We start from the raw sequence: 288,358 nt of genomic DNA on the forward strand, positions 1-288,358 counted from the left end.
TGAGGGCGGGTGTGATGCTAGGCCTCCACACGCGGCCTGTGAGCAGTGGGTGCACAGAACTGTTTTCCTGGCCAGGGCCAAACACTGGAGTCACAGGCCCATCGCTTCTTACAAAACCTTGAGGTTTTTGGTGCCAACAGAGGGTGGTTCTCTCCGGATGCCCAGGCCTGAGCTGAGCCCCAGGGTGGTGCTGGCGGCGGCTCCTAGCAGCTTGACATAGAGGCTGAAGGCCCCATACCCTCTTTTCTTCCTCCCCAGGAGAGCAGGAAGGACAGGGTCCAGGAGCCCTCAAGGTCCATCACCGAGGAGAAGGCAGGGTGGGCAGGGAGGGGGACAGGCTGGCAGAGTGCAGGGGGCTCCCCTGCCGGCAGCTGACTCAGGGGAGGGCTCTGGCTTAGCGCCTCGTGCTGGAGTAGCTTTCCGCTGAGCTGTAGCTGCGGCTCCGGCTCCGGCTCCGGGAGCCCAGGCTGGGGCTGCGGGAGCTGGAGCTGCTGCTTGTGCGGGTCCGGCTCCGGCTGCGGCTGCGGGTGCGGCTGTGGCTGCGGCTCCGGCTCCGGGAGTAGCTGCGGCTGGCCGAGCGGCTGCTGCTGCTGTACCAGGAGGAGGTGCTGCTGAGGCTGCTGGACGAAGAGGGGCTGGGCCGGTAGTAGGGGATGGGGCGTTTCCGGGCACTGCAGAGAGCAGACAGGGGGCGCTGGAGGACCAGACTCCGCCCAGCCCCAGGCCTGAGAGCGCCCGCCAGCTCCCTGGGGAACGTGGGATCCTTCCACTTCCCAGGCCCTTGGGGGAACCCTCCTTTTATGCTCCTCGTCCTGCCCCGAGACTGTCCCCTGGACGGTCTCAGCCTCGTGCTGGTGTCTGGGGAAGTCACCGATCTCACTTCTTAAAGCAAGCCTGGGGCTTGGGGCCTCCAGCTGGCAACGGGATCTACATCTAGACTTTAATTGCAGTTTTGTTTTGCTATTTTTACTTTTATTAGAACCTTCTATTTATGGTAAGCCGGCTGATTTTCCATGTAGTATAGTATACTGTGGTGTATTCCTTTTAAATTAAATGTATGGACCGCTAAGAAAGAGTGTCTCTATGTAAAGAAAATTAAACTACCGTACACCTACTAAACAGAAGTCAAAAGTGCTCAGATGGGGTGATGGAAGTTTGGGAAACACTGAGCGGGTTCATCAAGATGGACTATTCGAGGTTGACTAAGGAAACGAGAGCCTTTTAGAAATGCCACTTTATCTCAGCCTTCCTCGGAGCCAACCCCAAAGACACCTCTGGTCGATGCAGTGGGTTAGGACTTCCTGTGTGCCAGCGTGTTCTGTGGAATAGCTGAGAAGGTGCTGTTATTACGTCCATCTCATTGTCTGGGGCACAAGTGCTTTTTCCTCCTCCAGGTTATCTCTAGGGAGGAGGCAGTAGGCAGCCAGGAGGACACCCCAGCCCCAGTCCTGTGAGTCTCTGGATGGAGTGGCTGACCCTTGGTGGCCAGAAGGAAGAGCCCAACTGATTGTCAGGAGCCAATTTTAGAGCAGGACTCAGCCATTCTTCCTGCTTTCAAGGCCTGAGAAATATGTGTCCACTCAGACCTCAGGCTTCTTTTCTAGGACTTTTCCATCTAAAACCTTACCTGTTACAGGAAACCTTATCCACCTAGTCTGACCATCCAGTCGGTAACAAGGGCACCCTGAGGGTTCTAGCGTTCTACATTTCAGTTCACAAAGTGGGTTCCCATTTGTTTGCCCCGTGCATCTCATCGTCATGACACTCCTGGGAGTTATTTCCTTCCATATTACATGGGTGAGAACTGAGGATCTGGGAGGTGAAGAGCCTTTCCCAGCTTACCTGGAAAGTGGCACAGCCGGGATTCCACTCCAGAAACAGTGCTCTCTCCCTCACCAACCAGGGCTCCCTCTAAGTCCCTCTGGCACCTAAACGATCCTTCTTGCCCCCCCCCCCCCCGCCCCCGCACTTGGTGCAAGGTGTGATCAGTGGCTATTAATGCGGACTTGTGGGTCTGAGCAATCTGTCTCCACTGGCCGGCTCCACCCCCAGGCAAAGGCCCCGCCGCACTGCTTTGGCCCCACCCCCTCGCCTGGACGCGACTTCCTAGTCCCCTCCACAGACCCGGGCCACAGCCCCTGAGCCTACTGGAGTCATCAGGCCAGCCCCGCCCCGGAGCCCCCACCCCCACCCCCAGCAGGGCCCACACAGTCTGTCTGAGCTCCCACAATCCTGAAATCCAGCTCCAAGGGGCCAGCGGGAGAACCCGGGGCCTCAGTGGATGGGAGGGGTGTGGGTGAGGGTGAAGGTGGGCACCCCCGGCCCTCTTGGCCTCACCTGGTTATCCTCCGCGCCTCCAGGTGGCTCGGGGAGTCTCTCCGGCGCTTCCGCATGGGCGAGTAGGACCGCCGTCTCCGACGCGCTCGCTCGCGCTCCCGCTGCTGCGACTCCTTCTCGTTGTACTTGGGGTCCCGCTCCCTGAAGGGATGGGCGCGGGGGTTATGGGGAGCTGGGGCTGGCTTTCCCGCGTGAGCCAGGGGCACTCACCTTCTCTCACCTGTGCCCCGCACCCCACTGGGAAAGGGCAAGTTTGCTCCCGGGGCCCCAGGGAATGCGGGAGGGAAGAGGACGGGGCTGTGGTTCAGTACTGTGGGGAGGCCGGGAGTGCCCGGGTGTGCGTCTTCGAGGGTGGGCACTGCAGGGGCGTGGGTGCTGCGGGGTGAGGATGCGAACGTCAAGAGGGCCCTGGTGTTACCCTTTGGGGCGAAAGAAAAAAAAAAGAGGGCCCTTATATATGCGTGAGAACTGGGCGCTCTGCCTATGGGGATGGAGGGTAGTACTAGGTGTGTGAAGAGGTTGAGGGCGGGGGATGTGAATTCTGGGGTGGGCTGGTTGCACATTACGGGGGCAGGTATATTAGGATTCAAGCGAGACAAAGAAAACTACAAGGATGCTGGGTGGTCTCCCCACCCCTACTCCTGCAACGCAGGAGGAACGCGCAGCAGGGGGCCGGGGGAGGCGGGGCCTGTTTGGGGGCGGGGCCATACCTGCTGGGGCTGTACCGCGAGTAGCTGGGGCTCCGGCGCGAGCGGGAGCTTCTGCTGGGTGGGCTCCTCTTGCCCGACTTGGAGGAGTAGCTGGAAGAGCGCGAGTAGGACCTTCGGGAGAGTAAACAGTCCCTGCGGGGCCTGCTGGGCTTCGCCGGGGCCGTCCCGGATGGCTAGGGCTATATTCAGCTGGTCCCCTGAGGGAGACCTTTCTCTTTGTGGATGCCAGGCCGAGGAATCTGGCCCTTTCCCGAGAATGAAATTCCCAATCCTTGTGGGGATTAATAATAATTTGGACAACTTCTTTTTATTGAGTTCCTACCATCTAAGGCCACTTATTAGCTGTTACCTTGAACAGGTGATTTCACTTCCTTGGGCCTTGTTTTCTCATTTGTAAAATGGGAGTAAATAATTGTACTTACCCTATAGAGTTGTAAATGAGTAAATTAGGGTCACACACCTCCGACAGGCAGCACACAGGAAACGTTAGGTAAGTACTTTATTACGTGTCAGACACTGAACTAGCTTTGTGTGCATAACCTCATTGAATCCTCAACACATCCTAGCCTTAGGTACTACTATTATCAATCCCATTCCACAGACGGGGAAACTGAGGCACAAAGAGGGGAATGTTTTCACTGTGCAGATAAGGAAACTGAGGCTCAGAGAAGTTATCTGAGGCCCAGGGCCACCAGCTAGGAATGGGTGTAGTGGGCATTCCAACTCAAGTCTGTCTGACTCCTTTCCCCCAAGGGCCAAAGGACATCTCCAGTTCCTGTTAACTAGCTCCCTAAGGAGGAAAGCGCTGCAGAATGAGGTCAAAACGGCACTCACCTTTTTCTGGATGAGGTGGATCGGCTTCGGGTGTACCTGGGGGAGGCCCTGGGGTTTGGGGATCGGGAGGAGTGGCTGGAAGAGCGGGTGCTGGCATAGGAGGGGCTGCGGGAGCACCCTCTCATGGGGGAGCTCCGGGCTGTGGATGGAACCAGGCTGGACTTCTTCACCTCTGCACACTCCAGACACGGCGACTGAAATCCTCTGCAGATGTGGGGAGAACGCCAGTTAGCGATGGCCTGCCCGCTGGTCTGGAGGCATCTGGAGCTGAAACTCTCCTCCCTACCTTCGCCGAGGCTGTGGTACGCTCAGAAACCCCTTTCCACCTGCTCCCATCTTACTGCCTCTGGGAACATTCCCAGGTCACAGGTGTCAGAGGAATAGGGAGAGAGGGGGATGCCTCCCACGGGGGGCACTTCAGAGCATTTTAGGTCAGTGGGTGTACGCATAATGGTAAATTACACCAAATCACATAGAGACTTACTCCCTTTGAGTCTTTTCTGGTCCTTCTGATTACATTAATGAGAAACCCCTGGTTGGGAACTAGTGCGTTTCCACCATCTCTGTAACATTGGCAATCTCCCAGACCTGGCACCAGGTCTGGGCAGGCAGCTGTTGCTAACCAGAATTAAATACACTGTCTTTATGTATTTTCACATGTAAATCATGTATTTTGCAGGTGCTCTCTATTTAGGACGAGTTCTATAAATTTGCTATATAAGATGGTGGTATAAGGTTCCTTATATAAAAAAAAAATGAGTTTACTAAAGGAAGAGTATCAGTAGTACAGGGATAGGGCTAAAATCAAGAAAGGGCCATACAGGTGGTTTAAATTTGGGAAACTTTTGATGTGGCCCATTTTGCAGATGGGGGAATTGAGACTCAGAAGAGTGAAGGCTTGCTCAAAATCACCCAAAGACAGGTTCTAGTCTTCTGTGTTCCCACCCTGCCTGGGGCCATGCGAAGCTTCTATTGGGTTCTCAGTAAGGGCAGGTTCATTTGGTTTGGGCCAGATCACGTTTATATGGTTTGCAAGCTCATGACGATCTGGCCCCTGCACACCCCTCTAATCTTAGCTCTTGACACTTTCCTCTCTTGACGCCAGTCATAATGGACTACTTGTTCCTCCCGGAATATCCCTGTTCCTTCCCTGTCTCCAGGCTTTAGGACGTTCCCACTGGCTGGAACCCTCTTCCCTCCCCTCCTCACCTGACAATAACTACTCATGGTTCAGGCTTTAGTTTGACCTCACCTTTTCTGGGAGGCCTTCCTTGACATGTCCCTGAATCTAGCTGCGTGACCCTCATTGTGTTACCACAGCCCCCAGCCTCTATGCATTCCCTGTCCCTAGAAGGACTCACTTGGTCTTACAGTTGCCTCTTCCTCCCCCAGTCACTGAACTAGTTGGGGAGAGGACTCATGTCCCTGGATTCTCTATCCCAGCACCTCGGACAGAGCCTGACACATCTGTCCTAGGTCACGAAAACGTAGCTCTGAAATAAACCTTTGAGCCTCTTAGTGTCCTGGGGGCTTCACAAGCATCGTCTTGTATGGTCCCCCCACCAACCCTCAGGAGACTGGCACTATTCTCCCCAATTTACAGGGAAGACACAGAACCGTTGGTTACTTTCTCAAGGCCACCCAGAGTCTCAAACCCTGATCTGTCCCGCTTCAAAGCCCATTCCCCTGTTACCCTACCCTTACGCACCTTCACTGTTGAAGTTTCCCTGAATTTAGAGCTAATGATGTCTCTTCCATTCAGCCCTCTGCTCACTGCTGACATGACATAAATAGTCATGAATTTAGAGATCATTTATATTTCAAAATGAAAGGCTGGGTCTAAATGATTTAATCTGGCTGTCCATAGGGATCAGATGAAGCAGGGAACCGCCAGATGCCACTTAGGCTTTAGCTTCAGTGCTGGGACAGATCTGTGTTTGAATCCTGGCGCTGGCCCTTCTGATCCTGAGGGTTTTTGTTTTTTGTTTTTAAGATTTTATTTATTCAACAGAGAGAGACACAGTGAGAGAGGGAACACAAGCAGGGGGAATGGGAGAGGGAGAAGCAAGCCTCCCGCTGAGCAGAGAGCCTGATGTAGGGCTTGATCCCAGGACCCTGGGATCAAGACCCGAGCCAAAGGCAGACACTCAACAACTGAGCCACCCAGGCGCCCCTGATCCTGAGTTTCTTAACTACTCTGAGTCTCAGTTTCCCCACCAGCTACACAAAGGTCTCTGAAATACTTACCCATAAAGGTTCTATGAGGATTAAGGAAGATGATCCTTGGCAAGCACCTGGCATGGCACCTAGCCTATAGTCAGGGCTCGGCACATACTAGCAGTCATTATTATCATCAGTTGTTATTACTATTGCTTTCCCGGTTCTTTTTGTTGTTTTTGTCATTTTCTGCCCTGGAGTATGTAAGTAGACACCTGTCCTCCCTGTCTCATCTGGGAATATCACTGCCTGTTCTGGGAGATACTGACATTTGCTCTGACCCAGCCCTGGGCTCCCAGGCAGGTTTGGGTGTGAACCAAGGCCGGACATGTGCCAGGGCGGGCAAACCAGAGGCTCCGTGTGGATGCCATGCTGTTCGTCTGGAACTCAAGTGGGCTACGTGTTGGGGACAAAGGGCGCTCTGTCCTTGAAGAAGTCATTAACTAACTGTTTCTCTGCTAAGGCTTTGCTTATCATTCTGACATCGTGGCCACTTTGGAAAAAGCAGACTCCCACTCCCCAAGAAGAAAGAAGACCCCACTGTTAGCATGGTGGAAGGCACCAGCAAATCTCTTCCACCCTCCACCCCCGCTCCCCGCATCTGCTTTCTTATATGCTCCTGAGGAAAAGGACGGTGCCATTTTCATTTCTCCAGCACCAGGCTGAGTGGTTGGCTTCTAGGAGGTGCCTGATAACCAGGAGGAGGGATAAGTAGCTGAATGAATGATCAAGAGTCAATGATCAGCGATTTCTACTTGCTGTAATTGTGACATTATCCTCAGCGCTTAGCATTTTGCTGTGATTCCTTGAATGAGAGGGTAAGGGGGTAATGAAGTAGAGTTTACAACTGGCTCGTCAGCCACTGCATGGAAGGTTCTCTGCAGGAAAACTGCATCTGACCAGTGGGTGAAGATACACACGCACACACAGGCACGCACACGCTGCAGGTGTATGGGAACCCTCTGTCCTCCTCTGTCCTACTCTCCACATCTCACATGAGAGGGAAACATCTGTTACCATCAGTGACCCTCCACCGGCACATCATCCCGGGGGAGTCCGTGGTTTCCATTAGCCACTCACTCCTGTGAGCCCAGTGGGTTTTGACAAATGGGAACTACGTATCCACCCTCGCAGCGTCCTCCTTAACCCCCTCTACCCACTGCCCTCTCTGCGTCTCTCTACCCCTGGACCGGCTTGCTGTCTCCTTAGTTCTGCCTTTTCCACAGTGTTACAGAGCTGGACTAGTACCGTATGTAGCCTTCAGGCTGGTTTCTTTCACTCATTTAAATTTCCTCCATGTCTTTTCATGGCTCGACGGCTCATTTCTTTTTAGTGCTGAATAGTATTCCCCTCATCTGTGTGTACTGCAGTTTATTCACCTACTGCAGGATCCAGGAGCAGGCTTTTGTGTTGATACAAGGTTTCAATGCATTTAAATGTTTTTACATGACAGCGACTTTAAAGGAATTCAATGTTAGATTTTCTCCTGAGATTACTGGTGAAACTGGCATTTGTTTTTGCCTGTCCATCTCCATCCTTCCTGGTATCAGTTCCCTGACTTTTCCTTCAGAGAACCAGACTTCCCCCAAGTTTTGTGTACATGGGAAGGCTACTCATAAACCCTGAGGGCAGCATGTGACAAATTGTTGCCAAGGACACAACATCTCCTGGGCCACAGTGATTGGCCCAAGGGTGGGCAAATGACTCCAGACAGACCAAGAGCAAACCATGAGACTCCACCCTGGTATTCTGCTGCAATTTTTGGGAAAGGGACATCCTCCTTCCACTGGCTGGCTGACCGGATAGAAAGGTTAGCATGTGTGAATGCTGTTGGCCCATGTGCCCATGTTTTGGGAGGGTCTGCTTGAGAATGAAGCCAACAGAGAGGGAAGCAGAGATGAGAGATGGAATGGGGAAGGCAGATTCTCAATGATGTATTTTTGAGCCTGAATCCAGCTGTACCTAAAGCTGACACCCTTGGATTTTTTTGTTTTTTTTAATCCCCCAAATTATGCCACTTTGGGTTTTCTCTCTCTTGCAAATCAAAGGCTCCTGGGTTCCGGGTGGGAAGTGGGTAGGTACAGGGCTGAGGTGAGAGACCGAGATGGTAGAGCTAAGACAGACCGCCACCGCCCCCCCCCCCCCCGCCCCTCCCCTCCTCCAGCCCAGGTACACTGACCTTGACTCTCTGCCCCGGCTGGTGGGGGAGAGATTCTCCAAAGTGGCCCCCTTGTTCTGGGGCGAGGAGGTGGTGAAGGAGTTCCCTGAATCCGAGGTGTTGCCACAGTGGAGCTCCTGGCTCTTGGTGAGGCCCCCACTGGGGCTCCCCTTCTCTTGACCTCGTGACCTGGCTGAGCTGATTTGCGTGGAGGGTGGTGAAGAGGTGTCATTGCCTGAGTCATACTCCTGGGAGCGTCCTCGGGAGGTGGTGAGTGGGCTGGCTGTTTTGGTAAAGAGCTCAGCGGCAGACCCCGACCCAGTGATCTGAAAGCAAAAACACCCGTTGGACACTGCTGACTGTGGGGCCCGTGCTCTGTGTCTAAATAACCAAGAAATGTTTACCGTCATGACGCACTGTAACGAAAGGAAACAGAGAGAGAGAGAAGAGGAAAGAGAGACGCCAAAAAAAAAAAAAAAACAAAAACAAAAACAAAAGCACAAATTCCTGAGAGAATTCCACAGAAAGGAGATATTTTTTTACCCCCTGCTAGATTAACTGGAAGATTTAGGTATCATGCAGAGAAAAAGCATGCGATCCAGAGTAAACCAAAGAAAAAGGAAATTATACAAAATTTAATTTCTAATGAGTTAACTCAAACAAAAGTGACAACTCAATCGAAAGGGGGGTGTGTCACACCCTTAACCTAAAACAGTAATAAAAATAAAGGAAGGGGGAGGGGAAAAGAAATGGGACAATGGGCGTGAAAAACAAGGATCTTTTAACTTAAAAAAAAAAAGAGAGATAAAGCCAAAATTTTAAACTTCAACCAAATCCTCAACGAATTTGACTTTTTTTTTTTTTTAAAGAAAAAGTTCCCTGAATAGAACCCTAAACAAATATCGCATGGGGAAAAGAAATGAAATAAAGAGTTTTTTTTTTTTTCTTTTTAAATATAAAGTCAAGGTCACAAAATGACATTTTAGTAGTTTTCAACTAAAGGGGAAAAGAAAGGGGGACAAAAAAAAAAATGGAAGCCAAATAGTCTGACTGAAAACAAACGAAAAAAAAGCTCTCTACGGATATTTGTGTGTGTCCTTTTCCCCCTGGAGAAGGTAGCTAAGGCTCTCGAGTGGCTTCTAATAAATTCTCTCATGTCTTTGCGGATTATATCCACTTACCAAGCAAGAGCTCCTCCTTTAGTAGGTAGGTAAGGTGTAAGAGAAAGGGAAGAGCGGGCAACGTGAGTCCATCGTTAGAGTCGAAAATGACAAGAAAAAACACACACCTTTCTGCACACCCTCACACTTGGCCCTGAGCTTTGAGTTTTGGTTTTTCAGTGTTCCTACCAGGCGAGGCATCAGTTCTGTTTGGTTTTCTCAGCAAGGGGACCTCAAGCCATCAACACTAACCTCGTGAGTCCCTTGGTGCCCGAGCTGGATCGAGGAACCCTGGCTGAATGCGGTGGGGGCTAGAGCTCGCCTCCCTGGAGGTGTCAAGATCGCGAGGATGTGCTTGGCACAGAGGGCGTGGGGAGGGGCTGGGACATCTGGGGTGAGTGGGAATGGGGAGGTCTGATCTGGGACAGATGAAGGAGGAACGAAGGTGAGCAAGCCCTTGGGAAGGCGGTGGTGTATTCAGAAGCACAGTGGATGGTTCTCTGTAAACGTTCAGAGCAGTGTCACGGCTGTGATGTCACCGTGGTCCCTGCCAACAGTACCGTGCTTATTTAGCCACGGGCAAGAGGGACTCCTGCCCTGGGCCGCCTCCGGCGATAACCATCCTCATGCGGCAAGAAATCTGTGGGGCCCGGAGGACGCTGCCTGGAAACCACTTTCCCTGAGACCACCTTATGGGTCTCTGAGATCCCAGAGTTCTCTGTTTAAATGGCCTCTGAGCCCCCTCCCAGGGTCTCTGCAGGCTCATCCGTGGGGCTACTCTCCTGGGGACACACCAGGCTTCAGGTGTGCATGCTCTCAGGTCCAAGGGTGGCCACGTGGACACAGCTTCGATGTTCAGGCTGAGGCGTCCACGTGCACGTGTGGGAGGCCCATGGTGTTGGTTGGTGCAAGTGGTAGGAGGAGAAAGAGAGGGGATGTGGCCTTGAGGCAGGGTCCCCCCCAAACCAACCACCACCACACTGCCATGATGTGGCTGGCCGCTCCGAGGGGTGTGAGATTCTAAAATCAAACCTGACTTTCCAGATCATTTTCAAGGCATCTTTGCCAAGACAGGAGAACATACCATGTTTATGTTTGCTGGCTTGATTTATAAACATTGAGATGTATAGTGTGTGGGGACCTTCTCTACTCTTGCCCTGGGCCCCATGCATGTTAGTGAGGTCTCACCATCAAAAGCCTGCTTCCCTCCCACCCCTTATCCCTTGTACCTTGGGCCTAAAGGAGTGGGACTCTGGGGCCTTCCTAGGGAACCATTTCTGCCTTCGTAGCAATTGGTCATGAGGGTGAGACACAGAGACACCAGAGCTGCGAGGAAAACAGCAAACTCTGGCAGCTCAGGATGTCAGCTTCCAGACCGGGGAGGCGGAATGTCCTTTGTGGATTCTCCCAGGAGGCTTTGCACACGGACAAGGTGATGGTCCAGCTTTACCAAGTTCTACTCAGCACGGCTGCCGCTTCCTCTGCCTGGTGACCCGGCAAGCTTTGCCTTGCGACAAGGGACCTCAAAAGAAGATTCCTCAGGTGGAGTCTTTTTGAGTGAGGCTTCTTTAAAGGCCCTGTTTCCATTCAGCTCCTCCTTTTTGTCTTCCCATCTGCAGTGTGGATGCAGTATCTTCCCCCACTCTGGGAGTCCAGTGGCAACATGTGTATTTCTACCACCTCCATCAGGAACAAGAAAGCATCATGGGGTCTGATGGGCTCTCGGACTGGGCCTTGGCCCGGGGATGAGCACAGATCATCTTTGCTCCGGGGATGGTAAAGGTTTGGTGGCCGGTATACCACAAATGAATCAGGCAAGCCCTTTTTGGAGGGAGCTGGGCTGGAAGATTAGTGTAATGAGGGGCCTGTGGGTGTAACGGCTTCCGTTATCCATCCGTAACCGACTCGCTACCTGGGGGCATCCAGGCTGGCCTTCCAGCCCTGACTTGTTCCCAGCCCTGACTACCGATTTCAAAGCATTTGCCCCGGTGCGTCATGGGTCCCCATGGGCAAGGATTTCATGAGTGTGAGGCCCTTCCAGGCTAGTAGATACAGAGGGAACTTTGCCCTGTTTGCCCTCTCATCCCTACAGCCTGAGCTCACAGACACACTTTCAGCACGACTCGCCTTGACCGTGACCATTATCCGCATGTAACTTGTATAATTAGAACCGAGAGCTGTACCAAGCTTTTCCATCCTTTCCAGAAAACAGAGATAAAAGTCCTCTGAAATGTTCTCATTGGGTTGAACCTCATGCCTAAAAATACCAACATCTCCTGCTTATTTAGAAGTCCCATTTCTTTGGATGAATATAAATTCCTCGACGTGATTGACAATATCCTTTACAGTCCAACCCGGAGTATCTGACAGGTCTCCTCTCTTCCACATACCCTCACTGTGGCCCCACAACCTAAGCCGATAGGTTAGAATTTTCTTGGTTCTGCTGCCACATCTCATTCTCCCAACCCCAGGCCATTTGCACATGCCATTTCCTCTGCCTAGAACATTCTTCCCCATTACTCTATTTCATATGGCTAAATTTATACATCCTCTGGGTTACATATCACCTCCTCTAGAAAGCCTTCTCTAATCCCCCAGGTCAGGATGGCACAACACTCCACCCCTCACTCATTCATTTATTCATTCAATCTTTCATTCATTTACTCTTTCAAAAATGAGTGGCTTCTGGGGTGCCTGTGTGGCTCAGTGGGTTAAGCCTCTGCCTTCGGCTCAGGTCATGATCTCAGGATCCTGGGATTAAGCCCTGCATCGGGCTCTCTGCTCAGCAGGAAGCCTGCCTCTCCCTCTCCCACTCCCCCTGCTTGTGTTCCCTCTCTCATTGTGTCTCTCTCTGTCAAATAAATAAAATCTTAAAAAAAATTAAAGTTAAAAAAAAAAAAAAGAGTGGCTTCTATGTGCCACAGCACTGTTACTCAGTGGGCTAATTGCTTGTTTTATTGCCTATCTCTCCAGCTGAGTGGGAATTTGTAGAAGGCAGAGGCCACGCATGACCAGTTCAGTACTGTACCCAAGTAACCAGCAGTGCCTGGCACAGAGTAAGTACTCACTAAATCTGGCTACACGAACACAGCCTGAGCTGGGAAGCCTGGGCCCATCCTAGCTTGATTCAGTGGTGAAGATGGCTGAGTGGTCACGTTCTGGTGAGGCCCAGCCGGGTAACTGCCAACTTTGGGAATTTGATAGGTTTTAAAGGAGGGACTGGCCCCCATCATATTCAAAATAGTTCTAAAAAACGAGGTGGATTCTTGGCTGAAGGCTGCTGTCTCGAGACCAGCTCAGGGCTGTCTGTGTGATCAAGAGATAACCTTTAGAACTCAGTTCCAGGCCTGTGGCAGAGGGAAGGAATACAGTCTGTTCTCCCTCTCCTTCCTGGCCCACCTCAGACCCAGCATCCTCAGAGAAAGCACCCAGAGGCTGTGTCTATACATTCTCGACAGCTTAAGTTCCAGGCTGAGCTGAGAAGCTCCAGATCTGAGAAGATTTCCAGATGAGACAGGCTATGCTTGGTCCTTACTTCCCTTCCACCCTCTACTACCCTGGGAGGTCAGCTTAAAAAATAGGCTGGGGCTGGCCATTTATTTGCACATAACAGGGCTGTTAGCCTATACTTCGTTCAGATTATAAAAAGGTGCTCCTTCTAGGTCAGGAGCGAGAAAAAGATGCTCCCTCTGGCCAGACAAATCTGGATACTTAATGGCCTTTTTGTTTCAGATTCCATCTTCTCCAGAGCAAAGAGGAGGAAAGGTATTGAGGGGAGCCAAAGATCGAATGTGTGTGTGTGACAGCCATGATAATGCAAAGGAGACCTTCATGGTAGGCAGACAACAGAGGCCTCTGTGTTTCTGTCCTTTCTAGACAAGTACTCACTCACTAAGATGCCAGCAGTTGTCCACTCAGTGACATGACAATGCGGCTCCTACTTGCTCCTCATTTAGATTAACAGCCCTCTCAAAACTCATCTTTCAAGAGTTCTTCATCTGCTGGGAACTTCTCTTCTAACCATTAACTGACCTTCGCCCCTGTCCTCCTACCTAGGCTGAAAACAGTGCCCAAGATACTTGATAGGAGGAGTCATCCTAGACCTACTGTTGTCCAGTATCAATGTCCAGTAATCATGGTACCTGGTGCCCCTGTTTAAGACCTGGAACCCTCATACCAGGAAACTCTTCTTTGGTATACTGTGGCCCCTTCCTCCATATCAGCCTTATCCTTCTTTCCCTGTCTTCACAAAGGCCTGTGGGGCTTGGCATAAAAACTCAGCCCCTGTAGTATCTGCTTAATTACCAAGTGGAAAAAAACAACAACAAAAAAAATCTGTCTTAATATGGATTATCCCCAAAATCAAGACAGGAATTTGAATGCTAGTAGTTGATTTGAGAGGACAAGGAACTTCTGTAGGGGAGAGGGGAAATGAGGTGAGGGGGAAGAAAAGCCAATGGAAGACGCGTTATCAAACCAGGCAGTCGGAGGACACTCTGGGAGCCAGTGAGGAACTGACTCTACCAAGGAGGGAGCCGGGGTATTTATACACCAATGCCCCACCACTCATAGGTTGGAGACTGCACCCAGTGGGTGTCAGTTCTCCAGGGTGCTCATACTGCCACATGGCCAACCAAAGCAGTCTTTGCCGGCCAGAGAGCATCTTCCGGAAGCTGGAAGTTGGCCATGGGTCCTGAAGCCGAGAGGATGAAGGGATATAAATGAAAAGCGTCTGCTTCAGCCTCCCAGATCACCATTGGAAAACTGATAGGTCAAGTTATGTTTTGTCTCAGCTACCTTTTCTTTAGCCCACTTAGTATATATGTACCCAGGTACATAGCCCACTTGACAGTAAATCTGAATTAACTGCCAATGTTGCAGAATGGGGCGGGTTTCACATAACAGCTCCATTTCTAGGCTGTGCTGAAGAATGAGATCTGACAAGGCTGGGTCCACATCCTTCCTGCTCATCATCGGCTCAAGAGAACTGCAGCTGCCCGTTTTAGGCTTTTCTGGTGCCCAGCCCCACGCGATCCCAGTTGCTTCTATCTATTAACTGCCAGGCCCCCAAGACCTCTGAGTTTGTGACCCTCTGTTCTAAATGTTTGCCACGACCTGACCATTCCAAAGGAACCACAAACACAGTGCCTCCTGGATGCCCCATCTCTCCCTTCCAGAATTATGAAAATGGACGCTCCATCTTCCCCAGCTTGATCCTTTTCATGCCTCTTGGACTTTGGCCAATGGAAAGAACCAGGAGACCAGAGCCATTAAACCACATCCAGACCCAGAGGCTATGACAAGGTCTTCCCTTCTGGATCAGGATTGCCAATCTCAGATTCCCCCCCACCTCCCCAAGGACAAACTATTTCACAAACTCATGGCCATTGGAAGAAAGCAAAGAGGCATTTCCCCCTTTAGTCCCATGGCCCCCTCCAATGTGAAGCTCCGATTTTTTTTTTTCCTCTTGGAATTATAAGCTGGACTCATCTCCTTATTTCTTAATATACTCAATGTTAACACTTGGGTTTTTCTAATAAGTAATTAAATCCCCCCACCACAAACTCCGGCTCCTGGCATTTCACTGGGAGTTTCTCTCAGCCCTCCAGGGAAGCTGGCACTGTTATTTATTGTTTTTGTTTCAAATCATTATTTAATCAAGAACGGGGAAAAAAGGCAACCTCTCACTTACACTTCAAAATTTAATTTCAGCTGAATTCTGAGATCAAGAGGCAGCACGGCCTAATAGGTTACAAAAATACAATCAAGAAGAGAATTCCAATTAAACCGAACAAGTCCATTTACTGAGCTTCAAATGGCCCCATGGAGAGAAATGGCTATAAATTTCTCTTCCCCTCCCTGCCATATGGGGGATTGGAAATTCTCATGTGAATATAGAGTTGCGTGGCAGAGCTTTTAGCTAGAGGGTTCTGGTTATTCCTTAAAAAAGAAAAAAAAAATCCTTTTGTTCCACAAAGACATTAAGTTTATTTTCCTTGATGTCGTTCATCTTCCTTTGTTCACTAATTAGGAAGACAGAAAAAAGAATGGGTTTGTTGATCTCTGGGAGTCTGGGTGAGAGGAGGCGGAATGTGGGGACACAGCAAGATGACATAGTCCTTCAGGGTTGGGGCGGTCCCATGGGGCGGGGCACTGTAATTGACCTTGGGCCCGAGGAAGTGGCCCGGCCTCCTCTTTCTCTTCTTCTCCTAATCATAGGCAGGAAACTGAGGCAAAATGGCGACTTCGGGGGCCCTCAGCCCACCGGTTCCTAAAAATCTCCATATGGATCCAGTCAGACAAATTTTACACCAGCCCAAATTGAAATGGAGAAAAATTAAGTTCAGTGTAATGAGTTTTTCATCCAGACAAATGCATTTGATTTAAGGGCTCATCCTTTTTTTGGAGGCCATGTCAGTACTACTTCTTCCGGTGATAAGAAGTCACTTTCGTGATAGAACACGGCGGTTTCCTTTTGTTCTGAACAGATGCGGTAAAAGTAAAAGTTGACAATGCTATGCCAATTTCCATGAAAAAAACCCAACAACCACAACTGGTCCCACTAAGGCCCCGTCTCATACTGCCTTTCGTCCTCATTCTGGTCTCTCTCTTTTCAAAACTGCAGTGAATGGTGTGGCGTGTTTGAGTCTCTTGGGTGAGCGAGGGCTGAAAGGCTTTTGCAGAATGTGTGAGAGCCTGGGTCAGGGGTCTGAAGGCCAGGGCCACCATATGCTTTCCCCTGTCTGCAAAATGGGATGCGTACCTCCATCCTGCCTTTCTCCTACGCTTGCTCTGAAATTCACCTCAGACTGTGGACACGATTACGCTTTTGAACCCAGAGATATTTCGAAAACATCACATCTGGGTTTATGAGGAACAAGCTTAATAAAACCACTGGGATGACCAATAATGCCAGCAACGACTGCATATTGAGTGTTAGTTATGTCCTGAGCACTGGGCTAAGTTTCTCACTCAGAACTGAAGCTGCCCGAGGGTAGGATCCTTGTCCGTCTTGTTCACTGTGAACACATGTTCACCCTGGTGCCTGGAAAAGTGCCTGGCAAAAGGCAGGTGCTGAACGCATATTCCTTAAATGAATGGATCCCCCAGCTCAGTCCATCCTCACAAGCACCCTATGAAGCAGGTGTGATTATTAGCCCAAAGTATGGATGAGGACACTGAGGCCCAGGGAAGTGAAATGACCCAAGAGGAGTCATGTCATTAAGCACATGCACTCTGGGGGCAGACTTTCTGGGTTTGGATCCTAACTTCTCCATTTCACTTAGGTGCTCATCATGGAATTGTTCCAGGCCATAGGACATGGCCGCCATGTTCTAGGCATCCACTAAAATGAGCATATTAGTGGACGCTCCCTTGAAGGGCTATTGTAAGAAACAGATGAGGGGGCGCATAGGAAGAATTCAGCCTAGCATCTGGCACATAGTAGGTGCTCAGTTGGCACTGATGGTTGCTGTTAACCAGGGTTGACCAGGGAGAAAACATCAAGAACCTCAGAGTCTACAGATAGGTCCCAAAGGCCATGACATCATCACTGCACTCTACTGCTCCTCTTGTTGACAGATTTCACGAGGAAATCTTTTTGGACCTCAGGTTTTATGCTCTCCTTCTTGTTCTTGTTCCTCTCCTTCTTCTTCCTCTTTTCTCTCTCCTTCCTCTTCCTCTTGTTTCTCTTCTTCCTCCTCTCTTCCTCCTCCTCCTTCCTCTTCTTTCTCTTCTTCTTCCTGTTCCTGTCATGGCATCTGAAGGTTTTTTTTGGCAAAGAATACATGCAACTTTTTGGCTCAAGCTGGACATAGGAGGAGGAGAAAAGATGCTTGTGCTTCTCAACTTGGTCTAGCTTCCGTCGTCATTGGCCCTCTTCCAGATTTCCTCTCCAGGAAGGGCAGACTTGACAGAGTGCCCCATGCCAACAGGGAAAGGGTTTGGCCAAACCTTGGTGCCACCAACATCTCTGTCATCTAATTGGCCCTCTGGTTATCAGAGTAAGGTTCTAAGACACAAGCCACGATTCTTATCAGTTCCCCTTCCTCCCAACTGAGCCACTTCAGCTCTGTGAGCCCGTTTTCCTGTCTGATACATGGTGGTAATAATTGCATCTATCTCGGAGAATGGCTTTGTGCATAAAATGGCACCAGCAACAACAGCTGTGTAAAGCATGGGATGGTTTCTAAAGTTGCATCACCTTTGTTCTAACAAAAGTGCCTGGTACACAGAGGTATCTCCCCTCCCTGTATACATGAGTCATCTCAATTCAGTGAACCCATCCTTCAAAGCCTAGCTCGAGTGTTCCCGTATTTGTAGAGCCCTCTCAGACACCAAGACAGCACTGTCTTGTCCTTCCTCTGTGGTCCTGCTCCGCATTGTATTTACTTCCATCGCCACCAGGGTTCGTCGTCCGGACATCCGGCAGCTGGTGGGGTGGGGACGCTGCCTCATCCGAAGGTAGCTGCCCTTGGTACTGATGGCGGTCCTGTACCACTCTAGTTGCCAAACTGTGAGGAGGTCCCAAGGTACCAGGGGAGGGAGGGGGTGGCTTTGGGCACTTGGGGATAGGGTGGTGACCAACTAGTACACAAGGTTTTCAATATTTGACAACCGAGGAGGAGCTGGTGCTCGCGGACTCCATCTCAGCCCTAATTACAACACTTATCTCACTGTAGTGCAGCCGTCTGTTGACTACCAGACTGAGCTCCGGAATTCGGGAGGAGCGTTTTATTCATCTCTGTCCCCCTGATGCCTTGAACAGAGATGGCTGAGTGGAGATAAAGAACATGAATGAGGCTGTGAAGGGTCCCTAAACCATCTCCTTGGGACCCTCCATTTGGATTTGGGCTCTGACTGAGCAAGAGGGCTTCAGGTTATCTTTAGCTCACCAACTAGGATTTCAATAAGACACAACCCTGAATTTGCATATTCATTTATGCAAATACGCTCCCTTGATGTCATGTGTCTGTCCTTGATTTTTTAAAGAGCGGTACCCTGGAAATACCTGCAGCGGAGTGTGGCGGGAGCCAGGGTGTAGAAGATCCCCCGCACTCGGGCTCCTGCTTAATCCCCAGAACCCCGACTCTTGCCCTGGAATTCTGCTTCCAGCCCCAACTCGAGTCTTTGTTTCCTTCTTCCTTTGGCTGATTCTTGCTCAGCACTAGTTTCTGAGTTGTTGCCTTCTCTGCCCTAACCTAACACTAACCCTAGGATCCCTTCCCTGCCTGCCACTTCCCACCCTATCTCAGCGTCTCTGCTCAATTGTTGTGCCTTTTCTTTTATAGGCACAGCTTGTCCTCTGTGCACCAGATCCTGAGATCTGACCCTCGGATAGATGTTTTGGGAGATAACTGGTAGATCTGAATGAGTGATGGGATGGATTCTTCGGGACAGTGACTCTGCTGTTGAGCCGGGTGGCTGGCATAACGGAAGATCCTGGGCCAGGACTCTCAGAAAACTTGGGGTCTGACCTGATATCTTTGTCCATCTCTGCCTTTTGCAGGAGAGAGGAGGAATAAGGGTCTAGTGTGGAGGGCACATGGAGGGCTAGACTCGGGGGTATCTGATGCCCCCGGAAGTCAGAAAACCATGAGTGGGATGAGGTGAGCCAGCTGCTCTTTAGGAGGGAGGAAGCTGAAAGCACAGGACGTGAGGGGCCCTTGCTCTGGCCCCAAGTCCTGCACAGACCAGGCTGGGCCTGGAGCCATACGAGTATTACTAGGACTGCCGACACAAGTACTAGTGTGCTAACCACTGTCGCTGCCCCAGTGCTCTTTCCACGGCCACTGTTCCTGCTGCCACTGCTATTCGTAGCAGTGACCAGGAAGTAGCATTTCTCCACTTGTCTGTTGCAATCTGAAACCTGTACTTACACGAAGTCACTGAATGCCCACACCACACCGCCTACAAGGCAGGTCTCCCTGCTCCCCTGGTTTTGCAGGTTTAGAGAAAACTGAGGCACAGAAAGTTTATGGAACTTGCTCACGGTCCCATGGTTGGTAAATGTAGAGCCAGTGCCCAGGATGCTGTAGTCGTAAGACCCACAAATGTTTGCTGAATTCTTCCCCTGTGCCAAGCACTGGGCTCAACCGTTTACAATGGGACTTTGCTTTTGTCCACACAGCAGGGTTTTTGAAGAAAGAGACTTATTCTCTGCATTTTTTTTTTTAACAGATGAGGACACAGGGACTCAAAAAGGTTTAAGTAACTCCCCGCAGCTCAGAGCCAGGATCTGACGGCATCATCATAGCCCCATGTTTTGAACGACTTGGACTTGCTGTAGCCCATGGAAGTCATTCCTCTTCTCTGAGTCTCAGGTTTTCAGTCTCTCTTCTTGGAACCAAGGCACTGAGGTAGGTGAGCTCTTAATGTCTGCCCTTCTAGGTGTGGGTGAGCTTTCAGCTCTTCTGATAGGGACTGGGTCCGTGGGAGACACTGAGGCTTCAAGAACCACCAGCTGGTGTGGGAGGACCCCACTTTTTTTTTTTTTTTAGGAACATCCAGCCTTTTGCAACATCTTGATAGACCCAGGCTATTAGGAAACCATCCCAGGCAGGTGATCAAACAAACCAGCAGCTCCCTATGGCACTTTTTAGTGAGGGTCAGTGGGGGCCACCAAATGGGCTACCATAAACACCAGGACCAGAAAGACTGGGTCATTTTGATTCACCTCTTCTACCTCTGACAGCTATTTTTGCATCAATTTCTAACTCTGCAACAATTTCCCTGGGAGATAAATGAGATCATCAAACCCATTTTCCAGGTGAGGAAATTGAGGCCGGGAGAAGGAATTGTCCAGCCAAGCCAAGACTCCCCGGGCCTCCAGACTCTCTGCCATGCTGGAAAGACCTTTTATAGGACATCAGTGGAGAGGGGAAGGCAGGTGGGCATTTTCCATCTTCAAAATACTTAACCACAAGACACCTCTACAAAGGGGGGCCTGAAGACGTTGTGGATGGTTCCAGCTAGGCAGAGGATTGGGGCAAAATGAGACCTTGGTGGCACAGGGTGCCTCGAATGGTAAAGAAGAGTTACCCAGAATGCACTGCAGGTGATAACTTGTGTCAACCAGGCCCAACTAGAGTATATCATCGCTTTCCCTTCTTCGACCTTCCTGCAAGCACCCCGAGCTTCTCCTCACTTCCACCTCACCTGAAATTCTCAGAATCACTCACAGCTAGAGAAGCCGGGTCCCTGCCAGCTGCAACTGTAGGCTACGTCAGCACTGTGTCTCCTCCCGTTTGTGTATCTGTCCCTTTAGCACCCACAAAAGGCCTTCGCCTACTTCGTCTTATTGGCTGTCCCCAACCACCCCACATGAAAGTGGTATTATTGCAAATTTACCAAGGAGAACACTGAATTTCGGAGGAGGGAAGGGACTTCCCTGAAGCCATACAACCAGGGAATAGCAAAGCCAGGACCTGAGTTCAGCTCCAACCCTGAATCCCTCGCTCAGGAAAGTTCCCAGCATCAGACTGTCCGAAATTACATTCCGGCTCCTCCTTGGGGACCTGAGGGAGCATCACGGGATACCATTCAATGCGGGGCTGCTAAACCGGATTCGTGACCTCTCTGAGCCCTGGTTTCTCTGTCCCATCTGTTGGAAGGGACCAGGGAGAGCAGCCATGCCCTCGATGCCCTGAGACCTCGTGTGGACACAGGAGAGGACACAGCTCAAGCGCTATGAGCTCCCTGAAGGCAAATGCTCATACACATTCCAGGCCGTGTTCATATGGGTGAAATCAAGTCCCAGCAGCGGCTGGGGGGCATCTGGGCTGCAGACTTCGCGGGAAAGCTGGAATGCCTCCGCCACATCAAAGCCCCCTCTCTTCCTTCCTCCTGCGGGGTCTCACACATGCACTCCTGCGGGGTCACTCTGGAGACCAGCCTGTGTTTTCAGCGCTCCCCGCTAGAAAGCCTGGGCACTTCAGCTCTGCTTCCTCCCCCCAACCGAGTGCTGCCAAAGGCTGGGGAATGACCACCTGGTTGGTCAATAAGGAGGCCCGACAGCCAGTGGGGTGTTTGCCCAAAACTGAGTTAAAATGTGCCGTACACTGCCCTGACCTTGTGCCTCCACCTCCCCACGAAGCGTCACGGCCAAGACTGGCCGAGAAGGCCGTGTGGAATACTTACTACACCCCTGGCCGACAGGATGCTGAGCATCTGGAGGGGCTGGCTGGGCGGGTGGCTGGAGTGGGCCTCGGGGCTGGCCTTGCCGAGGGTCCTGGAGCAGCGGCGGGAGTGCCTTCGGCGGGACTTCCGCCCTTCCTCGGGGGACCTGCCTCGGTGCCTGGGGGAACGGGGAGAGAGAGATGAGCCGGTCTTCAGAAGGGGAGTGTGGCAGAGGGGTGGCTGCGGGGCCCGCAGGATCAGAGGGCCGTAGAAGGTGTCTGGGTGTGCTTATACAAATGACACACACTTTCATCCATCCCTCATCTGCCTCCACCCGCCCACCTGCTCATTCATTCATTCATTCATTCGCTCCTTCTCTCATTTGTTCATTCGACAAATGTACCTGACTGTTTGGGGAGCTGGGAACGCAGCTGGGAAGACAGAAAACATCGCGGCCTGATTTGCTTTAACGTCCTGGGTGTGGGACTGTCTGTCAGTGTGTTTGTACATGACGGCATGTATGTCTGGGTGTGTCCATCTGTTTGTCTGTAAATACGATGGTGCCTATCTGTGTGTCTTTGCGTGTGTGACTTGGCCATCTGTAAAATAGATGCATCCTGGTGACTGTCACCCAAAACTTGTGAAAAAAGAGTAGCTGGCAAAAATAATGAGGGGGTCTTCTGTAAGCTTGTCAGAGCCTGGGCTGCCTGTCTGTGGCAGAGAGCGAAGGAGTCTCGGACTCTTTAGAACAGGTAGAGTTTAGACTCTGCTGGCCTGTTAGCTCTGGGCCACAGGAGCAGTAAAGATAATACCCTACTGACTTGCAGTCTCTCTTAGGGCAGTTCTCAGTCCTCTCTCCAACTTGAAGACACAACGCAAACAAGGCAGGTATTTCCCATTTTACAGATGAGGACTCGGGCTCAGAGCTATCTGGGGACCCACCGGAAGTCACACAGCTTCTGAGTGGCAGAACCAGGACCAGGGCAGCGTTTTCTGCCCAGGAGGGGACTGATGCTTCTTGGTCATGCTATGGAATGTTCCTCTGGGCTCTGGGGCCTCCAGATCATTTTTACTGATGTGGCCCTGGGGTGTCATCAGCTCTCAGATTGCTTCGATGGCCCCTGGAGTGTCCCTCAGCCCAAGGTGCACTGGGGAGCTCAAGCAGCAACACCCCCAGAAGAGCTGACGTAAGAAGGGGACCGAGGCTGGGCTCTGCAGTCTCCCTAAGTGGTAGGGCGGAGGGCAAGACAGAGGGCAGCAAGCTCTCCGCACCATCCTCTGACCCAGGCCGGCAGGACTGAGTTGCTGAACGGACTCAGCCTGGGTCAGAGGTCCGAGCTCTGCTCGTCACTGAGACCTTGCTCAGATGCCTTTGCCCACCACGATGCAGGTTTCTCAGCTGTACCACATCCGTGATGCGACAGAGCTCAGTGAGCCAATGCCCTCCAGACAAAGGCCAGCAGGAGCACGGCTGCTGAATCAGCATATGCTCACGGCTCCTTGCAGGGAGGGAGCGCGCGCCCACAGGAAGTGGAGAACGTCTCCCTACAAGAGTGTTGGAGAGGGCCTCGTCTGGGCGGGTGGCGGGTGACTTGAAGGAACGTTTAAGGAACTGGGGCACATTCTGGGTCGGATGCTGGCATTAAGTGGAGGTGAGACTTTCAGGGGCATCTTCATAAATCTTCGGGGCCTAGTCCGAGGTCAGAGCTCTAGCTGGCCGTGGCAACAGCAGTCCCTCGTGGGAGCCAGGATAGAGAGATGCTGGGTCACTTTTGTGTTTTGGACAAAGTTCCTGTGTCATCAGGGCTCTGACCTCATGACCGGGGGTCTTGGTTTGTCTTGATCACTCAAGGGCACAGAGCAACTTTGCCTGATGCCAAGGCTCTTTATGGCTGTTGGTCTCCAGTGGGGACACCGGGGCCTGCGAGTGATAGCAGCACGAGTCAGGGACGTTTTCCTCTTCCTCAAATGCTTCTCATGCTCGGCTCCACACTGGCATCACATGGGGAGAGACTTAAAGATCTCACCGCCCTGGCCCTGCCTCATCTGAATAAAATCGGGATGCCTAGAGGGTGGGATCCAGGTGTTTTAAGAATTTTCCAAGCTGACTGCAAAGTGTGGTCCTGGTCTAGCTCCTGGTGTTCTTGGGATGATCAAGAGAGAAAATGTATTTGAAACTGGCACCAAGTAGGACTTCAACACATATGCCCCTCTCCTCCTCCTCCTCCTTCCTCCAGACACTGGTTTAACTGGGATCAGTGGGACTGGGACAGGGGCATTTTGAAATCTCCTCGGCGACACGAACGTGTAGCCAGGTGTGTGGGATGCATGTGAGGAAGGATAAAGCAGCCTCTGACATCCGGAACTGACCTTGCTGTGTCTGCTGGACAGCGCCGGTTTCAAACACTTTGTTCTTCTCGCCCTCCTCCCCATTCTCCGACCGGCACAGCCGATGTGTCAGCCCAGTGTGGGTCCAGGTTAGGAGAAACCAGACTTGGACGGGCCTCAGAACTCAGTAATTTGTGCTGTGTGGCCTTTCATAGGTTGCTCAGCCTCTCTGTGCTTAGAGCAACCCTTACGAGAGGGCCAAGTCCAGAGCTGGACTCCCCATACTCCCCAGTTCAATCCTTCGTAGCTATGCAACTAACAAGGTCCCTAACCTGTCTGTGCCTCGGTGTTCTCATCTTTACAATGGGGGAGAACAACAGTAGCTACTTCCGAGTGTAGTAGAGGGGATCGTGTGGTTGATTCAGGGGGAGGGCTCAGCTCCCCACATGGCACACGTGGGTGCACATACCACCATGGCTGTTCCTACACACGGAGGTGGCTGGTTCCCTTTCCTCTACAGGGAGGCGCGGACAGGGCAGTGGCTGGGTGGGGAGACTCCCCCGCGGAGAAGGGCTTACCTGCTCTCACAGCTTGAGGAGCGGGACTTGGAGCTCTGCGACCGCGAGGGATAATGGTGATGACGGTGACGGTGAGATTTTCGGGGTCGGCTTCGTGATCTTGGAGGGGGTGACAAGGAGCGAGTCAGAGGAGGAGAAGGGGAGGGGGAGAAAGAAGGAGAGACAGATTTTGATCTCGTGACACAGATCATCCTCTTGCATCCAAGTCACTGTCCCTCCAGAGTTGGGCATCTCTGCCTATGTGCCCCCAACGCCACATCAGCCCCGCTCTTCCCCTGGGCGTTCAAGGGCTCCAACCAGCAGTACCAAGCAAGAGTGAGTGGCAAGGCTTCCTCTGGAGGAGCCGGCCCGGTGACTCAGCCTCCCACGCGGCCGAGGCGGCCCTGATGGCGAGCACACGTGGACGGGGTGTCCCCTCTACTAGTCGCCTCTCCCCCCGCCGGAAGCAGGAGTCTGTCTCAGTCAGCGACCATAATGTGCGACTCAGGCGAGAGCTCAAGAAAGAAGCGTCTGTGCTTCCAGAACATTGGCCTGGTGTTGGATCTTCTAATTTTTCAAGTGAATGTAGAAATACAGGTGTTTTTTTTTAATGTAAAATATTTCTATTTTAAATGGACACTCATTTTTGTTTTTTTAAAGACACTTTGGGGGAAAAGAAAACACATTTGCAGAGTAAATGAGGCCTTTGGGCTGCCAATTTATAACCTTAGACCTGGAAAATTAAGTCCAGCTTCTTCACACGGAGTCAAAAGCCTACTTGCAGGGTTACAACATCACCGGCAAACAAAAATGCTAACCGCAATGAACAACGACCACTGCTACCAACGGTTTTATCACAGGTTACTTCCGCTCCCCCCGAATGATAATAAGGACTTAGAAGTAGTAGCAGCAGAGGCAGCGGTCACTGAGGATGTGCAAGGAATGTCAGTGATTTGGGCCAAGCAGGAAGCCAGTGGGAGTTAGAGAGGGCTCTATCGGGAGGCAGCCTGGCTATCCCAACACAGGACTCAGGGGTTCTTGTTAATGAGATTAGCAAACCATATTCCTTCTCTGCTTAGAACCTTCCCTTTGCTCTCATTTCAAGTCTGCACTCTCATCTTGAACCCCAAGCACCCGGAGGAGTCAGCCCCCGTGAAATTCTCTAGCTTCCTCGCATGACTTCTCCTGCGCTGGCTGGGCAGACTCAAGCCAGTCCGAACTGCTTGTACTCCGGCTCGTCCCACCTCACGACGTCCTTGTGATGGCGACGATGACGGGAGCCCACATCTAACACATACTGCCTGCTGGTGCCACAGTCCAGTATTTTTCTTAAACGGACCCATCTGTTCCTCCCGACAACCCATGAAGCAGGTTCTCTTATCTCCCAGATGAAGACACTGAGGCACCGAGTATAAACTACTTGCCTCACCTGCAGCTGAGAACGGTTACCTCTGTCCTTCCCTCCGTCTAGACCCTTCCTCCCGTAGGGCGCCCCTGCTGACCACCAAGCATCCTCTTCAACACCACAGCGGCCATGGCGCCCTGGGCTCCCCGCGGCCCTGGCTGGGCTGTGACTATCCCATGTCTGTCTCCTGTGTGCCGCTGGGAACTGTGAGCTCGAGTCCGGAAGAATATTTGGCTAATCACTGTCCTTGGGCCCAGCCCAGGGCCTGCCATGTCTTAGGGCCTTCTCAGGGATGTTGAATTCAAGGAGGCTAAATCTCTCCAGCGACTGCTCGTTAAGAAGTACGCGCGACCACGGGACTCGGCGAGAAGAACCATCCTTCATCCTAGCGGCGCCTTGTTTTGCTCGCTCTTCCCTCTCCTGACGCCTGTCTTTGGCTTACGTAACCTAGCAATTTCTGGGACTCATCCAGCTCTTGGCACCGGGGAGGGTGGCCACCTTGCTGCCTTCAAGCAGGCAGTCCCTGCCTCAGCGGTGATGCCCCGCCCCCTCCGCCCGTGCTCTTCCAGTCCGAGTCTGTCCCTTGGCTCTGTGTATAGCACAGCCCCGCTGGACAAGTAATGCAGAGATCTCTGAGAATACGCATTCGGTCTGTGCTTAGCGTGAAGGCACACCCAATACATATGACCAATAATTGCCTTTTGGACTCGAGCTGAACAAGTTTGATGATCGGGAAGTTGTTCCCTGAGCTAATTCAAAGCTCTACTACTTCTTTCTGGAGCATACCCCAGACCCCTTGTGGCTCAAATGTCCTCCTTTGCACTGACCTTGGATGAAGTGACCCTTCAGGCAGCAAAGCGGGGCACCCTCCCTCTGCATCCCTGTCTCTTCCCTTCCCTCCCCAGCAGCCAACCACCTTTCATCGTATTGCCTTTGATCCTTACTTTAGAAGCTTCTTGGTGGGAGATAAAATATTAGTTGATTGGAAAACACATGCACTAACATTTGCAGGGTATAAAGTAGGTGGGTTGTAACCACATTTACTTTTAATTTCTCTGGGAACTGAACTCTGCAGGCAGCGCTAGCTGATGTGAATTTCTGCTACCAGCCGTAAACCGTGAACCAGCTGGGGCCCCGAGACCAGGGGTAGGAGCTGCACTGCCCCCTCCGTGCTGTACTCCCCAGCAGCCCAGGCTCAGACTCACATGTACACTCACGCCTGTGCCTGCACATGATCATAGCCCACCACTCACGCAGCCGCGGCACACCTGTGTGCACCGGGAAAAGCCACACCCACCCTCCCTATGCATTAACGCACACGGGTCGGCAGCAGTACACACGCAGCGTGCAGAGAATCAGCACCTCGGCACGCGGTCTGCCTCCGTGCTCCCATAAGCAGGAGCCTACAGAACGCATTCGTGTGAACACAAGTGCATACCACGGCACACATTCGTATCCACGGTCACACAGATGTCTGCAGGGTGGAAAAATGTACGGAGATCTACAGACAAGATACGCACTGCACACATTCTCCAGAAAGATATCTACGCGGTGCCCGCCAGGCACACAGATGCATGGCACTCGCTTCCACGCACGCACAAACACATGCACACACACCGTATACGGGGCCTTGTGCACTCACACATACCCAGACCCCCCAGCTGCAGTGTGTCTCACGGTTCTGCCTCTCCCTGCCTCTGTTCCTCTCACCCCCCACCCCTTCTCGCTCTCCCTGTTTCTTCGGCAACTCCAACACGCCAGCTGTTAAGAGGCCAGGCTCCCCCGCTCCCCAAACTGGAGGGACTGTTCCAGGGGGTCTCTACTTACTGTTTTTTGTGCCTCTTCTCATCCCTCCTTTTGCTTTTTGGGCTGGAGGAGCTAAAGGAGAAAAGGCCAATTAATGAAAGATTTAAAATACCAGTTACAGGTAAAAAGAAACAAGTAGTGAAAATGCTTAACACACAGTGGCCACCGGATCTGGGCAATCTGGGGACAGACTTGCCAATCATTTCCAAGACCAGAACAGTCACTGACGCTGACTTCTCCACCCAGCAGGGGCAGCTATGGACACGGACCCACGCACGGACTGAGACTGGGGTGTGCTGGGGGCCACGGCCAGCTTCGGCAGCTTAATAAGAACAGTGGTAAATAAAGGAATACCTGCCATTTTTCGAGGACTTCTTACAAGTGAACACTCTGCTAACTACTTTTTGTCAGCAATCTTGTTTTATTCTCCCTGCAAGCTATGGGGAGAGGCACGTTTAATACGTACTTGCTTTACAGATGGGAGAACTGAGCCTCAGCTAGGCTAAGAAACTTGGCCAGGATCATGCAGGGGAGCTGGGATGTGGCCCCAGACCGTGGGTCCCTAGAGCCCATGCTGCTGACTGATATTCAATCAATTTGTAAGAGAGAAGAAGGGGATACGCAGCGAGACGCTCAGAAGCTTCTTGAAGCTTGGCAGATGCAGAAATGTTCCGCGCACAGATATTTAACTACCCGCTTTGGTTTTTTAAGTCAGAGGGCTGGGGTATGGGTCCGGTGGACAGTGATGAGTCGGGGTCCCAGCATTATTTGCTACAGGCCCCAGGGGGTGGACGCTGTTTGGTTCTACCGGCTTCAGAGAGTCCGCCAAGAACGCACGACAGGCCTCCAAGAAGGGGAAAACCTCATCCAACTCATCCGACTGAAACGGCACCTTGACGTTAGCTGTGCGATTTCTCTCCACGTCTGAGACTCAGCTTGGGCAGGGGACGAGCCCAGAACCTCACTGAAAGATCCAGGTGCCCGCCCCAGCTCTGCCGCTCAGTCACTGTGGGACACAGGCAAGCGACCTGTCCTCGGAAGACCCGGTTTCCTGGACCGTGAAGTGGCGCCATTGCTCAGGCTGCTGGGCCGAGAGGAAGTGACTGGTGGTCGCCTTCTCCCTGTCAACTGGATCAACAGAAGGGTTCTGCGCTCGGCCAGCTGCTCCAGATGTGGCTCTCACTTAAGACGCCACTGCAGGGAGTCCCGATCCTCTGTCTAAAGGATCTGGACTTGAGTTTTGGCTCTGCTACCTGCCTGTGTTTGTGGACACACCTGTCACACCTCCTGCCTGAATCTGTTTCTTCATCTGTAAAATGGGCATAATAAACACAGCCACTATACTGGGTTACCAGGGAGATCAGTGGAGATTCAACACGCACGCACACAGCGTGGGGCCCAGTGCAGGATCCGATTTATAGCGAGGACCCCGTCGGCGACAGCTCGATTTGTGTTCACTTAGTGTTTCCAGTACAGTCAGACTTGGCTTCTGTCTCTTGGCCAGGATCTGGGGAGGCTTTGGCAGGATGGGGGGTTGGGCTGAGGTTTCCTGACATGCCCCAATCCAGGATTTCAGTGAGTGCTAAAACGAACAGACTCTGACCAGGGTAGTGAGACTTTCCAGGAAGGGGCATTGGCGGGGGCTGGTCAAGGAGCAGCCATCTGGCCTGATGGAAGTCAAAACCTGGCTGGGAACTCTCAGGGAAACCAGCCCATCTTGGAGGAAACTGAGGCCCAGGAAGATGGAGGGGGCGTGCCCAGGAGCACACCCCAGAAGCTGCCTAAAACCTTCTCAGGAAAGCAGGAAAGAGAAGCAAGCAGCCAGAGGCGAAAAGATGCTTACCTGTGCCTTCTCTTCTTGGAGAATGACCTGATTAAAGAATTAAAAGGGAGAGAGAGAGGGAGGGTGGGGGGGGAGGAGGAAAGAAAAAAGGGGTGGAGGGAGACAGGGAGGGAGAGAAGACAATAAACATAGGTGAGCTGAGGTTTTATTTTTTTTCCCTGGGACAACTGTATCGGTGCGTCTGTGACCGTGCGACATGGGGGTCGGTCGGGACACCTGGCAAATCCTCCTCTCGCAGATTTCAGACTGTGTAGACCGTATGGGAGACACGGGTTTGCATTCTGAATTTCCAGCCAAAACGACCAGCGCTTCTATCCTACCTCAAACTGTCTGTGACCCTGTCTCGGATGGGGGTGGATGGGGGGGACAAACGGGAGTCCTCTGCGTCCTCCCCGACCCCCAATCTCACCTTCACCTCTCTCTCCCTACCACTGGATTCTCCATCACCATCCTCCTCATCGTCAGGGACAACCAGCCCCCCATGTGGAATGTTCACCGTGTGCCGGGCTTTGTGCTAAGCGCCTCTCACACACAACCCCACTCAGTCTTCACCCCTTGTATTCTACTAACAACTGTTTCACAGACACCGAAGCTCAGAGAAGTTAGTTAAGTTGCCCAAGGTCACACAGCTTCGCCCAGGTAACTCCTGTGGATTCTTTAGAGTTCCATTCACCTCCTTGTAGCATTTTCTGATCCCCTCAGCCTGGCCGGGCGCCCACTCTCTGCTCCTGCAAGCGTGGGTGAACGTCTGAGCTTAGCCTTCTAACACACACCTCTGCATATAATTATGCATCTCCCCGACTAGAAAGTGAGCCACTCAAGAGCAACAGCTGGATTTTGGGCACTGCTCTGTTCCCGGGGCCCAGATTCCATTCAGGACACATACTGGTTATTCAATATATAGATGTGAAAAATGGGATTTTTTGGGGGGGGCCCTCAAGTCATGCTAATTGAGGGGAAAAAAAGACAAATCTCTACGCACTCCCCACCCTTAGCTCCGATCTTCAAACAAGTCAACTATCATTAACCCAGCATCTCAAGACCTTGGAGAAGCCAGGTGGAAGGAAGGTGGTGCCCAGCAGGTGCTTTGGAAAGGATCAGCAACAGTTTCTCCTATGTATGGATCTCCTTCCCTCTCCACCTCCACCTCCCAGGCTGGCTGTGGCTGGCGGAAAAAGCCTGTTTGTAACCCTCTGGCACAGTCTCTTTTTCATGACGAGAAACCCTGGACCGAGAAGCCACTTGAGTTCCGCAACAGGATACGGAAAAGCCCCCCCAAACTGGGACTGATCGGTTGGCATAGGAAGGTGACAAGATGGCAGTCTAAGTCAAGGGCAGGCCACTGCCTCCACAGGGGAATCCCATGTTGGGAAAGTTTCCAACACCAAATTAACAACCTTTTGCTCCTTGACTTGCCCCCCTCTTGGCATCAGTTGAAAGGTCTGGGCGGGCAGCAGACCCGGCAGGTGAAACCAAACTGAATTGAGACCATTCTGGCAGCACGGGCTGAGACGTGACCACACCCCGGCTTGGAAAAAGCCACTTTGGGGCAACTTTGAACCAGGGGTGAGAAGCAGGGGGAAAACCCCAGCGAACCTTTACCTTTTTTTCCACTGTGACTGTCTAAGGGCACAAGCAACCCACCACTGACGGAGGGAGACTGGAAGACAGGGATGAGCCAAGAGGGGACACGCACCACTCTTTCCCTGGCATCTGCGGCCGAGCACAGCGAACAGCTTACGGGGGAAATTTCACACTCCCTGCCCCCAGGGGCCCAGCAGGCTTCATCACTGACGGGGGCCTAGTGGGGCCCTAGCAAAGCAGAGCAGCTACGCTGTCTACATGCACGGCAACTGCTCAGCCTCGCGGATGGCTTCCTGTGGGAAAATCGGTCCAGTGGAGACAGCGCTGGTTTTACAGGAGAACCAAAACCTGTGTTTCGCTGCACCAACTCCCAGTTACAAAGTGTTGAGTCGGCACACGGACCGCAGATATGAGTCCTCTGGCGTACATCCTTCTAGTCCTTTCTTCCCCACACACGTGTGTGTGTGTGTGCGGTAGGCACCTTTTGGAATGTGTGTCCAGTTCACGGTGCCCCTTAACAGCTACCCACGAGGGTGTATAATCCCAGAAGCCATGTTTACATGATCCCATCCTCGAGGACAAGTTGGACCTTGGGAATTTGGCATGAGGGACAAACAAGACAGAGAGCTTGACTGTCTTGTGGCTGGGCCGGCCACACGGAGGGAGGGGCACCGGGGGCAGCCGGGCCTCCCCACGGGGGACAGGGACTGTGTATTTTCCCTGGGCGCTACCAGCTCCCCACTCCTTGGTTCTAGATCCTCACTGGGGCCTGGCTGGTCCCTGAGACATTCCTGTCTCCTCATCATCAAACAAACCCCCTCCGGCCAGAGTTAGCTTTAGGGGGCCGCAGGTCCTTGCAACCAGAGTTCCAGGTTACAGAAGGAAAAGGAAATACCAACGCACAGATGAGTATCTTACCTAAGTGAAACGATGAGCTTATCACCAGTGAACTTCCGGTGCCGCGCAATCTCCCCTAACCCCCGCCCCGCCCCGGGGCGTCCTGTTTGCCAAGGCAGAAGGACGATACCTGTGTCGTTTATGTTTTTTGGAGCCTTTTTTCTTCTTTTTCTTGACAGGCGATGGACTATATGACGGGGACCTGAGGCGGGAGAAGACACCGTCAGTGGGAGCCCCTGAAGGACCAGGGTTGGCTTCAGCGACCCTTCCCCAGACCCCACCCAGGGTCTCACACACAAGGATCACCTCGATCCTGATATTATCAGTACTTGCGTTTATTGATTTACTATAATCAGATTTGCATTTTCCCCCAACACTCTGTGCTTTACATGCATTATCTCACTTTATCTTTCCACATGCGTCTTAGTCAGGCCTGATGGTTACCTTCTTTTTACAGACAAGGGAGGTTCAGAGAGGTAAAGTGACTTGCCCAAAGACACACAGCCAGGAAGTGGCTGAGCCGAGATTCAAATGGATGACAGGGGCCTTGCTCTCAATCCCTTTATCATCCGCCTGGTCAGGCCAAATATTTTGTGTCTGTTCTTCTCCCCCCAGCCGTGCGCCTCCTCTCAGATGCTTTAGGTCTTTCTTCTGCCTTACCCTAGCTCCCTGGTAAGACTGAGCCCTTGTGTGGTAGGCACGGTGCTCTCAGAGGTTCCCCAAGAAACAGAGCCACTCCAGGACCATGATTCTGATTCAAGACAGGTTCAAGTGACTTGAGTTCCAATCTTGACTGTACCCCCAACTCATTTAGTCACCTTGGGCATGTCCCTGCCCATCTCTGGGTCTCTTATTTCCCCAGTGACAAAACACTGAAGTTGAAACAAGTAAGGAAGGATGCCAACAGGGGCCTCTCAGAGAGCAGGGTGGGTCGACACAATAGGGAGCAGTGGGGACTGTGGCAAACCAGAGAGCATATGCTTCTCCGATCAGCCGTAGGTCTTGTGTGGGAACGCAGCCCTGGGCTTCTGGAACACTTGCCTTTTCAACAGAGGTCACCAGAAAAACACAACTCATGTGAAATCCCCTGGTTTTTAAATGTTGGCCACCAATTGAAAAGACAAAAGAACACCTTGTAGGTCAAACACAACAAATCTACAGGGGGAAACACAGGGTTCAGAACAACCTGACTCTTAGGAAACCACAACATCTGTCCCCAAACACGTGCTCAGTGGACATTTACTGAATGAACAATTGAATTAGTAAAGCCTGACTTCCTTCTTTCAAATGTTCTGCCCAGCCCTAAAATCAGGAACCTCAAGCCACTTGGCCCAATTCCTCCCGTCACCCTACAACTTAGGGTCCTCATTCACATTCCCTTCTTGGTCTTCTTTGGGCCTGTCCTCTTCCAACCAGGCTAAAGGAGTGTGGAGATGGCAGAAACCAGGAAAAGCAAGCTGGGGTGCGAGTCATCCAGACACTGCTCTCTGCTGCCCCCTGCAGGTTTCTTCAAACATTGCCTCCCCAAAACCCACCCCTCTGGGTCTGGAACACGGGACATGATTTTAGTCTAGGCAGTGGCAGCTTGGAAGAAAATCCGGAAATACTTTTAAATTTAAAAAAAATTAAAAGGAATTTTACATAGAAAAAAACCAATGGGGTACACAACAGTCCACTGGTGGCAAAAAAATACAGTGTCCGCTTGTTACTGTTGGCATTCACCTGCTAGGTGGGAGTAGCAGAATCAACTGACTGGCCCGGGATCCCTGTAAATCATGTCACCCTCCACCCCATGCCTTTCTTTTCTCCCCCTCAATGGGGACAATACTGTTTGTCTGGTAACTCACAGTCAAAGGTGAAAGACATCATGGAGATCACCATGCTTAAGTTCTCAAAAAAAAAAAAAAATCAATATTCATGGTCTTGATTATGCTGATTCACTTGTCATTTACGACGTGCCAGACACTGTGACAGATCCTTCCACATCCATTTTTCTCCATCTGATTCTCACAAACGCCAGGAGATAGGTACTATCAGTATTTTATATAAGTGGAAACAGGCACAGAGAAGTGAAGGGTCTTGCTTAAGGTCACACAGCTCGTTAAGAGGCAGAGCGGGAATTCGAACCCGGGGGAGTCACTGTTTGACTCGGAAACCCACTGGACCCCTATTTTGTCCTCTCCCCTATCCTCAAGGTTTCATCCTCCTTTACCATGCTCACCTCCTTCTCTTCTTCCGGGTGGATTTCTTCTTTTTCTTCTTCCCCCTGGAGGAAGGTGGTGGTGTCAAGTCTTTGTGGCGGGAAGCACTGTGGAGAGCACAGAGGCGGGTGTTAGAGGACCCAGGATGTTCCCAGCCCCCAGTCTGGCCTGTCGCAGTCAGGAAAGAAGGACCCAGTTCCTTGGAGGATGAAGGACCCATGGCGAATACCGAATTACCCTCTCATGGCTGATTCGGCCATCCTTTAGATTAAGTGCCTCAAATAAGGAGTTAATGCCGACCTAATGAGACAGACCCTTCACCGTTACCCAAACACCAATTGATTATTTAAAATAGAGTTACAGAGGTTAACTGCTCCTTAATAGATTTATTATTGAACTTGCAAATGGCTCACCTTGGTAAATAAATCACTTTTTAAATAATTAATCGGCAGTTCAGCCCCCCCCCTTCCCCAACACTTCGTGTCCATAGTTCCTGCTGGAAATTTAATAGGAGGAGGAAGTTATGTTAAGTAGCAGCTGATTATTAAAAGTGTATTTGCCGAGGTCTAATGTAATGAGATACATATCTTATATCGCTTCACAGAACCTCAAAAACCTCTGCTCTTCAGGAATAATTATTTCCCATTCAATTAAATTCAAATGCCCAGGCTGCCGTTAAATGAAGTCAACTTATCTCTTTTTATAATTGGGGTAGGCTCCAGGGATTTTTTTAAAAAACACCATCCCATGGCAAAAGGAGATGGGTTTGGGATGAAAAACTGCTCGGGAAGGGAGACGTGCCCACCCAGTTGAACTTAACCGGGAAAACGTAACATTCATAAGAAAATCGTTGTCATTATTGGCGGTAACGCCACACCGTTTAATTTGTTTATTATGTGCCAAGCATTTGATGCTACCTTTATACTCACAAAAACGCTTGGAGGGGGGTACGATTCTCAGGGTCTCATTTCACAGGTGAAGACCGTAAGGCACCAAACCTTGAATCGGCTTGCCCAGAGCTGCTGTGAGGGAGCATCTGAGCCAGGATTTCAGGGAAGACCTGAGTGAGTCCCATCCTGAGGGCTTTCCCACACAGCCAAGGGCCTTCTCAAATCTGGTTATGCAGACATTCATTTGGAAATTGCCCAGCACTTTCAAGACCGTCATGCAATGTGGCCATATTGAATTCCACTCTAAGGTTCTGGATCATTACGGTTAGTTTAAAAAAAAGTGCCCAAGTGAACAGACTATACATGAAGGTTTCTGCATTGCCAGTAAATGAAAATCATCTAGTGGCTCCTGGGTGGCTCAGTGGGTTAAAGCCTCTGCCTTGGGCTCAGGTGATGATCTCAGGGTCCTGGGATCCAGCCCTGCATCGGGCTCTCTGCTCAGCAGGGAGCCTGCTTCCCCCTGCCCCCACCGCCCTTCTCTCTGCCTGCCTCCCTGCCTACTTGTGATCTCTCTCTCTCTCTGTCAAATAAATAAATAAATAAATAAAAATCTAAAAAAAAAAAAAGGAAAAGAAAAGAAAATCATCTAGCTATATGGAGAACACTTTTAAGAGAGTCCCTTTAAATAGGTTAAAATAAAATAAAATAGTACCTAGCTCCGTGACTACACTCACGTGTTATAAAGCACAAAGAAGAGTACACGCAGCCAGGAAGGGTACAGGCTGGTGGCGTAAATACAGTAGACCCCATCCAGATTTTTCTGGCAACAAGTGCTTGACACTAAATGCCTGTTGGGTGACCAAAGAAGGGATGAATGGATGAAATAATTTAGTCTCTTGTTAAATTTTCTTGTTCCACATAAACACTTCCCAGGGTAACTGTTGCCAGGAATTTGCGAGGAAAAAAAAATTTTAAGGGAGAAATACTTCAGAAAAAAAAAAAATCCCTTAAACCTGTGTCTTCTAGGGGCTCCTGGGTGGCTCAGTGGGTTAAAATCTCTTCCTTCAGCTCAGGTCATGATCCCAGAGTCCTGGGATCCAGCCCCGCATCACACTCTCTGCTCAGTGGGGAGCCTGCTTCCTCCCCTCTCTCTCTATCTGCCTCTCTGCCTACTTGTGATCGCTGTCTGCCAAATAAATAAATAAAATCTTTAAAACTGAACAAAACAAAACTGCATCTTCTAAAATAGAGAGAGGTCACATTGTTTCAGACAATCATTCTCACTGCTTTCTGGAATGCCAGGGTTCCCAGGGAAGCAGGTTTGGGAACTACTGTCTGACACTCCTACATGAGTGATCAAGTAAAATGGAGAAAGACCTTCAACTGGGATCGACTTGAGGTTTGAGAAAGGGAAAATCAACCCCTTCCACAGATCCCAAATGCCTTTATCTAGGTAGGCTGCGCTTCCTCTGTACCTGTGTGCCTAGGTGTGCCGTCCCAGCAGTACCGGAGGAGCCAGGTTAGTGGCTAAGTAAGTAGACTGTGGTTACATAAGGAGCAGGGAAATAGGCAGCCATGAAGTACGCAGTGATGCCCTAGAGCAGTTCAGTACGCGGTGGTCCAAAACACAGCGTATGCAGCAGCAGAGAATGCTGGTTCTAGAAGCTGCCACATCTGGATTTGCGTTCCCGCTCCGTTACCTCCTAGCTCAGCGACCTGAGTATCATTTTCACGATTTGGGAGATGGGAACAAAACACGATACCTGTGTCTAAGAAATGAGGACCTCACTCACGGGATGTACCCCGGGTGTGGCACGGAGCATGCACGTAAATGTCCTTTCTAATATTATAATTATGCATAATAACACAACTACCATTTATTCATTTATTATATGCCAAGTGACTTTTATGTTCACTTTTAACATTATCACCATGAGGCTGTTTTGTTTTGTTTTTTTTTTTAATCACGTTAGAGAGTGGGTCTTCTTCAGAATTCAGGTTCTTAACTAGACAGTCCTGTTCATGGGCCTTGGGGGGCTAGGAATTCTCAAATGGTAGATGGAATTTGGGGAATATTCCTGAAGCATATACACTCGCCCTGGGGGCAGCATTTCTAGCTTCCACGTATTTCTCAAATGGGTTGAGAACCTCTGCCCTAGGAAACCGAGAACTCTAGGACGCGTAAGAGAATCTGGACCAGATCGGGGTTCTCAGACTAATCTTGACCCTACCACGTACTGTCCTCAGTTTCCACATCTGAAAAATGGCTTTGACACCCTCTGATTCAACAGGAACAGGCAGGGATTGTATCTGGGGCACATTGCTGGCAAGGACACTAAATTCATTTCCTGCCTGTCACTGAGGGGGTAGATACAAGCCCCAGGCAGCGAGAGGGTGCTGAGTTAGTTTGAGGAGTAGGAATAAAGCTTTCAAACAGCTGGTGAAACCTGATTATAAAGATGGTGTTGTTGACAAAATCGATTCTCCAGAGGCCAAAGACAGACTAGGCTTTACATGTGCACGGTATAAAATTTAAAAATAGAAGTCAGGGGATAGACTGGTTTTTTTCATTAGCATCAAAGTAAAATGTGGCAGGTGTGGGTCTAGGATTTAAGATCAGAGAGACCATAGTTCAAAACTTCACTCTGCCCCTTACTGGCTGCCTTATTTTGGGCAAGTCTTGTTACTTCTCTGAGCCTCAGTAAAATGTTGTGTCTTCAGGTATCAGCACAGTGCCCGTCACTAGTGGGGCTCAAGCAATCCTGGAGGTAAGGAATGAACGCAAAGACAGTTGTGGGCTGAAGTCATGACCCGGAATTCAGTGGCTCATGGAGTCATTAAAATGGACAGGAACGAACTCTATCATTTAAGGCTGGGGCAACAAATTGTGGGCCCCCGGGGCCAAATCTAGCCTGTCTCCTATTTTTATACATAAAGTTTTATTGAAACACCTCTATGCCCATTTGTTTACATATAGTCTGTGGCTGTTTTGGTGCTATGATGGCGGGATTTTGAGTAATCGTGGGAGAAACCATCTGGCCTTCACACCTGAAATATTTGCCATCTGGTACTCTACAGACAAAAAAAAATGTGTTGACTTTTGATTGGATTTAAGAGTCTGGAAGAGGAACTTGCAAAAGAAAAGTGGGTGGCAAGAGTGGCCAGACTTCATTTCCGCATCCTCAACTTGAACTTCCTCACTGGACCAAAGAGAGGGCAGGGGCAGCGTCTCACCTGCGTGCTCTGGCAAGAATGAGCTCCCGGCAGGCCTTGTCTCTCTCCCAGCAGTTGGTGCCCAAGGCCTCGGTGGCCAGATGTTGGCTCAGCTTTTCTGAGGGTCCATCCTGAGCTGGAACCAGAGGGCTGCTCTGGGGTTCTGTCCTACAGGGGAATAAATAAAGGGGCAGAAACTGTTAGGATATGATAGATCCTCTTTTTTTTTTTTTTTTAAGGGACAGAGAGAGTGAGCACATGAGTGGAGATGGGAGGGGCAGAAGGAGAGGGAGAAAGAATCTTGACTCAGGGCTCCATCTCACAACCCTGGGATCATGACCTGAACTGAAACCAAGAGTTGGATGCTTCACAGACTGAGCCTCCTGTTGCCCCCAGATTCTTAAGGCTCATCATGCATTCACACATGTCCTAATATTTCCCAGTTTTCCTTGCAGTTAGGTTGGAACCATGAGAGATTATCTCGGGCCACCGGTCTCTGAGTGGGAGTGACATGTGTCACTTCTGGCTTGAGGCAGTAAGGACTGTGTGACTTCTCCAGCTCTCTCTCCCTCTGTTGCAATGACCTTGGAGGCCACATACCCTTCAAGGTGAGCTACCTGGGGGAGGAGAGATGCCTGAGCCGCATCAGACTTTGCATGTTAGAAATAAGCCTTAGTCGGGTTAACCCACTGAAACTTAGGGGTTTATCTGTTACTGTGGCATTGCCTGGCCTATCCTGACTAAACCACAGGGAGAGGTTGGAAACCAGTGCTTCACTTCCTTGCTCAAAACATAAGTGGAGGCCGAAGCATGACAGGATTAGTTCCAACTCCTCTTTGCCTGTTCCATTCCATTTCCCTGTCTTATCTCTGTATGGAATGGAGACGCCTGGATTCAAACACTATGTTCACCGTTTAGTAGATAGAGAACTCAGTTTCTCTATCTTGCAGTTATTCGGTGATTAAGACAGGGAATAACATTAGTCCTTATATTGTTAAATTGTTATGAAAATAAAAGGCTGTTCCATTTCCCTTTACTTCCCTGTGAACCAAACCTCCACTCTGGTGTCCTCAGCAGGTATAAGAACACCTAGTTTAGATGCGATCCCCATGAAGGCCTGAAATTCCCTCCTCTGTCTCTGAGAAGAGCCCCAGGCAATGCTAGGAAATTACCTGAGTCCCACCTCCTCCTTTGAGTCTGGAAAGGGGTAGGAAGTCACCTAGGTACTCAGTCTTTGAAAACACTGTCACTAGACCTCCTGGCCCCCAAGCAAAAGGAGTCAGGAGCTAGAGAGGCACAGGTGGGTTTGGCACTGCCCAGAAAACTTCCTTTCCTCCTCACTCTGCCTACAGAGTCCAGATCAAGCCCTGATCAAAGGCGTTAGCATTTCTCCTGCACCAAGCACCTGCAGTCAGTGCATCAAGACTGGTTTTATGACTCAGGATGAATGTATCTGATAAGCCCCCCGCTCCTTAGGGCTGCCTGGAAAGCAGGCCAAACCCAGTCAATATTGAAGGAAGGGCAGCAAAACACATCCATCTCTGTCAGCTGCTTATCAGTGCATCTTCAGAAGCAGAGCTGAGAGAGGCTGCAAGCCCAGGAGGGATGGAGATTCTTGTCAGGGCTGTCCAGACATCCTCACTGCCACCTCTGGGCTTCCAGAACTTGAGGCTTCTCTATATGCCTCCTGCCCTGCTTCTCCTACTAAGACGGTTCCATTCCCATGCCTCCAGTCTATTCATGTGGATCGCTGTCCTGGCTCTTCTCAAACTATTCTGAGCTTGCAATGTCTGCCCAGTCCCCAGCAAGGCTTGCCTCTTCCCATGCTTGACCTGGCCTGGGCTAACCAGTGTCCAGGCCAGTTCTAAGAGTAGGGCTGCAACGAATAAGAGGGAGATGCACTCTGTGATAATGGAGTCTACATTCTAGATGGGGGAGCAGGTATAAGCACATATGGAAGTAATAATATGACTTACTGAATGGTGATAAATAAGAGAATAAGCCAGTGGAATGGGAGGGGGTGCCCGTTCTTTTGTACAGAGTGTCAGGAAGGCCACTCTGAGGAAGTCACGGGATGGAAGCTTAAAGGATTAGGGTCTATCCTTGCAGTCTGCCGTGGTTTTAAAAATGTGTTCACAGATTCTTTGACAGTCCTATCATCAAAAGATGAAACTTAATTTAATTAGTGAGTTACTTTTAATGTCCAGAAGGGAGCAGAGGCAATAATGCATGACTTCCAAGATTAGGTCACAAAGGCGGCTTCTGCCTTGCTCCCTGTGGATTGATCACTCAAGGGAAGCTGTTGGCATGGTGTGAGGACACTCAGGCAGCCCTGTGGAGAAGCCCCTGTGAGGAGCAGCTGAGGCCTCCTGCCAACAGCCAAGCACGCAGCAGCCAAGCAGGCACGCTGCCTTGGAAGTGGACCCTCCGGCCCCAGTCAAGCCTCAGATGACACTGCGGCCCTGACCAACATCAGAACTGCAGTCTCACGTCTGATGGTTGACCGGAGTTGCCCAGCCAAATTCCCACCTCGCAGAAATGGTGAGATGCTGTCTGTTGCTGTTCTAAGCCACAAAGATTTGGGGGGTAATTGGTGGTCTGGTAATATACGAGTCCTACACAGGTTATCTACGGGACGTGGGAAACGTGCTCCAGGAAGAAGGCAGGATCTTTATATACATATAAAGAAGGGCAAGCAGGGCTAGAGGGATAAGAGGGGAAACCAGAGATCGGGTCTTGTAGGTCATCAGACTCTGTGGCTGGGAAGGGATGCCTTTTGAACAGGGGAGTGACCCGATCTGGCGTAAATGTAAATATTACAAGGATCGTTCCAGTAGCTGAAGACCCTGGACAGAGGGAGGAGCAGCAGAGACAGGGACACTAAGGCAACTGTCCAGGCTCTGATCAGCGGGTCCGTGATGCAAATGATGACATGTGGTCAGGTGCTGAGATCTGAAAGCAGAAATAGCATCACTTGCTGCTGGTTAAACGTGGGATGGGAGAGAATAAGGGAAAGGGAGGGGGATCAAGGATGAGTCAAGGATTTTGAGCATGAGCCACTGGCAGGATGGAGTCCCCACTGATGAGATGGAGTTGGCGATGTCAGGAGCAGACTTCGGGGGTGATGTAAGCCCTGTTCTAAGATGTGAGAGCCCCTTTGCTACCAGGGCTGCAGCTCCAAATATGCACTATTGATGCCTGATTGCCTTCCCAACCACTGGACTACGAGCTCCCTGGGAGAAGGACCGTGTCTCACTGTCCCAGAGCCCACTGCTGATAAGCATTCAACATTTGCTCACTGAATCAGTGAAAAAGAACATGCATTTGTACCAAAAAGTTAGAAAGGGCTTCTGAGATGGCCTAAGCAAACCTCTTCATGGTAGAGTTGGTGGAGATAAGCCGGCCAATGCCTCGGTCAACTCAGCTCAGTCAACACATTTTTCTATTCTACCCTGTTTCTCTTAGAAAAGCGGTCAGTGAACTTATCAATGTATATGTGTATTATCCAGGAGGGCCTTGAGCTGGACGCACACAAGGACGGAATTTTGGACTCTGGGGCCTTATAGGAAACCATCCCACAAAGCTGTATCAGAGGCAAGCCCTCGAGAGGAAAACAAAAACAAAACCAAACAACAAAGTGACGTGAGTCATTTGGCAGTGAGTGAATCCACGATGAGTAAGTGCTGGCGTTGTGTGGGAGGGCTCAGTGGCCGCCGCTGATGGGGCAGTGCAGGCACGGGTTGTTCGCAGGGCAGGGACAGATGGGGAATGCTCCTGCGAGGCCCTGGGGGACAGGGCTTGAGGTGAGGACGACACCTTGTCCATCACTGCCGACATCACGGATGGGCAAGTCCTGATGATGGTTTGAGGAGGAAAGGTACGATCGAGTTGCTGCATGTCTAACCTGACGCTCCCTGATGTGGTGGATGGTTCTCATTTTCTGTAGCGCTGGCTGCACCCTCCTTGTGGTAGGTATCCCATCTGGGATCTTGCAGTAAAACAAAGAAAAGCCAAACAAAACCAGGATTAATTCTTCTACCTGGCAGACAGGGAGTTGAGAGGGAAGGAAGAAGGGAAATCTCCATAATGTCACAGAACTTTGAAGATCCCTTTTCAAGATGTTCTGACACATTGCTTCTCTGCTTCCTTAAAACTGAGAGAGACTCAGAGACCATGTAGTCCCAGGTTTCCAAAACCTCGCACACCTTCAGAGGCTCCCAAGAAGCTGCTAAAAATACAGACATCTCAGTTCCATCCCAGCAATAATAAATATGAGTCTCAAAGGGGGTAAAGCCAGGAAATAGGCATCTTAAGGAAACATCCCTGGTAATCTCGCCTCTTCTGCATGAAGAAGTCCAAATTGATCACCAGAACTAGACGGCTCTGCACGACCTGGCCTCTGCCCCCACTCAAGACCCCATCTGTCACCCTTCTCTCCGTCCTTTACTCTGCTCGAGCCCCATGGCTTCCTCACTGTCCCTCACATGGAACAAGGCCCTTGCTCAGAGTCTTTGCCCTTCTGTTCCCTTCACCTGGCATGCAGGTCCTGCAGTTCTTTGCAAGGCCGCTTCCTTCCTTTCATCCAAATGTCACCTCCTCGGAGAGGCCTGCTCTGACCTGCTATGTGACTGTGCCCCTCTGTTCACTGTCTCCAGCATGGTAGTCTGCTGTGCCTTCCTCCAGGACATTTGTTACTATTAGAAATGACCACTTTTTATGTTTATTTGCTAACCATTTGTCTTCTGAACTTGGATGTGAGTTTCATGAGAGTGGGAAATCGCCTCTTTTCTCCAGAGGACTCTCCCTGAATCCCCAGGGATATAGTGCCTGGCACAGTGTGCCTTTTTGCTCATAAACATTTGCTCAATGGATGGATGGATGGATGGATGGATGGATACATGATGACTGACCCCACATGGGAACCACAGATCAGAGTCAACCTCTCCTGCATATAAACACGCAGTGGTCCAAGGAGAGGAGCCCATCTGAGGTCACCCAGCATTCCAGCAGACTCAGATCTCAGCCATGGCGCCCCCTCTCCCCCACAGCTCCCCTACCCCTCTTCTTTCCCGGCTTCCCACTCTGCATCCTTGCAGAGCTTTAAGAAAAATTCCATGTTCTCTTTTTGCTAAGGAGTCCCAGCAGCTGCCTCGTTTTTACCACACGGTCCTTCGATGTTGCATTAAAAAAAAAGCACTTAAAAGGAGGTGAGATCTTCAGGGGACAGCTAAAACAGTGAAGTCAAGGGCTGGCACACTCCACTTCACAGAGGGAGGGAGGGGCCCTGTGTGCTGAATTCCTCAAGGCCTTCCCGCTCTGTTCCTGCTAATCAGCGACCTGGAGCTTAGATGCTGTTCTCCGTAGTCATGGCAACCAGCAGATTCCCAGCCTCTGATAAAAGTCAGGCCTGAACTTTCTACAAAACTCTCCAAGATGCCCAGCTCCCTAGCTGCTTCCTTGCTTCTCTCATCAAAGCGCCCTGCTCCCAGCAAAGCGCTCATCTGGCCCTGAGCTGGGTACAGATCCTCCTCGCGCCTCAAGCCCCAGACTGAGTTAAACATCAATTCGGGAATCAGAAACAAACAGCATTGGAGGGGAGCTGGAAGGGCCCCCCAGCCCTGGCTCTCCTCTGTACAGAGTCGGGAAACTGAAGTCAAGAGGCAAGGGGACTTGGCCAAGGCCACACTGGTGACTCACATCTGAGCTGCGGCTGGAAGCGTGGCCTTTTGTTCCACGTTACCTAATCAAGCACCAGCCCACATTCAGCAAGCATCTGCTCTGTGCCCGACACCGAGACCAGGCACCATCTCCTCTGAGCTTCCGCAGAAAGCTAGGGACAGGTGTGGGCATCCCTACTGAGACCCGGGGATAGTGGAGCGGCAAGAACACTAGCGGCCCCGCCCGTTTATAAGACTCGATTGAGGAAAAAGGAGAGAAATCTGGGAAACACTCGGAACACGTAAGGTAGTAGTAAGTGGAAGTAGAGGGTGAATCTTGGTAATTTCATGGCAAGATGGAGACTTGCTTTATGCGTTTGGAGAAGGGGCTGAATCTCAAGTTTGGCTTGAATGTTATCTTTCACGAATAGGAATGGCATTTGCTCTTTGGACTGGGGACACTTTCTGCCTCCATCCCAGCCCACTAATAGCTTCTCCTGGGTGTAGAGCACTAATCCAGTGTCTCAGCTGATGCTGACGACCTTGTGTAAGGTACCCAGTTTAGCGAACTTCTCCCCATTTCACAGATGAAAGCACTGAGACCTGGAGAGGCAAAGGGTTTTGCTTTCCATCCAAGGCTCATGCCCCGGGTTCTTGCTCTGCACTTGCATTCAGGCCTGTGAATGACCCACCCTTGTCCCTGCACTTGGCCAGATGCCTACAATCTGCCTGCTTCAGTAGAGAATGAGGGCCCAGACCCTCGGCTCAGGACTTTCCACCGGAAAGCTCAAGGCTCATCATGGGGCAGTCCCCGCCCACAAAGATGGATCTGGCTAATCTGTGCCTTGGTTGCTGGAGCTTCGGTCCTGCCTTAAGGTCTTGGTATCAAGTCCTTTTCAAGGTTAATTAAGCTTGGTGAGGGGTCACCTATAGGAGCTGTGACTCTCTGAGCTTTGCAATCATGGCTAGGAAGAGGACCAGAGCTTGGGGAAGACTGAGGATCCCTGAGAACCACCGAGGGAGACAACATGGGAGTCAGTAATACTCATCCTAGTAGAAACTGAATGAGAAATGAGAAGTTTTAAGAAGCTGGCATCTCAGGGCGCCTGGGTGGCTCAGTGGGTTAAAGCCTTTTCCCTCGGCTCAGGTCATGATCACAGGGTCCTGGGATCGAGCTTCGCATCGGGCTCTCTGCTCAGCGGGGAGCCTGCTTCCTCCCTGTCTCTGCCTGCTTGTGATCTCTGTCTGTCAAATGAATAAATACAATCTTAATTTTTAAAAAAAGCTGGCTTCTCCTTCACTATTTCATTCCTTTATGCAAAAAGGCTGTTTGCTGAACACCTACTTAGTGTCAGATTTCAAGGACCGTAAGGTATCTAGGACTTACTTCTGTCCTCAGCCTGGCAGGGGAGTTACAACTGGGAATTACAGTACAGTGTAGTACTCTCAGAGGGCCATGGAACTGCAGGGAGAGCATTCAGTCCAGCCTTGAGCAGTGGGCAGGTGGCCATGGGAGGCTTCTTAGAAGATATATGGGCACGGGTCAGGAGACTGGAGTGCAAGGGACTGAACTTCGTGTAACTACGAAGGAGGCGGGTGTGAGCCGGATGAGACAGAGGGGTGGGAGGATAGAGAGCAAGAGTGGAGACCGGTTTATTTCACTGAGCAAAGTGCCCTTAAGGTCCATCCGTGTTGCCACAAATGGAAGGATCTCCTCCTTTTTCACGGCAGAATAGTATTTCATCATGTAGACGTAACGTGTTCTTTATCCTGATGGACATCCTAACCCTGATGGACACTGATGGTGCTTCCATGCCTTGGCTACTGTCAATAACGTCACAGTGCACATGGGGTGCAGGGAGAAAGAAGCTGAGACTGAGGAGGAGGACAGGGGCTGGGTCCTTCAGGGTCATGTGGGGGACAGACAGGTGCTTCTCAAGCCTTTCTGTGCACGTGAGTCCCCTGGGGATCGTGTTAGGATGGAGGGGCTGACTCAGCAGGTCTGAGTTAGGGCCTGACCTTCTACCCTTCTAACCAGTGCCCAGGGGCTGTGGTGGCTCCTGGAACCACACTTTGAAAAACCAGACTGTACATTTTACAAAGGACTTGACCAGACCCTGAGGGCAGGCCGACGCAAACAAGCCCAGGCTTTTAGCACACTCCCTCTTCCGGCAGGATGAGAATGGTTTAGTTCAGCTCTCAGGGCTAAGTGTGTGTGAGTGTGTGTATGTGTGTACGGTAAACACGCTTGTACATCAAAAACTGTCCAATTCCCAAGTTCAGGTCAAAGGACAAAGGAACCATATGGAGAAAAATCAGCTCAGCATTTCTTACCCAGCTCGGCTGAGCAGGTCAGGCCCCCAGCATGCCTGGGTTGTGGACTCTCATCGCTGAACACATCCATCCTCTGCCCTCCCATCAACCCCAAATTCAGGAAATCATTTCTCCTTCCTCAGGCTGGCCTGTCGATTGCCTATTTGCCTAGGGAGAGAGGGCAAATGTCTGAGAGGGGCACTGCATTTGATTCTTGAGACTGCCTGGCAGGCAGGCTGCCCCCAACTTGGGAAATGGCCAAGTTCCAAAATGCTGTGGTTTTCTACTTGAACGGGTTGCAAAAAGTAATTTGGTGAGGCTGAGAAAGTGCACAGGTCCTGGGGTCCTACTGACTGGGGTTCAAGCCCTGATCCCGCCCAGCTGCGTCAGCACAGGCAAGAATAACATCTCTGGCTCCAGCCCAAGGTACCCTCAGGACCTTTCCACCAGCTGGAATTGCAGACGGGGTTTAGATCTCTCCACGGAGTGTGAGGGGCTGACTGGATTCTCTTGCCAGGGAGGGCCCGTGCCTGTTGAGTCCCTTTGGGCATCGTTACAGCCACTGCCGGAGGCACCAGGCTAGCAAGATCTACTGGGAACAGGATTGAAATCTCCAGCCCAGGGGAGAAGGGGCCTTGGTTCAAGAGCCAAGAAAGGATTGGTCCCAAGAAGTGCCGCCAGGCACTTTTTCACTTATTCTTCATTGAGTCACTGACTCAACAAGTATTTACTGAGCACCTACTATGTGTAGGCCACGTTCCAGGCAACAGAGACACAATAGGGAATAAGGCAGAAACAATCCCTGTTTGGCGGAGCTCGTGTTCTACTGGGATGGACAGTTAATTATACATAATTAAGTGGTAAACACAGAGGCTATTGGACAGAACAGAGAAGAGAGATGGAGGATAAAGAAAACTGGGAATGCTACCGGGAGAGGGCTGGACTTTAAACAGCATGATTAGAGGAGGGCTCCTTGAGAAGGTTAATATCTGAGCAAGACTTGAAAGTGCTCAGGGAAGGAGCCTTGTGCCTGCCAGGGAGAAGAGCACAACAGGCAGAGAACATGGACAATGCAAAGGCCCTGAGGCAGGAACACACTAGATGCACTGGGGCTAGAGCTGAGTGAGTCAGTGGGACAACATGCGGGGGGTGGGGTAGCAGAGAAGTAATGAGGGACCAGATCATGGATAGGCTGGTGGACTGCCGCAAGCATTTGACTTTTTCTCTGAGTGACAGGAGAAGCCAGTGGATGATTCCAAGAAGAGGAATGCTGAAATGTGACTTGGGCTTTAAAGGGTCTATCTGGAAGCTTGCTGAGTCTACTGGGCCAGGGAGCTGGGACAGATGTAGGAAGACCAGCCAGGAATATTGCGACGAGCCACGCAAGAGAAGACGGAGGCTGGGGTCGGTGTTATCCCTGCCGTAGTGGGGAGAAGTGGTCAGACTGGACACAGACTGAAGCCAGCTCCAACAGTCTGCTCATGGACTGGCTATGGCAGAGTGAACGAAAGGGGTCAAGGGTGACTCCCAGGTTTTGCTCTGAGCAACTGAGAGGGTGGAGCTGCTGGCTTCGAAACTGGGGATGGCTGCGGGGGGAGGAAGGGTGTTTGGGATGCCAGTTAGACACCCATGTGGAAATGGCAGGGAGCAGCTCGGTACCCGAGACTGGAGTCCAAAGAAGACGTGAGCGCTGGGGAAGTGCATTTGAGAGATGTTGGCATTTAGATGGCCTTTAAGGCCATGACAGCGGATCTTCTTGGGGGGTTAGATGGAGCCACTTGCGAGAGGGAGGTGGGAAGCTGAGGAAGGGAGGAAGCTCCATGCCAGTGAGGTTTTGGAGTGACAAGAGGGCTCAACGGGAGTGTCCCAGCGTGGCGGACAGGCTCGTAAAATACACAGTGGACCGCCGCGCAACACAGCGGGTCGCGGCGACCCCCCGCGCAGTTGGAAATTCAAGTATTTCTTTCGACTCCCCTAAAACCTAACTACGAGCAGCCTGCTGTTGACCAGTTGGCCTTATCAATAACGAAAACAGTCGGTTAACACAAATTTTGTAAATTATATATATTCTAGACTCTATTCTTACAACAAAGTAGGCTAGAGAAAAGAAAATAAGAACATCATAAGGGGGCACCTGGGGGGGCTCAATCAGTTAAGCCTCTGCCTTTGGCTCAGGTCATGATCTCAGGGTCCTGGGACCGAGCCCCATGTCAGGCTCCCTACTCAGCGGGGAGCCTGCTTCTAACCCTTCCTCTGCCCCTGCCCTGCCCCTGCTCGTGCTCTCTCCTGCTCCTTCTCAAATAAATAAATGAAGTCTTTAAAAAAAAGATCATAAGAAAACTAGGTCTACAGGACTATTCTGTATTTATGGAAAACAATCCAGGTAGAGAAGTGGGTCCTATATGGCTATTCCCAGGTTAGCTATGCTCATAAAATGTTTGACTCCTCCCATTCATTCATTCTTAGGCCAGTCCTTTATTCTGTGAAGCATCATTTTACTTCCGGGGGAGAGTCATTTCAAGATGCTCCAGACATGCTCCTTCCCCGCTCAGAGGCCTTCCTCACAATCCAGAGGAAGACGTCGGTCAGGTTCATGAGAAACTCTCAGGAGCGAAAGTGACCCAAGAAAGGAGAGGTCCTGAAGAGAGAGAGGGCAAGGCCCAAGGAACACATGCACAGAGCAGGCAGGGTGACTGGTCTGGAGAGGGTGGGTAGAGCACGGTGATCAGATTCATTGAACAGACTCAGCCTGGTCATTCACCAGCTGGGTGACCTTGGGCAAATCTCCCCACCTCTCCGGGGAAGCACAAATTACATGCACCTCAGGGGGCTGCCACGAGACTAGAATGGCATGATGTACACCCATTGCTTTCATGGCGGCCCTTTAAGTCCCAGTCCCACTTTCCAGGGCAGGTCACATTGTCCTCCAGCCTCACTGCTGACTCTGATCCCCTTTCCCCAAATGGCCCAAGGCAAAGGACTCTGGGAAGGGGAAGGGCAGGGAGGCTGGCATGCCCTGGAGTATCTCAGGAACTCCTCCCTTCCCTGGGACCTTGGCTCTCCACTACCAAGGTAAGTGGCTACTTCAGTACCTAGAAATGGCCCATTCCACGCTAGTTCCTAGCGTCTTTCTGTCTCCATAGCCCAGGGGCGAATCTCTCTCTCCCTGTTGTCCCAGAACCATCCACTAGACCCTGTCATCAGCTAGAACTACAGTTGGGGGTCATGGGGCATCTGAGAATATGGTGCCATTAGGACTCTGTTCCTGCAGAGAGAGAGAGAGGAGACACACACACACACACACACACACACACACACACACACACACACACGTGCACACAAGCCTCCTTCCCCGGACTGAGGTTTGGAAGAAAATTCCTAACAAGCAGAGAATAAGCTGCCACTGAAATCTGCAGAGAGGACAGAACAGACAAGCCACAAATCTCAATGGCAGGCAGCAAGCAGGCGGTGAGCTCCTGAGGTCTGGGCTCGTTAGTTTTAAAATAACAGAGCAGAGCAGTGAGATAAAGGGCTTCAGTGGGGGAAACTGTCAGACACCCTGCCTCACGCTGTTGGAACCACCGGAGGGGCCTCATCTCTCCTCCTGGGTTACAGAAACACAGACTGCCAGTCAGAGCAGTGGCTGTGCGGCCAGATCACAGAGTAGGAGCTTGTCAGGGCAAGGCCAGGTTTTGGGGGACTTTGAACCCAAGCCTGGAGAAGTCAAGATCTGCCAAGGGGTGCAGGGTAGGGGGCAGGGGAAGGGCAAGCGCTACACTCAAAGACACTCGAGAAATTAGGAGCTGAGCAGGGACCGCCACTCGGTTCCTTTGCTGTTATACTGGATGCTCTTGGCCAGATCCTAAATGGATGGGAATACTAGCTACAAATGCCTTACAGGTGCCCCTTTCCAGAAGGTTATGTCCACCCTTGGGTGGGGCAGGCAGTCTCCAGCTGATGAGCACAAAAGACCTGCCCCCAGCCTCAAAGAAGGACCACCTCCAGGGTGCACTGCACACCCCAGAGCTCCGCTGGGATCAGGCTGAGGCTACACTCCAGCTGAAAGTACATTTTCCCTTTGCTTTCTGCCCCTGCCCTAACCTGCTTCCTCACTTCCTTTCTCCAGAGCATGTACCCTCCATAACTTGTGTGCACCCCAATCTCTGTCTTGGGTTTTATTTCTTGTGAATTCCATCGAAGACCTAAACGGAGACCAAGCTTTTGCTCTATCAAACGACTACATGCAAAAACAATGGTTAGTTAAGTACTGTATTTTCCAGAGTCAGACACGCATGAATTTGAATCTCTGCTTTGCTACTTTCTGGGGTGTGTGACCCACAGGAAGTTAAATTTATGGTCAAGCCTTAGTTTTCCCATCTGAGGATGGGAAATGTTAATGGGGTTGTTATTATTACCTGCCTCATTAGGGGGTTGTAAAACGCTCAACACATTTCCCAGATACGTAAGAAATGCTCAGTGTATGCCTTATGATGATGACCACGGTGATGATGGGAAGGATGGAGCGAAGAATGAAGAGGTTGGTCCGTCAGAGCCCCACCAATCAGCAGAAAGCTCTCAGAAGACTCCGCCCCCCACAGCTTCAGCACCAATCACCAGCGAGTTCTCAAACCACACCCCTTCCATCCACACTCCCCACCCCCCAGCTTTGTCCTAGAGGCCCTATCCTTTGCCATTAGGGTTCTTCTCTGACAAAGGATTCCCTGTGGGAGGGAGGGCTCTCTGGAGGGAGCGGACGTCTGGCTTTACACAGAAGTGGCCATTTCTCAATGCCAGCCCAGGCACCCAGCTGTCCCACCTGTAGGAAATGGCTCCTCCACAGTAATTCTGATTAAGGAGTGGATGGGAAAGGTCTGTCCCTCCACTGGGACTTTTATCTGCTTTTTAAAAGTCAAACCCATTACCGCAGGATTGCAGGTTTATTAGAGAGCTTTATCTTTATTAGGCAGTCAGTTTTGTGATTATTGCCCACCAACTCTGATAGGTTCCCCTCAGCTCCAGGAGGACGTGGAAGCAGGGGTGGGTGGTGACAGGGACACGGGACATCTCAGGAGGGGTCAGGGGAATCTTGGGACAGTCCCTCCCTAGCACATGAGCAGAGGTCTTTTTAAGCTCCAGGATTTCTCTCTGAGCTCGTGGACCACGGGCAACCGATGAACAACCAGGAGCCGCCCAGAGCTTTGGAATCAGGCAGCCCTGAGCTCAGAAGCGGAGTCTGCCATTTTCAAGCTATGATCTTGGACAAGTCACTTCATTTCTCTTCTGTAGAACGGGGTTCATGATATTGTCCAGCTTGTAGAGACGATGCATGTAAAGTGCTTAACACCGTTCCTGGTACAGAGTAAGCACTTGGTCAATGTTAGCTGTCACTGTAATTGTGATTATTCATTTTAAATAGACTTTGGGACACAGGTGCCCATCTTCTCTGTCTTTGCTCCAACTGATCCCTCTGCCCACAGTGCCCCTTCTTCCTTTCTCTGTGAAAAGAAACCCACCCATCCTTCCAGGTTCAGCTCAATGATCGTATCCTCCTTTTCTGACCCTCCACTGCCCATCCCCCAGTGGGAGCACATTCTTTACTCCACCACGCTCCAGAAACTCTTTGTAAAACCCTCCAGGATACTACAATACGACCTTGAGCAAGACCTCCTCTATTTTAGCCTTGGTATTCTCATTTTGAAAACAGGGATAATACCTTATACATTGAGGTGCTTGTGGATCATATATATTCATTAAACTAAGCACGATGTCGGATTACTGACCCCGTAACTGTAACTCTACTGAAGGAGGCTTCGTAACTCCAATACAGCTTAACCTTTCCCCCTCTGAGGAGTGCATGGCTTCCGGTCTGCCTGGAAGAGCTTGGGACCCTGGAGACCAGCCCCAAACACCTCTGAAGAACCTGTCCAATTCCAAGATTTTCGTAAGTCAGAGCCTTCCTTGGGTCTACATCATTCCCAGCTTCTGACCTTCTGAACACATTGGGAATGGCACATTAGGGCTTAGAACCTACCAATATGGCCTCTTCTGGTGCGTAAGCTGAAGCTTGCGTGTCCTGACTTCTCTAACTCACCGTGTTAATGACACGGGACCTCACATTTATTGAGCACCTACAATGATGATTTATTGAGCACCTACAATGATGATTCAGGCACTTCACCAGACATTTAAAACTCATTATTTCATTTAAATCCTACAATAAACACTTGGGAAGGGTATTGTAAGGGTTGGTTTTAGATGAGAAAACAAGTTTAGAGAGGTCTAGTAACCTGCCTAAGGACACACAGCAAAGGGAGGAAACCCAGAGTTCTCAAGGAACTGTGGCTGGGTGTCCCTGGTCTCCAGACTGAGTACGGCTACATGATCTAGACCCCAGATTCTGGGGTAACTATGTCCCTTTCTACCGCTGACCATGACTTTGCCTCTCCCACACGGACTGGTGCTCTGTCTCCCTATTTCTTTGCCTGCACCCAGTTCCCCGGCTGGTGTCTGCAGTCTATTCACAGAACACTCAATCAATCAGCCAGCTTGCTCCGACAGCTAAAAAAACACCCCGTCGACCAATTTTCCCTCCAGCGCCTTTCCGCGGACCATGAAACCTCACTAATTTGGAATTGGCAATGATTTCTGACACAGAACCTGCATTTCTCATTCCGGTGAAAAACAGTCTGAATGAAATGTCATCACATGAACCCCTGGCGGTTTCTGAGCAAGGTCCCGGCAGCCAAAAGGCTCCTTTGCCACTTCCTCCTCTTTGTTCCTGTTCCCGATTTCTTCCGCCAGTATCCGTTTTTACGTTGGATCCTAAGTGACAGCACCGTCATAAATGCTACTGTTACTAATAATAACAGTGGCTACTCACAGAGCACCCACCAGCTCTGTGCCAGGCCCTGTGGCTGGTTGGTCCTTTGCATTTGCGGACTCTGGCAAATCCTCACCACAATTATGGGAGGCTGGTAAGTTACCAAACCCAGTTTACCAATGAAGAAACTGAGGCAAGAGGAGAACCTGCTAATAGCTGGGAGAGTGGAATTTGAACCCAGTCTGCCTCCAAGAATCCATGGTCTTAACTCTTACAGCATAGTGCTTCTGGGGCTGCGCACCATGGGGGCCACTTGTGGACCCCGTGAACCACTAAGTGTCTCCTGCTTTGGGCCTCTGAAAGCACCATGCAATGACACAAAAGAGCTTTATGTCCTACAGCTGTGAGATCGATGTTTATACCCAGGGCTTAGCAGTCATGGAAAAGCTGCCTCCTGACCCAGCACCATGGGCAATCCTGAAAGACACAGAGCCTTCAAAAGAAACTGGCAGCAAGGAGTTTGAGATGGATCTTTCCTAGGTTCGAAATCCTGTTTGAGGGTGTTGGTTGGTTGCCCTTAGGGATCCACCACCAACCCAAAGCTCTGGTTTCTTCCTACAGATATTTTGCTATATGCTGGTGGTAGAGATGAGAAAGACACAACCAGAAAGCTAGACACTGTCCCACTCAAAACATTCTTGTGCAAAGGCCCTGTGGCAGCCTTTTGCATAAACTCAGAGTGGACTTGCCTTTGTAGGTTTGCAGTAGGGCATCCTCCTTTTCATGGAGGGAGACACTGGCTACTCAGATTTATGGTTTGACTGGGAAAGGAAGGTACACTATTAAAAATAAAATCATTGAAATGGCTTGATCCTACCAATTACCCGTGGGGCTGCTGGAGTAGAAACACAGCCATACTATACTGTGGGTTCCCTGAACAAATCTGTTAGTCCCTCGTGGTGGGAGCTGAGGTCTGAGACAGGTGTGGGGGCCTGGCACAGAATAGTCCAATGCACCTCAGCCACAATGATGCCGCCTCCCTAGGAACTGCATCTTCATGGTCGCCCTTTTCCTTGTACCCAGCTAAGACTATTCCCAGGCACATATAACATGTGTCCGGATGTGTGTGTATGTGTATAAGGAAGGGTGGAGCCTGGACCCAGATGTTCTCAGTATCAAGCTACATCACATAGCAGGGTCAGTTCTGTCTACGGTGACCATGTAATTCTGAGTCCAAACCGGGACGCTGGGGATTAAAAAGGGTGCTGATGGTAAGCGCCCTGGGGGTATATGGTCACCCTAGTTATCTCCTGTTTCCTTCTTTTTTTTTTTTTAAAGATTTTATTTATTTATTTGACAGAGATAACAAGTAGGCAAAGAGGCAGGCAGAGAGAGAGGGGGAAGCAGGCTCCCCGCTGAGCAGAGAGCCTGATGTGGGGCTTGATCCCAGAACCCTGGGATCATGACCTGAGCTGAAGGCCGAGGCTTTAACCCACTGAGCCACCCAGGTGCCCCTTATCTCCTGTTGCTGACCTTGAGACTTGGATGTCCCCTCCTCTCCTCCTGAAGGGCCTCTGGTACGTCAAATCCAATCTCTGTAAGCCTCACTGCCCCTCCCCCCCCTTTCCTCCCGCTCCCCCTTCAACCTCCTCACCCAAGCGGTGACCTCGCCATCACCCTAGACCCTCTCTCTCACATCTGACCCTTCTCGCTTCAGATCACCTCGGCGCCCATCTTCTCTCCACCCCTTCTGCCACCCCCCAGTCTAAGGCCTCCTTAACTCTCGCCCAGACAGCAGTGGACACCCTGGCCCTGTCCAGCCACTCTCCATGCAGCAGGCAGGGGCATTTTCCAAACACAGGTATGGCCACATCACTCCCTTCAGCACAGCCCCGAGAAGCAAGTCCCAACTTCTCAGTGTGGCTCTGCTGGCCTTCAAGGTCCATGGCGGTGCTTTCCAGGTCTGCTATTCTCTGAGGCTTCTCAGCTGTTGTGCTCAAACCACCTGGAATCCTTCTAGGTCCCTTGTTCTGTCAGAGGCAACCTAAGGACATAGCCTGGAGCCAGACTGTGGGATTCAAACCCTGGTCTTGCCCCTCTGTGAGCGTGGACAACTGACTTCACCTCTCCGGGCCTTGCTGCTTCATCTAGAAGATGTGGATAGTAATAGTACCCACCTCATAGGGTTATTTCATGGGTTAATAGTGGGTCTATGTAAAGCTCTTGGAACAGTACCTGGCACACACAGTAAGTGCTCTGTGTTTACTAATTAAGAAATGACATCTCTTATGTTGCCTTCTTTGACTTGAGGAACTCCTGCCCATTTTTCAGATTTCAACTTAGAATGTTACCTCCTCCAGGAAGCCCTCCCAGACTACCAAGTGTTCCTTCTCTATATCTTTCCATTGCAGTTGTCCGTTTAATTCTCTGTCCCTGCTCCCCCACCAGACTGTGAGTCCTCTGAGGCAGAGTCTGGGCCTTTTGCTGCATTATACCCTCAGCATCTAGGAAAGTGCCAGGCCCATTATGTATCTTCAGTGAATATTGGTTGGAGGGGAGAACTGAATGAATAAAGAGCCTAATTAATGAATAAAGAGCCAGTGGCTACGGACAGTCTTCTCGGGACTGTTTCTAACGCCCAGGACACAGATTTGTAACAGATGTCACTCCAGGAAAGGCAGGTGCAGAAGGGCAGTCAGGCTTCCCCTGAGGATGCCGCGCACAGAAATGGCATGTGGCTTTCCCCCTGGTTTCCTGCTGCGGATGTCCGTCGTTTCACCTTCCAGAAAACTAGCTCCTCTGCTCCAGGGTGCAGAGGACAAACTGAACCCCAGACACTGGTGTCCAGGAGCCCCCACCCCTAATGACCTCCTTCTCCTCTCCTCCGGATATTCCCCTCTGAACCCAGAGGCCGGGGTTCGAATCCTAGCTTTGCCACATACTAGTTATAGCTCCTTGGGCAAACAAATTCATCTCCGTGCCTTGGTTTCCCCATCTGTAACACGGAATGTGTAATGGTGCCTAGGTCCTTGGTCTGTGGTGAGGTCACACATTTTGTGATGTGTCTGTACCTGGCCAGAGTGCAATACTACTTTTCAACTTCTTTTAAAAACAAGTTCTCCCCACTTCCAAAGCCCTCTCCCCATGTCCCTGCATGGCCAAGTCCTACTGGGTGGACTCCCTCTCTCCATCTGGATGCCCCAGCTGCTTTCATGGCCTCTAGCGAAGATCCAAGGCCACGGGAGACAGCCGGCAACATCGGGGTGGCTGCGCTGTCGACTCGGCTCTGTCTGAACACAGCGGGTTTGAGCCCTTTCTCAAAACACCAGCTGACCAGTAAGTGTCCCCGGCCATCTAGGGCATGCGACCATTCCCCTGCATTCAGCCTGAGAGACAAGGAGTAAGGGGCACGTGGTCTATTTGTGACGGGATGCCAGGAAGCTCTGGTAGAGATCAGCGAGGACAGAGCCACCAACGGGGGTGTCGTCAAGCCAGCTACCGCTGCGGGCACTCGGAACATAGCCCCGCTGGGGAGCCCCGGGCCCGGGGGACCACACAACTCTGTTATTCTACCTGAGGGGCCTCGAGTCTCATTCTTCCACTCTCCTCAGTCATGACTGAAGGCTGCTCCCAAGGGGCAATAATTCCTGCTTTGTGTCTGGCAGATTGGGCCTGGTGGCCAGAGAGAGCCATCACGTGAAGAAACACGGGTCCTGGTAGGGGAGGTCAGGCCGGCGTGCTCAGGAACTCCGGCACCGCGAGCACACGGCAGGGCAACGCCCGCACCCCGGCTTCAGCCGTGCCTAGCACAGAGTGGGGCAATGCCCTGAGAAAGGCCAACCACCCAGCAAACAGCTAGCCTCTCTGAAACTTTCACAAGTGGTTCCTGATGCCAGAAAAAGGGAGACTTCACTCCCCTTGTCAGACCCTCCCTTCCTGCTCCCCTTTCCTTTCCACTTCCATTCTAGGAATTCTCCAACTTCTGCACCCCCAAGCATTTTTAGGAGGCAAAGACTGGACAGGATGCTCAAGTCTCTCTGCCCCAACCCTTCTTTCAAAAAAAGCTCAGAGAGGGGATCTGAGGCGCTCCAGCGAGTGGCAGGACCCAGGTCCCCTGACATCCTGGACTTCAGGCTACTCTGATGATGCTCTTCCTCGAAACCACATCTCTGGCCCAAGTGGGCAGGGCTGGCGCAAGGCTGAGGAGGTCAGGCGTGGCTGCTGGGTGTGGGGCTGGCTGCCTGCGGAGCCTTCCTCCCACCTGGGCCAGGCCTGCATGGCTCAGCATTTCAAATGCATCCTTCCGGACTGGAACCGTCTCAGGAAGAAAATAGGATTTTGCCTTTTGTTGCGATTTAAAGGAAGGGGGGAGATCACGAACACATCCTTCCCTCTTGCCAGACAACGCTCATTTGAGAAGATCAAGCAAATGTTTTCAGCCAAAGCCTGTACGGGTCCACATTTCCCCAAATTATATCAGCTCAGCTGAAAGGAAGATGGGAGAGACAGAGGAAGGGGCCACGAGGCGGGGGTGAGGGGCTGGGCCGTGGATTATCCGCCGTGGAGCGGGGGAGGGGGCTCCACGTCTGTGTTCACACCTCAGGGAGGACAGGAGGAGAGAGACAGAATAGGGTGAAGGGCTCCTTCTCTTTGTGGAGAGTCTCGGCTCATGTTCCAAAGAGCTGCAGGGCCCCCCAGAGACCCCCAGCAGGAGCTCAGTCCACTCTCAATCACTCCTGTGGAATGTGAAGCTGCTCCCGAGTCCCACAAGCCAGAGCCAGGGAAGCTACCAACTCACGGGAGAAATGGCTCCCTGCGGAACGACTCAGCGCTTGTCAAGCCCAGCAAGACATGTGGCTCCGTCACGATCAACTGTTCACTCCGTCCTGGGTTTGTTACTAATGACTATTAAGGTAAAAATTTGGGAACAGTTTCCAATTAAGAGAGTTGCATAAATATATGAATCCTCATCATCTCCGTTAATGACAACTCCTTTCAGGAGGTAACCTTGGAATTGTCCTTGACTTTTTTCTCCCAAGCCCCAGGTCTGACCTATCAGCAAATCTAGACACTACCTTCAAAATATACCCAGAATCCGAACACTTCTTTCCTCCCAGCTGGCCAGCACCTTGCCCAAGCCCTCATCACCTTTCACTTGTGTTTTTGCAAGGGTCTCATAATGGGCCTCCCTGCTTCCATCCTTGTCCTCCTGCAATCTATTCCCCAGAAGGCAGCTGGAGGGATCCTACTTAAACTCAAGCCAGACCAGGGTACACCTCCCTTCAAAACCCTCCGATGGCTTCACTAAAGCTAATCTAATTACAGGGCCCACGGAGTCTGGCTCCTGTTGTCACTCTGACCTCATTACTCTTTTCTCCTGCCCCACTGGCCTCCTGACTGTTTCTCTGATATTTATAATCGACAATTATAATCCTGCCTCAGGACCTTTGCACATGCTATTACTGCAGACATCCAACTGCCTAAAACATCCTTCACTCATGTCTTCCTCCCTCACCTCCAAGTCTTTGCTCAGACGTTACCTTTCAGTAACCTTTCTTCCCTGACAGCCCTATATAAGCCCTATTTAAAATCAAACCCCTCCCCATTGTACGCTTATCTCTTCCTGTTTTATTTCCCCCATGGTACTGTACACTTTGTACTATGACATAACCATTTACATGTTTATTTTGTTTAATGTATGTGTCCCCCAACCATCGCCAGTAGGATCTAAGTTCCAAGACGGCAGGGATTTTTAGTGTCTTCATGTTCATACCTGTTTCCCCAGACCCTTGGATAGTGCCTGCTACACATCCAGGGTCTTGTTAATATTTATTAAGTGAATTAAGTGAGTGGATTCAAGATTCCTCCTATAATAGAGCCCTGAGTTGTAATCTGTTATGCTTCCTTGAGCAGGAAACAAAGGTGTGGAATGGGGTTTGTGTGCTGGGCTTGTTCTCATCATGTGGCCTTGGGTTTATGCAGGGGTAGGTGATGTAGGTGAACGTCACCTGTTATATGTCTGGACTGCTGCGGAGGGGGAAAAGGTTGAGAACAAGAGAATTTATGAGCAGATTTAGGGTATGATACAGCTCCTCAACTGCTGTGTGACTTTGAAGAAGTTGCTTGCCTGTTCTGAGAAACAGCTGAGGAAAAAGGGGACTGTTGTTGCGTGCAGAGCACTTTGGCTTGGGTCCCAATTTTGGCACCACTAGCTGAGTGACCTTGACCAAAGAGGCTCTATAAATAGAGGCTCATGTTCCGCAGGGGAAGAAAGAAGCCTCCGGGTAGGCGGGGCGGCGTACGTGAGCGTCAGCTTTGGAATTGAGATGGGGATTTGAATCTTGGCTCAGCCACTCACGAGCTGCGAGCTTCCGTTTCCATACCTTGAATGGGAATAACCTGATCCCACAGCAATATAGAGGAGTAAATGAGTAACTGGACAATGATACAGAAATAATAACAGCTAAGTAATATTTTTAGCGCTTCTATTCTGGTCATTTTTCTAACTCTTTTATATGCAACTAATTTAATCCTCACCACAAGGTTATGAGGACGGTGTTATTATTCCTCCTGTTTTGAAGATAAGGAAACCGAGGCACAGAGTGGTTAAATGATTCACCCAATGTGACACAGCCGAGCCAGGTTTTGAGGTCTATAAGCAGCCCTGCCTCTCTCCTCCCTCGCTAGCCCTGAATAGAACCACTTGGCTCCTGGGCATCCTGACACCTCTCACATGAGCTAACCAAGGCTGGGGCTCCTAAATCAATACCCACCCCACCTCCATTTCCTAGGCATGGCCCTACATCTCGGAGTACCAGAGTTCTCCTGAGCATCTGAGTGGAGAGGGGTACCAGGTAGCTGAATTCGGGTTGATTAAATCAAGGAGAAAATCAATTAAATTTAAATAAAGAGAAAAGATTGTAAATCAGGCACAATGCCTTCTTAATTACAGCACCTAATCACTGGCTGGGAAAAAAAAAAATAACTCCAGAACGTTTCATTTCATATATGGCCTTGTGTATCTGAAATGAGAGGCTCCTAATGAAATGCATATTACCCCACTTGACTAGTAATTGACTAGACAATCCTGACAGTTTCACGGGGAGGGTGGGGGGATGATCAGGTATTGCAGCCAGGGCTTTTTGAGGAAGTAACAACACAGGATGCTCTGGGGTTTACTGAGGGGTAGCTGACCCCAAGGTCCCCTTTCCTGGCAGTATAACTCACAACGCTTCCGACAAACAATGCATCCACTGGGCAGGGCTGAGTGTGCAATGCAGCAGGCGAGCGTGATTACATGGCTTTTCTCTGCACTGCTCAGAGTTGTTGCAAACACACAGGGCCAGCAATCAGCGACCGAATGCCTCAAAGAAATTACTCTGACAACTATCTCTGTAGTTGAGATCCTGGATTACAGCCTTCTAATTGGTCTCCCTGTCTCCCTTCTCTGCCCTTCCAATCTCTCTCCTCTGCAGCTAGGGGCATCTTCATAAAGCACATCTCATTAAGTCACTTCCTTGATTAAAATCCATCATCGGATTCTTGTTGATGTTGGAGCAGCCCGTATTCCCTACCACGGCTCAGGAGGCCAGACACGATCTGGGCTCTGACCATCATATCTCCCGTCCTTGTTCCTCTTTCCTGCATCCTTTGTTCAAGCATACCAACCCAGTGGAGTGTCCCCAAACCTTGCATGTGCTCATGATTTCATGCCTTTGTATAAGCAGTTCCCTTTCCTGGAAACACCCTCCCCTCCCTTCCCCAGCAGACTAAGTTCTTTTTTTTTTTTTTTTAAAGATTTTTATTTATTTATTTGACAGAGATCACCGGCAGGCAGAGAGAGAGGAGAAAGCAGGCTTCCCGCGGAGCAGAGAGCCCGATGTGGGGCTCAATCCCAGGACCCTGGGATCATGACCTGAGCTGAAGGCAGAGGCCTTAACCCACTGAGCCACCCAGGCGCCCCCCCAGCAGACTAAGTTCTGACACCACGTCCTCCTGAAACACTCCCTCAGGGGCTGGCTGGGTTTGCAGCCCCTCTTTGATTCTGTCAGAGTAACCATGATGCCATCTCCCATGATGGCAAGCATTACCTGAAATAGTAACTGTCTGTGAGCTCAGTGAGGGTAAGGGCTTGGGTCTGTTCATTCGTTTCATCCCCAGAACCTCACAGAAAGTCCAGCCCTGCTTAAAGATGTTGAATGAATGGGCAGAAACCTCGCAATGATGGTTGCGATAATGGATGCGCTCTGCAGGCTCCTTGCAAAGGAAAGCATCAAAACCACCATCTCTCACCCAGGATGCTTTCTTGCCTTTTTGACGATGAGTGAGTATGATAAGACTGACTGACTGCTTGCTCTTTTGGCCCTGTTAGGATGTGAGCAGCAGTGACCAGAGCTCTTGGTGACGTCACCGATTGAGTTATTCAGTCATTCAGTCAACTAGACCCCCATTCAGTCAACTAGGCTCTACATGTGCAGCTGCCCAGCATTGAGCTGGCCACCTGAGTGCCAGAAAGCTGACTAAGGTGAGATTGGTGCCCTCCGACGGCTCACCGCTCATGCATGACAGGTGTGCAGATGCTCACCACACCAGGACATAAGGGATGGAGAGATCCTTGTAGCGGCTCCCTTTCCAGAGATGTGCTGTGGCTTTCTCAGGATGCCAAATATGATGCCCAGCAGATGTGTTAATAACGTTCATCCCACCAGCCTCCCCTTAAGATCCCCGCGTCTTCTTGAGACAAAGGAGAATCTAAAGAACCACCGAATAAGCCAGATCCAGTAGAGTCATTCCTCAGATGGAGAAGCTTGCATCTGGGAGTGGGTGGGATTTAGAGTGACATTAGGACAAGGGTTGTGATAGACACAATGACGCCAAGAAGTGAGGGTCTAGAAGCCAAGAGCCCTATTCACTGAGGGTCTGCTACAGTGCACCTATGGCGTGGGAGAGGGGAATGGCTCTTAAAATCACTCTTGCGGGGCGCCTGGGTGGCTCAGTGGATTAGGCCGCTGCCTTCGGCTCGGGTCATGATCTCAGGGTCCTGGGATCGAGCCCCGCATCGGGCTCTCTGCTCTGCAGGGAGCCTGCTTCCTCCTCTCTCTCTGCCTGCCTCTCTGCCTACTTGTGATCTCTCTCTGTCAAATAAATAAATAAATAAATAATCTTTAAAAAAAAAATCACTCTTGCTGTCTGTGGTTTGTGGAAGGCAAGTGTTGAACCACTCACTGAATTCATTCATCCATCCATTCATTCATTCACCGAACAGTATGTGGTATCGACCAAGAGCCAGGCAGTGTGCTAAGCTATTATATTGAATTCAGTCCTTACAACAGAGTTACAGGGCAGGGACCATTAATATCCTGTTTTATAGATGAGGTGATCATATTAAAAAGAGGTGAAGGAACCTGCCCAGCGAGAGCAGCTACGACTCCGTGACGGAGTCAGGATCTATTTGGTCCCTGGACCACCTACACTGGAATCACTGGAGACGCCTGTGTGAAACGCAGAGTCCCGGGACCACAGACCTCCAGGATCTGAGGGCAAGACCCAGGAATCAGCATTTTGTACATAGTTCCCAGGAGATATCGTACACTCCCTAAAGCTTGAGAATTCCGTTGCCATTCTTGAGGTAGGGACCCAGCAGCTTTCAACAGAAAAGAAAATATTCCATTTGACTTTCTCACTCAGTTGATTTGGAGAAACATAATGAAAGGGGGAAAAAAAATCACTGAAACTCTCCCTGGGTCCCAGGAGGGCTGCAAGAGATATAAAACGAAGACGGCAAAGACATTTTGATGCCAATACTCCAGCAGATGTGTTTACGCAAGTCGGTTTGATTGCAGGTGCTAAAAATACCCCCTCTTAAATTTAGGAGCCCAGAACATTTCTCACTGCTTTACCAAAAAACAGTTTAAAAAAAATTTTTTTTTAAATTCATTCCTAACCCCCACCTCCTTCAACCAGTTGTTAGTACTGATGCTGGAGTCCCAGAGTTTGTTATCGAGAATTATAACGGCAAATCACGGAGACATTTCCTCTGATTACACAGATTCTCAGTGTATTTGGCTCCCGCCTCCCCGGCAGCCGTCCCTCTGAATCAGCAAAGTGCCAGCTGTACTCGACTTCCTTGGGGTGGCTGAATACCAGACCTCGACAACTTCCCCAAATAAACCTTCCATCCAGCGGGGCCGGCCCCCACTTCCTTCCCCTAATTGCTCTTCTTCTGTTTTTGTATTTCACATCTTTGAATCATGAAAATTCTAAGACTGGAGGGGTTCAAAGACTTAAATCACACGTGGGGGACACTGAGGCACGGGATCAGGAGAGGAGGAGCTCATCTGAATTGATAAAGCATGCCAAGTGGCAGGGCTGGTCCCAAACCCCAGCATCCTGTCCCCAAGTCCAGGGATCTTCTGATCAGACCAGGCTGCTTCTCCTGGAGTTCTCATCTCTACCCAGACTAGCTTACAACCTACCCTTGGTTCCTAAGCCACTCTGAGTTTTCTCATTAGGATGGGGATGGTAAAACTACTACCCCAAAGGGCTACTGAAAAGATTGAATGAGTTAATCCATGCACAGTGCTAAGAACAGAGGCTGGTACACAGTGACTTCAGTGACTGGCAGCCCATCACCGTCACCATCATCCTCATCGTCACCAGGTGGTCCAGAACACGTGCAAATACAATGAGTGGTTATTGATACCAACATTTTGGGAGGATTTTTTTTATCCTGCTTGGTTTTTTTTTCTTCTTCTTTCTTTCTTTTCTTATTATTTTTTTTTTTTTTTTTTTACATAAGACGAAGCAATGCCTGGTAAGCAACATAAGAATATAACATAAGAACGGTCCCTAGAAATCGGTGGGATGTTTCAAGAACAAATGAGAAAGGTCCAAAATTGCTAACCTCAAGGTTTTGACCAGTTTAACATGTATTTCAGATGAGGGGTGATGACCACGGGTTAACGTCACACAACTCATCGGCCCCTGCAGAAGGGACACTGGCTTCTCTCTCCATCACTGCTCCTCCTTCAAGAAAGCCTACCCGAATCCTCCCTCCTGCTGGAATTTTCCTCCGTCCCATCTTCCTCTGGGCTTCACCCACGTTGCTTCTGGTCCTAGAGAAAACTTTCTCTTCCATCCCATATGGGAGTCACTTCCCATTCTCCCTGTGTCTGAGTTATCCTGGGGATGAGCACAGCAACTGTCCTTGTATGGGTGTATCACACACACACACACACACACACACACACGGATGGGGGAATTCACTGGCTTATTTGTAGTTGCTATACCTTATCTAATACCTCTCCCCTCCAGGCTGTGGTGACACAAGTCACCAGGGACGCTTTTTAAAAATGCCATCGTCGGGGTGCCTGGGTGGCTCAGTGGGTTAAAGCCTCTGCCTTCGGCTCAGGTCATGATCTCAGGGTCCTGGGATCGAGCCCCGCATTGGGCTCTCTGCTCCACAGGGAGCCTGCTTCCTCCTCTCTCTCTGCCTGCCTCTCTGCCTAGTTGTGATTTCTCTCTGGCAAATAAGTAAAATATTTTTTTAAAAAATACCATCGTCTAGGCCTATCTCCCATCAATTTAACAGACTCTCTAGGGCAGGACCTGGGGATTCTTTTTTTTTTTTTTTTTTAAAGCATCCCTTCCTCACAGAAGTTTATCCTCATAGGGAGCCAGAGGTGATCACTACTGCTTTAGACCATTTAAATAATTTGCATATATGATTTTCTAGCCCGTGCCTGGCTAGGTGCTCGACAGGAGTGGGTCTTATTTCTCCTTGCCCCTGCAGCCTTACCAGAGGGATCAATAAGCACGGTAAACATTCATGTTTACTGAATTAAGTGGTGATCATCTTTTCTACGGAACACCATGACCCTTGCTGCTTCATGAAGGTGGTGTTTCTGATCTGTGCGACCTCTGAGTCTCAGTTTCCCCGTCTCAAAATTGGGGGTGAAGATAACGTCTATTCCTCGGTGCTATTTATGGTGAGCGGCCAATGAGAGGATGTTGGTGAAGTGGCCTAGAGGGAGTCAGGAGCATCAGAAACGCCCACAGAATGTGATTTGTTCTTTTCTTTGCCCTGTAGCCCGTGCCGTGGAAAGCAGTGAGAGGAAAGATGGGGAGAAGCAGTGTTGAACCTGAGGGGGAAATGAACCCGCTACAGCTCACCACCGTCACCGTCAGCCACAGCACCGCTAAGGAGACCAAACTCTGGGCAGGCTCTTCAGAAAGAATGAAACAAAACCAAAAACGCACTTTACATATATATGGTTCTTTTAAGCCAATGACGACCCTGTAAGATACGTAGCACGATGCTGGTTTCCAGATGAGAAAAAGGCTCCAAAAGGTGGCACGGGAAAGTAGTAATAATGCCAAAGTCTAACCCTCTCCCGTACTCCTCCCTGCCCTTCCCATTTTTTCAGGGACAGACAATTCGTTCTGCAAACTCGCCCCCCTAGTCGGTTCTTTCCTTAGAGTGTCATATCCTTTCCTTCTTTGTGTCCAGCTGAGGTGACCCAGGCCTCTTGCCTCAGCCGTTCACTCGCGTCTCCAGACAATGGCCAAGGGGGCCGCAGGGTGTCGGCCCTACCTCATCCATGTGTTTACTTTTTAGTGGTGGTGGGCACTTCTGAACGCATCCGAGCGAGATTCGGATCAGAACCTTGACTCGCTCTGACTTTCCGGCAAGTGTCTTAAAGCAGCTGAGCCTCCGTTATTCCTTCTGTACGATGGGGCCAAGGAGAGTGGCCAGTTTACTAGGTGGACTGTGAGGACAATGGATGCAAAGTGCCTTGAATCTACGCGGAGGCTCAAAACAAAGCTAGTCAGTGCTAGGAATGGTGGTGATTGTTCCTCTTTGGGGAAGATGGTCTCCCTGCCCAGGGTCCGGCCACCTGCCTGTAACCAGAGCAGACTGGCCGGTTGGGACCCGGAGATGTCCGACGTCTCTGTTCAATTACCTCCATCTGTGGGTAAAACAGCCCCTGCGTAATGGACTGATTAATCTCCTTATCGCACAGAGCACACAGTGTAATTACATCAGAGAATTCAGATCCCCAAGCGCGACATCAATCAACTCAGAGAGGGCAGCTTCGCTCTCCCTTCCCCAACAGCCTGGGGGAGAAAGCACGTCTTCCCTCTGCCTCCCTTGCTCATGCTTCCCTCAGATGTGAGATGGGGGACTGAGAACGCCTGGGAAGGGCTGCCTGGGGAGCAGGTAGGGAAGCAAGGGGAGAGGAGGGATCTTTCTTCAAGTCAGTTGCCTTTCTTGTTCACTCTCTCTCCCTACCCCCTTGTAAGTTCATTTGCTACTTGAATTTGACGTGAGTAAGTGGGGGAGAGGTACTCCACTTTTTTTGTAAAGGATGAGCAGACAGAACAGTAATAACACTGTCTCCCAGTTGCCTTTGGTTGGATTCTTCCCATTGTGCCTGCAAAGACGTTACCTCCTTGTCTCACAACAGCCTGATGAAGAAGGTGCTATTGGTCACCCCCATTATGCAGACAGAGAAACTGAGGTTTGGACAGTGCCCATTCAGACCCCAGGGGCATGGTGGAAGGGCGGTCTTTGGACCAGAAGAAAAAGGACAGCGTGAATAGGAATTAAAGCAAATTCTCAGTCCATCCCGTCTCTCGTGAAGCCAGGAAATGAGGCTTTTCTTGTTGGGTTGGTGATCGACTTCTCCTATGGGACTCCTGGTCATTCCATCCATATACTTGACGGCCAGCTAAAATCGTCCCCCCATAAAACAGATAAAAATAGAGCGCTCCTGTTTGAAGCAGGGGTGGTAATTTGGATATCCAACCACCAAACGTTCTCCTCAGCCTTCAAGACAGGCCCAGGGATCATGCCATGTAACAGTGTGGAAGCTACAGACATAGGTGGGCTCTAAGACTCCCTGCTCTAAAATATGACAAGTCTGCCGCTCAGAGGGCTCTGGTCTGTCTCATTCATAACCGAATCCTCTGTGCCTAGAACAGTGCCTGCCCTCTACCCACAGCCCCATAAACAGATGTGGAGAAGACTGTGATTTGAGAGTCTGTTCATTTAGTGGCCAAGTAAAAAGTGGTCAGGTGCTTTCTTTCTTTCTTTTTTTTTTTCTTCTCTCCCCTGGGTGAGGAAGCTCCTGGAACAAAGGAGCCCATGGAATGCATTGCACAGTACTTTTTAAACATTTGAATTTCTTGCTAACATTTCCAAATCAGGCATGTCGTGTACACATTTTCGTTCTAGATTATGACTGGGGTCAAGGGACCTACATTCCTCTCCTGAGGGAGCCATTGGCCAGATGGGGGTGGCAGTGGTCCCCCTAACTGATCTTAGTCCCTGGTCTCCTATCCTCAAAGGGGCGGGGAATGCACAGAGCTGGCCACCCCTGGGCCCAGCCTTGTCAGGCAGTCACTACTTAGGTGATAGCTGGTAACCTGGGAGAGGGTGATTCCACGCACCTTCTAAGAAATGAACTGGCCTCTGTAAGAGCTGGCCAAGAAAATGGAGGCTCATCCTTTTCTCTTCCCGCCAGGAAGCAAGATGGTGGGTGTGCATCACACCGGCCAAGAGAGCGCCGGGAGCTGCCCACCCAGCTTGGAGCCTGTGCTGATTTCCCTTGTCAGAGACAGGCCACCAGCCACCCACTGGCTCCCTTCTCTCACAGGATGCTGATCCCAGGTTCTGAAATGCAGGCTCAGCCGGATCAGGTCTGGAGAGTGCCGTGAAGCTGACGCTATGGTCTCTCGCTGCTGGGATTATATTTCAATTATCAAACTCTGTGGTTGCCAAATGTGTGTCCACAGCCCGCGCTGATTGGGCTACTTCAGGATCACAGAAGGCGCGCTCTGTAAATGCACATTCCTGGGCCCCGCCCCTAGGGATTCTACCTAATGGGTCATGATGGGGGGAGGGAGGACTCTAGTATCTATATTTATAGAAAGCTCTCTATAATGATTCTAGTGCCCAGCCCAGGGGTGTGAGCCATAGATAAAGGCCAAACCATTCACTTTGTTCTACCTGCTCTGCTTTCTATCTCTCTAAATGTTGACTGCACTATGTGGAGCTCTCCTGTTTCTATTTCTGCCTCACCCTGAACTTCCCTCAAGGATATCTCCCTAAGCCTGATGACTCTTGCCCTCCTTTTCTCCCTCGGCCAGTTGAATTACATCCTTTGGGCTTAGCTCAGACCCCCAAATACCCAGTTCCAGTGCTACACAAGCAAGGGGAAAAAGACACCCCAGAACAGTATCTTTAAGGAGAGGCACTGCCTTACCCCCCACCCGAAGCCAGGCATGGGGATTTCTCCCAGACTCCAGCCCTTGTGTCTTCTCATCCCTGTCTTCTCCATCTCTAAGCCTTGCCTTCTTTTTAGGATCAATTAATGGGAACAAGTGCCATTTTATCTCTAGGCTTTGGAAATCCATCAGCTGTTGCCAACACCTCCTTGGCGGGTACCGGGAAGGAGTCAGTTCTAAGCGAGAACGACAGAAGCTTGGCGGCGTACTAAGGGCAGATTACCGTGCCCAGGGGCCCACGGGGGCTGGGAGATAAATATCTAAAACTCCCCATGCCACGGAAACAGCGGCTCTTCAGGGTGAATTTGCACACACACAAAAGGAAAAGAAAGTGGAGTACAGATGAGCCCCCCTCCACCCCTGCAGCCACTGACCCTGCCGACTTGACCTGGCCTTTCTCTTTGCTGGTTGGAGGGGCCAGTGTAGGAAGGGGAGGGGAGGAGAACAAGGCAGAAGAGAAGGATTTGGCTGTGGGGTAAGCAGTCTGCACAAAGCCTGCTTTTCCTCCCCTTTTTGTCCTCCCGCTCCCAGGCTGGGTCACGATAGCGACAATGGCAGCAGTTATGATGATGATGACAGTCAGCGGGTAATTCCGTGCTTGCCCACGTGCTGGCTTAAACGGGCACCGTTCTATGTGCCCCTTTTGCCTTGGATCCTTGCAGCAGCTATGACCTGGGTCCTGTGTTGTTGGTACCTCTGCTGGATTACAGCTGACAAACCGAGGCCTGGGACGTTCTGAAACTTGCCCAGGCTCCCGCAGCTGGGAGGTGGAGAAGCCAGGCACGTTCCGGTCGGTCTGAATCTGGAGCCTGATACTGAAGCGCTGGGTGATGTGGCTGTGGTCCCAGGCCTGGTCCCCACTTGGACATCCCCAATTGCCTTGCGTCTTGTGAACATCTGCAAGGTAGGGTTATGCCACCATCGTCTGAGGAACTTACAACGTAGCGGGGAAGGCCTGATTTCATAAAAACAGATCGCTAGCCCTCATCTGCCAGGCACTGGCCTCAGAGTTTTATGTGTACCACCTCATTTGATCTAACTACTCTATTATCCCCATTTTACAGGTAGGGAAACTGAGGTTCAAAGAGATTAAATCACATGCCCCAATGTGGGTGGGAGAGTGTGGGCGGAGGAGCTAGGATTCAAATCTAGGCCTTCTGGCTTCTAGAGCCCAACCTCCAATGCAACAGATTCCCCAAAATGTCACAAACTCAACTAGGGTAGTTACAATATGGGAGGCTGTGATGGAAAGTACAGGCTCCCAGGTCTTGTTCGTACAAAGTACCGAGTACCTACTCTGTGTCAGGCATGGGCTCTGGGGATAGGATGCTGAGAAAAACAGATACGATTCCCGCCCTCATGGAGATTACAGTCCCATGGAAGATGCCAAAGGTACATAATTAAATCGAAGAACTATGAAGGGAGTTCGACAGTACCAGGTGGACATGCAGGAGGGGAGGGTGGAGGAGGACGAAGGAACAAGAGATGAGATGAGATGAGACTGGGAAGGCGGGCAGGAGCTGACTCTGCAGAGCCCGGCTGGCCATGGTACGGTTTGGATTTTATCCTGAGAGCAGTGGGGAGCTGTGGATGGTTATTGGGCAGGAGAGTGACATGGCCAGGTCCATTCTTGGCTTCAGTATATGTATGACATTACGAATGTGTGTGTATGCACGTATGATTGGAGGAGCATGGCCAGAGCCAGTGGTGGGAGGGCAGAAGGGAGGCCCCTGAAGGGATTCTGATGAGATGATGGAGATGATGGTAGGTTGAGGAAAGAGGGGGTGGTTTCTGTAACTTGTTCCCCAGCACAGATTCCTCCCCCAAATCCAGTTGGTGCTGCTGGTCACAGGCAACACCGGGTGAAGGGGTGTGGATAATTTAGTATAAATGCAGCCCTGAAATCTAAGGAAGCAACATTTCTGGGCTACAGCAGTGTTTCTCGAGCTGGAGTGTTGATTAGAAACACATGAAGGGTTTGTTATAGCGCAGACTGCTGGGGCCCCCCTCCCAGAGTTTCTGGTTTGGGAGGTCTGGGCTGGGTCCCAAGAATTTGTGTTTCTAACAAGCTCCCAGGTGATGTTGCTTCTAGTTACGGGGGCCACATTTTGAGAACCAGGGCTATCGAGTAAAAAGCACCCACTTTGCAGCTACAGTCACTTAGAAATGAATCCCATTTCTGCCCCTATTTAATCCAAGTGGACCTGGACTGCCTTTCCAACAATCGTTTTTTTCATCTGTAGGACAGGGCCAATAATATCAACGTTGTGAGTTTGTTATGTATTTACAGTAAATCAGGTAAAAGGCTTATTACAGTACTTGGCACATAAAGAAGGCTCAATAAATAATAGCTATTGTTATTACCCAGGGAAAAAGCTTAAACCAGCGCTTGGCCAACAACACACCAGGACTGAGATTACAATATGGTATCTCCAGTGAGTACTCAAAACCTGGGGCCACGAAAGTGTCAGGTAGCTAATACTGGTAAATAGGAACAAAAATTTGGTAACACATATTCAGAGATTACTGCTTGTCAAGCAAGACTTCAAAGGCAAACGGGAAACAAGTTACTTCTTCATGGCTGCTAAATCAGCTTGTCTATTTATCTCTCTCTCTCTCTTTTTAAAAGATTTTATTTATTTATTTGACAGACAGATCACAAGTAGGCAAAGAGGCAGGCAGAGAGAGAGGGAGAGAAGCAGGCTCCCCGCTGGGCAGAGAGCCTGATGCAGGGCTCCATCCCAGGACCCTGAGATCATGACCTGAGCCGAAGGCAGAGGCTTTAACCCACTGAGCCACCCGGCGCTCCTATTTATCCCTCTCTTAATTGTGAAGTCCATTCATTCATTCATTCATTCACTCATCCACCATTTTTCTATCCATCCATCCATCATCCATCCATCCAACTACCTACCCATAGATTTTTCTAAACTCCTACTTTGGACAAAACAACAACAACAAAACGCTGTCCTAGTTATGAGGAAGTTCAATGGGAAAAAACTCTCAGTCAGTGGGTCTACCATTTGTGCCCTTCTGGCATTCCATCCAATTGGCTTATGTTTCCATGTTTCATCTAGGAGATCTGACTCACCCAGAGCAGAGTACAACATGGCGGAGGCAGGCAGGGGGCAACATAGAGTAGCGTGTCCTCAACCAACATGAAAACTGAGAGAGGTTAACTTGAGGTCCCACAATTATCCTATGATCTCACTGATAGGAGGAATTTGAGAAACAAGACAGAGGAGCATGGGAGAAGGGAGGGAAAAATGAAACAAGACAAAACCAGAGAGGGAGACAAACCATAAGAGACTCTCAATCTCAGGAAACAAAATGAGGGTTGCTTGGGGTGGGGTGGGAGAGGGATGGGGTGGCTGAGTGATGGACATTGGGGACGGTATGTGCTATGGTGAGCGTTATGAATTGTGTAAGATTGATGAATCACAGACCTGTACCCCTGAGACAAATAGGACATTGTATGTTTAAAAAAAAAAAAAGAATTGAGGTCCCAGAGACAGATCCAAGGTAGATCCCTGATTCCTTACCACTTACCGGTCTGGTAGCCTTGGACATCTGAGAGCCCTAATTTTCTCCTCTAGAAAATGGGAATGCTCATAGGACCCATCTCATGGGGGTGGCTGTGAGATAATACGTAATATATATAAAAAAAGGTTGGCATGATTTTCTGGTGCATATTAATTAATGCTAAACAAATCATAACTATTATTTTTAGCCGTGGAGCAGGGGACATAGGGTAGAAGGGGTAATTTCCTCAGATCAATGCCTTCATTACCAGCAGAAGCCAAAATTTGCTTGGGGTTTTCCCTGAGACTATGCTTAAACTCCCAAAGGGACAAGCAAACAAGCTCCACTGCCCCTTTTCCACAAATTTCTGCCAGATAAATCAGTGTCTCATTTAAGGAACAAGGAAGAGAGGCAATTATTGATATAATTCTGATATTTATAAAGCACTTTCTGCATTTCCAAAGCATGTTTGTATGTTGTTCTCTCATCTTATCTTGGCAAAACCCCAAGCTTTGAATAAACAAAGTTTTCTTAGTCTTATTTTGAAAAGAAGGAAACAAGCCTAGGGAGGTTAAGTGACCTGCCTATGGTCACACAGCAAGTTAATAGCAGGGCTATGTCTAGTCTTCTTAAACATTCTTTCTGCTACACCACAGAACAACCTAAGTTCAATTTCTTGGTTTTCCCACTTTTAATAAATAGGAAACCAGAGGACTTTGGCTGACTCCTCTGCTTTTTTACACTCTAATGCCATCACTGAAAAAAAAAATATGTATATGCATGCATTTTTGGCTACTGTGAATTATTAATGACAATCTCTTTAGTGTGTCAATTCCATTTCTTTGTTCAAAACATTCCTTTTGGCATTGGCAACGGCACTGAAATAAATAGTTCATTTGCCAATAACATAGCTTGTTAAATTTTAATCAAATAGAGATTGTAAGCACGTAGTTACTGGGATATACCCCTTGGGAGTGAGAGAGATCACTTTAGAAATGAATTAATAATGGTGTCTTTGGAAGCCAAAATGAAATGGCCAATGGAGCCTTGATGTGGATTATGCCTATTTGAGCTGTAAATCAATGGAGTTGGTCTCACCCTACCCCCGTTAAAATTTCCTTGTTAATTATTTTCAGAAGATAATAAGAACAACCAGATGTGGGGGTATTGTTTTGCCTCCTGTTTTCTTTTGAAATGCATGAGCTCTTTTATGATGTTTTAAGCATGTAGTCTCATATCATTGCATGTTAAATCCTAGGGATCTGATGGGAGGCCAGATCCATGCCTCCCATTAATTTCTCTGTCTCTGTCTCTCCATCTTTCTCCCTCTTTTTCTCCTGTCTGCTCTCTTCTCTTCATGCTTAAGAGAATACAATGTCCTATTTTGTGTGTGGTGATGCTTCTTACTCCTCACCAGAAGAATGGAACAGTTAAGTTGTTTCTGGGGAGCATTTTAGATTCTTTCACTCTTGCTCACAATAACCCCCCCCCCCCCAGAAGCCAATGACTAGCATTTGTGAAATGGTTGTAGTAGTTACTAGGGCTGTTAACCAGTATCTCAGTTCTTCTTTCAGGCGCACATTAGGATTGCACTTAACTTCCTCCTTGACTTTAGGTATGATGCCATTGCTTGCTTCTATTAATGAAGTGTGAAAGGAATTGATGTGTCTAAGTTCTGGACAGAAGCCTTTAAAGGCAAGTGTGCAGTTCACCATTTTCCCTTTTCCTTCTGCCCTAGTAACTGCAGATACTCCAGATGGTAGAGGTTCATCAGTTTGGGCTCTGCACAGAGGACAACATGGAGCAGAGCTTCCTGTAAACCCATAACGGACATGTAGTGTCCGTTGTCCAACAAAGAAACCTCTGTTGTTTTAAGCCTGACATTTGGGGGTTGGTTGCTACTGCAGGACAACTAAGCCTATCCTTACTGACACATGCAGGATAAAGTCTCATGCTTACTTAGCATAGAAGTCACGTGTATTTATGACCATGAGATCAATTCCAGACCTTCTGGTTCTTTGGGGAAAGAAACTATAGCTTGTTCATCTTTGAATATCCATTGCATAGAAGAGTGCCAACTATTGAATGGTTACCACCAGTAATGCTTTCTGAATGAATGATTTAGAAATAGGACAGCATAATCTCTGGAATTAAATGGAAAAGATGATGATGATGATGATGGCAACCACTTTATTGATGATACCAGCATCTACTGAAGGCTCACTGTGTGCCTTAGCACACACTTTTTATGCTAAATAAGTTGACAAGTGATACCTCATTCAGTCTTCACAGTAACCCCATAAGGTAAATAGAAATGTCTCATTTTCCATATGAGAAAGCAGAATCATGGAGCACAAAAGTCAATCACTCAAGGCCATTAATAAGTGGCAGAACCAGGATTTAGATTTAATCCATCTGTTCCATAGATTCTCAATAAATGTAGGAGATTTTGCCCACATGGAGCAGTTCACAATGTCTGGAGATCCTTCTGGCTGTCACAACTGGGGAAGTACAATAGGCATGTAGGCTTCAGATGTTGCAAACATCCTACAATGCAAGGACAGGTCCCCAGACAAAGAATGATCTGGGCCAAAACGCCAATAGTGACAACAAACCTTGATATATTCCTATAATGCTCTTAACCACTAAGTATACTGCCTCTGGACACATCTATCTTTCCAGAAATCAGGAACACCCAAAGCTTCAAAACTATATCATCCTCCTGGAAGATTTATTGGAAATACATAAACTTGTTTCTGAACTGATCACATTATAAAATATAGATTTACATGGAATTTTTCAGGAGCACATATTTCTCATAAAGTAAGAGACACCTGAAAGGTGATGTAACCAGTAGGTTCAATAAATAAGAATGGTTGGGGTTGTGGCTAGTGTTTCATGGCTGGATGCATGCAGCCTTAAATTGTTCAATCAACGACCGCTGTCCTCGGTGCTGAACCACTGTCAGGCTCTCAGGGACATGAATCAGCAAAGCTCCTGGGTTTGAGCGGAAGTTCCGCCCACATGCCAAGTGCACACACAGGGCTACACCTTTTTGCTTTTCTAGCTTCCAGTCTCAAGGACATTGTCCACCTTTGGAACAAGTTAATTAACATGCGGGAAACATTGCTAGTTTTGAGTCCATCTTGAAGAATTTTCGGTCTGGGGCTTGACAAGGTGGTGATGGTTTCCCTTCCATTATTCATTCTTTCAACCTTTAAGGACTCTTCTGCCACGGAGTACACAGCCCTGCCACACATGCTGATGCATGTGCACACACGTACACACACACACACACACAATCCACATTAAGGGGTGCAGGGAGGGAGCAAGCAACTCAGATGAGACCAGCAAGGTGGGTGTCCTGGAGGAGGAGGTGGGGGAGTGAAGTGATGGAGTATAGGGCTTAATTATTAAAGCAAACTAGCCCGTGACCAGGATTTGGTTGGCAGATGAAGATTATGTTCCTTCCTCCCATATCAGACTATGAGCTAAGGTTTATAATTGTTTGATAAGTACAGAAGTGAGCCGATCTCATCCCAGATGCCTGTCTTTGGAGGTCATTATGTCCTTCAGGAAGTTGGAAGACATGGAGTTTGAGATATGGAGGATCCAGCATAGGGGACTAGTTCTCCAAGGCTTAGGTGGAATGGAAAGTTGAGTGTTATGGAGCTAAAGACTCTGTCCTTTTTCTTACACTCCTCTGGACCATACTTGGGAGGGATTCTTATCAAAAACATGACAAACAGTGCATTGGGTGGTCAACAGGTTCCCAATCAGCTAACTCAGACCTCATATCCTTAATCTCCACTGAAACGTGCTTGAACACCATAGGGCCTGGGATATCCTGCCTTATGTAGACTCTAAAAAATAAAAAAGTGATTCTGCTCTGTGTGTGTGTATGTACCAAACCCAGATATGACTGGAGAACATGGGCCCTAGATCTGACCCCTGTAAAGAACATTTGAGGTACCCAGGGAGTTTGCATAAATGGATGAGGGTGTATATGACTGTGCATGTATGTACAGGTGCACACATGTGTTCATCCATGTCATGTGCATGGGAATGCCTGCATGAACACATGTGGAAATGTCCTACAGTGCTTAACAGCATGGGAGTGTGGGACAGGGGGATCACATCAATAGCCTTTTCTCCTTTGGACCCCTGGTTCTCCTAAAATTTGCTTTTGTTTTGCTGTTTTGTCCATCTGCCCCCCAAAGTGGTGAAAAGGGGGATTTCGTATCATGGACTGACATATGAGGTATTTTCAGGTCCCAGTTGTCACAGATGTAATTTTATTCTCCACTGATATCCATTATACTCATGGAATGCCAAAGCTGAAAGGTCCTCCAATCACTCCATTTTATAAATGGAAAAACTGCGGTCCAGAAAAGTAAGTTAAGTCTACACAAAGTCACATGGCAGTCAAGGTCAGTGCCTGGACTTAGTCCACCCTAAGGCTACTTCTTCTGTACTAGTCATTTCCTAACAGACTGCATTCACATCAAACGGAGAACTGATTTAGAAGCCAATCAGCTCAAACCCCCATCTGATGCCCCAGCTGAAGGGACTGGCCACCCTCTCTCCTTTTCCCAGAAGTGCTGAACACTTTAGTCTTGAAATCTGGACTGCTCTGGGCTATGAGGATCTGACCTGGACCTGGATAAAGATCTTTTGGGAGAAAGATACAAAAGAGAGATCAAGAACCAGATTAGCACTGACACGAGACACAAAGAAGATGAAGTTGCCTAAAACTTCCTATGGCTCCCCACTGCCTTTAAGGTAAAATCCTGCCCTGTGATGCTCAGGAGGGTCCAACCCCTTCTTAAACCCCCAGCTCCTTCTCTTTCAACTCCCAATTCCCACCCTCTATTCTAGCCAAGGTGGCATCTCCCTAGGTGGGCCAGGCCCTTTCTCACCCCAGTCTACACATACTGGGATCACCTTTCACTACTTCTTTCCTCATTCCTGGCCTAATCTTGTTTACATCCCATTTTGTCCTGTTTTATCCTAGTCATCCATTGTCCTATATTTGTCCTAGTCATTACCTCCTCCAGAAGCTATCCCTGGCTATCCAAGCCCTTGATAAATGTCCCTCTTCTATTGCTCCATTACCCAGGGAGAGTGAAACAGCTACGTTCTTATCTGGTGTCTGTGGTTGGCTCAGTGCTGTATCTCCAGAGTCTGGCTCAGTGCCTTTCACAATGGATGGATGGATGAATGAATGAACAAACTAACAAACATCACTCTGAGTCTCTTCCACAGAGTAGGCAAGGGACTAAGGGTGAAGCAGAAGCCCTGGGGACTGGGGGCGGGAGGGGTCACTTCATTGGTAGAATCAATGTTTCTTCAGCCAAGACCCACACAGAAGTGATTTCAGGGCTGAGAAGTGCTGTTGCAGCCCTCGAATGCTGTTTGGCCATCCCCAGGACTTCTGCTTGCTGGGCACGCAGGAGGGCCGGGCGGAGGTGTCTCCAGCTAAATAGCTGCAATCCAGGGAGAGGTAATTGCAGGATCTAAAGGCAACTTTTCCCATGTCTGGCTCTGCTCAGGGGAATACGTGATCACAGACCTCTCCACTGGAGAGTCCGCCAAGTATCAGAGGCAGTGGCAGGTGGGGTGGATGGTACTGAATTTGGCTGCCACGGGCAGGGACAACCAGAGAGAGAAGGTGAAGGGTGTTAAGGGGACAAGTCTCTGGAAGAAAGGGGTAGAAGGGATTGGGGCAGGGGCAGAGGAATGGGGCTGGAGGGCATGCTCCAAGGACAGCACAGTGGCTGGCTAGTCTCCAACAGCAGGATGTATCAGAAGAGGTGGAGAGGGATTTCTCAAGCAGCTCATACTTCTCAAGAATGCTCACACCATTATCTCTGGAAATCTTCTGTATCATGATGGATCCTCTTCTGAAGAAGAGTTATAGGAGGGGCGAGATGACCACTGGGGTATGAGCTTGGGTGTTTGATTTATGCTGCCTGGATTCCAATTCCAGCTTTTCTACCTACCTGGTGACCTGAGAAAATTATTTAATGTCTGTAAAATGGGCACGATGCCTGTACCGGTCTCAGGAGTATATCTCATTGTTATGAAGGTAAAAAATGAGATAGTCCACGTAAGGCACTTCACAGAGTGTCTGCAATACAATACAGACTCAATAAAGACGAACTAGTATTATTAGTATCTTTTGTTATTATTTACCTATGTATTTCTAATGCTGCCTCCCAAATGTCTGACATAGAGTAGACCTCAAGGAAACATGGCACAAAGAAATGAACGGATTGATGAGTAAATGAAGGAAACATTTGTTAATATGCTCAATGCTCGCTATGGGACACTCGCCTTGCACTTCCTGTTCCCTCTGCTTAGACCACCCTCCCCCTTTCTCTTTTTTCAGTGATCTATAAGTCAAGATTTAGCTCAGAGTCTATTTTCTAGGAGAGGACCTTCCTGGCATCAGTTGGGGGAAAATCACAGTTGCATCACTGTTCTAAAAGCAGGGGTGTGTGAGGGGTAGCAAGAACCCTGGATCGACAGTCTCAGGATTTGAGTTTTCATCTCTGTTCCATTCCTAGCCTTGAAAATGACCTTGGAAAATTCCTTGATACTTTGTGCCTCTATCTTGTCATCTGTTGAGTGGGGGATGATGATGCTTATTGCATAACACTGTTGTCCATGTATTTCTCCTTCAGTAATATTTAGGGAGTTTATAGGTCAGGCATGGCACTATGCTCTGGAGACAACTCAGTCAACAAAACAGATATGGTCTCTACTATAATGGAACTCACAATGGAAGACAGACATTAAAGAAATAAATGTTCTGAAAAAATATAATTTGTAATGGGAGAGACTAGGAAAGACTTGCTTGAAATTTGAATGGCCATTCAAAAGAGGACTGGGTAAGAGCAGCCCAGGTAGAGAGAGCAGCATAAGCAAAGGCCCTGAGGCAGGAGAGAGTGCTTATGGGGTCTGAAGAACTGAGAAGAGGTGAGAAAAACATGAGCAAAATGAAAAAGGGGGAAAGGGGAGTAAGATCAGGTCAGGAAGGTAGGTCACTGGAATCAGGTCTGGCCAAACCTTACAGGCCACAGCATGGAAATTATAAGTGAGACAGGCCGTCTCATAAATGGAAAAATCACATGGAAATGTCACATAAGACCATGACCATGGACCTACAACTAGCCTTTTAGTTTCTTCATCAAGGCAGTGAGATAATATCATCTGTCCAGCCACTGCCCCCATCCAGGTATAATGACGGGCGTGACATCTCCTTGCAAGTGAAACCAAGTGACACCTCTACCTGATGGTATGGCATAGCTAAGCGTGACTGTGGTTGCATCAGGCACTGTGGCTCTGGTTATGCCAGCATTCAGACAGGGCTGAGCTATTATCAAAGGGGAGGAGGCATCCTGCAGGCTGCTTTGGAACCATGATGTATGTGGCTATTCTGGGCCTGGTGGGAGGGAGACTGGGAGGGGGGCTGGCCGGAAGAGCAGAGTTATTTCAGGACATTGCAGCAGGCAATTGGTAGCCTGAGTATACAGAGCAAATCTAAATAGACTGGAGGGGCCAGAGACCCTGAACTGCTGGAAGCTGAAGGACATCCCTAAATGACCTCAGAAGAGACGTGCTTCTGTTGCAAGCAGTTTGGCGTGAGTCCTGGAGGCAGAAAGGGCTAGAATCAGTGCTCCCTGAGGGACCTTGGGTAGGTGTCCACCAGCCATGTTGCCAAGCACCTTATGTTCTACAGTTTATTATGTCTTCCCAGTAACCTTATGATATAGCTTCTGTGTTGGTCCCATTTTACAGACAAGGAAATCGAGGCTCGGGCTTGCTGAGGCCCTCCTGCAATTTGAGAGGCAGATTTGACCTCATCTCTCCAGCATGATTTGTATTATTTGAGTTTAGCGTTACTTGAACTCAGCTCTCCTGAGTTATTCCCTGCCTCTCATTACCCATGACAAAGCCGTTGTCAGGACAAGGAAAGGAGCGTACTTGCAACACGCTCAGCTCACCTTCTGCTGTGTCGCATCTTGGTGTGTAGACACCTTGGTAAGACATCACTCGATTTCACTTGTGCTCTTTGGAGCTGCTTACTTCAAAGGGCATACCAAATGCTGTGGCCCTTTATTCCTGACAAAGGCAAATCTTAAAAACCCAGCAGGGCCCGGCTCAATGGGGATCATGAGAGGGTTATTAGCCATTTGGGGGAGAAAAAAAAACCCAACTCCCCAAAACCTGGACTAAAGTGTGTGTTTTTTATAGAAACCATGGAGGAAGAAAAGCTGCAATGTTAATTACATTTGTAAATAACACTATTGCATGTGCTCTTTAAAATAATCTTGCAAGGCATGATAACAAAAAGTCACTGAACAACCAAAGACACAGACCTGCTAGGGCTTATGGAGTTGTCCAAGGTCACAGAGCAAACCAGTGGAAGAAAGGTGATGGAACCCCAGTCTGCTCCTTCTGATGCACCCCCCTGCCCCCATCCATGAATATTCTCAATGAAGACTGTTAGTAAGACTTAGTTTTCCCAGCTGAGCATCCATTTGCTGAGGTTATGGTATAAGCAGCAGATTCTTCTGTGAGGGACCACCCCTTCTTCTCCACTTTCAGCCCATCTGACTCAGGCATAGGTATCTTTATGCCAGCTCCAGGCCACAGTGACTGGCTCATATGTCAGCAACTATCTAAACCAGGCCAATTAAAGCCAGTAAGATTCCATTCTAGGACTTTTACTAAAACCATTGGGAAGGTAGCCTCTTTTGCTAGGAGTTTATAAAAAGGTTAAGATGAAAGCTTAGAGTTATTGGCAGCCTTCTTGTCACTGCAAGATGTGAGATTGCCTAAGAAATGAATAGGGGGACAACAAGCTCCTGGATCCAGCTAGACCTGAAGTTGGCCCCTTTCAGTTATGAGAATCAACACATCTTCTTCATTACTTGAGTTACCTTGGTGCGGTTTGTGTCCCTTGTAACCAAAGGACTCCTAACTAATACAATCATTTTCATTATCAACAAAAAATTTGCCGTACGTCTACAAAATATTAGGAGCTTCTGGTATCTATGACAGTAGTTAGGAGCATGCATGCTAGAATCAGTCTGCCTGGTTTTGAGGCCTACCTCTGCTGCCTCCTAGCTGTGTGCCTTCTGGTGAATTACGTTACCTACCTGTGCCTTATCTGTAAAGTGGGATACTAATATCCCCTAACCTTGCTGAATCACTGGCAACATTAAACACATGCCTAAGGCTTAAGACAGGGCTTGGCACAGAGTTAGTACTCAGTAAATATCACTATTACTAGGATGTTGATCAGGAAGAAGGTTGTTTTACCCCAAACCTGGGACCTTTAAAGGCACTATGTATATAAATGATGTTAGTCACAAAATATGGATAGTGGGAGTTGCCCCCTTCTGAACTCCTACTATGTACCATGTATGATTATTTCACATCAATCATACAAGATAGGTAATTTTCTATCCCTACTTAATTGACTATAAAGCTGAGACTCAAGACCTTTTTCAAGACAACACATTTAGAATGTAGTACAATTGGCCCATAACCCAGACATGCTTTCTCCAAGGCCACGTATCCCTCAAAACATTTCCTAAACCTCAGTTGCTCATCCAAGACCAGTCATGATTTTTTGTCCATTGATGCATGTGTTTCTTATACTCATATTTGTTTAATATTAGTCTTGAAATTGACTTGCTTTTTGCCTTAATACATCATATTACATCTGGAAATGTTCAACCAGTGTCCCGTTCAGAACCAGAAGATAGTCCTAAAAATAGATGTGATGAAAAAACAAAGGAATGTTATTAAATCTTAGCTATCTACTACTACCTGCCCCAGGCTCAGAGCCTGACACCTGCTCCCTCTTTTGTTAAGAAAGGAAGATTAGCAAGTGTTGAGAGGTGTTAAAAACACAGTAGTTCCAAACTGAGACAACTCTTTGACAAAAGGAAGGATAGAAAGAGTACTGAAAGGGCATCACTTTCTCACCTTGTTATTACGTTATTTCAAGCCACGTCCATGGGGCCACCTAAAATATCTCAGACAAAAATGTCATAGGGGTCCAAAACTCTGGAAAACATATCACCCCAAACTCCAATTTATGCATCTTCTAAGGACTATCCCTTTCTATACTCCACCATGTCTTCTCTCTCTGTCTTTCATCAGTTGGGCACCCTAGAATATCTCTATGTTGGAACTCGGTTGGAATTAAGCTAAACTAAAAACAAAAGTCTTCAGTTCCCAGGGGTCTTTCCCCAGGTGAGTCTTGCAAACGTTTTATTGCCTGCTGACATATACACCCACCCAACTGTCACCTGGCAGACACACATGGTCCTTATCAGCTGAAACTCACTGCCCCAGCCCTCTCTTTTGGAGGAGTCAGCACCCACCCACATCGACTGCTACATGGGAGCCATCCACATCCACCCAAGAACAGCCACTGTTGCCACGGAGATGTATTTTAAACAAGGCAGGTGATGTAATTCTCCTTGGGAATGTGGCATCAGAGAGATGATTGGGACACACTGCCTCTGATTCAGGCTCTTGAGCAGAAAGACTTCACACTGAATCGAATATACTCCCAAGAGTCAGGAAGAGGAAAATGATAAATAAATGCCCGCCAGCTTCTGAAATGTATACTCTAGGGGGGTGGCCTTGGGTATGTCATTTAGCCCAGATCCAGACACACTAGATGACTCCCAAACACCAAGAGTTGCCTGTGGACACACGGACAGTAAGAGAACTATACATGGACCCAAGGACAGAGGGACTGTTTGATAATTCATTCCATGCCTCATCAAAATGTGCTGCATGGAACACTGGCTCTGCGTTAATGGTTGTCTGCTTCCCTACATCATGTGAGGATGGGACTGTCCACTTAAATGGGTTTGAGAAACACTAGGTTAAACAAAAGAATCAGGTTTTGTTACTGCAGGATTTATCAGAGCCTGTTGTGTGTTGTCTGCAATGCGAAAGCCCAGAAGGGAACATGTTATTATTCAGTCTTCCTCAGGGGTGCCTGGGTGGCTCAATGGGTTAAAGCCTCTGCCTTTGGCTCCAGTCATAATCCCAGGGTCCTGGGATCGAGCCCCACATCGGGCTTTCTGCTCAGCAGGGAGCCTGCTTCCTCCTCTCTCTCTCTCTGCCTGCCTCTCGCCTACTTGTGATCTCTATCAAATAAATAAATAAAATCCTTAAAAAAAATCTGTGGCCACAGAGCCTTTGTTTTGAAATCTAGTGGGCTATTATCCCATGGAATATTTGGGCAACACAGCACCATGGAGAAATCTCAGTCAGATGAGGGGGAAACTCCTACTTGAAGAAAACTCTGATGGCTAGGAAATTCTTCCTTAACTAAGAAAACTCAACCACCTTTTACCTTGCACTCTGGAGTTCCATTTCTGCTCCCTTCTGAGACATAACATCGCTGAGTCTTGCTCTATTTTCCCACAAAGTGGGAGTGATCCTAGCCCTAATTATCCCCCAGAGTTGGGAGAATTACGTCGGACAGCTAAGCTTTGTAAACTGTTGAGTGCTGTAGATACGGGAGCTGTCATCCATACAGGAGCATCTCAATCTTGTGTAGACACAAACTGCTTCAGGTAGACACCTGAGGACTAGCCCTCATGGAGATGGCTAATTCTGAACAGGGTTTCATAATCTCAGTCCTGCTGGGGTAGGGGGCTGTCTTGTGGATATGGGATGCTGAGCAACAGTGCAGGCCTCTATCTGCCAGATACCAGTGGCAACCCTTCAGATGTGGCAACCAGAAACACCTCCAAACATGGCCAACTGCCCCTTGGGAGACACAATTGCTCCCGGTTGAGAACAACTGTTCTAGCCAGCAATCTTTTAGTAATGATGAAGACACTCGGATTTTGTACCTGTGCCGTCTGTTACGGTAACCACTAACACACGTGGCTATTCAACACTTGAAACACAGCTATGGTGGCTGAGAAATTGGATTTTTAATTTTAATAAGAAATCTTATATTAAACACATAATACATTTAATAATGAAACTAATTTTACTTATTTTCTAAGTTAAACATACAGAGTCACAGGTGGTGAGTGGTGAGTATATCAGTGCACTTTTGAGGTCCACTACTCATTCTACAAGTATTGGTTGAGCACCTACTGTATGCCAACCATGATGCCACATACTGGATATGTAGGGGAAAATGACAGACATAACACCTGTTCTCACCAACTAGTAGACACCAGCAAGTTAAGCTGGTATACAATGTGTGCTTGGGGTTCCACTGAATTGCAAGGTCTCCAGACAAGGAAAATTTATTTGCACCCACGACTGTTATTGGGATTATGTGATATTGGATATTGGTCTATGTGATTAGCTACACTGAACAAATCCTTAAGAGCTTCCCGAAAGCAGAGCCCTATCTTGCTCATCATTACCACCACCAGAGCCTGGCACAGAGACTGACATATGTACGCGGTCAGCAGGTACTTCTGGAAAGGAGATGCAGGAACAGATCCAGAACAGTCTGTTAAATATGGTGAGGGTTCTCAAAACCACATCGTGTCATGAACAACTGAACGACCTGTCTATGCTTGCTTTAGTACAGCACCTCAGGACCTGGCACAGAGTATGTGCTTAATAAGTATCTGTTGACTAAGGGGTGTGGGGAAGGGAGCGGGGAAAGGCTCAAAGTCTGGGTTAGCCCCTGGGAGGTATTATTCCGGTATGAAGAGTGTGTGATTGGCCTTGACAAGAGAGGTCTTAGATGGGACATGAGGATAGTAATAATAATTTATTCTTACTTTTATTATTACTTCTTGTTATTAACTGATTTCATTCTGTCTCCCCTGAAATTCATATGCTGAAGTCCTAACCCCCAGGACCTCAGATTGCAACTGTATTTCCAGATAAGGCCTTTAAAGAGGTAATCTGGGTAAAATGAGGTCATACGGGTGGGCCTTAATCCAATGTGACTGGTGTCCTTTTAAGAAGCAGAGACTGGAACATGGACAACTCAGGGTCCCCTCAGGGAGGACCATGTGAGGACACACTGAAAAGGCAGCCGTCTCTAAGCCAAGAAAGGGGCCTCAGAAGAAAACAAACCTGCCAACACACTTTGATCTTAGCCTTCCAGGCTCCAGAACTGTGAGGAAAGAAACTAGAGTTGAAGCCACCTGGTCCGTTGGCAGCTTGAGCCAACGTACGTGCAACTGATCATTGAAAACATATGGGGCTCTGTGTTAAGTGCTCGACATGCAGTTTCTCATCGAATCCTTGGCCTGGTCCCCTTAGGTCTATTTTCTTTCTAACAGAAGTCAGACTGTGTCCCTCCTCTTCTCAAACCCAAGCTGCCCATCTCACTCCAATACAGGTAGTACAGATTGAAGTCCTCATAATCATTGGTGTTGGGTTTGTCACACGACTTGCTTCAGCCAATAGAGTGTGGGTGGAAGCGACAGCGTCAGCTTCAAATCCGGGCCCTGAGAGGCCTTGTGTATTTCTGCTTGTCTCTCTCACATTTCTATCACGAGAACGTGTCCTGGGTAGTCACCTGACCCAAGGAAATGAATGCAGGTAAGCAGATCTAAACCCAACCCCAGCTAGACTCAACCTCAGCAAGCGATTCCCAGTCAGCCGGCAGATGCATGAATAAGAATAAATGATTCATGTTTTAATACATCCTGGGGTGATTTGTTACACAGCACTATTGTCATAAGAGCTAACTGATAAACATATTTGCTAAATGTTACTTGATGGACATAATCTCATGAAATATGTGACAGACTCAATAATTACCTCCATTTTAAAGATAAGGAAATGAGAACAGACAGTTTCAGAGGTTTGCCTAAGCCATCCAGTAAGGAATAGTCAAACCATAAAACACTGAATTTTGTAGGTGCAGAATCCCCACATTTTATATTCCAGGCTATGCTCCCTTATACCTGTGACACAGAAGCCAAATTGTATTCAGATAATTCAGGCTGAAAAGATGCCATATCAGTGTTCTGGATATTTCAAGAGAGATTGGATAATGTACAGCTCAGGTACTATAGTGAAATTAAACACAAACAAATGAAAGATAATAACAACAGGTTCAAAAGAAACCTGGGTTTTGATCCCAGTTTTGCCACAAACAGACTGTATGTTCTTGGTCAATTTCCCTCACTTCTCTGAACCTTAACTGTACAATGATGAGTCTGAATCCTGCATCCTTTAGGAAAATAATTATAAAATGTCCGTGAAGCTCCACGATGTTTCAGAGGTTTTCTCAATTAATCCGTACAATGATCCTTCTGGGTCCTGGTGACAATCTGAGACTCAGAGAAGTTAAGTAACTTGCTAAAGGCCACACAGCAGGAATTTAAACCCAGACCTCTATACTTAAGTCCAGGTTCAGGGTCCCTTCTAGCTCTAAGACTTTCTGGGTAAGCTTCAATGTGGATGGGAGCCAAGAGATTACCTTGCCCTGGCTAAGGGACCACAATTGTGCTTTCTTCCTCTTCCTCCCCCAGGGGATGTAGCTCTCTGATGAGCAGGATCTCTGCTTGCCTCTCAGGCTGTCCAGGCCAGGCTAAGAAGAGATAAAGGGGTCCTGAAAACCAGCTCTGGGATAATTAATGTGGTGCCCAAAGCAGACCTCTTTTCTCCATCAATGAGTCATTGAAATTATTAACTATTTTCTTTATAAAAATAATTAATCCCAACCAAGACAGGCAATCTTCTGAATTACAGCTCATTTGCTGCACATCCATTTTCTGTTCCAAGCATTTCTGTTCCATAAAAAGTCCACCCTACTTCACGGGTGAAAATGAAGATTACTGGTCCCTGGAATCAGCACTGGAGGCAAGTCCAGCCATGTTCCCAGATGAGTACTACAACCTCATTGACTTAGCTTCTGTAATTATACTCAGGGTTGGAGGTATATCCCTGGGTGTGTCCAGGGTGTGTGACCCTATGTGTGTGTGTGGGCGGGGGGGGGGGGGTGACAAAGGCCTGGGAGTTGCAAAGTCTGGGTCACAACACTCTCTGTCCTCTCCGTCTCTAAGGGAGGCATCTGCATCAAAGATGTGGCTAAGGTTTAATTCAGAAGGAACAAGCTACACGGTGCTGGCAAGGGGGAAGTGTCAGAATGGAGGGTCATCACCTTTGGGAAGTGTGGCAACCTGGGAAGATTCTTGAACAGGAATTCTGGAGTCTTGGGAGTTCTAAGCCAACAACCAGGTCTGGGTTCAAATCCCAGCTCTGCACTAACTACATGTGACTCTGGGTGCACCCACCTTTTGGTCCTTGGTCTTCACAGTCATACAGCTGACCCCCAGCGATATGGATAACGAGAGCTAATGTGTACTGGATACCAGCTAGGGATCAGACTCTGTTCTAGGCATTTCCTCTATATTACTCATTTTGTCCTGCTGAGCAATCCAACGAGGTAGGAACTCGTGTCATCCCTGTTTCACAGATAAAGAAACTGAGGCACAGAAAGGTTACTAACTTGTCCAAGGTCATTCAAGAGTAGAACTGGCATCCAAACATGGCCATTCTGGTTTATAGGATTCATATTCATAACCACAATGGCATACAGCCCTTCTCAAGTCCTCACTAGGGAGAATCGGCCTGACTCTGCTGGGTGTCTCAGTGTCCTCTTTTATAAAAATAATAAAAATCATAACATATCAAGTACTTTGTATAGTCCAGGCTTTTCCAGATACATTTGATATATTTTTATCTCCCTTGGTGCCTCACAGCAACCTTGAGACACAGGGAGTACCTTGATCTACATTTGGCAGAAAGTGCAGCTCCGAGAGGTAAACGGGCCGGGTCAAGGGTGCACAGCTAGATCTGTCTGGGTCCAAAGCCTGTGCCCAAACCACTGCATAACACGATCCCAACAACCTGCTGCCAGGGTTCCAGCTCTGATCTGGGAGACAGGATGACACTTCTGACTCTATTCTCCACTTTGGGCCCCCATCTCCCTATCTGTGAAAGAGACTGTGTCTTTGCAGCTCTGAGATGCTACCAGTCTGTACCTCCCCAGCTGGATCTCCTTGTCTCCTGAGGCACCCACAGGGAGCTGCTCATCTGTGCCCTCAGCCACCACCCAGACAGAACACCAATGACAGAGAAGGGCTTCCTTTTCAGGAGACTGGAAGGTCGCCTGGAGCATGGCAGGTCCCTGGTATCACCCTCGTATCAGAAGTCCAGGGGATGTCTGGCCAGTGGGTGCTCAGGAGATGGTTGGGACATAGCTGGATGTGTGTGTGCTTGCCACTCATCATTCCCTTCGCACAGGAATACCTCATTTGATGGCGCTTTGCTTTATTGACCTTGGCACAGACTGTATTTTCTACAAGTTGAAGGTCTGTGGCAACCCTGGATTGAGCAAGTCTATGGGCACCGTTTTCCCAACGGGATTTTGCTCACTTTGTGTCTCTGTGTCACATTTTGGTAATTCTCATAATATTTAAAACTTTTAAATTATTATTAAATTTGTTACAGTGATCTGTGATCAGTGACTATCACTCAGAGCTCAGATGATGGTTAAAATTTCTTACCAATATTTTAAATTATTTTTTTAAGAGTCTATTTATTTATTTTCGACAGAGAGAGCACAAGCAGGGGCAGCAGCAGGCAGTGGGAGAAGTAGGCTCCCCACCTAGCAGCGAGCCCAACGTGGGACTCAATCCCAGGACCCTGGGATCATGACCTGAGCTAAAGGCAGAGGCTTAACCCACTGAGCCACCCAGGCACCCCTTAACAATAAAATATTTTCAATTAAGGTATGGACGTTGTTTTGGGGGTTGTTGTTTGTTTTTTTTTTTTTTGAGACATAATGTTATTGCACACTTAATAGACTACAGTATTGTGTAAATAAAACTTTTACATGCTCTCGGAAACTGAAAAATTCATTTGACTGGCTCTCACTACTGTAGTGATCTGGAACCAAACCCAAAATATCTCCAAGGTGTGCCTGAACTTTTTTCTTCCTTCCAGCATCCTCTCTCTCATTTGCCCTTTCTCTGCTTTTGCCTCTGTCTCTGAGCATCTATACTCTGTAGACTTCTGACTCGCTTGGTCTCCCAGGCCATCCCGAATTCCTCTCTGCTTTTTTTTCTTCATCTCTCTCTTCCCTCCTACCCCGCTGCTCTCTTCTCCCTTCCTCTCCTTCTCTCTCTCTATCCTCTTCCCTCACCTCCATCCATTCTCTCTCTCCTGTCTCCTACTTTCCCTCTCTCTCTCATCTCCCATCACCCCCCCAACCTCCTCCTCTCAGGTCTGTCATTTGTTGCTGTTTGTGAAGCCTGGCAGAGTCCTTGGTGGGTGGTGGATCACGCACATCAGAGGTTTGAATCAAATCAAACTGCAACTGAATTACACTAATAAACCAATTAAATGCCATTCAAAAAGTAATTTCTATAGCATCCCTCATATTTATTGCAAATCTTGTTTCTCTAACATGATGCTGTCTCCTGTCCCCTCCCCATCTCCCTTCTTCCCTCCCCTTTCCCTCTTGGCACTTTCTTTCTCCACACTCAGCCTCTTTCTCATTTCCTCTCCCACAAAGCCTTCCTGGAGCTCCCCTTCACCCACTCATCCCACTGCACAACCTCCTTCCCCAGCCTTGGATTCAAACAGCATTACAGGCTGTTGGTCATGTGGAAAGAGCACTGACCTGGGAGTCAAGAGGCTTGATTTTTTGACTTTTGGCCCTGCCACTCACTGGCTTTATATTTTTTTGAGAAAGTCCTGGAGGCATTGGGCCATGTGAATTCCAAGGTCATTCAGAGATCCTATGGTCTACAGTTTCGTGACCAGATTGGCTCATTAGGCCCAGACAGAACTGGATTTGAATCCCAGCTGTGCACCTACTAGCTGAATGTCTTAGGCAAATGGCTTCACCTGCCTGTGCCTCAGTTTCCTCACTTGAACGATGGGGGGTAAGAGGAGTACCTCTCATATGGTAAGGATCATTATGAAGATCAAATAAGCTAATACAGGTAAGAAGCTTAATATGATGCCTGGAGCATAATGAACAATCAGTAAAGGGGAGCCCCTATTGCTATGACTGTTCCCACTGCCACCAATGTTGGGACAGGTACCTTTTTCCTCCTTGCCTCAGATTTATGCCTCGTCCCTTAGAGGAGGTGACTTCCACTCTCTCTCTTTCCACTCTCGGAAGGTTGTAAGAATTTCTGGTCTCCTCTCTTCCCCATATTCACTCCCCTCCATGTGAACGCTATCAGTCCAATTGGTCAGAGTATAGAAATAACTAGGTCAAGTTTGATTTGCATGTGGGGTCACTGCATACAAAAGCAATGCACACACTCCACACACTGTCTCCACCCCCTGCTTCTAGGTGGGTGAGGAAAGCTTTCTCGCTCTCCAGCTGCTTCTGAAAATGTGGATGTCAAGCTCTGGAATTTTGTTCAGGTATCAAAGGCAAATGTCCTAATTCTGCCTCAGACCCAGGTCACATTTTTGGTTGCAGCTTTCCCAAGTTCGGCACTGGATATCCATGTCTCAGTATTCTGTTTTTCATTGAATTATCCACCTGCCACACTGTTTATATATCATGTTTGTAAGATGTCCAGTCATCTTGGATTGTCCAGGACTGAGGGGTGCTCCTAGGACACAGGACTTTCAGAGCTAAAACTAGGAAGTCATGAGCAAATCAGGACCAAGGGCTCACTCCGCACAGTGGCCCAAATTTTGAAGTGATGAGTAGTATGCTAAGTTTCCTAAACAAATAATAATAATATTCATGATACTAGTGCTAAAACATGACAATTATAGGACATGTAAAACATGCAACAAAAGAAGGAGACAGAGGAGGAGGAGGTGATTGTACTCCAGCCAGGCCCACCAGGAGACAAACCTGTGTGCTCAAAGACATGCCCTTTACATGGACACAGGGACTACAGCATCAACGGTGCCTTCTTGGCACTGTGTATTACGTCAATGCCAGCCACAGCAGTGCTGGTGTTGTGTACCAAGGGAGCACCAGGAAGTCCAACAACAGAACACAGTGTGTCAGTGCTGGTTGGCGATGAGAACTCATTGGATTCAACTATTAGAGTGTTCTGAAAAATAAAGGCTAGGATGATGCCTATTGTGTTTGAGCCAAGTCCCATCCCCGACTTCCTTAATTTCTGTGTTTCTGTGTTCAGTGCTTTTATATTTAGACGGTATTCAGATGAAGGATTAAGGTGGATAAATCTGCTCTTAATAAGTAGGGCCAGATAGCAATAAAACAGCTGGACATCAAGAGGCGAACCAGCTCTTTTCCACCCCCTTGGATCCTGTCTTCATCCTGCAGACCACAGGAGCTAGAAGGTGAGTGGCAGTGAGGGAGAACCCTAAGCTTTTCAGGAAGAGCTCATAATAACCTGGGTCTAACTGGGTAGTGGGAGTACTCAATAGCAAGTTTGTGGGGACGCCACACCCTTGTAGCATTCCATGAAGATGTGGAGAAGAGGAGGACAAAAAAAAAAAAAAAAAGAGAGATGGGGGAGCGTGAACGCAGGACACTCAATATTGTCTAATAAGGAGATAAAAGATTGAGCAGAAATATGAGGAAAAGTTTGCTGAGCTGAAGAACAACTTCTGTTGGCAAATCAAATACACTTAGCAAGTTCTGGGAACAAATAATGAGAAAAGACAAACACCTAGAAATCTTGGTAAATGTCTTGACTTTCAAAGATAAAGAAGCAAGTCTATAAGCAAGACAGGAGTGGTCAGTGTGTACAGCCACTGGGCTGTAAGCATAGTGAAGATGGTGATGTGCCCACCTTGATCACAGTTGTGTCCCTAGCACCTACCAAAGGGCATAGCCCATAGTATTTGCTCAATACATGTTTGCTGAATTAATAACTAGATGGATGTAACAGAATTATAACTTCCTGCCCATTCCTACAGTATTTATGGTTAGTCACTCCTATAGCATTTCAGTCACAATCAAACCTCACTGATGTGCTGGACCAGCAGGGAATATTACTACCCCCATTTTACAGTTGAGGAAACTGAGATTCAGCCAGGTGATGCTATTGCCCATTTATGTATCCAACAATTGATGGAGTCTCATTGAGAATGCAGGTGTCTCAGTTGCCAGCCCTAGACTTAGGCCTTAATTGCTCAGAGGTAGCCCAAATACATTTTCATGCCTCTCTCTCCTTATCTTTAGCAAACGTGTTACAAGGATTTTACCATGTGCTCAAGCAACACAGATATAAGCCAGCTGTCCCTGTGGTGATCACAGTTTGGGAGGCCTAATAGACACCCACAGGGTACACATATAAATAAATCAGCCATGTTGATCCATAAAGCAATTCCATGTGATAACGTGGCCCTTGGCAACAAAACCTTGATTCACACAGATCTATTTTCCTTGGTAGGCCTGGGATAATTTTTCACCCAGACTGTAATATGATGGGGAAGCACAAAGACATCTATAAAAATTTCAAGAGAAGTCCAATCCTTATTCTGAAGGGTTAATTTTGCCCTTCCTCTCTTCTGGTCTCCCAGTCTCCCCTCCAGCCCCAACCACAAGACCTGGCTCTCCATCCTGCATTCTGAAAAAGAAAGTCTGTTTTCTAGTAACAGTCCTTAACTCCTAGGGCATTTTCCTCCTTGTATGGCATGGCACTTGGCAGTCTGGGTGGCATTCATTTTGAATTCTCTCTCTGCTTCCCTCTCTCCCTTTCCCCTTCTGCCTCTGTTCTTCCATCCCCATCTGAGAGAGGCCAAACCAGTGATCTACCCCAGAGCTGGGAAAAAAGAGGTGGAGTTACCTCTTGCTTTTATCAGCAGAGGGTGTGGACATCTGCCGGACCATCAGAATTCTTGTCGCTCCCAACACAATCTATTTCTAAGACCTCTTGGAAATAAGACACAAAAAATTCCTCTAGGAGCTCCCTTTCCCTAGAGCAGTAAGTGGCAGAAATGAAGAGGGTTGGCAAGGAGTTCACCCAGTACAGAGCCCTTAGCATCATCACTACCCTCAAATACCACCAGCGGATCTGAGGCCATCCTAGGAATGGCTTGGACACAGTCGAACAGAGCAGTGGGAGGTATCATAAGGTAAAAGTGGGCATCACAGACCACCTCGAAGGCTCATTCTCTTTTCTGTTCTGTATCTTCTTTCTTTGCCCCTCTCTTCCTTGCCTTTCTGCACTCAACTTCTTCTTTTCCCCCTTTCTTTCTCCTTTAAACTTGGACAGTTATTCCCTTAGACACTACTCACAATTGCTGGTCAATCAAGAACTCAGGGGTATTATCCACCTCACTTCCTTTGTGGTCCCCAAAATGCCATTTGAAATGACCAAAAGATTATAAACCTAGAGAGAAAATAGTGTTGTTCCTGTATTCAACCATGAGACACTCTGTTTACACTACAAGCTGAGGAAAGGCAACTCTCACAAGCCAGAAGAACATTCAAGAATATCAGCAAGGTATAGAGTCGACAGGGTGAACACAGAAGAAAGCCCAAGCTCAGCTTGAAGCCACTGTATGGTCAGGACAAAGGGCCTGGAAACAAATGGAAGAGATGCTGGCTGAACCTTATAAACACCTGGCGAGAAGCCAGGGTGGGCAATGAAGTCATCACGCGACAATTTTGGAACCCACCAGTATCTCTGGAAAGTGAAATGGAGCCAATAGCCATACCAAATGGAATTCACTGTGGCACTGATTCATACTTGGAGCATGAAGAAAGTCAGGGCACTGCTGGGATCTTGCTGACCAAAACTGGGGCCACTTCTGGCTTCCCCACAAAGAAGAAAAAGAAAATCTTTTGCATAGGCAAAGCTCCTTGCCAAAGATATCTTTGGCTCTGGCTACCTATCTTATCTCTCCAAGCAGCGGAATCTATGAAAACGAAAAGGAAAATTACAATGAATCTAAATGTTTCCCTTTTCTCTCCATCTGGCCTGAAATATCCAACCAAAGATCTACTAAATCCCTTTTAGAACCCATACAGGCTTCCAATTTATGATAAGCTTGGACCTCACTCTGTAAGCATGGGCAAACAGAGAACAATGTTTGGCCATATGAAAAGACTCAAAGTTCAGAAAAAGGGAATAAAGAAGACTCAGTGATACAGAAGCAATACAAGAAGAAAAGTTTGGAACTTTCTTGATGAAAGACAGCACTGCATTTATATAGCTAGAATAGATAATCAGAGAGGGGTACCTATGAAATCTGGAAAATGCAGGGAAATGAAAATCATGTTGGCTAAGTTAAAAATAAAATTTCAATAGGAGCATTAAACAGTAAGTTGTATATTATGGAGCATTAAAAGAAAACTGTATAGATAAGCTCAAGAAAATCTCCCTTAATTCAGAAACATGTAAAGGAAAAAAGGAAAATAAAAGACACAGAGAATAGGTCCACAACATCTAACTGTAGAATAAGGAGAGGCAAGAACACCAAGAAATAATAAAGAAAACTTTGCTGAGTTAAATGATTACTTTTATCTACAGATCAAACAGACTTAGTAAGTCCCTGGGGAAAATATGAAGAAAAACAAACACCTAGAAATCTTGGTGAAATTTTTTCAATTTCAAAGATATTGAAGCAATTTTACCAGCAAAGCAGGGATAGAGGTTAATATTAAGAAACAAAATCCAAGCAGTCCTCAAACTTCTCTTCTATACCATAAAATATAATGAACAGTACAGTTTTGAGGGGAAATACCCATGGTCCAAGAACTATAGAATCAATGAAGGTAATGTTCCAAATGAAGAGTAAAAAGTCTACATTTTAAAAATGTAAGAATTAAATGCTATAATTTATATACTCTGAAAAAAAAAGAAAAAATATAGTGTAGCCAAGTAAGAAATTAATCAAAATAATTAATTATATAGTTCATACAGTAGAAAGTAGAAAATGAAGAAAATATTAAAATAAGACATAAAATAAGATGCTATATTGGTTATGACTATAATTATAAAGGGGTTAAATTCCACTATCAAAACACCAATATTCTCAGTTGTGCATCAAAAATTAAACTCCAAAAATTAAAATATACTATATGCTTTTTACAAGGGACACATCTTTTTACAAAGGACAGAAAATGCTTAAAAATAAAGGTATGGCCCAAAATATATCAGACAAACCAAAAGAAACCAAGGGTGAAAATATCAATGAACAAAGAATTCAAACCAAAAGAAAATAATATTCAAAGAGGGGGTTTTACATGGGCAGGAAATTCATGCCATGAAGACACAATATTGTGGATATTAATATACTGAATGGTACAACTTTAAAGGTATAAAGTGAAAATTGTAAAAAAAAAAAAAAAAAGGAGGGTTTAAAAAATACAAGGAGAAACAGCCAAATCATAATTACTTTAGAATACTTTAACACTCCTCAACAAACCAAATAGATAACAATTAGTAAGTCTGTTTTACTAATACTAATATGTATATAATATGTATAATATGAATATGTATATAACTAATACTAGTAGGTATATAACATATATATATAACTAATATGTATATGTGTATATATACATATATGTTAGAACTTTAGCCCTCTTAAGAATAAACATGATTTATTTATTTATTTATTTATTTGACAGAGAGAGAGATTACAAGTAGATAGAGAGGCAGGCAGAGACAGAGAGAGAGGGAAGCAGGCTCCCTGCCGAGCAGAGAGCCCGATGCGGGACTCGATCCCAGGACCCCGAGATCATGACCTGAGCCGAAGGCAGCGGCTTAACCCACTGAGCCACCCAGGTGCCCAAGAATAAACACGATTCTTAAATATCAGATCACTTATTAAAAAATTTATAAAAAACAAATCTCAAAATTTATAAAAAATAAATCTCAAAACTTAGAAATTCTGCAACTGTAATGGAGGCTGGACTGTCCTGCCCAGATCCACTTTCATTAATGAAGAGTATATTCTTCGAGGCCCTGGGAGTCCTGTCAGCAGATAGCAGTCAGCTGAGAGACACTTCAGGAACTGCCCCCTGCAAGAGTCCAAATTCTGCCCCTTCCAGAGGCAGCCTACATTCCGTGATTGTTGTGGGCAATAAAGGTGTGCTGTCACCCCCAACTCCAGACAACTCTGAAGGGTTCCCCCAACTTCAGAGCTCTCTGTGGAGTTAACTGAGGGTTCCACCAAGACTCCTTTGTAGCTCAACTTGTCCATCTCCCCAGTCCTACTTCCTCCCTTTCCCTTCCACAGGTGTCACTTGACCCCAAGATCACTTGTCTTAAATCCCTTGCATGGTAATCTTCATCTCAGAACCTGCTTCCCACAGAAAGAAATCTGTAAAAACTGACCGCACTGCAATATAACTAGAACTGCTTCTAAAATATTTAAACATGAAAGCCAGAGGGACATATATGAATATATGTACTTATTCTATATAGTTATTAGACAGAAAATCAAGACTTAAACTCGTAGCTAACTTTGAAAATTTTGGTATTGAGAATATCAAATTTGTTAATATGTGCTGCTAATTCTGTACTCAAAAGCAAATTCATAGTCTTAAACATTTTTCTTATAAGAAAGAATAAAATATCAATTAAGAAAAGGCAATCCAATAAGATGTAAAAAGGGCCATAAAACATATCTGAAAAAAATTAAGAAAAAAAATTTTTAAGAGATACGTTCTGAAGCATGCAGTGACAAAACAACATGATTTCTAGAGTTTTTAAGAAATATTTCAGCAAACAAGACAAAGAAAAAAGGAAAAAGGGAAAGATGAAGCCAAGCTAGCAAAATCTTGATATTGTACATGGTGATAGGTACATAAGGATACCTTATACTATTAATTTTCAGTGTGTTTAAACATTGTCATAATAAAATAGCAAAAAAGAAGGAATAAAAATAAAGATATTAATGAACTAGAAAAAAATAAAAGCTAATAGAATTGATATACAAATATAAAAATTCATTCTTGGAAAAATCAACAATAAAATAGACGATTCATCATGTCTAATCAAGGATAAAAGAGAGAACAAATGAATATATATAATTAGAATATAATTACAGATCAAAATTTAGATTTAAATATGACAGGACTATAATTATAACTTTTAGCTGATACATTTAAATACCTTCAATAAAATGGCCAATTTGTAAGGGAAATACAAATTATCACATTAGCACGAGAGGCAGAAAAATTGACTAGACCAGTGATGGCAGAGAATATGAACATATGTAACATCAGTACTCTGTTAAGAGCCTTGGACACAGATAACTCTAGAGAAAGATCCTTCAAACTTCCAGAAACTAGCAATCTCATACCTTATAAGGTAACAAAACATAGAAAAAGGAGACATTTTCCCAAGTATTAATTAGACTAATATAACCCTACTACCAGAATAGTAATAATAATAATAACCACCAATTATTATTGGTTATATAACCTCACTATAAATGTAAATGCCAAAATCTACATCAAATATTAGCAAATGGACATAAGTTTATTGAGACAAATGTGCTATAACCCATGAGATTTATACCAAGTCAAATAAGAAAAAATACTGGGGTTATTTACATTAATGCCCCCTTGAAAAACAACACTCATTACAGATAAGTTTGAAATGTTCCTGAACTAGGAATAAATTTGATCAAGAATATCAATTGCAAGTGAACAAAAAGAACATGCTTCTGGATGAAACACTAGGAACATTCTTGACAAAGACACCTGCTACTATCTCTTTTATTTCACAATTTCCCTCAAAGGTTCTAATCAATGCAAGAAAGCAAAAACCCTGAAATAACAGGATCAGTGTCTCCACCCACCATGCCACTGAGAAAGACTCTAACACCCTGCCTAGGGCCCCCTGCTCGGGTCATGATCTCGGGGTCCCGCGTCGGGCTCTCTGCTCGGCGGGGAGCCTGCTTCCCTTCTCTCTCTGCCTGCCTCTCTTGTGATTTCTCTCTGTCAAATAAATAAATCTTAAAAAAAATAAAAATAAAAGAAATAACAAAGCACATGACTGTCAGATTTGACCATGTAAAATATTAAATGTTTTTGTAAATTTCTTAACCAAGATCTTAAAACAAATGACAAAACCTGAAAAATATCTGAAACATCCATGACAGACAAATGGTTATTGAAACCCTTACTATACTAGAACAGCAAATAGCCTTAAAAAAAAAAATGGACAAGGACATTAATTGGCATTTACAAAAGAAGAAATACAATGACCAGTTAGTAAATGAAAAACAAAAAATTATGAAAAAATACAAATAAAAACAGGGTATCATCTTTTCCTTATCCTTATTTGATAAGATTTTTTTTTTTTTTAATGAAAATAGGCAGCATGGGAGAGACTGCAGATAGCTAGGTCCTTCCATTTACTGCTAGTGGGAAGACAAATTCATGCAACTATGGCAGGGGGCAATTCATCCATAAATCTCAAAACTCTAAAAATTATTCATATCATTTTACCTACCAATTATTTCTGGAATGTGATGGACAGACTCTAAGATGACCCCTCCTAGAGATCTCCACCTCCTGATGTTCACACCCTTATGTAATCCGTTCCCCTTGTGACTTTTTTTTTTTTTTAAGATTTTATTTATGGGGCACCTGGGTGGCTCAGTTGTTAGGCAGAAGGCCCTCATCCCAGGGTCCTGGGATCAAGCTCCATGTCAGGCTCTGTGTCCGGTGGGAAGTCTGCTTCTCCCTCTTGCACTCCCCCTGCTTGTGTTTTCTCTCTCTGTGTGTCAAATAAATAAATAAAATCTTTAAAAAAAATAATTTTTAAAAAGATTTTATTTATTTATTTATTTGAGAGACAGAGAGAGAGAGAGAGATCATGAGCAGGGGGGAGGGATAGGAGAGGCAGACTCCCTGCTGAGTAGGGAGCCCAATGTGGGGCTCAGTCCCAGGACTCAGGGATCATGACCCGAGCTGAAGGCAGACACTTAAACCAACTGAGCCACCCAGGTGAACTGTGACTTGCTTCCAACCAAAAGAATATGGCAAAAGTGATGGGCTGTCTCATTTGTGGTTAGGTTACATTAAGACTGTAAGTTCTATTTTTTTAGCCAACTCTTTCCCTTACTGGCTTTAATGAAAACAGCTGCCATGCTGTAAGCTCTTTGGAGAAGCCACATTGCAAGGAACTGAAGGAGGTCTCAGGTCAGCAGCTAATAAGGGACTGAATCCTGCCCTCAACCACCTGAATGAACTTGGAAGCAGATCCTACCCCAGCTGAGCCTTCAGATGAAACCTCAGCTCTGGCCTTGCCCCTAGATTTTAGCATTGTAAGATAGCATGAAGCAGAAGACCCAGCTAAACCTGATCCATGGCAACTGAGATAAAACTGTGTGTTTTTTAGCTGCTAGTTTGTGTAGAGTTAATTTGTTATACAGCAATACATAGCTAATGCATAAGGATTTACCAGAAGGAAATAATCATGGATGTGTGCAAGATCTGGACACATGAATTCACTGCAAAACTTTTATAACTGAGAACATTTGGCAACAGTCTAAATGTCAAAGAGTATCAGGCTGGAGAAATCAATTGTAGTGAACCATATGAAATTGTCATTTTTGTAGGTTAAAACAGGTTGAATATCACTAATTAGATACATTCCAACCTGATACATTCATACGATATAGGCATTAAAGTAGTATTCCCCCAAAATAGTTTTCAGTATGGGGGGGACCTCATGAAAATTTCATGATTTGTTGTTAAGTGAGAAAAAAGTTTACAAAACTATGAAAATATAATTTTGATAGTGCAAGAATGAAGAGATGTATGCATATGTATAGACAAAAGATTGCAGGGATAGCAATAAAAAGTTAACAGTATTTATCTTGAAATGATGGGACTTGGGGCGATTTTTCTTTTTTTTTTTTTTTTTGGCTGTACTTTTCCCCAGTGAACATGTCTTATTTTTTATAGTCAGGAAGCAAGCTTCATTAATACAAGTCAACAATGGAATAAATTCCTAAGCCAGAACTAAACTTTCTGCTTAAAACATGGTCCCTGGTTTCTTGCAAATCATTCTGCCTGATTTCCTGGGCTTACAGAATCACTAAGAGTGCATTTATAAGTGCCCTATGATATCATCAACAGCTCTGCAGGATTAGCTTGCTGTTTTCTGGAAATCTGTCATCCCTCCCTTGTGGTTAGGGGTTTTTTTCTCATTCCGTGGCATACCCCAGGTTCTCTGAGTTGCTCTTTACAAATCCCTTGGTTTCTGACATTTCATGATGCTGGGCAGTAGAGGGAATTCTGAGGACAACATGTGTTCTGAGAAAATGTGGAAGCTCACCGTGTATTTTTTCTCTCATGTTTCAGTTAACTCCGCCCTTCTGTCGCTGTTCAGATTCATCTGTTACCCAGCTAATGACCCTATTAGAGAGCTGAAGCGCTCCCCAGCTTTGTCATGAATGGCTGATGGATTTTCTCTCAGACCCCAGAAATGCCCTGGGACTGCTGTGTGGGTCCCTGAGGGATGGGCCATTATCTAGGAGGTCGTGCTCATGGAGAAACACATTCCCACACATCGGAATGCACTCCTATCACGTTTACGTGGTGCAGCCTCCTTAATGTATCCCTGACCATGTCATGTCTGCATTTAATCCAAAGCCCCCACTCCCTGGAGAAGAAAGGGCTATGAGTGATGCGATTTTTGGCATATTCAGAGACTTTCATTACAATCAAAGCATGTGTTATCACTGCAGGAAGAAGCGGGGGTGTAGGACATGGGTTCATTGCGACTACACATTTTCTCTCACTGACAAAGGACTTAAAATTTTCAACTTCATATCCACCCCTAAGTTATAACAAGACTGGACTTAGACCAACCATGAAGACAAGTAAACAGCTAGATGACTGGATTAATAAATGACATCAGGAATTATTACCATGTTCTTAGTTTGGAATTTCCACCTATTGGTCCAATTTCTAATGCTGATAACCATATAGAATAAACCTTTTCCATTCTGCGTAGAGTTTTTGAAATGTTTGCTCACTCTTGTATCTCTCTGTTTTCATTGATTGTTTCCTTGAGGCTTAACAATTGCAGTGCCTTCAGTCACAGAATATTATCAGTTTTCACTCAGTGACAAAGGAGAAATCACTGTCCTTGTCCTTGGCTTTGATTGAGGAAATTAGAATGGGAATAAGGGAGCAGGTTCTGGTGGGCGCATATCCAAGCCATGTTCTTCATTCTCACTTGAGGGAACGAATGGGGGTGGTATAATGTCTACCCATCCCCTCTCATGAAGAAAGATACTGCAAGTTGTTCCTCACCACTGGGTATGGGGCATAGTACTTTCCCCCCCGTGTCTACCTTTTAAGTGCTGTCCTTAATCAGTCCCTGCTTGCCTCTGCTATTATCCTATTCCAGGGTATGTCATCTGCCTAGACCTCCCTTTTATGGAGCAATTCTGACTGTGTGTCTTCACCATAATGCCTCCCACCATATAGAAACCCCAGGCAAAGGTGTTTGCACAACTATAATGTGGCAAGACTGGTGTTTCTCTGGTCATGTCTATAGCCTGGAATGGCTAATTTAAGTTCACTTTCCTTCAAGGTCTCCTCCTCCTCCAGGAAGCCTTCCCTGAGCAGCCCACAGTCTTCTCTCCTGAATTTGTGACGCATTTCTCTCTCAAGGTACCATGGTGTGATAGACAGAACATGGATTTTGGAGCCAGGCTGAACCAAGTTCAAATCCTGGGTCTGGCATTTACTCTGTGCAAGGTAGGGGCAGATAATTTGTTTACTATAAGCCAGTTTCCCCACTTGCAAAATGGGGGTAGTAATTCCTCCCTTGCAGAGTTATTCTAAGGCAGTGGCTTTCACAGGGCATTCAGTATCACCGGGAAATTTGTTAGAAATGTTAATCCTAAGACTCCTCTTCCTATCTCATATATGCTGAATCAGAAACTGAGGATGGAATTAGCAATTTATGCTTTAATAAGCTTTTCTAATGCATGCTTAAGTTTGAAAACCACTAAGGATTAGCAACAACATGTGCAAAGTACCTGCACATATGTGTTTAAGAATCTTAGCTATTATATGTATGAACACCATTTGGCTTAATGCTATCTTCCATTAATCAATCTGTTAGGACAGGCAGTATAGCACAGTGGTTAAGAGTATAGGCTTTGGAATCAGGTTGTCCTAAATTCCATTTATACGAGTTTTGTGATCTTGGGTGACTTAGTTGCTTCTCTGTGCCTCTATATCTGTGATACAGAGACAATAATAGTAATAATAAATACTCTGCTGTCTGTTATGAGGAATAAACTGTGATAAGATGTGTTGAATACTTATCCCATTGTCTAGCACTTAATAAGGGCCCTTTAAAAGTGATCTATTATTCTACTCTCCAATTATGTTTATTTCTACTCAACTATATCATAAACTCTTCAAAAGCAGGGCTAGTAACAAAGTCATTAATGTCCTCCACAATGAGTTCCATCATGGAGTATACAGCAAGGGCACAATTAGTACTTGTAGCTCTGATTCTCTTTGCCCTGTATTTTAATATCATATAGGGCAAGAACTCTAGCTTTATCGTTATTTGTTGATATGAGTTGATATCAAAGAGGAAAGCTGCCATTGACAAAGTTACGTGATCCTATAGGAAGATCTGGGATTGTCTCCCTATTCTGGCATCTATCAGCCATGTGACTCTAAGATTCCATTTTTTAATCCACACAACAGGGATTATACTTTGTATGAGTTTAGAAACAGAACACTCTGGATCAAATTGCTGCAAACCAAAAGGAAGTATCTGATCTTAATTCCAAGAAGTCCAGTGGTCAGGTGGGCTACAGGACTGGTTTACTGAGTGACTCAGTGATGTCACTGAGAGCCCAGGTTCCTTGCATCTTTTTGCTCTCCCATCTCTGATGTGAGGGCTGTGCTCTCAGGCTGCTCTGTCATTATTTCAAGTTGGCTGATAGTCCCAGACATCATACACAAGTACCAGAATGTCCAGAGAAAGACAAAGACCATCTCAAAATGTGACTTCTTTTTTTTTTTAAAGATTTATTTATTTGACAGACAGAGATCACAGTAGGCAGAGGGGCAGGCAGAGAGAGAGAGGGGGAAGCAGACTCCCCGCTGAGCAGAGAGCCCGATGCGGGGCTCCATCCCAGGACCCTGAGACCATGACCTGAGCCGAAGGCAGAGGCTTTAACCCACTGAGCCACCCAGGTGCCCCTCGAAATGTGACTTCTTAAGAAGGAGAGCTCTTTCCAAAGAGACCCCCAGCAGATTACCTCTCTTTATGTCTTACTGGCATAAACTGGGTCACACATTCATTCCTAAAACAACTGCAGGTAAGAGACTGGGATGCCCACAGTTAGCTCAGGCTGATCACCTGGACTGGAGTGGATAGACTGGGGTGCACCAGTGCTACTACCCAGAACCAAATTTACTGGATTGTTGTGGCAGTTAAATGAGATGACTGTACCACATGCTATATTTAGCATACCAGTTATACGTGATGGATATTCCCCTCATTCTCTGCCTCTTCCTCTGAGTCCTTGATCTCACCTCTCACATACAACCACAAGTTCAAATTATTTGCCTTCCTAACAGAACTTACAATTTGTCCATCTCTGCATATGACAGACCCATCACACCCCCAAGTCCAAGTCAACATCATCTCTTCCCTGAACTTCTGCAACAACTCTACCCCCACAATTGTTGGTTTTTAATTCATTCTATGATTGATCTTTCCCTACCCATCCTCTCTACAGCTGCTAGAGTGATTTTTTTTTTAAATAACCTCAACAGCTTAAAACCTTCTGTGGGTTCCCATTCTCCCTAGAATAAAACCAAACACAGATGTGGCAGTCGTGAGCATGTACCAAACACAGATGTGGCAGTCGTGAGCATGTATCTCCCAGATCTCCAACCACAGGAAACAAAACTGACCCAAGACCCACGGTGCTGAGCTCTGGCTTCTGTGGAAGGGAAAATCATACTTCCCACTGGCTGCTTCTAGTCAGTGGCTGCGTGGCCAGGATACTAAGGCAGGGACACATGTGACTCCTCTATGGCCAGCTTTGGCTTGAGGGCTCCACAAGAATAAAGGCGAAACTTCCAGAGAGTGCACAGCTGGCTAGGATGTTTCCACTCAAGCTTTCTTCCTCCCCTTTTTCCTTTGTCCAGGGTCTGATTCTCTTCCAGCCTTCCCTATCTCCCTCCTCCCATCCCCACGTGTCTCTCAGGCAGTTCCCCTAGTAAAATCCTTAGCTGTGTAATCCTGTCTTGGCAACTGCTTCTGGGAAGACTTAGAATCACAGAATCAACACCTCCATGATCTGGACTCTACCTGTCCAGCCTCATCTCTCACCACTTATTCCTCATACAAGATCACCACCCTGAAATACAGACAGCTTCCTCTTACTTCCTGGTCTTTGCTCATGCTGCTCTGTCCCAACACACCCCACTCCTACACTCCCTGTTTGGCTAACGTCTCAGTACAAGTGTCATTGCTTCTGGAGATCTTTATCCTCGGTCTATGCACACACACACACACACACTCCAGCGCTGCATGTCTTTGCTCTGGATACCCAGAACACTCTTCCCAGACCCCTGTCAAGGCACTCCTTAGTCTATGTTGTATTTTCTAAAAATTTATTTATTTATAATTTGAGAGAGAAAGAGAAAGAGTGAGAACAAGCACTGGTGGGGGGGGGGCAGAAGGAGAAGGAGAGAGAAACTCAAGCAAACTCTGCGCTGAGTGCTCCACCCCATCACCCTGAGATCACACCTGAGCTGAAACCAAGAGTCAGATGCTCAGCACCACCCAAGTGCTCCTATTTTGTATTTTTTTCTTTTTTTGACTCAGGCTCCTCCCCACATACAATGCAAGCCCTGTGTGGGGCAGAATCATGTTCTCTCGTTATCCTTGTTTCCTCACTACCCAGAACAGTTCCTGACACCAACAGGTGCTTATCGATTGATGGTCCCCTTTTCCTCTAACAGCCCCAATACAAAGCTGGGGAGACACACCGAGTCCCTGATAGAGCCCTGAAAGACATGCATGTTATGTCCCCAACATCGGTCAGGTTCAGACATAGACCAAAAAAATACCTTAAGGCCCCAAGATCCAGCTTAGAGATGTGGCCAGCCTGTTTGTGCCTGTGCTTCTACAGGAGCAGGCCTCAGCCCCAGGGAGGCTCAGTTTAAAAGCACGTCAATCATGCTCTGTCGAATCCTGGATTAAAAGATCAAAGCTGACAAGCTGCCTGTTGGGAGGAGGGGGCCAGGCAGGACATACAAGGAAATGTTTGCAGTAGAATACACACAAAGCAGGGGCTTGTGAAGAGCTGGGATTCTGTGTGTGCAATTGATGAGTTGCACAAAGGCGTCCAGTCTACGGCGGCTTGCAGGGGCTGAACCCAGCCCACATCCCCTCCACCACTGTGTGTGCCCTGCTGGCGGGCTGCATCAGCCAGAATTCAAATGCCCAGAGAGGGCAGCCTTGGTAACCATCCAGAGATGAACCGTCATCCTCCCTGACTGAGGAGGGGCCAGACTCTGGGAAAGAACTCAGGGCTGGAAGCCAGGAGAATTGGGTTCTAGCCCTCATAAGCCCCTAATATGCCAGAGGATGCCAAACTACCCCCTTCCCAGGGCTTCGGCTACTATTTTTAAGTCCCACGATGTCCCAGGCACTGGGAATATGGCAGAGACAGAAGGATGAACAGTCCTCTTGAAATGCACAAATAGATGGAGAAAATAGACATTAAACAAATAACCACATAAATACATCGAAACAATTGTAATAAGCACGGTGAAGAAAAGTCTAGGGTTCTGTCTGTGAGAGAGAATTATAGCAAGGGTTTCATTTGCAAGAAGAGAAGGAATCATTAAGGAAGAAGCATAAATGGGAGTTAACTAGAATGAGGAGGAAGGGCAGTAAGATTTTTTGCTGGAGAACAGTCATTACCCATGCAACAAATATTTATTAAGCACCCATTATGTGTTGGGTCTGGAGCAACAAAGAAAGGAAAAAAAGTTCAGCGAAGGAAGGAGACACAAAATGGAATGAGTTTATGTGGAAGGTAGAGGCAAAACCTAGATCATGCCGCACCTTGGAGAGTAAGGATAGGGTTCAGAGTTTTCTTCTGGGAATAATAAAAGAAGATGTTGGGAGATCTTAAGCAGCTTCGTGACATGATCCAATCTGCACGTGAGACCCTGCTGCATGCTTTCAGGAGACCAGAGCCTGGTGCGCACTAAGAGCTCATTGCCTGTGGGCTGCCATGCGGATGATGCTGAGGACTTGTCTAGCTCTGCTCCCCCAGGACATGACAAAAGGCCCATAGCTCCATGACCTGAGACCCATGGCCTCTTTCTTTGTCATCTGGCTCTCAAGCAGGACCAGAGAAGTTGCTATGCCTTTTAGGATCTCAGTTGTCATATCCCTCCCACCTTAGGGGAACCCCTGGTCTAGAAGGAGTGAAGGAAGACTAAAGACAGCCCACCACTCAAGCGGTAAGCTGGTCATCGTGCTCATCCCTTTGCAAAGTTGTTCTCTGTTTTGTGATCCAGGGATGAGTGCTTGTTAACCAGAATCCTGATTCTGTTCAGGCATTTGGGCTGGTGGAAGACAGCACGCCTGGCATGCCTCATTAGGGGAAGGGCTGGCCCTCCTACAGCATCAGAGAATGAATCCTGACTGATTGAAGCCCATTATGGATGCCCATTCTCCTCAGCAGTAACTGGTTTGGGTACAAGCATATGATATAATTCTGGAAGGCCAAGGTCAAGGTTTTCTTTGTTCCTAAAAGAGGACACGAGAAAGGATGCCCTGTCTTATTGTATCTGCACAAATTGCACAAAGGTGCTGCACCCCTCTTGTAGTGGGGAGGGGAGACACCTTTAACACCCCAAGAATGGCAGAACCAAACCTGAGGTCCAGCTGAGTTGCTGAACTGACCAACCTTGCCTCAGGGCACCCCGAGGTGTATGTAATAATGATTTACAAATGTCAAAATCCCTCTTTCACTACTGGGTAGGCTATGGCTAGCAACTCCGCTCTATGATACATGCAGTCTGTGTCCAGTAAAGCTTCCCGACTTCGCATGAAGGAGACATTCAACTGAGTTGCAGTGAGGAAGTTCTGCCTAGCAAAACTTAAATTTTTAAAAAATTTTTAAGTTTTTCCTTATTTAAATTTTTACTGATGCTTTAAGGGTTCTTTCCCTATGAAAGAAACCCTGTGGAGATCATCTCTTTGCCTTAAACAACCACCACGATCTTGGCCCCATGGGGAGATCACCTTGGTTGTGGCTGGATCCCTAGTATCTAGACAAGTGCCCAGCACAGAGTAGGTGTTAGAAAAGGGTTTCTGAAATGAACACATAAACATGAAGTCTTCATCAGAGGGCAGAGTGGAGTTTTCTCTATTAGGGAAAGAAAACACTTATTCTCCCATTCTGAATGAGACACGAACACATCTACTGACTTCAGTTCAGTTCAGTTCAATCCCCTGGTGGGATTGGACAAAAGCCAGAATTCTCAACCCTACAGGAGAGCTTTCTGGCCTCAGTGGTCACTGGGGGGTCACCATGTGCCATCACAGGTCTCTGGCCCTTGGGAAGTTCTGGTCCACCCAGGCTCCCGCCTGCCCAGGTGACCCACAATATCCCAAGAGTGCCTTATTCTCTGATGAAAGCATATGCTTCACTACCTTCAAGTCAGCTGATCTCTCTCGTCATTTCCCTCTTTCCCATAACACTTCCATTGTCTGCCTTGAATTCCAAGTGGTTCTTTGCCTACAGGTTCCATCTCCTCTGAGAGATCTCTCAGAACACACAGTCAGTTCTTTTTCTTTGTTTAGGCAAACTTTTAAGAAAACTGTAACAGACTTACGGAAGAGTCTCAACTCGTCAAGGTAGAGCTCAACAAATTTCACCAGATTAAGAAACAGAATATTCCCAATGTCCAGAAGCACTCCCTCCCATGCTCACGTCTGTCACTCCCTCATCTCTCTTCCCTGACTTTTCTAACTTCTAGATGTTTTGCCTGTTTTTGCACTAAATGGAAATGAATCACACAGGTCCTCTTGGCACCTGGTTTCCTTGGTTCAACACTAAGTTGGTATCAGTTGCTGTCTGTAAGAGTCATTCCCATTGTACAGATGAGGAAATGAAGGCCAAGGAGCAAGTACAAGCAAGGTCAGCCAGACAACCAACGGCTCTTCTCCACTGCCTTGGAGTCTCTCCCCTATGCTACAACAGTGCCCCTCTGTGGGGCGACAAGCATCTCCTTTTCCTGGCTACCCTACAGGACCACTTTCCCTTTGAGAAGAACACCTGCACCCCCTGCCCTTTTCTTTCTTTTTTTTTTTTTTTTAAGATTTTATTTATTTGACAGAGAGAGATCACAAGTAGATAGAGAGGCAGGCAGAGAGAGAGAGAGAGAGGGAAGCAGGCTCCCTGCTGAGCAGAGAGCCCGATGTGGGACTCGATCCCAGGACCCAGAGACCATGACCCGAGCCAAAGGCAGTGGCTTAACCCACTGAGCCAACCAGGCGCCCCCCCCCCCCACCCGCCCTTTTCTTAAAAAGAAAAAAAGGAAAGAAAAGAAAAAACCCTTCCTCATTCTCGGCTCCAGAATAAGATCCTCTTTATTTCTCCAGCTCCTTCCTTCCTGCGCTCTCAATAAAAAACCCTCCGCCAGCTCCGCAATTACCACTGAGAGAAATCTCATCTATTTTGGGCGATTCATTTGCGCCTTCACACTGGGGCTGTCTTTAACACACCTGAACAATCCACTTCAGGATAGCCTCCCCTCTCGGAGTGGCCCCTTTTCAATACCACCAGCCCCGACTCACTCCCCCTCCATCCCGACTCTTATCCTTTTCATGATTTCATTCCTTGCACTGTTGGAAATGGATCATTCAACCCAGCCTGTACTGATAAGACGAATAGCTCTTCTCTGCCTGGGGCCACTGGGTTTACCAACACTTCAATGTAAGCATCTTCTACAAGGATTTAATTTAGATATTTAGACAACAGATTTTTATCTGCCACACTAGTGGCTTTGCCTCAGAGCAGAGTGAGGATAATCGATTGGCTCTTGAATCAGGAGGGAGGTGGGAGGGTCTGTGTGTGGGGGCTGTGGGGGAGAAAACGAGGACTCGGAGTCAAGACTCAGCCTAGGTAACTGACTCAATGAGTGACCTTGAGAAGGTCACTTCCCCACCACATGCCTCAAGGTTCCGTCAGTAAAAGGTGCACTACATCGGAGAGGGAACGCTTAGCTGGGAGTCCACACGGGGCCACCTCAATTATGCAAATGGCTACTACCCTGTGCAGGGGGTGAGTGGAGGTTGAAGCCACCCACAGAAAAGGGGATCCCTCCCCTAATTCACAAAAGTGTCTGTGGCTAAGCAGATGCTGGTGCTGTGATAGGTGTCACTTTTCGGGGGGGAAAATGCTTTCCCAGCTTCTTGAAGCACCCTAGTCTGAAGGATTCAAAACTGCCATTTTACATAGTTCCTCAGACGCCTTGTTTCCCTGTCATTCTGTGAGTTTGCTCATAGTTCCTTCCCCTTTCAAACCCTCCCTCCCCTCCCCACACTGAAATGCTCAGCTCTGGAATATCATATCAGAGCCCGATTTCTCGAATAAAATAGCTGAAGAGGGGATGTTGGCCCGAGGCCACATCTGCATTTCTCAGGGAGGCAATTTGACTCCAGGGAGACTGAGGCAGGATGTCCGTGCAGAGAGCAAGGAGCGTTTATGAAGCATGGAGTGAGAAATGGATAACATGTCATTCGGGGAGGTAACAGGGTGAAGAGGCAGCTGCTGTCAATGTCGGCAAGAAGCTGCTGTTGTTTGGGGTTTCGGGCTGAGAATGAAAAAAATGAAAACAAATGTAGCCGAGGTGAGTGGGTGGTGCGAAGATGCTTGGGGGAACTCAAATCCCAGGAATCTTCAGGGACTGATAGACATCCTGTTTGACCCATGCCGTGCAGGAAAGGAGACAGCAGGCTTGGATCCGCAGGCGGCCCCCACCTGCAGAAAGTCTGTGATTTCAACCCAGGAATGGTTGATGTGTCTGGGGTTAGGGCTTGGTGGTTCAAATTGCACAAAGGTTTTTGTGTTCAACGTCCTTTTGTTAAGCCTCTATTCAATATTTAAAGAGCTGGCCCCTAGAGCATTTAAATTAGCATTTGATTTACGTCAAATTGATTTGTACATCACCTTTGCCGGTCAGGTCCTCTCTTCAGGGAATGTGGAGCTGGGGACAAGGAGATTGAGCCTGCCAGTTGTGGGGAGCAGACCTGGAAGGTTATAGAGAGCCGAGGGCTGAATCTGGCAATCTGGAGCCATTGAGTTCTGGGGCACTCTCTCTGTGCTAAACCCCCTTCTACCTGAGTGTCATGAGTGAGTCCGGGATTCTTGCAACCAACATCCTAAAAGAGATGCAAACTTCAGTCGCCACTGGGGGTGATGGCAAGATGGATGCTCTAGAATATTCCGTGGGGTCCTCATGACTCCTAGGGGGCTTCAGAGTGGGTATGCCCCACTTCAATAAATCCTGGATATAAAATTCCAATTTATAACAAAGCAAATTGGATAGAGTAATTTTTTTAAAAAAAGATGTATTTATTTATTTTGGGGCGGGGGGAGGGCAGAGGGGAAGAAAGAATCTTAAGCAGGCTCTACGCCCAGCATGGAGCCCAATGTAGGGCACATCTCACCACCCTGAGATCATGACCTGAGTGGAAGCCACCCAGGTGACTTTATCCAGAATTTTTAATTAAACCCATTCATTCCAGTTCTCCTTCAGGTGCCTGAACAAATGCACCTCCCTCCCCGTCTCCCTCTCTCTCTCTTTGCTTCTCTTTTCCTTTGATTTTAACAGCTATCATGTTGTGAGCTCATACTATGTCTTAATGCTGCGCTAAGCCTTTTGTTGACGATATTTCATCTAACATTCACAACAACCCTGCTAGGTTGTTCTCTCCCGTGCTAGTGATGAGGAAGTTGAAGTTCACCTGGGTTAAGTAACTTACCCAACGTCATAGACTGCTAAGTAGCAGATGCAGGACTTGAATGCAGGGCAGCCTGAGTCCAGAGGATGGGACAGAGAGGAGCTGGCAGGTGGGAGCAGAGTGCTGAGAGGAGTTCAACAGAGCTGAGCTTGTCCAGGGCGGGAAAGAGGGCACTGAAGGGGAGTCTTTGCTAGAACGAAGATGAGATGGACCCCTCCCCAGAGGATGCCAGAAACCCTCACTCTGGACCTCTTTCACCCCATTCAATGGATGCCAATCTTCCTTGGCTGCTTTTAAGAATCTCCAAGTCCCCAAGATTCTAGTCTCCTAGTGTCCTCTGCATGGTCACACTCAGCCACACATGTCTCCACCCCTGCTTCCCAAGACTGCCACTTCTGCCATCTTCACCTCCTCCTGCTTCCCTCCTGGCTTCCCCAGCAGCTGCCGGTCCACTGAGCATGTGCTGATCTGTAACCCAGGCACCAAGGTCCACAGTCTGGAGGGGAAAACTCAGAGGAAAGTATCAGAGACAGGGCAATGTCTCACCCAAGGAAAAGGGGTGTTAGTGTGCCATTTCAGGCACAGGATCAGGGAAATTTGGGAACTGGAAGAAACCTAAAAGATAGATCAGTTTCAGGATGAGGAGAGTGAAGTCCAGAAGGGCAGAATGACTTATCTGCCATCACGCACCTAATAAGTGGAAGAATTCTTTATTTATTTCCTTCCTTCCTTCCTCCCTTCCCTTTACTTTTCCTTCTCCATCCATCCATCCATCCATCCATCCATCCATCCATCCATCCATCCAAGAAGTCTCAAGCAGCTATCATGTACCAGTCATAGGAGCTGGAAATACAAAATGGAATAAAACAACCTCAAGGAGCTTATAGTCCAGGCAGCATATGGCACAGCTCCCATCTTGGAGATGTTACAATTTCATCAAGATATTAAAGTTGGCCGTTTAACAAACATAATAGTATTTACCACGTTCTAGACCTCTCAGTATTTATAAATATTTGTTTCACTCAATGCTCATCACAACCCCATAAGGAAGGTATGGTACTATTTTATCCCCATTTTGCAGATGAGAAAACTGAGCTACAGAGATGAAGGCCGCCTAGCCATTAAGGAATGGAGCTGGGATTCAGGCCCGGGCTGCCTGGCTGCATTATGCCTCCTTGCTTTTCTCAAGCACTATCAATATGCTCACAGTAAAATAGGTAAACATACACATAAAGAAAACAAAATCAGAATTAAGAAAAATAAGTGACACTTGGAAGTCAAGGGTAATGAAAGGGAAAAAAGAACGAGCATTTGTACGGTATCACCTTTTCCCAGGTTTGTGGGTGTTCAACCACAACTGGGGTATGACTCTTCCGGCAAAGAAAAAAATTACCAAGTCTGAGTTACAGTATCTCATGACTCTTGATTAGAAAACTGCTCTTTTGGAGAAGTGAAACAGTCTTTTTCTTAAAAAAAAAAAAAAAATCATGTATTACTTGACCCCTCAACTCTTGAGAGCAAAGACCACATCCTATGAATCTCATGAGGGGTCCTCTGAAAGAGTGATGGAAGGTGTTTGGGGGGCAGGGGTGATTGGAGGAGGGGTGTATTAGTTTCCAGGGCTGCCCTGACAATGTGTCATGAATCTGGTAGCTTAAAAGAACAGACATGTATTCTGTTACAGAAGTCCAAAATCCAGGTGTTGTCAGAACCATGCTCCCTCCAAAAACTCTGGGGGAAAGTCTTTCCTTGCCTCTATCAGCTTCTTGTGGCCTAGGTATTCCTTGACTTAGGGCCACATCACTCCAACCTCTGCCTCTGTCTTCACATCATTCTTCCCTATGTGTCTCTGACTCTTTTATTGGATGAAGGGTCCACCCTCCTCTAGAAGGAGCTCATCTTAAATCACTGCAATGACCCTATTTCCAAAAAAATGTGACATTCAGAGGTTCCAGGTAGACATGAATTTGGGGGAAGACATTTTCAGCCCACTACAGATGGCCAGAGAGGGATTCCTGAGCAGGTGATATTTTTGTTAAGATCTAAAGCATGAGGAGGACCCGGCCATGCAAAATCTGGGGCAGGAACAGTCCAAGGTGAAGTGTGACGGCTCTAAGTCTGCGATGAACATGGTGTGTAGGAGTGCCAGCAAGGAGATCCCAGTGGCTGCAACAGCATGGGGAAGAAGGAAGTGGGGAGGGCAAATGGGGGGAAGGAGGATAGGGTAGAAAGAGGCTGAGAACATTGACAGGAGCTTGGGACTTCATCATAGTACAGGACTGTAGGTTTTGAGCAGAGGAGTGACATGAATAGGTTTGGTTTCTACATGATCACTGTGATGGCTTCACGCAGCACAGCTTAGAGAGGGAAAGCAATGCAAATAGCCACAGAGATTTTGAAGAAGGTCCCTGTGAGTCCAAGTGAGAGATGGTGGCAACTCTGACTAGTTCAGTAGCTATGGGGATGGAGAAGAAGGGATTCAGGCTGTATGTATAACTGATAGACTTGCTGATGAATCAATTCTATGTTGGGGAAGCAAAGGATGATCCTGTGGTCCTAGTTACTATACCACACATCTGTCCACCTGCAGCTGGCCACCATAGCATTTTTCATTCAACAAACACCTTGGTCCTCTTTCCAAGCCCAAAATTGGATTGCAGCTACAGTCCTTTTAGCAGCATCACTGGATTCCATAGTTTGGGTAGATCGCAATTTATAATTTATAAAATCCCCCACTGTTGGACACGTAGGTTGTTGCTAATTTCCCACAGGTGCATCAATACTATAATAAGGAACATTGATCCAATCACTCATGTCTTCAACCTATTTCTTTTTTTTTAAAAGATTTTATTGATTTATTTGACAGACAGAGATCACAAGTAGGCAGAGAGGCAGGCAGAGACTGAGAGGGAAGCAGACTCCCTGCTGAGCAGACAGCTTGATGCGGGGCTCCATCCCAGGACCCTGAGACCATGACCTGAGCCAAAGGCAGGGGCTTAACCCACTGAGCCACCGAGGCACCCCATTCAACCAATTTCCTGAATGGAATCTGGACACCTGTCTGAGGGTTTCTTTAGGCTAGAAGGGGTATAGCTGGGTTGTAGAATATTCTCATTCTAATGGGATTTAGGTTTTTGCTGAACTGTATTCCCATAGCTTCAGTGGCCATTGAATTTGCTGGGCAGAGAAAGCCCATCCCTTCCTCACCTTCTGAAGCTGAATAGTCCTGGGGAACCCCCTAGTTCCTGTGCCTTCTTAAATTGAAAACTACAGAGTTCCTGTAGGCCATATGCTACCTTATATCAGATCTTTAAAAACACGGTGTAGAATTTTGGGAATGAGGACCAGGCTGTCCACTGGATCTGGGAAACAGTAGGGTGTTCCTTGCAGACTCTTTTCCTTTCTCCTAGTATCTGCCCTCATTTGAACCCAGGTCCAGCAGAAGGAGAGGAGATTAAATCCTCATACCTGTTCTGACTCATGGCTCTCCATTTATTAGAGCAAATCATTCTTGGTAGAAAGGGAGCAAGACTGGGGAGGGAGAGAGAATCCAGCTTCACTTTCTATCTTTTCTCTGAAAGCTGCCTATGAATTTTTTTGGGGTTTGTTCTGTCTCTAGCCTCATCAGAAACAAAATATAATTTGAGGCAACACACATGGCAGATAAAAGAATAATTTCCTTAATATGCAAAGAGCTCTTACAAATTAAAAAAGAAAACCCAACTCAATTCTATTGAATGAATGAAGGGCACAAAGAGATAAAGAAGTATTAGAAAATTACAAAATGGCCAACAATATGCAAAGATGTGTGTCCTTATTCACTATTAAAGTATGAGAACTTAGATAACTACACTTAACTCTCAGAAGGGCATGGAGGAAGGAGCTCGATAATCCCCTGTCTTGCAAAGGTCAAGGAAAAAAGACTCTCATACCCTTGGGAGGGGAGGGTGCAAACTTTGGGGAGAGCAATTGGGCAATATCTTCTAGGAATTTTTAATAATCCAATTCCAATGAATTTATAGCATATATACACTCCCCAAAGTGAAGAAAAATGCACTAAAATGCTTATTGTAGTATTTTTTTGTTGCAGCAAAAATTCTGAAAACAGCCCTGATTATGAGTCACAGGACACTGATTAAATAAAAAATGGCACATCTATCCAATAGAATACAATGCAGCTTCTACTAGCAAAGAACAGAGAAGCTCCAAGACACAGGGGTGCCTGGATGGCTCAGTTGGTTAAGTGTCTGACTCTTGATTTCGGCTCAGGTCAAGATCTCAGGGTTGTGAGATCAAGCCCCAAGTTGGGCTCCGTGCTGAGTGTGGAGGCCTTCCTGAGATTCTCTCTCTCCTCCTCCCTTTACCTTTCCCCACTCAGCTCTTTCTAACAAACAAAAATCCCAACATAGAAAGTTAAGGGAGTAGAGACAAGTTTCCTAGTGCAATATATAGTATTCTCACAGGAAACATTTCTGGAAAGACATGTAAGAAAGCACAGGGGTATTTGCCTCTAGCAGACAGGAGTAGTGAAAGGTCTTTCACTACTGTATACTTCTGCCGTGTTTTCGATAAACTATTACCATGTGTTACTTTAATGATTAAAACTTGTTTTAAAAATATTTAGCAGAGGGGCGCCTGGGTGGCTCAGCGGGTTAAGCCTCTGCCTTCGGCTCAGGTCGTGATCCCAGGGTCTTGGGATCGAGCCCCGCATCCGGCTCTCTGCTCAGCAGGAGCTTGCTTCCTCCTCTCTTCTCTGCCTGCCTCTCTGCCTACTTGTGATCTCTGTCAAATAAGTAAATAAAGTCTTGAAAAAAATATTTAGCAGAAAGCTGATGAATCAGTATTGTGCTTAAAATCTGGAAATCAGTGGGTTTGAGCACTAACCCCAGTTTATGTTCTTTTTACACCTGTGTTCCATCGAGTTAATTGCTCAGCCTCTCTGGGCCTGATTTTCTGTTCACTGAACTGGAGATGCTAGGAGTTTGTTGGTGGTGTTGTCATGGTTGACGTTCCTCTTTATGCTGTTGGAAGCATAAATTGGTACAGAAAAGTAAGCAGCTTAATTGCCTGGTTCCAAAATTTGTGCTGTTTATTACTCATGGGCAAACATCGATCTGATGTTCTGTTCTTGGAGCTCATGTCACTTAGTTAAAGAAATAATAATGATGCTTCCCCACCGTGAAGGCATATCTGGAGATATTAGAGGGTGATCCAATTTTCACCTATCCTTCTGTTAATTCCACCTGTAGCCCCAGTGCATGCTGGGAGTAAATAGCATTACCTCCCGGGTTGATGTGAAACACCTGGCGAGATTTTCCTCTCCTGCCTTCCCTACCGTTGAGAAGGCAACAGGGTCAGACTCTGTCTTGGGTAGGAGTAAACAGAGACATAAGAAATGTCAACAGAGAAAAATCACTAAGCAGGGGAGACGTTATCAAGAGGGACAGGAAAACTCGAGATGCTTAGGGAAGGGTGGGGGGTGGGTAATGGACCATAAAGGAAATGTGCAGAGTCTTTGCAGAAAAATAGCAAGGAATCATGGTAAAGAGAAAAGATAGAGGCCACATGGGGCTGAAGGAAGAAGTTGGTAGAGTCAGTAAGAGTGCAGTTGAAAAAAGAGGGAGGGCCACCATAGTAGACAAAGGCCATCTTGGGGGAGCTCACTGGTAGATTTAAAAAAGGTGGTGGGGGGGGGAGGGGAGACAGACAAGTTGAAAACCAGGAAAAATAAGAGAAAGTTGTATTCTTAAGATTGTTATCAATTTGCCCTGCAATTTTGAAGTGGGAAAAGGAAGATAGATGGAAAAGACAGGGAAGATGGGTAGCTAAGAACGGTTCACAGAAAGCTTTGTCTCCATGCCGTGTTGTTAAGTCAGGGGATGTCCTCCTGGGAAACTTGATTAGACGTCATGGAAACCTTGATCAGAAAGACACCTAGGTGAGTCCCAGCTCAGATGCCAGGTTATAATGGAGTGTTGGAGTTCCCCACGGCCAGGACTGTGTGTGGGATTCATCTCTGTCCACAGGAACTGAGTTCATGGTAAACTCTTGCTGCACAAATGAATGAGTGATGCCCATTCACTTTGGGACAGGCATCCGTTTTTCTGTGAAGGAGCAAAAGAAACACCCTGACACCCTTCTCCACGGAAATACTACTGGCTTCTATCAGGACAACGGCTAATGTTCAACTTAAAACATTGCCACCCACACCATTTACTAAGCACTCAACCATATTGGGGCACAGGTAAGTGTTTGCAGTCATCGTCTCACGCAATCCTCAAATCCAACCTCCCAGGTATCATTATCATCCCCCTTTCACAGATAAGGGAAGACTGAGGACTGTGAAGGAGCCTGCCCAAGGTTATCCAGTTGGGATCTGAAAGCATGTATGTTGATTTCTGCCCAACCCATTTGCATCAAGATGCCCAAGACCTACAGTGGTCCATGTGGAGGAGACGCCAGTCTCCCTGTTTTATAAATGTGAACACAGCCACCCAGGGAGGTGAAATTCAGACAGTCAAACTCCATTCGGGCTCTTTCCGCTAAGCAACTGTTTCTCCCTAATCCCACGGGGAAGCAGAAGACCACTCAGTGTAGATTTTTTTTCTTTTGTTTTGTTGTTGTTGTTGAATTTTTTTAATTTCCAAAACTTTCAGGTATCTCTTGATTTGTAGAAATTGTCTTGAAGTCCTGATTGTCCAGCCATTTGGGATTTTAGGACTGGATCAGTGAGTGTCCACCAGGGGCAACTGGTGTCCTCGGGGGACATCTGGCAATCTCTGGAGACATTTCTGGTTGTCATGCTAGGGGGCAGGAAACTCTACTGACATCTAGTGGGTAGAGACCAGGGATCCTGCTAAATACACATGGGACAGTCCCCACAACAGAGAATGATCTGGCCTCAGATGTCAATAGCACACCAACATTGAAAAACCTGATTACGGAAATCCGAAGCTCCTTTATGAGGACTTTTTTGTTCATCTGTCTTTTGCTATTGAGGTGTTCTCCACCTATACTTTTTTAAGATTGATGTTTGTGTGCATAACTAAAACAGAAAAGTCTTGTCATTTCTGAAAACATTCCCATTACATACAGAAGCCACAGAGATTAAGCTGAAACCCACCAGGGCCCAGTCTCCCTTCTGCAGCAGCAACATCATCATCGGCAGTCTGGTGGACATCCTTGGAGACATTTTTCTATACATATACACTTACACACAGTAGACGATGTTCTTTTGTGTGTTATGCTTTTGTGTGTGCATACTACATAAAATGTTACCATCGTCCTGCAAATTGCTTTTTTCCCCCTCACACTCTCTTAGCCATCTATGTTGATACACTTGGAGCTACCACAGTCTTTTCAATTGTTGGTCTGTGTTGGGCAGTTATGCTCTGGTTATGTTATCATTTCCCCTGTTGTGGAGTATTTAGGCTACGGGTAGTCTTTCTTCCCCCACGAACCCAGCTGCAATGAACACCTTGAACTCACTTCGTTTTTCCTCTAGAAATGGTATCAAAAGCTGGGCACAGAGTCGGCAACCTTTTCTTTCAGTTTTTCCTTTGGCAAATGCTGAACTATCATACAAGTTTATACTCCCACCAGCAAAGCACAGGTGTACCTGTGCCTACATCTTCATCAAAATACGCTATTATCACACATTTTATTTTACGCCAATCTGGAGGGTGAAAAATGTCTAGTATTCAATTCTACCAGAACAAAGAGAATTTTTGAAGTGGATAATCCCCTCTCGGCCTCCTATATAAGGGCTGGTCCTTTCTACCCCCCAACCATTTAATATACGTAGGGTGTCTGTAAGCATTTTCTGTGCACCTGCTATGCGCCAGGCACTGAGCTTGAAGCTGTTTGGTAGAGAGAAAATATATTCACATTGGCAAACAGTCATGAAACACTACAGCATCCACTTACAACACATACCAACTCAGGAACCAAGAAAGGGGAAAAAATTATTCTGACTGACATGAGTGGAAGGGGAAGCATCTGGAAAAGTTGCTTAAAGCAATTGGCTTTGCGACCTTACGTTTCATTTTTTTTTTTAACTAGTTGGTTTCCTTGTTCATTGTTTGCACCTCCCCACCCCAATCTGTCTTACGTTCTCTCCTATCTCTGACTCCTAACATAGGGCCGGCTACACAGCAGGCACTCAATGAACATTTACTCTTTGAATGAATGATCTTATCTAATTCGACAGCCCTGCAAGTATGTATTCCTGTTTTTTCCATTTTATACAGAAGAACCCCAAGGTTCAGAGAGGTGAAGTAGTTGGCTGAAGGTCACACAGCCAGCAAAGAGCAGCAGTGAATTAGGAGCCAGATGTCCAAAGTCCTGCCCTTGACACCAAGCTTTGGAAGGCAGTCACATTGCCTGAGCAAGAGGAAGTCATGTAGGGCAGATGGACCCAGGAAAAGAGAGAAAATTTGCAACTTATCCAAATCTTGTGTTCAACCCCTGGATTTGAGAAGGTCTGGCACTTTTGAGACTGGGAGTCACGTGAAATCTTCCCTGTCACTCCTCTCCCTTAGCTAGTGCATCCCATGCCTTTCTTACCCCAGGATGGATTCTCGTATTTAATTGTCTTTCTCTCCCCTGCCCTCCCTCTTCCCGATTTCGTCCAGTCCCCAGGGGCTGCCAAAGATGCCATTCGGTAGGATAATTAAAGTTCCCCTCCTGTTAGCATCTCACTCCTCCTGAGCCCTCCTAGCAGCTGTTCAGCTGGAGTGGGCCAGGGAGAGGAGCACAAAAGCTTTGCTAATAATTGTGTCTACAAGCTGTGTGTGTGTGTGTGTGCTCTCGCTTGTGTACATGGCCAGCATGCGCCTGGTCTCACCCCACCCCCTTGGGCGGGGGCCACAGATTCATTACAGATTTTTCTTGGTGGCTCTGAGGAGAGGGAGGGGAAGGGGACCAGATGGCAGACAGGCGGGTGGCGGTCGGCCCTGCCTCCCACTCCTCTCACCGAGCAGATGCCCCAGGAACAAGGGCCCCCAAGGCAGAGGCAGGATTAGAGGGAATACTCCATATCAATTAGTGTCAAAGGCTGGGAGAGCTGGGGGGGGGGGAGGGGCGGCCGGTTGGCTCTGGCAGGTGGAAGAGGGGAGAAAAAGCACTGACAGATGAGGGAAGCCAAGATCAGACCTGCAGGGGTTAACACGCAGTCTCACAGGGAGCTGGGAGTGAGAATGCGATCACCCTCAGAAATCATCAAGGGCAGCAAGCCTGCTTCCAGATGGGTAAACTGAGGCCAGGGGAGGCAAAGAGACTTGCTGGAAGTCTTACAGCCCCCGGACTAGGGCTAATACTACTATCAGAGCTCTAATATTACTAGATATCATAAAACATGAGATAATACTAGATACTAGAAAATGCTAATAGATATTAGATAATGTTAATATTATTCACATTCTTCTTTTAAGTTAGAATACCAAAAATTCTAGCAACAATGAACAGTATGAGCCTCCCTGTCAGCACCCACTATGTGCCACATACTTGGCAGACAATTTCTTATCTACTCTAATGGCCCCCATGGCCTGATAGGCTAGATCTTATTTTTATTTTATTTATTTATTTGAGAGAGAGAGAGAGAATGAAAGAGAGCATGAAAGAGGAGAAGGTCAGAGGGAGAAACAGACTCCTTGCAGAGTTGGGAGCCTGATGTGGGACTCGATTCCAAGATTCCAGGATCATAACCTGAGCCAAAGGCAGTGGCTTAACCAACTGAGCCACCCAGGCACCCCCTGATAAGCTAGATCTTAACAGCCTTGTTTCATGGATGAAGAAACTGAGGCTCAGAGAGGGGAATGAGGCTGGGTGCATGTTGGTGCAGAGGAATAGCACACTTAAATCCTCATTTCTTTTACCCTAAAAAAGAAGACTGAATTTCAAGTCCTAAAATGCAAATTCAAATTCAAACTCTTATTTACAAGCTGTGTGTCCTTGGGCAAGTTACTGGGCCTCTCTGAATTTGTTTCCTCCTCTACTTTATGATGTTATCCAATAATGGGAGATAGGGAAAATTAGTTTTGCTAAATGTCTGCAATGGAATACTACACAGGCATTAAAAATGGTGAGGGGATGGATATTTACTAGCATAGGAAGATACTCAGACTATCTTGTTAAATTAGAAAAAAAATCTGAAGTAAAACTAACCATATCCAATATTATTGCATATTGATTAAGACATAGCGAAAGAAGTAGTAAGATAAGAAAATGAGAGCGAGAGAAAGAATGAGAGCCCAGAAGGCTAAACTCCAAAATATTCACAGTGGTCATCCTGCGCCATGGTATTTTCTTTTCTATACCTTAATAGTTACAAAAATTAGTAGCCAGAGAAGGGACAAATATTAAAAGTCTGTTTAATCATCAGTCTTGGCCAGTTTTGAGTATTGTGAAGACTTACAGAGTCTGGCTCTACGGAGCCAGTTCTGGAATTGTCCCTCGGGGTGGGCGGGGAGTGATAAGATGTGGGCCAGGATCTCGTTTACAGCACAGTTAGAGACCTGGCAACTTGTGTGGGTCAGGTCAAAGTCAAAACGAACCAGTGTCTGAGGGCCACTGGAGAGGGAAGGGTTAATGTGCAAATCCATAAAGCTGACCCTGGGGTGGCCCACTTAGGAGACCATCTGCCAGCGGGCCTGCAGCTGCCAATCCCAGGCAGGCTCTGCCTTCTCCCAGGCTCCTCCCAGCCCACACAGCTCAGAGCGGCCCAGATGCCTCTGCCTGGGCCCGGCTCTCCAGCCAGGGAATCTGGCCCGGCTGAATCATCACATCTCCCTCATCCCCAGCAGGAGGACTGGCGTTGGAGGCAACAGAGGTTACAAACTTTCTCACTTGTGATCTCATTTGACCTCAATAACCACAGATAATGACGTGTTGGTTTTCCCATTGCCTAGCTGAGGAATCTGAGTCTCAGAGGAGCTATGGGACTCGGCCAAGGCCACGAATGAATTCCCTTTGGGAGACAGCCCCCTGCTTTTGGGGGAAGCAGCAAACCCCTCTGCTCTGATCCCACTGACACTAACTCTGCCAAGAGAAGTCGGGGGACTAGATGAGGCCCATGTTCCAAAGCCCATCACCGAGAGCTCAGGGCCGGCCGCGGGGTGTATCGGATGGTGGGGCAGAGGAGCACCAGGTTGGGGTCCAGGACACTGGACTCAACTCCCTGCTCTACCTCTCCATTCTGCCTCATCTGCTCCTCCATCTAGAAGGTCTCAGGTAGTTTCCAACTCTTCTGCTGGGTGAAATCCAAGATCGCTGGCTACTTCCTAACCCCAGGGAGAGAATAAGACGAGCACCACTCCTCACACACCATCACCATACACTCTAGAGTCAGATATCGGGCCTCATAGACCAGAAGAGGGGAGAGAAAAGAGTTAACTCGAGGGGCAGATGGAGGAGGGACAGACTCCTCCCTGGAACCTGCCCAAATGTCAGACTGAGCAGTTCAGGACTGGCGGCCAAAGGAGGCAGAGAGAGACCCAAAAGCTCCCAGAACAGATGGGCCAGCCAGGGCGCAAGGGGGATGAAATGGCCGTCATAATCATAATATCTCAAATTCCTCTGGTGCATTCTTGTTTCCAGAGCTCATTCAAATCCATTATCTTATTGGAATCTCACAACTCCTCTGGACAGTAGATGGCCAGGGGCTGTGAGATCCATCTGGCAAGAGGAGGCAACTAAACTCAGAGAGGTTAAGAGATCTGCCCAAGGTCACACAGCTCATTTGCTGTCGGAACAAGAGAATCAGGTCTCTTGAATTCCGATTCATCTATCAGGGGACTAGCAATCCGATCCCCCATTTTCCTACATGGGGGCTTAGGAATGATGAGCTATATAAGTAATACAATCTCGACAATAATGACAATAATAAAACCAAACAGGGGTTGGTCACTGGTAAGGTGACAGGCACTGCGTTAAGCACTAAATGTATATTATCTCATTTAATTCCCACTTGGGCCCTATTTGGGGTAGATATTACTATGAGCTGTAATCTAAGGGTGAGGGACACTTAGGTGCACATGAGTGATATCACTTGCTCAAGGACACAGGTATAAACAAGTGGAGCTAAGACTCAAACACACATCTTTCGGTTCCTTCACAACTGCATTTGCAGGTCCCAATCACCACTGCACATTAGGATCCCCTAAAGAGCCTTTAAAAAATCCTGACGCACAGATATCACCTCGAATCAATTGAATCAGTGTCTGCACGAGGGGCCCAGCCGTCGTCTTTTTAAAAGAGCCTGGGGATTCCACTGGACAGCCAAGTTTGGCAACCTCCGTACTCCAGTTTCCCTGGGGACTGGTCCACTTCTCATCTCAGAAGGGCTCCTAAGTGTCTCTCTTTCTCCATCTGTACAACGGAGCCCCTTCAGCTGGGAGATACCAGGATCTGGCCTCTCTAGGCTCAGGCCAGGAAAGCGTTAACCCCCTCCCCACCCACAGCTTTGTCCTGAGAGCTCCAGAAGGCAGACTGGTCCCAGCTGTCCCTTCCCCTCTCCCCCAGAGGCAGCTAGGGTTTGGGGAGTGTGCATCCAGGACCAAGCCTGTTGTACAACTTTTATTCTGTTTCTCTCAAATTAGGCTTTTGTGCAACTGTAGACATTGGACTCTGCCACCTCAGGGACGGTGACGCTGCTCAGTGACATTCTCCATCTTCTCTAGGTAAACCCATTGGGTGCCCCTGAGATATAGTGAAATCACAACGGAGGGGGAAGCCTGGGGTGCTGCCCAAGGAACAAAGGAAAAGAGCATTTCAAGAAGAGCCTGTGGCTTGGTGGGAACTGGGACATTCTTATTTTCCAGGCTCTAGAAATTGTCTCTACTCTGTCCCTAGCAGGAAGCAAAGAGTCTTCTCTGCACTTGTTCTCCCTTCAGCGGGGGTGGGGAGCAAAGGGAGTCTGCTCCCCGGGTTCAAATTCTGTTGTTGGCTGCCTAGCTGAGTGGGCTGCCACACTCTGGCCCACTTCCTGGCCTGTAACTAAAGCGGCTGCAGCCCCTCCTGACCCTGACCTACCTAGTTCTCTCATTGGCTCTGTTAGTCGCAGGATGGAGAATCCAGAAAGCCTAATGAATGCAGAAATCCAAAGAAAAGCAGGCCTCCTGCGAGAGCTCTCTGCCTCTTCACTCCTCCTCCGTCGGGAGCAGCTGCCCTTGAAACATCAGTGCTTTGCCCAAGCCCCTGGAACTCACTGACCGACCTGGTCCATAAATATTGGACACACTGGGGCACACAGTGGGGAGCTTCCAGGACTGTGAAGTCTAGGATTCTGAGGTCCTAAAGGGTACCGTGTCGTAGGAGGCAGGAATCACCCCATCAACTCGGCTGATGACAAATGGTGGATCCCTGGAGCGTAAAAACCACAGAATCCCATGATTTGGGAATCTCAGAATCAGGAGCATAACCAGGCGTGTGGGACCTGAAGCTTACACAGTTTGGGAGCCCCTTTTTAGGAAAAAGAATATGAAATCTCAAAAATAAAGTTGGGTCCTTAAGTGAATACTTACTTGGAAGAAGACGACAACACAGGATAAAAATTTACGAGCCAGGAAAACCCACCAACACCCCCAGTTCAGACCATAACACAATTTTTTATTAATGAACATTCTGAAATACCTCTATTGTACTTTATTCTTTGGACTTTTGGACTACAGATTCTGATTGCCTCTTTCTATGGTAATTTTCTAATATTGTCATCTATAGAGAGAACAGAAAAATAATTCAGCATTTTTTCTAGGATGGTTTGTTTAGGAGGACTTTGGGGTATGTGGTTGACAGGCCCAAAGGTCCCACTGAGATATGGGAGGATATGTGTCCCTCCAAGCTTCCTAGTGCCCATTAAAAGGACTTCCTTTCAGAGCTGGGCTGGGAGTGGTGTCTCAGCCACATCTAGATATCCACGCACTGAAACTATCTTACTTTTAGTTGGTGACCTCCGTTGTAACCTCTAACAGCTCGCCTGCTTAACAATCTCAGACCCTTGGGAGAAAGCAAGTAGGGGAAATAGGAACCAAAAATGTATATAAAATTGCCCTCATTTTTGATAGCTGGTGATCTACACAACTGCTGACTTCAATCTTTTGCAGCATGTCTCTGAGAGCATCAGGAATCAAGGATGCCACAGGACCCTGGGGACTGGGACTCAGGACAGTTGGAGACAAGGAGGGTATAGAGCCGTGCAGTTTGGGGGTTTGACTGGATGACACGGTTCCTGGGAATAAGGGGAGGCAGGAAAGTGCGGCCCCATGAATGGGTTCAGTCCCTTACCCCTGCTCCCTGCCAGGCTGTACCCCAAGCCTAAGAAAGCTCTCCCACATGCCTTTCCTCCCTGGGCCCCAGGTAGAACTATACAGAGATAATGCAGCAATATGGTGTAGTGGTTATGGGCACAGGGCCTGGGGTTCAAATCTCCACTCCATTTCTCATGAGCTGTGTGACCTTGAATGAGTGCTCTCACTTCTCTGAGCTCCAGGTTTCTCACCTTAAAAGGAGGAGGATGAAAATGTACTCACTTCATAGGGTATTTGTAACGATTAAGCAACATAGCTCATATACAATGCCTAGCACAGTGCCTTGCCTGGCACTTGGATAAACGTTCAGTAAATGCCAGGTGTTACTATCACTACTCCTGTCCAGCTTGGCCCTTCTCACCACCAGAGCCCAGTGAAAGCCCCTTCCCTTAGCACTTGATCTCAGAGGGCTGAAATTGGCTTTCCTAGTATCATATGCTAGTCCTGCACTATTGAGAAATATAATTGTATCTATTGTGGCCCTGACTGGCATGGAAGTAAGGTTCTGTCACTATCAAGGAAAGGAAAAATGTTCCGGAAAGACCTAAATAAAAAATGGGAAAGGGGCGCCTGGGTGGCGCAGTCAGTCGAGCGTCCGACTCTTGGTTTTGGCTCAGGTCGTGATCTCAGGGTCCTGGGACTGAACCCCATGCCAGGCTCTTTGCTCAGTGTGGAGTCTGCTTAAGACTCTCTCACCCTTTCCTTCTGCCCCTCCCCTCTGTATTCGTTCTCTCTCTCTGCCTCTAAATAAATGTTTTATTAAAAAAAATAGGACAGTCCCTTTTACCTGTCTTCTTACTGATTTGCCCCAATTGGTTTGGGTTTCTATTCCATCTCACTGGCCAATCAGACCCCAAATTTCTGAGTCCTTTCCCAGAATCTCAAAGAATCTGGGGAGAATGAATCCATCCCAACCCCCAGCTTTGCTCCTTGAGAACAGAGACTATGTCTAGTTCATCTCAGTTCCCAAGAATCCGGCACCAGGTCTGTACATAAAACACCCTCAATGAACAGGTTTCAGAATGCTGAGTGAATAAATGGGATACCAATTTGCAAAAGAAAAAACAATGAGGGGAGATGACTTCCCAAAGATCAAAGAGGAATCTTCTGGCAGCTAGGTTCTTTTCTTGTATTCTTCTTTGTAATCAACATTAAATAAGTGTTAATGGTGGGCCAGGCCCCATTGATCGCTTTGTCAATCATCACGTTTAATCTTCCCTGAAACACTTTGAGCACTGCACTTCACCTAGGCAGTGTGGTCTGTTGGTTAAGACCTATATTCAAAGCCTAGCTCCAGAAATTTCTAGTTGTATGATCATAAACAATCACTTCCTTTCTTTGGGGCTCTCCTTGTCTATAAAATGGGAACGACAGTATATACTTTGCTTAGTTAATACATTAGACATGCTAACACATGCGAAGAGTTTGGCATAGTGCCTGGACCAAAGTCAATGTTCAATGAACAGTAGCTTATTTTTCCTTTCCTCTTCCTCCCATATGGAGAAAAAACTTATCATGATGACAGTCCTCAGATGCTCACACTAGTATGTGATTCCGGGAATGGGAGGCAATTCCAATACAGGGGAGAGCATGGTGCCAAACTCTATTCCCTTTCTACCCAGACGTTACTAGTTTATATTTCCCAGTTCTCTTGGCACCTAGATGGGATCTTGTGACTAGCCTCCAGCAATGGAATGTAAATGGAAGCGTTGGGTCACTTCCAGGTCGAAACAAGTTGTTGTTTCTTAAGTTGTTAAGAGCAACTGGGACTTCTCTACCTTGGTTCATTCTCTTCATCTTTCAGCCAGATCATGCCATATAACCTTGAAGTCATGTCATGGAGGTGGGTCCCTGTATAGCTACATGAAGCAAAGTCCTTCTTCAACCCACAGAGGACTAAGAGAGGAGCAGGACATGACTGGCCATATTATGCCACTGAGATCCTGGGACTTATTTGTTACAGCTGTCACTTTTGCCTATTCTAACTACACTTTCCTCATTTAAGTACCTTGAAACATCCAAGGTGACATCTATTCTGCTTATTCATTGAGTCCAAATGGTATCAGCAGCCAGTAGCCATTCTCTCCTGGTCAGAGAATATGTTCCCTGGAGAAAGAAGTGCTAGGAATTGACTTCAGTGCTCTGGAGGATTCATAGGAAAGAAGGGGGTGGGTGGAAGGAAGTCCTCATCTCTCCAGTGGCACTGCCTCCTCGGTTCCACTGGTCAAACAATCCCATGACTACAGAGAGTGCTAAGCTTTCACGTAGGTTAGGCTCTGGCAAAATGCCTCCCTCTCTAGCTGTTTCTGGAGAAAACTCAGAACAAGCAAAATTACAGCCCAAGGATAGGGCTGTGCATGGCTAGATGGCTTGTAATCACAAAAATCTATGTTCCAATGGTAAATACACTTTCTGTGTTCTTTTTGCCTCTACTTTTTCAGAAATGCCTCTTGCACCTAGAAACAGTTTAACCCAATGCTGGCTAAAGCTCTGGTCTGGCTTTGCCCCAGTGGAAACCAACACCACCATGGTCTTGAGGACAGGACCCATCAACGGAAATGCCGGGTCGACCAGGATTACATAGAGCGGAGATTTCATGGCTCCTGGGTCTGGGTCCCTTTCTTTCCGGTGACCAGTTATACAGGGGGAGAGAAGAGGATGCTAAGAATAAACGTGGCACGACTTCTCAGTTACAGATGACCAGGCTAACTCTAGCCAGTGAGCTGGCAACTGTTCATCCCCGTCCTTAAAGAGAATGAGCAAGGGGAGTATCTTCTCACTTCTATAAAATGGTAGACTCCATGGACGAACTGGGTTCTTCTTGGGTGTGTCAGGCTCTTCCAGTGGATCACGCCAGTGCTCATGGTAACTTTGGAAGAAAGTCATTTCCCCCATTTTAGAGATGATAAAATTGAGGCTTGGGGGAGAGAAATACAGTACGGTGAGGGCTTACTTTGCTGTCCTATTCCAAGTATCGTATATGCCATAGGTCCTGTACGAAGCACGGTACAGAGCAGAAGCACCTTTTCAACCCCAGGCACCATTTCTGATGCGTCAAAGGATGGGAAGCAAAAAGAACACCTCCCCCACCTACCTTACAGTGTGAGAGCACAGCTCAAAAGCACAAATATCCATGAAGTATTTGGAAAATACTATATGAATACAAACTATTAATTAATAAGTGAGTGAGTTGGTCCAGAGGTGGGCAGTCTAGCATGGAGGCTGAGAGCACAGGTTCTGGAATCAGATGGGACTGGGTCTGAGGAACTTTTGACCCCTCTGAACCTCAAGTTTCCTCATCTGCAAAACAAAGACATGAATATTCCCTGTCTCAGAAGGCCTCATGAAGCTCCAGTGAGTTAGTGCATATGGAATGCTTAGCAGAACGTCTGACTTATACTGTTGTGGTTGTGACTGTTCGTGTTATAAATAACTCAACTAGTCTTAGTTTTCTCATCTGTGAAACAGAAAAAGAAACCATTTTACCCATCTCACAATGCTTTCATAATTTCAAACGTGCCGACTCTGCAGATGAGATAAATCACCCCCAAACTTAAGAGGGGCTGGACACAGCTGGGAAAAGATGTGGCGGGAGAGGACTGGCTCCGGGAGGACACCCCTCCCCACTGCCTTTCCCGCCTGCATGGCATTCAGGTGTCCCAGGCAAGACGCTGGCATTGTCCTGACTCTGAGTAAGCCACAGCAGCAGATCTGGCTCCTGCAGCCTCCCAGCCTCCTGCTGGTAGAACACAAAGGCAGAAATAGCTCCCTTGGTGCAGGACACCCATTTCCTCCTCCCTGTCCTGCTTCAGCTCCCCAACTTGCCTGAGGAGAGCATGGAATGTGTCTGCTTAGCTTGGCATCTTGAGAATCAGCAGTGGGAAGGCTGGCCCTCATTACATGCACAGCCAAATCTCTTTCCTCTCTGAACTCTTAGGGCATCTAGCGCAAACACTGTTCCTAGTTCCAAGTAAATAAGGCAATGGGAGTCGGCTGTGTCCTGGGCCCTGTGCTAGCTGCTGACTGTATGGAGATAAATAAGACAAGGCCCTCTGGTCAACTATATACATTTCCACACTAATTAACATGTTCTGGGATTGCCCATCTATTGATATTCTATTCATCAGCCTGATGGTTTATGTTTTTACCAGTAGTTATCAGGGCTGGTTAGCCACTGACTAGCTTCTTTAGCTGGGAAAATGACTTCACCTTTCTAAGGTTCTATTTCTCATTTGTAAAATGGGAGAGAGAGGGTGCCCTGCGATCAACAGTAACTGAGACAAAGAATGCAAAAAGCATGGCACCAACAGCATGGTAAGTGTTCGATGGTTGGTACTCAATCTGCTCCTTCCAAGAGCTGTAGCATTCCCAACCTGGGAAGGACAAATATACAGCATGCATACTGTTACCTCCCATTCCTGCACCAATGACAGACATCACTAATCCAGCAAAACGCTCTTTGCTACTGATCTCAGATCCATCCCAAGAAGCCATCTCAACATGGAGCTTCAGGCAACTACTACCAATCAGTTGGAAGTCTTGGACACCTTTGACACCTTTGAAATCTTCTATGGAACCCTTACATCCTGTCCTTCCTTATTCAGATAGTTTGGCTGATACTCCTCTTCTCTGGAACTTTATTCTGGGGTTCAGTCATAACCTCCTTAGAGACTGATGAGCATGAGGACAGGTCAGATGCATGCAGGGGATGCCCATTAAATGTAGGTACACATTGATGTGCCTGTTTTCAGCCAGATGGGCTCCCATTCTGCTGAATGATCTTGAGAAAGTCACTCTTCGTCTCTGGACTATCTATCTATCTATCTATCTATCTATCTATCTATCTCCACCCCACTACCCCAGAGGTAGTGCATTAGTGAGACATGGTGGTTAAAATCTTGACTACTGGGGCCTTTGGGATGCTGGATCTACTTTCTGGCTGTGTTACCTTGGAGAAGTCACATAATCCTCCTGAACTTCAGCTTCCTCACTTGTTAATTAGAGATACGAACAGTACCATCTCAAAAGCTTACAGGGTTTGAGAGGTGAAGTGGGACAATAGTTTGAGATACTGACCTATGTGGGTTTTTTCCTCCCTGTATTTTCCCCTCTGGTTTTGTTGTTGTTGTTGTTGTTATTTTACCGTTTAAGCAGATCGTGGGTTCTACCCTCTGCGTCAGGGGAGGCATGCGTCTGGGCAGGGGAGGCGTGCCTCTGGGCAGGGGAAGCGTGCGTCTGGGCTGGAAACAGGAAGATAGGAGTGTTTGCAGCTTTTGCTTTTTGGAAAAGTCAAAGCCTGCAGGGGAAGGGGATTTATGGACTTAGGAGAGAGTCTTAAAGAAACACAAAGGAAGAAAGATTTCTCCAGAGTAGAAAGTGATTGTCTCCAGACTAGGGAGAGGGGAGACAGAGTGGAAGAGGGCACCCACAAGACCAGAAGGGTGCTGTGGGGGCAAGAATGATGAATGTCTCCATGTAATATGTGTGAACTGATGGCCAATGGTCCGAGCTCTGCCAAGCTGAGCAAACTTGGACAAGTGAAATAACCTCTCTGGACCTGTGTCATCACTTACAATCTAAGGCTGCTTTTTAATCACTCCCCAAGTTAGTGCAAAGCAATACAAAATCCTGGTGTCACCAAATATCTATTATCCCACCCTCTTCGTCAACACCAGTGATTTAGCTTGTGGTCCTCTGCACCACCATTTCTGAGTTTAACTCTGGTCAAGAAAACACATGGTTAACTACCAATATCTCTTGTCTACTTGTCTTGAAGGGTTATCCCTCTTCATGGATGGTTCGATAATCCTCTTGCTGGGAAGAGCACTTCTAGCATGAAAGGCACTTCCTGCTGGCTGATTCTCTTTCTGAGTGATTGCGCAGTGTGGGAGGAGACCATCAATACCCCAGGGCAAGCCCTCACCAAGCCCCGAGCCCTGTGAGGTCAGCTTTGATGCTGGGCAATCACTTTTCCCTCTGCCTGAGCCCAGTCTTGGGGCGAGCCTCCACTAGAGTGACCATCTAGAAATTTAAAAGTAGGAGAAGAGCTAGGCCTCATCAGTGACATTCTGTGCTCTGAATATTGCCTCTGGGGAACAAAGTGTTGGGTAAGAGAAAAGTCTAGAGCAGCACATCTGGGCTGTAAATCCTACCTCTGACCCTTACAAGGTGATAACCTTGGCTGAGTGGCTTAAATCCTCTGAGCCTCACTTTTTCCCACCTACAAAATAGAGACAATGGTATCTCCTGCATAGGGTTGGGGTGAAGCCATAATGAATAATATCTACAAACTGCCTAGCATAGAGCTTGGTTTCTGACTAGGAGAGATCTAAAACTTCCCGGCATCACAACTAACTTATATGACCTTGGGCACGTCACTTTGTTGGTTCAGACTTTTTCTTTTTTCTTTTTCTTTTCTTTTAAGATTTTATTTATTTGACAGAGCTAGAGAGAATGCACAAATAGGCAGAGTGACACACAAAGGGAGAGGGAGGAGCAGGGAGCCTGACATGGGCTGCATCCCAGGACCCTGGGGTCTTGACCTGAGCCGAAGGCAGTTGTTTAACCTACTGAGCCACCCAGATGCCCCTATCTGTTCAGACTTTGATTCACTTTTTGATGATATTAACTCCCACCCTGCCTGCTAATTGCTGGTTATTTATAGACATGTCTCTCCTACTAAAATGTAAACAACCTGACAGTAAGAGAAAATTGTATTCATTATTATGCTTTGCCTACAGTAGAACTTCTGTGTTGAAGGTATGAATGAACAATCAGAAGGGAGATGTAAAAAAAGGGATCCTGGCAATCATGATTCTTTGTTTCTGATAGGAATGAATCTGGATCTGTGCTGGGTGCACAAGCTTTTGGGGTCAAAGACACGGTCCCACAGTGGGAGGGGGTCAAGAGACCCAGGGTGTCGAGCCTCAGTTTCTTCATCTGCTAGATGAACACACGAGGGGCACTTACTGTTGTAGGGACCAAATGAGAACAAACAAAGATAAGGATATAGCATGATTTCATGACGTGACTTTAGGCAAGTCATTTCACATCTCTGAGCCTCATCCTATTTGTAAAATGGGAATAAATTCTTTTTTTTCCCCCCCTTTTCCCCAAGGAACTCGGAGTGGTATGGTCTCTCAGGACTAAGGGTCAAGTGGGCTCACATTTTGGTTCTCTCTCTGGCGTTAACTTTCTGATGCTTCATGGAGGGCCCTTTGCTCCTTCTGTGCCTCAGTCTCCCCATCTATAAAACAAAAAGGCTGAATGCAAATTCTTCAAAGGTCTCCTCTGACCCTCCCATCCTGACCGTAAGCTAAAAGCCCTTGCAAAGTGATGGTGGTTTGTAAGAAGCCGACCAATGGAAGGTGCCATTACAACAATGTTTCCTGCTGGAAACAATAAGCCACATGATAAACAGTGGCCCTGAGTCCACCCTGCACCACTGCCCAGACATCTGTCCGTATGGGAGTGGGCTGAGCCCCAGAATCACCTGCCACCTGGCCGTGGAACAGAGGCTGGCCAAACAAAAGCCTCCTTATCAGCTGGCAGCTCTGAAACAGGATCCCAGAAACAGCCAGAGCTGCTCACCTGCTCTGCTAGGCACAAGCTGGGTCCAGATGGACATCTCATCAGCATCCCCAGACCAGGCTTTGGGCAGCATATGCCACAGGAGGCCTTTATGGGGCAGGATGTCGTATCTCCCCACAGAGGGTAGGGTGGCAAGAAAGTTCAAATGTGACATTGGGTCAACACCACTTCACTGAACCCAGTGCTCTCAGGCTGACTCAGGCTATGTACATTGGGCAACTCCTCCCCCTTTGTGGGTCTCAGTCTCCCCATCTGCAAAATGGGGATCTGAACTAGAGCAGTGAGTCCTAAAGATCTTTTGATCTTGTATCTCTCTCAGTAAGAAATTTTGAGGACAAAACCCCCATATATGTGTATTTATGAATTCTACATGAACACTGTGGTTCTAATACATCATTACACATACTATAAAACATATTCCTCAGACCTCCCCATGTACAAGGAGACTGGATGATCTTGAAAATCCCTTTAGCTCTAAAATTCAGTAAGTCTCCGAGTCTCCTGATCAGTATCACATGCACACTCATGCAGGCCCTCATCATTGATTCATTCAACAAACATGTCAAGATCTCCAACCATGGACCACTGTCCTAGGTCCTGAGATACAGCAAGGAGTGAGGCAAACAGGGTCCCCAATTCCCAAACCCCACACCCTTTAGCAGTTCAAATGTTTCTCTTTCAAATAAAAGGAATTAACTTTGCTGTTTTTAATACTGGTGTTTCCATATGCTTCAGACTATTAGGTGTGCCAGTGACTTGGTGAGGGGAAAGTGTTACAGTTCATACATTCAACCAACACCTGTCTGGCCCCCTGCTGTGTATCAGGTGAAAGAGATACATCAAGGAGCACACAGACAGTCTCCATCCCCATGACGCTTTCAGTCTCTTAGGAGAGGTACACTTTAACATGTGTCCCACAAATCAATACAAAATCACAAGTGTGTTGAGAGCCAAGAGAGGTACCTGCCATGATAAGAAAGTCTGTAATTCAAGGTGTGACTTAATCTAGAGCATCGCAGAAGGAATCCCTGAGGAAATGGCATTTGAGCTGAGATCTGAAAGTGCAGTAGGTATAAATTAGGTACCGGGGAGAGGGAGAGCTTTCCTGGCATCATGTGCAAAGGCCCAGTGGCAGAAAGAGCATGGAAAATTTGAGTGACTGAAAGGAGAGGGGTGTGGCTGAATGGAGGGAGTGAGGGTCAGCATTTTAGAAACAATCTTGGGGAGGTGGGCAGATAGATGCTGGACTGGAGAGTCTTTAGGTCTTCTCAGGGAGTCATCTCTGTATTCTACAAACCAAAGGACAGGGATGGAGGGCTTTAGATGGGTGGAGGGGGTGTGTATGGGCTGACTCGCCTTTTGAAAAGGTTCTTCTGGCTCAGTGTGGAGGATGGGTAAGGAGGGGAAAGACAGAGAAAGTGGGTAGGGGAAGGACAGAGAGTGGGGTAAGTTATAATAGTAGCTACTGCTTAAGCTGATCGGGCATAAAACAAGATGGGCAAAATGAGACAAAGACACCCACAACCTTAAAAGCCAAACTACAGCGACAAAAGGTACAACAGGTAGAGAAGACTTGTAGTTGCCATCAGGCAGACCCGAGGTCAGATCCCAGTTTCACCTCTTATGAACTATGTGGCCTTGGACAAGACACATCTCACCACCCCCCTGGTCTCAGTTGTTCCTCCTCCACAAAGCATATGAGACTCAACACACATACCACTCAAGGGCTCTGGCTTCTTACCCCAATTCTGCCTCTTACCGGCCAGCTGTCCTTGAGCAGGTCACCTCCACCCTCTGAGCCTCAGTTTCTCCTCTATAAAACAGTCTTTTAAATACCCCTCTCCCGGAGTTACTGTGAAAATGGGATTAGGCAACAGATAAAATATGCTTGCTTCATAGCACAGGGCTGGGCACTTAATGACAGAAGGAGCTTGGCCTCCACTCTGTGCGGTGAGTATGCACACACGCTTCAGGCCCAGATGGCACCTCTCTCCCCAAAGGAGTGGGGTCTGTCTTATAAAATTCCAGCTCATTTGTGTAAGCTGAACTTTTAATGAAGCCAGGGAACGGTGGTCCACTGGTGATTCTGCTCAGCGAAGCTGTCAGCGGGATATAAGCCTAGGGAATCCGGCAACGAGAGGATTCTCCTGATGAGAAACATTTGCGTCCAGAGGATCTTAATATTTGTTTTGAACAGACACATGTAGACGTGAATTACTTAATGACTGTTTTAGGGTTCGGCATTGTTCTGTATTTGGTTTGGCTTTGTCTCTATGACATCTTAATTCGTGTTTTATTTCACGGAGCTCCGCACACAGGCTGTGGCATATGGGAGCTCCCTCAGCAAAATCTCCAGTGAAGATGGGGGATGGAGGGGGATGGGGGGAAGAGAGAGAGATAGAGAGTAAGCAGACTGTAGCTTCAAAGGTGCGCCATGAAGGGGGCGGCTGGGTGAGAGGGATAGTCTGGATCAGCATGCACGGATACAAGAGATAGACCAAACCCTCACCGTCATGGGAACAAGATTTGCCACTGCTATTTGGAAGTCTAAACAGTGTGTTTTTCAATTTCCTAATCTGATTGATCACAATCAGAGAGATTGTAAATTTCATGCTTGTCCATAACACATGCAGGGGCCCAGCTAAGCTTCTAACACTGCTATTCAAAGTCATCCTGGCTGCATTTGAGTCAGGGAGAGGAGCCAATAGAAGCAGATCAGACCTAGGACCCTGATTGAGAGGGCAGGAGCCCCCCTGTGACCCCCATCCCTGCTCCCTAGGAGCAAGGATGTCAAGGACCTGGGAAGTCCTTAACTGGCTTACTACATTAATTGCTTGAAATGTTTCCTGCCTCCATCTAGGAGTCATCCCCTGTTAGTCTTCCCCTCACTCACTCTGCTCTAGCCACGCTGACTTCCTTGCTATCTTTTTTTTTTTAAAGATTTAATTTATGTATTTGACAGAGAGAGGGAGACCATAACTAGGCAGAGAGGCAGGCAGAGAGAGAGGAGGAAGCAGGCTCCCCGCGGAGCAGAGAGCCCGATGTGGGGCTCGATCCCAGGACCCTGAGATCATGACCCGAGCCGAAGGCAGAGGCTTAACCCACTGAGCCACCCAGGCGCCCCAACTTCCTTGCTATCTTTAAATACATCAAGCATGCTTCCACCTCAGGGCCTTTGCACTTACTCTTCCCTCTGTCTCAAAAACCCTTTCCCTTTGGTTATCCTTATGACTCCCTCCTTTCACCCAGGCAGGCCCCGACCACCCCATCCAATCAACCAGCCCCCAGCCTTACCCTCTCTATCCCTTTCCCCTGCTTTATTCTTTTTTATAACACTTATTATAACCTGACCTTCTTTGATTTCTTCATTTATTACCTTGTTTCTTCGTTTATCACCTTTCTCCCTCCTGAGAACAGGGGCTTGGTGTTGTTCACTGCTATATCGAGTAGGAGCTCAATAAAATTGCCCAGTGAATGAAAGCATGATTTTATTTTTTAGCCACAGGCGGCTTCTTCCCTTCTGTGATTCATTCCCTATGGCTCATCTTGTCTTTGACACACGTGGGCTCACTCCAATCCCCCCACCGTTGGTGGCTGCTCAAGGAATGCAGACTGGCTTGTGTTTTAGCCAGAGCTAGACCATGAAGGACAAGAAACCTAATGGTCCACACCAGAGTCTGCGTCCTTGAGCCAATGACAGAGCAGTTGGAAATTTTATACAATAAGGGCAGTTCCTTTCCACAATCCCCTTCATTAGCACTGAACTCCGAGCCCCCCAGCAGGTGATGTCCTCTCTAGAAAGTTCAAATTGTTTTTTCTTCTGGGGAGAGAAAAAAAAAAAAAGGTCTCTTTTGAGACTCTACAAGCAACAAAGGCCTTATTCATGCTGATCATTCCTTGCATTTGTAGGTAAAATTGGTGAAATAAAAGAATCACTCCCATTTCACGGATCAGACCACTAAGGATAACTGTGTGAGTCTAGGCAAGGGACTCCACGCCTCATGGAGGGTGCCTCCCTCCTCTGGTTTTCCACATCGCCTTTTCTTTATTCCTACCCATTATTACAGTACTTAGGACAGTCTGCCTCATGCTGTTCCTTACTGGTGCCTGTGTCCACCTTTGCCACTAAATTCCGAGGCCCTCCCAGGGAGAGACTGTATTCATCCATCTTTTCCTCCTTGATGGGCCTGGCACATAGTAATAATAAAAACAATAATTTATTATTAATAGTAAGAGTTAACATTGATGATGATAGCCCTTCCTCTGTGCCAAACAGCACTTTCCATAAAGTAGCCCATTCAGTATTCTCAACAGCTCTTGGAGAGGCCAGCTATTATTAGCCCCATTTTATGGATGAGGAAACCAAGATTGAGAAGGTCAAGTTCCTGCCAAAAGTCACACAGCATCTGCAAATAGTAAACGGAAACAGACTAGCTGATTTGATTTGATTTTTTTTTTTTTAACAGCTCTACATATCTCTAGTGGCTCTTTGGGGAATGCCAAAACCACATTCAAGAATGAATACAGGGGCGCCTGGGTGGCTCAGTGGATTAAGCCGCTGCCTTCGGCTCAGGTCATGATCTCGGGGTCCTGGGATCGAGCCCCGCATCGGGCTCTCTGTTCCGCAGGGAGCCTGCTTCCTCCTCTCTCTCTGCCTGCCTCTCTGCCTACTTGTGATCTCTCTCTCTGTCAAATAAATAAATAAAATCTTTAAAAAAAAAAAAAAAAGAATGAATACAGAGCACCGGGGTGGTCAGGGGGCAAGGAACCCGTGTCACCGCCAGGCAACCCACCCAGCCCAGGTGCGGGGGAGGGGGCTGGCACTCCCTCCTGACATCTCATTAGGTAGCAAGGGCATTGCTGGTGGAGCTTTTGGTCTGTACCAGGCACTGTGCCGTGTACTTAACACAAATTACTTTGTCTACTGCTCACTACAACCCCATGAGCTCAGTCTCGCACAGGTGGGCCAGCCGAGGCACAGAGAGGGCAAAGTGATTGGCAGAGTCCAAAGGTAGGAAAGCTGAAGCCAGTTTCAGTCAAACCAATCAAATCTGAGCCCAGATTTGACTTCAGAGTCTAAGTTCTCCACCTTTCCACTTTCTCCCCCTCAGAAGTGTTCTCTCACACCTCAAAGTCTTAATAATGAGCAATTTAAAAACGCTGGTTTTGTTAAGCCCCCGCAAGTCCTTCCACTTCCCAGGAAGGTAAATCCAGCCACTCCAGAAGAAAGGATATTTTTAAAAATGCATCGTGCCCCGGCAGCATGCCTGAGGTGCTCCCAAGAGCAGGAAGCGTATGACCCAGGCTTCCTTCCTCATCACAGGAGTTAAACTTTCAGGGGTGTCCCCCCCCCATTTTTTTCTGGTGGCCTGGAGTGGGAATGGAGTTCATCAAGGCTCACACAGCCCTGAAAAGCACTTCCCGGGGGCATTTCATCCAACCTCCTGTACCCACACCAGCGGACATGTCTACTCGCCCAGTCAGATAGACATCTATATCCCGAAAGCTTCACTCAGACTCTAGCGCGAGTCACATCTATCTGCAGTGGGTGTGTCTCTTAGGCGGTGTTGACCAAGAATCCCCAGCCTGTCAGAAATGGGGGTGGACTGGGAGACAGTGAATCTAACACTGGATTTGGACCGCGTGCACTCATTCAATTAATGCATCCAAGTTCCATTCAGCGTCTACTGCAGCCCGAGTCTCTAAGACAGCACGGTTGCCAAGTGAAAACAGCCGTGTCAGAAATAATGCCCCCCACTGACCCCTGTACACCATTCAGCAAATTTCTCCTTTCAGAAGGAGAAAGGTTTGACCCAAACAATACACTCTCTTTCCAGAGAAAAACGATCATTCATCGCAGGGGCAAGCTTTCTCCATGACCCTCAGTACCTTGGTTTTTAACCACAGGCTGTCAGGAAATCACCTCCCAGCTGCCCCTCACTCTGCTCCTGAGGACAGAGTCAGCACAAATGTGCTAACTGATCTCTTGGCACAAAGGGGAGTCTGGAATTAAATGGTTCAAAGGCATTTCTCCTGCCTAACAATTTCGCCATCTTTCCCTTTATGCAGTAAAATCTCCAATAGTTCGGAATTTATGATCCTTTGGACAGACCTGGGCTAAAGTCTGCTTCTGGACTATTCTGCATAGAGAGGTTTTTCGAAGAAAATTACTAGCTTGCCAAAAGAATTGTAAAGGGAATTGCTTATTCTATTTAAGAGGGTGGCCTTGCTAGCCCTTTACAAACAGTCCAGCATCCACAAACAATTGATATGCTAATTTCAAATGGTTTTCACAAGTTCATTAAGTCCTTAGCGACTATTTGGTGATATGATTATTACAGTTGGGTCTGGCCCTAGACACTTAAGTTTCTTCACTCTGAGCATAAACTTTTTGCGTACAAACTTTTCTGGACCAAACAATTAAAAAAAGAGAATTAATCAAAGCCAGGAAAAATGACTGTACTTCTTGGGTGGGGACAAGAGAGGGGTCTCTTACTCTCCAACTATCTTACTGATTCATGCTCTCTTTCAGTTCTTATAGGCTGAGGCTTCACTTTGGCCACCCTACATCCCGGGTGGTCTGGGACAGTCCCCTTACATCTTCCATCCTGGAGTAACGACTCACAGCGAGACTTTCACTCTCAATATGAATAATGAATTATACAGTCACTCTAAGTTTGATGGAACTAGGGATTCAAACTAATTTTCAAGGCGTTTGAGTCTTCTCTGGACTGGCAGTACCTGGTCATCTCTACACAAACGAAAAGAATGCAGTCTGAAGATGTTATAGCAATCCATCCTGAACCCCGGGAATTCTTCACCAGCCCTCCCCCACCCCCTGACTAAAAAAGTCTGATCAGAAATTCCCTAAGCTTCCCTCAGGGAAGAGAATGATGGGACCACTTTCACCCCACCTCCTGTGTGTTAATTCTATCTCAATGCATGGCCTGTCAGCTGAAATCCCACGATGTTTAGTGCCAGCATCATTTGGGAGAGAAATGGGAGGCATGAAGAACACAATACTGGAAGGAAATGTTGACTTCCTTTGGCCATTATCAACTAGCTGTTTGTTTCAGAAGTGATGTCTATTAAGCAACCACTCTGGACCACACACTGTGGGAAGTGTTTTACCTGACTCAGTCCTTATAATTCAATGCCTGAGATGGCTACTATTATTATTTCTATTTCAAGCTGATAAAACAGGCTCAGCAAGGTAAAGCTTCTTGTTCAGGACTCTCAGCTAAATGCTAGAGCTGGAACAAGAATCCAGGTTTGCCTGAAACTCAAGTCTGAGCTCTTAACCACTATGATATACTGCCTCCCACTCTGCTATACCGATCTGACATTTGAGTCAGACATCTGCTTGCAATTTGATACACATAAAGCTACTGCCTCATCAAGGATGCCTCATGCATGGGGAGAGGGAGATGAGGGGGTGAGGGGGAGGTTTTGCTTGGAGTGTGATTGTATGATATACGCATAGTGCTATGAAATCAACCAATTGAATATAAGCTTCTATCCTGGTACTAAACTATCTTCTGAGATAAACTTAAAATATCCTGGGGAAGTTCATTCAGAGGAGGGGTAGCCCTCATCTATAAACACGTATTAGGTGTGTCACCAACAGAACTGGATGGTGTTTCGTCCAACCCCTCCCCCATCTCCCTACAGATCTGCTGACTGTGTGCTGGTCTTGACTCATGGAAACAAATGACATTTCTGAGGAGACCAAGTACCTAGACTGCCTCTAGAGGAAGCCACTGGGGCTCAGCTGATACTATGCCAGTGTCTCTGTCCCTTTCCTTCCTGAGAACTCAGCCCTGACAACATGGTACTTTCACTGTTAAGTAAGCCTACTACATTAGAAAGGATGCAGGAACTGACCTCGCTGGATGTGGCTGGCTTGGATGGGGCTGGGAATGATTTGGGTTTTACAGACAGTCTGTTGAAAGACGACTCAAACCCAGCCTTCCCTGAAGACTTGAATACAAATGCTCCCCGCTCACTTCCCACCCCAAACCAGGATAACGCCTATGAAACTGGAATCTATTCTATAGAGGGTCTGCACCTGTTACAGAAGTATCGAAGAAGATCCTTCCCGCGTGACATAATTTAGGGGCTTGTGACTCAGACTTTCACCCCAGCAGTGGTTTCCAGGGGTAAGGAGACCCATGATGGTAAAAGGACACCTAGAGGGAGATTGTCACACCTGGGGGAGGAGGGGTGGCTATTGTTAAAGAGTTTCAGATGCATTATGCTCAGATTTGTACCATGCTACAGATAGCATGAGGGTTAGGAGACTTCAGGCAAGTCATATAATTTAGAATATGACCAAGAAAAGGGCATGCCAGTAACGGACAGACAGGTAAAGGGTAAAGATGCCAAGTTAGGTGGACTTCAGGCGTTTTCTGTATTCAAATACCACCAGGAATCTGCTCTCCTCTTCCTGCATCCCTGAAATACATGGCAGACCCTGGACCAAATGTCACACAGGTAGTTTTCAATGAAATTATCTTTAGTTTCCTCTACAAGGGCATATTCTTTGGCCTACACAGCACCTGGTTTGCCAAAGTAGGTGCATTCCGAAGGCGGAATGGATGGCTGAAACCCAGGAAGACAGAACTGCTGACGTCAAAACTCTCTACAAAGACCCTTTTTCCAAGCAGAGAAACATCAGTCTTGGATGGCATTTAATGTTCTTATTCCCCTTCTCCAGCCTGTGTCACAAGGTGTCCCCTCCCTCCCATCTGCAAATACTGGCTGCTACTGCTGCTGCTTGAAGCCTGCCACATCCTGCTTCTCGTACACCCATTCCCAACATGGGGTACCCACCTCTCTAAAGACCTGTATGAGCTACGCTCCTATCAGACTCTGAAAAGTTCTCCAGCCTGAGTTTGATTCTGCAGATAGGATTCACTGCCACCCACCCCACACTCACCGGAAAGTTCAGATCCCGTGGGTCCAGAACAGGCACTCTGTATGAAGCACTTTCACAGACATGTTTTCAATCTACTCTCTAATAGAGCCTGCCAGGATTAATAAATCCTCCAAGTGGTCTCCCCTGGTCCACTTCGTTCTTTTTCTCCCACTGAACCACTCATCCAACACCAGCAAAAGATGAGTTTTCATACTGCCTTGATTTTCCCTGACAGAGGGCACAGCCTTCTTCCTTTCACTCTCAAACTCCTCTAAATTGAACGCTTTATGAAAAGAATTGGGTTTTCTCTGTCTTGGAATGTTCTCCCCAGCCTCCTCTCCATTCCACCCTATGTCCTCTTCTCCTCTTTTCTGCCCTTCTTTCTTTTCTTCCCTTATTCTCCCCATCCCACTATTTTCACCATCTATGGGTCTGTTCTCATCCTTGAGTTCAAAGCAATCAGATCCTTGTTGAAAAACCAAACCAAACTCTTCCAAGATCTTCTTCACGATCTTGGAAGGCTCCTCCCTGACTCTTGAGCTCAGAGTACTGGTTTTGGATGCTGGAGAAGAGAGAATTCAGCAGCAGTGGCAGCCAGAAAGGCGTGGAGGAGGGTGCTGTTTAGGGTGTATTTGAGGGAACAGCATATGGGCTTTTGTCAAAATGCTCAGAGCTCGTTAGTTTCTGAGCTGAGTATAGAAATGTGCCATTTACCTCTGAACACTTAAGCTTAAGCTGGTTCAACCCTTGTCTTCTTGTACAACACCCCAACTACCCCAATTCCACCATTCCTTTGCCCCCCCGTTCTCTGAGCTCTAATACCGAGAAAAGTTTCTTAGTCAAGTCCTATCTCACCTACACCGCCCACCCCAAGAAAGCAAAACCTTGGGAACAGCAGCTGCCAGGTCAGCAGACCATTGAGTGTTGCTCCCCCTAAAGACTCCCTGTCCGTTCTCACCAGCTTCCACCTCACACAGGCAATCAGTTCCCGTGTTCCAGCAGGAGACACCGAGTAGTGACAGGGAAAAGACAGGCGCCCTGGCCCAGCCGCCTGCATCCACCCCTCAGGACTCTGGGGCACACAGGCCAGGAAAGGACCATCAGGGTCTCAACTGCTAAGAAGGAGGTCATTACCTTGGCAGCGGCTTGCGGGCCGTGATACTGGCGACAATGATGCTCTCGGGACGCGGGGTGGCCACAGCTTTAAAGGTTCCTCGCCAGAACTTCTCAAAAAGCTGCTTCTCGCCTTGCTGAACGCTCGCCATAGCCAACCCAAAGGGACCCTGGGCGCCCGGGCGCTGTCCGAAGTGCTGAAACGTGGATTCCAAATGGGGGCACACCCGGCTCCGGGCTCACTCCGTGTGAAACCCAGAAGGGTGGGGTGGGAGAGATCGGGGGTTCAGGGCGGGGAATGGGATGCCTCAGCCCGGTCAGGCAGGGGAGGACGAAGGCTGATCCACCGTCTTTCTTTGCCTTCTGTGCTGTCTCTGGGCTGAGCTCTGAGCTTGCTAAGCCTCCGCGCCCCGGGAAGGGAAGGGAGGGCTGGCTTTCTCGGCAGCGCCAGGAGAGAAGAGGCGACGGGGTCGTCTGTGTGTGCGTGCGCGTGTGAGCTCAGGCGCGCCCGGGTTTTGTCTCTCGCACAATGTGACGTTGGAAGAGGAGGCTGGTCGTGCGAGCTGCACTTTCCTCCCCCCTCTCCGTCTCTCCTCCTCCCCACCAACTCCCTCCTCCTCCCGCACAGCCTCCTGCCGCCATCTGCATAACAAAAGCCCGCAGGTCTTGGGAGGAGAAAGGGCGGGGCATGTGCCTGTCACCAGGGCCCCGAGGCGACGGAGTTGCAGTGCTGACCCCTCAGAGAAGCAATCCTGGTACCCCGAACTGAACCAGGCAGGAGATCCTGCTTCCCAGCCTGCTCTCCTCCCCAGCGGTAGCAGGCCTTGACCCCTTCCCCTATTTCTTCTTGCGTGCCCTCTGGGCCCAGCCCCCTCCCTTCTCAGCCCCTTCCTTTCACAAGTCTTGTAGCAGATCTTCTGGGGAGGGGGCAAAAAAACAAAAAACTTAACCTACCCACCCAAGCCAACCCGATCGCCTCACTTCTGGGAGGGACTGCCTAGGAAGCAAAGGGGGTCCCTTGCATTCCTCTTTGTGCCTGGGCGCTACGAGATTCCCACTACCCAGAAAGTGCCATTTGATGGACAATCCGTCACCAGTCCGGCTTTTCGCCATCTGCCAAGCCGGGTCCCCGCCCGCAGAGGGGCGCAGCGTTACATCTGTGCCTGCGGCGCTATAAGGAAGGTTTCTTTTGTGCCTCACAGCCAGCCAGCCCAATGTCCCCGCTGCCAAACCCATCCAAAGGAAAGAGTACCCCCCACCCCACTCCAGCCCCTCCACTCCTAGGGAATTCAGCCACAACCACAGAAAAGTGGTTAAGAAATTAACATAGCTTGTCTCAGGAGAGGAGTCCCTTTTGGAAAAGTAAAGCTTAGGGAGAGGGATTTAAGGGGGGGAAATCAGGATTACAGGTGGATAGATACTTTAGGTCTCTCTCCCCATCTTCTACCCCCACCCACTTCAATCCTAATCCCAGAAAGTGAGAGTTCACAGTCACAAATAAAGCCTTCGAGGCACAGAGTCTGGGAAGACTTTCTCTGGTTTCACCCCCAGGGTTTTCATTAAGAAAGAGAGACAGTAGCAGGACTCCTCCCTGCATCCCTCACTTGGAGTCCTTTAATCTCCAAAGAATTACTACTCCCACTCCCCAGGTTGCAAGTTCCCAGAAGGAGGCCTTGCCAACCCTTAAAGGCCTCCAAGCACCGAATTAGCATCAGGTCTGGGCCACAGCCAGAATAAACCCACGCTTCTTGCTATGCTGATAGGGACAGCCACCAAGAGACCTGGGTACCAAGGTGAACTTCAGAAATTCTTTGAAAGGGACAGGAGGGGCATGGGAGAAAGGGGGAGAAGTAAGGCAGATAAGATGGGGGAGGAGAAGGAAGAAAGAACCCTGGAGAAGCAAGAGTATGGATGTATGGATCTAGAAATGTATGTAGCTTTGGATATGTGTTTATTTGGATATTTGTGTGCCCGCTTATGAAGAGTGACTGAGAGCTGCTTGCTCTGCAGTGACCCCTTCTGGTCGACAACTAGAGACGCATTTGCCGGTTTCTTAAAGTGGGTTGCCGCAGCCCAGAGGTGGGTTGGGCTGGGACCTCGGAGGAGAAGGAAAGTAGAGAGTACGTTCTACCTGTCCCCTTCCTATCCTCCAGCCCAAATTCCCCTCTTTCACTCTCAGGCCCAGCTGCCCACAGAAACTATCATCTTAAATGCCATTGAGAGCTGGCCCCTTAAGTAGCCTGGGATATTTAAAACCATCTTCAGACATGACATTTGGGGTCTGAACTGAGTCACTAGCAGGGGAGATATAGCAGGGATCCTACCCCCACAAGATCAATCAACACCTCTCAGCCTGTTCCTCTTCTAAGTTTCCAGAATGTTGATAAAGTTCCATTTGCATAACATTGCCTCTTTTGACCCTGGAACCTTAGCAAGAGGTAGGAGGAGGTAGCTGCTCCTACTCCCTTTTCAAGGTGAGGAAGGTGAGGTGTGGGATGGCCAAGTGACTTACGCAAGGTGGCTCTGTAGGGATCAAAGGATGTTTGCTAAAAATGGTTTCTGTTTTTGCTTGGTGGGGGATCCTTGGGATACCAGGCATTCCCAGGTGGAACTGTTAAAAAATACCAGATACCAATGAACCAGAGAAAGAGAGTTGTGGTGGTGAGGCTTCTAAACGGGGAATCTTGGGTGATATTCCAGGCATCAAAGCCAGGCTACTGGGGTTCAAATCCTGGCTCTGCCCTTTCCTAACTACATGATCATGGCACAGATTATGTCTGTGCTTAAGTTTCCATACAGTAATATGAAGGTTCTATAGAGAGTAAATATCATGTGTTTAAATGTAAGGATTAAAGGACTAGATGCATGTTAGGGGCATAGAATGGTGTTTGGAACATAGTTTACTAAAAAAAGGAAGTTAAAAAAATAAAAAATAAAATGGAGTTATCATTTGCTTTGTTAAGAGCAGAGCCTCTAGAGTCAGACAGAACTAGGGTATGAAGCCCAGCTCTGCCACTTTTGAGCTGGATGGCCTTGGGCTAGTTACAAATCTCTGCCTCAGCTTCCCCATCTGTGAAATGGAGATAGTAGAGGCATGTGGGTGGCTCAGTGGGTTGAGCCTCTGCCTTCCGCTCAGATCATGATCTCGGGGTCCTGGGATCGAGCCCCACATTGGGCTCTCTGCTCAGCGGGGAGCCTGCTTCCCACTCTCTCTCTCTCTGCCTACTTGTGATCTCTCTCTGTCAAATAAATGAATAAAGTCTTTCAAAAAGAAAAAGAAATGGAGATATTAATGCACATTTCCTATGGTGGTGGTGAGGATCAGAAAAAATATTCCCTATAAAGGATTTAGCATGGTGTCCAGTTTATAGCAAATGCCCATTAAATGGTAGTATTATTGCTGCTGTTATTGGAATCATCAGCTGTTGGCATCTTCAGTCCTTATTTGGTTCAATAATCACTCATCAATCCCTCTACTTGATTGGGAACAATCCTGGACATGGAGGGTTCAATGATAAACAAGGCATAGACCCTTCCCTGAAGGAGCACACAGTCTAATTCACCTTCTGGGGCCCCACTGCCTAACATCTGTCTCCTTTTCACCTTATCAAGTCTGGGATGCCAACGCCAACCAATCAGTAGTGGCTACCTAAGGAATGTGTTGAGAAAGATTATGAAGTCCTGTCCCAGAAAGACTGCTACGGTGGATAAGTGATATTTGCCACCACCATAGCAAAGAGAGAGATAGCAACTGTGTCTCATGTGACTTGGGCTGTAGGTCTGGCTTTTCCAATATGACATGAGCCCCTGTTCTTCTATCAGCTGATCAAAATATAACCATCTTGGTCTCATTCCCTCAGGGAATTGCTCCATTTTTCCCAGGTGCAAAGAGTCCACCTCATAAATTGCGACCTATCCATACGCTGGTTAGTGAATACAAACATGTCACGCAATTGCTGCCTGTCCTCTGTGGTCTGCTGGTGGCCCCCATCCATCAGCAACCGTCCACCAGTCCATCACAGCACTCCAGCTGGGACAAGACCTCAGAATCTTTCTCAACACATTCTTTAAAGAGCTACCCCTAATTGGCTGAAGTTGGCATTCCAGATAAAATCAATCTGCCATCCACGTCCAGACGAGGCTTCTTGGCTTGATTGGTATTGTTCTTTCATTAGAAGGAGGGGAGACCAGGGAGCAGCGATTCTAGGAGTTGCAAATCCAGGCACTCAGATCTTGAGCTAAAGAGATTCTTATGCATCTTTCCTCCTAGTGATCCGAGGAGGCAGCACCTCCAGCTCAGAGACACAGCTACCCCTCATCCTCAAGCAGTTCGAATCCTACCTCACTGAGGTTACTGTGTTACCTTGGGGAAAATCCTTACTCTCTCTCTACCCATGACTTCTCTGAGTACAGAAACTGATCGTTATCCACCAGCACCAAGGGACATTAGGGCACTTGACAGTCTGTACCCATTTCCAGGCATCCCATGAGCAGTGAATGATTCAAATAATTGGGAAGATAATGGGAAATATGACAATAAGACCAATTCACCTGTCCTTGGGCCTTTAAACTTTGTGCTAAACTATTCAAATTATAAGATTCTGTATTTCTTCATATAAACTTTTGGGGGGGAAAAATGATTGCACTACTGGGGTTTACTAATCCTTACTCCTTAAAAGTCCCACCTCGTATCTAACCTGAATCTCACCTTTGCTGTTAAATTGTCCATTTCTCTTCTAGTACATAGATATACACTATGGGCTTCCAATGGCCCTGGACTAACACAGATAAACCAGGAATACTTGTTTCCCCTGGCTGCGCAGTTCCCACGGGTCTACAAGACAAATACATTCACTGCTGTCCCAGATAATAAGGACAGTTGTGCTTATCATGTATATGTCACTATACCTAATGTTATTATAGTCACCAGTTGTGCTAAACCTTTGATATACCACTATCTCATTTAATCCTTGCAACAACTCTATGAGCAATGAACCACCGCTGTCTGAATTTTGCAGATTTGGAAGCTGAGTCTTAGAGTGGTGAGAAGACTCGGTATGTGCGATGATGTCACACTGAGTAGACTCAAGGAAGAGGCTAAAGACCAGAGAACATAGTTAGTGCCTGAACAGTGTGCTCTATGCAATTATTCTGACCAGTTTTAAAAACCAATGATATTATACCATTTTTTTCTCAAAATGGTGTTCCTTGGAATGCTAGTGGTAATTCCCAGAAGGTTTTAGGTGGTACCCAGGCAGAGACAGCATTGAATAACACTGGAGTGTGTGGTCGTATAAGTGAGAAAATATTCCCCTTCTCAATTTTCTTCCTAGCCATTAAGTTACTTCCAGAAGTAAATCTCCATACCCTTGATTTTCTCGAAATGTCTTGAACAACATCTCTTAGCACTTAGTTTTCAACAATGAAGAAAATGACTTTGGATTCAGAAGCTTGGACAATGAGAATTTAATAATAGCTTTGCTTTCATCAAATTTATTTTATAGTTATTTTCCACTGTGGGCATGTTATACTGGTTTTTCATTTCTAAAATATCCTCTTTAAGTAAATTGGTTAGGTAAAGAGATGAGTCACTTTTCTAAAAACTTTTCATTCATGAAAAAACATCAAACATATACAAAAATAAAGGAGCTAGCATAACAAGCCCCTATATCCATTTTTAATTTCAATGATTATCAATACATAGTTGATTTTTTTTTATCTTACTCTGACCCACTTTCCACACTTTTAAGGCAATTTGAAGCAAATCCAAGACACTGTATTATTCCAGTTGGAAACACTACAGAATGTATCTCCAGAAGATAGGAACTGCTTTTAAAAGCATAACTGCAATATCATATTAGACAAAAGTAACAGTAATTCCTTAATATCTGCAAATATCCCGTCAATGTCCACTTTCCCCACAATCATCTTTCAGTGTGTTTGTTGGTTTGTTTGTTGGAATTGAGATTCAAATATGCCCAGTCATTGTGGCATCCTCCCTAAGCATCCTTTCATCTGTAAATCCACCCCCCCACCAAAGAGTCACAGTCCATCATTCTTTCTTCATTTTTTATAAGACACTCGGCTCTTGGTCTAGCAAACTTTCCCCTAATCTGTATTTTCCTGATTGCTTGCCTGTAGCATTGATAACGTTTCTCTGTGCCCTTGATTTCCTGTTAAGGTAATGGTAGACCCTAGAAGTTTAATCAGATTTATGTTCAGAAGAAATTCCACCAGGTGAATACTGTGTGATTTTTTTTTTCTTTTCTTGTCATGCTAAGCGACACTAAATTTCTTTGCCTAATTTATTAATTTATTAGAGGTTTCAAAATGGCGGTGTTTTAGCCTCTGTTTCTCACGTATGAGCTATAACAGTTCTGTAGAGAAGTATTCCCTCATCAACTTGTTGAGCAACTCAGCCAACCATTGTGTAGAAAAGGCAGAATAAGTACTTGATCCTTTCCCTTTATTTATTAGTTCAAAAATAATGGGTTGGTGTACTAACATCCTTATGAGGTGTTACTGAGTGATGATTTTTTTAATCCTTAAGATGAACTTAGAGATTTAAATACACTTAGTATGTTTCCATTAATTGCCTTTAGTATCCTCAATAATGCTCTAATTGTCCCACCTTTAGTCAGGACAGTCTATTCAATTGGTTCCCAAGTCCTTGGCTATGATCCTAGAAGCCTCTGATGGCTTTGTTGCTTTCTGATATATCAAGATGTTCCAAGCTAAGCTGTCCAGACCTCGAATCAGCCAGTTCTCTGAACAGCATGGGGGGCCAGGGTTACTCATCCTTCCTGGGTTAGTCAGTCATGGTTTCCAGGACTTTTTAGCATAGAGACCTAGGAAATTTTATTTTGAGACAAAAAAAAAATATATCAAGTTTCTACATTTCTAGCTCAAAGAAGAGCTGAAGATTTTTCATATAAATCATAAATCTTACATTTGTATTTCCTTGTTGACACGCCAAAAATCCAAGTTTAGCAACACCAACATAATTACTCATTTCCTTTATCCCTCAATACCACACATGCCTATTTCAGGAACACCCAGACTCACACTACCACCCATAATAGGATTATTGAAATCAGTTTAAGATTCTTTTAACCTCAACTTACTATGTATTAAAACCAACTTTACTTTACTTTTCCAAAGGGATTCCTCTCCTGAATAGGATCACATTAAGTTTTATTTATTTTACTTTTGATTTTTAGGGATTACTTCTTAATACAACTTTTTTTTTTTTTAAGTTATGTCAACTATTTACACAATTCTAAAGTTGAAAGCACCAAAAAGCTATATTTGGACAAGTCTGGACACCCTGTCCTATCTACCCCCTTCCTCTCCCTCTCTGTGTCTAATTTTAAAATATTTTATGCTTCATCCTTCCACTTAAGATCATATTTCTCGTTCAAAGTCATTTCATTTTTTTAAAAGTTCAAATTGTAAGGGCACAAGTGAGGCAAAGATGCTACGGACTATCCTAACGTTGTATTTAAATTACTAAGGCGGAGGGCACACGGGATTATTTCTCTGTGCAGTAGCCTAACCCTGCCACCATCACCGTCAGACTCAATAGCTTTTTGTGCGGAGGTGTGTAGACGGCTCTTTTACTGACAAGTGACACGTTCTTATCACGTACGCACTGTGGGCATCACATCTACTACACTAAGCGACCGTCATATTTAGATTGTATATGGACATACAAATCCATGCTCTCCTAAAACAGAAAGCTGGAAAGAGAACTTGCCTAAGAGAACCGAGTTGGGCATCTAAATCTAAAAGCGGTCTTCCATCTGCCTTGGCTCACCTTTGTGTGTGTGTGTGTGCGTGTGTGTCTCTGTGTGTGTTATATTGTTCCTAGTGCCTTCTGCTTTTAAAGATAGGCTGTAACTTCTGAATGTGGCTTACTTTGTTTTGTCTGTTACTTCTTTTCTGCTGAAAGGAATACAGAATTCTCTCTTGGAATGTTTTGAAGCAGAAGACAAAGACAACTGACCTTTGGTTTGGGGAGAGAGAGAAAAAAAAAAGAAAGAACAAGAAAGAGAAAGGCAAGTCTGTTCATATGCCCTTGTCCACTGCAGATCTGGAGGCAGAGCTGAAGCCGGGCACCTTCTGCAGCCGGAGGCTCTGGGGATCCCTGTCTGCAGCAGCACCCTCCCTCCCACTTTGCCCCTGGATGGGATGTTGCAGAAATAATTACCAAACAAATCGATAGTCAGGGTAGTGATGTGACCACGGCTCTTAATGCATCATTTTCCTCCTGGAAACTCAGTTTGCCTTACAGGCAGGCTGGATTCTACACAAGCTCCCGACAACCCAAAAGCCCAGAATAACTTCTGGACTATTTCATCTTTTTTCTCTGGACAAGCACTGTATGAACATTTTCACATTTCTCTCTTGCAGCAACACTGAAGCAGGCCTTGTACGAGGCGAAGGGACTGGTCTGAGAGTGCACAGCCAGAATGGCTAGGGTACTTTCCCCTTTTACTTTTTTTTGGGGGGGGGCGGGGGGAGAGGGAAGGAGGTTGATTCAATAGATGTGTCCTAGAATTCTGCTTTTAGAAAAGGGATAAATGCTATTTTTTTTAAATCCCTCCCCACTAGAATTTATGGGGACTTCCCTAGGTGTATTTTTTTTTAAATATTTTATTTATTTGACAGAGATAAATCACAACTAGGCAGGCAGAGAGAGAGGAGGAAGCAGGCTCCCTGCGGAGCAGAGAGCCAGATGTGGGGCTCTATCCCAGGACCCTGGGATCATGACCTGAGCCAAAGGCAGAGGCTTTAACCCACTGAGCCACCCAGGCACCCCTTCCCTAGGTGTATTAATTGGGAACAGGCTTATTACTCTCAGCCCCGTCTGTATTGCTTCAGGTATCTTTGCATGAGGTTGGGAAAGGCACAGAGGGCTTGAAGGGCCGGGATTCCTGTCCTCACCCAACCCGAGCATCTCTATGCCTAACTCCTGCCTCAGCTTTCCCATCTGTGAAGTGTGTCGGTTGGGCCCTCCTCCCTCAGAAGTCTCAAACTGGCAGACCACAGAATGAACCGGGCCTACAGATGTGTTTTATTCGATACCCACAAGGTTACGTAAAACAGAGAACTGGAGTAACTACAGGTCAAAGGCAAATGCTCTCAGTTTTGCCACAGACCCCACCACGCCTAACTGTGTCTCATTCAGGCTTCTGCATGCACACATATCTCCCACTGGAACCCTGTGGCAACTCCTGGGCTTGAGCACCCTGGGGGGAGGCAGGGGGGCTTCTACACTCTCTTTATGTTTTTCTTTGCTTAGACTACTCATAACAATAATTTTTTAAAGATTTTATTTATTAGAGAGAGAGAGAGAACCCATCAGGGAAAGTGGCAGAAGGAGAGGGAGAAGCAGGTTCTCAGCTGAGCAGGGAGCCCAACATGATGGGGCTCGATCTCAGGACCCCCAAGATCGTGACCTGAGCTGAAGGCAGATGCGTAACCAACAGAACCAGCCAGGTGCCCAATAGTTATTTTAATAATAGCAGAATTAGCATTTGTTGAGCGATTACTATCTGCCTTGCTGTGCGTGGAGCATTAATTAATTAATCAATCAATTAATTAACACACCATCTCATTCCCTCCTTACAGTAATCCAAGAGGGAAGCGATAATTGCAACGCATCTTTTTCGTATGAAGAAAGTAAGGCTCAGAAGGATACGAAACTTGCCCAAGGATACACAGGTGATGGTGAGAAGAAGGGCTGGGATGGAGATCCAGGTTTTTCCAATCCCAAAGCCTGTGCTCTTAACCATGGGTGATATTCTTTACTGGGACAGCGCAGGGCTGACTAATTGGATGGATGTTAGGTACAGGGCAGTCTGGGTACCAAGAATATGGCTAGGACCCTGCAGACAGCGGGCCCTGGAGAGGAATTGAGGAGCAGCCATTTACTGAGGTGAATAAAAGTACTTCAATAGTACATGTCGAACCGGCTTTCTGGCTGAGTGGCAGGACTGCTCTTAACTACTCCACTTGCTAGTGTCTTGCTGAGTCAGAGGCCCAGAGGAATCTTGAGAACCTGTGTTCAAGAAACACAAAGAACACAGTGCTGACCAGACAAATGCCAAGTGATTCTGGAGGTGGACAGGGTCTCCTGAGAGTTGGGGGGTGAGGTGGGGATTCAGAAACAAAAGCCAGACTCTCCGCTTTCAGAAACTTAGAAATAAAGGAGATAGTATTGACAGTTCTTGGGACGCCTGGGTGGCTCAGTTGGTTGGGCGGCTGCCTTTGGCTCGGGTCGTGATCCCAGTGTCCTGGGATCGAGTCCCACATGGGGTTCCTTGCTCGGCGGGGAGCCTGCTTTGCCCTCTGACTCTGCCTGCTACACTGTCTGCCTGTGCTCACTCTCTCGCTCGCTCGCTCTCTGACTAATAAATAAATAAAATCTTAAAAAAAAAAAAAGAGTTCTTTGGGTTTCTACATGAGCCGAAGGAAGCCAGAGTTAATATTAAATGGGGGACCATTTAATGGGGCTCTGGCCCCAAACCACGGAGAGTGGGGCTGACTCTTAGCAAAGTGACTCAAGTCACGTGACCCTTCTCATTGTTATAACACATTTATAAAATTTATTGGGGACAGGCTACATGCCAGAGATTGTACCAAATGCTGAGGTTTCAATGAGAAGAAAATCTCTGCCTTTAACAGGCTCCCCATCCAGAGTAGGGGACAGATAAGTAAGCTGCTGTGACTCTGGTGTGGTCAGTGACATTATGGGCCAGACTCAGAGAGGTGCACAGAGAAGGAGCCCTCTTCTCTGTGTTGATGCAATCTGGGATAAACGAGAACCAAAAATTGAGATGCAGATCAAGGAGGCAGAGAGAGGGAAAGAACACTCCAGGCAGAGAACTCTTCTGTAGGAAGACCCAGCGATCAGACAGAGCTTAGAGGACTGCAGTGGTTCTCAAAGCGAAGGGCAGACCAGCGGCATCAGCACCTCCTGGGAACTTGACAGAAATGCAGATTCTCAGGCCCCACCCCAAACTTACGGAACTGTGCATTCTAAGAGGTGGGATCCAGAGGGCCAGGTTTTGAAAAGCCCTCCAAGTGACTGACTCAAGTTCACATTTGAGAAACACCGAAAATGGGATTTTGTGCAGGAGTGATCAGAGTGTGGCTAGAGAAGAGGGTGGGACCAGGCTGCAAGGAGCCTTAAACCATCAGGGTTTTATCTCGAGGGTAATAAGGAGCTTTTGAGGAACCTTAAGAGGAGCAGGACATGACTTTGAACTTCATAAGCATTCCTCCGAACTGAGCTGGTTCCTACTTCCAAGCTGTTTCGTTTGCCTAGAACATTCTACTCCTAGGTTTTTAAAATAACTGCTTATTCAGATCTCAGTTCAAATGCTAGTTTCCTCTGACCACATGGTAAACAGTTCTCCTCTTCTTATTTCCCCAGTTTGTTTTATTTTCTTACAGCTTTTATCTCCACCTGCAATCACCTTGTTTATTACGTGATTTCCCCCCTGTCTCCTTCTACTAAAACACAGTTGCAGAAAGAAGAAACCAGTCTGCCTTGTTTGTTCACTCCTGTGCACCCTGCCTCCGTCACACCCACCCAGCACACAGCAAGTGCTTTCAATAACTAAACCCAGGGAATGAGAGACGTGTGAAGCCCCTACCATGAAATTCCCCCGGTGGTCATCAAAATACAGAGACACCGAGGGAGCTCGGAGGAGAGGAACGCTTGATCAGGTGGGTTTACCTGGGACAGCTTCAAGAAAAAGCCGGGGCTTTCAATTTCAGGAGGGTAAGTAAGGGAAAGAGGAAAGAGAAGCAAGGAAATAACACAGGAAGAAAACACAGAATGAAGTCAGAAGCCAAAACAAGTCAGCTGAAGGCAAAGAGTCCAGGCCGGTTAAGTGAGCTAGGAAAAAAGCAGAGAAGGGGAATAATGAAGATGATGGGGCGGGGGGAGCAGGAAGGCCGTGGTGAGGGGAGGAGATCCTCATGAATTCTAAGACCACAGATGAGTGTCCCTTCTCAACCACTGCTCAAAGCGCCCTAGAGCCATCTGTCCCTCTGTCCATCCATCCCACTCAGACTGCTGCCGTCTTCTAAGTTAGAAGTGAGTATTCCAAGATGTTGGGTTTCGGCAAACACATACAACTTTTGAAATATAAATAAATGAAATGGAGGCTGTAAATTTTTTTGGTCAGGTGAAAATAAGTATGATCATTTTACAAAATTAAGTATACTATATACCCAAAATGTAGGAGAAAGGAAATAGATCTCAGAATAAAGAATTTACTCCTGAGCTGATAAATATCACTTGCTGGAAAACACATAATATTGTCCACAGTGGTTTTTCACTCCTTTTGCCACAGACGGGTGGGAAAGACCCACATCAGACCAGGATAAAGTACCTGGAACACAGCCCTAGACACTATAAGGCCAGCCCCAAAAGGAGGCTGGGATGTGGATTCAATGTTTATATTTAAAATAAATAGGAAAACCAGCCTGGAAAGTCAAAGTTAAGTTCACAGAGTCACTAACCTTCTAGATCCATCTGTCCAATCCCTCTCCCCCACTTTTTTCTTTTGCATTTTTTTATTATGATAAAATATACATAACCTAAAATTTTCCATTTTAACCATTTTTAGGTGTACAACTCAGTGGCATTAAGTACATTCACAATGTTGTATAGCCATCACCAATAGCCAGCTCCAGAAGGTTTTTATCATTTCAAATAGAAACTCTGTTCCCATTAAACACTAACTCCCGGGGCACCTGGGTGGCTCAGTGGGTTAAGCCTCTGCCTTCGGCTCAGGTCATGATCTCAGGGTCCTGGGATCGAGCCCCGCATCGGGCTTTCTGCTCCGCAGGGAGCCTGCTTCCCCTCTCTCTCTGCCTGCCTCTCTGCCTACTTGTGATCTCTCTCTGTGTGTCTAATAAATAAATAAAATCTTAAAAAAAAAACCCACTAACTCCCTCTCTCCCATCCCCCCGGCCCCGGATAACCTATTTTCTCCTTTCTGTCCCTATGACTAGCCTATTCTAAGTATTACATATAAGTGGAATCATCCATAATCTCTTTTTCTGCCAGGCTTATTTCACTTAGCATAATATTTCTAAAGTTCATCCGTGTGGTGGCACGTGTCAGAATTCATTTCTTTTTAAGACAGAACGATATTCCATTATATGTATATACTACCTTTTGTTTATCCATTCATCTGTCTGTGGACCTGTCTGTGGATGCTTCGGTTGTTTCTACCTTTTGGCTACTGTGAATAATGCCATTAGGAATGTTGGTATACACACATCTGCTTGAACCCCTGCTTGACTTATTTTGGGTGTATGCCTAGGAACAGAGTTAGGGAGTTTCTGGGATTGCCCAAGTCTTACAGTAATTCTGTTTAATATTTTTAAGGACGTACCCCTCATTTTCCAATGTCAAGGAACTAAAGGCTGGAGTGGGTTCAGGATCTGCCTCGGGCTACGCAGCACTGAGGAGGTGTTAGGAGTTGAACTCTACCAGCCCCAGACACTGGGCATTAGCCAAGGCAGGGGAGAAACCACAGGGTTTCATCATTCACGTTTCATCAAACATCAAGGGCAGGGACAGGGTTTGGGTGTCCCCTGGGCAGAAGAGTCCATCCTTTGGCAGTCTGTTTCTCTGATCCGGGCCTAAGGCACACACAGTCAAGAGTCTGCAACTGTAAGCCTAAGAGGCTAGGGGTAAGCAGCACATTGTGGAAGAAGGAAGGCTGGGGATGAAGAAAAATTAAAACGGTTTTGCTCAAGTGTTCGGGAGAAAGCTCCTACCTTTTGGGAAAAAGTTAGGAAGCAAAGAGAATTGATGGGAACAGCCTGGCTTAGAAACTCTGGTCTAGTTCTATAAAAGAAAGGCTCACTCCTAAATTAAAAGTCAGATTTGGGGGTAAATGATCCCCACCCAGGAGACAAACTCATACATCAGTACATCAAGAAATAGAAAAGCTTCTTTGTTAAGTTCAAGTTGGGGATAGAGCCTGAAGACCAGGATATAAAGTCCTGGCTCTTCCACTTACCAACTCTGTGACTTCTGGAAGAGACAACCCTTCTCCAAGCCTCAGTTTACATATCTGTAAAGTGGGGCAATAATAGTACCTACCTCCTAGAAAACTGAATTACTAAACTGAATAATTAAAATTCAGTAGAGCCAGAGATTCTGCATGTCTAAGCAGCCACCAGGTAATGGCCATGGAGGCTGGTCTACAGACCCCTGACCAGCAAGGTTTTAAAAAGCCTAGTCTAGGCCAGGTCTCATGCACAGTAAATGCTTTGGTAAATGTCAGCTCAGAAGTAATAATGATATTTAGTGGGTTCTGGAGCCGTGGGGACTGACCCAATGGCAGGAGTAAATCTATAGTCTCCTAGAAGAAGCAGAGGTCTGGTGCTTTGGTGTGGAGTTTATCTGAAGTGAGTAACTCTTCAGAGTGGCTTCTGTCACTCAGAGACAGGGAGTTGGAAGGCCTGACTAATAATGGTGAACCAGACTCTTCAGCCTGGAAGTCAGCTGGAGTCTCTGTTTGTGCATGGAGGTTTGGGTCATGCAGGAAATCAAAACGAGGAAGTGAACTTTTGGGGACAAGTTAGGCACTGTACTAATTTATTTAGGAAGTATTTACCAAGCATCTACTAATGCATAGCACTAGGCACTGGGGGGTCTAACTATAACCACAGCTCCTGCCCTCAAGGAGTTCACAATCCAGGAGGAGGGGGCTAAACCATCAGAGAGGCAACATCCAAAATTCAGAATGATGGACATCCCAATGGGGAAAGTTTGGAGAGGAGTCCTCTGCTCAGTTCCAGGGAGTTAAGGAAAGATTCCTAGAGGAAGCAATGGCTGAGTCGTGAAAGATAAAAAAGAGTTATCCAGGAGAGGATGTGGAAGCAGAGAGGGTCCCCGGCAGAGGGGAAAGCCTAGGCTAAAGTAGGGGCATCGGGGAGAACAGAGTCTCTTCCCAGAAGTAGCTCAGTTTATGGGTACTGGGGCTGGGGATGCAGAGAACAGCCTAAAGCTGCAGAGAAGACTAGAATTCCACACCAAGGCATCTGTACTTCTTTGGAAGCCCGAGGTCTGTGGGGCCAAAAAAGCCCTCTGACGCTTTCTGCAAAGTCTGTATTTATGTGTCTGTGTGCATTACCCTAGGATAAAATGACTGGGTTTCCATCAGACTCTCCAGTGGATTCCAGATCCCCAGATAGGTAAGAATCCCAGGAGCTGTCGATGGGATCTAAGCCTCCTGTTGGTTAGTGCTTGCTCTGTATAGGGAAGGGAATGTCACAAACTCCGGGATGGAGAATTCAGTGACAGACAAAGAGCCTACTACCCTGTCCTTTTCTTCCCCCTTAAATCTTTGTACATCAACTCTCTCTACCTGGGACACTCTTTCTCACCCCTGCTGCCTCCCACAGCTCACCTAGTTAATTCTTACTCATCCTTCAGATTTCAACCCCAAAGCTACCCTCCCTGGAGAAGACTAGCTTGACTTCTCCCATGAAGCCAGCCCCCTCCCATTATACACTCCTAACTCCTCCGAAACAGTTGCCACACGTTTAATTACATGATGAACAATGTAATTCATCACTCAGAGCTGTCTGCATCCCTCCCATCTACTAAAATACACACTGTTGTTGAAGATATCACCTGTGTTCACAGCTATAATGTCAACACTCCCAACATGTCTTGGCACATAGTGGGGACTCAATAAATATTACTGAATGATGACATGAATATCTGAATGAATGAATGAATGAATGAATGAACGAACGAGTGGACTGACATGGCTGATCATTACTACCTGAATTCTTTCCCCTCTCAGTCCTAACCCTATTCCCCCCTCCAACTCTTCATTGTGTATTTTAAGCTCTGACTCTTGAGAACCAAATCATCGCCCATTGCATGGTGGAAAAAAATTGCTGCAGAGAACTGACCATCCAGGCAGATTTCCAAAGCCTACCTAGCTAGTAGCTTCATAGCAATGGTTTGAACATTAGTTTTTCACTTAGTGAACAGAAGAAGTCTATGGGCTAGAATCCAGGGACCTTTCCAAAGTGGTCAGCAACCCCATCACTGATCAGCACCAGCATGTCACTCGCGCCTGTATCTGGAAAATCCTGATATCTGTTTCCTAGTGAGCAAGTTGCCCTTATTTGGCTTATTCCTTATGAGCTGTCAGGAAAGTGGGAAGACTTATCATTTGTTCTACATCATCCCATGTGAAGAGAAGAGGAGAACAACAATACCCACATTACAAGAGCAGCTTTGGGTTTAATATTATTAGAGTGGGGGTGAGGAATCCTGAAGGCAAAGAGCAAGGAGGGTGAGTCAACAGGTTTTCAGTGGGCGTCCTATTAGCAGCGTGAACCTCCCACCCCACCCAAGGACTGTGACTCCCCAAGCGTTCATCTTCCATCACCTAGGCAGGGCTCCCAGGAGCCTCAGTCTCCTTATCTGTAGAGTGGGCAGAACAGTATTTATCTGATAGGATGGTGGGGGGAATTAAATGAGACAACATATGAAAAGTGTTTGCCTCTATACTGCCTTCTCCCCATACCCGAACCCACACTACCCAGCAATCTGAAGATTAATGTAACTATCAGACCCCATATTCTACGCAGTCCTACTAATACAGAGGGCAAAAATGTGAAGCTCTAGGTCAGACAGCTTGCATATGATCCGTGGAACAAAATAGAAAGAAACTCTGTAGGACAGCATTAGGTTTCATTAGCCCAAAAGGTTTGGTTATACATCTTAACAAACAGGGAACTTTCTCTGTCTTTTCCATTCGGTAAGCATTTTCCCTTCAAACTATCGATTTTTTTTTTTAAGCTGATGGAACAGGAAAGAAGAAGGGAAAGAAGCCACTCTTTTTTCATTTCTTCAAAGGCATCCCAAATTTGATCCCTTTAGTGAATGGCTCAAGATAAAAACTCCACTTCAGTCTGCTTTCTGCGATTAAACAACCCTCTTGTTTGTCAAATAGCAGGGAGAAGAGAAGAAAGGAAAGCTCTTGTCACTGGTAAGTGCTGACAGCGTTCTCCCCTCCCAGCTCCCAGAAGTTAGGTGCACCAATGCCTACGAAGAGATTCTTGAGATGGGAGGCAACAGCTGAGGTACGGCTGCCTAGAGTAGGAAAAAAAGTGAGGATGGGGTGGGAAGCCCAAAAAAGCCCCCATGGAATTACGGAATCCTCAAATTGGAAAGGTCTAGAACTCTTCAGCCCCAGCTTTCTTTTTTAGGGACCTCACATCACTTAAAACCAGTCTGTTCTGTGATATTCTCCATGCAACAAATCATACCCTTGAGTGCAACAGATTGCCAAGAAAGGTTTGGGGGTTGAAAGGGGCTCACCTAAACCCATCTTGCTTCACCAAAATCCAGTTTCAACATGGCAAGAGGAGAACTTGAGTTTTCATGGGAGGCAAGAAATTTTTACTCAAATCACTCTCAGGATCTCAAAGTTCAGGTTGGGAGATAAACAGAAGTGTGTTGGTCTGTTGATAAGATGGAGAGAGGTACAAATAAAAATACAGGACACCCAGCTGAATCTGAATTTCAAATGAACCATGAATTTTTTAAAATATAAGTATGTCCCATGTAATGTTTGGGACATACTTGAATGTTTGGGACATACTTGTACTAAAAAAAAAATGTTTCCCTGTCTATTTGAGATTTTACAACTTAACAAGGCATCTTGTATTTTATTTGGCAAGCTCACCTGTTCACAAGGTAAACCCAGCATGCATTTCCTATCTCTTTTCCTTCTGAGTAGTATCAGGAATATGGACATGGGCAGGGAGACACTGAAAGCTTCTTGAAGAAGTTTCTGGGGTGGTTATATCCATGGGTTTGGCATCAGGCAGGGCTTGAGTCAAATCCCATGCCTGACTCTTCCTATGTGACCTCCAGCAAGTGACTTTCCCAAGTGAGCCTCCTTTCTTTATGGCAAAATGAGAATCATAATACCCACCTTACGTGTTGTTGTGGATATTAAAATGAGGTGATGTTAAAGTATCTAGGCCCCTACAGAGTCATAAACACAGCTCTTACCATCTTGCCCTTCTACCTCTCTGCAGCAGTTACTTCTGCCTGGAATGCCCTTCCCCTCCTCCCTCCTCCCCTGGGAAGCTTTGTCCATGCTTCTCCTTGGTACACTCATAGCATTTTGTCAAAGTTTCTAGAAATGTCCCTGCTGTTCAGAGATACTGTACTGGAATCAGCTTCACTGTTCCCAAATGTTTTCCTCATCAAGACTGAACTTTCTGGCTCAGATACCAAGTTTCCTTCATCTCTACAGGTCTAGCATTTAGTACAGGGCTTAACACATAGGAGGAACTTGCTATTTCCTGAATGAACATGTTATCAAGCCATTAACATCTTAGCACGAATTGCCTGGGACTTTAGTTTCCAAATGGTAGTGCAGTACCTGCGCGGGTGCGTGCGCGCACACACACACACACACACACACACACACACACACACACAAATCAGTAGAGGGGATTTTCTCAAAAAGCTAAAATTATTCCATTTAAGGAACTGCCTTTTGAGTCTATCCTTTCTTCTTTGGAGAAAAGAAAAACCACAACTTGTCATTTATGGAATAAGTTTTAAAAGGTGTTTGACAACATAGAGAGCAACTTCCGTGGTGAGATACGTTCCTATCTCTGGATCTCTATCTGGATCTCTATCTCAACAAGAAGTTTCAACACTGAAAATACACTAGTACCTGCAATTCAAATTCTGAGAACCACCACTTTAATGAGATAAGAGAGTGAAAAGAACTCAAGGACTACAACTCAGGACTGGTGAGCTTTGATGGGAAGAAGTGGAGAGGAAAGACTGCAGCGGGAGATGGCCAGGGAGGTGCTTTTTACCTGAATACAAATGCTTCACAGAGTCTGGGGGAGGAAAAGGACAGGTGAAAAGGCAAACTTCCCCCACTTCCCTAGGACAAAACCCCACCATCCCAGAGTTCAGGATCTTAATTGACTTTGAGTCTAAGGCCCTCCCAAGCATCCCTCCTCCAATTGCTCAGGTCAACTAAATCCTTCAAAGAATAACAACCCAGTACAAGGAAGGACGTCCATCCCATTGACCTCCAAGGACCCTCCTGTCTTTGGGACCCAAGTCCGACCCCACTCTCTGAATGAGACCGGCTGTGCCAGTGCCCCAGGCAAATTCTGGGAACTTGCCCTTGCCTTGGCCCCATAGTTATATTTCTGTAAAGACAGTTCCTTAAATCTCTGTAGGACCATTGACCATGATTCCAAGCATTGTTAGGTTACTCCTCGGTCCTGCCTCCCTCCGTCCCTCCCCTTTTTGTCCCGTCCTAGAAGGGCACATCTGTCACTTTTAAGTCCCTATTGCTCATCTGTCATGCTCCACACCAGGAAGAGGAAAGGGAAAAGGCCAGAGGAATGTTCTGTCACTAAGAGGAAGACTTTGACATTTTTAATTCCTCCATTTCTCAGGATAATCAGGTCCCCTACATCCAACTCAGAGATGATGATGATAACAACAACAACAACAACAACAACAACAATAGCGGCAACTATTTAACTACTTGTTGAAAGCTCATCATATGATAGGCATTGTGCTAAGCACTTAATGGTGTTAGTCCATTTAAATGGAATCTTGTTACAGATGAAGAAACTGAGGCTCAGAGAACTTAAGTCACTTGCCCAAGTAGTGTCTCCCAGCTGGTAAACAGGGACTGGGAAGGGGCGCCTGGGTGGCTCAGTGAAATAAAGCCTCTGCCTTCAGCTCAGGTCATGATCCCAGGGTCCTGGGATCAAGCCCCACATCAGACTCTCCGCTCAGCAGGGAGCCTGCTTGTGATCTCTGTCAAATAAATAAATAAAATCTTAAAAAAAAAAAACAAAAAAACCAGGGACTGGGAAGCCAGTGTTTCCAGTTCCAGACTTCTATGCTTATCCTTACTTAATACTGCCTCCACTCACCGACATTCAAGGACTCCTAGTGGTCCACCAAATGGAACCCAAAATGCTCCTGTAGGCTCTCAGGACCCTCCAAGACCTGGTTACCACTGGCTTCCACAATCTCATCTCACAATCCTCCAGGGTAGGAGGTCATGCAGAATCGAGTTCTTTTTTACTTACGGAGTTCCTTTTACTTAAGAAGTCTCCCACCTCTGAGCCCTTTCCCCTACCATTCCTCACCCCTGTAGTGTGCTGTTCCTCTTCCCAAATTTGCCGTGTTACAAGCCTACTTCCAGGGTCACCTTTCCCAGGACACTGGACCCAATAGGATCACCTTCGTCTCAATCTCTTAACACCTGGGGTCTGCTGCATCATGCAGCCCACCCCACAGATGATGCCAGTCGCTCTATATTCATCCCTCATGTGGGTATTTCATCTCCCCAACTTGAGGGATACCCACGGGGCACAGCCATGTTACAGCACATAGGCCTCTTGTGGTACCTTACTGGGAACAAGTAGACATCCCATCAGCGTTTGATGACTGATCCCCTTCTCTCCTCTTCCTTTCTCTTCTTCCTTATTTATTCTTCCCAATCTCCTCCTCATCCTCTCCCTTTGGCCTTTCCTTCCCTTCTCTTCCCTCCCCTCTGCATATTAAGTGTGGTAGGCAGCTGCTGACGTGGCTCCCAGTGTTCTCTGCCTCCTGATATTGGCAGCCTTGTGTAATCCCCTCTCCTTGGTGTGGGCTGTGCCTAGAGACTTGCTTCTAATGAACATAACACAGCAAGGGTAACGGTATGTCACTTCCGTGATTAGATTGTGGGGGGGAGCTGTGACTCTCTCTTGTTAGCACTCTCTTGCTGGCACTCTTTCTCGTCCTCTCTTGCTCACTCTGATGAAGGCAGTTCCATGTGTGAGATGCTCTTTGGAGAGGCCCAAATGGCAGAGAATCAAAGAAGGCCTCCAGCCAACAGCTCAGAAAGAAGTGAGGTCCAACAACCCACAAGGAGCCGAATCCTGCCAACAATGACATGAGCAGACTTGGAAGTAGAACCTTCCCAGCTGAGCCTTGAGATGACTCCAGCCCTGGGCCATACCTTGATTGCAGTCCTGTGAGAGACCCAGGGCCAGAAGACCCAGCTAAACCATGCCCAGACTCCTGACCCCAGAAACTGTGAGAGAATAAGCATGTTGTTTCAAGAGGGTGAATTGTTAAGCAGCAATAAATAACAAATACACTAAATATTCACTTGCTCCAACATTTCTTGAGCCTTTAACACAGTGTTCTTGTTAAATGAGGGGACATTTTGATGACTCAGACATGGTTCTCTAGTTTTAAAAACCTCCAGCCTTGTTGGGAGTTGGGGAGAGAGACAAGTCATCCTATCATATCATTTTAAAGAAATTTTTAAAAAATTTTTAAAGATTTTATTTATTTATTTGTTTGAGAGAGAGAGAGAGAGAGCATGAGAGGGGAGAAGGTCAGAGGGAGAAGCGACTCCCCGTGGAGCTGGGAGCCCGATGCAGAACTCGATGCCAGGACTCCGGGATCATGACCTGAGCTGAAGGCAGTTGCTTAAGCTCGGGTCATGATCTCAGGGTCCTGGGATCGAACCCCTGCACGGGGCTCTCTGATCAGCGGGGAGCCTGCTTCCTCCTGTCTCTCCACCTGCCTCTCTGCCTACTTGTGATCTCTCTCTCTGTCAAATAAATAAATAAAATCTTAAAAAAAAAAAAGAAAGAAAAAGTAAGTAGAGATTTTGTACAGATTTGTGGAGCAGCTCATTCTGCTTGAATCTGACAAGGCTCCAAAAAAGTGAATGTTGATCCAAGTCTTAGAGCACAAGTGGGAGGTCACCAAATTGAGGGAACTGGACCAAGGGAGAGGGAAGAGCATTCTAGGCAAAGGAACACCATGGACAAAGATGGGGCAGCATGAAGCGGTTTGTCACGGAGGATTAAAAAAGAGAGAGAGAGAAGTTCAGCATTTCCTTTTCTGATTCTTCTATAACAAAAAGAACGATGTGCCTTTATTCAGTGTTCACTCCGTTAGGTTTCAACACTCAGCATCTCATTGAACTCTTGTCACATTCTGTGAAATGGAAAATCTCCATTGACACGTGGGGAAACTGAGGCTCAAAGAGTATTAGTGTCTCAAGGTCCCAGAGCAAGTCAGTGGCTAAGCTGGGATCTGAAAACTGATGTGCCTGACTCTAGCTGCCTGTGTCACATTTTTTTTTTTAAATATTTTATTGATTTGACAGACAGAAATCACAAGCAGGCAGAGAGGCAGGCAGAGAGAGAGGAGGAAGCAGGCTCCCTGCGGAGCAGAGAGCCCGATGCGGGGCTCGATCCCAGGACCCTGAGATCATGACCTGAGCTAAAGGCAGAGGCTTTAACCCACTGAGCCACCCAGGCGCCCCCGCCTGTGTCACATTTTTAACAGGAGACCCAAGAGGGAGAGGCTTCAGTTTCTGCTGGATAGGATAAGTCTCTCAATGACTGTGGACCCACACACTCCGGTCACGGCCTGGTATGCAAACAGAAAAGACAGGGTCATTCAGGTTCCTTATCTGTCCTGGGGCAGCAATGGAGGGCAGTGGGTAAAGGCACAGGCTTAGGTCCAAATCCTGGCCTCCCCACCCACCAGCTGAGCGACCTTGGGCAAGGTATCGAACATCCCCCGAGCCTCAGTTTTCACATCAGTAAAATGGAGAGATGATAATAAATCTAACTCTTCGGATCAATGTGATAACCCACAGGAAGCAGAAGCAACAAAGGAGAAAAGATGCCATGAAGCTGATGGGCCTCAGTTAAATATCCATGTAAAAATCCAGTAATGAAGAACCTGAAAAGCAGAGTGAGAGAGACCAGGTGGCCCCATACGTTTTCCTCAGATTCTGATAACTCTGCAATTCTGAATATCTCATATCCTTAAAATCAATACGTCATTTTCTTTAGACAATGTGATACTGGTTGAGGGTGGTGGGGTGGGGTTATGGAAGCGGGAACATTTATTCCCTACTCCTCATGTTTCCCTATAGGGGGACCTCCAGCAAAGGGACACTCCTTGCCCTACCTGACAGGTACATCTGGAAGAAGGAACTGAACACGCTCAGCTCCGTGTTCTCTTTGAGGCTCTGCCTACCTACAGAAAAGACGTTCTGGGTTTAGCAGAGCAGGCTGTGTCCCATCAGTTGCCTGATATTGGGGTTGGGGGTAAGTTCAGTTCAAAAGAGTATTAGTGGGGCGCCTGGGCGGCTCAGTGGGTTAAAGCCTCTGCCTTCTGCTCGGGTCATGATCCCAGGGTCCTGGGATCGAGCCTCGCGTCGGGCTCTCTGCTCCATGGGGAGCCTGCTTCCTCCTCTCTCTCTGTCTGCCTCTCTGCCTACTTGCGATCTGTCTGTCAAATAAATATAAATAAAAATCTTTAAAAAAAAAAAGAGTATTAGCAAGCTATGTCCTCCAAAAGAGTTTTTTACATCAGTAATAAAGCTGGCACTGACTCTTCTCTGTCTCCTGCAATTAGTCTGATACCACCTTGAAAATGTTCACTCCCCTCTCTTGATGTTGCTTATTCCAACCCTTCATTAAGTTTCCTTGTCACAATTCCAGATGGCTATCCCTTCTGCAAAGATGGCTCTTCTTTGGCTTTCTTCTCCCTGATATGCTTGTTCCCCACCCACCCAGGTCCTGAATCATGGAGCAATTTGGCAGGTTCACTTTATACCCATGTCTTCCCCTCTGCCAACCCTGCAGACTCTTCGGCGTATCCAAGTCTTTTCTAATTACTCCTTGGCTGATAACTATTCTAGCAATTCCTTCGTGTCTGGTAAATGTTTCAATTTCTCTACTTTGTCTTTCTCATTGAATCCTTAAAAAACAACAACAACAACAACTTGGTAACTCTGGCATTTTTTAATCATTGTTAATTTCAAGCTTGTCTTCTTTTATTAGCTGTCCTATATTTGTACCAAGAACTCTTTCCTCCTTGATGCATTTGAAAGCCCCCATTTAATTTTCTTTCCCATTACGGAGTGAGGACTAGTTGAGACTAACTTGCTCCAATAATGTCCCTGCAGAAGCAGCAGTAGACTGCATCGGGATGGGAAGAGAGGGGGTTCCCAGGTCCCGACTGCTGACACGGGGAGCCCTCAAAACGTCTCTTCCCAGGGCTTGCTGCTCCTCTGTCTGTTCTGAAATACTTTCCAAGAATTACTCTTTCTGAACCAATCAGAGGTAGGCAAAAGTTTCCGGAAGGACATTAATGATGTCCATGTTTATTGAGAGGAAGGTGAGCTGATGAAATAGCTTTCTCCCATTAACATGTACAAAATTATTTTCTTTTCTCTGTCCAGATAGGCTCTCTTGTACCAGTGGGGATTTCGTGGGGGGGGGGGGGTGTTGGGAGGGGGATTAAGGAACAAAAAGAACAAGGGGACAGAGAAAATAGGCCAACCCGGAGTCTGATTGTCAATAATGCTGTCCTGTAGAATGTTCTGTGATAATGAAAATGTTCTACATCTGTGCTCTCTGATATAATAGCTATAGGACTACGATAAAACTATGACATGTGGCTCCTGTGACTAGGGAACTGAATTTTTAATTTTATCTAACTTTAGTAATTTAAATATAAACAGCCACAGGGGCACTTGGGTGGCTCAGTCGGTTAAGCATCTGCCTTCAGCTCAAGTCATGATCCCAGGATACTGGGGTTGAGCCCCAGTTAGGGCTTCTTCCTCAGCAGGGAGCCTGTTTCATTCTCTGCCTCTGCTCCAACCCCACTTGTGCTCCTCTCTCTCTTTCAAATATGTTACTTGGGGTTATCTGGACCTTCCCCATTCACAGTAGCCATAGTTCTTCAGCGTCACGGACTAACACACGAAAAGACAAAGATCCATCAGACTCGGCATCCAGGGTCAATGGGTGGATGTCACGATGCTCCATGCCCACAGAAGCTACACTCTACTGTTTCAAGCAGAGGCCGCAGGCCAGTGATCTACAGGCCAAATTCAACCCGGAGGTACATTTGACTCACACAATGAAAAATAATTATTTGCTGACATTTAACAGTCACAAGATTTCACATCAAGATTTGCATTTCCTGCTTCTCTTGAGAAACCAGAAGACCCCCCTGACAACACTCAGATGGTGACTGTATTTAGAGTCCATAGTCTCTTATGGTTCGCCTCCCCTCCCCAATGTCCATAGCCCGCTCCCCCTCTCCCAATCCCACCTCCCCCCAGGAACCCCCAGTTTGTTTTGTGAGATTAAGAGTCATTTATGGTTTGTCAGATGGTGACTGTATTTAGAAGCAGTTCCCTTTATTCGGCACAAGGGCTCTTCAGTCTGCCACACTCCCCACTACTCCCTATGTTCTAAACAACCTAGGAAGGCATTTGGGTTTGTCTGTCCTTGTGTCCTGGTTCTAGGCATGGGCTTTGTACAGCATCAGACAACCTGAATTTGATCCCATTTCTGCCTTGGAACAAGTCGTGTGACCTTGCGCAAGTGACTACCTACGTCTGAGAGCCTCGGCTTCCTCCTAAATGGAGAAGGGAATGGAATGGGCTTCAGAATGTTGTTGCAAGGACTTGATGGAACAATATTTGTAAGACTCTTGATACAGAGCCAGGCTTATGGTAAGTGCCCAACAGATGGTAGCTGTTGGAAGGAAACGAGGGAATATGGGGACACAAAGGAAAAGGTGACAAAAGAGAAAGAGGAAGAAGAGAAAGAGAGGAAGGAGGAGAGGCAGGAGGGAAATAAGAGCTCCCAATCAGTCCCCGAACACACCTAAGGCCTAACGGTGTTGGGGGGGGGACCTCTTTCCTTAACCCCTACAGCTTCAGCTTCCCTCCAACATAATCCCATGACCACCCACTTTGTAAATCCATGGACACAGGGTGGGAGTTGAGAGGTTAAGGAAGAATGTGTGAATAAAAGCAAAGAGATAAATCAGCTGGCCTGTGGGACCTTTGCCCTCCGATCTGCCCCGAGAACCAGTTCTCCTGCCTACTTCTTGGGAGCACTTGGGACCTTGTGACAGAAACACTAATGGGTCTGGGCTTCATCACACCTGTTAGGGTTCATGTCCCTCCACCACACCCAGCAACTATAATCAGAAAAGATCTCCATTTGGCATAGTTTTATACATGACTATGAGAAGAAAAGCAAGCTCCTTTAAGGCAGATGGAGGGAAAATTAACAGCTAGCTGTCTGCAAGAAATAAAGAAAGTCAGGACACTGGACTACATTCCCAAGCAGCTATGATCCCAGGTTCCCAATGTTTAACTTCGCCCAGTTTCCCAAAGTTGATTCAAGTACGACTGTAATTCAGAATATGCTGGAAGAGGGACATTGATAATGCTGATTCCTGGACCTTATACCCAGACACTTGAATTCTGGGGATGGGGCTGGGGAATCTGTATTTTGTAGAGCAGCAAGCTGATTTACCTTATATGATTCACTTAAGGCATATTAATGCTGAGGAAGCCTAGTTTACAGCTGGTGAGAATAGCCCAACACACCTCCCACCTCTGGAGAAGCCTCTCACCTTCTGGAGAAGCCTCTTACCTCTGAAAATTTGAATGGTGGAGCGCCTGGGTGGCTCAGTGGGTTAAAGCCTCTGCCTTTGGCTCAGGTCATGGTCCCAGGGTCCTGGGATCGAGCCCCGCATCAGGATCTCTGCTCAGTGGGGAGCCTGCTTCCCCCTCTCTCTCTCTGCCTGCCTCTCTGCCTACTTGTGATCTCTCTGTCAAATAAATAAAAACAACCTTAAAAAAAAGATTCTAGAAAATTTGAATGGTCAGGGAAGTCTTCTCAGAGGAAGAGAGCCGGTCTTCTGCTGGATCTTAGGGTATCTAGATGGGGGCCAAGGAGGAGGTTAACTCATTTATTTATTCAGTCACCACATAGTTCCTGAATACCTACCATGTGCCAGCTTTGTTCTAGGTGCCAAGAATAGAACAGTAAACAAGACATAGAAAACCCTCCATCCTCATGGATCTAGTTGGTAGAGGCAGGCAATACAGAAAAGGTATAAGCAAAATACTTCGCCTATAAGCGTGATAAGCACTGAGGAGACAAAGCAGCGACCTTTGGTAGAAACACGATTCAAATTTAGATATGAGATGATATTATACAAGCACAAGTCCCTGTCGAGTAGTCAGATATCTACAGAGGTGCCCCATTATGGTAAAGTATCATACCCCAGATCTCTCCAGCCATCCATCCACCCATTTAGCCATCCACCCACCCATCAATCCATTCATCCATCATGGTAAAGCTTCACCCATGATGGTGAAGCATCATATCCCAGATCTCTCCAGCCATCCATCCACCCAGTTAACCGTCTACTCACCCATCATCTATAGATCCATCTATCCACCCATCAACCACCCATCCAGCCACCCATTCACTCATCTACCCATTTAGCCAACAACCTACCCATTACCCATCCATCCATCCATCTACCCATCCCCCCAACCCACTTACCATCCTTCCATATACTAATCTTTTCTTCTTTCCTTTATCCAATCTGCTTAGCTAACTGAGTGCTAGACCCCCTGTGAAGCTGTGCAAATAAGAAAATGAACAAAACTGACACTGTTATGGAAAGAATTATGCCTTTTTTCAAATTCATATGTGGAAGTTCAAACCCCCTGGGTTTCAGAATATGACTGTTATTTAGAGACAGGACCTTTAGAAAGGGGATTACAATAAAATGGGGTCATTAGGGAAGGCCCTAATCCAGTATTACTGGTGTTCTTATAAGAAGAGGAAATTAGGACACATGTCCACATAGAGAGATCACCACAGGAAGACAGCATGAGAAAGGGGTCCTCTGCAAGCCAAGGAGAGAGGCCTCAGAAGAAACCAAATTTGCTGACCTTGGCCTCAAGCTTCTAGCCTCCAGAACTGGGAAAAAAAGTCCTGTTCTGTAGGCCACCCAGTCTGTGGTGTTCTGCTACAGTGTCTCGGCTAACGATCACAGGCACCATCACAGAAACAGGTGCTCACAATTCAGAGACAGAGAAAGAAAATTAAACACAATTATAATACAAACCTACCTCTTTGCCTTGCCTCAGAGTCTACCGATAGAGATACATCCATTTGCATTAATCTCAGCCCTCTCGTGAATCCAACAAATATTTGTTGGGTGCCTACTATGCTTCTGGGGCGACACCAGGCACTGGGGACAGAATGATAGTTAAGGTAGTTTTATCTGTTGCCTCTAGAAACTCACAGCTCCTACGCCCCTCCCGAGATTCCTAGACACTGTTCTCTACCCAGACTGAAAAAAGGGAGTACAGTGTTTTGTGGTAGATATGATCACAGACTGTGGAGTCAGAAAGACCTGGATCTGGGTCCACACTCTACCACTAGCGGGCTGTGTGGCCTGGGGGCAAAGTGTTTAACTGCTCAGAGCCTCAGTTTATCCCTAAAAGGCAGTAACAATTCCCAGGTGTGATTGTTCTGAGAATTAAGAGCCCAGGCATAAATCAGAGTAAGTACTCCGTAGAAGTTTGCTCGTTATCACCGCTGCCTCTGAAGCAGAGCCGGTCAGATAATAATAAATATTATCACTAGTATGGGGCGCCTGGGTGGCTCAGTGGGTTAAAGCCTCTGCCTTCAGCTCAGGTCATGGTCCCAGGGTCCTGGGATCGAGCCCCGCATCGGGCTCTCTGCTTGGCGGGGAGCCTGCTTTCTCCTCTCTCTCTGCCTGCCTCTCTGCCTAGTTGTGATTTCTGTCAAAGAAATAAAAATTTTTAAAAAAAAATAAAAAAAATAAATAAATATTATCACTAGTATCAAGTGCTTTCTTGATACCAGAGAACTCGAAATCATTTGCATATATGATAATTGTCTATCTATGAAGCATCTTCCCGACCACCCCAGCCTTTCCTAGTTTAATTTTCTGGTTTCTCTTTTGTCTACTTAGTGTTTTATCGCTCCCAGGAAAGCACTTAAGACCCAAGATAGTCTGAAGGAGAGGCGCTTACCCTGTCAGGAAAGAACTGTGTCTTTCTCCCCATTCACAGCTCCCTTCGTCCCTACAGTTGACCCCCGGCCTGGGCAAACCAGAAGGGATGTCCAGAGGTGACGGCACCACAAGGCTCTTGGTTACAGGTGTGTTCACCCACAACACATTTGATTACAGGTCCCCCTCAGGGGGTGCCGGGTGTTTCTCTACATGTCATTCCTGGTAGTTTTGTTTTTTTTTTAAGGATTTTATTTATTCATTTGACAGAGAGGGAGATCACAAGTAGGCAGAGAGGCAGGCAGAGAGAGAGGGGGAAGCAGGCTCCCCGCTGAGCAGAGAGTCCGATGCGGGGTTCGATCCCACGACCCTGAGATCATGACCTGAGCTGAAGGCAGAGGCTTAACCCACTGAGCCACCCAGGTGCCCCCGGCAGGGTTTTTGTATTTAAATTTCCTCCAGGACCATTGGGAGGTAAGATCTGCCTTCCCTTCTGAGGGACTGGAGACAAAAGCCAGCAAGGAGTTGTTATCATGGAAACCACGTCTCCCCCTGGGCCCCAAGGGGCACTTCTGGAAATGGTTCGGAATCTGATCACAGTCTTCAGGCCTAAGAACTGTGTTTAAAAGCTGTTATTTCCTCACTTCTGATAAACGGTTGTCGAGAAGCTGCCAGTTCTGGTTTTGCTGGGGGAGATTGGACTCGGGGAGGACGTGGGTCAGAAGAATGGGAAGAAATGACAGGATGGGGGTCCTGGAGCCTCAGACCTGCACAGCACCCCAAACTGAGATGACCGTTTGGAGACAGCCCTGCCTGACTCCTCGTCAAGAGTGAGACAGTCAAAGGGACACTAAGATTAGACAGCGTGAGTCCTAAGTGGCTCGCTCACTCAGGCTGGAAGGAGGTTGGGTGTTAAGTAAAGGACAGAAACACCTGGATAAGAATCACCAAATGATCTTGAGAAAGATCAAATGATCTTGAGAAATGATCAAAAGAATCTTGAGACAGATTTCCAGATACAGGAGTTGTAAGCTCGAACACCTGCAGGTACCAAGAGGCCAACACCATTCAGCAAGCCGAAATGAGCCTGGCCAGGTGTTAGGGGGACAGAAGAGCATGCTCCCCACCTGAGGGAGGTGGTGGCCACCAGCCCCAGCTACCAGCTGCCACAGGGGTCTCCAGCCCCAGCTGCTGATCCGCTTCTCCAGGAAAAGGCCCAAACCTGGAACTTGAGGCGAAATTGCCTGACATTTATGTAAAAGCTACGGATGCAAACATTTTTAAATCACATCGCCCGTCTAATACAACAAGTCTGCAGATCAGACCTAGTTCAGTCATCCCAGTCTGCAAACTGTGTGGTGACTGTTAAAGAGAAACTCGAAATTCCAGAGGCATAAGGGAATTTGAATATATTATCAATTACCACTGAAAAACGCAGTAAAAAGAATAGTTATGATTTGTTTAGTGCTTACTGTGTGCTTGGCAATTTGTTTATATGACTCCACTGAGTCTTCCCCACAACCCTAGGGGTGTAGGAATTTTTACCCTAGCTTAGGAGGAAACCGAGATTCATAGAGGCTAAGTCACTTGTCCAAGGTCACACTTCACCATGCTGGAATCTCTGCAGAGAGAGTAATCACTTCCCCACCCATCTCCTGCAGCACAGAATGCCCCAGACTTGATCCTCATTCAAGATTTTGCCTTGATGTATATGTTAGGCTTGTTCTAATGCAATGGTTTTTAAGCAGGGGACAATTTTGCCCCCCAGGGGACATGTGATGATGTCCCTAGACATTTCTGATTGTCATAACTGGTGGGGGGTGAGGGGAGCATCTGGCGTCTAATGGGTAGGACTCAGGGATGTTACTAAACATCGTGCAATGCACAGGACAAGCCCCTCATAATACAGATCTACCCAAACGTCAATAGTGCCAAAGTTGATAAACCTTTATCTAAGAGCATTAGGGGAGGGGCACCCGGGAGGCTCAGTCCTTAAGAACCTGCCTTAGGCTCAGGTCATGATCCCAGGGTCCTGGGATCCAGCCCGGCATTGGGCTACCTGCTCAGCGGGAAGCCTGCTTCTCCCTCTCCCGCTCCCCCTGCTTGTGTTCCCTCTCTTGCTGTCTCTATGTCAAATAAATAAAATCTTTAAAAAAACAAAAAAGGATGAGGGGAGGGAGAACTGAGGGCTGGGGCTACTAAGAAGATGAGGAGGGGGAGAAGGATACTGAAGATGCTACCTGTAAAAACAGCTCAATTGTGAGAGAAGCTACGTGATTTACCAAGGGGTTCTTATGACATCACCAAAACACATTTTCTTACTGCCATTACGCAGATAAGGAAACTGAGGCCCAGAGAAAGAATGAGATTGTCCCTCGGGCTTCATGAATGGCCTTTCACAAATATTCATGGAGTACGCAGTTTATGTCGGTTCTAGTTAAGGGACCTGCCCCTTCTGCTAACACTTACTCAGTGTTTGCCACCTGCCAGGCACTGTCATTATTCAGTCCTTCCAGCCACCTAATGAAACGGGCACCCTGCGCACCGGCATCTTTACAACTGCAAAACAGATTCAGGGAAGGGAAATCACTCGACTAGGGTCATGAGAATTTGAAGCCAGGCATTTATGACTTTGAACACTGTGCTTTTAACCATTCCACTGCACTAGGCATCCCATGATACTCATCCAATGAGCTCCCCATTGCAAGGAAACTGAGGACATACAAGAGCATTCTGGAATGCATCCTGACTTCTAGGAGCTTCCATTCAGATCAAGCACATTCACCTCGAGCTATATAACACTAGATGAAAAGGGATCAAATCATAAGGAAGAGTCAAAGTGTTGTCACACAGCAGTTGGCAAACGATGGCTAGACTCCAAAGCCAGCCTATGGCGTGCGGCCATGCCCACTTATGGACACAGTTTCCTTGTGGATGGTTTTGAGTTAAGCAGTTGTTATGGACTCTACCTGGCTGGCAAAGCCAAAAATATTTACTATATGGTCCTTTACAGAAAAAAGTTTGCTGGCCCCTGCTGTAAGAGGAAAGAAAGATAACCGATACTGAAAGTTACCCGCCCTCTGTGCTCCTCTCTAGATCCATCAGTGATTGATTATTTCTCATCAACACTGGAACAATGACCCCTGGAGAGGACAGTGGTAGAGATGGCATTAACAAATTCCATGTACTGGGTGCTGACTCTGTGCCAGACACAGGCCTCATCCTCTCCAGTTCCCGCAACAAACCCATCAGACGGGTATCATTAATCCCTTTTATACATGATGAACATGAAGCGCAGAAAGGTCAAGAGGCAACTCCGAGTTCAATCAGCTATCAAGGGACAGAAGCAGGGTCCAAAGGTGGACATGTGCAACCTTGGTGCTTCCAGCCACCCGCATGCAAAATCACTCAGCATGAGTCCTGGCTCTGCTGAGTCAGGAAACTCTGCTAAGTTTTCCATAAATATAGTTTCCTTTTTTCCTCCCTTGACCGGGGCTCCCACCCTTATGAGCCAGTGTGATACTGTAATTTTTAAAAAAGTTTTTTATTTTGTTAGTTAACATAGTGTTACATTAGTTTCAGGTGTGCAATACAGTGATACAACATAGTAACTCAACACTTCCATACATCACCCTGTGCTCATCCTGACAAGTGCCCTCCTTCACCTGCATCACCTAGTTCACCCATCCCCCCACCACCTCCCCTCTGGTAACCATCCGTGTGTTCTCTATAATTTAGACTGTTCCTTGCTTGTTTCTCCTTGGCTTGTTTTTTAAACTCCTTGTATGAGTGAAATCATATGGCATTTATCTTTCTCTGACTTATTTCACTCAGCATTATACTTTCTAGATCCATCCATGTCACTGCAAACGACAAGAGTCCATTCTTTTTCACGACTGGGTAATATTCCATTGTATATATAGACCATGTCTTATTTATCCATTCATCGGTCGATGGACACTTGGGCTGCTGTCGAATCTTGGCTATAATGCTGCTATAAATGTAGGGGTGCACGTATCTCTTTGAATTGGTGTTCTTGTATTCTTTTTTTTTTTAAGATTTTATTTATTCATTTGACAGAGATTTCAAGTAGGCAGGGAGGCAGGCAGAGAGAGAGAGGAGGAAGCAGGCTCCCTGCTGAGCAGAGAACCCGATGTGGGGCTCGATCCCAGGACCCTGGGATCATGACCTGAGCTGAAGGCAGAGGCTCTAAACCCACTGAGCCACCCAGGCACCCCTGTTCTTAGTATTCTTTCAGTAAATACCCAATATCATAATTGCTGGATCATAAGGTAGTTTTGTTTAACTTTTTGAGGAATCTCCATACTGTCTTCCAAAGTGGCTGCACCAGCTTGCATTCCCACCACCAGCGCAAGAGGGATCCTTTTCCTCCGCAACCTCGCCAACACCTGTTGCTTCTTGTGATGTTGATTTTAGTCATCCGACAGGTATGGAGTGATACCTCATTGTAGTTTTGATTTGCATTTCCCTGATGATAAGGGATGATGAGCATGATCGTGGAATTTATAATAAAAAATATATTTTTGGTCTTTGTCCTTATTCTTGGCACAGAGCTCATAAAACCCTTGGAATTTCCTAAGTGATGAAAAGATGATGGTGTCTTGTTATGTTAATGAGGAAACATTTTGAAAATATTTGGAAAGCCCCCAGGTTACCCAAGGATGGAGACTAGTGGCCAGGGGAGCAAGCCATGTGGTTGGAGGGGGTAGGGAGGGGACACAGGGGCTGGAGATTGAGTTCAATCACCAATGGCTAATGAGTGAATCAGTTATGCCTATGTAATGAGGTTGCATGAAAACCCAAAAGGACAGATTCTAGGAGCTTCTAGGTTGGTGAACACGTGGATTCAGGGAAAAGTGGCCTGCCTGGGGGGAACATGGAAGCTCCTCGCCTTTTTCCCATAAGCATCTCTTCCATCTGGCTGTTCCTGAGTTATATCCTCTCATAATAAACTGGTAATCTGGCAAGTAAAAGGTTTCTCTGAGTTCTGTGAGCTGTTCTAGCAATTTAACTGAACCCAAGGAGGGGGTCCTTGGAACTTCCCATCTCTAGTCGGTTGGCCAGAGGTACAGGTGACAATCTAAACTTGCAGCTAGCACTGGAGGTTGGGGGTGGGGACAGTGATATTACTGAGCCCTCAACCAGTGGGGTCTGACGCTATCTCCAGGTGGACCGTACCAGAATTGACTTAAATTCTCCGACCCCCAGCTGGTGTTGGAGACTTGCTTGGTGTGGGGAGGGAAAAACCCACGTGTTGGAATTGGTGTCAGAATCTTAACCAGTGAGAAGCTGTTGCCAGGCCCAGAAAGGCCTGGAAGCTCTTTTCAGAACCAGCTCATCTGTCTCAACCAGCAAGTCCCACGTTTCAGTGGGTTGCAAGGCTGCCCACTCAGCCTCACCTCCGGGAGCTGCGGCTGCTTCCAGACCAGCTCAAATGCCTTCCCAGCGCCAGCCGTCCGGCCGCTGATATTTACCCAGCACTTTACAGTCTCCCTTGGTTAATCCAGCGTGTTCCCTGGTCACTTCTCATTAAGCCAAGCGTAGCCTCCTTTTCACTTGTTCTGAATGAAAGTGTCACTTTTCCCAGCAAGGGGCTGCAGGTGGAAAATATAAGCACAAAGCTTGGAAGGCAAGGGAGGGAAGAGGGGACAGCCCCCAGTCAGCTCCCATTCCCATTCCTCGAGCCGTGATGATGCTCAGCACCCTATCTGTGAGTTAAATAAAAGAGTCCCAGGATGTTGAGGGTTTTCAAAAACTGAGGGTATTTGGCCCAGCTGGTGCAGGAAAATATCCAACAACAGCAGTTGGACCTGTAAATGTCTTTCTTGGTGTTCCTGGGCCGGCCAATTATCCCAGCTGTGCAGCCAAGGCCCACCCGAAATGTTTCCCAAGGAATGAGCTCAAAGCAGATGCGCTGCTCTGATCACAACCACCCCCAAAGTGCCCAGCGCCGCTTCTTTTTCCCAGACTGATTTCAGACCACGAAAGCAACCGCCTCCCCAAAGCACTCACTGACTGACAAATGGCTTCCCAGCAATACTGAAATGGTTACCAGGCCTCCCTAGGGCAGCAAATCCAGGAGCAGGAGAACAAGAGGCTGAGTATTTTAATGGAAAGGATTTGGGCTGAAATCCTCCAGCTCTGTCTCTTCTCAGCCATGTGATTCTGAGCAAGTGACTTAGCATCTTGGAATCTGTTTCTTCCTCCATAAGATGAGCTGTCATTGAGGTTATCCTCAAAGCGTAATTACATAACACAACGATTTTTTTTACAACAATAATTCTCTAAGTTATAATAAAATATATATAAGATTCACTAGCATAGCCATTTTTAAGTGTATGGTTCGGGGGCACCTGGGTGGCTCAGTGGGTTAAGCCTCTGCCTTCGGCTCAGGTCATGATCTCAGGGTCCTGGGATCGAGCCCCACATCAGACTCTCTGCTCAGCAGGGAGCCTGCTTCCCCCTCTCTCTTTGCCTGCTTCTCTGCCTATTTGTGATCAATCTCTCTCTGTCAAATAAATAATCTTTTTTTTAAAAAAAGATTTTAAGTGTACGGTTCGGTGGTATTCCGTAAGTTGACAGTGTTGTGCGACAACCACACCATCCATCTCTAGAATGCTTTTCTCCTTGCATACCTGAAACTCCATCCCCATTAAACACTTCCCCACGACCTCCTAACCCCATTCTACTTTCCATCTCGACAAACTGGACTATGTAGGCACTTCATATAGTATTTATACTTTTGTGATAGGCTTATTTCACTTAGAATAACGGCTTTAAGTTTCATCCATTTCATAGCAGGTGCCAGAATTCCCTTCCTCTTCAAGGCTACGTAATATTCCAGTGTATGTCTTCGCTACACATTTGTTTATCGGCTCATCCATCGGCTGACCCTTGGGTTTCTTCTCCATTTTATCTATTCTGAATAATGCTGTGAACATGGTTATACAATTGGCTCTTCGAGTCCTGCTTTCAATTCTGTGGAATATATATCTAGGCGCAGAATTGCTGAATCACATGGTAATTTTAATTTTAATTTTTGGAGGAGAACTGCCTTACTGTTTTCATTAACAGCTGCACCACGTTATATTCCCATCGACAGTGCACAAGGGTTCTAATTTCGCTACATTTTCATCACACTTGTTATTTTGGTTTTCTCATAGTAGCTATCCCAATGGATGTGAAGTGGTATCTCACTGTGGGTTTTGACTTAGAGTTTCCTACTGATGAGTGATGTTGAGCATCTTTTCATGTGCTTGTTGGCCACCTACAATACTTTCAAGTAGAGCCTGGGACTTGTTGGGGGTGGAGACATGATGCCCATAATTACAAACTGTAAGATACACGCCATGACTCCAGCTGAATCTCTCCTGCAGGTATGAATGCTTGTCTGCTCCAAGGCTCAGAGCTATTTAGAGGGAGGAAGCTGGTGCCTTCTCCAACTGTGGAGAGTCACTTCATTTCTCTGGGCCTCATCAAGATGCTCTGAAGACATAAAATAAATTCAAAACAACCTTACAGATGGTGGAAAGATCACTGTACTAGGTAGGAGTTACACAGATCTGGGTTTGTACCCTGTTCTGCATTTATTAGCTGTGTGATTTTGGCCACGTCATTCATTAGCTAGTTAACAAATATCCATGGAGCAATTTGGCAAACACTCCGCGAATATTTGTTAGATACATAAACGAACTAATGAAGGGGTGAGTGAATGAATGATCTCTTTCTCATCACCAAAATTATACCTATGCCTAGAGAATCCCATCGACTAAAAGAATGGGTTTGCAGAGTGCTTTGCAGTTTTGAAAATACTTGGGATGCCGTATGGCTGTTGGCTGAGAGTATGTATTCGCATATTTATAAATAAACAAATCTCGGGGTGAATCCCAGATCTGCCAATACTGTCCGTGTACTCTTAGATGAGTTATGCAATCCTTCCAAGCCTTGGTGGCTGTTTTTAATACGGGGATGATAAGATTCCTTGCTGTGTCAGCCAGCCTCCAAGATGGCCCCCAATCATCCTTGCTCCTGATATCCAAGTTCATTTGTGGCCCGCATTGACTATGAATAGGGCTGACCCACACAACCAATAAGACATTGCTGAAATGATGGCACATTGCTTCTGAGCCTGCCATAAAGGATACTGCAGCCTCTGCCTTGGAGACTTGCTCTTTCTTGGATCAGTCAGTCGGGGGGAAGCTAGGTATCAGGTCATGAGGATATGCAGAGAGAGCTGTACGCAGAGAGGTCCTCATGGGAAGGAACAAGGCTTCTGCCAGTAACCAGCACCAACTTGCCAGCCATGTGAGTGAAACACCTTAGCAGAAGATCCTCCAGCCTCGGTCAAATCTTTAGGTAAGACTACAGCCTAATGGGACACCTTGAACTAGAACCACTCAGCCAAACCACTCCCCGATTCCTGACAGCAGACTCTATGTGTGAGGTAAGAAATGTTCACTGCTCTTTGAAGATGTGAAGTTTTGGTGTGATTTGTTACATAATGATGGACACCCAGTACGCTCACCTTCTAGAGGGCCACCATGAACTTGAAATGCACATGAAGGATCTGCTTTGCACAGTGCCTGGCCCAAAATGATAGCTTGGGAAATATCACTTATTATTGCTACTTTGGGCCATAAAAAGAAATTACGTGCTCTTTGCAATCATTCAGACTCAGGGCAGTATGTCCATAAAAATACACAATGGAAGATACATCAATAAATTACTTAAAGCACAGATGGTGCAGGGCCAAGAATGTAACTTTGGGGGGCACCTGGGGGGCTCAGTTGGTTAAGCATCCAACTCCTGATTTTGGCTCAGGTCATGATCTCAGGGTTGTGGGATCGAGCCCCATGCATAGGGCTGCTTGGGATTCTCTCTCTCCCTCCCTCTCTCCCTCCCTGCCTGCCTGCTTGCATGCATGCTCTCTGTCTCTTTTTTTTTTTTTTTTTTTATTTATTTGACAGAGAGAGAGAGATCACAAGTAGAGAGGCAGGCAGAGAGAGAGGGGGATGCAGGCTCCCTGCTGAGTAGAGAACCCAATGTGGGGCTTGATCCCAGGACCCTGAGATCATGACCTGAGCCGAAGACAGCGGCTTAACCCACTGAGCCACCCAGGTGCCCCTGCTCTCTGTCTCTTAAAAAAAAAAAAAGAATATAACCTTTCTGTTACCCAACCTAAGCAGAGAGGAGATGAGGGAAATAGTCTAAAAGTTCTTTCTAGCACTGCAAAGATTTAAGTAAGCCAGTAGCAGGGGCTGTAAGGTCCAGATTAAAAACGAACTATGAAGACAGGAGCGTCAGAGCACTGTATGAACAGACATGTTACTATGGTTCCCTGAACTTTCTAAAGTCTACAGAGTGCTGGAGTTATCTCCTTTCATCCTCACAATAAGCCCGAAGAATAGTTATTCTTGTGTCTATTTTATGGATGGGCCAACTGAGGCTCAGAAGACACAACCTTCCCAGGAATACAGAGTAAACAGATGTTAGTGATAGGTTTGAGACCCAGGCCTCCAGTCCTCCTGAGGAGGACTGAGCCCAGCAATGGTTCTGTGCTGCCGGGCTTCAATCTTTTTTTCACTCTGAGTCTCAATTTCGTTAACTATAGATTTTGGAGGAAAGCAGGGATCACATGTTCAGAAGTGTAATGCATGAGGCAGATTATTTAAATGAGAAAAGCAGGTCAGTAAAGAGTGAGTTTTCCACTCTAAGGAAAATAAGGGCACACGTGCGAAAATAGAGCGCAAATGACACTAGCCCTCACAGTGGGGGAGGCAACAGGAATGGGGGAGGCAACAGGAACGGGGGAGGACTCTGGCCAACTGAAAACCGCATGTCCTTTCCTGAGAGGGTCTTTTTCTTAGCTCTATCCAGGTGTTGCCATGTAGGAAATAAAAGCCCAGGGCTGCCAGATCACCTCCTTCTTTAAGAGAAGCCCAGACTTCTTTTTTATATGAATTATCCCCACATTTAAAGTTGACTCAAATGAAATAAAAGCAACAAAAAACAGTGCCTGAGTCAAGCACACGCATTTACAAGCCATTTCAGTGCACAAGCCGCCATTCCGTGACCCCTGGACTAGATAATTTGCAAGGTCCCTTCCTGCTCCAAGACAGCCTGTCTCTATCAGTACTCAGCATGCACTGTTTGTTTACACGGGGTGCTGACAGTCTCATAAATATTCCAAACGGGTTCTCATGTGTGGACGTGAGCCGTGTCCTCAAGTAAATTCCAGACTCTCTGAGGGCAGGGACCAGGTCCCGGGTTTCCCGTGGGTCTCTGGCTCTGACTCTCCCTGTAGGAGGTGCAGCCCCTCGGGGTGAGGGTACATCCATAGCTGGGGCAGAGGCTGAAGGATTTTCCCCAGGCGGTGGCTCTGGAGAGCTCTGGATCTTGGGAGGGCAGCTTCCATCATTCCCAGCATTCTAAGGAAGTGAGGCGAGGGAATCAAGGTTAACGACTTGGCACTTACATCATGTCTGTTAGACTTATAAAGGAGGCTTCTGTCCCCTTTGGGAATCCTGCCTGGTGCTGGGCAGATGTGGCTGCTTTTGCTGAGGGAAGTGACTTCCTCCAAATCAACCCAAATGAACAAGCAAGCTCCTCTGGGGGGTCCTCTCCTTAGAGTCCCCAGTCCGTCAACATCTGTGGCTTTGGATGACTAGGACCTAAAAGCCTGGGTTCTAGAGCCATCCTTCCCGAGTTCAAATCCCAGCTCCTCCACTTACAAATGAACAAAACTGGACACCTCCATGCCCACAGTGCTGAAGCATCTGTGTTTAAAAATATAACCTATGTCCTCTCCCCTCCAGGAGCTTATAATTTAATTGAGGCGATAGGACAAAAAAAGTTACAAAGGCTTAATATAGACATGAAAAATTATGGTGCAGGGCAGTAAATGATCATTAGCAAATGAGTTGTGCAAAAGAAGTACCAGAACCCAAAAGGAGGAAGAAAAGAGCACAGTGAGATTCATGCAGGAGGGCTAAGCTTTAAAAACTGTTGGAGCTGGTGGGGGAGCAGGGGTTTTCTGCAGGGAGCAGAGAATTATTAATGAAAAAAGCTATGTTTTCCCCCATTGAAGAAGACAAGGTTGAACAGAGGTTAGAAGAAACACGGAATCTGGAGAAAGACTACGTTTGAATCTGGAATTTACTGTAGGATTCTCTCAGTTGAAAGTGACAGAGACTGACTTCAGCCAGCTTATTCAAAAGGGGGCTTCCCTGGTTCATAGAGGACAGGTTTGTTCACAGGATAGACAGAGGTCATTAGGGCAGCTCCTGGGATTGGGGAGACTTGAGGCCAGTGGGATTGTCTGACTCTGTCCATCTCATTCCAGCTACTTTTTCTGCCCTGCATCACACACTCCTACAACAGTCAGGACTTGTCCATAAGGCAGAGCATATGGCACCTAGTGGTCCCAGATAAGGACCTTCCGGTCCATGACCCAAAAGAATAACCTATTTCTTCCCTAACTCTAGGCAAGATGTCCCAGGAAAGAGCTCTGATTGGCTTGGTTTGGTCACATGACTCCCACAGGTCCTTCACAGTGACCAGAGAGGCTGTCCTATGATTGGACAGACGTGAGTCTTGGATACAGTCCAGAGACTGACAGCACCATCAGAGTCACAGTAGCAGGGAGGCTGTGGACAGAGACTTCCACTACTCTGAGAAGGATAGAATATTTATCAATCCTTTATTTTGGAAAAAAGTCTTAGAAATAATCTAGGCCAGTGTTTCCTACAACAGGATGAGCTTGCTAAAATTCATATTCCCAGGCATCGCCCAAAGTTGTAAACCTTTCTTCCAGCGACTAGAGTCCAAAAAACTGTTTTTAACCAGCTTTCCGTGTGACTCCAGTGACCAGTGAGGTATGGGAGCGACAAGTCAGTCTCCCCCAAGCCTATTGTTTTAGAGAGGAAGAAACAGACACAGAGAGGAAAGTGATTCAGCCAAATCCACAGACCCAAGAAGAGGCAAAAGAAGACTTAGACTTGAGTTCTCTGCGGCTCTCTGCTCATTCCCCCTTTACTACTGCCTTTTTCAGGCTGTTGGTGGGTCCCTAGACCATAGGAGAGGACCCCATGAACATCTCCTCCATGACCTTTCTACAACTAGATTCCTCTACCATTGAGTCCCAAACACTGACCCTCCCCACACCAAACACACACAGCTAGACACTCTTCCTCTCTTCCCAACAGTTGTGACTTCCCAAACACGACTCTGAGCCAGCAAGTAGGACCCAAGGTTGGGGAGGAGAGTCTAGAAGACTGTAGAGAGTCAGATGCCATATAACAGGCTGCAGAGGAGGGAACCTCAGGCAGGGGGCGCTGCCAGAGCAAAGGCCTGGAGGCAAGAACAGGCATGGAAAGTGCAAAGAATGGAAGTACCACTGACCTGGGATTGAAAGGATGATTGAAGGGAGACAGGAACTTAACAAGGCAAGGCTGGTGTGATGGCAAGGGGATTTAATATCACGTTCCTGTATAAGGAAGAAAGGGATTCGTGACCTTCTGAGGTGACGTTTACGTCTGCAGGAACCCAGTGAAATTCCTTTTAAAATAGAGAAGCTGTTGAATAGCTATACCTAGGTTCAAAGGCCTACCCCATAGAAATATGAATCAATTTCACTTCTGACAGCTCTATATAATAATCAAATTCCATTATGAGAATTTCAAAAATGTGGTATTGTGGAGCCAATCCAGAATGTTTTCTTTGTAACATTAGCCCCGTGACATGCGTGTCCCAGAAAAGGGTTCACTGTGGAAGAGTCAGGAAATTGTGCCATCTGTTTCCCCTCATGGAAAATCTCAGTCATCGTTCGCACATTATAGTCTCTGAGAAGTCTCATGGGAAAGACACCCATTGATAATTGCTGAGTTCAGTGTTCCCAAATGCTGATCACAGAAATCCTCCTGCCCGATCTCACAAATATCCTTTGGTGATGGAGTCCGTCATCCTGCATCTACCTGGGGTCACGGGAGCTTTGTGTGACTCCAACACAGCCTGTCGGGTAAGCCAGACAGGAAACAAGGAGACATGGGTACAGCTCTGGGACGCTTCTCTATTTTAAAAGCAATTTCATTTAACACCTTGCGTCCTTTCTCATGGTACAGGCAGACATGGCTTCATGTACAGATGTGCATTACTAAAACGTAATAGAGTGTGATACGAAAGGAAGAAGGGGAAACTTCCTGATTAATTGTACGAAGTGGAGAGTCGCTCTCATTTAGGATCTGCTGTTTACCTACAGCATTTTTCCTCAGTGGGTTAAACTCGCCTTTACTTTGCTAACATCCCCACTATAGAACCCTAACACGCACCATGGACATCTTTTGTTTGGCCTGACCTGATCCACTTCCCTCCTTCTGGTAAGGACACCAATAATTCCCTTTGGTAATCCAGCCCTCTCCAATTCTCAGGCTGTCTGATTCTGGCGGGACTGATACCCTTTGCCTTCAAAGGATGAGCACAAGACCCAAGTGCTGCCAGTCTTCTGGCCGTAATGATTGGTTCAGACATGGGCATGTGAGCCAGGCTGGCCCAGTGAGACTCAGTTCCGGGTTTTCAGTGGACCATTAAGGGAAATTCATTTACTTTCTCTTGGGTTTACTTGTCTGGTGGGGTGTACACTTAACAGCAGCCATTTTGGAGAGCCCATCAGAGAAAGAAGACAGCAGAGGGCAAAGCAGGGCTGAGAGATAGAAAAAGTCTCTTCCTCTCTCAATCCAGCCATTTTTAAAGTTATTTTCACCTAAAATTTTTACTTCTGTGAATTAATATATCTTTTTATCTCCTCAAGCTGGTTTCAGTCATAAAAAAAACACCCTTTTATTAAAGCATTATATACTTTAAGAGGTCCGGATCATCTAGCAAACATTTACTATGCAACTACTATGTGCATATGAACCTGAGCTATGAACAGAACTGGAGAAATAAACACAAACAGAACACAACCTTGCCCTTAAGCTACCCATAGTCTAGTCAACGACAAACACAAAGGTAAATAATCTGATACAATACGATGCACATTCTGAGTTATATACAAGGACTCAAGGGGGCAGACAGGGGTGTAATAAGATGGGGTAAGGTAGTCAGGCAAGACTTTCTAGGGGAGATTGAAGATCTGAATCTGAGAATTTGGTATTTAAAATGCAAGTGTATGCCACACAGACATTAGTGTGCAAAGGGTTATTAAGGGTACCTGGGGATCAAGACCTAGGGAATGGAGGAAACCAAGGCAGGATTGAGTAAGGCATCCCCCAAGATGGTCGTGACTAATATCATGGGGTGCTCTGAAGCTAGAATGGCCTTTCAGAGTTGTCCCCAGTTGGGTCAAAATGGTCAGCATCCACCAAAAAACAAGAAATGCAGCTTTATCGGTTTCCGTGTTCACATCATAATCACACCCTCCAAATAGCAGTGTGCAGATGGTACTGGATTTTTTTTTCAAAATTTCTATTTCGGACTGTACCTGTATGAAACGGCCAACACTAGGCTCATTAGAAGAGCACTGAGACAAATGACAATATAATGATAACAGCCCATATTGATAACCCAGATGAGTGGCTTCAGCCAGGGTATAGGGGAAAATGTGCTTGTTGAAATGTGAGAAGGTTCTATGATGGCATTCCTCGGTGAAAATGCAGATGTGCCAGCGGTTGTCAGAAATATCCAATGCATTGAGTCAGATGATTTATTTTCAAGTTTTCCAGGATGAATATTTGGTGGCAAAGAGCTTGGGTCTTAATGTCAACCAGTCCTGGGTTAACCAGACTTCCTGGCTTTGTCACCGTGAATAAGTTATTCAACTTCTCTGAGCTGCCATGTTCCTGGCATACAGTAAGTGCTTGGCCAATATTAGTTGTCTTAATTACCAGTAGTAGTGCTAATACTACTATTACTCCACTGCTAGTATTATTAACTCAAGGGCTGCAAAGACTTCTGGGGCTAGAGAAATCCCCTAACTCAGTCAATACCTCTCTCCCCATTAGGCTGACCTAAGTCATGGATCCAATCCCTGTGCACACTAATTAATTCATTTTGCCTTATTAAATGTGTGCTCTCTTAGCCTAATTAGCAAGTGTTTCAGTCCTGTATTTCACAAAATGTAGAAAACAGTAGGCCTACAGAAATTAATATTTGTTCTTAGCAAAAAGGATCAAATAAGTTTGGGAGAGACTTGGTTAAACAAAGTGAAACATTTCTTTCCTGCAGGACTTGTCAGAATCTTTTGTGCTCCAAAAGGATTTGTGTCTTTCTAAAAGGCAGATGTAATACCATATTCATCTCGACAGTTCAGGCTGCAAACGGTAGAGGCCCAATTGAATTTAGCCTAAGTGCAAAGAGAATATATTGGTTCACAGAACTCTAACTCCTAGGAGTCTATATACTTTAGGATAACTGGATACAGGGGTTCAAATTATGCCACCTAGCCTCTCTCTCTCCCTCTCTCACATCTCTCTCTCTCTCTCTCTCCTTCCCTTCTTCAGTCCCTCTTTCCCTTCTTCTTTTTCCTGTATTTTCTGTTTATCTATTTGAACATCTCTTCTCTCTTTGGCTTCATTCTTAAGCTTATGCATTTGACAGTGATACCGCTCCACCGAAGTCTCAAGCTCACAGTGGAAAAAAATTATTTTACCACACTCTGCCTTTTTTGGGGTCATGGACCGATGTCTGCTTCAATTGCTGTGGCCTGTGGTATGAAGCAGTCTGAACTGACAGGTGGAAATAAACTAAGCATGAGAGAGGGGAAAGGCATTTCCCCAAAAGAAGAGTCGCAATGAAGACAAAGACTATGTACCCACTCTGAATATTTAGCATTTCACCTCACCGGGCTAGAATTCTTTAAGAAATGCTGGCTTTATACAAACTCCGTCTCATCAGAGGAAAAAGAAATCACCATTTTGAGCTACTATTTTTGAGTATCAATTATGTGCCTCTTACTGTTCAGGAAATGTGGATACGAAGATAAATAAGATCTGGTCATTGTCTTCCCAAAGTTCACAGTCTGGGAAGCAAAGATCTGAGGCAGACAGTAAGCCACTGGGCAATATCCTAGATATGATAACAGAGGTATGAATAAACTGCCACAGAACACAGAGAGACAATATCATCCTATCTTGGTCATGACAAAAAGACTACACAGAGGAGGAGAAAGAGGAGGTTTGTGTTGAGTTGGGGAAGAGGCCAAGCTGGAGAAACCAGGTTATTCTGACATGGAGCACTGCCCAAGACAATTCTTCCATTTCAGAGCCCATGGCTTCATCTGGAAGCGAATGACAGCTGTGGGATTCCAAAGCAGCCTGTATGGTCCAGCAAGAGACGGCAGTTGAAGAATGCTGGAGCCACGCTGGACTCCTGACTTGCCTGCCACCTCTTCTCCAACACCTCTCCAGAGTGTTCCCAGCACAAAACAATGGACTATGAACACCGTTGCTTTGGGTCTAACCAGGAAGTTCCTCAACCACTTCCTCCAGGTCCACAGGGGTTATCATATGACCCAGGCTGAGCCTATCGGGTTCTGTAGTATCCTGTTCACTGTGATTGGCCTAGGGGTGTCATGGGACCCACCTATAGCTGATCAACTTATTTTGCTTTTTACAGACATATTTGAAGATTTTTTTTTCCTACTGCGGATAACCAGAGGAAAATAGGAATCTGGGGATGTCCCAGTATCCTATTCTACATATTTTTGTAGCTTCAATTGGATTTCGGTCCCTTGCCCTCTAAAATGGTCACTTTTCTCCAACATTTACCCAAATGCCGCAAAACCTCCCTGCAGGTTCTGGAAAAGGGGAGAAAGCCTACAGCATACAGAAGGGAGTGGTACAACCAGCAGGAAGAGTCTTTGGAACAATGCATCATAACAGTCATGCTCCTCAGGACTCTGACCACGATCAGGAGGTCAGTGTCTGTCAACCTAATTCTGCTTCCTTGAATCGCACCTCATCCCTGCTCCTTCCAAGACCCATCTAAGTTGCACTTAGACCAATCTAAGTTGCCTCCAAGTCCACTTCCCATGTACTCCTCACACCGCAGGGAGCACCCTGCACAGAGGAGCCCGAACCCAACAGTGTCTCTTGTTGCAGAAACCAAGGTGTATTATTGGAGAAAAAAGGGCTCCACGTCCTCAAGTTAGCCACAAGACCCTCCAAAGCTTGACTTCTGACAATGCTCCCGTCTCATCTCTCATCATTCCTCACAATTTGCCCTCCACCAACATTGGATGGTTTCTCTTTTTCTGAGTCTATCATTTTTAGAGACTCTTTTTCTCTTGGAAAAAATCTCACCTATCCTTTCAAAGTCAACTAAGATACCTCATTACTTCTATGCCTGCTGCCAGGCACCCCAGAAGGACTCGTGTGTAACCGTGTCACCACACCTCTATCGGTTTTATAATCGTATGCTTGGGTATCTGTGACCTCATGAGAGCAAGGATCCTGTCTTCTTTTCTCTCACACCTCCTACCCAATCATATGCAAGTATTGTCAGCTCTGCCTTTAAAATATGTTAATATATCTAAATCCAACCTCCTGTTATCATTACCACATACGACCTCTGTCTGAGCCCCCACCATTTCTCACTTGCACTGTTGCATTAGCCTTCTACCAGGTCCGCCTTAACTCTGCCCTAACCATCTTCTAGGTGGTTGTCCATCGTCAAGACCACAGTCAAGGTGAACCCACCCGAAAAACTGTCATCACTCAGTTCTTCTTGGTCCTCTGCTCAAAACCTTAAATTGAGCTTCTCATTCACTTAGGGAAAAAAAAATCCCTACGATGGCCTACAAGACCCTACCTGATTTGGCCCGTGTTCCTACCTGACATCATCTTCCATTCTTCTCCTTCCGGGTCATGCCACACCAGCCCCATGTGGTCTTCGTGCAGCCCCTCAAGCACACCAGGTGGGCTTCCACCTCACAGAGCACACATTTTCTACTCCCTCTGTGTGGACTGTTCTTACACAAGTCTTGCTCTCTCTTATCCTCCTTCGGGTGTTTTCTCTGATGTTACTATCTCAGTCAGGCCTTCCCGGATACCCTGTTCAAAACATCCCCTTCTTCAACACCCTCTATCCTCTTTACTTATTTTCTTAATTTTGTACCATTATATCATCTATGTTACTTGCTTATTTTACTGTGTGTCTCCTGAATAGTTTCCCATCCCTAAAAGATAAGCTCTTTAATGACAAGGAGTTTTGAGTGTTCTGTTTACTGATATATTTCTAGTGCCTACAATAATGTGTGGCACATAGTAGGTGCCCAATAAATATTCATCAAATAAATGAATACACAAATGGAATGAGCAAATTACTTGAAAACCAAGTGCCTAGCATGTAGTAGGCACTCAGTATAATCTATGGAGTAAATTAATTAATTAGTGAAGGCTCCTGGTAAGTCTAAATGAGCATTTTTCCTGGCATTTTTGTGTTTTTCAGTCCCCTTCTCAAGATTCCAGGTCTCCAGTTTCCTAATCAATTGTGCATGGAGATTTCTGCCAGTCTCTGATGTAATTTGATAATGTCTTCTCCAGCGGTAAGAACAGAGTCAGTCAATGAGTAGTGGACAATGAAGGGTCATATCTCACCTGAAAAACCCCAGCTCCATTCAGAGAATCTGTCATTCTTAGTGACACAAAGCTAGGCAATGCCACAATTCTTTATCATGAGTTACCAAAATATTGGGCTGGACATTCACGTGCACATAAAAATAACTAAACTCTTTGGATTCTAGGGTTCTGTAAGGAGCACTGGATGGAGAGAAACTGATATTGCAATCATCAGGATAGCCCTCAGAGCACATGGGGAATATACTGGAAGACAAACAGATTTCCAGACAAATAGGGATATGCACAAAATATGTCTCCACTCAATCTCTATGAGCCCCATAGAGAATTTGGCATTAAAGAGTAATAATTAGCATGAACACAGAACTTAATAGTTTGTAATAAACTTTCATGTGTATAATTTCATTTGGGCTTCCTAACTACCCTGTGAAGAAGAGTATTATTATCTCACTGGTTGAGTGGTTGGCTATATTCTGGTTCAAAATTATTTGCTGCCCCGCCTGTAAGAGGGTTATATGACCCTGCTAAGCACCATGCAATCTGCTCTGCCTTTCTATGGGAGAAGTAAAATATCCCTGCCCCCACAGCAAATGGAATGTGAGCAAAAGGGACTATAGGGGACATATGAGTGAAACCTTGAGACATCGCATTACTCTATACCTCATTCTTTAACCCTTGGGCACAAAATCAAGACAGGAAGTGGATGAGTCTTCATTTTGGAGCTCTAAAGGAAGAGTCTACAGGAAGAAGAGCTGTAGAGCCAGAGCTGGGAGCTGACCAAAACAGAAATAAGAATGAGAAATAAGAATGAGAAATAAATGTCTGTTGCTATAAGGGGGACTGTTTGTTACCACAGCGTAACTAACACCTGACTAACACACCCACTTTACAAAGGATCTATAGCGTAAAAAGATCTGTGACCTTTCCTAAGGCATTTGCCTAATAAGTAGCAGAGCCAGGACTAAATCTCAGGATGTCTCACCCCCCAAACCGTGTCATTTTACTACATCATTATGGTTAAAAACATCTGCTTCTGCACATCTCCTAGAGTAATCTGGGAAACCGGGTAGTCCCAGCCTCCAAGGTGGTGTGCCTTTCACTGATGAGAGCCCTTACCTCCCTGAGCTCCTGCCAAGTCAGAAAAGGGCTTTAAATTTCACAGTTATTTAGGAAAACAGCATTGGCTCAATATAGCTGTTTTCATAAACTGGTCTCTGGAAACCATCCCAGCCCAGGGTAAAATATGAAATTTAATCACAGTGGGAATTTATCCAGTATTACCAAGCCCCATTGACTGTTCCTCTTATTTCCTTTTAGGACTGAATTGTTTTTCAAAAACCCATGGATGGGTCTGGAAGTCCTCTGAGGGCACAGGATCAGAATGTTCGCTTTACTTAGGCCTTTCATTCTTTTGGAATCTTGCCCGATATTCTTAGGAAAGAGAGGGACATCTGCAGACCCAGGGAGGCTCACTACCAGGCTAGTATTCCTAAACATGTATGTTCTACACATACACACTTTGTTCTTTAGGGACATAGTTCAGTGCATAAACATTTAATTCTCAGGAGCTAAAATCTGGGCCATAGGTATCAAGCATATAATGAAATGGTCCATGTCACCCAGGCAACCTATCTAGCAAGGTTTCCAAGAATTCTACAAAACAAACGTCCTTGGGCACTCCGAATACAAAGCAAAGGTTGGCACTGCCTGGAGTCTGCTCATGGGGAGGGAGGAGAGAAAGGTTTAAGTGAACTTGGATGTCCCACTTCCTTACTATTAGAGCCCCGGGGTCACATACAACAAAGGTCAAGAGAAAATTAGCTAAGTCTGGGCCTGGTTATTAGTCTGGGCCTGTTAGTAGGAACTACACAAGGATATGCAATGGAAGTTTCATCTACTTATGGGCTAGACACTTTCCTAAGCCCATTAAAATTTCTTATTTAATGCTGGCAACAATTCCCTGAGGTAGTAACTCTTATTTCCCCTACTTTACATATGAGGAAATTAAGGCACAAACGGGTTAGGAGACTTGTCCAAGGTCTAGAAGCTAGACACAGAGAAGGCAAGATTTGGACACCCTAAGTCTGCCTCCAGAGTCCATACTCTATCGGTACATGACGATGCTTCTGGGAGCCATGGAAGAAACAGACCCTGGCACAAAAGGAAATGGATCGAATGTGTCTGGCAATGGCATAGTTTCTCTTCCAGTCTGACTCCACTCAGAATGAGAGGGGAAGATTCCACCTCCCGAGGTAGAGGGTGAATTCAAGGCACTTCTCCCATATTTCATGTCCCTGGGAAACTTCTAGACTATGACCTCTCAATATGCAGGAAGAGAGCCACTCTTTATAGCCCTGTGTCCACAACATCTAATGCAGGGTCTGAATCAGAGAATGCCCTGAAGTATTTGTCAGAGGGAAGGAAAGAGGTGGGGGAGGCAGGGAGGAAGGGAGGGTGCATCAGAGGCAGGGAAAGAGGGGGAAGGGAGGAAGGAAGGACTACTTGGTTCTCAGTTACCTATCATCTTATCTCCAGTTGGGGGTTAGCAGAGGAGAGCCTCAAGTGTCACTCCTGCCATGGATGTTTAGAAGCACTCTCAAAATGGGTAATTTCAGGGGCGCCTGGGTGGCTCAGTGGGTTAAAGCCTCTGCCTTTGGCTCAGGTCGTGATCCCAGGGTCCTGGGATCGAGCCCCGCATCGGGCTCTCTGCTCAGTGGGGAGCCTGTTTCCTCCTCTCTCTCTGCCTGCCTCTCTGCCTACTTGAGATCTCTGTCTGTCAAGTAAATAAATAAAATCTTAAAAAAAAATGAGTAATTTCAGCAAGTGCCATGTCTTTTGTCCCCTCTGGCTCTTTCTTCTGCAGCATATTCCTCCTGGCTTTCCAGATTCCTTAGTTACTGCTGAACAATACAGACACACACACACATACAGAGAGGCACAGAGGCACATACACATGCACACACAAGCATGTGCACGAACACTTGTACACATGTACACACACAAGCATGCAAGCGTATGCACACACTCACACAAGCACGTACATGCACACATGCACACACACGTCCATGCACGCTCACGCATGTATATGCACACGAAATCAATGCACTCACTCACACAAGCACATTCATGCACACATGCACACACACGCACAAGTGCATGCACAACCACACACATGTAAACACACAGGTACACACTCATGCACACACATGCATTGCATGAGTACGCACATACATGCACACAGGTATACACGGGCACACATAAGCACGTGCACGCACACACAAGTGGGTGCATACACTCTCACACACATGTGCACACTCATACGCACAAGTATATGTGTGCACACTCATACACATGTACACACATATACACACACTGCCTGCCCAACGAGCTAAGACATGACACCTCATGTTCTGTTATTCTTTGTCTATAAAGAACAGAGAAAGGACCCAAAAAGGGGTGTCACCCTGACCTCTCCGTGTTTTGGGCAGAAGGAATGCCCACGGCTCCAAGCTCTTCTCTGGCCATGAGAACCTCAGCTAATAATAGCACGTAGCTGTGGGTGAAAGGTCACAGCATCTGAGAAGGCCCAGGTCTGGAAGGACCTGTTACGTCACCCTGTCCAGGAATTCTGAATCTTAATTTTGGGGAATCTGTTAGTGTCCCTCCATGGCCTGACCCTTCTCACTATACTACACTGTCTTCCTGTTCTCGTTTCTTTCCCTAATACTTCCTTGGAGCAACATCTTCACACAAGGCAGAGTTACACTTCAGTTCGGAGTGCCAGGACTGACGCTAGAGGGACTTGGGCTCAATCCTAGGCTCCACCATTTATGAACTGTGGAGCCTTAAGTTCATGTCTTGCCCTCTCTGAGCCTCAGCTCTGTCATATGTAAAATGGAAGTAAGAACAGAACTACGCCACAGAATTCTCTTATGGAATCAATGAGATAATGCATCTAAGCACTTAGCACAAAGTCTAGCACATAGCGAGTACTCAATAAACATTTACGATTATCTTAATTCTTCAGGCTTTGTCCGTATTCCAAACAGCAGCATCACTTTGGTGATGTCACGTGATTTTGCTTGTTTCCAGAGTCAGGAAGAGCCTTCCCTTGTTAACCTTCATTTGGAAAGCAATTTAACTCTCTGACATTAAAAATTAAAATATAAACAGCCCAGCGCCTGATTTAATGGACAATTAAAAATTAAATTAACAGTTAGTAAGTGATGAGCTAATTTCGTTATTGTAACCACATTAGCCTCATACTTGGAGGAATATAAAAAGGGGAAATATACCCCTTAAAATAAAAGAAAAATTACAGGCAATAAAAGATTTAAACTCATATATCATAGCCTTGACAGATTCATTCTTTGAAGCCACTCGCCCCAAAACTCAGTTGTCTGATATTCATGCAAAAATGTTTAGATGACAAAGTAATGAGAATTAATGACCTGGTGGAAAGACAAAGAACACTAACATAATATTTTATTGTAATATATGGAGCGAACAGCTTGGTGAAGCAGCCTGGATCTCCTCACCCCACGCTGGCTGGCGGCCTTAGGAGAGACCAAGGATGTTCTTACCTTGTCTTCGAACACCTAGATCTGCCAGAAGTGCTAACTGCAGGTCTCGGGCCCCCCCTCTGCTGAGATCCTTGCATTCAGCCCCGACAGAAGAGGAAGGTGTAGAGCAGCACACACGACCTAGAGAGCCAAGAGCAGAAGATGGTTTTGGAAGAACTGTCGTCCCACATTCCAAAGAAGTCACAGAACTCACCTTTTCTTCCCACACCCTCCCTATTCCGTATCTGCTTCTTCCTCTTCCTCCGGGGCCTTACTGCTCTCAAAATCATTTTGTCATCAATGAAGTTTAATGTACCCGTCCTCCCCGCTGGTCTATAAGGTCCAGGAGCCTAGTGATTGCGTCTACCTTATTTACCACTAGATGCTAGCATCCAGCATCGTTTCTGGCAGACAAACAGGTGCTCAGGCTGTGTTGTCTTGAACTGATTTAATGTAAATGAGTGGAAATGTGTTCAATCTCAGATGTTAAGAATTCAAGATGCTGCCCTTTCTAGAGCCATTTGCCAGTGGAACGGGGGGATTGGAGTCGGGATACGGAATCCAAAGAGATTGCTCGAGCACGCTGTGATTCCAGGCGTCAAGAAGTGGCTGGGAGCTAAAGGGATAGTGTTGGGAGGGGAGGCTTCCAAGAACTCATCAAATCACAGCTTGTAGATGTCTGTCTGCTCTGATTACATGCTGGTCTGGCTTCAGTGAACAGAAACTGTCTTAGGAGCAAAGAACACCACTCCGTTCTCACAGTGTGTGAAGTGTCTGACAAAATCCGATCTGATTCTGATAAGATGTGATCTGAATGAGGCAGCCTTCTGCCCAGAGGGTCTTCCCCTCCTCCATTTTTAAAGATCCTTACTGTCATAGTCTCTGCTTTGGAGCAAAGGACATTGGTGGGCTTTTGGAAGCCCAGGATCCATTCACTGTAGCTTGATTAAGAACTTCCCAATTTCCTTTGGAAGAACTTCCTCTCACTTATTGTGCATAGTCTTAATGATACCGAAAACCAAGGCACTTTACCTCCCACCCAAGGGTCCAGGACTCAAGAGTGGCAGAGCACTTTCTGCCTTTCTGCTAGGACTTTGAATCTTGAATAGAGAGCCATAAGGAGTCAAAATGGATGACATCACCTCTTCCAGGGGGACACATCGTCACAGACATGGTCCACCTCACCCTAATCAGATGCCAGAGCATTCCTTACCCTTTCTGAACTGGGTTCCCCAGGCTTCTCATTGATTCTGGGATCCGACAGCCTTCTAATAAATTTGTTTTCTGCTTAAATTAGCCTGAGTCTGTTTTAACATCTTATAATCCAAGATCTCTAACTAGCATTTTTGGCCTGTGGAGCAAGTAGTGAGGATAAGAGGAAGCCCAGATGAGGGTGCTCATCTAGTCCCACAGCTAATTTATCACATTTATTAGTTAGTATCTTCCAAGGAAAATAACCCTAATGAGTTCAATGTTTAGTGAAAGTGAAAGAAAGGAGGAGAAATAATAGGGTAGAATCATGAGGATAACAAGTCCTAGTGGTGGTAAGAAGCCAATAGGAGATGTTTTCTAAGACAACCTTTTTTTTTTTTTTTTTTTTTTTTTTTTCCTATTGTGCTTGGCTTCAACCCTAAGTAAATTAACAGATCCTAATCAGCTTAGCCTCAGCTAGGGAGAGAGAGATTCTGGACGACTAATAGGACTCAAAAAGGCTTTCCAGATACAAGTCTTCCTCATCCCAGTTTCTCAGCCTCATTTCCCAGAGGGTCCAGGTGTCCAGCCATGGGATCCCCACCACATATCCACATACTGGCCCAACCTCACAGGCGTCACAGAAGGAAAATGTTAAGGACATACACTGTGGAAACACCACATCTGAAAATATCACAGCTTTCCAATGGTCCATATGTCAGCAAACACACTGGAGGCTTGGGAAACTGGCCTTCCACCTTTAAGTGCCACCAGTCATGGGCCACATGGGTAGTATGAAGCTATTTTATAAAACTGACTATAAGGCAGAGTCTATACAAGGGAGGAGGAGCAAAGAGAGGGTCACATATGGAATGTGATTCAGTGTCTGCCCCCACAGCTTCCATCATTTCCTTCCAATGACCTCCTCCCACCTGCTAGCTGTGTGAACGCTATGTGACCTAAGAACAATCTATCTGAAATATATCCAATGACTTATGACCCCCATGACCTGGGATGAAAAGGTACATTTGGTCAATCAGACTGCTCTGCCATGTAGAAAATTATAAAGTTGGGAAGACCAAATGGCACAGCACCTAAGGATGAAAATATACCTTGAGATATCAAAGACAAACCATCAGTAATCCAAATATCTGTGTGACCAGAAAAGATGAAGAGTGTGAGGAAACTAGCCAACAGAGAGAAATGAAACCGAACAAATGATTAGACAGAACAGGGAGAAGATGAGAGAATCAGAGAGACTAGTTCCTAAAGCAGCCACAGGCCCCGGCAGCTTTCTGGTTTTAATTATAGTTCACAGCTATCCTAACAATACACCTCTGTTTCTGGAGGTAACTCAAAGGAGTCTGTTTCCTGCAACCAAGAGAATCAAACTGAAACAAAGGGAACCCAGGACACAAAGATCAAAGTGAAGAACACGTGAGCTGATTCCAATTTTCTCTGGCCCTAGCTCTCTGGCCAGAAATGGATCTGTCTGAAATAGCATCTCGTGCCTGGAGCATGTTATATTTCTCAGACTGTGTGCACTATTATCCCATTTGAACCTTATGACAACTCTCTGAGATAATAATGTTGGACACACATTCATTCAACAAACATTTGTTCAGCTCGCATTTCATGTATCACCAGTGCTCTTCTGGGAGTAAATGGAGGAAGGAAAGAAAGGCCAAAGAATGATGGCCCTGTCCTAGAGGAGGATGCCAGCTGTGGACAGAGATATCTGCATTTTACAAATGGAAGACAGACCAAGATAGAGGGCAGGTGTATTCAAGTTCACTCAGCTAGTTAGTCAAAGGGATGAGATATTAGCTCAGGTCTCCTGAAATCATCATTTCTCTAGACTTCTACTGCAACACGATCCTGTTTCTCTCATAGCTATGACCCCACAGCAATTGGCAAACTTTTCCTTCAAGAGCCAGACAGTAAATATTTTGGGCTTTGCTGGTCATTTTCAGCCTTTACCTTGACTCCTCAACTCTGCTGTTATAGTACAAGAGCAACCCTAGACACTATGCTCACAAATAGGCATGACTGTGTTACAATAAAACTTTATTTACAAAAAAAAGTGGTTGACTGGGTTTGGCCTGTGGGCCATAGTTTGCCAACTCCTATTAAAATTCCTATGTGCTTCATCTTGTGTTTTGATAAAATCTGGGTTTGGGATCAGTAGCTCTGGAATGTGCTGAATCAAATCCTTTAGAAAATACTACATGTGGCTTCATGCAAGTGGCCTTCCTCTCTTCTCAAAATAACATGAAGAGCCTGGATCCTAGCTCTGTCCTCATCTACGTGAGGACAGTCCCTCAGAGACCCAGTCCCCCTGACCTGCAGGGTTGGCCACTGGTCAGATCAAAAGTGTAGGTTTGAATGCATAGGAAATGTCCAGAATAAACCAATCTTTAAGACATTAAATAGATGAGAGTCTGCCTTGGGCAGTGGAGGGAGAGTGGGTGGTGGGGGGTTGGGAAAGTGACTATGGGGGAGGGGAGAGTGACTAGCAGTGGGTTCTGCTCCTGGGGCACAACTCTTAACAGACTGCCAACCAGGGGTTGTGTATTTTAAATGAGTGAATTTTATGGTATGTTAATTGTATTTCAATAAAGCTGTTAAAATGCAAAAAAAAAAAAAAAAAAAAAAATTCCTATGTGCTTGAAGGACCTGCCCCCCCCCAACCCCAGCTATGACCTGTTAAGAGTCCTGAGAGCTTTAAAGAAGATAAAGCTATGTGAATCAAGTAACATTTAGATATTTTATTAACCTTAGGATGCTTGACTGATTGGACCACAGGAGGAGACAATTTGCCATCCCTAACCCAACTTAGAAATGGATCATTTCACATAGATAATATATTTTCTCCAAGAGCCTCTCAACATCCCAGCTGCCCATCACCATAACAACCTACACTCTATAATGAAAAAGTAGAAGCAATAACAAATAAGGGAAGAATTCAGGCATTGATTTTTTTTTTTTTTGGGATATAAGTTCCGACATTTCAAGTTATGCTACTAACAGACCAGTCATCGGTGTCTTCAAATATTCTGAATCTCTTGGATCCACATGCTACAGTAAATGTATCTGTGTTTTCCTAAAGGCCAGTAGTCACATATCAAGAATCTTAAATTATTTAGAGTCTGTGTACATACCGAGAAGAAAACCCAGTCTGTATCAGGAGAGGCAAAAATACAGAATCAGAGATGACAGATACACTAAAATTAACGAAGGAAAGCTCATAAAGGCTGTTGTATAAACAAAGACAATGTAGCTTTATGCAAACTGCTGGTGGGGTAGATAAAGAAAAAAGCCAGAATTAATTTCATATTTTCCTGCTCTTCCAGTTCTGTTTGGATATTAAACCTTCTTGTGGAGAATGTTGTAACTTTTCTATCAAAGGAGTCCACAATGAGTAGGGGGATGAAAGACAGTCTTCTGAGTGAGACACATGTCCTCTCCACTTCTGCTGGGTCCCCAAGTCATGGATTAACAACATGTAGCACCCTCACATTCTACATAAGCAACACCCTGATTCTGAACTGTAGTTAGGGCTGAAGGGCACAGAATGATGGCAGCTGCCTGCTCAGGACACAGCCTCCAGAAACATCCTCTGCCCTGTGGCTCCCTGAAAAAAAATTGCGGAGGGAAGTTACCTTTAAAAGCTCAGACAAGTTCTGCTCACAGTGCCCTGACTCTTGAGGAAAATGGTTTCCTGGAAGGGTTGTAACGATGGCTTACTTTCAGACAATCCCTTCCCTCCTTGCTCTGGGAACTTCTGTGGAGACACTATGAAGGAGGGGGAGAGGCTAGCGAGATGCGTGTGCCTGCGATCATGGGTCACCTGGGGCTTGCCATTTCAAGCTCCCCAGAAGAGGTGGCTCATGAGAGTTTTATTGAACACTCTCCTTGGGATAGTTCTTAACGAAGGCAAAGAGCTACTCTCTTTAAGGTTACTATGATCATCTTTTCAGGTTTCATGTTCAGGGGACTGACCTTTTTTCTTGCTTGTCTCTGCAAGGTACCAAGTAACAATAAAGGTAACTATACAGGCATTTATTAAGGCTGGACTGACCCTTTTTCTTGCTTGGCTCTGCAAGGCACCAAGTAACAATAAAGATAACTACACAGGCATTTACTGAGCCCTTACTATGTGCCATGTGCTCAGCTAAGAATTTTACATTCAATGGTAGCATTTAACCTGGAGGACACTTCCGAAGTAAGTACACGAATATCCCCATATTACAGTAAGACAGGAGACTACAGTGCTTAAGAGTAGGAACCCCAGAGCCTGATTTGCTGAGTGCAGGCGCAAGTCCTCTACTTACTAGCTGTGTCATCTTCGGCAAGTGACTTTAACTTTCTGGTTGTATTAGTCATCTACTGCTGCGTAACAGCAGTAGATGTGTATAGCCCCATATCTTAGTGGCTTGGCCTGCGGAGTCCTCCTACTCAGGGTCTCTCACTAGGCTATAATCAAGGCGTCAGCCAGGGTTCTGAGTTTTGCTTCTGAGTTCATTCAAGCCTGGCAGGATTCAATTCCTTGAGTGCTTGTTGGACTGGTGGTCTCAGTTCTAATACGGCAGTCGGCTTCACCAAAGCCTGCAAGCTGAGAAGGTAAGAAGCAGTCTTCTAGCAAAGTGGAAATCTCAACTTTCTGTGGCCTAACCAGGGAAATGACATCTCAGCATCTTTGCCACATCCTACTAGTTAGAAGCAAGTTATTAATCTAGTCCACTCTCGGCAAGGGGGTGGGGGGTGGATAAAACAAAGGCATGAATTCCAGGAGATAGGGATCCCTGAAGACTACCTTAGAAGTTGGCCTTCCAGACTGGATCTCGGTATCCTCAAACATAAAATGGGAATACTAGTGCTACCTTGGTAAGGCTGTTATGTATATCCAATGAGTTACCACATGCAAAAGCTCCTAGGTTGGAGCATGGCATAAAGAAGTGTTGGCTACTAAAAAAAAAAAAAAGAAGAAGAAGAAGTGTTGGCTACTATTATAAGGGAAAAATATAACACTGAGAGTTTAAGTCACTTGCCCAATGTCATTCAGGTAGTGAGGGCTGAATAAGGACTGAATCCAGACTGTATTCACTGATTTTCATCCGTGTACTTTGCATTGTGCAATGCAGCATTGCCCAAGACAGACACAGTCCCTGCCAGCATGGGACAACCACTCTGGAGCAGGACAGGCATTCAGTAAGAGGGGTGTCTAACTTTAGTATGGCTTGTCAAGAAAAGTTTTTTCAATGTTGTGACAAACTAGCGGAACTGAAAGGAATTGTTTGGGTAGGGGGGATAGGAATCATGTTCCAGGAACTGAGAACAGCCTTTGGAAAGACCCAGGGGCAGAAAACCCATTCACCTGAGGACATTATTCTCAAATCTTCCTCTCTAGTCTCTTAAGCACTTCACACTTCAAATGACAGGTCAAATACGCCTCATCCATGCAGGCTGCCAGTACTTTTGTTTCCAGCATCCGGAAATACTCCCACTGTTCTCCCAAAGCATTTGTTTCCATCTTGGAAGGAACTGTCACACTGTTCTGCTTTGTCCTGTTAAGTTTTCCTGTTCGGTGCCTTTCTACTACTCTGCTGGCCTGGCAACTCCTTGAGGGCAAGGTCCATGGACCTCTCATCTCTTCCTTTCTGGGCTATGTTCACTATCAAACTTTGGGACCAGGAGACGGAGGTGGAAAGCAGTTTTGCTCTGTATACCACTGCACCTTTGGATTTTGTAACATTTGCAGACACTACTTACTCCAAAAGGTAAAAGAAATTAAAATTAGTAATAACAAGGGAAGGCAATGTTGCAGAGTTAGAACAGCACACAATTTGGAATCAGACATGCGTACCTGTGTCTAGAGACATCTAGTGCGACTACGCGTAGATGTCATTGCCTCTCAGGGTCTGGTTTTTTACCCCCCCTATAAAAGGGGATTACACCACCTCCTTTGAAAGGTTGTTCTGGTACTGTATGTGATGTATCCAGTGAAATACCCAGCACACAATAGGAACTATGATCGCAATAATGCAAGCCAGTGGAGCTATTATCTTTCTTTATCCTGCTGGGATTTTGGATGGTTTAGCTCAGATCTTCCCTCCTCTAACCTGCTAGTGGCATGGGGGATTTTCCAGTTCTGAGTTGTTAAGCATTTATCTTAGGTGAAGGAAGAGAGCCAGGGTCTTTAAAGATGTACGAGATGGAACTCAGGCAGCCTCCCCTACAGTGTTTTTCATGCAGCTGAGCAATAATGAAGACACACAGGGCAAAGGACGCATGTCAGGAAGCCAGGATGCCTTACCTCATGTAAGTTCCCATATGGGGAAAGGAATCTGAGCAAACCAAGGGTTTCCAGTGGAGCAAACTTTGGTACCAGGCAAAACCTATATGAAACAGTAAACTTCCCAGGAGACTAAGACTCCAGAGGACAGGGCTACATCTTTTCATTCTTGCATCTCAAAAGCTACCACTAAATGTATGTCTTATAAATAGTTATCAAATCACTGCTCAGGCCAACCAGCTATTCACCCAGTCCTCTGATTTCTCATGTGCTCTGAAATTCCTTAATTGATTCACATACACTGACTTCCACATTACGGACTCAACTCTGCAATACACACACACACAGGCGGGTTTTTTTTTTTTTTTTCACAGATCTGTTCTTCAGAGCGGGGTTTATAGGTGAGGGGCAGCTGTACATAGTGGTTAATAATCCAGGGACCGAAGTCAGACATCTTGATGTCAAATCACAGCTGTGCCACTTCCCAGCTCTGTGACCTTGGCCGGGTCATTTCACGTCTTTGGATCTTCATTTCCCCAAGTGTACAAAGGAATAATAACAAATAGCTAATACATTTTGGGTACTTATGATATGCTATGTGTTGAGTGAGTCCTTTACACATGCTCCTAATTAATGGTACCTACTTCACACAACTGACATGCAAACTAGGTCGTGCTCATCACCGAGGGCAGCGCACAGTCATTGCTCAATAAATATTACTTATCGCTGTCATTCTCACACTGGGCCTTGAAGGCTTGTTTAACTTCTACTTCTTGGCCCACTACCAACCTGATACCTAAGACAACTTCCCAGTCACTGCCATCTACCCCAAATCGATGGACGGTCTTTCCAGCAGAACATAAAACCTCAACCACAAAGCACGGGACTGCACGTTCTGCTTTTGCGAGGTTCCTGATACCCACGTTTTCTGGCAACAGGTGTTATTACAGCAATACTAAATACATCTACAAAAACACCTTCTGGTCTAATGTGAGACAAACGCTGATTGTCATCCCTTTCAGCAGTGTCTGCTGCCCTTAGGGATTCGCATGGTAAAACACTCATGCGCAAAAGCCATATTCTTCCTCAGGAGGAGCTTTTGCTATGGTAGCCGTTTTTAATAGCATAGTTGAGTAGCATTTTCCATTGCTTATAAACACGCCTGCCTCTGGCACATGCCAGAAAGATAACTGGCAGCAGAAGCCCCTCTCTCCAGCCCGCAGCCCCCTCACATCAGGTACCATCCGGCCCCCGTGATGAACCCCACACCTGCTAAATTGCTCCTAACCCTTCTCATCTCCTACTGAGCATTACCACCTCTGCTACATTGCAGCATTAATTTGATTTATGGCCCAGACGCCCCACCTGAGGCCCAAGAAGATGGCTCCCCTCCGATCGCTTCCATCAGCGGCGTAAGTGGAAAGTAATAAAAACCCATACGTGGCTCAGACTTTCAATTTCAATTGGAAATTGAAACTGTGCAATATGATTAAAGTTTAATCTGCATCATCAATAAACATGTGTGCTAAAGCAATGAGGGTTGCTTCACCTCCTGGTCACAGGCATGGATTTGATGACAGCGTGTTTGCTGTCTCTTGTCTAAATGCTGTGTTTACTGGGGTTGCGCACACCGATATACATGCGTGAGCATGCAGGGAGTTGGTGTGGTTGGAAAAAAGATGAAAATAATCATATGGACATGATGGGGGGGAAAGGTTGCTCATGCTCAGATGAAACCGGATTGAGTCAACATCTCTATAACGATTTGCTCAGGTGTACTGGTTTTTTAAGGAGTACCAATACCCGCGTATTCATTCATTCATTTGTTCATTCATTCGTTCATTCATTCATTCATGAAGTATTAATTGAGTGCGTATGGTGTGTCAGACCCTGTACTGGGCCCTGGGGTCATAATGGTGAGGGGGAAAAACAGGCACCATTTCTGCTTTCACGGAGCTTATAGTAACGGTTGAGCAGAATGTCAGTCAAAAAATTAGGCAGTTAAAAATAAAACTGCTCCCATACTAAGTGCCTACATTAAAGAAGCTTGAAATATTCTGAGTGCTGTAGAGAGGAAGATGTGACCTATTCTGTGAAGTCAGAGAGGGCTTCCTGGAGGTGGTGACAATTGAGCTAAGGTCTAATGGGTGAGTCATGTGGGGTTCACTAGGCTGGGGGTAGAGAGAAGGGTTGGGAGACAGGACAGACAGAATAATGATCCAACCACAGGAGGCCATATATGCAAAGGCTGAGAGGACGAGGAAGCATGGCAGATCTGAGGAAGGGTTGAAAGAAGGTGGAGCAGAGAAGGGAGGAGACGCATGACGAGCCTGGAGATTTGTTTAGAGAAGTCACACAGGACTTTGTAGGATGTGGCAAAGGACCTAGAGTTTTTCTATATGCAATGGGAAGCTATCAGTGGGCTTAAGCAAGGCAGTTATGTGATCCATTTAGAAGGCTGATGCACAAAGAAGGGAATGGAAAAACAGGAGTGGGTGGGCAGAGACCAAGGAGGGGACTCCATCTGTGGTCCAGGGGAAAGAGGAAGATAACTTGGGCTCAGTAAGGACAGTGGAGATGCAAAGCAGACATACCTTCTACCTTTTGCACACATAATAAGTCAGCGTATCTCCTCTCCAGTCTCACAGCCCTTGCTCAATGTCTCTGTTACCTCCATTAGCATTCCCACACACCAAGAAAGCAAGCCCTTCAATATGCACTTTCGCAACTCTGGCTTCCACTTCCAAACTTAGCTTAGCTTATTCCCTATGTCTGCTCCTCCAGTGGGTAAAAGACAGACCATCTTGGCTTTGACCTCCAGACCTTTGCACACAGTGTTCCTTCTTTCAAAAACACCGTATCCCTATCCCCTTCACCCAGCTAACTTGTATTCCGCTTCCACATTTTTGTTCAGTCTTTCTCCTTTGAGAATTCTTCTCTGAGCTTCTCTAAACAACTGGCTTGGAGACCATGTATCACAACACCCATAACTGGCTGCTTGGATCCTGGCAACCAGTAGACTGGAAAAATCTCGAAGAGAGGACCAGGACTTGTTTCCCATTACATCTCTCAGGACCCTGTACAATGTCTGGCACACAAGAAGAGCTCAAAAAATTTGTGTTGCATGACTGATGGGCTCTCCCCTCTTTCTAAAGCCAACACTTCCCCTCACGCTGTAGACCCCAACTCTTGCTATTTTTAGTAAGACCTTGTTAATCAATTGCTTCTTTGCTCTTGTATATTTTCAAGCTCACTGTCTTAACTAGATCCTTGCTTATAAGAAATTCCCCATCCTAAAGAGCACCTCCATGCAATCCTAGCTTCTCCCAAGGGTAGAAGCATCCCCTTGGCTTCTACTCTTCAGTCAAGCTTCTAGAAAATATAGTCGACATGCTCTTTCTATTCCTCACACCGTACTTTACCATCTGGCTTCCATTTCTGCAGTTCCACCAAGATGACTCTAGAGAGCCCTGGAGACCTCCCAATGCCAAGTTCAGTGGTCACTGTTCAGACATTGTTCTATTTGACCCCTCAGTAATACCTGATGCTGCTGACTACCTGTCTTCTGCTTGAAACTCTCCTATCCCTTGATTTTCACAGTAATATCTCCTGGCTTGTCACTTACGTCATTGGCTGTGATGTTTCATTTATTATGCTTTAGTGAACTTTCAGAGGTTTTTATGCCATTTCACAGATGAATAAACTAAACATACAATAAACCATGTGATCTGAGTAAATGTTTCAGAAGTCTTCATTCGTTGGAGATAGTAAAGTACTTTTGAATGAAAAAATTTCAGATCTTGGAAATTTCAGATTTTTTAAATACTACAGATGTAGTCAAATAGTATTAGTGTTATTAAAGTGTTAAGTATAAATAAAAAATAAAATAGTTATGTGATTCACCACCATGATTCCATCTTATAACGACCCCTTTGGAGTCCTAAAACCAATGGTCTCACCATATATGTAAGCATACTTTAGAAAAATAGACTTGTCCAGGGACAATGGTCTTTCTAACCACAAAGATCAATGTACTTCACGTGATGGTCTTGGTCTGAGCAAAGGTTCACAGTGTTCTGCCTTACATAAGGGAGACAATGAACCATGATGTGTATGTTACGATGGAGGAAACATACAACATGGACATGTAATCTGGAGGCCTGAGGTCAATGTTTGACCTTGGCCAGGATCCACACATAGGACCTTGAATGCCATATTTATCCATGCTGAGAGGAGTCTCGCCATATATGTAAGCATGCTTTAGAAAAACAGACTTGTCCAAGGGAAATCAATTTTGGGTCTCTCAAAGCTTAGAAATTATAACTATCAAGAAACTTGAAATGTCTTGTTATTGGTAAAGAAAGGCATTGTAGTGCCACAGGGGATAACAGGTGATCTTGAGTACGTCAGTCCCCTGCTCCATGACTTACTTAGCTCGGTGAACTGTGACAGTCACTGGGGGTTTCAAGTCCATTTCTATATATGCCAAAATGGAAGAGCAATTCCTTACCCTACAGGGTTATGGAGAAGATTAAAATGCAGAAACACCTGGAACACAGTAGACAGCTCCAAATTCTTACTGGGGGTGGTGGACAAATGGGAGGCAGGGGGTACTACCGGCCCTCCAGGAGAACCTTAGATCTGTCCCTCTCCCCAATTCCTGTGCATCTCTCTCACTCAGGATGATTTGTAGCTGGTGGCAAATTCAGCCCTGGGACCAGAGATCTGAGACGGGTGATAAAACCGTCAGCCAAGATTTGCTACATCTTTTTTTCCACCCCCTAGTCTCCCATTAAAAATGATTTGTCGTTAGGGTGAAACACGGGAAAACAAACGTGATTAAAATTTCCCCATATTAAATACCTGCGTGGCAATGGCAGGCCTGAGCTGAGCTCTCTGGAAAGGCTCTGATTCATCCATCTGGAAGGGGGATGAGCAGCTGGCAGCGTCGGGAAGCAGAGCAAGAGACTGGGTTTGCTTCTCTGCTGCCTCAGACACATCCCCACATCCTCCTTCCATCTGGTTGACTTTATCCCATTGACTTGTCAAGCCAGGTAGAGCTACTTGTGTTGTAAGTGCCCCCGGGCACATGCCAGAAGCCAGTGAAAATCCCACCTGGAGAAACTGCCTTCATCCGAGGCTTCCATGAAGACTCACAAATGAATTTCCAAGGAAAATTAAACACACACACACACACACACAGGTATAGCTAATCAAGGATTAAATGTCTGGGGCAGGGATGGCCATTATCACAGCACTGGGAAAGTGGAAGAAGTAGGGAGGGAAGATGTGCTCTATTCTCCTACTCTACCTTCCCAGAGGTGAAAAAAAAATCCCTTGTAATTTTCAGAAATGTGATAGATCTGTCAAAAATCCATGAGGTCAGTTACACAGGTTATAAAACTCACTTCACAGCTTTTACATCTCTCAGAAACCTTTTGCTTCCTTAAGGTGTGTGGTACATCAATTGCAAAATCATCACAATTCTTCAGCCCTCCCTACATCCATGCCGCTTGCAATATGACTTTGCAACTCCTGTCATTGAGAGGCAGAGATTCCTCCCAATCCTTGTATGGGATGGTCTCGTGACTTGCTTTGGCTGACTGAACGCAACAAAAGCGAGTGTGTCCTGGTTCCAAGGTGAAGGCCCAAGAGATCTTGTATACTTCACTTTCTCTCTCATAACAAGCTTAGGTTACTCTACTGGATGATGAAAGATATACGGCCCAGGCACCACCCGTAAATTACTCCGGCAATAACCAGCTAACTTCTAGATATGGGGATGAGGCCACCCTAGACTAGCAAGCCTCAGCCAACCACCATCTGACCACAGACTGATGAATAAACCCACTTGAGATCAGCCCATCTTGTCCTAGATCAGTAGCACTGCCCAGACTAAAAAAAAAAATTATCATTTGAAGTCACTGATCTTTGAGGTGGTTTGTTGTGCAGTAAAACTGACATGAAGTCTATATGCGTTGTGACATACCATGACCATCTTCATAACATACGTCTCCCTTGATTGTTCCAGAAGTAGCTTCAACTAATCATGCCCCAGAATTGAAAGGGGTATTGTTGTTGTTTGGCTCTGGAGAATATCATAAGAATCTTGGTTAATGTGAAAAGCCCTCCAGGGGCTCAGACAACAGCAATTCTTTCTTAAAGAGGTGAAAGTGTTCAGTCACTCAAGGACCAGTAAATAAATAAGCCCTTGTCCTACGCAAGCCACCCTAGCATGATCCATGGGGCTTCCATTATCCCAGTCAAGGCACAATTTGCTGAGCTGGTTTCTTCTCATGGTGATTGTAATATGGTTGCTTGATAAGAAATTTGGAGTAATAAGAGAAAGAATCAACAGTTTAAGTTTATTTTAGTCATGTTCACCATACTCATAGAGGTTTCCCTTCCCTCACTCCATCACCAAAGAGCAGGAGGATTGATCTGGATTAGCCAGGCCAAGGTTGGCAAGTTGCCCTTCCACCCACTCTTTATTCTTTTCGTGAAATTGGAGAGAAGATGTCACTTTCTCCCTCTTGGGGAGAGACATTCCCCCACCCCCTTACAATTTAAGGAAGAACCAAAGTAAGACCCAGAGGAAAAGCTCTATATAAAAGGGTCTAGACTAGGGAAGGAAGTTATCCACATGGGCTCCAGCACATGAGAGTATAAACAGTGGTTTGAAGGTAGGATCCACATGTGCTATTAATAGCATAGATGCTCTTAATAAACCCTTCGAACCTGTTCCAACTCAAAGGACTTCTGAGGAAAGTCCTCTCCCAGTGGACAAATAGGACTGGGATCCCATGCAAGAATAAAGGAGGGAGGAGTATATGGGAAGTTCTTGGACCAAAAAGAAATTCAAATAGAACGGGCTACTGATGATATGACGCTGATGACAGGAAAGATGGAAAGGGCGTCAGTGATGTAGAAGGCTTGGAGTTGTAGATAAAACTACATTTGTTAGTATTCCCATGGGAATGCAGGGCTGTAATGAGAGTGTCTGAGATAGAACGGTCTTTGACATGAAGGTATCAGTCATAAACTCATCACAAAATGGGAATTTGAACACATTAAGGAGAAATGCTTGAAGCATTTCCCTAAACAGAAATATTTTCTCCCCAAATCCATCTCTAATTCCCCAACTTTTAACATTGTCAGAAATATTATAGGACTCTTTGTCAGAATTATTATTATAAGGCCATTTATCCATTTTCTGGCCCCTGCTTACCCTGATCAACCCCATTTCCTAACCCTCCCCTTCTTACGCCTTACCTTCCAGCCATTTTTCCACCATGGGGAGGGTTGGATTAATTCCTCTTGGGGTTTGTACAGATACATTGTCTCTATCTAGGGCCTTTTTTTTCCCCTAAAGGTTTTATTTATTTGACAGAGAGAGATCACAAGTAGGCAGAGAGGCAGGCAGAGGGAGAGGGGGAAGCAGACTCCCTGCCGAGCAGAGAGCCTGATACGGAGAACCTGACACGGGGCTTGACCCCAGGACCCCGAGAACATGACCCGAGCCAAAGGCAGAGGCTTAACCCACTGAGCCACCCAAGCACCCCTATCTAGGACCTTCTTGTTCCTTCTATCTTCTTAGATAACTCATCCTTTCTACTCTTCCTTCCTAGATAACTCCTCCCCATCCTTCATGTCTCAGCTGAGATGTCCTCTTCTGGAACTTGAGCCAGGGGACCCTTGGATGGTCGTATTTCAGCAGGTGGAGAATTCCTGGGCATTTTTGATATGGGTCATTACTCCCTTCCCTTGAAGATACAGAACTAGATAAATTGTCATTTGGGCATCATAGTACCATAAGGCTTGGGCCATTCCAAACCCATGAGATAATTTCTATGAGTTACAACAAGGGAAGAAACAAAACCATGACTTTTAAATTCATCTTGCTTTAGGTCATAAAAAAATTCTGCGTGCTTACTAGTTATTCCTACCACCGTATATAGGAAGCTTGCCCTCTCAGTGCCCAACTGTAAATAAAAAATTATAATCAGATGTCATCACTGTCAATCATTCTGGCTACAAAGTGGGGGGCAGTAAGGAAGGAACAGTGAAGTGGTAGTAACCAGGCAGTGGTCAAGGACAAATCCTGTTTCATATTCTTTCCCTAAGACTGAGGCAGGAGAGGGGAGATGGAGGTGCTTTCATTTCAGTTAGATCCTTGAACCATTTAAGGAAGAGCATCATGAGCAGACAGCTGAAAACCAATGGGGTAACATCCAATTATTTCTTTATGGTGCCTTGAGTAGACAGTAAAGGGGTTTCTTGGGGGGGGGGGGAGCTATACTGATTGATTTCTGTTTCTTGGAATTCTGAGGCTTTCCTTGACAGATTTTTAAAAAGAAGTAATTGATGAATGTTCAACTGGCAAGAAGACAAGCATCCAACCAGCTGAGGAAGAGTACCCCTAGAGGAGAATTTTTTTCTAATCCTGCTAAGAATAGGGTTGGGGTTCCTCCTCTATCCCCACAGACCTTGTGGAGTAGAGGCAGATCCCCTCCCACAGTCTGTTTCTATTCTCTCTCCTCACCACCAGACTATGAGCTTCTTAAGTGCGTGAGCCATGTCTTACTCACATCAGTGTTTGATGGTCCTCAGAACTTATGGGGATGTTAACCTATGAGTCAGGCTCACACTCATGGGTCAGTTCAGTATTCCTTCAGCTTCTAGACAGCTAAGCAACAAGACCGGATCTGACCACCGGTCTGGCTCAGACAAGCTTCCCTAGATCAATCAACTACCAGCTTTGGTCTCACCAATTCAACAGACTGAAGCAAATAGCCCTTGAATCTATCAGCTTGTGTATTTTCTAGTGAGTAAATGACCCAACTGGCAGTTCACCTGCCTTAGGTATCCAAGAATAGAACAGGCCTCAAATCTCAGTCCTTTAACTGACTTGGGAAAGTTACTTATCCCTGGTGTTTCAGTTTTTCATCTGTAACATGGAGATAATAATGGTACCTCCTCTACAGAGAGGTCATAAGGAATTAAAGAGAAAAAATATACATATATAGTCTTTAAGGTACATGGTAGACCTATAGGAGTGTTTGCTATGATGATAATGATAACGATCACATTGAGGATGGCATCATCACTGATATGTCATTGATCAATGATCAATCACTGATCAGCATCATTGATCCAATGATACTTCACCCGTTCCATTCTTGGAGAGAGTTAATTGCCTGGGAACGAGTCCAAACAAGATGAAGAAAGGATATGGACCTAATAAATACCTGGTACCCAATACTGACTTAAACATAATTAGCATCCTTTGGGCAGGCTGACAGGATGTTTCTGTGTCCTTGTTTATGTTCCTTCCCCCTTGTCGTTTAGTGTTTTTATCAGCTGGTAATTTGCTATGCACACACATTTCCTATTGACAGAAAAGTCAGAGAAAGTGCAATCTTACAGCTCAGATATTAGTTCAGTTGCTACAAGTCGTGGTGGTGTGATTGATGGGAGTTTTATTGCAAATGTAAAAATCTGCATTCCTTTCTTCCTGTTTTGGCACTTCAGTGTTTTGGTCTTGCACAACACATCCTAGAGCACAGAAGATAATAGAGCTCTAATGTGCTTGATGGCTCTGCATCAAAGTCGCTCCATGCACCATTGGCATTGACTTGGATGACAGAAATGACTCGATTAAAGACACCCAGACACCCACTACCCAGTAAGGACAGAACAAAGTCCCAGAACCACAAACAGAAAGTATATGCCAGTAAAAAACCAACCCCAGCAACATTTATTGAGCACCTGTACTGGCGAGGCTTAAGCCAGTATATTTCCTAGTGCATGAGTAGGTGTGAAATAAATGCCTGTTGGATGAATGAATGGATGGATTAATGGCAGTGTGTATATTGCAAATCATTGAGGAATCCATAATGCTTCCTCGTTTGGAAACTGAATTTTCAAAAAGCAATCAAATCTAAAGGAAATTAGCTAGAAGAGATGAATACATGGCAAAACCCCAAAGATGTTAGTCCAGCTGCTGCAAATATGACAAATGCACAAACCCAGGGGGAGTGGGTAATGACTTGGCTGCTAAAGAAGGAAAATCCACAGACTTCGCTCAATTTCAAGGAGAAAGTGTTTGATCGTCAGGCTAGGTGTAGGTTGGATCTTGCAGACATGAGGGGAGGTGGCCTTTGCTTTAGCCTGTGTGCTTTAGAAAGCCTTGATGCCATTCTTCTCAATGGCGACTGGATTACAGGGGTGCGGGGGGTGGGGTAGTTTAGTCTTGGGAAGAAGAGGCAAAAAGAGCCTAGAGGTCCTGTTAGTCTTTCTCACTGCTCTATCTCCACTAGCTAGCACAGTGCCTGGAACCTAGTAGATGATCAAAATACAGTTGAGCGGATGAAGACATCTATTAGGCATACTACCTATCTCTATTATGATATAATGTGTTCCCTTCATTACCATGAAAGTAATAGTATATAATTTACATTGCTTCCATGGTTCTAGAAGACAACATTTCATCTGTATTAATTAGTCTATAATCTATACACTAGGTACCATAATGCAGAGGAGATAACATTGTGTGGGCCATCAGAAGAAAGAGAAATGCCCTCAGACCTGGGGAAATTAGGAAAGATATTATGAAGAGGAGACATCTGACATGGGTCTTAAAGCACAGGCAGAATCCAGACCACCAGGACATTGCACGAAACAGGCTGAGGAAACAACAAGAGAAAAATTTCAGCAGAACACAAATAAAGAGTATTGTTTCTCTAAATGTATCCTAAGGAACCATTTACACAAAACCACTTGGGAATCACCATCCCTAGCCTGCTGGGTCAGAATCTGTTGGTAAGGCTGAGGGATCTAGATTCTAACTGACTCCCTAAGTCATTCTTATGAGCTACATTTTGGAAACTACTTTCAAAAGCACCAAGTTCACCATTTCATTTAATCATTTCAACTATACAAATAGGTAGGCTTGATTATCCTCAATTTAAGGCTAGGATATTGAGGTTCAGGGAGGTGACAGGACTTGCCTGATGTCATTTAGCTTGTAGGTCAAAGAGCTATGATTTGAACATAAGACACTGAACCTTCAGGCTTACCCACCATTAGCCACTGCCCCTTTGAATGTAAGACTACAGGACAAGGTGTGTGAAGGGGCTATAGGAAGTGACTTTGAAAGAGCGTGTTCGGATAATAATAGTAGTAGAGATCGATAAAGACAATGATACTGTTTTATATCTCTTAAAGGAAAGAAAGAACATACCACCACTCTGGCTGCAGCTGACTTTATCAGGAGTCTCTGATTAAAGAGCAAAGTGCTGGGCTCTGCTTCCTAATAGATGCCTGCTCTATTACCAGGAGATTTCCATCTCAACAACACAATGCCCTAGCGTGCTCTAGCAGCCCTGCATTTGATCAGGCTCATCTCTTTTTTTACATAAAAAGGTCAGTAAGTACAGGCATTCAGCAGAGTGACCCAGGGTTTGGAAGATGAAATTAAAGCAAAGGTGACATCATTATTGGGGTTCAGCTCAGCACTGGGATGTGAACTGTGTGGTTGGACATTTCATTTGTGGTCAGCCAGACAGGGAAGGTTAAAACATCTGCGGTCAGAGGGCCAAGGTCATCGGTTCAACTGATCAAGGGAGTCTACCTTCCTTATTGTTTGAAAGCCTCACTTGCCTTCCAACCCTATCTGGGCACCCGAAAAGTCCACGGAGGAGAGACCCTGTCAGGTTTGGTGATTCAGAGGTCCAGCCTGCTCCTTCCTTCCCTCCTGTTCCAGCACCTACTTCCGTGAGCATCAGAGGACTTTTCTGACCACCCACTGGGAATAGCAAGGCCTCATCCCTCCTCCCTGGGCTTCCACACGCCCTTCTTTGCCTTTCTTCATGACCCTTAGTGATACCCAATATTATACTATGTTCCTATCTGTTCTTTTCTTTATTGCCTTTCTCTCTTCACTGGACTATAAGCTCCATGAGGCTAGACACCTTGGTACTCCTGCATTCCCCAACATCCAGGGCTGTGCCTGCCACATCGCAGACACTGCCTAAACTGTTGAACAAAAGCACAATGTGTTGGCACATAAGTGTCCTCTACTCCAAGGAGCAACTTCACTCTCCATTCTAACTGCCTTGGCTTGGTGACATCGTTAAAATAACACCTTTGTTTCTAGTTTAATTTCTCAGCAGCTTTTCTCTCATCATCCCTAGGATAACACACTGATGTTGTGGGTGGTTTATTGGAGCCTCTGGTTTGGACCAAGCCCCCCTCCAGACCATCCTGCGCTCCTTTCTTTCTTGGATCTGTGCATCATACAATCTTCACGGTGACAGTAATGCCCTGCTTTCCCCCACTTTTTCTTTCTAAATGCACCCCTCATCCTGAAACACCCTTTCGTCTTCTTCCCTCTGTGCCTGGTTAAGTTCTTGGGCATGCGTCCCCTGTCAGCTTGCACATTATTTCCTAGGGTGGCCTTTCCTGAATTCTCAGGCTCAGTGAGCTTCCTTCCTACAATTCTCCATGGCATCCTGCCTTTCTCCCTTCGGCCACATTTAAACATCTGAACATTTGTTCAGTGTTTGTCTTCCTTGAAGACTCCACTTCATGAACTCCACCAAGGCAGGATGGTCTCTGATCCTGACATCAGAGTTCCCAGCATGTAGCACAGTTCTGGAGTCAATGCTCAATAAATATGGCCTTTATGACCCTCAGTTTGTTTCTCAGAGTTCACAGTCTCTCATGGCTTGTCTCCCTTGGAGGGGAGAGGAGTGGGGGGTTGGGTGAGCCTGGTGGTGGGTATCAAGGAGGGCACATATTGCATGGAGCGCTGGGTGTGGGGCATAAACAATGAATTTTGGAACACTGAAAAAAATAAAAGTAAATTAAAAGTAAATAAATAAATATTGCCTTTATGAATGAATGTATGCATGCGTGAATAGCAGAGCCCCTGGGAGTTATTTCCTACTGAAATTACCTCCAAACACAAGACAAACAGACATCTCCATTCCCTGAGATGGTGTTCAAGGACACAAAGATGATTTCCAGTCTCAGTGTTGGCAGCAGAGCCTCATTAATTCCCTTCTGCTCTAGGTCCAGCCCCTCACTGAGCAGATGAAGTGTTCTTCTGATTACCAAAGACCCCTGGCCTCATCTCAGGAGCTGAGGTCTTTACCAAGTCCACACCCTAAATGGTGGAGATGTTAGGGACCTGGATCTTTTGCAAATGATTTAAGCCTCTAGCTAAGGTGAAAACATTGCAACTAACTCAGCATCTGGAGTGGTAGCAAAATTAGAAACAACCTAGAGAGCTGCACTGAAATTGCAAGTGGGAGGCCAAGGGGATGAGGGCAAGGGGAAGAGGCCATGCTAGCTTCATATCTATAGAGAACCTGGAAACCATAGGGGAGGAAGAGAGGAGCTGAGTAGGGGAGAAAAACACATGGAGACCTTGTATTGCTTTTGTCTAACTCCAATTACAAAAATCATAAGCACATGCAAAAATCCCCCAAATTAACCACCCAGAGATAACAACTTTTAATATTTAGCTGCATGCCCTTTTGGTACTGGAAAAGATGGGCTGGAGGCTGCACTTAGATTTAATAGCCAGCCCTCTTAACTTAGCAATGCAACACAATTATATTCCAATGGGAGGCAGATGGCATCAGTTAAAAACATAGACTTTGTAATCAGAAGGACCTGCATTTTACTCTTGCTGAACAACATACTATTTAGTTCTTTTGGCAAAATGCTTAAACCTTAATTTCCTTATCTACAAATGAGGGGGGGTGTAGAATTGATCTGTGTTGAGAACATCAAATGAGGTAAAATCTGGAAGTTATTAACACTTGAGCCTGTTGCATGGATGTTTGACTTGCTATCATTATTGTTGGTATAACATCAGCAATTACTTCTACCCAACAATAATTCTGACGGCCCAAAGTGTTATAGTGAATGGATTCGCTTCCTCAATCCCCCCCAAAAATTGCACCAAAAAACAATTGGATTTTAGACACTTACCATTTTAAATTTCTGTTGGGTGGGGCTCTGGGATGAGCAGCCATGGCAAGGGTCCCCAGAAGAAAAGAGCATGAGAAGCATGGATAGTTTCAGCCAATGTCCTAGTGCCAAGAGTGAGCAGTGCCAATGATCCATGAGTTCCCAAGGAGGGAAGGAAGAGGAGAAGAGGGGATGACAGTTGGGACTACTCAAAGGAGGAAAACCAACCATTTTTCATTTTTACCCTAATCAAATCGTTTCACTGGGTTGGAGACAAGAGTGATGGAGCAACCCACAGCAGTTAGAGTATGTTTTAAAATGTAACTCAGATATACTTTGTCCCTTAAAACAAATCCATTCCCTTTATTCTGTCTTGCAAAGTCCAGGATAAAAAATCTGGTGTCAGTCTCCCTTTCTGACTGCCTCTCCTATCACCCTCCCCCTTTGCTCATAATAGTCTGACCATGCTGGGTTCCTTCCTAGTCTTCCAACTTGCAGTGCTCATGCCTGCCTCAGGATCTTTGCACTTGCTGTTCCTGGAGAGTCTGGAAGACTCTCCCCCAGATCTCTGCATAATATGCTATTCATGAGACAGGTCTTTGCACCTCCTGGGAAAGGTCTTCCCTGACCACCTTACCTAAAGAGCTCCCGTCTGCACCACCACTCCATCTCTGTATAACCCCTTACATGTTTTGTTTTCCTTCACACCATTTACTTCTACATGGGAGTATACATGCATTTGTTTATTGTCAGTCTTCCCTACTAAAGCATAAGCTACGTATGGGGGTGCATGGCTGCTTGTTCATTAATGCATTTCCGGTGCCTAGAACAGTGCCTGTAACATAGTTGGTGCTCATTATATATCTTTAGAATAAATGAATGAATCTCTAAGCTGGCTTAAGGTGCTGGGACCAACACTGTCTATGGAATAAAATAAGTTGACGCATTTCTGGTCCTCGATATACCGTAGCAGTTAAAGGCAGAGATTGAAGCATTCATTGGTACGCTGGCTATATCACTTCCTGGATGTGGGACCTTGGGGACATTAGATGACCTCTGTATGCCTCCATTTCTCATATATAAAATGGGAATGACAATGACACCTATCTTATAGGGTTGTTGTAAGAATCAAATGAAAATTAAGTGTAAATACATTGCTTAGCAGATGTCCGGTACTTAGCCCTCAAGAAAAGTTGTTTCCTATTATTCAATTAATTTATTAAATCATCCTCCCAAATTAAGTCTTCCAGTCATTTACTCATTCAGCTATTCATCCACAGGTTAATATTATTAAATGTCCATCTACCCAAAGCCATCTATAGAGTCAATACAACGCCTATCAAAATTCCAATAGCATTTTTCACAGACGCAGAAAAAAAAAAAATCCTAAAATTTATATGGAACCACAGAAGACTCCAAACAGCCAAAACAATCTTAAGAACAAAGCTTCACACTTCCAGATTTCAAACTGTAATTACAAAGGTGTAGTAATCAAAACAGCATGGTACTGGCATAAAAACAGACATAGGCCAGTGGAACAGAATGAAGAGCAGAAATAAACCAACATAGTCAACCGCTATTTGACAAGGGAGGCAAGAACACTCAGTGAGGAAGGGATGGTCTCTTCAGGAAAGGTGCTGGGAAAACTGCATATTCACAGGCAAAAGAATGAAATCCGACCTCTATGCTACACCACTCAACAAAAATTAACTCAAAATGGATTAAGGACTTAAATGTAAAGGAACTGGAATCATTAAACTCTTATGAGAAGATGTAAGGGAAAAGTCCCTTGACACTGGTCTTGTCAAGAGTTTTTTGGGTAGGACACCAAAAAGCACAGCAATAGTGAGAGAGACCACATCACACTTAAAAGATTCCCACAGCAAGAACAACAACCGACAAAATGAAAAGGCAACCTAGAGAATGGGAGAAAATATTTGCAAACCATATATCTGATAAGGAATTAATACCAAAATATGTAACAGACTCATACAACTTAATGGCAAATAATAGTAATAAATAATAATAATAATAATAATAATCTGATTAAAATGAGCAGAAGACCTGAATAGACATTTTTACAAAAAAGGCATACAAATGCCCAACAAGTACATGAAAATGTGCTCAACGACACTACTTATCCAGGGAATGCAAATCAAAATTACAATGAGATGTCACTTTACACCTGTTAGAATGGCTATTATCAAAAAGATAAGAGATAACAAATGCTGGCAAGGATTAGAGAAAAGGAACCCTTCTGCACTGTTGGCAGGAATGGAAATTGGTTCAGCCACTGGGGAAAACAAAAGGGAGGTTCTTCAAAAAAATTAAAAACTGAACTACCATATGATGTAGCAATCCCATTTCTGGGTAAATGTCTCAAGGAAATAAAATCACCATCTTGAAGAGATATCCGCACCCCTAATGTTCACTGCAGCATTATTCACAACAGCCAAGACATGGAAACACCCTAAAGTGTCCGCTGATGGATAAATGGATGAAGAAAATGGAGGGGTGCCTGGGGGCTCATTCGGTTGAGCATCTGACCTTGATTTCAGCTCGTGTCATGATCTCACGATCATGGGATTGGGCCCAAGACTGAGGTTCTCTTTCTTCCTCTCCCTCTGCCCCTACCCTCATTCCCCTGCTTGTGCTCTCTCTCAAAAAAGGAAAAGGAAAAGAAAATGTAGCATAGATACAGGATGGACTATTAGTCAGCCACCAAAAAAAAAAAAAAAAAAAAAGGAATCTGGCCATTTGTAATAATGGATGGATCTTAAGGGCATTATACTAAGTGACATATAAGTCAGACAGAAAAAGACAAATGCTGTATGATGTCACTTTTATGTGGAATCTAAACAAGCCACACTCAGAAACAAAGAGTCAGTTGATGGTTTCCAGGAGCAGGGGGTGAGGAAAATGGGGAGATGTTGGTCAAAGGATACAAACTTGTGGCTATAAGGCGAGAAAGTTCTAGGGAATCCAATGAACAGAATGCTTACTATAAGGAGTATTCTATACTTGAAAGCTGCTAGGAGAGTACATCTTAAATGTTCTCATCACCACCACCATAACCAAAAAAAAAAGAAAGAAAGAAAAGAAAAAGGTAATAATATGCAAGGAAGGTTGTGGTAACTGACCTTAGTATGATGATAATCATTTTACAATATCCAGGTATACCAAATCATCACAGTGTGCCCCTTAACTTACACAATATTCAATGTCAATTATATCTCAATGGGGGGGACAAATATTCATCCACTTATCTGTGCATTTTTTTCAGTAATTTTCTCATTCTTTCACAGTTCAGACTTCTATCCATCCACTAAATCCACCCCCACACGTCCATCTCTCCACCTGTGGTTTAAACAAACATTTACCAAACTTACTACGAAGGATGCTGGGGTGGTAGAAAGACTAGAAGTATGAGATTATAACAGCACCGACATGTTTAGACGCCCTGCTGAACCCAGTCCGCTTATGCCTGGGGGCTCACCAAGAATGTGCCCCCGTCCCTGCACCCTGAACACCACCTCCATCCAGCCCAGGGGCACAGACCCAAGACCCAGTGTCCATTCCTCCAGCTCCCTGCAGCCGAGGGCCTCCTTGCCTCTCTCAGCCTGCACAAGTGCGTATTTTGCAAACACAGCTAATCCCTTCTGAGCCAGGGGAGCATGCTTTGCCCCAACCTGAAACCCTAGTAAAATCTCTTCATCTGCCTCACATGGGGATGGCTCTGTTCCCCCACGTGCCAAAAAGACCCAGTGTGGCAGCCACTTGCCCCTTCCTCCAATGTAGCTGTTATTCCTGACGTCTCAGTTCTTACACGCCCCTAGGATGGAGAGATGAATAGGGCTCAGGAATGATGCTGAAGATAATTAAAATGATGATGGTACTAAAACCAACGTCCATGAATTTGGCTTCTACAATGTGCTTGATACCAAGAGCCAGTCAGAGGGAATACTTGCTGCAAATAACTAGCAGAGTCATTCCACCCCTGCTGGCAGACTGTCTGCCCTGTTTGGCATATGTATCAATGAATAAAACTCCTAAATGACTAGCTCCTAAATATTATGGGTCCATTTCACAGATGTGGAAGTAGAGCTTTAGAAAAAAAAAAAAATCACCCACAGAGTAGGTAAGCAGGTTTGGGATTTTCTGAGTCCTGAACTTGCCTGCTTACCCCTCGGTTTGTGTATTCATGTATTTATGGTGAACATATCAGCTTTATTGGCAAATGTCTTGGCTGTGATTTTTTCCATTTTTTTTTTATTCAAAAAAATTCAAATCTACAGTAAAGTTAAAAGAATAGTTTACTGGAGGGGCACCTGGGGGTCTCAGTGGGTTAAGCCTCTGCCTTCGGCTCAGGTCATGATCTCAGGGTCCTGGGATGGAGCCCCGGCATCGGCATCGGGCTCTCTGCTCAGCGGGGAGCCCACTTCCCCTCTTTCTCTGCCTGCCTCTCTGCCTACTTGTGATCTCTCTGGTGTGTCAAATAAAGAAATAAAATCTTTAAAAAAAAAAAAAAAAAAAAGAATAGTTCACTGAACATCCAAATATCCTTCACCTAGATAAAGGACTCTTGCTTTCTCTCTCCGAAAAGGCTTGCGCACACACAGGCGCACACACACACTCTATTTCTAAGCACATGGCAACCATCATGATGGTTCGAGTTTCCACTGGTAACCACGGCCCCACAGAGAAGCCTATCCATACAGCCACTGCAGGGCGCTTCTTCCTGTCCAGCCAGAAGTGACCTCACCTGCACTTCTAAGCAAGACCCAGATACATGACGCTCACCCCCCAAAGGCAGACTCCTCACCGACAGCCCTGCTTCATGGACCCCGTCACCTGCCATGGGGAGCGGGGAGGGTCTCTGATCCACAGGGACCCCAGCCACGGGGTAGCAAGAGCCAATGATCTGAGTGGGATGAGACAATCAGATTCTCCCTCTTAGCAACCTGAACCAAGAGGAGAAGATAGTTTCTAGGGAGTTAAAGGCACTGGAACTTAGAAAATCATGGTGACTCAGGGGCCACTGGGAAGACTGAAGCCAGGGGCATCTGGATGGTTCAGTCAGTTAAGCATCTGCCTTTGGCTCAGCTCATGATCTCGGGGTCCTGGGACTGAGCCACATCATGCTCCCTGCTCAGCGGGGAGTCTGCTTCTCCCTCTCCCTTTTCCCCTCTCCCGACTTGTGTTCTCACGCTCTAAAATAAATAAATAAAAATCTTAACAAAAGCAACAACCTTTTAGACTGAAGCCATACAGAAACAAAAGGAAGATGGGACAGTTGCACCAAGGTCATGTAGAAAAATACAGTAATAATAGTAATAACATATTAATAATAGTAACAATAACCAGAGCTAGCATTTATTGAGCAGAGAACATGTGCTGAATGTGGCACAATCATGAACCCGTTTAATACTTCGCACAGCATTAAATGCAGTATCACTCCCCTGTTAAGACTGAGGCACAGAGAAGTGAAGTAACTCAGCCAAGGTCACACAGCAAGCGACTAGAGAAATCCGTTCACAACCATCATCCTCTTAGTATCCAGCATTCTCCTTGCCCTTCCTGAGGCCCACTGGGCTGCCTTCTCCCCATTTCCACGAGACCTGTCTGCATCTCACTACTAAGCCTCGACTATCCTGGTGCTGGCTAGGGTGGGTTTCTGTTGACTCCAATTAAAGGGAACCTACTTGAAGCACCTGTCCTCACCTGTGATTTAAACATGCCTCTAACCAGGGGCTGGATTTCCTTAAGAACACCACTCATGCCCACCATTCTGACCAATTGCCTAGAAATTTGAAAAGGCGGGCACACATTCTCCAAGGAGCTGAGGAGGGTGCATGAAAATTAATTGTACCTGATCCATTGTCAATAATTTAATATGCCTAACCTGTCTGTGATGGTTTCCTTATTCAGATGTCGCTTTGGCTTAATTTATGTAAAAAATAATTTATCAGGACTCCCACACATTCACCTGTGACCCGACACCACATAACCCAATTTCCCAGAGAAGACCCTAAGTTTCAAGGGCTTGATTTTTCCCACCACTGAAATTTTCAGGGAACTAATGCTTGCTTGATTGGGGAAAGACTTTTTTTTTTTTTTTAATCACAGGTAACCAATTTTTTGAAAATTAGCATTCTTCAAAGAACAGTTAGCACAAATGACAGCAAACATAATTGAATCTCTCTCTGATGATTTAGGAGATACTTCTGAATGTCATTCCCCTTTATTCAAGCCCTTAAAAAAAAAACCTGGATAATAAAATTAAACCCTTGCCTTTGCTTGTCGGAGCTTTCTGGGTATTACATGGTTGCAGGACTAAGTCAAACATAAATGTCACATCTGGTTTCTTGGGTTGTTTATCAGAATCATCCGAGTCACAATGAACGATGTGAGAAGATACTCAGCTTTTTTTCTGGGGTCAGTCTGCTGACTCCACCCCCAACAAACTGGTTATATGCCTAGTTTGGCTCCCTTAGAAGCTGGACATTAGCTCTGAATTCCAAGGTGGTTGGGGAAAACTAGGGAGTTTTCATGTTCAGGAGACAGTAATTCTCACCCAGCCAGAGCTGTTTTGAGGATTTGCAATTTATGTCATGTATGTAATCCAGGGTTGTGTGCTTAGCATGTGACCAAGAACTGGTTAACACTTAACCAATTGAAAAAAACTTGAGCTCTTGAGAAGAGCCAAAACTCTACTCTTCCGGTTGTCTCCTAAACATTCAGGCTTGTATTTGTTTTCATAGAAATGGAAAACCCATTCTACCCCATGATGTTCCCCTTCAGTGAACAGTTCAAGTCCCTTTTAGCAGAGGAATATCCAGAGAGAAGCAGGAGGGTTGAAGTCACAGGCTCAAGGAAGTTTTGGTGTCATGGAAATTCATGGGACCCAAAGACAAAGGACTTGGATTGGTGTCCCTATTCTGTGAAGCCAGCCAGCGCTGCTGGACATGGCTCAACAGTGTGTAATGACTTCAGGGAAGCCACCTCTCTTTTTTAACTTCTAGCTTTTGGCTCATTTGTTTCTTCTTCTATTGAGCAAAGATACTCTAAGAACCTCCCGTGAGCCTGGAGCTCTTCTTGGTGCTGAGAAACACCAGGAACAGAATCAAACCAGAACCTGCCTTCACAAAATGTTCCAAAGAAGAAGGGCACAGTGAGACAAGAATGTGCAATGCCCTTATCCAGTCTTGGGGGTAGAGAGGAGGAGGTTCAGAGAAGGCTTCCTGGAGAAAGTGACCTTTAAGCTGAGAGCTGGCGGATGAGAAGGAGTTATAATCCACGTTTTTCCTTGAATAGCAGAGATAAGGTTTGTACTTTCCAAACATTTGAAGTCAGCTCTCTGACCTCATTTCCCACTACTTACCTATTCTTTCTTCCTTCTCTAGCCACTCTGGTCCACCCTGAGGATTTCTCTGCTTCCAAATTAACATTCTTTTCTTTTTTACCGCTCTGACTGACCCACTGCCAACAGGCTCCATTTGACCTAAACTCCTCAAAAGGGTGATGCCCTTTAATTTCACTTTGGCCACTATTCTACGTGGATCAATGATGGGAAGTTTTACCTTGATGGCAGCAATAAGACTGGAATCTTCTGGGGGGGGGGAGCAGTTAAGATGGCGGAGAAGTAGCAGCCTGAGACTACATCAGGTAACAGGAGATCAGCTCGATAGCTTATCTAAACATTGCAAACACCTACAAATCCAACGGGAGAGCGAAGAGAAGAAGAACAGCAACTCTAGAAACAGAAAATCAACCACTTTCTGAAAGGTAGGACTGGCGGAGAAGTGAATCTAAAACGACGGGAAGATAGACCGCGGGGGGAGGGGCCGGCTCCCGGCAAGCGGCGGAGGAACGGAGCACAAAATCAGGACTTTTAAAAGTCTGTTCCACTGAGGGACATTGCTCCAGGGGCTAAACCGGGGTGAAGCCCACGCGGGGCCAGCGTGGCCCCAGGCCCCGCAGGGTCACAGAAGGATCGGGGGTGTCGGAGTGTCGGAGAGCTCACAGGTATTAGAACGGAGAAGCCGGCTTCAGAGACAGAGCCGAGGACTGAACTCTCAGCTCGGGGTTACCTTGAACTGGTCGCGGGCTGGGTGAGCTCGGAGCGTGGCTAGAGGCTGGGGATACGGGAGTGATTGGGTGCTGTCCTCTGGGGGCGCACTGAGGAGTGGGGCCCCAGGCTCTCGGCTCCTCCGGGCCGGAGACTGGGAGGCCGCCATTTTCATTCCCGTCCTCCGGAACTCTACGGAAAGCGTTCAGGGAACAGAAGCTCCCAAAAGCGAACCCGAGCCGATTACTTAGTCCGGCCGCCGGTAAGGGCGGTGCAATCCCGCCTCGGGCAAAGACACTTGAGAGTCACTACAACAGGCCCCTCCCCCAGAAGATCAACAAAATATCCAGCCAGGACGAAGTTCATCTATCAAGGAGAAAGCAGATTCAATTCCTAAGACAGCAGAGCAATTCCAGAGGAGGAGAAAGCAAAGCACGGAACTCATGGCTTTCTCCCCATGATTCTTTAGTCTTGCGGCTACTTCAATTTTTTTTTTCTTTTTTCAATTTTTTTTTCTCTTTTTTCAATTTTTTTTCTTTTTTCTTTTTTCTTCTTCTGCTAAATTTTTTAAAACTTTTACCCTTTTCTTTTTTAACGTTTTTTGACTAGTTTATCTAAATATATATATTTTTTCTTTCTTTTTTATAATTTTTTCTTTATTTGTTTTATTTTTTAAATTTTTTTCTTTTTTTTTCTGAACCTCTTTTTATCCCCTTTCTCCCCCCCCCACAATTTGGGGTCTCTTCTCATTTGGTTACAGCACACTTTTCTGGGGTCTTTGCCACCCTTTTAGTATTTTATTTGCTCCTCCATATCCTCTTATCTGGACAAAATGACAAGGCGGAAAAAATCACCACAAACAAAAGAACAAGAGGCAGTACCGAAGGCTAGGGACCTAATCAACACAGACATTGGTAATATGTCAGATCAAGAGTTCAGAATGACGATTCTGAACATTCTAGCCGGGCTCGAAAAAGGCATGGAAGATATTAGAGAAACCCTCTCTGGAGATATTAAAGCCCTTTCTGGAAAAATTAAAGAACTAAAATCTAACCAAGTTGAAATCAAAAAAGCTATTAATGAGGTGCAATCAAAAATGGAGGCTCTCACTGCTAGGATCAATGAGGCAGAAGAAAGAATTAGTGATATCGAAGACCAAATGACAGAGAATAAAGAAGCCGAGCAAAAGAGGGACAAACAGCTACTGGACCATGAGGGGAGAATCCGAGAGATAATTGACACCATAAGACGAAACAACATTAGAATAATTGGGATTCCAGAAGAAGAAGAAACAGAGAGGGGAGCAGAAGGTCTATTGGAGAGAATCATTGGAGAGAATTTCCCTAATATGGCAAAGGGAACAAGCATTAAAATCCAGGAGATGCAGAGAACCCCCCTCAAAGTCAACAAGAATAGGTCCACACCCCGTCACCGAATAGTAAAATTTACAAGTCTTAGTGACAAAGAGAAAATCCTGAAAGCAGCCCGAGAAAAGAAGTCTGTAACATACAATGGTAAAAATATTAGATTGGCGGCAGACTTATCCACAGAGACCTGGCAGGCCAGAAAGAGCTGGCATGATATATTCAGAGCACTAAACGAGAAAAACATGCAGCCAAGAATACTCTATCCAGCTAGGTTATCTTTGAAAATAGAAGGAGAGATCAAAAGCTTCCAGGACAAACAAAAACTGAAAGAATTTGCAAACACCAAACCAGCTCTACAGGAAATATTGAAAGGGGTCCTCTAAGCAAAGAGAGAGCCTACAAGTAGTAGATCAGAAAGGTACAGAGACAATATACAGTAACAGTCACCTTACAGGCTAATAATGGCACTAAATTCATATCTCTCAATAGTTACCCTGAATGTTAATGGGCTAAATGCCCCAATCAAAAGACACAGGGTATCAGAATGGATAAAAAAACAAAACCCATCAGTATGTTGCCTACAAGAAACTCATTTTAGACGCGAAGACACCTCCAGATTTAAAGTGAGGGGGTGGAAAACAATTTACCATGCTAATGGGCATCAGAAGAAAGCTGGGGTGGCAATCCTTATATCAGATCAATTCGATTTTAAGCCAAAGACTATAATAAGAGATGAGGAAGGACACTATATCCTACTCAAAGGGTCTGTCCAACAAGAAGATCTAACCATTTTAAATATCTATGCCCCTAACGTGGGAGCAGCCAACTATATAAACCAATTAATAACAAAATCAAAGAAACACATCAATAATAATACAATAATAGTAGGGGACTTTAACACTCCCCTCACTGAAATGGACAGATCATCCAAGCAAAAGATCAACAAGGAAATAAAGGCCTTAAATGACACACTGGACCAGATGGACATCACAGATATATTCAGAACATTTCATCCCAAAGCAACAGAATACACATTCTTCTCTAGTGCACATGGAACCTTTTCCAGAATAGATCACATCCTGGGTCACAAATCAGGTCTCAACCGGTATCAAAAGATTAGGATCATTCCCTGCATATTTTCAGACCACAATGCTCTGAAGCTAGAACTCAATCACAAGAGGAAAGCTGGAAAGAACCCAAATACATGGAGACTAAACAGCATCCTTCTAAAGAATGAATGGGTTAACCAGGAAATTAAAGAAGAATTGAAAAAATTCATGGAAACAAATGATAATGAAAACACAACAGTTCAAAATCTGTGGGACACAGCAAAGGCAGTCCTGAGAGGAAAATATATAGCGGTACAAGCCTTTCTCAAGAAACAAGAAAGGTCCCAAGTACACAACCTAACCCTACACGTAAAGGAGCTGGAGAAAGAACAAGAAAGAAACCCTAAACCCAGCAGGAGAAGAGAAATCATAAAGATCAGAGCAGAAATCAATGAAATAGAAACCAAAAAAACAATAGAAAAAAATCAATGAAACTAGGAGCTGGTTCTTTGAAAGAATCAATAAGATTGATAAACCCCTGGCCAGACTCATCAAAAAGAAAAGAGAAAGGACCCAAATAAATAAAATCATGAATGAAAGAGGAGAGATCACAACTAACACCAAAGAAATACAGACAATTATAAGAACATACTATGAGCAACTCTACGCCAACAAATTGGACAATCTGGAAGAAATGGATGCATTCCTAGAGACATATAAACTACCACAACTGAACCAGGAAGAAATAGAAAACCTGAACAGGCCCATAACCAGTAAGGAGATTGAAACAGTCATCAAAAATCTCCAAACAAAAGCCCAGGCCAGACGGCTTCCCAGGGGAATTCTACCAAACATTTAAAGAAGAACTCATTCCTATTCTCCTGAAACTGTTCCAAAAAATAGAAATGGAAGGAAAATTTCCAAACTCATTTTATGAGGCCAGCATCACCTTGATCCTCAAACCAGACAAGGATCCCACCAAAAAAGAGAACTACAGACCAATATCCTTGATGAACACAGATGCAAAAATTCTCACCAAAATACTAGCCAATAGGATTCAACAGTACATTAAAAGGATTATTCACCACGATCAAGTGGGATTTATTCCAGGGCTGCAGGGTTGGTTCAACATCCGCAAATCAATCAATGTGATAGAACACATTAATAAAAGAAAGAACAAGAACCATATGATACTCTCAATAGATGCTGAAAAAGCATTTGACAAAGTACAGCATCCCTTCCTGATCAAAACTCTTCAAAATGTGGGGATAGAGGGCACATACCTCAATATTATCAAAGCCATCTATGAAAAACCCACCGCAAATATCATTCTCAATGGAGAAAAACTGAAAGCTTTTCCGTTAAGGTCAGGAACACGGCAGGGATGTCCATTATCACCACTGCTATTCAACATAGTATTAGAAGTCCTAGCCTCAGCAATCAGACAACAAAAAGAAATTAAAGGCATCCAAATTGGTAAAGAAGAAGTCAAACTATCACTCTTCGCAGATGATATGATACTATATGTGGAAAACCCAAAAGACTCCACTCCAAAACTGCTAGAACTTGTACAGGAATTCAGTAAAGTGTCAGGATATAAAATCAATGCACAGAAATCAGTTGCATTTCTGTACACCAACAACAAGACTGAAGAAAGAGAAATGAAGGAGTCAATCCCATTTACAATTGTACCCAAAACTATAAGATACCTAGGAATAAACCTAACCAAAGAGACTAAGAATCTATACACAGAAAATTATAAAGTACTCAGGAAAGAAATTGAGGAAGACACAAAAAAATGGAAAAATGTTCCATGCTCCTGGATTGGAAGAATAAATATTGTGAAAATGTCTATGCTACCTAAAGCAATCTACACATTTAATGCAATCCCTATCAAAATACCATCCATTTTTTTCAAAGAAATGGAACAAATAATCCTAAAATTTATATGGAACCAGAAAAGACCTCGAATAGCCAAAGGAATATTGAAGAACAAAGCCAAAGTTGGTGGCATCACAATTCCGGACTTCAAGCTCTATTACAAAGCTGTCATCATCAAGACAGCATGGTACTGGCACAAAAACAGACACATAGATCAGTGGAACAGAATAGAGAGCCCAGAAATCGACCCTCAACTCTATGGTCAACTAATCTTCGACAAAGCAGGAAAGAATGTCCAATGGAAAAAAGACAGCCTCTTCAATAAATGGTGCTGGGAAAATTGGACAGCCACATGCAGAAAAATGAAATTGGACCACTTCCTTACACCACACACGAAAATAGATTCCAAATGGATGAAGGACCTCAATGTGAGAAAGGAATCCATCAAAATCCTTGAGGAGAATGCAGGCAGCAACCTCTTCGACCTCAGCCGTAGCAACATCTTCCTAGGAACAACGGCAAAGGCAAGGGAAGCAAGGGCAAAAATGAACTATTGGGATTTCATCAAGATCAAAAGCTTTTGCACAGCAAAGGAAACAGTTAACAAAACCAAAAGACAACTGACAGAATGGGAGAAGATATTTGCAAACGACATATCAGATAAAGGGCTAGTATCCAAAATCTATAAGGAACTTAGCAAACTCAACACCCAAAGAACAAACAATCCAATCAAGAAATGGGCAGAGGACATGAACAGACATTTCTGCAAAGAAGACATCCAGATGGCCAACAGACACATGAAAAAGTGCTCCACGTCACTCGGCATCAGGGAAATACAAATCAAAACCACAATGAGATATCACCTCACACCAGTCAGAATGGCTAAAATGAACAAGTCAGGAAATGACAGATGCTGGAGAGGATGTGGAGAAAGGGGAACCCTCCTCCACTGTTGGTGGGAATGCAAGCTGGTGCAACCACTCTGGAAAACAACATGGAGGTTCCTCAAAATGTTGAAAATAGAACTACCCTATGACCCAGCAATTGCACTACTGGGTATTTACCCTAAAGATACAAACATAGTGATCCGAAGGGGCACGTGTACCCGAATGTTTATAGCAGCAATGTCTACAATAGCCAGACTATGGAAAGAACCTAGATGTCCATCAACAGATGAATGGATAAAGAAGATGTGGTATATATACACAATGGAATACTATGCAGCCATCAAAAGAAATGAAATCTTGCCATTTGCGACGACGTGGATGGAACTAGAGTGTATCATGCTTAGTGAAATAAGTCAATCGGAGAAAGACAACTATCATATGATCTCCCTGATATGAGGACATGGAGAAGCAACATGGGGGGGGTAGGGGGATAGGAGAAGAATAAATGAAACAAGATGGGATTGGGAGGGAGACAAACCATAAATGATTCTTAATCTCACAAAACAAACTGGGGGTTCCTGGGGGGAGGTGGGATTGGGAGAGGGGGAGCGGGCTATGGACATTGGGGAGGGGAGGCGAACCATAAGAGACTATGGACTCTGAAAAACAACCTGAGGGTTTTGAAGGGTCAGGGGTGGGAGGTTGGGGCAACCTGAGGGTTTTGAAGGGTCAAGGGTGGGAGGTTGGGGGAACAGGTGGTGGGTAATGGGGAGGGCACGTTTTGCATGGAGCACTGGGTGTTGTGCAAAAAGAATGAATACTGTTACGCTGAAAAAATAAATAAAATGAAAAAAAAATAAAAAAAAATAAAAAAAAAAGATTGGAATCTTCTTGTGTGTGTCCAAATCAAGATTTTTTTTTTTTTAAAGAAATCTTTCCAGAACTCTAGTGATGTGTTGACCAATGTCCCAGATGCTAGGAGTTTCTGCAAATGGGATTCTCTAGGAATCAGACACCAGAGGGCAGAGGTTAGGAATGCAAACAGGTTACTGGGGAGTTACACATGTGAAGGGGACAGGGAGGAAGCTAGATTGGGCAGGAAGAAGCTTTAGATCCCAACACAGATCTAATCAAGTCTCCCTAAGCCCAACAGGGGGCTTTGGACCAAAGACTAGGTAAAACAATCTTGAAAAAGAATAAAGTTGGAGGGGTCGCACTTCCTGATTTGGAAACCTACTACAAAGTCACAGAGATTGAAACCCATAGAACGGTAGAAATATCTGCAAATCATCATTTGCAACCTGGGAGGTCTAGTGTCTAAATATATAAAACACATCTACAACTCAACACCAGCAAAAACAAAAGCACCAATTTAAAACTGACCAAAGGAATTGCTTGAAATGTTCCTCTAAAGAAGATATATACATGGCCAATGAGCATGTGAAAAGACACTCAGCATCATCAGTCATTAGGGGTATGCAAATCAAAGCCAGAAGAGATACCAGTAGGATATAAAAAATGGGAATGATCAAATGTTGGAAAGGATATGGAAAAATTGGAACCCTTGTACATTGCTGACGAGAATGTAAAATGGCACAGTCATCACGGAACAGTTTGCCTATTCCTTGAAAAGTTAAAGAACTTCCATATGACTCAGCAGTTCCATTCTTAGCTTTATACCCCAGAAAACTGAAAAACCTATGTACAAACTAAAGTTTGTATGCAAATGTCCACAGCAGCATTATTCACAGTTGCCTACAATTGAAAACCACCCAAATGTCCGTCAGTGGATAAATGGATAAACAAAATGTCTTATTTCTATACAATGGAGTATTACTTGACCACAAAGAGAATAAGATGCTGACGCTTGCTACATGTGGATGAACCTCAAAAACATTACACTAAATGAAAGAGTCAGTCACAGAAGACCACATATTGTAGGATTCCATTCACGTGAAATGTCCAGAATCCATAGAGACAGAAAGTAGAACAGTGTTTGCCAAAGCAGGGAAGAAAATGGGTAGTGACAGCTTAATGGGCACAGTTTCTTTTTGGGGGTGAGGAGAATGTTCTGGAATTAGATATTGGAAATGGTTACACAACACCATGAATATACTAAAAACCATGGCACTGAATACTCTAAAACGGTTCAAAGAATGAGTTCTGTGCCATGTGAATTTTATCTCAATTGAAAAAGGGGGTAGAGAAAGAAGGGGTAAGGGGTTCAGGATGTGGTGAGAATGATTTTTGGGAGGGCCTTGTCATGTCTGGGGCTGCCACAGAAGGCCTGCAGAAGGATGGCTTTCTTTGATTTTTCTCGAAGCCCGTCTGCTGACTTCCGGGGTCTATCTTGCTCTGACCTCTGGGGCTTTGATGACTCAGGGATCCAGAGGAGGATGACCTAGTTGGGCATTTCTGGCCCAGGCTGTTTTATCCTTCCCAACTGACCGTCAGGACGGAATAGGAAAAAAGGAAAGGAAGGGAGCAAAGGACACACAGACATAATCTAGGGGGAGACAAGGGTGGCAGGGGGTGGGCGAGAAAACATTGTTTTCTTCCTTTTGTCTCCAAAGCCAGGTGACAGAGAATAGAAATGGGGAATGTAGATCAAAATGTAATTTTCCCTTACAAGCTGCGGTGCGGCCAGGGGCTGGGGAGGCAGCCTGCCCTGGGGAGCTGCTCACGTGGCAGTAAGTCATCAGCAGCTCTGCACAGAAGCGTCGCTTATTAAAGGTCAAACGGAGCCAGCAGGGGAAGGGCAGGTGGAAGCAATAAAGGGACATGAAGGGGAGGGGGCTGGTTCTGATTAAGAAGTTGTCCCAAGCAGGGCAGAGGCCAGGTCACTTGAGCCCGCAAGAGATGCTCCTGACACCCACCGGGGACCCCTGGGCTGAAAAATGCCACCTTTGTCTTCACAGCCTGAGAATTTCCCTGGCCCCATGCAAAGATCAATGGTGAATCAATAAAACACTGGCTTATATAAGAAACAATTATCAGCAAGCCAAAAAAACAACATTGGAAGACCTCTGCTCCTGTCCACCTGCCAGTGGTGGGGGGAAAGGTAACTAAATTGTCAGAGATCAGGTAGCTGAAGAATGATGTCAGCTCACAGGTGCCCAAGCTGGGCCACTGCATCCTCATCATCAGTTACTACTACTGCTTCAGCGACTGTTCCCATTTTACAGTCAGGAACACTGAGGTTAGGTCGCCTGCCCCATGGTATGGACCTAGTGAAAGGCAGAGTTAGGGTGGGACCCCAGTCCGTCTCACTTAGTCCGTGCGCTTAACCATGGCACCTAACGACCTCTCATGATAACCACACAATTATCGAGGGCCCCCAAAATGCTGAGCTACCGCGTTTTCACTGATGTATACCAAGGTTTGAATTCCTTTAAACATAAGGGTTGCTTTCATTTTATTTATTTATTTATTTATTTATTTATTTATTTATTTAAAAGTAGGCTCCACGCCCGACTTGGGGCTCGAACTCACAACCCTGAAATCAAGAGTCGGCTGCTCTACCAACCCAGCCAGCCAGGCTCCCCCAGGTTACTTTCATTTTAAAAGGGCCGTGGATGAGCTCTTAAAAAAATAAATAAAAATTTTTTTAAAAAGATTTATCTACTGATTTGAGAGAGAGAGAAGCTGAGGAGGGGCAGATGGGGAGAGAGATCCCAAGCAGACTCCGGGCTGAGCTCAGGGCCCTACTCAGGCCTTGACCCCAAGACCCCGAGATCATGACCAGAGCTGTAACTAAGAGTCAGATGCCCAACCCACTGAGCCACCCAGGTGCCCTTGGGCTCTTTGACAGGCCTTACCTGGACTGTTAGTAAGGGCTTCTGGGAAAGCCTGAGAAGCTGCCACCTCAGCAGAGTACAGGGCTGCAGGAAAAAAAAAAAAAAAATTTTTTTTCCTAAAAAATGGAAGCAAGTAATTTACGAGGTAAAGATGTAGTAGAGCAAAAGTTCAGGAAATGTGTGTGTGCATGCATGTGTGTTATTATAACAGGTCTTTCACATTAGAAAGCTCTAGGGCGTTTATTTATTTCGGCTTTTAAATATACCTTTAACAACATTTTAATTGTTTCCTGCTGACCTAGTAACATCTATGAGACTTGATCTTGCAAACGGTGGCTCTACCAGCGAAAGCACCTGCTTCTGGTGCCCAAGCCACAGCCCCACAGATCATTCTTGACTGTGGTCTCAGCAGCCCAAGTGCCTTACTACCACTCGGCTTCAAGCACCCGTCTAGAATCCAGAACCTTCTCTGCCTCTCTGCTTTCTCTGATGCTCCAAGAACATGCTCAGCCTCAGGCAGGAGAATCCCAGCGAGTGGGGCAGTTAACACCCTCAGGGCAACCCTAAAACCTCCTGGCGACCAAAGCCAGTAGGTAAATACCTCACTTTCCTGTCCCCACTATGTTTTGCTCAGAGACGTCTGGGAGGCTGCCGGCCGGCTTCTCAGATGCCGCAGTGGAACGGAGTCTGACTGCCTTCAGGCTTTTCACCAGTTCCTGATTTCCTTCTCCCTGCTTCTTCACTTCTGTTCTCTAGGATCAACTCCCGGATAAACAACCCTGCCCCTCGGTACTTACAGTGAGTCCTGCTTTGGGGGAATCTCAAATAAGACCCAAGCCCGTATCCTACAGGAATGCAACTGCCATGGTAAGCGTATCGGTCAGGGTTCAATCAAAAAAGCAGGCCCCTGGGTGGTGTAGATACGTTAAAGAATTTGTCTCGGGCTCGTGCCTTTCCTCAACTAGGACTGATTCAACAGCCTCTGCAAGGCTGTTGTCTTTGCATTTGATGCTCAAGTTTGAAATCTGCAGAAGGGCAGCCAGATGTGAAGGGGGAGAGCAAGGACAAGCTGGAATCCATGAGCACACACTGGAACCTACAAGCTCACAGACTCAAAGCCATGCCAGTTCTTTCTGCCCCTGACCTTGATGGTGTGGGTGTCCTCAAGAAGTTGACACCCTTCACCTAGGAACCCAACATACACACCTGGCCCAGGAGTCAAAGCTGAAGGAGGACCCATTGAAGTGTAACCTCACATCAGTGGTGTGAACCCAAGATCATGGGTGTAAGCTACAAAGTGCCTTACTTGCCAGGGTACCTGGGTAGCTCAGTGGGTTAAGCCGATGCCTTCGGCTCAGGTCATGATCCCAGGGTCCTGGGATGGAGCCCGGTGTCCGGCTCTCTGCCCAGCAGGGAGCCTGTTTCCCCCTCTCTCTCTGCCTACTTGTGATCTCTCTCTGTCAAATAAATAAATAAAATCTTAAAAAAAAAAAAAAGGTGCCTTACTTGCCCTACAGAGAAAAAAGAAACCCACAAAACGGTTACAACCTCACTAGCACCTTGTAAATCTCTCTACCACCTTTCAAATCTCTCACAGAAATCTCACTTGTGGCTCTGGAAACACCGTGGGGAGGGAATCCTAGGAAATGGTAGTTCAGCCCAGTCAAGATGACACTTTACAAAGTCACCACAGTAAGTGAACAGTTCCTGCACTCTAAAACATCAAAATTGGGCAAGACCAGACCTCAGGACTCCTTGTGCTTGGAAATGCCTCACCCTGACTTACAAACATTGTAAAAAGGCAGTTTCTTCATTCTCAGCTACTAAAGGTAGAACTGCCACATACAGTCACTGAGGTTGTGCACTGAACAATTCTAGAGTGCTATATTCACATGGATTATGATGTGAAGGGTGCCCCACTGAGCGGGGGCCCTCCATGAAAAGCAACCACATCCACCCACAAGAGTTTCAGCCGGTGACAAGGGGGAGCACATCTTAGAATTGATCCCCAGCCCCTATGAAGCAACCCATATTGCCAGGGGGTGGGAGGTGGGGACAAGCATATCTTGGCCAACAATTAGATCGCCATTATTAACAAGACTAGATGAATCAGAAGGGAGGGGTGGTACTAAGAAGGGGCAAGCAGGAAGGTCCACTAAATAATGGTAGTATAAACAGGCAGGAGAGGAAGTCCAAGAGGTGACTTAAGACAGGTAAGAAGCACATGGCTCTGAAGGAGCAGAGAGGCAGGTGAGAAGCCCCTGAGGGTTAAGATCCAGTTTGCTCCTGCCCTTGTTCTCTGACTTAATTCTGCCACCTGGCTCTGGGTGGACTTACCTCAACTTTATCCACAGAGGACCTCTGCAGGGCATTTTTAAAGGTTCTGGAAGTGCAAAGAGTTGGATTTATAGCTGGTGCCCACCTGAGGTTTGTTCCTATCCATCCTCCATGCTCTTGTTTTCTGAACATCTTAACAGTTTCCCTCGGGGAACAATTCTGCCCGTGGAGAGCCCAATTCAAGTGAAGAAAACCGGGGCTCAAGGGCAAGTGAGCTAACTAGCTCCAGGCCATACAACAGGACAAACCCAGGTTAAAACCCACCACGGCAAGCCTGGAGCGGTCACCGGCTCTGCAAATCCACCACCAAAAATGGTGAGCGAGCCCTAGATGGCAGGGCTGGGTCAGCTTTGGGGTGAAATTCAAACAGAAGCTGGAATCTGTTTTCTCACCTTTGTCCTCCCTCTCTGGTTCCAAGTAAACACTTGCATAGCACAAGCCGGGCTAGAATTCGAGCTCATTAAATCGCTAATTCTCTCCCTCTATGCCATCCCCACCTCAGTCCTGAAGTCAGCAAAACCTGTTATCTGCTTAATCTGATTTTATGCCAGGCCGCAATTTATTTTTGAATTTTTTTTCCTTGTTGGATAATGGCAACCCTGAAAAAGCTCTATTGATTTCTTGACTGCAGGTTTATCCGGGCTGACTCAGCCCAGCCCTCCGCCAACTGGAGTCTCCATTCAGATCTTTATCTTGTCAATTCCTACCCTGAAAGACCAAGTTTAGTTAAGGCCGTGGGGATGGGTCCTGAGGGCTGCATTCATACTCATAATGAAACAAAATTAGAAACTGCTTTACGTCTTAACAACCACTGTATTCACCGTGCTGAATTATACACAGAGGAGGGAAGGAGCGAAGGAGGTGAAGCTGGTAATTCGCACACGTTTTTGTAGGCCTAACAACAGCTCCTATAACTTGGGGCAGGGCAAACGCAACAGAAAATGGAAACTTGGCCCTGACGCTGACATTGTGTACCTAAGTGCTCAGCGTCTCCGAGTCTGTTCCTTATCCCCAAGAGGGGGAAATATTTTTTACCTTATGACGTCACAGACTTATCAATAAAATACACAGTCCTCAGTAGAAAAATACTTTGGATAGTCTTTATCTACATGCTCCCCAGACTGAGCCTGCAACACCAAAGGGGCTCCCAACATCTTGCTGCTTCCAAGAACGTTTCCTTCATTTTGCATTTCATTATTCATTCAGAAAACATTCATGGGGCAGAGACGAAAGGTATCAATTATTTCCACCCACAAATACGTTCTCAGACAACCCGGCCACACCTCCTAGGAGCCTCTCACATGCCTCTGGCCCACGTTCTTGGCTTCAGCTGCTGCTGCAGCAAATCCCCTGTTCACAGAGGGATCCGGCCCCACCTGGCTTTAGGAGCCGCATGGTGTACTTGCTGCTTTCTGTCCAGGGCTTGAGAGCCATTCTGGTGCGCGCACCAAACTGGAGACGAGGTTTCCCCTGGGGGCAACCCTTGACCAGTGGAGGACTGGAGCTGGTGGATAAGTCCTTCCAGGTCCTGCTCTCACGAGGAGGACATTCCTGCGGTGCATTCTATGCAGGCCTCAGAGGGTCTCTTCTGAGTATGAGCCTCACTCGCCCATCTCGGCTCATTAACACACCTTTGGACTGGGCTTCTCTCCTCCTCTGTTTCGCTCTTCCAAGTCCTCCCTCTCCTGTTCCATGGCATCTCTTCCCGACCAGACTACCAGAGTGCAAGCCATTCTCTCAAGCTGTTTCCAGGTGAGGGTCTGAGCTAAGCCCTCCTTATTGCAAAGAAATAGTCCCAATCGGGAGAACAGCAGGGCACGGGCTCCCACCCTCCTGCTTCCGGCTCCAGTTGATTGGCTCAGAAGTGACCGCGTGACAGGACTTAAAGCCAATCAAGTTTTCTCTTCCCTGGGGAGTCAGAACGCAGATCCTATAAGTAGAAACCTTGGGGCACCTGGGTGACTTACTTAGTTAAGCATCTGCCTTCGGGCTCGGGTCGTGAGCCTGCGACGGTGGAATCGAGTCCTGCATCAGGCTCCCTGCTCTGCCAGGAGCCTGTTTCTCCCTCTCCCTCTGCCCGCGGTTCCCCCTGCTTGTGCTCTCTATCAAATAAATAAATAAAATCTTTTTTTTTTTTTTTAAGTGGAAAGCTTTATGAAACCCAGTCTGGAGACATCCATGTGTCCACAAAAAAGAGAAAGTCAGTTTGCAATGAAAAATAAGGACACATCATGCCTCCTTGGGGGAGACACAAACTGCTAATTCCTGGTCCCTTTCTTTTTCAGGGTTCAAGTTCCCAGCTGAAACTGGCCCAACTTTCTTTCCCACCCTTGGGTTCTCTGGGACAATTTATCCTTCCAGTAAAATTCATTTTTCTGCTTGTACTAGTTTGAGTGAGAGTTTATTATGTGCAAACGATCTCTAATCAAAACATCGTCTTAACACAGCCAGGGACTGTGTTAAGCTCTAAACTACAATGACGAACAGGACACAGCCCTTGCCTTCAAAGAGCTTGGCATCTAGCTGATTAATGAGAGAGAGAGAGAGAGAGAGTAGTTCACAGCATTTCCTGCAGTCAGAGAACTAATCCTTTCATCAGAGGCCTTGCGTATTACCCCTAACAATTAATTTACCCATAATAATTGCAACATTTCCTAATCTTTGCCATGTGCAGGACACTGGGCCTTATACATGTCAGATCTTTTCACTTCACTTTCACTGGTTCATTTCTTTAATGTCAGGGATACAACAGTAAATAAGATCATTTCAAGTTGTGGTAAGTGCCGTGAAGGAAATCAATCAGGTGATGTGACAGAGAGCTGATAGCCAGAGTACCTCCCAAATCTTGGATCAATTCCTTTGTCCTATGGCCCTAGTCTGTATCCAGACAATAATCTCCCCAACTGTGGGTTTTTGGCGAAAGGAGGCAGATACAACCCAACCAGGAAGTGCTTCATTATGAGAAACTTTGTCCGTGTCGCCAGATCTTCCCCCAGGCTGGGTGAGGCTCCCACCTCTCTGCTTCTCACCACCCCCCCCCCACCATGCTTACCCCTATAAAGTATTGACCGGGGTGCCTGGGTGGCTCAGTGGGTTAAAGCCTCTGCCTTCGGCTCAGGTCATGGTGTCAGGGTCCTGGGATCAAGCCCCACATCCCGCTCTCTGCTCAGCAGGGAGCCTGCTTCCTCCTCTCTCTCTGCCTGCCTCTCTGCCTGCTTGTGATCTCTGTCAAATAAATAAGTAAAATCTTTAAAAATAAAAGCACTTATCACATGGTGTGATATATGCCTCTATAGTTGCTCATCCAATAGAATTCCATGAAGGCAGGAATTGCGTCTTCTTGTCCATGGCATCTTATGTACCTCTCAGGTCCCAGTTTAATGCCATTGCCTCCAGGAAGCCATCCTTGACTTCACCCTGAGAGAGTTTAGAGGCCTCCATTTACCATACCATTTATTGCCCTAATTTTAACCGTATTTCTGTATGTCTCTCTCAGTGATCTGGGAACTCTTTGAGTCTGCTACCATACTCATTGATTCATTCCACAAATATCTATTGATCAGCTTCTATATGACACATACCGCTCTAGACATTGGGGATACAGCAGTGAAGATAAATGGACCTGCTCTGTGGGAGCTTATGTCGCCCTGGTGGGAGGACAGACAATAAGCTTGTAAAGTACACATTATGTCAGACAGTGATAAGTGCTCTCGGCGTGATGGGAAGACATGGGATGGTTTTCAATAGAGGAGGAAAAGGACCTCACTTTCCTCTGAAAGGCATCACGGTAGACTCAAAGTTAAGAAGAGTGCAGAGAAGGAAGGACGGGGCCAGAGACGTCATGTTATGCAGCTGCGTCAATCCGCCAGGTGAGGACTCATAGTGGTTCAGTTGAAGTGATGGTGAGAAGTGGGCTGGTTCTGGATCTGCTTTCAATGCTTTTTATGGAGGTGGGATTGGCATACAATCAACTGTATGTCCTTGAAAATACAATTTGAGGGGCACCTGGGTGGCTCAGTGGGTTGAAGCCCCTGCCTTCGGCTCAGGTCATGATCTCAGGGTCCTGGGATTGATCGGGCTCTCTGCTCGGCAGGGAGCCTGCTTCCCCCTCTCTTTCTCTGCCTGCCTCTCTGCCTACTTGTGATCTCTGTCAAATAAATAAAATCTTAAAAAAAAAAAGAAAATACAATTTGATAAGCTTAGGAGTCTGCAGATCCTTGATTGTAGATCACTACAATCAAGGTAACAAACACCCCCCCACCCAAAAAGAAAGGTCTCCTCTTGCCCCTTGGCAACCTCTTGGGCCTTCTCCCATCCCCAGGCAACCACTGATGTGCTTTCCGGCACTCTAGATTACTAGAATTTTCTGGAATTTTGTGTAAATGGCATCATATGGTACTATTCTACATTTGGCTTCTTTCACTTGGAGTAATTATTCTTTTTTTTTTTTTTTTTTTTAAAGATTTTATTTATTTATTTGACAGAGAGAGATCACAAGTAGATAGAGAGGCAGGCAGAGAGAGAGAGAGGGAACCAGGCTCCCTACTGAGCAGAGAGCCCGATGCGGGACTCGATCCCAGGACCCTGAGATCATGACCTGAGCCGAAGGCAGCGGCTTAACCCACTGAGCCACCCAGGCGCCCTGGAGTAATTATTCTAACATTCATTCATGTCGCAGAGACCAGTTGCTTGTTCCTTTCTCTTCTTGAATAGTATTCCCCTGTATGGTCGGACAACAGTCTGTTTATCCATTTCCCTGTTGATGGACGCTTGGATTATTTCCCAGATTCTGGATGTATTTTGAAGGTAGAGCTGAAAGAATGTGCTGGTGCGGAGGCTGTGGCATAGTCGAGAAAGAGCAGAACCACAGGTAACTTCCAGCTTCTCTGCTTGAACTGAGAAGGTGGACTTGCCAACTGCTGAGATGGGAAACCCGCAGGGCTAGGGAGGTGGCATGGAGCAGGAGCTTAATAAATGTTTGCTGAAGAACGGAGGCAGACAGGGAGAACAAAATAAAGAATTGTCAATCCAGTCTGGGGTGCTGCTAATACAAATCCTAAACTTCAAGCCAAGCTACACATATTCCCTCCTTTCCACATCCCCCACCTCTCGACTGGAGCCCAGACAGTCATAACCATAAAGAGAGTCCTTGGGCACAAAGGAGGTAGAAGGCAGATTCAATTAGAGCAGGATCCCTTGTTCCCAAATGGCCTGGGGTCCAGGAAGTATTGTTTTCTCCCCAGCATGGGGGCTGAATGCACGACTGTCCTCTCTGGTTTGTGAACCAAATTACTCTCTGCTTGGCAGATCTACGTGAGACCTGGGGGCACTAAGAAGTCCCTTCCCTCTCCCCCATTTACCCTGAACTCCAACTTGGCATGTGTCTAACTGATACTTCACCAGGCCTTAACCCTAGTGTGAACTGTTATTAAAATCCACACATACCAATCTTTTTTTAAATGGCAAAGGATAGAAAAAAGCAACTCGCAAGAGAATAGATACAAATTGCAAAAAGAAAAAAAAAAGGCACCAGATTCCATAAAGGAGGCGGGATGCCCAGAGTCACTATACTCAAAGAAATGGAAATTCCTACAGTCTTGAGAAAAAAATCTTTTCCCTTTCCAACTGGCATGACTAAAACAAATGCAAATAAGCTAGCATTGGCAAGGGTGTGAGGACACAGACAGGAATGTACTTTGCTTGCAGAAGTGCAAATTGGTACCACCATTCTGGAGGTAGCTTAAAAAGGAGCCATCGTCTCCAATCCAAAAATTCTCCATTTAGGAATTTGTGCCGGGCAAATTGTTATGGATGTCTGTGAAGACATTTATCGTATCATTATCTATAACAGGAAATGTCAGGAACAACCTTAACGTGTAGAGAAATCGTGACACTGCCCATCAACAGAAGAACAGAAAATGCATCGCAAATATTCATACAATAAATTAGGCAGCACTGAAAATGAACAGACTTGTACTACATGTAGCAACAGGGATGGATCTTTCAAGCATAACATTAAGTGAAAGAAGAAAAGATAGAAAGAGGACGAGTCTATCATATGAAGCTCAGAAACAGGCAAACTTGAACTCTACTGTTTAGGGATGCAGACACAAATGTAAGAAGACCCTAAGGAAGAACAATAAAATGGAGTCAATAAAAGACAATACGGTAATTGACGGGAGGGAGGCGGGAGGTACATATAGGGAGGTCCTGGAGTTCCGCAAGGTTTTATTTCTTGCCCTGAGTGGCAACTTTGTGGGTGTTTAAGTTGCCGTCATTCTTTATGCTGCATTTTCCCATCCCAGGCTTTTCACTGCCAACCAAGATGAGGAAATGAGATTCTTTCCTTCAAAGTTTATGATGGAATCACACAGGGCAAAGTTTGACCATTTGTATCTAAAGATTCCAACAAGCTTAGCATGAATAATTTGTCTTTAAATTTCTCTTCTTAGACCTTTGGAAGATCTAGATTGGCCCTACTTTGATAGGACTGTCCTGGAAGATAATAGGACCACCCCGTGTCTGAATTTGCTGAAATTAGGCATTAGAGGCAGAGAGAGAGGGAAAAGGAGGAGGAGGAATGGGGAGGCAGAGGAAAGGGAGGGAGGGGAATGGAGGGACAGAGAGAGGATGGCATAGCTGGTAGAGCTTGCCACAGTTCTGCTCTTCAATTAATTTAAATAAAAATGTGTGGCCTGGGTGGCTCAGTGGGTTAAGGCCTCTGCCTTTGGCTTGGGTCATGATCCCAGGGTCCTGGGATCGAGCCCTGCATCCGGCTCTCTGCTCAGTGGGGAGCCTGCTTCCTCCCACCTCCCTGCTGCCTGCCTCTGCCTACTTGTGATCTCTGTCATATAAATAAATAAAACCTCTAAAAAAAAATGTGGCTGAGTTGGGAGCAGTAGTGGAGGAGAGAAAGCAAATGGCAGATAATCAGGGGGTCAGAGATCCAACCATGAAACACAGAGCTCCGCTAAGTGCTAAACGCTGTGCTGGATGCTGGGGTAGAATAAGAACTGGCCTTGGAAACGGATCATGCAAAGGAAGGAGGCAAGACAGCAGAGAAATCAGCCCACTTTGGGGGGGATGAAAGTTTGAGGCCGTACAAGGGAAAGGAAATTAATGTCTGTATTTCTTCTCTGAGCCATTATTTCTATTCCAGCCCAATTCAGCAGGTGTTAGAAACCACCTGGTACCCGGAATGAAAGAACTGCTTCCTTCTTCCTGCTTAAGCACCTAAATCCAAGCGCACATCAGTGCGTCTACAGCCTTCTGCTAGGAGGTAACAAGGCTGCCCGTCCACAGGAACAACGGGCTCTCTCTTAACAAGAGCATGTGGTAGCTCAAGCCCTCTTCATGTCAAAGATACTCTGCATCTAATTCAGAAGCTAAAGTGCTCGTTTGTGATTATCATCAGTTAAAACAACAGCAGCGGCCCCAACAATGAGCATGAAGATCACGAAATTTATTAAGGACTTTGAGTGTCAGGTACTTAACCTGAATTACCTCATTTCCTCACATAACAAATAGGTAGTGTTTCAAAATATTATTAACATACCCATTGTACTAATGAGCAAATGGAGGAAGGGAAAGGGGAAGCTACTTAATCGAGGTCACACAGCTGGTGGGTGGAAAAGTTTGTGTGGGAACCAGGTCCTCCTGATTCAAGCGCGGTGCTAAGAGGTACCGTATGAATACAGTCATGTTGCAGGTCCATCCTCCGTGAGGGAGACTGAGCCATTTTGCCCTGCCTTGTTGACTCAAGAACCACCGCTTTGTGAATGAGGGGATATCCAGGCCAAAGGGGTAGTAGAGCAGGGCAGAATTAGAGGGCTCTTGACATACTCTCTGACAATGACTGTGGGGCTTAGGGGGATGTCCAAACTCCTTCCGCATGGCCAGGGTCCTGCACACTGAAATTGCTTGGGGTCGAGGGGATGGAAGGAAAATTCCTGGGCTCCGTCAACTTGCTGGAAAAGGGATTGGATTAAGTATAGCAATTAAGAAGTGATAAGAGAGGGGCGCCTGGGTGGCTCAGTGGATTAAGCCGCTGCCTTCAGCTCAGGTCATGATCTCAGGGTCCTGGGATCGAGCCCCGCATCGGGCTCTCTGCTCCGCGGGGAGCCTGCTTCCTCCTCTCTCTCTGCCTGCCTCTCTGCCTACTTGTGATCTCTCTCTCTGTCAAATAAATAAATAAAATCTTTAAAAAAAAAAAAAAGAAGTGATAAGAGAGATAGCAGATTCCATACCATGGTATTTCCTTCATCCCTTGTGTCCAAGTGATGGGGCTTCTGCTTTCTCCCATCAAATCGCCTTCTCCATATGCTTTGGAGTCAGGCTACAACACTGAGGCTCATTCTGATGCTTCTGGAATTTACCATCAGGGAGGTAGGCCTTGGGAAGGAAAACAGGATTGAACAAAAAGATCAAGAGGATAAGCAGACTTAGGAGGACTAGGAGGGAAAAGGGTAAAATCATATAAGGATTTCAAGAGTGGTTCCGATAAACAACATTTGTTAAGCACTAACTAGATGTCAGCCTTAGTGTTTAATCCTTTACCTTTATTATCTCATTAAAATCTCACAAGGAACCCAAGAAGGAGGTAAAATTATTCGCTCCATTTTACAGATGAAGGCGTAGTGCGGTAAGGTGACATTCTCATTGTATACAACCCGTAAGTCATGGATTTGGAATCCCTGAGGCATCTGCTCCCCAAAGTCCTCGTTCTTAGCATTACAAGAAACAGCTTCTTGACCCAGAACAGTTAGTTCTGAAATGAATATTTAGATCATGGGCAAAACTTTAGAAACAAAATAGATGAAGAGAAGAGAGAAAGAGAAGAGAAATCGTCAGAGTACATTATGAATCATGAAATATGAAGCAACTATCAAACAAATACGAACCTGTGTTCCTAAGGTGTGTGCGCACACATGCGACACCAGGTTTCAATGTAAAATGGTCAAAAAAGTTCTGAGAAACATTGCTTTAAGGTCTCTGGTGTCCTCACGGGTACTTTCAACAAAAACAAAGTTCCAAACAGGTATGAGGCACAGAAATGTATAGAAATGTAACTATGAACACAGGCACCTTCCCCAAGGAATCCAAGTCCAACAGAGCCATGTGCAAGGAGCTAAGGGAAGAAGCAGCTCTGGAGACTGAAGGGAAAGCATATGGAGGAGAATTCTTGGGGGAAAGCTTTGCAGAGAAGGGTCCCCATGAGCTGAGTTCTAAAGTTATAAAAGCACATGGGTAATGAGGGTCCAGGCAGAAAAAGAACTGCTTTATCATCCATCTGAAAAGGGGGAACATTGAGATGGAGCAGGAATCTATCCCCATGCTTGCGTCATAATAACACTGGATATTTATCGAGGACTTACTATGCACCAACATAACTGACCCCACTTTACAATCCTAACAAATATACAAGGCAGGTCCGGGATTATCAGCTTTAATATAAGTAACAGGAAACTGAGCTTAGAGAGTGATTTCTCAAGGTAGCAGAGTGGAAAAAGGCACGACCAGGATTAATACCTAAGCCGGAAACTTCAGTGTTCATGCTCCTAATCACTATGGCATTCTCCCTCTCTAACCAAACCACTGAAGAGTTTGGGGAGAGGAAAGGACAAGCAAGAGTGAAGAATGGGGTAGAGGCCAGGTGACCTTGAGATCATCACCCTGAAGATATAACCCCAATAAGCCTGTGAGATAAGTATGATTATCATTCCATTTTATGGATAAGGACAGTGAGGTTCAGAGTGATGAGGCGACATTCTTATCAACAACCACATCTTCCAGTTCTGGGTCCCCACCGCCTAGGCTCCTGCATCCCCCCTGCTCCAGAAGCCAGAAAATCCCTTTCCTCTCAGGCTTTTGTGGGGAAGCCTGCACCACTCGCCTATCTGATGAGGTGTCTCATCTCTCTGCCTGGGAAGTGCGGAAGCCATGCACCAGTAATCCCGAGCCTCAGAGGAGGAGAGGCCACTAATTAGATGAGTCTGTTCTGGTATCTGCTCAGACTCTAGCAGACAGATGGGGATGAGACAGGAATCCCAAATCACCCTGTTTTAGGGCCTCTGAGTGTGGTGCCCAAGTAAGATGACATTTTTGAAAAATGGCTATGGGGCCTGGGTCTGAAAAGAGAGAATAAGGAAGGGCTGCGGGAGGGAAGAAAAGCTGGGCTGTGGGTAAAGAGTTGATCTTTTGTCCCCCTCAAGGCAAAAAACCTGAGATGAGCATTCACTGACATGGATTTAAGTCCTGGGAAGGATGGGCAGGAAGAGTTAGCTTTGTAAAGCAGGAAAAGCCCAGAGGAGAGGCACAGAAGACTGAGTAGGAACTCCCAGTTCCCCTTTCAGCAGCTATAGGTATCCTCCTCTGTAAAATGGGTATAAAACTGGCCACACCTGCCATGGAGACAGTCCTCACTATGGGCCAGGTCTGGGTCTAAAGAAAGTCCACTTTTCATAATTAACTAGTTTCGTCCTCAAAATGGTCTCGGGAGATAGATGTGTCCGCCATGACTCCCATTTTGCTAAGTACATATTATACCCCTGTGCTCTCAATTAGTCTTTCTGGGGTTGGGCTCATCAGCTTCATTGTACAGACAGGGGAGCACTAGGGCTTGGGGGTCTGCAGTCACGTGCCCATGGTTCCACAGAGGCCAGGATTCCACCGCTGGGCAGGCTGAGTCCCAAACCCACACACATAGCCACCACACTCGTGGTTCCCGTCTGGAGAACCAGAAACATCACCTGGGAGAGTGCTTAACATTTGGATTTCCAAACTCCGTTCTTAGAGAGGGTCTTGAGTCGGTCCCAGAGGGTGTACACTTGAAATACACCCAAGTGATTCTAGTTATCAGTCGCCAGCCAAAAACGAGACGTTAGAATTACATGACATAAGCAAGGAAAGCATCAGTAAACTTCAAAGTGCTGTGAAAATGCTATAAAGGATGGTTTTTTAAAAAAAATATTTTGTTTATTTGACAGAGAGAAATCACAATTAGGCAGAGAAGCAGGCAGAGAGAGAGAGGAGGAAGCAGGCTCCCTGCGGAGCAGGGAGCCCAATGCGGGGATCGAGCTCGATGCGGGGCTCGATCCCAGGACCCTGGGATCATGACCTGAGCCGAAGGCAGAGGCTTTAACCCCTGAGCCACCCAGGTGCCCCTATAAAGGACGGTTTTAAGAATAACCTCTTTCAGGGGCACCTGGGTGGCTCAGAGGGTTAAAGCCTCTGCCTTCGGTTCAGGTCATGATCCCAGGGTCCTGGGATCAAGCCCCGCATCAGGTTCTCTCCTTGGTGGGGAGCCTGCTTCCTCCTCTCTCTCTCTCTCTCTCTGCCTGCCTCTCTGCCTACTTGTGATCTCTCTCTGTCGAATAAATAGACAAACTCTTTAAAAAAAAAAAAAAAAGAATAACCTCTTTCAGGGGCGCCTGGGTGGCTCAGTGGGTTAAAGCCTCTGCCTTCGGCTCCGGTCATGATCCCGGGGTCCTGGGATCAAGCCCCACATGGGGCTCTCTGCTTAGCAGGGAGCCTGCTTCCCCCTCTCTCTCTGCCTGCCTCTCTGCCTACTTGTGATCTCTCTCTGTCAAAATAAAATCTTAAAAAAAAAAAAAAAAGAATAAGCTCTTTCATTGTTATTCATAGTAACCAAACCATCGTAAATGCTGAGGCATCAGCGAATGTCTGCTATGTTCTACAGGGCATAATAGTGGAGAAACAGAAGACACAGTGACCAGGCTCCAGAACCTGGCAGTCCAAGAGCCGAGATTAAGGGTGGGTTTGGGTTTTTTGTTTTTTTCCCAGAAGTGACTTACAAAAAGGACATGTCAAGAAAGAACAAGATAATTCACACTACTGTCAGCAGAGAAAGCCAGTGAGCTTTCAGTTATCCACGTACGTAGAGCTGAAGGATGCTAACATGTGTCAGAGAGTGGACAGGGGGGTTGAGAATATTCTAACCAGCAGGGAGGAGGGGGTACGTTAGACTCAGAGCTTAGCATCTGGGCACAGAGGCGGGGGATTCTGTCAGATATGTGATGGAACTGGCAAAAGAACAGTCACGGACCTACTGGTTGTCTGACAGTGTGTGGAAATTACCCAACTGTCATCAAGATAGAAAAGAAAAACAAACACTACACCGTTTAAGTATTAACTCAAATCGAACTGCATCTCCTTGGCTGGTGTTCCGCCTGTATTGATGGAAGCCACAACTCTGCATTCTTAGGAACAATACATTTCTCTCCGTCCTTCCATATTCAATGTATAATACATTTGTCCTGTCTCTTTCAGTCCACTGTGATTCACTGGAAACTGAATTAAAACAAAAGATTCTGGGCACCCTATCCATCGACACTCCTGGCAAACTGTTTCCCAATTTCCTAACGGTTTTCCCAGGATCCAACCACACGTCTTGAACCTAAAGACTAAAGGAAGGTTGGGGAAACTATATTTTTAATATGATTCCCCAGTTGACTTTTATATGTACCCGGACTTGAGGGACTCAGGAAACTACAGAAAACGAATTCATTCACCCAACAATTATTTACTGAGCACCTACTATGTACCAGCGTCAGCCCTAGAGACACAGCAATGAACAAAATCACAGAGGGTCCGCAGCTACATGGAATCTAGAATCAAATGGGTTCCATGGTAGTGATGTACACAGTCCGAGAAAGTCACGTCAATTACATGTGTTGTATAAAAAGGAACATAGAACTATAATAATCAGCCATCATGGGGAATTAGGTGGCATTTTAATGGGGACCTAAACGATTACGTGTAAACCAAGAAGAGAGTGCGGTAAGGCTGAGAATTCAGGTGAGGGGAAGGGGAGAATCCGAGGCGGGAAGCCAAGAGATTCCCAAGGAACAGAACGAAGACCAGTGGGGCTGCGGCACTTTGATCAGGTAAAGAGTGTCACAAACTCAGGCTGGGGTGGAGACGAGGGCCAGGTTAGCATGTGTTCGGAGACGAGAGTCTATCTGAAGAGGCAGAAAGAAGCTGCTGGAGGGTTTTCAGTGGCAAGTCACGTGCTTTGAATTTACAACCTTTCAAAAACGTCATGGGGCTTCCTGCCAGTCTTGCACCATTCGTGTAGTGCTTATGGATGAGACTCCACTCGGCAAAACACGAAAAATGGATTCCCTTCTAGAACTGCCAGACGAAAATCAGCTAGGAATCGGGGTCTCAAGCCTCCAGCCTCCTTCCCCACCCCTCTCCCAAAGAGAGGCGCCTGGGTGGCTCAGTGGGTTAAAGCCTCTGCCTTCAGCTCAGGTCATGATCCCAGGGTCCTGGGATCGAGCCCCACATCGGGCTCTCTGCTCAGCGGGGAGCCTGCTTCTCCCCGCCACCTCTCTCTGCCTGCCTCTCTGCCTACTTGTGATCTCTGTCTGTCAATTAATAAATAAAATCTTAAAATGGAGTGTGGGGTCACAGGACAGGAAGAAAAAACCCATCAACATGGGCCCTGCCTCCCCTCCTACCACCTATTTGATTCCACACCTGCTGGAAATCAATCTCCCTGCTGTGTTCTCCAGAGAGCAAAGTTGTCAAGAGCCTATTGCACAATAAAGTCTGAAGAAGAGTCTGTGGAGGCCCCTGGGGTAACGGCCATGCTGGGCCAGCGAAGGCCAGGCCACCCCCCAGAAATGTGGGTAAGTATTTAGAATGCTGCGATAGACGTCCTGCTATGTCTGCCCAGCACCCGGGCCTCCCTCTAGTTCGGGTGGGGCTGACTCCACGCTTGGCACTGAGGCTGGGGATGGCTGAAGACTGGCCACCGCATGTTCACATCGCCCTGGTGTTATTGATTGACTAAATGATGGAGCTATGGCTCAATCAAGACCAGAGGGGCTCTATTCTTTGACTTCTTGGGAAATACAGGTAAGAGAGAGAACCCTCTTTTTTTTTAATGGATTTGCTGAAAGGTTGGGGGCACCTGCCTGAGAATGATGGCCACATGGAGGAAGTAAGAGCTGAGATGGGGGAGAGGGAAGAGACAAAGAGATTCTAGAGGATGTCTTTTGAATCTGTGAGTCTACCGAAACAGCCAGTGTTTCAGTTATATGAATAAATAAATATTTTGTCGCCTCAAGTTCTTTGAATTTTGGTTCCGTGTTTTGGCACTTGGAATCCCAACTCTTACAGATGCCTCCTCCTTCTGACCTCCAATTCCCCCTGCACAGGCTCAGTAAGCTTTGGAAGTGAACAAGTTGGAAATGGATCATGCCAAGGGACGTCTACACCAGCTGTCCTCCTTTAGACATGAGCAACAGGAGAGTTAGAATTCTCATGAATGGGAAAAGAAATAAGAGTACAGCATGGTGCCATTGGCACAGGAATGATTTGAACAAAACTCCTGGAAAGATTTTTTCCAGCTAGAGGATTCTGTTTAAAGAGAGTATCCTTCCTGCCAATAGCCTTCCCATGATCATTCTCTTCACTGGAGCAGACAGCTCTTTCTCAATTTGGCTGTCTGCTCTGGATCCCAGCTCATCTCCCCCCACCCCACTAAAAAAAAAAAAAATGGGAAGGGAAGAGGAGGGAAGCAAAGGGTGGGAGAGAGAGAGGGAGGAAGGGAGGAAGGAAAAAAGGGGGAGGAGGGAAGAAAGGGGGAGAGACAGAGAAGTCTCCCAAACCAGCAGTTCTCAACCCTGACCGCAAACTAACACACATTTGAAAAATAGTGATGTCCGGATTCTACCTCCAGAAATTCTGATTTAATTCATCTCGGGTGGGAGGAACCATTGGTATTCTTTGAGAACCGATGAGTAGCACTGGAGTCTTCCTAAGAAACGTGTGGTCCCCAGACCTGCAGTATCAGCGCTCCTTGGGAGCTTGCTAGAAATGCACGGTCTTGGGTCCACGGCAGACCTGCTGAACTGGAACGTGTATTTTCACACGATCCCTACATAATTCGTGTGCACATGCAAATTCAAGAAATACTCAGATGCAGGGACTCCCCTGGAGCCAGCTTCCCTTCTGGGCAGCAGAGCTCGGTGCCCTGTGGCAGTCGCTGTGTTATGGAGGAGTGGTCTGCCTTGGGGAAGGGCAGGTGTGGCTCCAGAAACAGAGAAGACCACTGGTGTGGCCCACGTCAAGCACAGGCTGACTTTGGCCAGGGAGACACAGGGAGCCAGTGTACCGACCGCCTCTCTATCGCCCCTGCTTTCCCAACATACTTGGCTGTGCCGTGTAATGGGCATCTAAGTCACCCAGGGCTACAACTCCAGAGCTGCATCATATAATTACACCGAGGAAATCATTTTTACGTTTCATTACTGCTCCTTAATAGAGACGATCTGCTCCCAGGTGTGACTGCTTCAGTGACAGGCCAGACTGTGTGTGTACCCCTTCTACCAGCCAATGTTCAGGTGCATGAGAATCACCCAGGAGATTCTGATTCGGGACATCTGGGGGGTGGGTGGGGGTCTGCCCCTGTAACCAAGTTGCTGCTGAGTCCTTTGGGTCCTGAGAAGGCCTTAGACCACACAGGCATGTCCAGAAGGCCTGCCAGCAAATATTCCTGTGTTACGAACCTTCTCTGGTATGATCTCATTTAATCCCAACAATGCTGTAGAGTGGAACTATTTAAACATTATTTCCACTTTCCATCTGACTTGAACCTCAGTCAGCTGATTACCCAGACCTGGCTGCATGTCAGATCCCCTAGGGAACTTTCCACCATACTCCCTGGGAGATTTCGAGTCTGAGGAGGGTTCAGGAATATGGAGTCTTAAGGGGGCCTCAAGCAATTGCCAGACAACTAGTCTGCAGACTGACTTGCTTTGGGAAATTGCAGATGAAGACATGACTGCCTGTCTAGAGCCGATCAGAGAATTCTTGTGCTTCCCCCTTCCCCACAGAGGAACAGCTTCTTATTTTCTTTATGTCCTTGACACCAAGCCCAATACCTGCCAAAAAGCAAGGCCTTAATAAGAATTATTGACTCACTAACTGAATTGAGAAATGGATGGTGGATGGATAGATGCACGGGTGCATACATTCAGGGACGAAGAAGAGAAGGAGGGAGGACTCACACTGGGGGCTTCTAGAACTTGGCATTGAGTCTCCTTTCTTCTCCCACTCTCCTTCCTGATCTGTTTTCCTTTCTGTCTTGTTCCCTGGGGTCTTAGAACCTCTTTTCAAGATTCTGTGCTTGCCACTTCCTTCTTTCTTTAAAGGTAAATTTGGGACCACTTTCTCATCAAGACCCACCCTGTCACCATTGGTACCACCATGAATTAAATGAAGGTGGTCCTCCTACTCCCACCATCCCCCAGTCCCATGGGAACTCAAGCGACCCTTCTCTTGGCCCCTCACCAAATAGCCATTTTTCCCATCCAATCCCATGGCTTTCGTACATCTATGCACAGGTGAGTCTGAAATGTATATCTTCCATTTCAACTCGTTCCCTGACCTCCAGGCTCCACCTGCATCTTTCCAATTGCCACTTGGGACTCTAAAAGGTATCTTCAATCTAATATCTCTCAAACCAAACCTCTAACCATCCTTCACTGTCCCACCACGGTCCTCCCCACCGAGCGATGGTACCACCATTTGCCTTGTTGCTCAGGCATCCCTGACCACATCCCTCTGTGTTTCCCAGAGTCAACTCTACAGCAAGTCCAGAGAGCTCAACCTTCACAATGTATCTCAAATCTGACCCCTTCTTACAGTCCCTTTACTACTACCACAGTCCCAGCCACCATCATTCCTCTCCTGGATAATTACAACAACCTCCAAAATGATCTGCTGACTTTTCTTCTTGCCCACCGCCCCCCACCCCAACCATAGTCCGTCTCTGTATAGAGGCCAAAGGGAGGCTTGGAAAATACACATCAGCTTACATCATTTGTCTGTGGAAGACCACACAAAGCTCGCCACCCACCATCCAGACACCCTCCATCCCCGGGGCCTTTAAGGGTCTACACAGTTTGGTCCCCAGCTACCTCTTCAACGGTATTTCCTCACATTCTCCCAGCTTACAATGCTCTCAGGTGCTTCTGTCTCCAACACTAAGTTCCTTCCTACCTCCCTGCCTTTGAACTTGCTGCTGGTCCATTTTTCACTCAGACATTCACACAGTTCACTCCCTACTTCAGGTCTTTGCTCAAATGTCACACCTTCAGAGGGTATTTAAAATACCGTCCCATGACTCCAACTCTCTGTACTGACCCAGCCTTGTCCTTCACACCACCTTCCCTGTCTCATTATATTATACACACACACACACACACACACACACACACACACACTTACTCCCACATGTATTTGTTGATTATCTGTCCCTGAGCTTCAGGAGGCCTTTTCCATCCTGATACCAGCTGCATGTCTCATGCCATGGTCAGTGCCTGGAACATAGTAGGCACTCAATCTACTTTCTCAGCAAAAAGGTGAATTGTCTGCCCCTATCTTGCTCAGCAGTATATTACTCTGGATTTTAAGAACCATGTTTTATTCATGCCCATATAGTCCATCATTCTGGCATCTTGCTTTTCAACAAATAAGCTCAATAAATGTTTACCATCAGAGAGCTTGTTAAATAAATAATGATACATTCATGTAACAGAATTTTACATACTCTCATCCCATTTTTGTTTAAAATCCATAATGCTAATGGAAAAGAAGAAGAATACACCCAAAATTGAAAATGAGGTCATCTTTGTCTTATGGGATTATGGCTAGAGTTTAGTTTCCTCTCTGGTTCTTTTCTATTTTCTAATTTTTCCACAATGAGAACTTATCACTGTACAATCAATACTTAATTTTTTAAATGTAGGGTGCCCAGGTGACTCAGTCTGGTGAGCAGCCGACTCTTGGTTTTGGCTCAGGTGGTGATCTCAGGGTCGGGAGATCAAGCCCTGCATCAGGTTCCGCACTCAGTGTGGAGCCTGCTTCAGATTTTCTCTCCCTCTCCTTCTGCCCCTCCCCCATCATGCGTGCTCTCTCTCTCTCAAATATATACATCTTTTAAAAAATTGTTTTAATGTACTCTTACTCAGAAGTAAAGCAACTTTTCATCTAAGACTCTGAGAGTCATTATGTTGAGTCCTGAATTCTCACCTTCTGCTCCTTAGTTACCCAGCCAAGTCAAAAATCTCTCAGGATCAGTTTATTCTTCTGAAAAATGGGGGCATCAACTGTTGTGCTTGATACAGAAGTGTGATGAGGCACAAGTGACAATGTCCACACAAAAATATCTGGCACACAGTAGAACATTCTGAGGAATCATTACTAGTGGCTCTTTCCTAGGGCATTGGTGAATGTTACAGAGTTTGCTCCCTTCTTGACAAAGAAATTGGCATATCCATGTTTCATTCCAAAGGGCTGATTCATGGTGGAAATGTTAGGCACTGTAGGGAGACAAAGGGAGAAACCAGTTCTTCATCAGGCAGCCCTTCTGGCCCTCCTAGATTACCATTACAGCTAAGTGACCACCCACCACTAATACACAAGACCTGAGTTTCATGGCTTTCTCCTAAACTGACTCCTCCAAGGAGGAGGGGGAGAGCAGGACCTTAAAATGGGAGACAGAACCAATTAAACCCTCTTCCTTTTCCTTTTTCCTTCAGGTCAGGTCCAGGTTCCCAAATGCACCCCATAACCTGCCCAAACACCCCAATACATGCACACATGCACATGGCTAAACAGCCTTCATTTAAGTTCTGATCATTTTCCCTTTAAAAATAAAAATACATCTGACAGTCTGTGATATTTCACCCAAACTGAGCTGCGTGCTACAGACCAAGGATGATGGCAGATACCAAGCACTGGCTCATTACCCTTGCCTAGTGTCTCCTACCACAGTCTCTGAAAAGAAGGCTCATTGGGCAGCCACTGAATGAGACCTCCATTAGTCTCCTTCCCCCTACAGGGGCCTCAGTTTCCCCATCTGTAAAATTAGGAGGAGAGACTAGAATAGGGAAGCAGAGAGGTATATATCTCACATATATTCCATTCTCTGAAATCCCAAAGAAATTAGCCCAGACCTCTATCCCATATATAGCAACAGACTCCACTTCCCTCTTGGTCCAGGGATGTTGGGGCCGGTGGTAGTGGGGCTTCCATTTCTGTGTCTCTGGCTTCTCTCTTTTGCTGAGTTGGTTAAGTTCATGGATCATCTTTTCAGCATTCCCTGTGTTCTCTTCTTTTCTCATATTACGTCGTCTCATCCTGGACATGTCCCCCCTTCCTCCACTAACCCCAAGTGCCACCAACACAAGCTTCAGTACATGAAAAAGATAATTATTGTCAGTTTGGGTTGACAAACTGTACACTGCAGTGAAGCAAACTACTTAAAATTGGAAATAAGGTGGGGCACCTGGGTGACTCAGTTGGTTAAGCAGCCAACTCTAGATTTTGGCCCGTGTCATGATCTTGGTGTCATGAGGTTGGGCCCCACGATGGGCTCCTTAGTCAGTGCAGAGTCTGCTTGGGATTCTGTCTCTCCTCTCCCTCTCCACTGCCCCCGACTCTAGCTCTCTCTCAAATAAATAAATAAAATATTTTTAAAAATTGGAAATGAGCTATCCGGATCTTTGAAATCTTAGGCTGCTCTACCATCAGGACGTCTCCATGTTATCTTCTGTGGCCTTTGGGATTCAGTTACCTGTCACGTGGCTCAGTCTCCCCACTCGGACAAGTTCCTCACCCCTATCTGGCTCATCGACAACCTTGACTTCATGTTACTTATGCAGAGCAATTTAATTCTCTCTTTGTTCTGCTGTTTTCTTACAGCGTATGTTCTTTGGGTCCCATCTTTAATACCTAAACAGCCCCATAACAATGCATTCTAAGATAAAGACAGTTTTCTCTCTAAGAGGAGTTCTGATGCCAACTGGGTATAGCTTTTCTGATGCCTACTCACCTTCCGTAAGTTCCTAACTCCATGCCTGAAACAGACATCACTAATCAATCTTACCACTATATGCCACTAAATGGATCTCTTTCCAACAGAGGACTATAAGCAGACTTTACCAGTCAATAACAACTACTGCCCAAGTACAATCTTTTTGCAATTTGTAATCTCTGAGCCCTAGGTGACCTCAAAGTTTCCTTTCAGCTTAGATTGTCTAAGGTCTGGTGAGAGTAGAATATTCATTGAATGACATCAGCTGAGGACATCATTGTCATTTGCCTGAAACTATGCCAAACAGTCTGAATAGGACACACCCTCGCCTTCACTTCCCCCTCCCCCCAGCTCTAACAGTCTGCACAGATCTGAAAGGAGCCCATATCTGATCACTCCTTGGATTAAAACATGAAAGATCCTGATTAAGTAAGAACAGCACAATCTCATTCTCTGCTCAGAATGTTCTCTCCCCTCATCTTTTTCCTTGACTTGACTTCCTCCTAATCAACCTTCTGGATTTAGCTGAAACGTCACTTTCTCCAGAAAGATATCTCTGAGACTCCCTTCTTCAAAAATCAGTCATGTCCTTGACCCCTCACTATACAGTTTTATAGCACCCTATACTTCCCACCCTGTAACTCTTGTCATCATTTAATTGTATAATTGCTACTCAGTGTTTCTCTTCCCAACTAGGTTCCGGCCCCAGCACCAAAATACGCCTGCACATAGTAGATGCTCAGTAAATATTTGCCACATGATGGACTGATTATTAGTATCTATGTTCTGGGTTGAATGTGAGATGTGAGAATGCACTGGGTATATAAGATGTTTAGCAAAGTGCCTCCCACTAGAAAGTACCCCATAAAGCAGAGTAATGTGAACATAACTGATAGTGGGCTCTGTGTCCTCTCCCTGTGTATCATTTCATTTAATCCTTGCAAAAACATAGGCGAAAGCACCTTAATTATTCCCAGTTGATAGAAGAGGGAATTGAATCTCTGAGAAGCGAAGGTACTTGCCCGTCCCAGCAAAGTGGTATGGCTGAGATGAACATCTAGGCAGCTTAGCCTCAAAGTCTCTGCCTATGGGCTGTTCAAGAGGGATCAGAGAGGAGCATTAGGATGGGCATAGGGTGAGGGGCAGTCAGAGAAGGGCTTGAGGGTGAGTGAGGTTTCCCCCTGAAAGGAAACGGCAAGTGTCATGGGGCAGCTAGGGGCTTGAGCCTGAGAGTCAGGTCAACCTGAGCTTCAGTCCCTCCCTAGCTGCTTCCTGGCTGGGTGGCATGCACAAATGACTTAACCTCTCTGAATCTTGTTGCTCTCCTCTATAAAAATGGGAACAATAATACCTCCACCTGTAATTAAAATAGGATGATGCAACAAGAGCCTATAAGGGCAGCACTTGGTACACTGCCTGATACATCATGTAGTGCTCATAAAACTAGAAGCCAAAATTATTCTTTCCTCCTGATTCTCTCCTGTCCTCACTTCTTCTCTTCCCTTCCCCTTTCCTCCCTTCCCCCCTCTCCTCCCCACACTCATATACATCCTTTATTCTTAGAACATCACTTTTAAGTGGATAAATAAGCCGCATAGATGCCTCTTTACCCACTACCCAGTGGTATATGTGTTTTGGGGAGAACTGTTTTTCCCCCTAATGTCTAAAAACAAAGAGACATTATTGGGTACAATTAATTGTTCAAACTGCCAGAGATTTGAAAGTAGAGGGAATAAACAGATGTTGCTCTGAGCTCTCTGCTCATTAACTCAGAGAAAAGATTCATTTCCTATGCATGATTAACTCCCCATCGTCGGTGATTTACACAGCAGATGATCAAAAAAGAATTCATTATTCCACAGACAGAGAGTCTGGGTACTAGGCATTCAGCCTACTTGGAACAGCTCTGTCCCCGAAGTTCCTGGGGTGTCTGAGGTTTGTGCCTTGACCCAGGAAGATGCTGTTTGCTATTGGTCCGGTTCTCCCAAGGGCTCTCAAAAGAATGATGATCGAAAGCAGCATAGAGTAAGCCACAAGACCTCCCTCTATTCTGTGACTGGAGGGAACCCAGAATCCAGCTGCCTCTAGTCTCCGTTACATCCTGCCATTGCTTAAAGGAGCACCTATACTTCGGAATACAAAGGCAAGCGTGCCAGGACTCACATTTTTTGTTAGAAAAGCTCCCAGGACCACAACAAAGAGTCAACATCATAGAGATCAAGACCCATAGAGATCTTTGTCCACTGTCTATTTATTGGGCATCTACTATGATATTGTAAATCAAGAATATCATAGCCTCTTCTCCCTACTCTAGAAGGGCCATGTCTTCCTGGAAAGCTAACTGAGTACATTCAGTGCTGAGTTAGCAGACAAAACCTCAAGGAGTTCTACATTGCCTTTGCTTTCCAGAAACCAATTCTACTGCAAGGGCTTTCTTTAACCACCCACAGGAGCCAAAGGATCAGGAGCCAAAACTAGTCTGAGAGACAGAGCAGAGTCTCTGCCCTTCATGATGTTCAATCAATGAGCCTTACATCAGTCACAATGAGCCAGGCTTTGTTGGGGGATATAGTGTTGAATCAGACACATTCCTTGCCCATGAAAACCTGAGGCTAGAAGTGGTAATGAGGTAGGGATATGAAGAATTAGAAGACAAAGTTTCTAAATACCCCTCTCTAGTCCAGGGCTTATCTGTGATGAATTCTTTACTAGGACTCAGAAAGAAGAGAAAAATAAAAACCATACTTGTATGAATTTTTTATGGGACACAATTTATTTCATTGTTAACGTGATTCCTTATGTTGAAATAATGCCCTTCCTTTTTTCTCTTTTTGTGTCTATAAAGTTTCTTTTATGAAATGATAGCGTTGATAAAACTTGTTTGTTTCAAGATCTTTTTGGCAAAGCCAATAGCTGCCCCTCCCTTTTTAAAATGTTATTGGTTTGCAAAATCTCTAAATTGGGCACCCATGGCTATAAATAAAGGCAATACCGATAAAGCTCAATGGGAGTTCAGCGAGGAGTGCAAGATGTCTTCCCACTTGAGTGAAATCAAGAAAGGCTTCAAAGGACTTGACATTTGGGCTGAGACTTTAAAGATGGTTGGGCTTTGTATACCCAGAGTTTGAGGTAGATTGAAATGGGCATTCCAAGTAGAGGACACAGCCAGAACAGAGGCACGGGGGTGTGAACAGAATCCCAGAATGAGTCATGCTGTAGAAATAGGCAAAGACCCAGTTTAACCAGAATACATAATGAATTTCAACCTGTGAGCCACTACCTCCTAGAGGGCTCTTGAGGTATTGCAAGGAATCTGCCAATTTTGGAGCCCATTTGCCAATGTCTCATCCCTAGCACAACTATTTTCAAGTCTGTAGATCTTTGTATTCAAAAGAATTACTGAATTCATAGATGCACTTGGTCAAAAACAAATAGTTCCTCAAGCAAAATATGCTAAAATATCAACTGTTATTTTGGGGATCCATGAAATCTTTTTTTTTTTTTTATTGTCAAGAGGAAACCTCATGATTCCCTATCCATCCATTCAACAAGAATTTACTGAGAACCCATTATGTGTCAGGCACTATGCTAGACACAATTACTCTGATGAGCAAAACTTGAAACAGGGAGACCAATGAAAAGGATGCTGTGACCTGGGTGAGGGTTGAGGTAGAGATAGGATACGGATGGTAGCAAAGGAAAGGATGAAAGGTAGCCAGACTGGGGTGTATTTTGAATGCAGAATAAACCAGATTTGCTGGTGGATTTGATGGTTAGGGGTCAGGAAAGAAAGAGGGTTATAAAAAAGTACTAGGATTGCAGCCTGGACCACTGGGTAGATGATGATACCACTGCATGAGAAAACAAGAGGTTGGAAATGATTGCACAACAGCATGAGGTTTGTGAAGGTGGGTGAGAGGGTCATTGGCAATAATCCTGGAGGCCAGCTCAAGATGGTGTGGGAACATTAAATGCCAAAGCAAGAAGTCTAGACATTCATAACTGAAGGTACTTTTCTTTTTTTTTTTTTTTAAGATTTTATTTATTTATTTGACAGACAGAGATCACAACTAGGCAGAGAGGCAGGCAGAGAGAGAGGGAAGCAGGCTCCCCACTGAGCAGAGAGCCTGATGCGGGGCTTGATCCCAGGACCCTGAGATCATGACCTGAGCCGAAAGCAGAGGCTTAACCCACTGAGCCATCCAGGCGCCCCTGAAGGTACTTTTCTTTAATCACCCTGAAAAGTCGGCAGGTTAGGATCCCCAAGAATGCCTGGAGGAGAGGTTCTTCAATCAACTATACTTTCTGAGTACCAACTGTATACAAAGCACTACACTTGGCACCATTTCTGTTCTGGAGGCATCATCTCCTCAGAGAAGAGCAAGCATCCTATCTTTGAACAGCAGCACAATTAAGATAGGTTCTGGTGTGAAGCTGGGATTCTGGAAATTGTGACCAACTCTATGAGGAATCAGTGGGAAATATCTTGGGTTAATATCAGGGTAGGTCTTCCCTGCATCTTTGTGTCCAGGGGTTTGTCTTCCATGTTACATAAAACCAGTCTTTTTTTTATGGTTTTATTTATTTTTGAGAGAAAGAGAGAGAGCACAAACAGGTGGAGTGGCAGGCACAGGGAGAGAGAGAAGCACACTCCCCATTGAGCAGAGAGCTCCATGTGGGGCTTGATCCCAGGACTCTGGGATCATGACCTGAGCCGAAGGCAGACGCTTAACCAACTGAGCTACCCAGGTGCCCCCATATAAAACCAGTCTCGACACACTCACTTTGTCCAGAGTTTTCATTCCATATCTTTCACCCTGACAACTGAAACGGAGCCCATTGGGACACTCAACCCTGATGCCATTTCCTAGCCCCATGCATCCATCCCCAGATGCTGTGAGTATTGGCTGCTGGGCTCAACTCTGCCCTGGAGAGAACTGCTCTCAAACAGGAGCCACCTCACCCAGAAAGCCCACTGTGGGTACATCCTCTCCCCCCAAATCAGCCTATATCCAATGACTAGCTGACCCAGTGGTCAAAAAAGGCGCACCTCCTTGCTTTGACGTGGGATCAGTTCTGCACCATAGTTCATACCCAAGAGCTCCCCCAGGGATCAGACTACAGCTGGTCCCCAGATAAGACCACATCCTTGCTTGGCTCCCCCTCCTGCCCTTTCTCGCCTTCCCCACTCTTTTGCTTCTGAAAACTTAATGCATCACAGGCATTAGAACCGCAGTGTCATATTTTGCTTCGAGGGAACCCATCCTAAGATACCAACTTTACACTCCACTCCCTAACACAATACTCTCATTAATAATAACTAACTTTTTGAGCTCCCTTGATGCGCCAGACAACAAAGGAAGCACTTTCTATACATTGTCTTGTATGATCACAAAGGTTCCATACCATGACCCCCATTGAATAGATGGGAAAACTGAAGCTCTGAGGCATTACTCAATATGGCATCCTGAACACGTTTCTTCTGGCCTCGCAGAAGGAACACAGATCTTCCAAGGGACGGCATCCCCCAGCCTACAAAATGATCTTTTCCTCCATTTTAAATGTTCCTCTGAACTAGGCCTCCTCCCTCCTCCCTTCTCACTGCTCAGATCCATCCCCCTCTGAAAACCGGTGGTCAATTACATGGGTTTCATTGCTCAAGATCTCCTAGGGCAGAAAATTCAATTTATTTCCATCTGTGTTAGTTTTCTCTCAGAATGCCTTTTTTAAATTGGCAATAAGCACTTGAGCCCTCCCAAGGATTGTTCACTCAACAACATGTTCCTAGCGTTTCTAATAGGTGTGTGCGTTAAGAAGAGAAAGGATGTCCCACCACCTTTTCTTCCAAATGCTCAAAATAACTGACGAGATCTGGGTCTGCTGTAGAATCAGGAGGCATCTCTCTCCCAAAGAACCAAGGCTCAGTACGAGCAGAGTCAAAGGGTAATGTTCTAAAACTCCAAACCCTTCCCTGAAAGAAGAGGCATTAGAGACTGAGGGGGACTTATACTGGCCACTGCTTTAAAAAAAAAAAAAAAAAGTGTGATGAGTATAGCTAGAGGCAGAGGAAAGAAAATAAGGAACAAACCTACCTGCTTTGCATAGGTTATTCCTTCTGCCTGGAATGCCTTCTCTCTTTCTCCAACTGTTGAACTCTTAATTCGTGCTTCAAAACCCGGTTTAAATGTCATCAACTCCTAAGATTTGCATACATTTCTCCAGCCCTCTATGTCACTGCTTTCTGTGGACATACAGAGTACAATCCATTCTCGGGGTACAGAATGGTAGATAGAGTCGATATCTCAGGATATAGAATAGACTGAGCGCCTGGGTGGCTCAGCTGGTCAAGCATCTGACTCTTGGTTTCAGTTCAGGCCCTGATCCCAGGGTCATGAGATGGAGCCCTGCATCGGGCTCCACACTCTGCACAGAATCTGCTTGGGATTCTCTTTCCCTTCCACTCGTTCTCTCTCTCAAATAGATCAATAAATCTTTAAACAAGGAAACGAATAGAGAATGGCAGGTAGTTAAGAATTCTTTCCTGTGGGACGCCTGGGTGGCTCAGTCAGTTAAGCAGCTGCCTTTTGGCTAAGGATGTGATCCCAGGGTCTTGGGATCAAGTCCTGCATAAGGCTCCTTGCTCGGTGGGGAGCCTGCTTCTCACTCTCCCTCTGCCTGCCACTCTGCCTGTTTGTGCTCTCTTTCTCTCTGCCCAATAAATACATAAAATCTAAAAAAAAAGAACTTCCTGTGTAAGATATCCCAAGATCAAATTCTCACTGTATCACTCACTGGCTGTGCGACTCCATGCAAGTCATTCAACTTCTTCAAGGCTCAGTTTCCTCATCTGTAACAGGTTAATGCACACAAACACTTAGCATTGTGCCTGGAATGCAATGAATGCTCAACAAAATGGTAGCAAATTTCTTTAATACATCATTATTATCCCTCTGTCCTCTGAATTCCCACAAGCATGATTTTCCTACTGTCCATTCCATTAACTTGCTATTTACCCTTATGGCCTTGTTTTGTTAATTAACATCTCCTGTGTGCATATCTTCTTTCCTTAACTACATGGCAAGGTCCCTGGGGACAGGAAATGCACCTTACACTGTTATAGACAGCTTATACAGCTGCAAGAACACTGCCAAACACATAATACACGCTCAAATATTTGCCGAATAAATTCTTAAAATCTCTGGCTCCCAGTATAGGTGCTTATTTTGCTTGGCAACAGAACAAATACCATTTTATATTTACATTCTTGCTTCCGAGGCTAATTGACATGGGTCTTCTAATCATAAAAAAGAAACAAAACCTCTAAACTCTCTCCTAATAATGGCAAAAGCCATCAATTAAGCAAACCATTAGATGTATCAACAACCTATTAATCTGCTCTTAGTGGAGGGACACTGGTTGATTTTCAGCTGTCTGTCTTGTGGTGGAATTGGGTTTAACCAGAACATTCTGTTTGGTTTCTAACTCTCCATCAGCACTACTTACTCTATGAAATGAATGTTAAATGATAATGTAGCTATTATCAATATGGAGATAGAGAAAGATATGCAGACAACATTTTTTTAAAGATTTTATTTATTTATTTGACAGAGAGAGATCACAAGTAGCAGAGAAGCAGGCAGAGAGAGAGAGGGAAGCAGGCTCCCTGCTAAGCAGAGAGCCCGATGTGGGACTCGATCCCAGGACCCTGAGATCATGACCTGAGCCGACGGCAGCGGCTTAACCCACTGAGCCACTCAGGCGCCCTATGCAGACAACATTTAACCCAGTTCCTGGTCCACTATAAATCTTTAACACATGCTGGCTCTGCAGAACTCTGGGTGGGAAGTGGAGGGAGAGAATACGGAAGGAGATCCAAGCTCTGGCTCTGCTATCTTAGCTCTGCAACCTTTAGTTTCCTCATTAGCAAAATGGAGGTAGGAATATCTGCATTGCTATTCTGAGGATTAAATGAGATTATATGTATGCTACGACAGTTGTCCATAATGGCACAGGTGATCCAGAACAGAACACAATACAGAGTGCCTGCCCTTATGAAGCTCATGGTCTAGAGAAAGATACAGACATATGATCAGTTAGTACAAAAGGGTGGTAAGTGCTATAACAGAAGGTCGTACAGAGGAACCAGGGAACACACGGAGGGCGAGAAACCAGCTAGGACCTGCGTGGTGGGGTCACTGAAAGCTTCCGCCTAAGAGGTGTGTGCTGGCTGTTCTCATCACCCACCCTTCCACTGTCCAGTGGGCTGCAACTACATCCCAGCTTTGCCACCTGCATCCTTGGTGGGTTCTGCAAGACGGATGATGGCCGAGGAGACAGCAAGGCTGGAGGAGGCTACACGAGCTTCCAAGGGCTGCTGTAACAAAGTTCATGGGTGGCTTAACCAACACAATTTATGGTCTCACTCCTCCAGTGCCTAGAAGTCCAAGATCAAAGTGTCAGCAGGATTGGTTCTTTCTGAGGACAGCGAAGGAAAATGTGTTCCATGCCTCTCTCCTAGCTTCTGGTGGTTTGCAGGCCATCCCTTGGCTTGCAGTAGGAATCTCTGCCTTCATGTTCTCATGTACTGTGTGACTGTATCTGTATTCAAATTTTCGCTCTTTATAAGGATACCAGTCATATTGGATAAAAGGCCCATCCTACTTCAATGCACCCTCATCTTAACTAATTAGGTCTGCAATGACCCTATTTCCAAATAAGGTCACATGTTCTGAGATCCTAGGTGTTAGGATTTCATCATATGAATGGGAGTGGGAATTCCATCCATAACAGAGACAAAAGGGATTGTTCTTTCCATCCTTCCAGTCTACACCCCACTCCTGTTGGTGCCCATGGTTCTCTTTCAAAACTGAGCAGTACTAGTTGGTTCCAGGAATAGCAGCTAGCTCCTGTTTCCATGTGTTTGTCTTTTCCTTGTACTCCTAGAAATAGCTTCACTGTGTCCCACTGGAATCACCAGAATCAGCGGGACGGGGCCACCCTCTCAGAAGCAATCTCAGCCCCATGGGGACCTTCCTTCAAACTAGGTTCTAAAGCCCCAACCTCCTCCTGTTGTCCCTCTAGCCCTGTGGATATTAGCTTCTTTCTCCTCGTGACAGGCAGTCTCTGGCATTGCTCCTGATATTTGTTGTGTGATCCCTTCCTCTGGAGTGCAAGATGGACTTCGTGACTCGCTTCTACTGGAAAACAGCAGAGGTGATAGAATGTGACTTGATGTAAATAATCATTGACATACATAATAAGACCATGGCCTCCAACATGGGTGTTCTGACTTGCTCACTTGCTCTGATGAAGCCAGCTGCCATGTTGTGAACTGCCCTGCAGAGAGGCCCATGTGGCAAGGAACTGCGGGAGGTCTTCAGCCAACACGCAGAGATGAACTGAGGGCATCAGCCCAACAGTCCGTGAGGAACCAAATCCTGCCAACAACCACTTGAGTGAGCGTGGAAGCACATCTTTTTACGGTCATGCCTTGGGATGAAACCCCAGCCTTAGCTGTTACCTTTATTGGTGCCTGGAGAGAAACTTGAGGCAGAAGATCCAGCTAAGCCATGCCCAGATTTTGGACCCATGGAAAATATGAGATAATGAATGGTTGTTTTCAGCCATTAAGTTGTGGGCTATTTTGTTATGTAGCAGTGGATAACTAATACACTTTGGTTACTATCTTTGCAAACTCAGTATACTCTTTTTACCTTTTTCCTGTTTTGATAAGTACTTAACCAACTCCGTAATAAATTCTCACAGTTAAATTAATGAATATAATTTCTTTTTCCTGATGAGACACCAACTGGCACAAGAGGATATCTAAGATGCGTCCTTAAAGGCAAGTGGGAGTTAATGAGGCAAAGAGGATGAGGAGAGTGTTTCAGGAAGTGGAAACACTCATGCAAAGGCCCAGGCACCATTAGTTCATTAATATATTTATTAAGCACCTACTATGTGCTAGGCTTGCTAACAGGTCCTAAGAATTAAATTATGAATGAGAGAGCGACGTCCTACCCTCAGAATAAGGCAGCAAAGAGACAAACAGTGGGACTAGTACATAGGGGTGAGACTGTATGCTGGGCTTCCTCACCAGGGACACACACGTCCCATTAGGATAGGAGCACTTGCCTTGGTGATCTTAATCTAGGTGTGTGATGAGTAACCACCTCCCAGCTTCAACATCACATTTGTAAAGCAAAGATGACAACCCCTCCCTCCCAGGACTGTAGCACTAATCAAATGAGGCTTGGAGGCTTAAAGCAGCTTTGTACAGGAGACAGAGCTCTACTACTGTTAAGACATAGGAGTCTTACTTTAACAACTGGTGTTCTCAATTCAGATTGATCCAAATCCTTCATCTGCCCAGTGGCCAGCAGCCCTCTGCTGGCCCAGAGCTGGCTGTAGCCAAGACCTGGTTAATAGGATTAAACAAAGAGCCTGTTGCTTCTGGCCCCAGACAGCAGGTTGCTGGTCATTGATAAAAACAGGCTGTAATACAAAGAGCAACCTCCTTGTGGCCACCCGCCCCATAAATCATCAGCTACCAAGGGCTATTGAATTACCTTTAGAAGATGGATGATACCGGAGCTGGAAGGCTGCTTGATAAGGGTTCCCTTTGAATAATTCTATGTAGAAAGCTGGGTTTGAGAAATGGGGTCGATCTAGCAGCTCAGCTCCATCCATGCTGCCTCTGCCAGGTGCTTTCAAGATAAACACGTTTCCTTATGGGCTGCCAGAGCGTCTGTGACGAAGGAAGCAAACTTACTGCCAGGTCTCAGAGAAGTATCTACTTCTGCCCAAGGCACAAAAGGTGGTTTTGTTTTATTCTTCTTCTTCACTGTTCGTAGTACTAACTCATTAATAATAGCTATCATTTATTAAGCACATTCCACGTGCCAGGCAATGTGCAAAGCATTTGAGCTCACTAAAGCCCTAAAAAGCCATAGGAGACCAGTCTTATTACTCTCTTCATTTGACTGATGAAAAATTACAACTCAGAGAAGTGACAAGACTTTCTCAAGATCACTCAACTGGTAAGTTTTGGAGCTGAGACTCAAACCCATGCTCTTAAAAGGAATCAGCAAACCTCCTGTAAAGAAACAAATAGTAAATATTCTAGGTTTTATAGGTCATACCATCTCTGCTACAATTACTCACCTCTGTCCTTGCCATGCAAAAGCAGCCATAGGCAGCACATAAACAAATGTGCATGGCTGTGTCCCAATAAAACTTTATTTACACAAATAGGCAGAGAACCAGATTTAGTTGATGGACCATGCTATGACAACCTCTACTCTTAACAGTCCTATGGCACTAACTCTCTACATCTGGACTTTGTGGTTTCCTCCACTTATCTGCTTCCACACAGAAAATGTGCTGGCTCTTCATAGAGTTATTTAATTTAATTTATTCAACTCATTTATAATTCCTTTATCAAGCTCTTGAAGGCTCCAGCTCGAAGGAAAATACGGAGATCCTGCTAGTTTAAAAAGTGAGGAATGTAAAATATTTCAATTATTCCTTGTATTAGTGAAGAAAGGAGCTGCGTTGCTGCGCCAACATAAATCCAAGATCTCTGTGCCTTAGAAAAGGGTTTCTCAATCTTGGCCCTATTGATACTTTGATCTAGATAATTCTTAGTTATCTTGTGCATTGTAGGATGTTCAGCAGCATCTCTGGTCTCTACATACTAGATGCCAGTAGCATTTCCCTACTGGTGATAAAAATACCTCCAGACATTGCCAAATGTACCCCGGAGAATAAAAGTATGTCTGACTGAGAACTCCTGGATTAAGAAAATTATTTTTCACTTATGAGAGTTTGGATATGAGTCATGACCTCTCCCTGTTAAGTTCCTCCTGGGGCCGCAGGGACCCAAGATGTTTGCTTCTGCAATTCTTCCATCTCAAAGTCCTTTGCTTCCTGCCCTGCAAATGGAAAAGATGGAGAAAGGGTATCTCCCCCATTCCTAACTTTCTCAGAAAAGAAGTGACATGTTACTTATGCTCATAGGCCACTGGCCATAGCCTAACTCAAGGAAGGAAGACCACAAAATGTAGGAGAGCCTGCAGAGTATTTGCAATCCCTACTGGTCCATCACTCACTCAACAAACATTGAATTAGTACCTATTCCAGTCAACAGTATACTGATGCTGGGGAAATAAAAAAGATTTTGTCCCCACCTAAACAGTGCTTATATTTTCCTTCAGTGTGCTCCTTTAGGTTGTAAAAGAGGAGCATGAGTTAGGTTTGGTAACAGAGATTATTGAAAGGATACATAAAAATGTGTGAAATAAGATAAAATTAGCCCAGCAAGTATGCTGGGCCCAGAACTCCTGAAGCCTCATTAGAAACCTAATAAATACATCAAAAGTCTGAATCTGAGTGATCTTTCTTTCCTTTGTTCACCTACCCCTCATATGTCAGAAAACAGAGACTGCAACTGGATTAATTACCACCCAATAATGAGCCCTTGTTGGCCAAACCGCTTCAGAGTTTTAACAGGCAGCTTTCGCTAAGCTATGCTGTCACCACAGACAAGTCCAAAAACGGCAGGGCCTTACAACAGACATTCATTTGTTGCTGATACACGTGTCATCTGTGAATTGGTTTTCGCTCTGCCAGTATCTTCTTTATTCCAGAACCAAATGAAGGACAGCCCTATTCTCATTCATGAGTTAGAAGGGAAAGACCAAGTGGAATCAATGTTGGATCTTAAAATGTCTCCTCAGGCATGGCATTCACATCTGCTGAAATTCCATTGGCCAAAGACAGTCCTATGGCCAAGGATGACATCAGTAGGGCAGGGAGGGTACTCATCTCACCGGGAGAAACGCAAGAAAAGGATGTAGGGATGGGTCTATCAACTAGAGAAGGACCTAGCATCTAGTGGGTAGACACCAGAGACACTTCTAAAACATCCTACAATGCACAGGATAACAAAGAATTAAATAGCTCCAAAGGCCAAGCAAATATTTTGAATACTTAAAATAATTTAACCCCATCGCTCTCAATTTTGCTCCCCAGGGAACATTTGGCAATGCCTAAGAGCATTTTGGGCTGTCACAATAAAGGTGATACCACTGGCATTTAGTAACAGAGGCCAAGAATGCTGCTTACCACCCTACAGTACCTAGGAAAGTCCCTCACAACAAAGAATTATCCCACCCCAAATGTCAACGGTGCTGAGACTGAGAAACCCTAATCTACCACAAGAGGCAACTAGGCTCATTCATTCATTCATTCATTCATCTTAATCAGAGATTTATTGACTGTCTATTGAGTGTCAGACACTGTGCTAGTCCCTGAGGATAAAATAGAAGTAAGCGTATAAGTCCTGATCACATGGATTTTATAGTTTACTTGGAGGGGCAGGCATTAATCAAATAATCACACTAACGAGTATTTCATGACAAACTAAGATAAATGAAAGAATGGAACAGATTCGCAGAGAGTTTATTCTCTGGGAGAGATTAGGGGAGTCTTTTACATGAAGTGACAAGAATTCTGAGGGATATAAGTCATTAACTAGATAAAGAGGACAAGGGAGTTTAGGCATAAATGCAGAAAGGAGCTTTTTTTTTTTTTGGTGGGGAGGAACTAAAAGGTCAGTGGAATGAACACACAGGAAGTAAGAGGTGAGTGGTGTGTGATGTAGCTTAAGAGGACATCAGCGACCAGACCAGGCAGGGCTTTGTACATAGACCAGTTTAGAGCATTTGGTTTTTGTCTTATGAGTAGTGAGAGCCACCAACAGGTTTTAAGCAGGGAATGAATTATCCACTTTGCATTTTGAACAGGTAATTCAAGTTGCAATGTGGAGAATGGCATCGAGGGTGTAGAGGTGACCCAGGGGGACCTGTAAGCTGACTATGACCATCATCTAGGTGAGAGATGGTGGGGGCTCAGCTAGGGTGGTGGTGGGGAAGACATGAGAAAACTGAATATATCTGAGAGCTAATTAGGATGTGGGATGTGAGGAGGGGAAAGGTATTCAGACGGTCTTCTAAATTTCTAGCCTGTATAACCAGATGGATGGTGTTCACTGAAATAGGAAACACTGGAGAAGGACCAGGTTTGGGGCAAGGGAGCAGGAAGACAGTACACTCTATAACAGAATATTAGGTTAAGTTATCTCTGAATCAGCCAGATAAAAATATCAAGAAGGCAGCTGGATATACATGTTTGTGACTCAGAGGAGAGGCGAGGCTGAAGTTTTGTAATACAAGAATCATCAGAACACGGATACTCAACCCTGACACTGCGGCCTTTGACTTAGACCCCAATCCCTGGCTTCATCATGTGTGGCCGGTTATCCTCGACTAAACAGCAGTAACCATAACAACTCTATAAATATAGAGCCACTTGTCTGCCTCCCCCAGAATTCAATCATTCATTCAATAGTTTCAAATCTCATCATTTGAGACTGGTTATCCTTGATGCAATGGTGGTAGCCATAACAACTCTATGAAGATAAAACCACTTATCTGCTTCCCTCAGAATCTATCCATCCATCCCTCCATCCATCCATCCATTCATTCATTCATGCACTCATTCAACAAACAGTCTTATATGTTATCGTGTACCAGCCTTTGTCCTTGGGGGCTGGTGATATAGCAGTAAATGAGAACAAACAAGGTTATGATCCTTGCAGGCATTTAATATTTTATGACTTCTTCCTTTGTGTGGATTGCTCAAAACAACTGACCCTTGTTCTTTCATGCCCAGTTTGGAGTACATTGTCCCACACTGAAGGAAATGCCTGTAAAATGACCTCAAAATTTTAAGAGGATAATAGAACTATAGTATCTCAGCCTTATTTTGGTAGTATCCACTCAGTTCACTGATGTAACATAGATTTCTTCTCACATGCCAACTTTAATTGATTGGTAGTGGTTGTGTGAAGGGGTAGGCTCAGAGTGATTCAGCTGGAAAACAGATCAATTAGTGATGTCTGCCAAGGATTTGATATAGGAGAGTGGAATGCAATGTGCAGTGGTTCTGATCTCAAGTCCTCCTTTTTATATAAGGATTCAGCCTTATATAAGCCTTATATAAGCCTTATATAAGGCTGAATCCTTATATAAAAAGGATTAAGATATATTTATATAAATGTCTATACTGCCTAGAGCAATCTATACTTTTAACGCCATTCCGATCAAAATTCCACCGGTATTTTTCAAAGAGCTGGAGCAAATAATCCTAAAATTTGTATGGAATCAGAAGAGACCCCAAATTGCTAAGGAAATGTTGAAAAACAAAAACAAAACTGGCGGCATCACGTTACCCGATTTCAAGCGTTACTACAAAGCTGTGATCACCAAGACAGCGTGGTACTGGCATAAAAACAGACACATAGACCAGTGGAACAGAGTGGAGAGCCCAGATATGGACCCTCAACTCTATGGTGAAATAATCTTCGACAAAACAGGAAAAAATATTCAATGGAAAAAAGATAGTCTCTTCAATAAATGGTGCTGGGAAAACTGGACAGCGATATGTAGAAGAATTAAACTCGACCATTCTCTTACACCGTACACAAATATAAACTCGAAATGGATAAAAGACCTCAACGTGAGACAGGAATCTATCAGAATCCTAGAGGAGAACATAGGCAGTAACCTCTTCGTTATCAGCCACAGCAACTTCTTTCAAGATATGTCTCCAAAGGCCAAGGAAACAAAAGCGAAAATGAACTTTTGGGACTTCATCAAGATCAAAAGCTTCTGCACAGCAAAGGAAACAGTCAACAAAACAAAAAGGCAACCCACGGAATGGGAGAAGATATTTGCAAATGACAGTACCGACAAAAGGTTGATATCCAGGATCTATAAAGAACTTCTCAAACTCAACACACACAAAACAGATAATCATATCCAAAAATGGGCAGAAGATATGAACAGACACTTCTCCAACGAAGACATACAAATGGCTATCAGACACATGAAAAAATGTTCATCATCACTAGCCATCAGGGAGATTCAAATTAAAACCACATTGAGATACCACCTGACACCAGTTAGAATGGCCAAAATTAGCAAGGCAGGAAACAACATGTGTTGGAGAGGATGTGGAGAAAGGGGAGCCCTCTTACACTGTTGGTGGGAATGCAAGTTAGTGCAGCCACTTTGGAGAACAGTGTGGAGATTCCTGAAGAAATTAAGAATAGAGCTTCCCTATGACCCTGCAATTGCACTGCTGGGTATTTACCCCAGAGATACAGATGTAGTGAAAAGAAGGGCCATCTGTACCCCAATGTTTATTGCAGCAATGGCCACGGTCGCCAAACTGTGGAAAGAACCAAGATGCCCTTCAACGGATGAATGGATAAGGAAGATGTGGTCCATATACACAATGGAGTATTATGCCTCCATCAGAAAGGATGAATACCCAACTTTTGTAGCAACATGGACGGGACTGGAAGAGATTATGCTGAGCGAAATAAGTCAAGCAGAGAGAGTCAAGTATCATATGGTCTCACTTATTTGTGGAGCATAACAAATAACATGGAGGACATGGGGAGATGGAGAGGAGAGGGAGTTGAGGGAAACTGGAAGGGGAGATGAACCATGAGAGACCATGGACTCTGAAAAACAACCAGAGGGTTTTGAAGGGGCGGGGTGGGGGTGGGAGGTTGAGGAACCAGGTGGTGGGTAATAGGGAGGGCACGTACTGCATGGAGCACTGGGTGTGATGCCAAAACAATGAACACTGTTATGCTGTAAATAAACAAATAAAAAAATAAAATAAAAAAAAGATATACTTATATAAAAAATCCTTAAGACTTTGATAATATTTTGCTAAGGAATTTTATGCCTATTTTTAAAAGATTTTATTTATTTACTTGACAGAAAGAAAGAGCACAAGTAGGCAGAGCAGCAGGCAGAGGGAGTGAGAGAAGCAGGCTCTCCGCTGAGCAGGAAGTCTGATGTGGGGCTCGATCCCGAAACCCTGGGATCATGACCTGAGTCTAAGGCAGCTGCTTAACTGACTGAGCCACCCAGGTACCCCTATATTGGTCTGTTACTTTCTTTTTTTATAATGTCCTCATCAATTTTCTTATCAGAGTTATGTTGGCCTAATGATACAAGCTGGAAACAATTCTCTTCTTTATTTTCTGAAAGGGTTTGTGTAATCTTAGCATATTTCATCTTTAAATATTTGATAAAATGGGCCTGTAGTTGTAGAGGAGGGAAAGTAAGGAATATTTGAAACTGTGAATTCAATTTCTTAAATAGATACATGGCTATTTAGATTTTCTATCTCTTCTTCTGTTCATTTTGATAAGTTACATTATTCAAAGAATTTATACATTTCATCTGAGTTGTCGAACTTAACTCATTCATTTAAAAGGTGAAGAAACACAAAGTTTAGATAGGACGATTGGCAAGCCCCAGATCCTATAGTAAATGACAGATCAAATACATAAACCCACGTCTTCAGAGGCTTAGTCACTTGCTCTATCTACAACATCCAGATTTATCCTATTTCCAAAGCCACAGGGAAACTGTCCAAGGATTTTGTCAAAAATGGAATACACATGCATTTTAAATGCCCACATGTTCCAGTATTTGGCATAATCTATGAACCTAGAGAAAAAGAACTGTTCAGGGTAAAAAACCACCTTCATCAGCACCAAACTGGACCCTCAGATTTTAATCAATCTTACCCACCAAAGTCTGAGGCTTTTTAAGAAAACTCATGGATCACAAGAAAAAGAAATACTGGGATTACCGAGGCAAGCACCCAATCCACCTTTCCCCTGGGTGCCCTCTGTTCAGTGCAGGAAGCTAGGCTGTCCATACAGATTATTTCTCCCCTGAGTTTGACCTGGTCATTAGAAGACGAAGTCCCTAGGGAGCTTCTCTGCCTGACCTGACCTCCTTAGATGTGTCATGCCTGCTGAGAGTGGGAGTGAAGCTAATGGGGATGGACAAGAAGGCAGGCCTGGAGTGGCCCAAGGGAGATGCACTCCCAGAACCTGGCTCAAAATATTTCTGGGGGAAGGGCTCTCTAGGGGAGAGGCATCTGTTAAATCTGACCACATCAGCACCCTGCCTGAAAATTCTCAATGATACCCTTGTATGTTCATGAAATAGTCCAAACTCCTTGACATGGCCTCCAAGATCTTGCATGGTGTGACCACTCCATCTTTCTTTCTCTACCCTTCCCCCTTTTTTTTTTAGTATATGTGCTGCCGAAGCGAGCACTCTACCCTTCCCCCTTACCACTGTCTTCTTTGAGTGAAATGGACCTGCTTTCAATTTCAACATGGCAACGAGCTCCCTCATCCCTCAGGGCCTTTGCAATAAGACGTTCCCTTTGCCCAAAATATGCTCTCCTCCTATTTTTTTTTTTTTTTTTTTGGCTTGTCCTACTAGATCTTCAGGTCACAGCTTAAAAATCATGTACTCCAATAGCACTGCCCAACACCACAAATCTGTGCTCCTTTTAGGGGCATCTATAGCGCACTGCACTCACTCTGTGCCCACCCTTACATGCTGCTTTGGAACACACTGTCTATCTACCAGTATTCCCCAAGACTCTGTGAGTCCCACAGTCTTATGATCAACTGCCTACTTGACGGCTTCACACAGATGCCTATAAACATGAAAAGACATACAGGAACTTTAAATGCATCTTACTAAGTAAAAAAGCCAACTGGAAAGGGCTACATGCTGTATGATTCCAACTAGGTGACATTATGGAGAAGACAAAACTAAGGAGACAGTAAAAAGATCAGTAGTGTCCAGGGGTTGGCAGAAGGGGTGATCTGGAAGAGCACAGGGGATTTTTAGGGCAGGGAAAGTGTTCTGTATGATACTGTCAAGGTAGATACATGTCATTATCCTTTTGTCCAAGCTCATATCATGCACATCACCAAGAGTGAAACCATGGACTTCGGGTTATAATATGTTAATATAGGTTCATCAATTATAACAAATATGTCAGTCTGGCCAGGGATGTTGGTAGTAAGGGAGGCTGGGCAGGTGTGAGGGCAGGGGTATATGGGAACTCTCTCTCCTTTCTGCTCCATTTTGCTCTAAACCCAAAATGGCTTTTAAAAATAAAGTCTATTTCCTGATGCTGAGTGATGTGGAGCATTTTTTCACGTGTCTGTTGGCCATCTGGATGTCTTCTTTGCAGAAATGTCTGTTCATGTCCTCTGCCCATTTATTGATTGGATTAATTGTTCTTCGGGTGTTGAGGTTGCTAGCTCTTTACAGGTTTTGGATACTAGCCCTTTATCTGATATGTCATTTGCAAATATCATCTCCCATTCTGTCAGTTGTCTTTTGGTTTTGTTAACTGTTTCCTTGGCTGTGCAAAAGCTTTTGATCTTGATGAAATCCCCATAGTTCATTTTTGCCCTTGCTTCCCTTGCCTTTGGCGATGTTCCTAGGAAGAAGTTGCTGCGGCTGAGGTCGAAGAGGTTGCTGCCTGTGTTCTCCTCAAGGATTTTGATGGATTCCTTTCTCACATCGAGGTCCTTCAACCATTTTGAGTCTATTTTCGTGTGTAGTGTAAGGAAGTGGTCCAATTTCATTTTTCTGTATGTAGCGTCCAATTTTCCCAACACCATTTGTTGAAGAGGCTGTCTTTTTTTCCATTGGACATTCTTTCCTGCTTTGTTGAAGATTAGTTGACCATAGAGTTGAGGTCTATTTTGGGGCTCTCTATTCAAAACCACAATGAGATACCACCTCATACCAGTCAGAAAGGCTAAAATTAACAAGTCAGGAAATGACAGATGCTGGCAAGGATGCGGAGAAAGGGGAACCCTCCTATACTGTGTTGGTGAGAATGCAAGCTGGTGTAACCACTCTGGAAAACAGCATGGAGGTTCCTCAAAAAATTGAAAATAGAGCTACCCTATGACCCAGCAATTGCACTACTAGGTATTTACCCTAAAGATACAAACGTAGTGATCCAAAGGGGCACGTGCACCCGAATGTTTATAGCAGCAATGTCTACAATAGCCAAACTATGGAAAGAACCTTGATGTCCATCAACAGATGAATGGATAAAGAAGATATGGTATATATACACAATGGAATACTATGCAGCCATCAAAAGAAATGAAATCTTGCCATTTGCAACGACGTGGATGGAACTAGAGGGTGTTATGCTGAGCGAAATAAGTCAATCAGAGAAAGACAACTATCATATGATCTCCCTGATATGAGGAAGTGGAGATGCAATGTGGGGGATTTGGGGGGTAGGGAGAGAATAAATGAAACAAGATGGGATCGGGAGGAAGAAAAACCGTAAGAGACTCTTTTTTTTTTTTTTTTAAAGATTTATTTATTTGACAGATAGAGATTACAAGTAGGCAGAGAGGCAGGCAGAGAGAGAGAGAGAGGAGGAAGCAGGCTCCCAGCCAAGCAGAGAGCCCGATGCGGGGCTCGATCCCAGGACCCTGGGATCATGACCTGAGCTGAAGGCAGAGGCTTTAACCCGCTGAGCCACCCAGGCGCCCCCGTAAGAGACTCTTAATCTCACACAACAAACTGAGGGTTGCTGGGGGGAGGGGGGTCGGGAGAGGGTGGTGGGGTTATGGACATTGGGGAGGGTATGTGCTATGGTGAGTGCTGTGAAGTGTGTAAACCTAGCGATTCACAGACCTGTACCCCTGGGGCTAATAATACGTTATATGTTTATTAAAAAAATTTAAAAAGGAAATACTAAAAAAAAAAAAAAAATCTATTAAACAAAACAAAAGAAACCTCTTCTCACTCTCTTTCCCACTTCAATCAGCAGGAAAGGGGCAGGAAAGTGTGGACTGCAGGGGAGAAAGCAGGCCTAAGTACAGCCAGGGCCAGGAAACAGAAGGGGAAGCTTGGAATGAAATCTAAGATTGACGCTGAAAAACAGCCTCATGGTCCAGGCTTCTTTAATAGCCAGAGGAGACCGACAGGTTATGGAATCCAACTGACTTACCAGGTAGCAAGAAGGTGAGATGTGGCTGAGAGGTGTAACAGAGACTGGCCTCAGAGGAGTTCCTCCGAAAAGTAAAACAATTTCACGTTAATTCCTCAACGAAAGGAAATGTCTCAATTAAACAGGATCCAGTGGCAATTTCTGAAATCTCTCCACAAGTCAGATCAATTCTCCCTCACGCACGCACACCTCCGTGGATGCTTGCATACACATGCCCGCCCACCCACCCACAGCACACACTGCCGAGAAAGGCCTCTGTGACTGATAATATCCCAACACATGTTCTGGTCTTACTGACAGAACACAGGGCATTTGAATGAGACTGTTCTCTGGCTCTGCTGAGAAACAGAGTATCAGTAACAATCACCATAACAAAATCCCACACTTCTTATTCCATTTTGTTTCAGGAGGTTTAAAACACTTGGCAAACTTTAATTAATTAGCATATGCATACACACTCGCCACCTGTGAAAGAAAATGCAATTAGGAGGTGTTCCTGGCCACGTCTGTTACGGTGCTATAAGATCCCAGGACACCTGTCAGACAGTCACACGGTCCTGTCTCAATCGTTCCTCAACCATGTCACCTGACTGTTCCACAAGGGTTAAGACGACAACTCCCTCCAAGGCTTTTTCTAGGACACCAGGCCCAAGGGCTACCATATTGGTTTTTTAGGCTTTATCCAAAGTGGTTTCTTCTTTTCATGCTGACTTGAGTCTCACGGATTCCAGAGATACATAAAAAGACTGACCAGGCCCCAGAGAAAAGTTTTCTAACAAGAGCAAGGGTGATTATGCTCCTGATCCCAGCTGCTAGAGCAAACCTCTCCTCTTCCCCCACAAAGCACAGCAACCCACTTAATTAAAAACTTGGCCAAAGGCTGGAACAATGCCCTGGTCCTTACCACTTTCCAGAACCAGAGAGACAGATGGAAATGGGTGACAGGGGCCACTCATCTGACATGTTCCTCCCACTCCAGGGCTGTTGAAGGGCTGCTCCCTCTGACTGGAACACACCCAGCCCCTCATTCTCCTCCTCACTTAATTCCAACCCCTTCTTCAGATTACAGTGCAAGTCACTTCCCTAACCACAGAGCAGATCGCTTTGTTGGATGTTCTCATGGGGGCAATTCCTGTCCTCGACATTTTGTTCGCTTTGTAGCAGGGTACCTAGTTTTGAGATTATTTGATGGGCTCCCTCCCTGGACTCTAACTTCCAAAAATACAAAGACTGTGGCAATTCTAATCACCAACACAGCTCTAGAACTTGCAAGCATACTGCCTAGGACACAGCAGATACACAATTAACATGTCACGGGTAAATCAACTAATCCTATCTTAACCAAGAAATACAAACGCATTCAATAAATACTTATGGAGGGGCGCCTGGGTGGCTCAGTGGGTTCAAGCCTCTGTCTTTGGCTCAGGTCATGGTCCTAGGGTCCTGGGATCGAGCCCCACATCGGGCTCTCTGCTCGGCAGGGAGCCTGCTTCCTCCTCTCTCTCTCTCTCTGCCTGCCTCTCTGTCTGCTTGTGATCTCTGTCTGTCAAATAAATAAATAAAATCTTCAATAAATAAATATTTATGGAATAAATTAACCCATATCTTCAAAACTGGCAGAATATCAATACCTACTTCATAATGGTACCTACCTCATAAAGTAATTAGGAGAATTACATTGTTAATATAAACAAAGTTCTGGCACATAAGAAACACTCAATAAATATGAGTAACTCTTAGTAGTAGTATGTTATTCCCCTAATAGGAAGATACTTTGAGTTATGATCTAAAGTGGGTTTTCTCCACATTTTCTGGAAACTCAGCCCTTCTTTCAGCTTGGGCAGCATTTCTGATGAGGTATCAGAGACTCACAGGGACCCTAAGCTGCACAGCTAGTCAACGATAGAGCTTGAATTCCAACCCACATCTCTCAGATTCCAAAACACTAGCACGTAACCCGCTTTTTCTCAAGCCAACTAGCAATGATCAAGTGAACAAATGAACAGAACTTCAACCTTATTCATTTTGAAACATCAACTTTTAAAAAATGTGTCCCCTGAAGAGACGGTATTACTTTCCTGAGGAATCGCCACCATTAGAAAAAGTACCTAAAATGATAATAATCTCACGCCTTGCTAAGAAATAAATTCTCCCTTTTTATTATAACAAAGACAATGGTGTACTGATGCATTATTGGAAACAATTATCTCTCTACTTCGTTTAGGCTGTAGCTCACCAAAAGCTGCTGCCTCAGCCAATATTACTTAAAGACGGCGATTTTTTTCATTTTGTTTTAGTCCTTTGACACGTATTTTAAAAGGGAACAGGAGACCCTATTTGAAAAATCGATTACATATTTCCATTTTAATGTAAACATTTAGTGTCCAACACTCTGCCTCACCATCTCATTAGCCTTTGAATGCAAAGCACCACAGCAGACATCTATCTCAAAACCCTTTTCTTCCCCAGTCAGAGAAAGCAAATTGAGCAAATAGTTACCCCGGCACAATTGTGAAGATGGGTGGGGGACAAACTTCCAGAAGAAATGAGAAAATATAAGGTAGCCTTAAATTCATTTTCTCCGGGGAGCTGTTAAGATGTTCATTTGGATTTTTAAGAGAAGCTTTCAAGCTCTCCTTTGCAAATATTACACCCCCCAAACCATAACAGTAAATAAATAAAGTGGATTTTATGATGATCCATTTAGGCCCTAAATGACCAAATGCTCCTCTGCTTTATGTGGAGAAGTTACCTCCCTGAGATTACTAGAAAAAGTCCTTTGCAAATGCCTAAGATCTGAAAGGAGAGTGTTGCTTGAAGCCCATGCTGGGTTTAAAATCCATCCCCCCCTCCCTTGTTTGTGAGCTGATGTCCTGTTTCCAAAGCCAGGGAAGGCAGCTGGTCCTCCTGAACAACCAGACTGTCCGCACCTCAACCCCCCAGCACTGCAGGTACAATTGAGGCGATTAAAGTTAAGCACAGAGCGCTCCGTTTCAGGCTGAAATCACGCGGAGGTGTCCTGACAAAAGCTACCCTGAGTGCCTCCAATCCACGTTCCATTCTGCGCTTTGTCTGCCATTATTACCCGCTTCCAAAAGCACTTGGCCACGTTCGCTAAGAGTCAGGAAGGACGAGGACAGTGAGGAACTGTTTCAGGACACAAAGCCAGAATCAGGAAGAGGGGAGCAGCCAGACATGTCAGTGGAGCTCTGAGAACAGACATGGCTTCCTGAGTGACAGAGAGGCTAGGTTTCTGGGAAAAGGTAGTTTCTTTTTCTTTTTTTTTTTTTTAAAGATTTTATTTATTTATTTGACAGACAGAGATCACAAGTAGGCAGAGAGGCAGGCAGGGGGGTCGGGGGGGAGGGGAAGAAGGCTCCCTGCTGAGCAGAGAGCCCGATGCGAGGCTCGATCCCAGGACCCTGAGATCATGACCTGAGCCGAAGGCAGAGGCTTAACCCACTGAGCCACCCAGGCGCCCTGAAAAGGCAGTTTCAACTGAGATCATCATCACACATAGCCGATGGGTGCACCTCAGTTCAGTCACTTTGGAGGACTATTTGGTAACACTTATTAGGACTAAAAAAAAAAATGCACGTGTGGTAGGATACAGACCCACCTCTTCCTGGCATCTATCCTAGAGAAGAAAGCGAGTGGATATAATGCGCACAGGGAGGGATACACAAAGATTTCCAACAGAGTTTCTTGTAATAACCAAAAGATGGGAAATGGTCTACCATCCACCTCTGGGGGAACAGTCACACCCTGGAAGATTATGAGAGGGGCTATGCCCTAGGCAGGACAGACAACAATATCCACACTCACCTGTCCAGGAGTTGAGACCTTCCAGAAAAGCTTCCAAGTGCCTCACGCACACTGAACCTTTGAATCCTTACAATGGTCCTTGAGAGGATTCTCTGATTATTCTCACAGGGAGCCTAAGGTGCAGAAATGTTAAATAAGCCAGCCAGGGTCACCCACGTGCACAAGGTGTTCACATTCAAGCCATCTAGCTCCAGAAGTCATTGATTTTCAAGGCATTTTAAAAACGTATTTTTCCCTTTGAATTTAAAAAAAAAAAAAAAAAGTTGCAAAATGTTACACCTAATAGGCACCCAGTAGCCAGAGGCTCAGTTTTGTGGCCTGTGGCCTCCCATTCCCTGAACAGCATTGAATGGACGTGACCAACACCTGCCTCTTACTCACCCCTTCCTCTGTTCCCAGGCTCATTGTTCCCTTCAGAGAGCACTATATCATTACATTTGGATATGTTCATATACTGTTAGGTCTCAATCAAGTTCGTAGTCCTCGAGGCCCTTTTGACTTTTTACTATGTACTCTGCCCCAGGAAATACATAGAATGGCTCCGGAAGTGGATTTTGGAGTCTAAGAAATCTAGGTTTGAAGAAAGAACAAAAGAACTAAGAAAGAAAGAAAGCGGGAGGGAGAGAGGAGGAAGGGAAGAAGGAAGGGAAGGGAAGGGAAAGAAAAGAAAGGAAGAAAAGGAAAGGAAGAAAGAGAAATCTAGGTTCGAATTGGTGCTCTACCTGTGTGTGCTTGGGCAAGTGACGTCTCCTTTGTGAGCCTTGTTTTCTTAATCTGTAAAATGGAGGTGTTAACAGTTCCTACCTCACAGGTCATGAAGACAATGTATAGGCAATGCTTAGTATAAAGACAATGCTTAGTATAAAATTCTGGTACATTGTAAGCCTCTATCTGGCCTGTGTTTTGAGGGGTGATCACATTTTCCAATTTCCTACTTCCTGGGGAGGCCTCTCACTCTTATTCTTCTTACCCAAAGGAGGAAGGTAGCAAATTCAGTTCAACATGTAACATTTACTGACGACATCAGACCAGAGGCATTGATCACTGGGAGGTATCTGGTATACCACATCTCCTCCTGTCGGCACACTGGTTTTCATTTATTTTCCCCATCAAATTCCGATTGACAGCAGTTCTGGGATGAGTGCCCCTAACCACTATGGAAGGTGTAAGGTCCCTCTGGCCACATGCCTTCTTGGGGCTTGGAATCTCGAGCCTGTGACTGAAGGACGTAGAGAGTGTTGAAGTTATGAACCGATTTCTGCTGTTGGACATTTGGTGTAGTCCTGGGTGCTTATTCCTTTGCAAGCCTGCTCCTCCAGCCCGATATTCATTCCATGTATCCCCGTATCCTTCTAATATATTCTCTTTTCGTTGAAGAAAGCAGAGCCAGGTTTCTGTCCCTTGCCACCTAGAAGGCTGGCTCCTTACACTTGCTGTGTGCAAGACACTGTGAGTATAGAAACTAAAGACACCAGCAGTCCCTGCACTCAGGTTGTCCACAGTCTTGCAGAGAAGTGTTGAGCACTCTCATCAGGGGCTCCAGTTATGTAGTAGCCTCCCTTTCTATCTCCCCCCCCCAAAAAAAAGGCCATGTCTGTTAGAACTGAGATGAGAGAGAAGAACAGAGGACCCATGACTGAAACAATGGTATCTGACCTCTCTGCCTACTCCAACCCTCTTCCGGAGACCAGAGACCATACCCAAGCTTAATCTTATGGGCCTCTGTAGAAGTCTGGCTAATTAATGGCTGTGAAAGCAGTTTGGACTTTGTAAGCCTTTTATAATGTGCCTCATTTAGACATAATGGGCTCAAGATTGCCTCTGGCATCCTCAAGAAAATTAAAAATCCAGTAGGCAGTGGAATTGCCTCAACGTGGTTTTCCTATTACTTTTATTTTTATTATGATTGCAAATGGTGGCATTACTAATGGTACCTTGGACAAGGAAGCCTTTCTGAGGAAGGCCTTGCTGTTTCCCTCCATCCACAGCATGATTTATTGGTCCTCCAGCCAGCAGCATGCTGGCTCCTTCTGCATGATGTCATTTAACTCTTGCCAAATGGAAGGGAGCTGGAGGTTCCCCGACATGTGGAGTCATTCCTAATGCAGGGCCACTACAAACAGAGACACCATTCATTACCCTCTGGCTTGACGATACAAGTCCTAATTGGTATTTGTCTAATGCTTGGCTTTGGACAAGCAGGTGTCTTGCCTTTGTGGGCTGGGCAAGACTTGGCATTCTGAAAATCCAGCCTAGCAGGCAGTGCAGAAAGATGTGAGTATATAAACTGGACAGAGGAGGCACCACAAATAATAGTAACGATCACAACTCTACCCACCAGGACCTTTAGTTGCAAATAATCAAAGTACCTCTATCAAGTTTTTCTTTTTGATTATTTATTTATTTATTTGACAGATAGAGATCACAAGTAGGGAGAGAGGCAGGCAGAGAGAGAGAGAGGAGGAAGCAGGCTCCCTGCCAAGCAGAGAGCCCGATGCGGGGCTCGATCCCAGGACCCTGGGATCATGATCTGAGCGAAAGGCAGAGGCTTTAACCCACTGAGCCACCCAGGCGCCCCCTCTATCAAGTTTAACAGAAGAAAAATGTTTAATAATATCAAGAAGTTCCTGGCATCCCCAATGAGGGTCAAAGAATCACCATCAGGGAGTATACACCAGGAATGAAACCCAATCTATATCCCTTCAACAAAGATGACTGCTACCACTGCTTGTCATAGATACCTCAACTAATATCAGTCATTCTGGTTAGAAACATAACCCTCTGTGAGTGTTCCCCCTAAAAGGCTGGGTGTGGTGTGTCTGCTGTGCTCACTCAAAGCTGGATTCTGCCTGTACCTGCTGCCCAGCATCACCTACGGCCAAACTGAATTTTTGCATAGGTGAATCAAATTCGAGGGCTTAGGTCAGTGGTATGCCAAGGGCAGTGGGAGTGATCTGCTTCTGAGGTAAAGAGTAAAAAGTGCGTGATTAATAGAGAAGCTAAAAGCAATATAATAAAACTGACTTCAATCACTCAGCTTTAATTATTACCATGATCCAGTAATTCCAAACAATGTCAATGGTGCAATACACCTTTTGGATGGGGCAGACCGTGCCCACCCCTCCTCCAGGTAGGCTGCTAGATTTGTTCACATTCCTATAGGTGCCCCACTTAAAAAACAGAGGGTGCACCTGGTAACAAGAGAATCTACCTCATAGGGCTATTGTGAAAAAAAAAAAAAAGTCAGTATTGTAAGGATGTGATTTCTCCTCAAACCGATCTAGAGACTGCGATCACAATCAAAATCCCAGCAAGTTTTTGTTTGCGTGGAAATTTATAAGGTAATTCTAAAATATGCATGGAAAATCAAAGAGTCGAGATTATCACAAAGAAGAACAAAGATGATTTTCACTACTGGATATCAGGAGTTATTATAAAGCCAGAGTAATTAAAGGAGCATGCTTTGATACAAGAAAGATAAATAGGCCAGTGAAATAGCATTGAGAACTCAGAAACAAATCCACACAAGTAAAGACACTTGACTTATAACAAAGGTGCCACCGAAGAACAATGCAGAAACAATGGCCTTTTCACTAAATGGTACTTGGTCAATCAGCCATCTGTATGGAAAAACCTGAATCTTTATCTCTACCACCTATTATACACAAAAATCAATTCCAGTGGGTTGCAGATCTGTGAGAGGGAAAAAATGATAACCCTTCTAGAAGACAATACAGGAGACTATCTTGAGCTTGAGGTAGGCAAAGATGTCTTCAACAAGATACAAAGGAACTTGGGTAGGTGAAGCTTCATTGTGCAGGTGGTTCAGAATAAGAAAACCCATAAATCAAACTCCTTGTCTAAGTTTTCTCCCTTAAAGTTTCACAGCCTTAGAACCTTAAAAATCTCAGAATGTGCAGCTGAAGCATTCCAAAGGAGGGGGGGGGGATTTCCCATCATACTCTTCATGGAAAGCAGCTTTGTCTAGGCTACTTTTATAAAGGCAGTAACTCTGATGTCATATATAGTGATTGTTGACTATGTGCCAGGCACTGTGCAAAACACTTTGCAATCATTTTCTTATTTACCTATATTGCAGCGAGTGGTTGATGCCTGCAAGTCTGTCACCATGGAAACCACAACAAAAGAAAACATACCTCCCAATCTCTCTCCACTACCTCATCCTTTAACATCTAAATCCCTTAATTTACAAAATCAAGACACAAAGAATTAATTGAGAAATGTTTGAACGAATGTTTCCTACTGTATTGCTTTGTTCAATACAGTAAACTTTAATAACAATTTGATAACTTCAACTTTACAAAATACATTCCCAAGCACTTCCTTACAGAATCTCTATGAAATAGGCATGGCTGGTTTGTAATCCCCATTTCCCAAATGGATAACCTGAGGCACATAAGAAGCTCCTATCAGGGACTGGAACCATGCTAAACATTGTAAGTCACATTCAGCATGGGTGGAAGTGTTAGCTAGTTGGTTTTGCAGAGAGATGCTCAAGTGAAAAATAAAATTGCTCTATATGGGATTTCCTCCTTAGAAGTAAGTAAGTGCAGAGGATGGGGCGGGAGTGTGCTGAGTCTTCAATTCAATTAGCCTAGCTGAGAACCTGCTCACCTCATTCCTAAACCTGGTCCTCCCATCTCCAGTTTACCCCAATTCCACACAGCTCATGGTGACACTTTCAGATTTATCTGTCTACAGCTGAGCTCTGATATGCTGTTTCTTTGCCCCCAAATCATCAACAGCTCTTTACTTTTTTTTTTTTTTAACATTTCATTTATTTGACAGAGAGAAATCACAACTAGGCAGAGAGGCAGGCAGAGAGAGAGGAAGAAGCAGGCTCCCCGTGGAGCAGAGAGCCTAGGACCCTGGGATCATGACCTGAGCCGAAGGCAGAGGCTTTAACCCACTGAGCCACCCAGGCATCCCAACAGCTCTTTACTTTTTAAAAACATATCATGTTTGTAATCAAACTCCATCAGAATCTCGGCTCAAATGTTGACACCAGCACTTACTAATTCGATGTTTTTGGTCTGCTTACTTAACTTGTCTGAATCTCAGTTTCCTTGTCTGTAAAATGGGGATAAGACCAGGGTTGATGGGGGTTGTAAAAAGAGATATTTTAAGTCTAATGACTGAGTGTATTAATGTGCTGGTTTTAAAAGAGAAAGGAACATTTGATTCAGTTAACAAGAAAAGCTTTCTTTCTTTTTTTTTCTTTCTTTCTCTTTTTAGTCTTTAAATCTTGCTGTGCACCAAGTTCTGTGTTCACACTTTTTATGCAGGCCATTATCAAATCTGCACAACTACCTCCTGAGGTTAGAATTACTATTTTCTGCATTTTTATATACACAAGGAAACTGAAACTTAGAGGTGTCACCCAGCTGGTAAATGGTAGAATTTAGTTTTAAACTCATCTCTCGCTGAGTTTCAAACTCATACTCTTCCCTGTATACTTGGACCACCAACATCAAAGTCACCCGGGGGTGGGAATTGCAGAAATGCCTATCTCTGGGCCCCAGTCCAGACTGCGAGACTTCCAACAGAACCCATGCTCATCTTTCTTCTTAGTGGCTGAGAATATGGCTGCATAGCTAGAGACGCTATTTCCCTGTTCTTTTGGTAATTAGATGCAGTCACGTGACAAGTTCTGGCCAGTGCAATGTGAGCAGAAGTAATGGGCACCAGCTCCAAGCCAGGGGTGAGTGAGAAATAGATGCATTTTCTCCAGCTACTCCCACTGATTGGAACCTGGGCACGGTAGGAACTCAATCTTGAACGATTAGATGATGACAGAGAAGTTTTAGAGTGTAGAGAATTTAGAGAAGTCAGAGGAGCCTTGTGATGGGAGAAACCTGAGTCTCTGCGACTACCCTAATCTTACTCACCTCAGACAATCAGTCATTTATTGGGCACATGAATCTACGGTTTGGTCAGGGTTGATGGGATGGCACCAGGTGGGACGGCTCCACTGGACCAGAGGGTCCACTTCTGTCGTGACTCGTGCCCATGGGGGGAAAGTTGATTCTGGCTCCCAGCTGAAAGCTTAACTGGGGCCGACTACCTGGAACCCTAGCTCTTCTCCACAAGTGCTGCTTCACAGGCTTCTGGGCTCCCACACAGCACGGTGGCTATGGTCCAAGAGTAAGAAGTGGAAGCCTATAATCTCTGAGGGGCTGTGCCCCGAAACTAGCACAATGTCACTCCTACAACATTCTGTTGGTCAAAGCAGTCACTGAGACTATGCAGATTCAAGAGGAGGGGGACACCAACTTCATTTCTCAGTGAGAGGAGGGTCAAAGAATATATGGCCATCCTTGAGCTGCCACATCTCATGAGACAAGTATATCCACCAATAAGAAACACCCACCTTGGACTGTAACGTGTGTGGGAGAAATAAGTTGTGTTCTTTAAGCTTTGTTATTATTGGGCCTCTTGGGTCAACATGAAGCTGGGGGGGGGTCAAGAATCTACACACAAGCAACTTGATGACTTCATGCATGCCAGAACTGAAGAGCCACTCTGCTAGGCAACACGGCGACTGCATTCAGTGTCTGACCTCCCACTGACTCTGAGATAGATAAGCTCTTCTATCTGATTGTTCATGGGGTCACACCTTAGAACAGATAATCTCTCCACCGGGTTGGTTTAAAGATCCATGACCTCACTAAATCCCACTTGGAGATACTCAGAGGGTCCTTGGGAGTTCCCACAGTGAAATTCTCCTTGCTACAGGGGCCCTAATACTCTAGGGTTATAGGATGCTCACATCCATGGCAAAAATTCCAGAATTCCAGGTAAAAGGAAGTGTTTCCTTAATGTCTTTTCTAAGATGCAACTCCTACAGATAATCAAATAAAAGAATTGAACTATTTTAGAGGAGTGGAAAAATCAGCAATTGAAAGTCTAACAGTGTTGTTTAGCTGAGTGGATCCTGGATACCACAGAGAAGACATTAATTAATGGGGAATCACTTTGTGGGTTACATACATTTTACAGAACAGGATCTGGGTTCCCATACCAACATGTTAAAAACTCTCTTAGGCAAGAAAGTTGCAGAAAAGAGCAGCAGTATTTAGAGCAATTAGTGAAGACATCCAAACAACAAAATGACAGTTCTTAGACAAAACATCTGGCTATTCAAGGTCCTTAGCACCTGGGGGGAGGGAATATGTTACAAAATCATGTCTCTGATTCAATCGCTTTCTCTTCTTAGTTCAGTTCTGTTTGAATATTAAGCTTCCTTATGGTTAATATTGGGTCCCTGCAGACTTAATTTGGCAATCTTCCTCAAAAGAGATGATAATACTAGCCCCGTGAGGTTGTTACAGAGATTAAATAAGATAATAGAGATATTCATGTGATGAATATTTGCAATGAAGATCCACAGAACATGGAGTACAATGTTCTGAGCCACACTGCTGCATGGAAAACAGAAGTTCCTCTCATTCTTGCTCATTTTGAGGAAACAGCTTCTAAGTCAGGAGTGGCAGCTACTAGGAGCTAAATGTTTGTCACCCCAAAATTCATATGCTTTGAAATCCTAACCCCCAATGTAATCATATTAAGAGGTGAGGCCTTTGGGAGCTGATTAGCTCCTAAGGGTGGAGCCCCCATGAAGAGGATTGCTACCCTTATAAAAGGGACCTCAAAGAGCTCCCTCACCCCTTCCACCTTGTGACAACATGGAGAGAAATCAACCATCTATGAACCAAGAAGCTGGTCTCACCAGACACCAAACTGCCAACACCTTGATCTTGGACTTGCCAGCCTCCAGAACCATGACCAATAAATGTGTTTCAGCCGCACAGTCTATGGTATTTTTGTTACACCAACTGGAACAGACTAAGACAGCAGTACATTGATGTTTGGTTTGCTGTATGTAATAACTTCTTTTTAAAATTTTTAAGTTAGATTCCAACCTAAAAATCAGAAGGTTGTACATGAAAATACAGATTTCCGGTTTCTTCTAAAAGAACAGAAGAAGCTCTAGACACACAGACAACAGCTCTAGAAACATGGCCCCTAGAGGTATGA

The 288,358-nt window shown here is 46.1% G+C and overlaps 1 protein-coding gene across 1 annotated transcript; it reads right to left on the reverse strand.

Annotated features, from left to right (window-relative positions):
• Nucleotides 1-308: 308 nt before the first annotated feature.
• Nucleotides 309-143,237, reverse strand: SRRM4 (serine/arginine repetitive matrix 4). Its single transcript, XM_046025812.1, has 13 exons — nt 142,747-143,237; nt 38,279-38,425; nt 34,175-34,261; nt 32,084-32,155; nt 29,473-29,499; nt 27,651-27,701; nt 24,440-24,538; nt 21,555-21,711; nt 8,278-8,582; nt 3,882-4,085; nt 3,048-3,158; nt 2,338-2,478; nt 309-671 (listed from the first exon to the last, which is right to left on the reverse strand). The coding sequence occupies exons 1-13, from the start codon at nt 142,875-142,877 to the stop codon at nt 395-397; spliced, it is 1,809 nt and encodes a 602-aa protein (XP_045881768.1). The 5' UTR covers nt 142,878-143,237; the 3' UTR covers nt 309-394.
• Nucleotides 143,238-288,358: the final 145,121 nt, after the last annotated feature.

This window comes from Meles meles, chromosome 12 (genome assembly GCF_922984935.1).
Source record: "Meles meles chromosome 12, mMelMel3.1 paternal haplotype, whole genome shotgun sequence".
Classification (NCBI taxonomy): domain Eukaryota; kingdom Metazoa; phylum Chordata; class Mammalia; order Carnivora; family Mustelidae; genus Meles; species Meles meles.

Excerpts from the sequence above, each read along its gene's own strand:
- SRRM4 (XM_046025812.1), bottom strand. The coding sequence starts at position 142,877 with ATGGCGAGCGTTCAGCAAGGCGAGAAGCAGCTTTTTGAGAAGTTCTGG. Across the intron at positions 32,156-34,174 it reads ACCCGGAAGAAGAGAAGGAG|GTCCCCGTCATATAGTCCAT; the intron begins GTGAGCATGGTA and ends CTCCCGCCTCAG. Across the intron at positions 29,500-32,083 it reads AAAAAACATAAACGACACAG|GTCATTCTCCAAGAAGAGAA; the intron begins GTATCGTCCTTC and ends TTCTTTAATCAG.